This window comes from Vulpes vulpes, chromosome 1, assembly GCF_048418805.1.
Source record: "Vulpes vulpes isolate BD-2025 chromosome 1, VulVul3, whole genome shotgun sequence".
Lineage (NCBI taxonomy): Eukaryota > Metazoa > Chordata > Mammalia > Carnivora > Canidae > Vulpes > Vulpes vulpes.
This window is the reverse complement of record NC_132780.1, coordinates 63,042,783-63,331,140: the sequence shown is the minus strand read 5'-3', so window position 1 is coordinate 63,331,140 and position 288,358 is coordinate 63,042,783. Positions and strand designations below refer to the sequence as shown.

General features: G+C 37.3%; 2 protein-coding genes and 1 pseudogene across 4 annotated transcripts; 1 reads left to right on the top strand and 2 right to left on the bottom strand.

Moving 5' to 3' along the window:
- Positions 1 to 70,132: 70,132 nt before the first annotated feature.
- Positions 70,133 to 268,540, bottom strand: CEP85L (centrosomal protein 85 like). Of its 3 annotated transcripts, none has more exons than XM_072765356.1 (14): positions 268,285 to 268,540; positions 226,182 to 226,280; positions 209,871 to 210,032; positions 177,724 to 178,511; positions 137,705 to 137,826; positions 128,454 to 128,571; positions 110,419 to 110,598; positions 102,220 to 102,372; positions 99,547 to 99,701; positions 96,140 to 96,257; positions 95,557 to 95,607; positions 81,372 to 81,479; positions 79,808 to 80,039; positions 70,133 to 74,962 (listed from the first exon to the last, which is right to left on the bottom strand). In XM_072765356.1, the coding sequence occupies exons 4-14, from the start codon at positions 178,435 to 178,437 to the stop codon at positions 74,799 to 74,801; spliced, it is 2,115 nt and encodes a 704-aa protein (XP_072621457.1). In that variant the 5' UTR covers positions 178,438 to 178,511; positions 209,871 to 210,032; positions 226,182 to 226,280; positions 268,285 to 268,540; the 3' UTR covers positions 70,133 to 74,798. The 3 variants fall into 3 exon arrangements, with proteins under 3 accessions (XP_072621457.1, XP_072621468.1, XP_072621452.1); XM_072765367.1 differs by lacking the exon at positions 268,285 to 268,540 and adding an exon at positions 234,058 to 234,284; XM_072765351.1 differs by lacking the exons at positions 226,182 to 226,280; positions 268,285 to 268,540 and adding an exon at positions 224,456 to 224,830.
- On the bottom strand, positions 103,579 to 108,020 carry LOC140599875 (ATP synthase subunit ATP5MJ, mitochondrial pseudogene; annotated as a pseudogene).
- On the top strand, positions 160,333 to 171,977 carry PLN (phospholamban). Its single transcript, XM_026002421.2, has 2 exons — positions 160,333 to 160,449; positions 169,447 to 171,977. Exon 2 carries the CDS (start codon positions 169,548 to 169,550, stop codon positions 169,704 to 169,706), a length of 159 nt encoding a protein of 52 aa, XP_025858206.1. The 5' UTR covers positions 160,333 to 160,449; positions 169,447 to 169,547; the 3' UTR covers positions 169,707 to 171,977.
- Positions 268,541 to 288,358: the final 19,818 nt, after the last annotated feature.

The following is a 288,358-nucleotide window of genomic DNA, read 5'->3' as shown; positions in this document are numbered from 1 at the left end:
TAGAATTAGCAGGGGACATGGTTCTTCTCTGAGCTGAAGAGATAGATTAGAAAGAGCTACAAGGGAGATTAGCTAGATTTACAGCCTCTGACAGCTCGCTAGCATATCTTGATATGCCTCGCCAAGAAAATGAGAGTATCGGGCTGGTTTTACATTTGTTGATATTATTTTACTCTTAGGCAAACTATCTAAATTGTACTCATTCCTTGATAGAGAAAGAGTGGGAGCAATATGATTGCCACTGAAACTTCCTTCACTGAAATTGAATTGATAACAGTGGGAAAATCTTCTTGGCTTGAATCTATCTATTATCACCCTATTACCTTCTGTCAATTGAGGGTGTTAGGACATACCGTGGTGCCAAATCCTTCACGTTAAAGTTAACTCTTAGAAGGCAAGCAAAGCACTAGGCTAGAGATATTTCACTTACACTGTTCTAGTGCTTCCTACTTCTGCATATTGTGGTGAGATTTTCGCCCACAGGAACTTAGGATTTTAATAATGTGACAAAGAAAGAGAAACACCAAATGAATGGCCAGCTTGAATTCAAATTGAGTTGAGGGTGTTATGCTATATGTTGGCAAATTGAACTCCAATAAAAAAAATTTTTTTAAAAAGTGAGTTGATAAGAATGTCCGTGCTAAAGTTCAGCTTGAGGCCAATGTAGAGAGAAATAATTGTATTAAATATCCTGTCTGGTGGGAAGCTGTTGGACAAAGTTATCTCGGGAGATCCTAAAAATACTGCTCAAAGAGAGAGAAAAATCGGTCCCAGCTGACAATGTCCCATGTGGTAGCAGTAGATATCATCCAAATATGGAGCAGTGCCTCTAGGATGAAAGTCAGTATCCCATCCATTACGAGTGTCAAATGCACAAGCCAGGGCAACACCACAACTGGAGATTTCTCAGGAAAGTTCAACACATCTTTTTCCTCACTGTGCCAATGTTTAGTCAATGGGAGTCACTGAAGTAATTTGGGTGATTTTTTTCACTGTAATAAAGTATACATAACATAAAATTTGCTATTTTAACCATTTTTAAAGATACAGTTCAGTGAATTCAGTGGCATTGAGAATATTCACAATGCTGGACAATCATCACCACTACTGATTTCCAGAATTTTTTCATCATCGCAAACAGAAACTCTGTACCCTCTAAACAACTCCCTATTTCCCCGGCCCCATAACCCCTAGTAACCCCTATTCTACTTTGTCTCTATGAATTTGCCTATTGTAGGTACATCGTATAAGTAGATTCATACAATATTTGTCCTTTTGTGTCTGGCTTATTTCACGTAGCATAGTGTTGTCCAAGTTCCTCTATGTGGCAGCATGTGTCAGAATTTCATTCCTTTTTAAGGCTGAATAATAACCCATTATGGATGAATATACCACATTTTGTTTATCCAGTTCATCAGCTGATGGATATTTGTTTCCACCTTTTGGCCATTGGGAATAGTGTTGCTATAAACATTGGTGTAACCGCTGAAGCATTTTAAGCAAAGGAGTAACATGATCTGATTTCTATTTTAGGAAAATCACCCCTTATATCGGTCAGGGCGTAGTCAGAAAACAGAAATCACACCAGTTATACAATAAAGACGATACTCTGTGAAGAATTATTGACCAGGGAAATGAAAAGTCGGGCACAGAACAACACATTATCACAGGGGCAGAAACCGAGGAAAGGAGCTGTTACCCCTGTGGATCAGGTGTAGAGAGGCTGGGGTTGCTGAGATGAAAAGCTTTAGGAGAGTAGAGAAGGGGCCCCATGGGGTTGAAACTCAGAAACTCTCTTGAGAACTGAAGCTCTCTTGGTGGCAAGAGTGACCAGCTCAGCAGCTGGTTCTGATGCCCAGGAGCTCAGAGGGGAGGTTCCAGGGGCTGAAAGCCCAAACTCTGAGAAGAGGTTGCTGTTTGACCAGTGCTGATGTCTCTGGGCTTTGGTGGGGGACCCTCTGGTACCAGACCCCCTAACATTGAGGAGGGCTGCTGCTCAGCTAGTGTTGGTGTCTCCAAGTTCAGAGAAGAGGGCCCATGCGGCTGGGACTCCATGCTCCGCTGGGGGCATTGCTTGGCTGTTGCCAGTGTCTCTGAGGGAGCGTGATGAGACCAGTTCTGGGAGTGTTGGAAAGACTACAAACGGACTCAAGAGCTGCCGAGGGAATGAACTGGCACTGTGGGGTGAAGAAGCAAGCCGGGGGAGTCATGCTGACAAAAACAGGAAGCTACCAGGAAGGAGCAAATCCTTTCTCCCACCTCCAACCTTGGTGATTCTTCTGGTGCCCCCGTTGCCAGAGCCTGACAGGGATCCACCTAGCTGAGCAGAAATGTGGTTTGCAGGGGCCCAGCCCCAGGGTGACCCCAGGGTCACACGACAGAGTGTGGAAAAGATAATAATACTACAGTAGTCCTATAGCAATGGGGGAGGCAAGACTGAAGTCAGGAATAAAGTACACGTTGGGCATATTCTCAGTGGTAGACAGTCCTTGGAGGTGACCGGCTTAGTTTGCTCTCTACATTGGGAATGATCCCCAAAAGTATTGCCTGTATTATATAATTCCATCCACTGACCATAACCGATTTATACAGGGTGACCACCTAACCCAAGCTGAATTCTGAGTCTCTTTCTGATCTTTGAAATTTGGAAAAGATACACCTGAAATCTGGGATCAAAGATCTGAGTCTAGTAATCGATCTGCAGGCTCCTGCTACAGAGGTCACTAAACACTCACCTGTTCCTTCCCTTTCCGTGTTCCTGACTGTTCGGTTCCAACTTGATTCCATAAGATAATTCAGAAAACTTCCAATAAATTCTCGCTGTTCCTTAAGCTAGCCAGAGCCACTTTCTGTCGCTCCGTATTTCCTCTAATGTCCCAGAGCTTACATTCCAAGGGAGTTGGAGAAATCTAAACAACATCAACACTTAGGGTTGCTAAGTGTTCAAAGACCAAGAATTCTTGGAGAGTGAGTGAACTGTGTGAGCACCGAGCAGAGAAGAAGCAGGAATTGGGTGAGGGGTGGGGTCAAATATTCCAGAAGGGAAGAGGTCGAAAGCCCACAGACAAAAGAAAGCATAGCACGTTGGAGCAAATGAAAGCAGCCCAGAATGTTTCACAGAGAAGTAGGTAAAACAGGAGGACATGATTACAACAGCTCATTGATGAAGGCCTATTTCGTACCAGATTTATCTCATGCCAAGCCATCCTAGGTGGTACCTGATTCAGCCCTCGCAGTGACCCAATGAGGAGGTAATGTGGTCGGGAGACACCTCGCTCTGGGAAGATGGAGACAGATTACTAAATTATTCTTTGTCTGTTATTATAAAGATACTGTTTCCTGCCTGAGCCAAGTTCAGACAGATGTGCTCAGGGCCCATCTAAAAAGAGTTGGAATTCCCAAGCTCAGGGTTTGCCAGCCATTATTCAAACCCCCTGTTTGTGCAACATCTATCTGGCCTTGCACCCCCCGTCACCTGGGGGATCCTGGTGACAAGAGGACAAGAGGAAGTGATGCGGACATGAAGTCTACACCATCTGCTGTGCTGTGAGTGACAACATCCTTTTTCTCTGAGCAGAGCCTCCTGCCACTTAAGTGTGGCAGGCTGGTTTTCAAGCAGAGTGAAATTTCAGACCCTTCAGAACTCTTGACGAATGCGATCTCCTTCTTCTAGAGGGGAAATGGAGACTCAGAGAAGGTAAGTGCCTTACCCAAGCACCTAGCAAGAGAGCTAGAATATGGACACATGTGGATAAACTCCAGAGCCTTATAATCTTAACCACAAGGATGAAGCTGAAGAAGCAAGAGGGAACTAAATCACGCAGGACCTTGTGAGCCATGTTACAGAGTTTAAAATTTTATCAAATAAGTAATAAGCAGTCTATTCATTTGGGTAGGCTACCTACTGTGCCAGTTAGACCTCAAATATTTATATATACTTACACTTAACAGAAAATTATTCCTTGCTCATATGATTATTTGAAGGAGAAGGTTCTGGTCAGTGGGCAGCTCCCTTATACATGGTGATTCAGGAACGCAGGCTCCTTCTGTCCTGTGGCTCCATCAACCCCAGGGTCTTCCTTGCTTCCAGCCAAAAGGGATGAGAAGAGAACATGACAAACCACGCTGACTTCTTCAAACCCATGGTCTGGAGATGACCTACATCATTTTTACTAACATTCCATTGGCAAGAGCTAACCACATGGTCACACCCAGAAACAAGGGAGCCTGTCAAACATAGTCCCTGTTTCCTAATGACAATCTCCATCCTATGAAGGAGGCATGAACTTTGGAGCAGAGGCAGCCACTCAGAGATTTAAACAAGTGGTATAACAGGTCAGATTTACACTGCAGATCCCCGGCTGTAATATGGACGTTTGTTTAGAAGGGATAAGACAGGAGACAGGAAATAAGCCAGAGAAGCACCGTAGTAATATAGGCGAGGCGGATGGACTCCAACAGGCCAGAGAAAATTACAAGGAAGGAGGGAGGGAGGTAAACCCAGGAACCATTCAGAAATTAAATCCATAGGATGCTCTCCATGTAAAGTACAGCCCTCCTCTGACCCAACCATGTATTTCTGGCCTATTTCCACTCTGTCCCTGACCCTATCTCTCTGTTTATATTCACTGCATAATAATAAATGTTAAAGGAGGCACGAGGAAAGAGATAAGACTAATATTTTTTTTAAAAAGAAAGAAAATTCAAAATGAACACTTTTATGCAGATTGACACACTCTCAGAGACACATGCCAGCCCCCAGGCTCTCCTCTCTCCACGGCCCCCCTGCAGGTGGAACAGCAAAGTAGGGTGCGGCAAATAATGTATTTGTGAAAAACTATTTGTGAATAATAATTATTTGTGAATAATCTTTGTTTGCCTAAGGAATACATTCTGTGGGTGGGTGTGTGAAAGGTTCTGTGTGCTAGGCTTTAGATTCACACATAAAGACTATCTATATAGACTACAAAGACTGCACACGAGTTTCCCAGGAAACTAACACTGAGATGGAGCTTGATGCACACAAAAGTTTATTTGGGGAGCTGTCCTTAAGAGGCATCTCCTATAGAGGCATGCAAAGCAACAGAGCCTCCATCAATCCTATAGGAAGGTCTGGAACTTGGATGATATATTAGGTTCTTCAGAGAAATAAAACCAATGAAGAACTGGCTCATACAATTATAAATCTGGGTGGTCCCACAGTCTGCAGTCTGGAAGCTGGAGACCCAGGAAAGCCCCCCAAATCAAATGCCAAGCTCTTCCAGAAACACCCACAGGCATACCCGAAAATAACCAGTTATCTGGGCTTCCCTTGGCCCAGTTGAGCTGAGGCAAAATTCAGGTAACCTCCTGATCTAGATTTTGGGTCCTTTTCCCACTCCCCTATGTCTATTTCCTTTTATAAGTGAATATTTAGTCTCCTTGGGTTCTATTTTTAACTTTTTGAGAAACCTCCATACTATTTTCCAGAGTGGCTGCACCAGTTTGCATTCCTACCAACAGTGTAAGAGGGCTCCCCTTTCTCCGCATCCTCACCAATGTCTGTCATTTCCTGAGTTGTTAATTTTAGCCATCCTGACCAGTGTGAGGCAGTATCTCATTGTGGTTTTGATTTGTTTTTTCCTGATGGCGAGTGATGTTGGCCATCTTTTCATATGTCTGTTGGCCATTTGTATGTCTTCTTTGGAGAAATGTCTGTTCATGTCTTCTGCCCATTTTTTGACTGGATTGCTTATTTTGGGGGTGTTGAGCTTGATAAGTTATTTATAGATTTTGAATACTAGCCCTTTATCTGATAAGACATTTGCAAATGTCTTCTCCCACTCAGTACGTTGTCTTTTAGTTTTGTCGACTATTTCCTTTGCTGTGCAAAAGCTTTTTATCCTGATGAAGTCCCAATAGTTCATTTTTGCTTTTGTTTCTCTTGCCTTTGGAGACATGTCTAGCAAGAAGTTGCTGTGGCCAATGTCAAAGAGGTTGCTGCCTGTGTTCTCCTCTAGGATTTTGAGGGATTCCTTGTCTCACACTTAGGTCTTTCATCCATTTTGAGTTTATTTTTGTGTATAGTGTAAGAAAGTGGTCCAGGTTCACTCTTCTGCAGGTGGCTGTCCAATTTTCCCAACACCACTTGTTAAAGAGACTGTCTTCTTTCCACTGGATATTCTTTCCTGCTTTGTCAAAGATTAGTTGACCGTTGAGCTGAGGGTCCATTTCTGGGTTTTCTATTTAGGATTTCTTTAAAGATTTATTTATTTATTTTAGAGAGAGAATGCTCAAGCAGAGGGAGGGAGGAAGAGAGAGAGGGACAGAGAAAAATCCTCAAGCAGACTCCATGCTGCAAATGTAGCCTGATGCAGGCTCAATCCCACAACCCTGAAATCATGACCTGAGCTAAAGTCAAGAGTCAACTACTCAACTAACTAAGCTACCCAGATGCTCTGAGTTAGAATTGATAGAGACTTTTATAAACTAGTGTAACATTAAGGCAAGGACACCTAAAATACACATGTTCATCTTCTGGGAAAGTGTCTGCAAGGAGGATGAAACATCAAGAGAATGAATGGAAGGGAGAGAGGACAAAGAGGCTGATCCTTGTATAAATCCAGCTCATGTCCACCATGAAAAATTCCCAGATCTTTTCTCACAGATGAATTTTAGTGTTATAAAGTATATCACACACCCAACAGTGCAGGGCACTCCAAGGAACAGAGTAGGGACTGAGGTTAGAATATGTGGGTTCACACCTGCTAGCAGCTGGGTGTTTGGTGGTAAGCTAGTAGCCTCTCTGGACGGTAGACTCCCCACCTGGGAGATGAAAGTGTGTTTTTCCTCTGACTATTTTCTATGAGCCAGTCTTGTGCTAGGCTCTGGAGGTACAAAGATAAAATATGATAAAGTCTCTCAAATAGACAAAGGCTAGAAATGTCTCAAGAAAGAGTGTCACCTGAGGCTAAAGCAAGGGGAAAGCAAAGGTGTGTGTGTGTGTGTGTGTGTGTGTGTGTGTGTGTGACTCCTCTCTTTACCTTGGTAAGTGAGATTGCGGGAGTGACTGACTTTGCTGCGATGCTGGGATCTGTAGGCTGAGGAGCAGGGAGCAGGGTCCCAGATGCAAGGAGTCCTCTGAGCATCCCTCGGGCAGTGGGTCTTCACACATATATCCAGCACCACCTACATGTCAGGCCTTGTGCTTCCTCTGGAATTCAAGGGTGAGAAAGATGCTGGCCCCTAGTTCTTCAAGGTCCAGCAGGGGAGATAAGAGTGTCATAGGAAAGGGAGCAGTGGCATCAGGGAAGAGTGGGCCACAGAGGAGGAGCCCCTGGGGCCCAAGGACGAGGACCTGGAAGGCCTCCCGAGCAGCTGATGCTGAGCCGAGCCCTGAAGCCAAGAGCATGCTGGCCAAATGGCAGGGAGAGGGAAAGTGATGGAAAGAAGAGGGGACGGCTGGCATGGCTGGAAGGCCGGTGAAAGTGAGCAGTCCTCAAGGGATGGGGCCCTGGGTGAGAATGCAGGAGGCAGGGCAAGAAAAGACCTCTCTCTGGTGGGGACCGGGGAGGCATGTTAAGGTGTCTGCAATCAATTCATCATGAAAGTTGTAAGAAGCCTTTAAAGGTGTCTCAGCAGGTGTCTGGCACAAAGGAGCATCCGCCCAGGCACACACAGCAGAGAGGAGCAAGGATTAGAGAGGGAGGAGGAAGACCATTTTGAGGTCTCTGTGACATCCAGGTGAGAAATGACAGAAGCCTGAAGCAAGGCATTGACGGAGGCGAGGAGGGGATTACACAGACGTGAGGGTGGGGTCCACAGGCCTGGGACTGTTGGCAGCCAGGGGTGTGCAAAATAGATCCTCCACGCAAGAGGCTCAGTTTTCCAGGGAGGCAGAAGGTAAATAGCAGAGCACAGACATCAAAGGGCAGAGTTAGATTGGAAAGTGAGTGGAAATGGTCTCTGTCCAAAGCCGTGAAGACATAAAGGAAGATTTGGTAAAATCCTTCAGTCAGGGCAACGGAGAGGCCCTGTTTGACCTCAGGGCGGGTGGCTGCCTCTCCTGAAATCTGCTGCAGGATGAGAATTCTGGGAAGAAAAGCATGCAGAGCTCAGCCACTAACTCAAAAGCTTGACAATGTTTAGCTTTTGGGAAAAAAAAAAAAAAAGATATAATGGTCCTGATTCACCCAGATACTCAGGCCCAGTTCTCATTAATAACCACATTCTTGTTAAGCTGTGATTTGATTAAGCGATTTGTGATTTGATTAAGTAATTTAAAAGACAGTTTATTTAATTTGGAGTCCTCTGGACTTCAGAGTGCAATGCATTTGAAACTGTGCTGTTTCTTGTCAAAATTTTACAGCATCTCTGCCTACTTACAATTAGAAATTAGAATTAAAAACTGGAAAGAATTCATTTCACTAAAAAGGGAAAAAAATGTTTGCTGTGTCTTAAGAGCTCGCCTTCTCTGGTGGTTGAGCGGCTACAGTTTCATTTTCTGGCTGGTCCAAAGATAATGAGGGGGTGGCCTGTAGTAGAAATTTGAGAAAGCAATTGAATTAGAGAATTTAACTTGTCATTTGTGGTTATTCAAAATCCAGAGGATACAGTTCCCTAAGAAGCCTGTCCTGGGGATACCTCTATTCCACAGAATCGTGGTCCCTGAAAATTCAGAGAAAGCCTTAGAGATGGAAGAGTCAAATTTGCATTTAGCATTCAGAGGGCTGAATCTGCTTGCAGTCAGCATGACGTGGGTTAAATGAGCCGCCAGTGGCTGTGGAAAGGCAGTGCCCATATCCAGGCCAACATGGCCTTTCCCAGAACCAACATGGTGAGCCCCAGTGGTAGAGACATGGAGACAAGGGTAAGGAAGAGGTGTGTGTGTGTGTGGGGGGGGGGGGTGTCCAGAAAAGAACGTGGGCTCTGTAGGCAGGCAGGCCTGGGTTTGGGACCTGCTTCTGCCATCTGCTAACCTGCTAGCTGGGCCATATTACCCCACCTTGCTAAGCTTCAATGGAACCATCCTTTAGTCAAAATGGAGCTAATACTTCCTTACTGAGAAAAGATCTGGTCCCTTTTTCTTACAAGCCCACCCAAACTGATACACGTGCTAGTCTCTTTCAAGTCAGAAGCAATCTGGTCTAGTTAGAAATCCCACCTTACAGACAGCATTTTAGGTAACAAATTCTACCAAAGAAGATTTTCTCTTCCAACAGGTAGGAAGCCCTCGGGAATTCTAATCCTAGTTGATCTACTCTCTGCTTTCACATCAAAACATCACTAAATAAATTGGAAAAAAAATCACTGGTGTGTCCTGTTTAAAGAGAGGAGATAAAGGAATGGTTCTAATCCCAGGAGATTCTAAGAGGGTTACAATTTGAAAACTGTTACCATAAATATAGTCTTATGCTTCTCCCCAGCCACATCCAAGATGAAGAAACATAAAATTATGGCACATTCAAGATATAAAACCTCAGTAGCACACACATCGTAAGTAGATGGGCTTTGTTTATCTGCATTTATAAACTTTATCCTGGGCCAGTTTCAAAAACTCATTAGGAATCTACAGCACACTCTAAGTTGTAGGCTGTGTCGCTTAAGTGTCAAAACAAAGGGCAGATTTAATGACCATAAACAAATCAGCTAAACATCACAGATTATACACAGACCGTGTTCCAACAAAGGTACAGCTGGCCAACTGAGGTTTTCTTTTTACTTATTCAGGAGTTACAGAGACAGACAGGCTCCTACAGCTTCTACCAAATAGGCAAAAATATTCAGGGTTTGAAATTCAGCTTCCTACTATGCTTTTGATGAACTATGATCTCAGTGATCTTTCTCTTTCTGGACCAGCTACTGAAAATGGTTCTTGGTTGTAAAGCACAGAGCCTGCCATAATGAGTTTGAGCAGAAATGCAGCTCCTTAAAGGGTATTAGGTAACGTTCCAGAATTCCTAGAGAGATGAGGGAATGGGAACTATGCAGACTGAGTCCAGGCACAGTCCAGGGTACAGGGCCCCACTGGTACGGGCACGGCCACCAAGGCTCTAAAAGCTGCTGTCTCCTTCCTTGATGGAAAGTAATCCCACACCTTAGCTCCTTCAAATGGAAAGTTTGTGTGAATGGGTTCCTTGGTAGAGGTTGGGTCCGATGCTGCCATCCTAGTTCAAGAAAGGCTGAGAAACAGAATCTGAATTCCCATATTAGGGAGGCAGGACCCAAGTGGGAACATCCTCAAATATAAAATGACTACCTCAAAAGCAATGGACTGCTAAAATATGACATGTGTATTCGCAACACTATAAAGTACGTCCTCTGCTTCACCTTTATTTTTGGAACATAAAGAAAGACCAAGTTCACAAGGATAATGGCAGCAAGGTAGCTGCTAGTTTTGAACTGATTTAGGACTATAGCATGAACTCTAAGTTCAAATAAATGTGTATGTCATTAACAATCATTTTCCTAATAGCCTGCGCAAAATGGATCAGATCACCAGAGGTGATGGGCTTTGTAGTGCTATTAATTAAGCAGCTTAAAAATGATGTTACTTATTACATATTCAGATTTTATTTATTTATTTGAGAAGGAGAGACAGCAAGATAACTAGAAAGAGCACAAGCAGTGGGGAGAAGGAGAAGCAGGCTCCCCACTGAGCAGGAAGTCTGACTTGGGGCTTGATCTCAGGACCCTGGGATCATGACCTGTGCCAAAGGCAGACACTTAACCGACTGAGCCCACCCAGGCACCCCAACTGTTATTCTTTCCGTTAGCTTGAGTAACTTCACCTGGGTACATCCCATGAGACTTTATTTATAGCAAATAAAACAGAAATCTTCTTCCTTTGCCTAGTAGTTTACATTTTGTATTTCATGAATATCTACTTTACGTATATGTCCTTTTTTCCCTCGAAAAGCATGTTTTTAAAAATTGTGCTCAGAAATGAGGTCAGCCTATAAATCAAGGGAAGAGCCCTTGCAGAGATTCAAAAATCCATCAGGTGTCTGGATCAAACTTGCAGTGGATGAAATTTAACTGAATCACCTCCAGCATTCCAATAAAATGCCCATGAATTAAATTATAGCTATAGCAATCCACAAGCCATTATTAGGTTAAATAAGAAAACACTGGAAGTATTCCCATTACCATCAGGGACCTCTATATCACCACTGCTACTTAACATTGTTCTGGAGGTTGAGAGCTAGTACAATATAAATGTTAGATCTATATATCTATATAGATATATATAATATCTATAAATATATATATATTAGATAAATAGGTACAGATTTTAGATAAATAGACGAGTGGATGGATAGATAAAACACAGATACAAAAATTGAAAGAATCAGCACTTGCTGATGATGTCATTATATCTCAAAAAAATCAACCTGCAAATAATAAGGAAACTTACTAATAGATTAATAAGACTAATAAATCAGTGGTTTTAGCATACACAAGAGAACTGAGTAGGACATATCACAGTGTGAAAAAGTCTTCATTTACAATAGTATAAAATAAGATAATGAGAATTTAAAAAGATAAAAAGAAGTAAAGAGGTTATGTATAAAAATCTTTAAGAAGGAAATTTTAAAACATTCCTGAGGAACACAAAGGAAGACTTGGATGAGTGAAAATCATGCCATACTTGGGACACCTGGGTGGGCTCAGCTGGTTGAGGATCCAATTTCTGGATTTTGGCTCAGGTCATGATCTCAGGGTCCTGGGATTGAGCCCCATGTTGCACTCAGCAGGGAGGCTGCTTGAGGATTCTCTCTCTCTCCCCTCTGCCCCTCTCCCTGCTCTCTCTTCCTCTCTCTCAAATAAAAAAATAAATCTAAAAGAAAGAAAGAAAGAAAGAAAAGAAAGAAAAGAAAAGAAAAGAAAAAAGAAAAGAAAAGAAAAGAAAAAAGAAAATCATGCCATGCTCTTGGCATCTATATAACTAAAGTGATCTCAATGCAAATACTTCCAGGATCTCCTTAACCAGAAAAGGTAATTCTAAGAAAAATTCACAAACCAGAATATCCTGGGAAGTTCCTCAGATGAAGAATAATGATGTAATGATGGAGTGGGTGGTGGGGATGGAGGCAATGATTAACTCTTTTGGAACAGAAAGATAATCTCAGTGATAAAAAGTGAAATCAGAAATCACACAGTTGCTGTGCCTGGGTGGCTCAGTTGGTTGAGCATCTGCCTTCGGCTCAGGTTGTGGTCCCCAGGTCCTAGGATTGAGCCCCACATCAGGCTGGCTCAGGCGGGGGTCTGCTTCTCCCTCTTCCTCCCCCTGCCCATGCTTGTGCTCTCTTTCTCTCAAATAAATAAATAAAATCTTTAGAATAAAAAAGAAATAACATAGCCGACAAAATAAATATGACTCGAATTAAAAATAACAAGATAGAGAAATATATAGCAAATCCTTTTCCTTTTGTTTACAAAAGAGGAAGCCTGCAAATGAAACTAAAAAGGATAATGACTCTGTAACAATGAGTGTGGGTAGTTTACAATTATAAAGGGTACACTGTGCCCAATCTAATGCTAAACATTTTAATATCTTGATGAAAAGGAGTGTTTCATGGAAAATGTAAATCACCAATAGTGAATCTACACAGGAAACTTGAACCAGCCAATGACAAAGAGAGAAAAGGCAATCAAAGCATTACTCCTCAGAAGCTCCAGGCTATGGTTGTTTTACAGGCAACTTCTTCCAAACTTTCACAAAATCACTAGTTCCCATGCCATATCTGACAGAGGGCAAACAAAAGGATGAAAACCTATCCAGCACATAGCATGAAACTAGTGTATCTGAATTCTAAAACCTGGGATTGATCTAGGATTTTCTTTGTAGTGTGTAATCTTTCACGTTTTTGAACTAGGTGTAGAAATATCTTTAACAAGTTACTAGGTAAGCGAATTCAAAAATACATTTAAAAAAATAACAATCTAAAATCAAGTAGTATTTATCCTGGAGATGATAAGCATTTAAGAGACATATTAATTCATCATCTCACAAGTGACATAAGATAAAACATAGTTGGTTTGATTAATTTATCTTAAGCATTCTAAATTATGTAGAAAGACACCAACACTCATTCTTAATTAAAAAAAAAAACTCCTAATAAGAAGCAATAAAAATATTATCTTAACGACATAAAAAGATATAAACAGCCAACATTTCAAATGACAATGAAACACTAAAGACATGGCATTAAAAGGAGAAGCAGGACAAGGATGCCCCCTCTCATTATGTTTATTTTAATGCGTTGTGGAAACTTTAGTCCACACAAATAAAAGAGAAACCAGAAATAAGAAATAATAAACAGTTATTAGATATAAGGATGGAACATCACAATTGTTTATAAATTAGGAGTAGCTACTTATTATATCTGAGATCAACAAAAAACTGAACTAACTAAAAAGTTCAGTAAAACAGTTAAATTAGGGGGATCCCTGGGTGGCTCAGCAGTTTAGTGTCTGCCTTCAGCCCAGGGCCTGATCCTGGAAACCCAGGATCAAATCTTGCATCAGGCTCCCTGCATGGAGCCTGCTTCTCCCTCTGCCTGTGTCTCTGCCTCTCTCTCTCTCTCTCTCTCTCTTTCTCTCTCTCTCTGGTCTCCATGAATAACTAAATGAAATCTTTGAAAACAAAAACAGCTAAGTTAAAAAAAAAAAGCTTCCCTTTATAACAGTAAAAAGTAAATACTATACACAGACACACACAGAAAAAAGACACTATTCAAAATAACTATGCATGAAAGACTAGAGATGTACTTCAACTCTATATGTACTGGTCCCATATGGAGACAAGTACAAAACATTTCGCTATTAGACAAATAAGTTCCTTATGTAACAAAATTTAAAGATAAACACAAAACATAAAAAATTAGGGGAAAAGCTGAATATTTCCTTTTTAAACAAAAATAAAGCTTACAATTATAAGGGAAAGAGTAAAATGGTTTACTATTTAAAATTTTTTCAACTTTAATATGCTTAAAATGTTAAACATAACAGCAAAACAAGAAAATATTTGCAACTCATTTGGCAGCTCCTTGATATTTTCAGCATAAAATAGCTTTTATAAGTTAAGAGATAACCCAGAAAAAATTGGCAAAGGACAGAAAAAAAGTATACATGGCCAAAAGTAAATGAAAAAAAGAACAACCTTACCAAAACGTACAGAATTAAAAATTAACAAAACAAAATGAATGCCATTTTCTTCTGTTAACTTGGCAAAGGATTTGCAAGTGAATGACATCAAGACTCCTGGCCCTCTGATACATGTGAAAATTTGCAAAAACTTCATAGAAAGAAGTTCAGCGACTTGATTTGCATCTTGAAATAAAATCCATACCCATTGACCAAATGATTTGAGTGCTAATGCTATTTACTCAGGAAATAACTTTGTGGTAATAAGCAAGGCTACATCAAGAGGGAAGAAAAATGTAGGATAATGGGAAGTACCCGTGACTGTCAACCAAGAGAGCAAGAGTGAGACACCCCCTGTCACATTATGTCACACACTACATAATATAGGAGGTTTCGGAGAGGAGGTGAGTGAATGACTGTGGAAGGCCCGGATGTGCTGATGAGTCCCTGCAATGCCAGGGGCACTATCTCTTGGTATTCCACACTTTGTCTCTCTACAGACAAAGCAGGCAGAGTAAAAACTGTGAAAGTTTCAACCTGTTACAGATCTGTATAATCAAAATCTGAATTTTGATTAGTTGCTTATTAACAACTGGGGGTTACCTGCAACAAGAAAGAAAGCCCAGTTGCCAGACCAGCATGGGATAATGGACAACAAACAAATCAGATAAGGCTTGTTGACTTAGAGTCTAATGAAATTTTAAAAGTAATCTTTATTGGGCAATTATCCTATAATTTCTCTGTCTGTGTCCCATCCCAAAGCCTCTATCTGAACCATCAAACCCTTGCTGCCATTCCCAGTGACAAGTTGGGATTTTCTAATTAAGTGAAAAATAGAGTGTAAGAGAAGAAACTAGCTGAACAGAGAAACCATACCTTAGACAATGTCTCACTGGCCAGAGAGAGGAACCTTGGCTGAAAATCAACATACTGCAACTGTTGTTATTAGTTTAAAATTCCTAAAACACTTGTGATGATTTTTAACATACGTAAAATTGTTAGTCCCAAATGTACCAAACACTCGTTATACAGCCTGTGGACACAGACCTACAGCCTGGCTCTGGTTCAGCTTTAGGTCTTTCTCATTCTTACTCATTACACTAGATCCACACTGGCCCTCTTTTAGTTCTTCAAATACGTTAAGCTTATTCCTTCCTCAGTATTAAAGTATATACTGATCCCGCCTCCAGAAGTGCCATTCTCTGCAGTCCTTGGATACTTACTAATACTTCAGGTCTCAGACTAGAGGAGACCTTTCTTGATCTCGAAGTTACCTTCAATTAGCCTGAATAATCAGTTCTCAACCTTATATATACATTGCAGTCATCTGGGAATATTTTACACTGTTGATGTCTTTGTCCCATCCCAAAGATTCCGATTTAATTTGCCTGGGAGTATAACCTTGGCATTTGAGATACATTAAAAGTCTCTGAGGAGATCCTAATTTGCATGAAAGATTGAGAACCACTGGCCTAGATCTCATCACCATGTTTATTTCCTTCATAGCACTTCGCAGCTGTAATAGTGACATACACTTGTTTATTTATTGGTTGTCTGCCATAAAGGTGGGACCGATGCTGATTTTATTCATCACCAAAAGCATTTGATAACTGAATGGATAATAGAAAGGAAACCTGTTTCATATTCTATATTAAAATATCACAATACCCTAAACCAGTGCTTCTCAAACTTTATTAAAATGTGGATTCAGACTCATTTTGCCTTGGGAAAAGGTTGAGATTCTACACCTCTAACAAGCTCCCACGTTTTCAGTAGCAAATGCCTGTTGGAGTGTTTGCCTAAACTTTCCAGAAAATTAGGATCACCTGGAGCTTCTAAGGAACTAAGAACAGATTACTAGTCCTCAATTCAGACCTACTGAATCAAAATTTCTATGGGGAGGACGCCTGAGTGACTCAGTGGTTGACCATCTGCCTTTGGCTCAGGGCATGATCCTGGGTTCCAGGAGTCCTCCATTAGGGTCCCCACAGGGAGCCCGCTTCTCCCTGTGCCTGTGTCTCTGCCTCTCTCTCTGTGTGTCTCATGAATAAATGAAAAAAATCTTTTAAAAAAAAGTTCTATGATGATAACCTGCATATATAATGGGCATCGCGTTGAGTATTACCTTTACGGAGATTTGGTAAACCAAGGAGTAACTCAGACACTATTTCTTACCATGTCTCTATTCAAAGTAATGAGAGAATTATAAAGTAAGGTCTTATCAGACTGACTCTTCCTCATATAACTATAACCCTGGACAAAATAGAACAAATAACCACTTGAAGATTCTGGAGAATAACAAAAGCAAGTAGAATCTAGAGGAGAGTTGACATTTACAACTAAACGGGGCTATTTTTTCATTGTATGGCATTTAGCTTCAGATCACTCGCTGATAGTGAAATCAGCACTATGCAGGGCAGCTAAACTCTCCTAAAAAACCCAGAAGTCAAAAAACAAAACAAAAACAGAAGTCATAGAGCACAGAGTTCAGGGCAACCACAGCCACTAGAATGTGAAAGGAGAGAATGATAGCAAGTAGAGACCTAGAGAGAAAGAGCCACAAGTCCTATGTACAAACTTCTGTTCAAATCTCTGGCTAAGACCTGAACCGTGCATGGGTAGGGGTGTCTGCAAGCAGACCAGCCAAGGATGAAAGGACTGAATAAAAACTGGAGTGGCTGCCAAGAGGCAGAGTTAGAAATTTAAGTCAAATCAAGCAAATTAGCAGTTAGGACAAAATTGTCAACATCCATTAGATGACCAAAATAGAATCCAGATTCACAACAACAAAATATTCACAGTATCCAGGAGAGAGTCCAAAGTTAGACACAAAAGAGCAGAAATTGTAATTCCACTCTATGAGATACCTAGAACAGGTAGATTTGTAAAGACAGAAAATAGAGAATTACCAGGGGCTGATTCTGGTAAAAGGAGAATGAAGTTATTACTTCATGGGTACAGCGTGTCTGCTGGGAGGATGAAAAAATTCTGGAAATTGATAATGGGTGATGATTATATAACATTGTGAAATACATCACTGAAATACATACTTAAAATAGTTAAAATGCTAAGTTTTACACAATAAAACTCAGTAGAAAATAAACTCAATGTAATAGAAATGAAAAATGCCTTCATCAGGCTCAGTAGAGTAGTAGAGTAGACGTAACTAAGAAATGAATTGGTGAGCTTGAAGATATGTCCATAGGAACTTCCCAAACTGAAAAGCAAAGATATAAAAAAAAAAAAAGAATGGAAAATAAAAGGGTTGTGGGACAATAACATGCATGTAATGTGTATACCAGAGGAAAAGAAAAAGAAAAAAACACAGAAATATTTAATTTAATAATGACTAAGTTTTTCAAGATTAGTGACAGACATCAAAACACAGATACAGGTAGCTCAGAGAATAACAAACAAGGAGAAATATAAAAAATCCTCACCTAGGAATATCATTAAAATAAAAATCAACACAAAGAGAATATTTTGAAAAACTCCAGAGAATAAAAACACCTTACTTCTAGAGGAATAAGAGCTGTATCAGACTTATCTTCAGAAACCATGCAGCAAGAAGAGTGTGGAGTGAAATTAAAAATGTTTAAAGTGTAAGAACACCAAACTAGAATTCTGAATCTAGTGAAATTATGTTTCAAAAATGAAGTAATAAAGATGGTTTCAGGGACGCCTGGGTGGCTCAGCTGTTGAGCGTCTGCCTTTGGCTCAGGGCGTGATCCTGGTCCTGGGATCGAGTCCCACATCAGGCTCCTTGCATAGAGCCTGTTTTTGCCTCTGTCTGTGTCTCTGCCTTTCTCTCTGTGTCTCTCATGAATCAATAACATCTTTAAAAAAATAAAAAATAAAGATGGTCTGAGGCAAACAAAAATTGAGGGAATCTGTTGCCAGTAGACCTGCCTTGCATGAAATGTGAAGAAAATTTAAAAATTCTTCGGAGAGAATAAACATGATATAAGTCATAATTCAGATCTACATTTAAAAAAAGAACATTAGAAAAGGAATAAATAAAGGTAAAATAATTTTTTTAATTCTTAAGTAATCGACAGATAACAGTTTGCTCAAGATAATAGTACAGACAATATATGGTAACTGTAGCTTATGGAAAGGTTAAATGAATGACAGCAATGTAATATGGGCTGGGAGGGAGGAGTTAGAACAGTCAGTGATAAGGGACCTGCACTAACTCTGAAACATATAGTGATATTTGAAAGTGGAATTGAATGAGCTATAAATGTATTCCACAAACCCTAGGGCATCCCAGAAAGTTAAAAAAAAAAAGTATAATTTATATGCTAAGAAAGGAGAGAAAATAGAACCACATAAAATGCTTATTTAAAACCCAAGAAGGCAGAAAAGACAGGGAAGACCAAACAAAAAAGAAACAAAGGCAGCAAATAGAAAGCAGATACAAATATGGTTGATATTAATCCAATCCAAATGAAACTATATCAAAAATCACCTTAAATGTAAATGTATAAAAACATCAATTAAAATAGGTTACCAGAATAGATAGGAAAAAAAAGACCAAAAAAAAAAAAAAAGGCTCAATTATATGTTATCTGAAAGAAGTCCACTTGAAATATGAAGACGCAGATAGATTAAAAGTAAAGGAATGGAAAAAGATATGCCATGCTAACACCAATCAAAAGAAAGTAGCTGTATTAATTTCAGACAAAGCAGATTTCAGAGCAAGGAAAATTATTAGGGAAGCATTATATGATGACAAAGGGGCCAATTCTCAAAGAAAACATAACAATCCTTGCTATGAATGTATCTAATAACAGAATGTCAAAATAAATGAGACGAAAACTGATAGAACTACGATGAGAAATAAAAGAATCCACTCTTACAGTCAGAGACTTCAGCACTCCTAGTTGAGTTCCAACAGTCAGAAAATCAGTAAAGATATGGTTGGACCAATCACACCATCAATTAGCTGGATCCAAATGACATGTATAGACTACTCCATCCACCACCAGCAGATTACAAACTCTCCTCACTTGGAACATTCACCAAGATAGACCACACTCTGGACCATAAAACAAACTTCCACAAATTTAGAAGTAACAAATCATACAAAGTTTGCTCTCAGTCCACAATGGAAGTAAACTAGAAATCAGGAACAAAAAGATATCAGGAAAACCGCAAAGTATTTGGAGGTTAACGTAATTCTAAATAACAAACAGGCTAAAGCACTCTCAAAATGAAAGTTTAAAATATTTGAACTAAAAATACAAGCTGTCAGTTGGTGGGATGCCGTAAAAACAGTGCTTACAAGAAAATTTATAGTGTTGGATGCATATATTAGAAGAAAGATCTAAAATCAATAATCTCAGCTCCCACCTTAGGAGACTAGAGAAGGAAGAGCAATAAAAACCTAAAGCAAGCAGAGAAGAAAAATAATAAAAATAAGAGCAGAAATCAATGGAATTACAAAGAGGAAAACAAGAGAGAAAAATCAATGAAACTCAAAGCTATTTCTCTCCAAAAATAAAAAAATAAAATGACAAACCTCTAGACAGGCTAACCCTCTGAATTACAGAAAATCTGACTTGCTCAAAGTCCTACAATTAGGAAATGATCTATGTTCTCAGGATGTGAGCCCTGGCACCTGGCCCCGGCATTCACCAGTCACCACCATAGCTCACTGCAGCTCCCCAGGGGTGCTGGATCTCCCTTGCACAGTGGCCTCCTCCTCCCTTGGCACTGCTTCCCTCTTACCTTCGCAGCAAAGGGCGTTGGTCAAGGCCCTCTTCCTTACTGAGTCTGGAGACAATGTCAAAACTTCTTTTCACACAGAACCGTATCAACTGAGAGAAGCTGGCGTGCAAGTTGAAACCAGTGTGTCCCCCCCTGACCAGGTCTCCATCTGCCCCCAAGAACACACTTTCACTCTATAATCTCTCAAAAGCTATTTGCTGTGCCCCTACTATTTGCCAGGCACTTCTTTTCCCCCAAAGTTATTCTGATTAGGATCTAGAAAAGAGAGAGACAGAGACAGAGACAGAGACAGAGACAGAGACAGAGACATGGAAGGAAAGATGGGAGGAAGGGAGGGAGGAAAAGAGGGAGGGAGGGAGAAAGAAGGATCTTTAGTCTTTCAGAGGCAAGGACTCTTCCATTTGTCTTCCCAGGGCAACCACAGCCTCAGCCCTCTCCTGTGAAGTTGTATCCCTGAAGATCTGCCTTCCAATCTCTCAAAGAAAATATGAGAAAGAGGAGACTGATCTCAGAAGGCTTGCCCTGTCTAGACAAGGAGTATGAGACAGCAGCTCACTTTGGTATTGATACTAAACTCCACCGTCTCACGTCTATATTCAGCAGCTAATAAACCTCTCTAGCCTTCACTGAGCCTGCTCTAAGGCGCTGAAGAAGGAAAAACTCGTCATTGGAACGTTTACAGGTGACTGAGCCCACAAAGTGAGTTATGATTTGATTCACAAGTTAGATTCCTCACCCCCCATCCCCGCCTTTAGCACGTAATGACTGTGTCACCAATAGTAGGGAAGCTAGGCCAGTTTTTCGGCCTTATCCCAAACATTACACATGGAAAAAGAGATCAGATCGTCTTAAGTGCAAATAAAAGTGAATTGTACCAAGAGATACATTTGTAAAACTGAGAACAGTAAGTATTAGTTAAGCAAGTGGCATGAAATATTTGGTTGGACACAGGCTTTCCAAGCACAGGATGTAGACCTAATGTGGTGATTTGTACAGAGGGTACAGAAGGAAAAGGTTAAGCCAGCTCTCTGCAAAAATTGAGATTTGAGAGAAGGTCAAGTGTGGCTCCCAGAGGGAGACTGTTGAGCCTGAGTTCGAGACGGTTAGAGAAACGAGGTCTGGGAAAGCTTCTGGCAGCTTTTCCTGAATCGCACCAAGTGTTCTGGCCACCCCCCTCATAAAGATGGTGCTGCAGATGGTGCACCACTTAATTAGAAACTATTCCATCAATGGTTTCAAAATTCCCTGTCTTATCCTCTAATTAACACACAGAGAAATCATTGATGAAAACTCAGGCTCCTGATCAAACCTGCAACTGTTCTCACATGAGATGGAACGTATTCAACCAAAGGAAACCAGAAAAATGTTCTCCAGGAAATCCCTGGCGATTTGGGGGCCAGCCTTTGAAGGACCCAATGTGGGGTATCCTGTCCTGAGGTCAGCTGATATTTCCCAAAGATATGAGGTCTGGTTGGAGACATATATATATATATATATTTATTTATTTATTTATTTATTTTTCTGTTTTGTTATTGTTGTTGGCAATACTTTTAAGAGGCTTCCCTCCGCAAGTCAAAAGAAGCCTGGTCATTTAATGATGGGGTAAATAGATGGCGACCGGAGACAAGAGTTTCCTATGGTCTCATTTGCAAAATCCTTGCAGACCTAACATTCTTCCTCAGATCAGAATGTGCCAAAAAAATAACTTAGGAATACCGAGAAGCATCTTGCCTCCAGAAAGTTCACCATTCAGGCAAGAACCTCTCCAAGCTTTAGTTAATAAATTTTGCTGTGCCATCTTGATCAAGATACCAAAATCTATGCATCCAAACATCTAAGTATAAAATGATTACTCTAAACAATTTTTTTTAAATTTTAAAAAATTAAAAATTAAAAAATAAAATGATTACTCTTTGATAATATATGACATCACCATTTTTGAACAGCTACTAGCTGTACGGCATTCTGCTAAAAATTCTATAAGTAATAACCACAATCCATACAACATCTTTATGTGATGTACTAATAATCCCTGTTTTGTCGATGTGCAAATTGAGGCCAAGGGAATTTAAATTATCTTCATGACTTAGTCTGCAATGGAATAAGTAGTAAAGATTGAATGGGACCCCACTTAGTCTTATTTCAAAGCCTCTGCTTTCGCTCCTCTCTACCTCCTTGTCTCTCTCTCCCTCTCTGTCCTTTCCTCCCTCTCTTTTTCTCTTTCTGCATAAAAAAAAAATCTTAACTGAAGTGTAACTATATACAAAAAAATGGCACATGTTTAATGCATACAATTTGAGGGACTTGAACACAATCATACACTCATGAAACCACCACCACAAAGTAATAAACATATCCTCACCTGCAGAAAGCTTCCTTCTGCACCCCCCTCTCGTGTATGTGTGTGGTAAGAACATTTAATTTGAGATAGTCTCTCAACAAATTTCTCAGTGTACAGTAGAGTGCTGACTATAGGCTCTGCATCGACAGCGGATCTCTAGAATTTATCTTGCATCACTGAAACTTTGCACACGTTGACCTCACACCTGTTAGGATGGCTATAATCAATAAAACAAAACAAAAGATAACAAGCGTTGGTGAGGATTTGGAGAAACTGGAACCAATTGGGCCAATTGCAGTGGGACATTGGAGTCACTGCTCTGTGAAGTCTCCCACGTCCTGCCTCCCATCTTTGCATGACTGGCTCCTGAAGCTTCAGGGTATCACCTCCTCATGGAGGCATTCCTCACCCTCCAAGTAAATGTGCCCTCTCCCATTCCAGTCACTCTCCACCACCTCACACTACCTTATGTTCTTTGTCACAATTTTCGCTTTCTAAAACCACTTAGCTCTTTTTTTTAAAGATGTATTTAGGGATCCCTGGGTGGCGCAGCGGTTTGGCGCCTGCCTTTGGCCCAGGGCGCGATCCTGGACGACCCGGGATCGAATCCCACGTCAGGCTCCCGGTGCATGGAGCCTGCTTCTCCCTCTGCCTGTGTCTCTGCCTCTCTCTCTCTGACTATCATGAATAAATAAATAAAATCTTTAAAAAAAATAAAAAAAAAAAAATAAAGATGTATTTATTTATTAGAGAGAGAGAAAGCATGAAGGTAGGGAAGGGGCCAGGGGGTGGCGCATAGAGAGATGGAGAGAGAATCTTAAGCAAGACTCCACGCTGAGCGCTGAGCACAGAGCCAGACTCGGGGCTTGATCTCACCACCCTGAGATCACCACCTGAGCTGAAAGCAAGAGTCAGATGCTTAATTGACTGTGCCACCCGGGCACCTCCTTAGTTCATTTTTATTTACTTGTCTCTTTCCCACCTCCTCCCACTAGAACATAAGCTCCATTAGAATAAGAACCTTGCTTTTCTGTTCTGCTGGGAGCCATGCCTGGCACAGAGCCGGAGCCAATAGATGTATCTATCAAATACAGGGGTGAAGTAATCCTGGAATCGTAAGGTGCCCTCCTGGGATCTGCAGCGTGCCTTTTGATGTTCTCAAGGAAACTTTGATTCATGCAGCAGCCAATTCTGAGCAACTTCTGGGAGCAGTCTCCTTCCAGTCTTTAAATTTCCATTTTCTTTTTCTCTATGTAGAACTGAAATATGGTAACATCAGATCTGAAAGGGTCATATCATAAGGGTACCACTGGGACAGTTTTGAGCAGTCCAGGTGAAGACACAGAACATTTCCATCACCCCAGACAGTCCCTCTGTGCCCCTCCCCAGTCACCTTTCACCTCTGCCCCAGACAAATGCTGGTCTGATTTTGTCACCATCAGTTTGTTTTGCCTAGAATTTCACTTAAATGGAATCATCCTCTTTTGTGCCCAACTCTTACTCAACATGTTCTGGGGATCCCTCCATATTGTTGCATGTACCATAGTTCATTTCTTTTTGTTTCTGAGTAGTATTCATGGCATGGATGTGCCACTATTCACCTACCCATTCTCCTATTGAAGGACATCTAGGCTGTTCTTAGGCTTTACCTATCATGAGTAAAGCTGCTAGAAACATCCTTATACAATGCTTTTACTGGACAAATATGCTTATTTTTCTTGGATATATACCTAGAAGCTGAATATGGGGGTTATAGGATAGATGTGTCTAGCTTTTTAATAAACTGCCAGAGTTTCCAGAGTGGTCTTCCAGAGTGATTGTACCTTTTAAAATCCACTTTTAGGGATGCCTGAGTGGCTCAGTGGTTGAGTGTCTGCCTTCCGCTCAGGGCATGATCCCGGAGTCCAGGGATCAAGTCCTGCATCGGGCTCCCTGCAAGGGAGCCTGCTTCTGCCTCTGCTTGTATCTCTGCCTCTCTCTCTCTGTGTCTCTCATGAATAAATAAAATAAAATCCATTTTTAATTGCTCAAACTGCATCGTGAAACTATTTGGCAGTCCGATACCTAGAAGTCATCTGTCGGTATACTCATCAATAAATATAGTATAAAGTACAAGAAGCCAGAGCGCTCAGAAGGAAACACCAATCCCCCAGGCCTCTCCATTCAAGCCCTACTCCCTTGTTCCTCTGGCATTTGGAGAAAGACAGCCTGGATGATCCACTCTGCCAGAGCAGAAGGAAGTCACTGTGCCTTTCCCTTAGTCAACTAATGCTTTAATCTTTTCCACCATGTGCTTTCTGGATGAGTAGAAACTAGAAGCCAATATTACAAGCAAGATGGCCTGGGTTCTGTTTTGCATTGAGCTTCTTGGCCCATGCTCTTACGTAGATAAGGAGTGGCACATGCCTCGGGCTATTTTAGGCTCTCAGAGAGATGCAGGAAGATGTCCCTCAGAGAAAAGGAAGCAACCAATCATGTAGCATGCATACATTTGAGCTTTCAGGGGGAAGGTCTAATCTAAGGAGGGATTTTCCCACCACTAATAGCCATTTTTTTTTAGATAGATAGTTGATGTTAGTGACAAATGGGGGGCCCTTTGGTTACTTATTTTCCATCAAGATTGAATGGTTTAACTTCTTACAGACCTGAGGAAGTAAGTCTAATGCTCATAGGCCTCTCCAGTCAATAATATTTAGTCAAGTAATATTCTAATGAATCAACCTACTAAGGCCTTTGGATGGCTTCAAGCATTCTTTGGAGTGTTCTCCTTTCTACTGAATGTTGGGAAGGGTCCAAGAACTGTGGCTGTCAATATTAAAGGTGCAAGTCAACCAGAGTGGAGAGTCACGGGAGTGAGTACCAGCATCGCAAGTATCTTGGTCCCTGTCAGATCCTTTGATGTTTTTTTAAAGATTTTATTTATTTATTCATGAGAGACAGAGAGAGAGAGAGAGAGAGAGAGAGAGGCAGAGACACAGGCAGAGGGAGAAGCAGGCTCCATGTAGGGAGCCCAACGTGGGACTTGATCCCGGGTCTCCAGGATCACACCCTGGGCTGAAGGCGGCGCTAAACTGCTGGGCCACCGGGGCTGCCCTTTTTTTTTTTTTTTAATATATATATTTTTAAATATTTTATTTATTTATTCATGAGACACACACACACACACACACAGAGGCAGAGATCCTTTGAATCCAATTCCATTCTGGCCTTTTTGGGCCATTATCAATCCCCAGCAGCCCTAAAAGACTCCTAAAGTCATTCTGGAGAAGATGCTTAGTTTCCCAAGAGCCAGAGAAATCCTCAGGAACCAGAAAAGGTAGTGACCACCCAAAACCTTCCTGATGCAAAAATCAACCACCAGGATGATCAAAAGGCAGTCTGGTTTTCTCGGAGTTTCCTACAGTTTAGACCTGGGCTTCTTGGCCATCTCAGAGCTGAAGAAGACCCCGAGACTTTATGAGTCTGGATCCACATTTCGAGGGCTAGTATATGTCCAAGACAATCCAAAAAAATGTTGGGAATGAGGTTTTCCTGCACAGTTGTGGTTAAATCTCCCATCAGTGAAGAATTTGTGGTGGAAGCCATCTGGAATCCTCTGGCACAAGGCATGTGAGGTTTTGATCCCCAAAGCTCTGGCCAGGAGTCACCGAAATCTTTGAGATCAGACATAAGGAAATGATTGCCTACCCTGTTGTTCAGACCAAGGCCCAAGTTCTCAGTTGGGTTGTTAAACTGTTTTTACTCACAGCCTGAACTTTTTATAACAAGGTTCACCTTAAAAGCAGGATAGACTCTGCTTTCTAAAGGCACCTTTAGAAAGACTCTGAAAACAGGATAAACATCATATTTTCTTGATAAAGCATTTACTCCATCCTCTGAGCTCCTAAACTTGATGGGTCAGAAAAAAAACAAACCAACCCAGGTGCTGTTCTGGTTTGATATAAGTAGTTATCACATGCTATTTAGAGAGTGTGTGGATGGATTCCTTGGCTCCTTTTGAATCCTGGAATTCTGTTTCCAACAGGCTTTCAGCAGCCGTGGCTCTGAGTCATCTGCCCGGTGACCAGAAGCTGGGATCCAACATCATGTGTTGCCCAGATAATGAGGTCAAATGTGCCAGACCCGCTGGGAGCCTGATAACTGGCTTATTAACATCCCTAAATGATAGCACTTTTGATTAAACCTCACATCTCTGCCTGTTCCCCCTCTCATCCCTTCTAAAATTAGAGCTGGTATTTTGATAGCCATGCCCTTGCTTGAACTTCAGGATGGTTCAAGGATAGTGGAAAATCATGATGTACCTAGACTGTTACTTCCAAGGACAAGGGGTTTTCTGGGTCACAAAGCCTTAGGCTTTAATTCAAGCCTTGCTGGTCTTCTTTTCCCATGGGAACATACTTATATATTTTTTCTAAAAAGTCAACAAAGTATGAAAGAAAACATAAGATTTATATTTTGGAATCTTGTGCCCTAATAACAGCTTCTGCTCCTAAACTAGGTATGTAGAAAAACAGAAGTCAGTTATCTCACTGTGCCTCAGTTTTCCTCCTATAAAAAGCAAAGAATGCTACTTCCTAGAGCTAGTATAAAGATCACATAGGATAACAGATAAAAATCCCTTGTATTAAATATGAATATTATCATAATTATTATTCATTTTCCTACGTTTTCTATTTTGTGCGCAGCATTTTTTTTGTTTGACAACTATAATCGCCAAAGTCAATCTGTCCCATTTTAATTTCAGTGCTCAACACATAAAATATTATACAAGAATTTAGGAATATCCTCTAAAGTAACCATGGACCTAAGAAATGAAGATGTTCCAGGATGACAGACAGCTCTAGATCTCCATGAATATGAGGAGAAGGCCAAAGCCCGGACTGATGAAAAACAGAGGACAAGTGGACGGTGGATGTCAATGACCCAGAGTGGTCTTCAATCATGTGGGAGAAAGGGAAAGAGAAAGTCTAGGTCTTCCTGCCATGGAAGAGAGTGTTTGAGGCATCCTAGGATTAGGTTAGATGAATGTGCAAAGCAAAAACTAGAAGTGGAAGGTCCTTTCAAAGAATACTAAAACAGTTCAGGAGGAAGGCAGCTGGCTTTGGGACATGGATTGAGCACAGGCTGAAGAAGATAGGAAGGGTAGGATAGAAAGTAAAGGATGAACTGAATAAACCCTCTTTAGACTAAAAAAATAAAATGAGGATGAGGATGAGACTCAGGATGTCAGTGTGCGGATCGGCATGAGACTGTGTAGCCAACATGGTGGGTGTGGGGGAATGAGGGCTGGGAGGAGAGTAAGATGTGGGAACTTGAACTCTCAGAGGAGGGGAGTTCTTATTGATAGGAGTGCATGCATGGGTTTGGATGGCAGAAATAATGGGGTGGAGACGATGGTCTCTAAAGTGGAGGAAGTCAAGGGCCTATAGGACCAGGGTCTTCCTGAAACCCCACATTGTGAGTGGAGTCTCCCGGGATGAAGGTGGGACTTAAGGCTGTGGCACATAGAAATCAAAGTTTTCCATGAATTTGAAGGAATGACTAAGAGTTTAGAAGATGAGAGTGTCAAGGAAGGGAAGGCAGTGGGACAGCCTGATGACAGAGGCCCATAGATAAGAGGTAAAGAATGTTATTTGGAAGGCCAACTCAGATCTCACTTCCAATCTCTTCTTCCTCAGACCCAAGAGATGGTGAAGATGAAGAGGATAGCAGCCTCCCCGTGACCCTGAAAGGACTACAGATTTGTGATGTTTTTTCTTTGCATTGTCAGAGGTCAGGATGGAAAGAGAAAATAGAAGGGACTGCTCTGACAAAGTGGAAGGTCCTGAGGACTCTGATTCCAATTTGTACAGATGCAAGAGGAGCTGTGGGATGGACTGGGTGGGACGACAGCCAGGGAAAGATGAAATCAGAGGCAGAAGACGGGGTGAACAGAGAGGCTTGCATTTGGGGCTATGTCAGTGACAAGAATAAGAAGCTAGAGAAGGAACTGACCTCAAAGGGTCTGAGTGGAACTCTAGGTAGGCTCAGAAGTAGGGTCATTTATATGTTCTTCAGGGGACAATGAGTTTGAAGGCCCCATGGCCACTTTTGCCCCCTTGAATAGGACATAGTTGCTGAACAAGGCAGTGACCTTCAGCAAGCACACCGACCAGCATGATATCTGCAGTGGAGTGGCCCGAGGTCAGCTCGCAATTATCTGAGGCCTGACTGAACATGATTCGACCATGCTGTGACATCTGGCTCTTAGATAACATAATGGTTCTAGGTTGATGCTCTTCATGCTTTTTCCTTATCCCCGCTTCCTTCCTCCCTTCCTTCCCTCCTCCCTTCTTCCCACATCTGCAACATCACTGGTGCCACTTAAATGCCCACAATAGGAGAATAGCTAAATAAATTACAGTATATTTGTGCTTTGGAACACCACAAGGCAATTTTTTAAAATGGGGCAAACTTGCAAATGTGCACCTAGAAGTATCTCTAAGACAACAATTGGGTTTAAAAAAAAATTTAAAAAGGAATCGGCAAGATAACGGTTAGAGTCATATCACATTATTGGAAGGAAAGCAAAAGAAAGGAAGGCAGGGAAATTCATACCTATGTCTACAGTGTGTATTTGAGTATATGTTTAGGTGTCTATGAATGGAGAAGGATTTCTCAAAGATACCGAACTGATGATTCTAGTTACCCCAGAGGTGGGCCTCGGGGCCGTGGGAAGGGCGAGAGGAAGAATTTTTACTACTGACACTCTACCCTTCTGTAATTCTTAAATTGTAACAACTATTATTATGTATTACATTAGTGATTAAAGATGTGATTCTCTAAGTGATTCTATCTAGATTCTAGTCTCTACAAGCTGTAGTTTTATTTATTACACACTCAAGTTTTATTCACTTTGGATTTGGGCATAACAGAAGCAAGTAGCGAATGTTTACTCACCGAAAGCGCATTGTTTGGGGAAACTTGGAGCAGAGATGATGGAAGCAATTTGCAAAATCATTCAGCAGAAACTGGAGAACGTTGTCAATGAGTTAGAAAATTGTTCTGAACAATTCGTGATGAAGGTTAGCGGCTGGGCCGAAGCCGAGAAATTTGAACTGCCTTGCTTTTGTATGCCATTTGCTATCTTCTCTTTATAAGTGAGAGGGGGAAATTATTAAAGTCTAAAATTTCCTAAGCAGGCAATTTCCCCATTCTTAAATGATGAATTTGAAAGTCACACACAAATAACTGCAGATTATAAGGAGTCGTGTCTGAAACCTACACTATAAATATTTTGAGAAGTGAATTCAATTTCATTTTAAAACACTGAAAGGTGAATTTTTTAAAAAAACACTTTTCACAGTTGATTTGTTTTCATAATTTTCTACCCAAAGGCTGAGTGAGCAACTCTTCCACCCCACCACTTAAAAACCTGTTAGAGTTCACACCAATGACTTCATCTTATATTAGCTCTCTGTCTAAATATAACTCTGAACAAATTACTGCAGACAACCTCAGTGTTAAAGCGGCTTTTTGAGCAAACACAATCTCTCCAACAAGTGTGAATGAGCTGCACTTGAAAATTCATTCCTTGTCATTACTCTCCAAAGTCAAGGACATTTCAACGAAGCCCCCTGGCCTTGATCTCAAGAGAGAGAAAGGGCACAGATTGGCAGTGGACGAGGTCTGTCTTCACGGCCCCGCTCTTGCACACTCTCCTCTGCCCCATTTGGCCGGGGAGTTGGTTCAGCCTCTGCTGGGGCCGCTCTCCCACCCACTCGCCAGGCCTGAAATCTCCCAGTGCCTCTGCGGGGTTTTTTTTTTTTTTTCTGTGAAATTAGTGCATTTTAAAAACCAGATCCAACAAAGAGTTATTCGGCAAGAACTAGTCTATGCATGTTTTGACATGGGAAAGAGCTAGACTTCACCAAAAAAAAAAAAAAAAAAAATCCTAGACATTTCAAATTGCAGGGGATTATGAAAATCTTTGAATTAAATTCCCTTCTTTCAAAGCTGAAGAAACCAACTCCCTGGGAGCTATGTGACTGGCCAGGACCAAATGGTAGTTTGTAGTCTGACTCATGGGTAGACAGAAGAACGTCTTCAGTACCCGGATACCTCTGGAACATTTTGGTGACACTGAAAATATGATTATATCAAAAGTGTAGTAAATTCATTAGCATACACCTTACCAGGTAACAACAATATTATAAGTTGCAATTTCTTGGCATCTGGTTTTTATACTAAGACTTAAACGTTCATTGATTCATTCAGCAAATATTTATTACCTGTTACGTGCCAGGCACTACTCAGATGCTGGGGAAAGATGGGAACAAGTGGCTGTTGGAGAGTCTTGCACAGAGAGGTGATATGATCTGACTTACAATTTCAAAGGACCACTCAGGTTGCCGTGTTGAAAATAGATCATGAGACAGGGATGAGAGAGGCTGGCAAGAGTAGAGGCAGGAAAACCAGTCAGGAGGCTGTTGCCACACAGAGAAGCAAGCCCAGTGGCTTGCATCAAGGTAGTAGCGGAATGAATGATATTTTGAAGGAAGAGCCAGCAGGACTTGCTAAATGCACTGGATGTGAACGTAAGAGAAAGAGTGGCTCAGGGGTAAGGCTTCCAGAATATTTGGCTTCTTAAAATACAGCAACTGAAAGAATTCAGTTACTGTTAACTGCAATGGGGAAAACCAGAAGGATAAGGATTGAAGGATACAATTCTGGAATTCTGTTTGGGGCATATTGTTTGAAAATTCCAGAAGATATTCATGAGTGATATTAGCCAGCACAATCAGACCTAGGAATGTGCAGTTTTGAGAACATTCTGAGTTGGCTATTTTCCATCTTTACTTTTGAAGTGATGGGCTTAATTAGAGCTAGTCATCACCCAGAAGGGCTGGAATATAGCATTTCTCTCTAGAGTGTTAGTAACCATGATGTTTGATTGATCCAATCAGTACTTATTCATGAGGTATCAGGCACCATTAAAGGTTCTGGGGGATAAAAAGATGATTATGGACCTTGTCCTAGGTGCCTAGATCTAGAGAAGGAGACAGAAAATGAACAACAACAGAACCTACAACACTGTTAAGTGCTGCGAGATTTTGTTCAAGCTGGTAATGGAAACCCAGAAGCAGAGATCACTCACTGTAGCCGGGAAGGCCAGAGACCGGCTAGAGCAGAGCCCTGAGGTTGAGAAAGAGTTTTGCGTACAGACGAGGGCGGGTGGGCATTCCAGGCAGAGGACCCAGGCACAGATGCCCGGGGGCAGGGAAGGGCAGAGGCCACCGTGGGACTCACAGAACGCCCTGTGGCCCAAGCCCAGGCCTACAGAGGAAGGTGGCTGCTAATAGCGGGATGAAGAGAAAATCGTGGGTGTGGTGTGCAGAAGTCTGATGTGTTGGGTGCTGCGCTGCTTCATGAAGGAAGAGGGGACGAACATAGGCAGGATGAGTGCCAAGTGGGGGCCGCTGTGCTCGCCTGAGCTAATCTCCTGGTGGCAGAGGAGATGGCCCGGCTGTCAGGGAGGGAGGGCTACGTGCCAGGAGCTGGCACTGGCTTGAAAGGGTGCCCTTCAGTGGGTTCTCTCCAGTTCCTGAGTCCAGGGCCAGCTGCTGCGGGGCCCGGCCTACCCCAGGGGGGTGGGGGGAGGACTCTGCCTCTGCCTGGGAGGCTGGAGGGGCCCTCACAAGCTCTAACTCCAACAGGGGCACAGTGAGCTTTTCCTGAAGGGTTACTCCTTCCCGGGAGACCTCGGCAGGGAAGGATCCTTCAAGTCTGAGAAGTTTATCTCACTTTTGTAGCATCATTGATAGATCACAAGCCTGTGCGGAGAGCACTGGGCCGACGTCTCTGACACCACAGACACCAAAGGCCAACCGCTCCTCTCATTCAAGACCAGCCTGAGAGCATGAGATTCTGGCCCAGGCTCAGCCTGTGAGAGTCACGAAGGGAAAGCTTTTCCTGAAGATCCTTCAGAAACACGGAGCATCTGCAAATGTTTATCACATTTGAACAAAGTGTTAAGATTCAAACAAACACTGTGTAAAGGCTCATCTGTTAGAAGTATGTTCATTGTGACTTGTGTGTGTGCGTGGGCTGGCACTGGGGGGGGAAGGAAAAGGAAAAATCTAGGGTTATAAAGAAGAATACTTGCCTCCATCCATGTTCCTGGGGAGCTATTTTTCATTGGCAGATTGAGGCCTGGGTCCCTGGGAGGGGCGGGTGTGGCTCACACTATACACGAGACACCTCAGGAGATTGTGCACACATGAGCGTGGCGGGCCCCAAACGGGGTACACAGGATGATGATAATGTGGTGTTGATTTTCCAGGGGGAGAGACGTCTTTTCCAGGGTGGCTTTCTGCTACTGGCTTTCAGGGTACAGAGTGAATAGTGTAGCTTGTCATCATTCTTTCCTGTCTATTCATCCTGGCTTCGTGTCCTTGAGAAAACAGCTAAAGAACTTGTATCCTCTTGTGCAGGTTTCCAGAAATAACCAGCTGGAACTTCAACTAAGTCATTTCGTTATTCTGGGGGGAGAGTGTAAAGACCATAGACGCCAAAGGCCAACCGCTCCTCTCATTCAAGACCAGTGTACGTGTACAAGGGCTACAGATGCACACACATGTGCATGCACACGTACATATATGTTCTGGGGATGTGCCTGTATTTTTAAAAACATCCTATGTATGATGCTAGGCCTTTTCCTGTGCCTTATGATCCAATCAAATATCCTGGCTCCACAGTTACGGGGAGTCCAATGGCCTTGCCCAAAGTGATCTGAATTTCTCAGGGTATTAGGTTAATGTGGTGGCCTCTTGATCTGACCTCTTGCTTTAGCTAGACTGTTTTGTTTATGGAGTGAGTCACCACCCGGAATGTGAGGAACCTGGTCGGCATCAGGGGAGTGATGCCAAACAAACCACTCACCCAGGGTCTTCGGATGTGAAGGCAACTCTACTAAAGGTTTGGTGGAAATGATGGGAGGTTTACATCAAGTTTACCCCTAAAGCTAAATAATCTTTGCCTGTCTCCATAAAAGTCCCTTGGCCTCTCCATTTTAATACTCATCTGTCTTACCTCTTTTTCTGTCTTTTGTATCCTCTTCCTAAGAGCTCGAAAGATTAAAAATAATAATAATAATAATAATAATAATAATAATAATAATAATGCAATGGGGAATTTTTTTAATTTAAAAATTAAAAAATTTTTATGTGAAATTTTAAAAATTCCCCATCATATTATGCAGAATAATTCACTATCTCCATGCCCTTCCTTGAAACTCAGCTTCCAACTACGTTGCTCACGCAACACTCTGAGGAAGCTCCGAGGCCCAGGTCTGGCCCTCCAAGGCCCACTGAGCCAAAGCTGCGGGCAATGGCTAAGAAGCTGGCAGGAGCTATCTCTGCCTCCTAAGATTACAGCTGATGCAATGTTATTCTTTGCACTTTTTCAAAGTTCTCAAATTTTATGCCGTACCATTTATGCAGGCAAAAATAAATAATCCAATGCTTTAAAAATGTTCTGAGAAAATCCAGGTTTTTATGGAAAACCATTTCTTGGGAAACGTTTGTAAAGGCAATTTGACAAAAGCTGAAATTGGTGCTAAGTGTGTGGGTTGGCAAACTTTTTCTATAAAGGGCCAGACAGTAAATTATTTTAGGCTTTGTGGGCCACGCGGTCTCTGTCATAACCCCAGACTCTGCCACTGTTACCAGAAAGCAGCCTAGAAAATACACACCAAGGATGTGTGTAATAAAACCCTGTTTACAAAAACAGGTGGCAAACCATTTTGGTCCATGAGCATCGGAGCATAAGCCCCTGCCACAAGGATGTGACCCACGGTGGTCAAGCTGTGTATGTGCTTGATGGGAACATGAACAAGCATTCTCAAGAAAAGGAAGGCTGAGATGATGTGTTTCTTTTGTTTCTTTTTATAAAATTTGTTTCTTTTAAAAATATCTTTCAGAAAGTTCAGGAAAAAAAAGTTTGGTCCCTTTAAAAGCTCATAGAAGCCTAAAAAGAACTGGGATAGTAAAGTGCTAGATTCAATGAAAAAGTAAGTTGGAATAAAGAAAAAAATAAATCTGGTAGAGAAAAAAAACCCTCTAGAATTCCATGAAAGATTATCTCAGAATCTTATGGAGAACTAGGTACATAGACACTGGGACAGATTTTCCTTTTTTGCCCCTTAATATTTAATAAACCTACTGAGTGCTTCTTGCAGGCCAGGTGGTTACCCCTACCTCATCTTACCTCACACCCCAATAACCATCCCAGCTTTCTCTCTGGGACACATCCAGGTTTAAGATCTAGAGGTTGGGCATCATTATTAAGATCTTTTACAATAAAATGCAGCCTCTCAGAAGTTAAATGACTTACTTGGTGATTCAAGTAATAGCAGGTAGGCCTGAGAGTCAAACTCAAGGCCTGCCATTTCAGGCTCATCCCATGTAATCATAGCTGCGTACCTTCCTTTTTGTTTTTTGTGTTTTTTCTTTTCAGGAAAGGAAAAATTGGACATCAAAAGGCAAATGGGAACTTTCTTCTGAGAGCACAGACGGAGAAGTCAGTAGGAAGTTTTCAAAGCATTTACTGCAGGTGTATACTACTGGGGGCAATTTTTGATGGCAAGAGTAGATTTAAGGAGAGTTGAAGGAACTTTTTTTTACATAGGCCTAAAAACAGAAATTAAGAAGGGGAAAGGACTGGTTGTTGAAAAGATTGTGAAGGAAGATGAAGTCAGTTCCAATCTGTTACTCGAGTGACTGTAAAAGGAGCAAAGGAGAGGGACCTGCATCCTCCTAGAGGTTTATTTCCCACGCCTGGGAAGGCTTCCCTACACCTGCAGCTGTGTTTTCCAAGGACAGGGCCAGCACACCTGGGACAAGCTGTGATTTTCTGAGGGAGGATCAAATTCTGCATTCTTCTGCTGCCTTGTGACCTCTGGTTAGTTCCCTAATGAAGACCAATAGGTCACTTCCGATCCCACAGAAGCCGGGCAGGGTGATGCCTGGCTCAGAAGGAAGTCGATATCATCTTTGAAAATGACTTCAGAAACAGCGGAAGCCAGGGATAACCTTTTGCTTTTGATTACTGACCTTTTGAGTAAAAGAACTGGTTGTTGCTTAGCTGCAGGTTTTTGGTGAGAAACATGTTCTGGCTTTTCTTTCATTTTTGTGTGTGTATGTGTACGTGTGTGTGCGTGCACATGCTCACGTGCGCTTTCTAGTTACAAGACCCCCTTTTTAGGAAAGCAAGAGAGACCATTAGAGGATATTGCATTCTCATTTTGAGCCAGACAATCCTGGTGGATGGAGAGACCTTAGGTGCTGTTGATGTGTTTTTGGGGGGGCATCTGGACAAGGATCTACATAGAAGAAAAGGGAAACGGAAGTGAATCAAGGCAGGATGAACCAAGCAAGTCCATGGGGATGGAAGATGAGTGAAATTGAGCAAGACAACCATCCTTCTCGGCCAACAGAGCCACAAGCCCTGTCCACTATTCTCAACTTCAGACATTCTGCTGATGGTTCTGGGTGAGGTCAGCAGGTCGGTCAGTCCAGCTCACTCTCTCTGCTGTCTCCTCTGTGCCCCCACCATCTTTTTCCATGAAGAATCTCACAGAGGTGATTTGCATTGACAGTTCAGGCAGTTTTACTGGCTGAAATCACCACTGTATCAACCTAAAAAAATTATATCTGCTTTTAGGAGGCATTTTAGTGGATCTTGCCTGTCAAGTTAGGATGAGGTTTGAGACTAAAGCCAAGCTGCTTTTTTAATGTTGTGTGTTTTAAGAACTTCAAATCATCATTATACTTTATCAACCATTTCATGATAGAAATCAAGCCAGCAAGAGCATCTCTGAGCTGACTGGGCCAATCAAGGGACATATTTGTATCAGTCATATTAAAAGTATGTATGTATGTATGTATTTATTTTTAAAGAATTCATTCGTCCATTCATGAGAGACCCAGAGAGACAGGCAGAGACATAGGCAGAGAGAGAAGCAGGCTCCATGCAGGAGGCCTGATATAGGACTTGATCCCAGGACCTCGGGATCACACCCTGAACCGAAGGCAGACGCCCAACCACTGAGCCACCCAGACATCCCACATTAAAAGTATCTAGTCAAAGTGTTTAAAATTGGGAGAGAATGAACAGCTAGCCTAGGTGGGTATATCCCAATGTGGAGAAATGGGGAACTTCTGGTTAGAAGTTGCACTTGGCAAATTGAAAGGGGAAAAGTGATCTGGCCTATTAAAAGGTCCTGCTTTTAATAGTGTCATGGACTCCCCGAGCAGTACTGAGGAAGACACAGAACAAGGAAAGGCACTTAATGCCTTCCTGGAAGCTTTCCAGTCATTTTCTGCCTTTTCAATCCCCCACCACTTTTTCTTCTCACAGACCTCCGTAAAGCTTCCGTTTTCTACATTAACGCCCAGGGTCATGTGCTCACTGTCCCTTACTCGCTCTCTCTTCAGGATGCACCTGTAATATAAAGCCAGCTTAGACCCCGTGACCCCCCAAATACCTCCATTTCATCAGATTTCTCTGAGTCTGTTTGGACATCAAGGTGAAATTGGAGAGAAGACTAAACCAAAATTCTCTGAGAAGAATTACTTCCATGGCTCCATTCTTCCTGGCCTTAAAAGAAGCAGCAGAAGAAAAAAGGGATACCAAATGCCATACAATATAGCACCTTTTAGGGTAAAGTTAGCTTCTAGTTTTAGTGATGATTTTGTGTTTCCAAAACACATTGCTGATATGCAAGCTCTGAAGAAAAGATGATGTGATTGCCCTTAAGCTGTGGTCAAATATTTATAGGCTTATTCTGAAGTGTACTGAATTTCTGGTTACTCCAAAGGGAAAAATTGAAAGAAATAAAATAAATATTTTGACTCAACATTAAAAAAAAATAGTCTTTACTATCTTGAAAAGTACTAAACCCCCCAGCACTGGAAATGTTCAAGCAAAATGGCAGTCTGGGTTGTATAAATTAGGGAAGGCTAACCAGAAGTAACAAACACACTGGAAAGATTCAGTGACTTAGAGAACAAAGGTATTTTTCATTTCTGTTTTTGTTTCCTCATGTAAGTCCAAAGTAATTATTGAGGAACTCAGGCTAAGGATTATTCTAGCATTCTAGAGCTGTTCTGGATGTCACCATCGAGTGTCCAAGAAAGGTGAAAGAGCATGAAGAACCACACAGAGGAAGTGGCCCACCCCCTTCCCCCAACACTCATTATAGCATTGGCCATAACCGACTGCAAGGAGGGCTGGGACATATGTCCTACCGACACCCTGCTAGGCACAGGCTCACTCAGTACTCCTAAAACAGTGAGTGGATAACAAGGAGTGGATTGGGGGGTAGCTGGAAAGCTCTGCTGTAGCGAACAGAAGGCCTGTACTCAGAGTCAGGCCAACGAAGTTTGAATCATGGTGCATCAATTCAATGGCTGGGATACCTTTAGGTGAATCATTTACCCTCTCTAACATTGTGTTTCCTCATCTGGAAAATGGAGGAAGGCACTGTAGCAACATCTACCCTACTTATGTAAAAATAAAGGAGAAAAGTCAATACATCAGAGAGCACTGGGGTTAGTAGGCCAACTCTGTTGTGGTGGTGATTGCTGGTGCAGCCAGAATCACAGGTGTGGGTGTACACAAATGGCATCAACAATACCCTCTATGGCTGTGAACAAATGACGAGTCCAATAGATTTAAAGTGCAGCATGAGGGTTTTAGGTGAGAGAACAGAGTGACTTGCACATGGACATTAGAAATTAGAGGTGAAGAGAGGATAGGAATGAGCTATTGAAGAGGACCACAGAGTTTCTGTCTAGATAACCGGAAAAGAAGACGTGACTCTCATTTCCTTGGGAGTGAGTCTGGAAAAAGGACTGAAAAGAGGACTGCACCGGATGATCATTTCTCCAAGTCTTTTCTAGAACTGTTTCATGTTTTACTTTTTCTGACCTGGGCTAATGCGGGCATCTCCAAATAGAAGGCATAGCTGGACATTTTTAACAGGAAAAGTTAAGTTGTTTATCTTTCCTGACTTCACTGTAGCACAGAGGAAAGGAAATAGGCATTAGAGGTTGGAAAGCTGGAGACATTTGTAGACCATGCAAAACATTCATCCGTGGTGCCAAGGAGAGCCCTTGAAGAGAACGGAAAGTTTGTGCGTGGTGCCTGTATCTTGCTGTTTTTAGTATGGGTAACATAGAACTCAATAAATAATTGATTGGCTTGTAAGCGGAGATGGAAAGAAACGGAGAAAGTATGGAAATGTATAGTTTCACATTCATTCATTTGTTCATTCATTAAACAATCATGTCCCTGGCATGGGGAATAGCTAAACACACAAAGAGCTTCTATTACACTTGGTGAGAAATAAGCAGAAATTACGATAAATAAGTTATATATGCCAGAAAGTAGTAAGTGCTCTGGAAAAGAAAATAGTGGGGGACAGTAAGATTTGGGGGTGGTGATGAATAGTTTGTGATTTTTTAAAAGATTTTATTTATTATTCAGGAGAGACACACAGAGGCAGAGACACAGGCAGAGGGAGAAGCAGGCTCCTTGCGAGGAGCCCAATGAGGGACTCGATGCCCGGATCCCAGGATCACGACCTGAGCCAAAGGCAGACGCTCAACCACTGAGTCCCCCAGGCATCCCTAGTTTGTGGCTTTTGAATAGGATGGTCCACACAGCCTCACAGAGAAGGCAACATTGAGCAAAGGCATGGAGGTGAAGGAGCTGGATACATAGACATGTAGAGAAAGCATGTTCTGGGTAGAGGGATCAGCAGGGCAAGGGCCTGAGATGAGGACGTGCTTGTGTCACATCTGCTGGATGTTGGGGGGAGGGTAACTAGATGTGACGCTCTCAGCTATCTCCCCATGGTCATGCTCTTCCCTTGGGGAAGAGTGAGAATCAAATGGGAAAAAGAACTAGAAGTTTTTTCTTGGACAAATAAAGAATGAAGAATAAGAATTTTTTTATCAGGATTATCAAACAGTACAAATAGGAATATCTTTAATTTTAGAGTAGAAAAATTCTTCAGCACGTCTTTAAAAATCCCATTCTAGAACTACATTGTATAACAATAATTAGGTCATTCTGATGTTCATTATATTCTTCCTTGATGGGCTGAAGTGTCTCTCTGAGAGGTAGCATAATGTTATGAAAGCAACCTAGATTTGGGGGGGGGGGGGGGCAGACTTAAATCAGTTCTAACCTTGACCTTTACACTGATGAGCTGTTTAAATTACTTAACAGATTTAAGCCTCAAAGTCCTGGCTATAAGAGAGGAGCAATCATACTGGACGAAAGAGACAGCATATGGAAGATAAACATCATGGTGTCCACCCCATAGAATGAACCAACAAAGGTTAGTTTCTCCTTAAAGCAGGAGACCCAGTGGTGACGTGGGATGGCTTCTTTCCGCTATCTCTGAAAAGGAGCTCTTCTTGTGGAAACACCGGTGCTTATATGTGAAATGCAGTTGGCCAAAGCTGAAAGAGGAAAGTCTGCTCTCCATTCCAGCACATCTGCTTCATTTTGGGGCTCCTTCTGAAAGCTTAGTGACCTTAAGCACCATACCTGTGATGAAGAACTGTCTGTGAGAGTTTGGTACAATGATGAGAAGCATCATCTCATGAAAAGAACTATCCTTGTGATGTCTCTAGCCCTAACTCAATGTCCTGTGGTTGCCAGTAGATCAAATAAAGCCTGGGATAAAAGTAAAATCTCTATGGAGATTTGTTCGTAGAAGCCAACTTGCTAGAAGGCTGTACTTCTCAATGATTTTACAGCCTGGTATTTTTATTGATGGTATTTCAGTTATATACTGTCAATTACAAATTTTTCTAACACCATAGTAATGGCTCAAAGCTCTTCCTAATTATGCAAGATGCTGTGAAGAATCATAAGGGGATTTCAAATGCTTTGATTAAAATGACATTCACAGAATTGACATTTAGATGACTAATTTAGTTCTTCTTCCATATTCTAAGTTCATCTATATTTTGTGTTGTATGTGAAAAGATGTTTGGAGAATTTCAGAAGCAAAACCATCACCATCAGCAGCATTCTATTTATAAAATTAAATCTTCACTGTTCAAAGAAAAAAAAAATCCTGTTGCTATATAGACAACTTTATTTTTAAATGAACATATTATTAGATTGGAGTAAACTACCTCATAACATTCTTTGATATTCTTCTTCATTCCACCATAGCAATTTATAACTGTGTAATGTGGGACAGCAGAGGAAGTGCTTTTTGGAGTTTAAAAGTTGTTGGTTTTATTCTCAGATCAACTGGTTGTTTGATCTTGAACAAAAGAGCCTCAGCTTTCTCAAATGTTACACAAGATAACTCCCAGGATGGTCCTACAGATTTAATATGAACATTTTTAAGAAAACATCTAGTATTGAGATTTGACATAGACATATTGTGAAATGATGACCACAGTAAGTTTAGTTAACATCTATCACTGCACAGAGTTACAATTTTTTTCTTGTAATGAGAATTTTTAACATTTACTCTCAAGCACCTAGGTGGCTCAGTCGCTCAGTGTCTGCCTTCAGCTCAGGTCATGATCCCAGGGTCCTGGGATCAAGTCCCACGTGAGACTCCCCGCTCAGCAGGGAGTCTGCTTCTTCATCTCCCTCAGCCCCTATCCCCACCCCCACCCTCACTAATCCTTGCTCTCTCTCAAATAAATAAATAAATCTTTTAAAAAAAAATTTACTGTCTTAGCAACTTTCAAATATACAACACAGAAATTTTTTTAAGTTTTTGTTTTAATCCCAGTTAGTTAGCATACAGTGTTATTATATTATTATATTAGTTTCAGGTGTACAATATAGGGATTCTACACTTCCTTCACTTCCTTTTTTTTTTTTTTTTTGGAGATGATTCTACACTTCCATACAGCATCTGGTGGTCATCACAACAGGTGCACTCCTTAATTCCCATGACCTATTTAACCCATCCTCCTGCCTACCACCCCATCCAGTAACCATCAGTTTGTCCTCCACAGTTAAGAGTCTATTTATTGACTTGTCTCCCTTTCTCTCTCTTTTTCCCCTTTGTTCATTTGTTTTGTTTCTTAAGTTCCACATATGAGTAAAATCACATGGTATTTGTCTTTTTTTTTCTGATTTATTTTGCTTAGCATTATACTCTCTAGCTCCATCCATGCCATTGCAAATGGCAAGATTTCATTCTTTTTTATGGCTGACTAATATTCCATTCTGTGTACACACACACACACACACACACACACACACACCATCTTCTTTATTCATTCATCATTTTGATGGACACTTGAGCTGTTTCCCTATCTTGGCTATTGTAAATAATGCTGCCATAAACATAGAGGTACATGTATGCCTTTGAATTAATGTTTTTGTATTCTTTGGGTAAATATCCAGTGGTGCAATTGCTGGGTCATAGGGTAGTTCTATTTTTAACTTTTTGAGGAACCTCTGTGCTATTTTCCACAGTGCCTGCATCAGCCTGCATTCCCACCAACAGTGCTTGAGGGTTCTTTTTTCTCCATACAACACAGTATTGTTAACTACAGTCACCATGCTATACATTAGATCCCCAGGATTTATTTATTTTATAACTGGAAGTCTGTAACTTTTGACCACCTTTACCCATTTCCGCCACCCTCTACTCCCCGCCCCTTGCAACCACCTGTCTGTCCTGTTTCTATGAATGTTTTCTTTCTTTAACTCCACACATAAGTGAGATCAAACTATATTTGTCTTTCTCTGTCTGGTTTATTTCATTTAGCAAAATGCCTTCAAGGTGCATCTGTACTGCCACAGAAGGCCCTGTTTCTCATGCTTGAATAATATTCTTTTGTATATACATACCACATCTTTATCCATTCAACCACTGATGGACACTTAGGTTGTTTCCATGTCCTCATTATTGTAAATGTTTTCATTTCCTTTAGATAAAATTCTCAGAGGCAGAGCTGCTGGATCATATGGTATCTCTGTAGCTCTCTTTTTAAGCTTTTGAGAAGCCTCCATACTGTTTTCCATAGTAGCTGCACTAATTTACATTCCCCCCAACAGTGCACAAAGATTCCTCTTTCTCCACAATCTTACCAACACTTTCATCTCTTGTCCTTTTGATAACAGGCATTCTAACAAGCGTGAGGTGATATCTCATCGTAGTTCTGATTTATATTTCCCTGATGATTAGTGATGTTGAGCACCCTTTTCATGTGCCTATTGGCCATCTGAATATCTTCTTTGGAAAAATGTCTATTGGGCCTTTTCTCATTTGTAAATTGGATTATTACTTTTCTTTATTTGTTCTTTAGTTGTATGAGTTCCTTATATATTTTGGATAGTAAACTGTTATCAGATGTGTGGCTTGCAAATATTTTCTCCCATTCCACAGATTACCTTTCCATTTTGTTTTGTTGATTCTCTCTTTTGCTGTATAGAAGCTTTTAATGTAATCCCACTTGTTGATGACATTATTAAAGGAAACCAACCAACAAAGAAGAGGTCATTTCATGGAGCAATGTTAAGAGTATCATGAACCAGAAATGAGTGATCAAATTCTGAGTGGCTATGGTCCAGTACAAAATAAAAATAAAGAAAAATAGCTAATAAATCATCATTTAAAAAAGAAGTCAAGTAGCATATTAATGAATTTTTCTAATAAGGAGAGGATACAAGTAACATGACAAAAGTGTCAGCTTTACCTTGTTGGTCTGTGGGTAAACTGTCCTAAGGACCTCATACAGCACTTGGCAGACAGACTTCAAGCAAGGATTCAGAGAATAGGTGACAAAAGCAAAAAGTGCCCAGGACATGGGCCTCCTCCCTCACCAACACCCCAGTGGGAGATTGACTTACAGCTATGGGCACCCAGGGCAGGGGCTGGACCATTGGACTACTATGGAGACATTAGTCTATTCCCAATTCCTGCACACACAGATTCTCTAACTAAGGGGACTTTTTCTATTATCAAAATCCAACCCTAGTCCTTCTCTGGGCTGAGAAAGCTTGAAAGTGACCTCCAGACAGGTCTCTTCCACTTCAGTTTACTATAAAACCAGTACTTCATGTTCAATATTCTCTTGCTCAACTTCATGGTTTTACCACAGGTACACATATCCCTGAACAAAATGATTTTAATTGCTTCTCTTTACAGTCGACTTATTTATTTTGTTTGTTGTCTCTCTTTCCTTGCCAGAGAGAAGCTCTCAGAGAGCAGAGATTTTTGCCATTTTGTTTACCTCCATATTTCTGGTGCCTTCAACAGTGCCTGCCATGCAGGAGGTTGTTTTGAATGTATTAATGAACTGATAGAAGTGAGTGGAAGTGGTTCTTGATGTCCCTCATTCCTCACAGGCCCACCTGAAGATCTGTGTGAACTTCAGCATCTCTGGAGAAAGGACTTCAGGAGGCCATAAGAGTCTCAAATTTTGCTGCCTGTAGTCAAGGATTCACCTATTAATTCATGAAAAAGACTTGCTGCATGGTAGGTATGCACTATTGTTTCCCATTTATTGCTGTGTTATCAAGTGTAAAGCAGGCCTGGCTATAGATGAACCACCAATTCCATAGTAGTAGTACACAGCACCGGCTCTATGACACTTTGTAGTGTCTAAATTCATCCATTCCAAAGCCTCTACACACGACCTCCCTTTTTCACGTCTTTTTCACATAAGACAGACCTCCCTTTTTCACATAAGACAGTTAAAAGGCCATTGTACCAATGGCCTCCTGACATGCATGGGTTTATTGCCTGAATCCTGTGCACCTGGAGGTCCAGGGGCCCCAATAAGAGTCCTCCCTAGACTGACCTTCTTAAGCTAACCTGAGCAAGAAAGGAAAAGAAAGAAGGAAATAAGCTCACTTGCCCATTGGTCCCTATGACCTATGAGAAGAGAAAACAAAATTATAGAACTGAATCTGAGGATCACTTGGGTCCTCTCCTGGCACTCTCTTACATAGTTTGATGTAGACCTACCTCCTACATTCTTTTAGATTCTTCTTTCTTGTCCTTGAATTCATAGAATATGAAGTTCCTCTATCAAATGATGGCTCTGTCCTCTTTCCTCACATGGCCTCATCTCTCTTTCCTTCCTTTGTCTGGGCTGCACCCAAATGATGCCCAGAGTCCATGAAGGCCAGTTCTGGATTCATCAAAGAGGAAAGCCCCTACCTTAAGTTGGAGGGAGGCACACTTTTCTCAACCTCATAACGTTTTCAAAACTGCCATTTTGCAGACTTTGCTGGAATAGCTGAGACAACCCAGAATTGTGAAATAAAAAGTAACTTCCATCTAGACACATTCTTCTGAATAAGGATGCACTAGGATGTACAAGGATAAATTTTTAGTCTCAGAAACAGTCATCTTCTTTCTTACAGCCTGGAATAAAGACCTAATGAACCATGGGGATTTTTAATGCATATTGAACAAGTAAACAGAGATGAGGAGTATTTATAATCCATCAGATTGAGACAGACAAATTCATTTACACAAGCTAATTGTCCCCTTGTGATAGGGGGGCAGCTTGTTTCATGGGGTTGCCATTTTACCCATTTCTAAAAGGGCATCTGCTCTTCAAAAGGATTTTCTAATTTACGAGCCACCTCTTTGTTTCCTCCTGTCTTGGGTGAAGTCACAAAGCTATCTTTATAACTTCATCATCATTTTCCAAGCAACACACTCAGCAGCTATAAACAGAACATTAGGGAAAGTCAAACCCACACTACTGGGAGGGAAATTGGATTTAACATTGGTCTATAATCACAGTCAAAAATGGCCACAGTGAAAATTAATTAAAAAGAAATATTTCTGTTGTCTTTACTGTTATTCGCTGCTTAAAGAATAAGTCTTCCAGATAATAGCACTTGACTCCCTAAGTAAAATGGTGATTTATGAATTTTCTCCCTAAGGAAATTACTGGTTATTAACAGGGGAAAACTCCACACTTTCTAGTTTTCTTGTGAAAATAATTTGGTATGACTTGCAACCTGAGTAGATGCAATGGAAAGAGAGAATTCTCATCTTTCCATTGCATCTCCTTGACTCCCAAAGTAAAATGGTGATTTATGAATTTTCTCCCTAAGGAAATTACTGGTTATAAAACAGGGGAAAGCTCCACACTTTCCAGTTTGCTTGTGAAAATCATTTGGTATAACTTGCAACTTGAGTAGATGCAATGGAAAGATGAGAATTCTCTCTAGAACAGAGTTCTCTCTCATTCTCGATTTGGTTTCACTGCACACCTTTCATCCCAACACATGTTAATTATAAACAACTCACTTGACAGCATTAGCTCTTCTATCCCTGAGTCCTTGCAGTTGTTCTCTGAGTCCTTCCAGTCTGTCCATTTGGGCCACAATAATTTGAAGAAAAAAGTATCTCAGAAGTAGATCAAACATGAAATGACATCTTTCTGACCTCTTTCTGGCCTTCTCCCTGGAAGGAGAATAGCAGTTGCTTGTCAGCAAGTCTTTGAACTTTTGTATTATCTTTCTTTGAATTTTGAAGTGTCATTGTACAGCAAGTTGCTTTGATTTTTGTTTAATTGACAAACCTATTTGAGTTCTTGGTTTCGACTGGTGATGTGACATTATTATTTTTTTGTTCCTTTACAACTGTATATTTGCTAATTTAATGTGATGTGGTTTGTGTTTGATCTACTGTGGGAATAAATTTTGTATGGATTTTTTTAAGTTTTAAATCTAAAAGAAGATAAATTATGAACAAATTTTATCTCCTATGTCAGTAGTGCTAACCTGGTAGCCAAAGAAAGTGAGTTGCTATGAATTCAGAACACAGCTCTATACTTGACTTTTAAAAATAGAAAAAGAGGGTAAAGCACTTTGTCCTACCAAAAGTAGAACTTGGATAATCTGGTTCTTGATGGGGGCCTTTTAAGTCCAGACAAAAGTGTAAATTCCCCAAGGTAAGGAGTGACCATTGGGTGGATTTGACAGCAGAATAGCTGGATAATACAAGCTAGGTTATTAAAACCATTATTAAAAAAACGATATAAACTTGCAATTATATATATATCAAAACCAGATGTAATGAACAGTCAAGCCTTGTCACTAATTGTTTTTACTCTAGTTTCCTATTATCTATGCTCTTGAGGTAATTTACACGTATCACATCTGTGGGGTAGAAATACTTTACACTGACATGGTATTGCACACCTCCTCCCATCTCCAGGTGCTGATATGAACCTGGTAGCTTGAAATCGGTCTTGTTGGAGAATATATATCACAGAAGTTTGCATATGATACAAATGAACATTTTTTTCTCTCTGGATCTCCACTTGTTTCAAACATTTACTAGCACACTACTACCTAACAGCATAAGAGTCTTGCTATTTCAAAACATAAGTAGATCTGAAGAATCTACTTCAGAGATTTGCTTGCTCTAAGCACTTTTCAGTTTTTTGCCCTTTAGCACCCCTTTCCCTTTCATTCTGTACCATCATTCCTTTCTCTGTGGAATTGCATCTTTCTTATTCTATGCAATTGGGCCAAAGGGTAGAGGTCCAAAGACCCCAGCCCTCTCTGGTCTCAGGAGTGGGCTCATGACTTGAGTCAGACCAATCCTAGTATTCCAGAGCACTGGCTTCAATGACTGGTTCTAGCATGAACATGTGAGGCCAGCTGGGACAGAGATCTCCTTAAAATGTAATTGATGGGTGCTGGCTGGGATTAGGAAGCAAATGTAGGCTTGAGGCTGTCACTGGCTACACTTCCCACATTTGATGATACATAGGCAGAAGCAGGGCCTTGGAGACATTACTTGAAATTTGCTTGAAGCCTGATGCCCCTTGGACTTCTCAGGTACCTGAGGCTTTCTTGTATGACCAATAAGAATTTTTTAAATCTCAACTAATTTTGCTAAAATACCATATAATATGACATATCCGTAGAGAGAGCACCATTGGTACTTTGGGGATATAGTGACAGAGATGCAGAGAGGTTGCAATTTGATCCACATCGTGACCAGATCTGCAGACCAACAGGATGTTCTTAAAAGAGTTCTTACTGTATATATCAACCAGAATTTTATGGAAATTTATGAGATTGTACTTAAAAGACTAAACACAATCTTTTGCTTGAAACTTTGAAGTTCATGAAAGATAAGGAAAAGGCAGAGGCTCTCATTACACCCCCCGGATTGATGCAAGCACCATGTGGTGTATAGTAAGAAATTTCTCAGGAAATCTTTGTTGAGAAAAAGGCTGTCTCCTGAAGACTGTGCATTCAGCTGTACCGTGGCAATGATTCAGCAGCTTCATACAACACCCCACAGCTTTCTTTGTGAGAAAAGCATATGGACAACACTGTTTGATGTGAGGCAGAGTAAGCAGATTCAATAAATAAATTCTAGCTCATCAATATGCTGTTTGACCTTGAGAGTCGAAGCTGTTTCTGTATAAACCAGATTTCCCATTTTTAGGCCTCTGGGCTCAAAAGAACCAAGCAAAATACCCTATCTTGTTTTATAACAAGAAAAAAAAATAGTTAATTAAAAAAATAAAGGTAATCCACTGGCTATCTGTAAAGTAATTTAAAGCTAAAACTAAGCTTTTGAAGTTTTAGAAATATTTTTCTAATTTATCTCACATCCACCAACAAGGAATCTCCAAAACAAGAGCCTTGTCCTCATCACAGTTGGAAGTCGTTGGGGGAGCATCTGCTTCCCCTTTCACATTTCTGTAGAGATGAAGGAGCAGACCTTGGGTGAAAACTCCTGGAGTTTCTCTCTGCCCCTTTATTCACTCTTTGTCATCACTGGAATAAAAACAGATCTTTCTGGCGAGGGATGCCTGGGTGGCTCAGTGGTTGAGCATCTGCCTTCAGCTCAGGGTGTGATCCCGGGATCCTGGGATCGAGTCCTGCATCGGGCTTCCTGCATGGAGCCTGCTTCTCCCTCTGCCTATGTCTCTGCCTCTCTCTCTCTCTCTCTCTCTCTCTCTCTCTCTGTGTGTGTGTGTGTGTGTGTCTCATGAATAAATAAATAAAATCTAAAAAAAAAAAAAAAAAAAAAAAGAGGATCTATCTGGCAAGACAGTGAATAATCTGACACATATTTACCAAGCAGACCAGGGTGGGGAGGAGGCATAGCATTGAAATGATGACAACATGCTAGTCTCTTTCAGCTAGCTCTCTCTGTTCTGCTGGTCACTGGTTATTAACGTCATAATTCAGGTGGTTGGGGAAAATGCGTGCTCTATAGAAACAGTTCTTCCTTCAGATAAGGAATAAGGCCCAGAGCAGGAAGAAAGGAGGAAACTCTGACCTTCACTTAAGCCTTAGTTCCACTACCTAACACTGTTTCTCAGGGGCTGCCAAGCCAACAAGACTGTCTCTACTGCAGGGTGCATTTGATTTCTTTTTCCCCTGTTCTTTGGTTAAGAACCCAGAAGTAGCATCAGTGGGTGATTAGCACTGTAGGTACTAAATAATAACATAGGAATTTGGGCAAGGAAAACTTATACCTAGACGGTATTTGGAGGGCAAGGAACCATATTGGGAGCCGAGCATTTCAGAGTGCCTCCTGCAGTTGGTGCTTTGAGTTTTTGTTTTGTTTTGTTTTGTTTTTTAAGATTTTATTTATTTATCATGAGAGACACAAAAAGAGAGAAAGAGGCAGGGACACAGACAGAGGGAGAAGCAGACTCCACGTAGGGAGCCCAACATGGGACTTGATCCTGGGACTCCAGGATCATGCCCTGGGCCAAAGACGGTGCTAAACCGCTGAGCCTCCCGGGCTGCCTGGTGCCCTTGAGTATTAATTACAGCTTTGTCTAGTACTTTAAGGCACAGGCCTGGTTTGTTTAGAGAGGAGAGGATTTGTTTTGAACTCAGGATAGGTTTTTCTAGAACCTAAAATTAGGTGAGAGGAAATGTTCTTGTGTATAGAGAGATCCACTCCTGTAGTTGAGAGCCAGACTTTCTGTGAGCTTAGACCAGAGTGGTGGCTTGACTTCTTTAGGACAAAAGAAGTCCTTGACCTCAAAGGACAAGGCCCCACTGTATCTTGACAAGGCTTGTCTCAGGGCCATCAGAACCTCTGAAGATAGGCCTAAGTATGAAAAGCAATTTTTAATAAAATTCCTTTTAAATTTCATTGGTTAATCAGGAATGCAGCTATAAAACAGATGGAATTTATGGGGCAAATGATAAAGTGGTAGTGTTGCAGTTGTTGGGACTGCTATTTGGGACTTTTACGTCCCAATGCTAGGACTAAGTTCTTTCCACTTTACTTTACTTTGAACTATAACCAGGGATGGAGACGAGGTTTTAAGGAAGTAGTCTGAAATGACTTAACCACAGGCATTTAGAATCACTGCTACTCTGTGGCTTCAATATGGCTCTGAAATAATTATAAGCCCTAAATACGATTGTAAACTTTCTGTGGTCAGGACAAATGTTTTTTATCAATAAAGAAAGAAGCATGGGCCTCTGATGGTAGAGGGTATATACCAACTCTTGAGTTGAAAGTAGTAAAAAAAAAAATACCAGTGAAGCTGTTATATCCCAAAGAGGGATCAAGCCAAAGAGGACATTAAGTGTCTTGCCAACAGAGTACACAACCCAAATATCGCTGGCCATACAAGAAACAAGTATCATTTTTCTGAATCTGTGGAAGCCTCACACAAACTCCAGGGCAAGACTCTGATTAAAGCTAGTTTGGAACACACCACATCTATTAGGGCTTAAGTGGGCTTTCTAGTGCTTTTGTGAATCCAGTTAAAAGAATTCTGACACTCTCAGGACCTCTTGAAGAGACAGGAGTACAATTTGAAGAGATTTTGAATGCTGTTGTCCCAATCACTGCAAAGAGAAGGACCATCTATCATAGAGTGTGGCCCCATCCAGATGTGCTTATGGCTTGAGGACAGAAAGCAAAGGAGCATCTCTTGTCCTTGGATCTAGAAGTGAAGGGGGGAGAAGAGATACTCTGAACCCAAAGAGGTGGAACGAAAGAAAATGAATGGGTAGAGCCTGAATCTTGTTTCTGGGGCCCAGTTCTTCTCCCACCAGCATCTTTGGCTCAAACTCAACTGATGTCCAGGTGAGGCCAGACCAATGCCTCCTTCTCCTAAGGGGAAGGGGAGAAGAAGATGGAGGGGAGCAAGGTTTCCAATCATAGTAATGTGGGAAGCAAAGGCAAAAGAAAAGTTAAATTTCCTTACAACTTACACTCCCTGACAAGTCCCGGAAACAGGCAGAGTGACATTCCTCTAGGGACTCAGCTGCCTCTATACTAACACTTTGCTAAGGGCAAAAGGCAATCTCAGCCTGACCCCCAGGATCCTATAAATCTTCTTTAACAAAAACATTCCTTTGGAAACTCCCTTTATCTCTACTCCCCAAGATACACGTGTCAGCAATCACCCCCCAAGCATATGACTCACTGATACATATCTGAAGGGTCTTATGACTAAGGGTTTACCAAACAGTCATCAATGACATTTTCCAAACAATAGCTAGCTCTCTCAAGGTCCTAGAAACCTTGCTTCTAAAATTTCTTAGACTTAACACTATTCCTAGCTCCCTCCTAACTTGAAAAGACTATGATGGGCCAATCCTCATGACCCCAGTGCAGGTTTCTGCCCACGGGTCCTGCCCCCGCGCTTTAAAAAAACCACCATTTTGCACCAAAAACGTCTCCAGTTTTCTTTCTTCGTGGTTGGCTCCAAAACCCTAACATCTTCCCTACATCAATAGCCATTACCCTACCAAGAAAAGGGGGCAGATCTCTTCTTATGTGGAAATGAGACTTCCAGGAAGTCTTCATGATAGAAAAGGAATTGAATTAGCTGAAAAGACAGAGTTTGAGTGTTTTAACAGAGGAGAACAACAGTCCAGAGGACAAAGACAGGAGAGAGTGACAAATCAGGCAGGTTCCAGTCCCGCCAAATGACCTGCATTTTATTAGAGCTTCCATTCCAGGGTGGGGGGACTAGGTGAGAGGACCCAAGCCTGACTTGTGATACAAAGTGTGCAAACGTGGAGGTCATTTGGAAAGGAAAGGAGCAAATGACTCCTGGATACATGGCATTACCACCAGAACTTAAAAACATATTTAGGGTGGCAGAAATAACTTCAAGGCAATCCCCATTCCATAAGCAGAAATTTCCTAAAGTGTCTCCAACCCTTATCCGTTGAAAATTAGTTTCCCCAATCATCCCAACCCCCTAAAAATGCGGCCCTTTAGTTAAAAGCATTGTGCAAAAGTATGGCGTTTAGGGAACAATGAGTCCCCAAGTAATTCTCTACAAAGCTGTAGTGCCTCCACAGGAACTGCTCATGGAGTATGAAAAAATCAACTAAGACTCTAACTTCAATTTGCAATTCATTGTTATACTTCACAGAAGGGGGAAAAAAATGCAGAAAACACATTTCAGAGTACCAGACCACAAATTCCAGTTCAGCTCAAGAAGCTGAAAGAATAGGACCCCTGCCTTCCCAGTGATGCAAAACCCAGCAGGGGTTCTGCTTTGAAAATGCTGTTAAGAATAAAGCAGGCACAGCCACAAACAGCCGGGGACAGGAACCAGCCAAACTCTTGCCAAAAATTATTGTTTTAATACTAAATTCTACTTAAGGTGGCAACCACAATTTAGTCTTTTAGAATCCTTCCCAAGTAGAACCTTTGGTTATTTCCTGAGATGGAAGAATTTGTTTGCAAGATGATCAATTCTTTTTGGCAAGAGCCAGAATTTAAACCTGGCATCAAGACCCAGCCAACCTACAGCCTGGGAGAAGAAAGCAACACTGGTTATTTTATCTAGAGATGAGCCATTCACATTTTTGATAGATCAATGCCACATTTGCCTGAGAACAACTCCTTAAGTTAAATCTGATTGCAAAAATACTTCCTATCCCGTGACTTTCCTTTTTTGAAAATCTTTTCTTAAATTTTTTCATTTTTATTTTTTATTGAAGTATAGTTGACATATTATGTCATAAGCACAAAATAGTGCTTGGACAAGTATATACATTACATTACATTACAAAATGCTCGCCACAAAAAGTGTAGTTACCATCTGTCATCATACCAAGTTATGACAATATTATTGACCATGTTCCCTACGCTGTGTCTTGTGACTTTTCACCTGCCTCTGTAAGTGCATGACTGGATAATGTTGGAAATTATTTGGAATAGTCACCAGCGGCTGCTTTCATGCAGCCCAGTTAAGCAGCATTTCCACAATCTTCCTTCTCATAGTGACAAACAGACCCCAGGTCCATGCAGTCTCTGGGAAAAGGAGCACTTCCTTGGAGTTCCACAGGACTGGCCACGTTCAGGCAGAGACTTGCCAAGGAGGGCGGAGAAAAGGTTCTTGTTTGAGAAGAAGAAATTGAGGGATGGAAATAATAGAGTTAAGGGAGGTGGGATAGTGTGTTTTTAAAACATTCAATTCCAAATAGGCATGTAGGCTGGGAAGATTCTTCAGGGATACCAAAAATAATGGCACCTAATCTTCACTGCAGAGTGCTTTAAAATGACTAATAAAATAAGAGTTAACTATCTTCCCTCCGACATGTTTTCAAGACTTTCAGTGATGAAACCAGTTGCTTCTTTGTCAATTTCCCATGCTTAGAGCAAAAGTTATAATGCCATTAGCATGGGAATTGTGAACTCTAAGCCACCAAGCACTAAAGCCATGTAAAAATGACATTCGATTTTGAGATTTAACTTCGAGTGGGTGCTCAGTCCTCCTAAAACATCCTCTAATGATCAGACATCTTGATATGTTGATTATGTGTCTATGAAGAAGGTGATAGCCTTATGCAAACACATACCAGCTGGCATTTTAAGAGAAAAAATAATTGATTATGAAGGGAAAATGAGCTGATATTTGGCATGAGAATCCAGAAAGAAATATCTACAACTGAAACAAAAGGTGAGAAACAAAATACATTCTGGGAAAAACTTATGGCCAGAGTACCTAGGATTATTCCATGAAGCAACTACCTTTGTTTGCTATTTCTCCTTCATTACATAGCTCCATATGCCCTAATTATATGATATAGCTTATTTATTGTTCTAGTAATACTTTTTTCTCAATTCTTCTTTCAGCAGAGATCACTGGAAAAAATATTTTAAAAATATAAAATATGTGCACGTAAACAAATGCTATAATTTATGTTTCTGTATTCCTAGTGAAGATCAGAAAATCAGTCTTTGGGTGATAAACCTCAGTAGCCTTTCTTCCCCATATTCCCAGAGTCTAAAACAGTGACCAACACATAGTAAGTGCTTGCCCTAAGCTGGAATCCCCAGAAAGCAGAGCTTACCCAGTGACATTATCCACCAGGAGCAAACCCTTTTTCCATACAAACTAAAATGGATAAGGTAAATGGGTCATGATTTTGCATATTCACTGAATCTTTAGCAGGGAGAATCATTTAAAGATCGAAGTTTATGAGAATCCTTGCCACAATCAAAGATTTCTACCACCTGGAGTTTCACAATTATTATTCTGTGCGAGCATCATGACTTTTCTCTCTCAGGTTGATGATTACATTAGCCATGGGCCTCCTGAGCTTTTGCTTCTCTATTCTCTCTCTTACCATCAGGGAGCCACCATGAATTTAATTTTCTCCTTGCAGACTAGAGCAGGGTACTTTCCAAGTTTGGACATTTAAGATGATGGATGATTCCCCACCCCGGGCTCAGTCCAAACAGAAAAGTGAGAGATGTTGTCCTGGTAGTAGTTTGGAAGTCAGGCTGACAAGCGTCACCTGGCTTTTTTCAGTTTGGAAATACATGATCATTTTTCAAATATTCTACAATTAGCACATACTATTTTCATAAACTTAAAAAAGTATTTTTTAAATAAAATAAATGATTTGTTGACAATGACCGAGTAAGTGTGGTCACTCTTTGTTATGAAATGAAGTGAGTGAAATTTTAAAAACTGTTTGTTTCTTCTTTACCTAAAGAGGGGGGATAGTAAGTCATCTTTTTATTTCAGAAAAATGAACAGGTAACCCATTATCCTGGGAATAAGGTATAACTGGACCTTTTTACTTTCTGTGGCTTAGAAGAGGTCCCTTCTCTTTCCTTGGAGCTCTGGGAAGTTGCATACTTTTGAAGGGAAAGCCCCATTGCAAACCTCTTTCCTAAAATACCAAGGTATTTTCTAAATGATTGAGAGGGCTGGAATGGCTCAGACCACAGTCGGCTGGTCAGAGAACATACCACAGACCCCAAAGGGGAATCTGCCTACAGTACCAGGGATAATGGCCTGTGGTTCCATCTCAACACTGGGCACACCAAGGGCCTGGCAGAGGATGTGCTTGTGGCTGCAAATCCCTCTACACTTGGCCCAACTTGCCAGTGTCCTGCTGGTACGAAGGCAGAACTCACCCTCTCTGAACTAATTCAAATTAGCTCCACATTTCCAGACCAATCCTGAGAAGGAAGAGAGCTCAAAAGGAAGATGCTATACTCTGCTAAAATTTAGCCATTAATAGGGAAAATATATTTGTTCTCTAAGTGGGTGAAATGGATTTAGTTGTCCTTTTCTTTGTGTCTTCTGTAAGCAAGGTGATGAGGTGGTTTTCCTTCAATCAAGTTTTATGCAGTGATTAGGAGCATGGATGTTCGTTGATGATGTTCTGAATAAAGCTTAGCAAATTCCATCTGTGTGCTGACGGCACTAGACATGATAGCTGTGAGTTTGAACATCCTGGGGCATGGGAAAAATACTCAGGAGACCCATGTGCAGTGTCTATTCCTTAGACATGTTTGGAGGCAGGCAGGAGGCAGGAGGGGAGTTGTGGTTCCTGTTTGTATGAAAGCCCTCACCCCGGAGAGAAAGGGAGTTCTTCTATAGCTTCTAGGAAGATTCCACTCAAGAGCCTTCCCAGCTCAGGTACTGACAGGATACCACAAGCCTTCAGTCCTTTGAAACAAATTTCCCAAAGTGCCATTTAAAGCACTGGAATGAAAACCCATTAGCGAATATGTAAACCAGAATAAAAGGGAGGGATTTCAGGGACCCATTTCTGTAGGCTCCTTTAGTGGATACCCTCTGTAAACATTTAGACCTGTATGAAGAAAGAATCCAGAGGAAACAACAAATACTAATTAATATGTTAATAATAGGAAGTATTATTTCCTCAAAGAGAGCTCTCACACACTCATTGCCTAAGTATCAGTTATACAAGCTGAAAAAAAAAGTGAGTCATAAGCTACAAAATTATACAGTCAAAAAATAGATGCCTGGATCAATGGAATAGAACAGAAAATCCAGATATAAAGTCACAGCTGTATGGTCAATTAAACTTTGACAAAGGAGAAATGAATACACAATGGGAAAAAGTCTTTTCAACAAATAGCATTGGGAAAACTGGACAGCTACATGCAAAAGAATGAAACTGGACCACTTTCTTCCACCACACAGAAAAATAAGTTCAAAATTAGAGACCTAAATGTGAGGTCTGAATCTACAAAAATCCTAGAAAAGAGCATAGCAATTTCTCTGATACTGGCCATAGCTGAGTTTTTTCCAGATATGTCCTCTGACACAAGGGAGATAAAAGCAAAAATAAACTACTGAGACTACATCAAAAATAAAAAGTTTCTGTACAGTAAGGGGAACAATCAACAAAACTAAAAGCAGCCTATCAAATGGAAGAAGATATTTACAAATGGCATATCCAATAAAGGGTTAGTGTGTAACATATATAAAGAACTAAGACAATTCAATACTCAAAAACCAAATAATCCAATTTTAAAATACAGACATTTCTCCAAAGACAACACACACGGCCAACAAACACATCAAAAGATGTTCAATATCACTCATTATCAGGGAATTGCAAATCAAAACTACAATGAGCTATCACCTCACTGACGTCAGAATGGCTAAAATAAAAAACATAAGAAACAACAAGTGTTGGCAAGGATGTGGAGAGAAATGAACCCTTTTGCACTGTTGGTGGGAATGCAAACTATGGAAAACAGTATGAAGGTTCCTCAAAAAATTAAAGAGAGAACTACCTTACCACCCAGTAATCACACTACTGGTATTTACCCAACAAAAGATAAAAACAGGGCGCCTGGGTGACTTAGTGGTTGAGCATCTGCCTCCAGCACAGGGTGTGATCCCAGGGTCCTGAGATTGAGTTCTGCATCAGGATCCCCGCAGGGAGCCTGCTTCTGCATCTGCCTATGTCTCTGCCTCTCTCTGTCTCTCATGAATAAATAAGTTTTTAAAAATCTTTAAAAAAAATACAAAAACACTAATTAAAAGGGATATATGCACCTTTATGTTTACTGTAGCATTATCTACAACAGCCAAATTATGGAAGCAGCCCAAGTGTCCACTGATACATGAATGGATAAAGAAGATGTGGTATATATATATATATATATATATATATATATATATACACAATGGAATATTACCTGGCCATAAAAAAGAATGAAATCTTGCTATTTGCAACAACATGAATAGAGCCAGAGTATTATACTAAGTGAAATAAGTCAGAGAAAGACAAATACCATATGATTTCATTCATATGTGGAACTTAAGAAATAAAGCAAATGAACAAAGGAAAGAAAAAGAGAGGGACAAACCAGGAAACAGACTCTTCACTATAGAGAACAAACTGACAGTTTACAGTGGGGAGGTTGGGTGGAGGGTTGGGGAAATAGATGGGGATTAAAGAGTACAGAAATAAAATGATTAAAAAAAACCCCAACTGTACAGTCAATAATAAGGGGAGAAAAATAAAGGAAATGTGCCTCAAGAAAGAGGAGGAGAAGAAGAAAAAAGAGAACCAAACGAAGACATTCTTCTGAATAAACATATTTTAACATAATATATTTCTGGCTGTATTTTACAAATCTCTCACTGTTTCAGTCCTATGTTGTTTTACCTAAGGTATCCTTAGTGATGAAACAAACATCTCATTGTCTAGATTGGGCTCAGGAAGAATTTGTAAAAGTTGTCTGAACCTATAGCCTCAATAATCTTTGAAGTGATATAAATATCCTATAAGCGAAAGAAAACTAGCAGCACAGAAAAATTCGTAAGGAATTTTGGAATAAACAAAAATGATTACTGAGTACCTTCAATAAAAAACTATGCACTATTTAGAGTACATTTTAGGTTACCTGATATAAGCCTGTTTATTGCCCGTGGAGCTATTTACAACTCTTATAAGTTGTAGATAACTGATAATTAAGGCAAAATAACTGTCTATTGACAATTCTTGTCTACCAATATGCAATAAATTCTGACTGGTGAAGGTTCAATTGACTTCCCTTCCCCATGATGAAAAAACGTTTTGCAAATTCATTTCAATACTCCTGATTTATAAGTATGTTTGTCCTTTGGATTCTCTTCTGAATTAGTTATAATAGCTTTTCTGGTTCCTTCATTTAATTAATGAGTTACATAAAATCTCTGATGCATGTTCATTTTATATTTGTAGGATTCATGCTACTTTTTTGAAAATTAACCTTTAACAGATCTATGAAACAAAATAATCCACCATTTTCAGATTGAAAAGCCTTCAATTTTTACTGAATGTTGAATCTAGCCTGAATTTATATATTTCTGTCACATATTTCTGGAATAGTACTCTTGTATGAAGGCAGTAATTCCTCTATAGATGGATTGACACTTCCAGGCTATTAGGTGTACTGTTTTTCCATAGTATTCTCATTTTTCATGCCTTCTGCCTAAAAAAATTTTCAGACCAGCTCTACTCCAGGGTTAAGGAAAAACTGGGATATAGCCATAGAAAATACAAATTTATTTGGCTTGCTTTGTGAATTACCACATCAAAGCTAAGACTGACAGCAGTATAATTCTAAAAATAATTGATGATAATGTAATAGCTATGACATTGGAATAACTTCACAATTTACACGTCAGAGAATAAGTGAAGGAGCAGGGAAGGGAATCTATCCTCCAATCCTTTATATAGGGGAGGGAGGCCCAGTTGCACCAAAATTCTGGGTGCAGGTAATCTCCTCACTTCCACACACTCAGATCCCAGGCAAAATTAAGAATAGATTGGAGAGAAAAAAAGAGACAGAGAGAGAGAGAGAGAGAATAGATTGGGGAATATGACTTTGGTATATTTTAGCTGTCAACCCATCATGACTGCCTCAATAGCCAATATTCTCTAATGCAGTCTCTGCTGTCAAGAGAAGACTTTATTGAATAATTTTTTCATGCTAAAATATTAGTAACTTTTGGAAACAACAGATGTTGCTGAGGATACAGAGAAGGGGGACTATCTTACACTGCTGGTGGGAAAGCAAGCTGGTACGTCCACTCTGGAAAATAGTATAGCGTTTCCTTGAAAAGTTAAAAATAAAGCTATCCTATGACCCAGCAATTGCACTACTAGGGATTTACCCAAAGGATACAGACATAGTGCATCAAAGGGGCACCTGAACCCCAATGTTTATAGCAGCAACATACAAATTATGGAAAAAGCAAAGATGAATGGATCAAGAAGATATGAAATATATATGTATATATGTAAATATATATATCTACACACACACAATGGAATATTACTCAGTCATTAAAAAATGAAATTTTACCATTTGCAGTGATTTGGTTGGAACTAGAAGGTATTATGCTAAGTGAAATAAGTCAATCAGAGAAAGATAATTATCATATGATCTCACACATATGTGGAATTTAAGAAACAAAATAGAGGATCATAAGGGATGGGAAGGAAAAATAATATAAGACCAAATCAGAGAGGGAGACAAAGCATAGGGAGTTAAGAAGGAGACTCTTTTTTTTTTTTTTAAGATTTTATTTATTTATTCATGATAGACAGAGAGAGAGAGAGAGAGAGAGAGAGAGGTAGAGGGAGAAGCAGGCTCCATGCCAGGAGCCCGACGTGGGACTCAATCCCGGGAACCCAGGATCGTGCCCTGGGCCAAAGGCAGGCGCTAAACCGCTGAGCCACCCAGGGATCCCCAAGAAGGAGACTCTTAACTATAGGAAACAAACAAGGTTGATGGAGGGAAGGGGTAGGCGGATGAGGTAACTGGATGAAGGACATTAAGGAGGGCACTTGATGTAATGAGCACCAGGTGTTATATGCAACCGATGAATCACTAAACTTTACTACTGAAACTAATAATAGACTATATGTTAATCTATCTAAGTTAAATAAAATAAAAACATAAAAAATAAAATATTCATAACTTTCAACATATTTTCTTTCTCAGGGGGGACATTACTTTAAAAAAGAACCACAATCCATACATACATAGTCAATCAATCTTTAACAAAACAGCAAAGGCAGTTTAATGGAGAAAGGATAGTCCTTTCAACAAACTGTGCTGGAACCATGGGATATCCACATGCAAAAAAAATGAATCTAGATACAGACCTTAGCTTTCACAAAAATTAACCCCAAATGGATCACAGATCTAAATGTAAAACACAAAAGTATAAAACTCCTGGAAGATAACATAAAGAATCTACATGACCTTGGGTTTGGAAATGACTTTTTTAGAGAACCTCATCAAAAACATAATCCATTAAAGAAAAGTTGAGAAGTTGGACTTCATTATAAACACTTCTGTTTTGAGGAAGACACCGTTAGGAGAATGAAAAGCCATGGCCTGGGAGAAAATGTTTGCCAAATATATATCTGATAAAAGACTTATATTTAAAATATACAAAGAACTCTTAAAACTTAGCAATAAGGAGATCCCTGGTGGCTCAGTGGTTTGATGCCTGCCTTTGGCCCAGGGCGCGATCCTGGAGTCCCGGGATGGAGTCCCGTGTCAGGCTCCCGGCATGGAGCCTGCTTCTCTCTCTACCTGTGTCTCTGCCTCTCTCTCTCTCTCTCTCTCTGTGTCTATCATGAATAAATAAATAAATAAATAAATAAATAAATAAATAAATAAATATTAAAAAAAAAAAACTTAGCAATAAGAAACCAAACAACCCAATTAAAAAAAAAAGGCAAAAGATCTGGACACCCCACCAAAGAAGATATACAGATGGCAAGTAAACATATGAGAAGATGCTCAACATCACATATCATTAGGAAAGTGCACATTAAAGCAATAATGAGATGCCACTCCATACCTATTAGACTGTTTAAAATCCAAAACACTGAAAATACTAATGCTGACAAGGATGTAGAGCAGTACGTAGGAGTACAAAATGGTAAGTTATTTTGGAAAACAGTTTGGCAGTGTTTTATAGCGCTAAACATGGTCTCACCATATAATCCTACAATGGTGCTCCTAGGTACATATCCCAAAGGGTTGAAAACTTGTCTACATAAGAAACCTGCACATGAATGTTTATAGCAGCTTTATTCATAATTGCTAAAACCTGGTTACAACCCATTGTCCTTCAATAAGTGAATGGATAAAATGTGGTACATCCATACGATGGAATAGTCAATGATAGGAAGAAATAAGCTATCAAGCCATGAAAAGATTTGGAGGAATCATACATGCGTATGGCTAAGTAACAGAAGCCAAATCTGAAAAGTTTACATGCAGTATGATTCCAAATATGTGACATTTTGGGAAAGGCAATACTTGAAGACAATAAGGAAAAAAAAATCAGTGGCTGCCAGGGGTTTGAGGGAAGCGAAGAATAAGGAGAGCACAGAGGACTTTTAGGGCAAATTATTTTGTAAAATACTGCAGTGGTAGATACATGACCCCATATATTTGTCAAAGCTCACAAAGCCATTCAAAGATGAGCCCTAATGCAAACTATGGGCTTCAGTTAATAATAATGTATCAATATTAATAAATTATAAGAAATGTACCATACTAATGCAAAATGTTAATAATAGGGGAAACTGCATACAGGTGGAGGGAGAGTAGGTATGTTTTCTATGCAATTTTCCTGTAAACCTGTAAGTGCTCTAAAAATAAAACCTATGAAAAAGAATTGGTGAATAAAATGTCTAAGACAAAAGTATGAATCACTACTTGTGAAATACTGGCAGATATTTTGTCACAAGCAATTTCCCCAACATTGCTTCAATCATACTCATAATCATATTCAATAAAAGCATTCTTCCCATCATATTTTGGCTATCTGAATACTATGGAAAGATTTAGTTTCATTATTTTTTTCTACAGAACCATTCTTTTTGTCTACTCCTGCCCCAGACTCACCAATGGGCAAATATTAGCACTGAGTCTTTTTTTTTTTTTTTTTTTTTTTTTTTTTATGATAGTCACAGAGAGAGAGAGAGGCAGAGACACAGGCAGAGGGAGAAGCAGGCTCCACGCACCGGGAGCCTGACGTGGGATTCGATCCCGGGTCTCCAGGATCGCGCCCTGGGCCAAAGGCAGGCGCCAAACCGCTGCGCCACCCAGGGATCCCAGCACTGAGTCTTAAATCCTTACACATTTCACTACTTCCTTTGCCATTTGCTTATAAAAGGTACTATCACATTCATTCTGAACTCGAAACCCAGATAAAGACACTTTCTATCCCAATTGGAGCATTCAACAATCCTTGGTGTCCTCCTCATGGTCAGCTTTACATTACACCACTCTTCATTCCTCACAACAATATTTATTCTAGGCACTTTTTCTAGCTCTGCCCCAGGAGTACCTGACCGTTTTATTAATTGTTTTATACACTACCTGCCACTTGCCAACATGACTTAACTATTGAGGGCAACTGTTCAAGATACAATTTTTCATCACAGATTTAAATATGGCACAAAGGTTGTATTTATGGAAAGGATTGATAATTATACTACTTTATACACATTAGGGAACTGGACATTTCAATCTATCTCTGAAAGTTTTAAAACCTGTATCCTTTCAAGTAGACTTTCCATATTTTATCCTCTGGATTCTTAATTAACTAACCTATGTGTATTCTTGATGATTCTTTCATAAAATTACCCAGAGATTTGAGATTAGCATAATTAATAAAAAGAGTCTAAATGCTTGAAATATTAGGATTTTTAGATACTGGTTACACAGTCTACCTTGTTACTTGAATTAAAATAGGAATTAGTGGATTTAAATTATTCAATTGTTACCAACAGTTTAAAAATTTTAAGAAATTTGTCAATATCAGCTAAGTGAAATAAGCCAACCAGAGAAAGACAATGATGACATGATCTTACTCGTATGTGGAATTTTAAAAAACAAAGCAGAGGATAATAGGGGAAGGGAGGAGAAAATAAAACAAGACAAAAATCAGAGAGGGAGACAAACCATAAGAGACCCTTAATCATAGGAAACAAACTGAGGGTTGCGGGAGGAGTGGGGGCCGGGGGGTGGATGGGGTAACTGGATGATGGACATTAAAGAGGGCATGTGATGTAATGAGCACTGGGTATTATATAAGACTGATGATGAATCACTGACCTCTACCTCTGGAACTAATAATACACTATATGTCAACTAATTGAATTTAAATCGAAGAAAGTTTTAAAAGAAAATTTTCGATACCGTATCTCATAACAGCCTTTGTTTAATGATTATCATCTAGCCAACCATCATCTAGCCACAATGATACAAGTGATTCACTAATTTTAGCAATTACTTTAATAATTCAAATACCTGTAGGAAAAATAAAAGACTGACAGTACTCTCCAATTAAAAAGTTTATTTTTGCTTTTCCAGCTGAAATGTTTAGAAAGAGAAATTATTCAAAGCAAATATTCTAGAATCCAACTCTTACTTCCAGAGAAAAACATATTTATTGATTGTGCACTAGGTGTATGCCACTGTGAGGCAAACAAAGGATAAGAAAGATGTGCTTAGACATAACTCTATCTGAATTGAATTTTGAAAACGGGAAGTTCATTCTAAAGGAGAAAGAAGCATTAAGTTGGCTGGAAACCATTTGATATTTATTAAGCAGAGCTGAGTGTCTATTTTGACCCATGTATGTACACCAGATTAACAGGAAGGAAAAGCTTGAAAAATAGATAAGGGGAAAAAAATAACATTGAATGTCACGTTAACAATTTCTTTAGTAGACAATGGAGAATAATTAAAGGTTTTTAAGAACCTGATCAGGGCTGCTATTTTGAAGGTGATTAAAAAGCAGATTCACAGGATCGATTAGAAGGGGGGAAAACTTATTGAAGTAAATATATTAACATTATCAAGAGCCTCAAATTATGTCTTTATTTTTTATATAAAATATTTAGCTCTCAATAAAAAAATGATCAAGCATATAAAGAAATAAAAGCTTATAGAAATAAAGAGAAATAACAGACAGTAGAAATAAACCAACTGAAAATACAAATAATGGGCTTTAAAATAGTCATACTTAATACACTCCAGAAATAAATGACAAAATCGAGAATGATAGCAGAAAAATGAAAAATTCTAAGGAAGGACCAAATGGAAATTCTAGAACTGAAAAATACAATACCAGATATTGTATATCAATGGATGGATTTCACAGATAAAATAGTTAAAAGCAGAAATACTGAATAGAAAGATACACCAGAACTTTCAGAAAAAAGAAAAACAAAAGAGTAGTCAAGAGCATGAGACACAGAGGATAAATTTACACATAACTGAGAGTCAAAAATTGAGAGAAGAGAGAAACTGAGGCAGAAATAATATGAAAAGAAATAATAAACTGAGAATTTTCTAAAAAGAAATACATCAACTCACAGATTCAAAGAGCCTATAAAACCTAAACAGGACAGGGGGCCTGGGTGGCTTAGTTAGTTAAGCATCTGCCTTTGGCTCAGGTCATGATCTGGGGGTCCTGGTATTGAGCCCCTCATCAGGCTCTCCACTGAGCAGTGGAGTCTGCTTCATCCTCTCCCTCTGTGATCTCTCTTGCTCTCGTGCTCTCTCTCAAATATATATATATATATATATATATATATATATATATATATATATATATAATATATATAAATATATATTTATTTATATTTATATTTATTTATATTTATATTTTATTTATATTATTTATATTTATAATTTTTATAATATATAAATATAATAAATATATATTTTTTAAATATTTTATTTATTTTCTCATGAGAGACACAGAGAGAGAGGCAGAGATACAGGCAGAGGGAGAAGGAGCCCAATGCCTAACTCGATCCCAGGACCCTGGGAACAAGACCTGAGCCAAAGGCAAATGCTTAACCACTGAGCCACCCAGGCATCCCTAAATAAATAAAATCTTTAAAAAAAAAAACCATACTGGGACAATATAAGCAAAATCACTCCTAGGAGAATTATACTACCTATTACTACTACTACTAGGTGGAGATGGGAGGGCAAGGGGAGGATTATACCCCATGACCAAGTAGGGTTTCTTCCTGAGAGGCCAGGATGGCTCAGTATACAGAAGTCAATGTAGTGCACCATCCTGAAAAATCTACCATCCAGGTAAATAAATATGAGCTCTTTAAATAGTTCATATTTTTGGGGTGCCTGGGTGGCTCAGTTGGTTAAGCATCTGACTCTTGATTTTTGGCTCAGGTCATGATACCAGAGTTGTGGGATCAAGCCCCACACTGGGCTCTGTGCTTAGCACAAGTCTGCTTGAGACTCTCCCTCTGCCTCTCCCTCACTGTCCACCCCCCACTGCTCATGTTCTCTCTTTAAAATAAATAAAATCCTCAAAAAAACTTCATATTCTCCATTATCTCAATCTTCTCCTTTCGTAATTGCAATTAAAATTTTAATTAGATCATGTTATTCTAGCCTTCTTGTTTTTCAACCTCCTTTTCTGGATGATTTCTTCTTGACCAATATTCCAATTTACAAATTCTTTCTTTGTCTGTATCTAATATGCATTTAATTGTTCCATTTAATTTTTATTTTCCCTTTCTAAAAATTCTATTTGATTTTCCCCAAAGTTCCTTGCTTCTTTTTTTAGTGCTAACTTTTTATTTAATTATACATACATATAGAAAAGTACACAAATTATAAGGATACACTTGATGAATTTTCAAAGTGAACATATCTGTGTAAATATTATCCAGATCCAGAAATGGAGCATCCCCTGAAAGCCAGAAGTTCCCTTGTGCCTCTTCAGGTCATATCTCATATATGAGTTTTGCATGGTCTAACACTTTAGATAAACTTAATCATACTTAATCATATAATATTTTCTATTTGTAACACATAATAATTACATTATCTGAAACATTTAGGCTCTAACTCTTATTTGTTGGTTCTGAATTTGTTTCCCTCGGGTTTTAAAATTTTGAATTTTGAGCTTGCGTTCAGAGAGATGAATCCATGAGAATTCTGTGGGGACTGATTCAAAATGCTTCCCAAGATTTGATTTGTTTTGTCCAGGGTTCCAGGGAACTATTAATCCAGACTCTTCCAAATTCTGGCCTTGATATTTCTTGGCCCATATACGTAGCACAAATCCAAATCTTAATCTATATGAATGTAGGATAATAGTTGCAAATTTTCAAGGGAACATATTTTTATCCCCTTGCCTGGAGCTGAGTCCTTAAAAATGAATTTCCTTTTAACTTCCTTTCAATAGATGTCAGATTTTCCTCCATCTCTTCTTTCACTGAGTATGTGATCTTTGGGGGATTTGGGCTTTATGTAAAGATCTTGGTTCTAGTTCTTTTTAAGATGTATTTATTTGAGAAAGACAGAGAGAGGAGGGGCAGAGGGAGAAGGAGAGAGAGAGGAAGAATCCCAAGCAGAGTCCCCACTGACTGTGGAGCCCAAGGTGGGGCTTAATCCTATAACCCCGAGATCATGACCTGAATTGAAATCAAGAAACAGGGATCCCTGGGTGGCACAGCGGTTTGGCACCTGCCTTTGGCCCAGGGCGCGATCCTGGAGACCCGGGATCGAATCCCACGTCAGGCTCCCAGTGCATGGAGCCTGCTTCTCCCTCTGCCTATGTCTCTGACTCTCTCTCTCTCTCTCTCTCTCTCTCTCTCTGTGTGACTGTCAAAAAAAAAAAAAAAAGAAAAGAAAGAAATCAAGAAACAGACACTTAACCAACTGAGTAAGCCAGGTGCCCCACTAATTCCCTACCTTATATGAACGAAAGCCTTGTCACCTTCCCTCCATTTGACTGTTAAAATTGAAGGTGATTATTTAGCACACCACATGATCTAATTAAGCATCGCCAATAATGATACAACATGAATTTCCAAATGTGGTGAAAAATACACATCACCCATGTAGCATTTTTGCCAAAAATGTTTGGCCTCAATCTAATCATGAGAAAGAAAAAGCCAGGTTGTGGCATATTTATAAGATATTGACAAATATTGATGCTCTAAAAATTCAGAAATTCTTCAAAAAGACAATACTTTTTTTTGAGAAGTTAAACCAGGGGTCTTAAATGTGTTTTCTTAAGCAAATACCTGAGTCATTAATGATATAGCTTAAAAGGAGACTTTGGAGGTTCCAATTTAGTTTTTTTTAAAGTTCAAGTATCTGACATCTATTTTATTGTAGTTTGAGTCTCAACTAAACAGAACAAGCTTGACAGAAATGCAGTACTCAAGACAAATGTGAAAGAATGGAAAAATAGAATCTTGAAGATTTGGCAACTGATTTGTTTAGATGGTGTAGAGATTATAATTGTAATAGCCCTCCTAACGATGTCTACATCATATTTCCTGGAACCTATGAAATTACATGTCAAAGAGGAATTAAAGATGCAAACAGAATTAAGATTGCTAATCAACTTTGACCCTAAAATAGAACATTATCCTGGATTCTCTGGGAGGGTCAAATCTAATGTTAGGCTTTCTTAAAAGGGGTAGAGGGCAGCAGAAGAAAACCCAAGAGATGACAGTATGAAAGGGGGCTGGCCTGACATTGCTGGCTTTGAAAAGAGAAGAATAGGGCCATAAACCAAGGAATGTAATAACGGCTAGAAGTGAAAAAAAAAAAAAAAAAAAGCAAAGAAACAGATTCTCCCACAGAGTCTCCAGAAAGGAACACAGCCCTGTCAACACCTCAATTTTAGTCCAGTGAGAGTAATTTTGGAGTTCTGACTTCCAGGACTGTAAGATAATAAATTGACTTGCAGTACACTAGTAAGTTTGTGGAAATTTGTTACAGAAGGAAAAGGAAACTAATATAGATCAGTATACAGGGAAGAATCACCAGAAGTGATTCTTGGATTGAAGGTATAATTTACAGATATGTAGAAGCTCAACTAGGAAGCAGCTTTGGGAAGGAGTTTAATTTTGAGCACTAAACTACAACAGGAAAAGCCTAGTGTGTAGTTTAGAGGCAGGTTTTGGCGTTAAAGAGGCCTGGTTCTTATTATGGCCCTGCCTCTTACAAGCTGTTCCGACTTGTTAAAGATATTAAACCTTTCTGTGGTTCAATCTTTTGGCCTCACATGGGGATAGTAAGAACACCTACTTCATAGAATATTATAAAGAGAAATGGATAATTCATGCAAGGTCCTTATACTTGGCTGGCATGTGTTCAAATGTTGGTTAGTGAGAACAATGATGATGATGTTGATGATGATGATATATAGAACGTCTGTGCATTATTTTTTAATCATCGCAGGCGATTAAACAAGTTTAGCCACTTGTTTTATGACTTAAATGATCAGTGTAGGAATATAAAATGTAAATTAAATTACCTTGCTTTCTTGTTTAGAAGAGATTTTGGCTGTATACACCATTTGTTTAAATTATTATTCTCCAGACTTGTGCATATGTGCATTCTTGTGCAAACTTAAAGTCAGATGCAATAGCATTTATTTTCTAAGTTGATATTTTGTTCCTTTTTAAAGTCAGACCTTGGATTTGCCCTTATAAAACCTACACAGCTAATCTAAAGCCTGATGAAATTGCTGTGCTCTAGGAGTGCTGGGGCCGGAAAATAACTGTGTCCAATCCTGTGGCCTGAACCCAGAGAAGGGCCGAAAGGGTATAGTCACAGGGGCAATTGACAAGAGATCCAAGATACAGAGGATAATGGAACTTGGTTAAATAGGATTTATTATCACTTTATCCCCCTTCCATTTATAGCTCTGCACTCACCTAGAATGACCTATGCTTTAAAGACCATGTTTTCTCCTTAGACATGGAGTTCTTCATTGCTGGGACTAATGACAGGTATTTGTACATCTGTTGGCTTATCCCATTGGCTCATTAAACACAAAGTTTAATAAGTCAAGGTGCCTGCCTTAGAAGAACTCAAGTCTGGTGGGAGACCAGCACCCAAACAACAAACAATGGAAAAAAAAAGTTTCAGGAAGGATGAAACCAAGTACTTTCCACGAATTGTGGAGATGTGTGGAACACACGCGGCAGCATGACAGAGGACAGTTCCCCAGAAGAAAGGAGAAACAAAAGTGCCTCTGGTGAACAGGCGGTCTGTTTTTCAGATCTAGCTCTCTACTGCCTTGTTGTGTATTAAATTTTACTCTGCTTTCCAAAAAGTATACAGAATATAAGCCACAAGCAGTTAGAACCTGGGATTGTAAAAGAACGCGGTTTCGAACCGAGAACTCAGTGATTACTAACAGACCCCTGGACTCTTCTCAGTTTTGGGGTTATTATGAATAAAATATGAACACTCATCTACGAGTCCCCTTTTAGGCATATGTTTATATTTATCTCAAATACCCAGAGTAGAACTTCCAGGTTACAAGGTAGGTGTGTGTTTAAACCTTCTATTATGAGGGAATCAGCAGTGATAAAGAAGACAGTGTTTAAGTAATAGTAGGTTGGCTAAAGAGATTTTTCTTTTTGTGATCACATCAAATTTTTGTCAAAACAGTATTATTTAAATATTTTAGAAATCTTTTATCATAATTTCAGTCATCCAACTGGAACTCCTTTAAATCATGGAGACCGTCTTAACTGACATGATGCTAGAGTGCTGTCATTTTTAAGTGCTTGCCCTGCTGGATCCACACTCCACCGTTTTGTGCCATTACTAACAATGTATCTCACATCTCTTTTAAACGGAGTCCTCTGTGTTTCCATACAGAATGGCTGTTTGGTTGGGGCAAGTTGGCATAAAAAGCAGCTCACACTATTGGCAAAATCACTGAGATTTAACACAAACAAAAGCCCTTTGCTGACTCCCCCCATCAAAAAATTTTAACCGAATCAAAAATAATCCTATCTTTCATTCTAAGGAGAGATCTCCTTACTAATCACCTTAAAAAATATTCTAGGATTTTATCCACTCACTTTTTAAAGACATTTGCTTACAACCTAAATGGTTTGTGATGCATGATTTCTAAAGTGGTCCTTCCCCTGTTAACTAAATCAGATGCCTCACAAAAGACTGACAGAGCAATGCCAAGTTAGTTGGGCTGCAAACATACTGCTTATCCAAATATTAACCATGTTCCTAGAGACATTGAGGAGTCTAACCCTATGAGTTAGAACAAGGACCAAGGGTGCCATCCACAGGGCACCTCTGGGCCAACGCTAGTAAACCATTAAAGTTGGGATGTCAAGGCCCCTGTGCAATAACCTTTTAACAATATTTGTGTTATGTTTCAGCAAGATTTCAACCTCTGATGAAAAGGGAGGAAATAAAAAAGATTTAACTTGCCAACTCAACCGTCCAGCAATATGAAAAACTAAAATCGATGCTGCCTGTTGGAAAAGTAGAAAGAAAACTCTTGGTCTAAATAGGGATTTTAAAAACTGAAACACAGGGGATACACGCACTATTAGCTAAAATAAATGCAGGGATGGCTTTGTATTTATGGCATTTGTCATCAGAAAATCCCAGTGCTCTTCATGGAAGACTCTGAGAAAAAGCTCTTCAGTAACTGAGAAGAAATTCTTAGACTAAAAGCAGAAGTATCCATGTTCTAGTCAAAGGCTCTCTTGTGTATTCATAGTAAGCTTTTACCTAAAAGCCAGGTCAGCATATTCTTATCATTGGGAATTCAGTGGAGTCTGAAATTTCAAATACATTCTTATATTAACATTAGGCACTCTCAGAGACAGGTATCTTTTTATAAAAAATTTATTTCTCTGTAAATACAAATTTCAACATCACAAACAATAGTCCAGTGGAAAAATACTTAGCCATTAACATTGAAAACTTTTTTTTAATTTAATAAATAGAACTTTGGCATTCAAAATTCTAGCTGTAAACCCTATTAAAAAACAAAAACAAAAACAAAATAACCCCTTTACAAAAAAAGAGGCAAGAATGATAGATCAGAAGGCATAAGCCAACCAGTGGCTTCACATTCTTTTTACAATAACTGTATTTCAATTAAGTCATGACCACTCTGTATTTACATATGAGGTATTCTGGGTGGTTCAAAAATTGAACCTAGTTTACAAAAATCACCAGTCATAGAGACTGATTATACACTCTGCTGTGCTTTTAATGTAACCACCTAGCTAGCACCTTACTACTTCTTGTCATCACACCAATGTGATGCCAAATTTTGTTTCTGTATTTAAATATTTATACATATATGTACACACATATACACACAAATAACTATATTCCAAAGGAGTTTCCTGCTCACTATACTGGGAAAAGGCTGGGCTCCAAAGACATTTATCCGATACCCTCCTCTCATGTTTCCTAAGGTATCTAACCTAGTAATGAAAACCTGCTCCTTGCTTAAGAAAAAATCCTTAATCAAGTCTATTTACAGAAGAACAAGGTGCAATAATCATCAACATTCTTATAACTCATGTAAAACAGAAATGAATGCTTACTGCAGGCAAAAAGGCACAAAAGGTTCTCTCTGTATGCAGCTGCAATAGTGTTGTTAATGACTTATTGATTTCAAACTACATTAATATACTCAGTACTTCTTTTAAATAAGAAAAGAATTTAAATATCCAAAAGCTTTCCCCCTTCATGATTAAATGTATATTATTATCACACAGCAATATACCACCACGGCATCTTGGGGTAAAGTTGGAAATTATACTCTTTATACCAAATAGGAAATCATTTTTCTTGTTTTGTGAACACTGAAAATTGTCAAAAATGGAAACAAAATGAATTAAGTGGCTCTGAGAGCTATAGCTACTGGCAGTTTCAAATGATAGTCTGAGTGAGCATGGTTATCAGAACTGCTTATTACTGTAATTACATATCTACAGTGATAGAAATCTACATAAGAGAAGGCCAATAAATCAAACTAAAGGTGTAGCTGAGCTGAACTATGCTATGTAAAAATACAGTCCAAGTTCTTGGCTGCTAAGTTATTCAATGAACTATTACTTATATTGAAAGAATATTTTCTCAATAAAGTAGTTCCTTTAAAAATATCCTCTAAGAGATTTCTAGTAATGTCTTGAACTATGATAAAATGAATTTATAAGCTCATTAGTGAGTCAGAAATGTACAATATCCACTTTAGCAACACTTTGCAGCCCTTGAGATTGTCTCTAATAAGCTACAGAAGTCTAATTCAGTTTAGTCAACTGTCATGACCAAAATAAATTTCACTAAAATATAATATTATTAATATTAAATACTGAATCCCATTTCAAATATGAAAAGGGGCCACACTTCCTTAAAAAAGAAATCCAGGCATGACTTACCTAGTCGCTACTTAAGTTTTTAAAATTAGAGGCCACTGAAAATTTACTAACAGTTTAACTGAAGTCATCCTTTTCCAGACATCAAAAGAAAAGACAACTATTGTGCCTCTGATTCAGTTATATTTTATCTGCACAGGTAACTGGGTCTTTTATTGAGATACTGTTACTTTATATCCCTGCTTTAGTGTGACTGAGGCAGAATAAGCTCAACTTCAAAACCCAGAAGACCAGAAATAAATGTTAATACTGCATGAAATACTTTCTAAGGAGACAAGCATTTAATTCACAGAAGCATAATTAAAAAGTTTTCACATCTAAGGAAATTATCAAATAGATTTAACTTCAAATTTTAGGTAAATATTCATCTCAAACATATATCAGAATATTAACTTCTGAGAACATCCTAGTTCAAACTAGGATAAGACACTATATACTGTTTCTATTTTGCCCATCTTACTTGACCTAAAAGTAAAATCTTTGTTTTCAAAGAGATATCAATATTATTACATTCTAACACAAGAGGTTATCTTGGAAGAGGGGGTTTTTCTGAAAAATAAAATCAAAATTAAATGCTGACAAATGAAAATACTACTAGTTTAATTTCCCCAAAAATATTCCTTCCAAGACTGTCTACTTATTATCTAGTTCTCTTCACAAACTCCAGACTCCAAGAGATTATTTTGTAACTCAGGGTTATACTTAAAACTATCACCTTTTATTTTCCTTTTTTATTTACGGGGAGGCACACATTTTTGAAACTTAATACACCAGTAGTAGTTTGTCAATTTTCTAAGTCAAAACATTTTTACCTCAAGACATGTGAATTAAGTCAAATCCTGTAAGTTTTAGAAAACTTTTTTGAGAAATCAAATATTTTATCCTAAGCCAGAAAACAAAAATTTATCTACAGTAAGTCAAAGCAAAGAGCCAAAAGTTTGTTTAAAACAGTAACCATAAAACCCCAAAACATATACTGAAAACCTAGAAGATGTTAAGAACCTAGTGACCCAAATGAGTCCTTATTTATGCGCATTAGTACTATCATCTTAGGGTGCCTTTATATCCAAAACTGTGGAGCTTGAGGGATAGGGGTTGGGGTTTCTATTCAGAGAGAATGGAAAAATGTAGTGTGGTGCACTGTGGCTTATCTCTTTCAGGTGCTATTATCTACTTAATGTAAAGGCCCATTTTTACAAGACAGAATTCTTTGCAATGGATTTTTGGTATAAATTTACCACTCCCTGATTGTCTTCAAACCAATATTAAAAAAACAAATGAACACATTAGAATGCCACATTCTTACCAGTGACTTTTCCTTATTAGGTTAAGTACTTGGAATGCAGAATCACTATAATGCACTGATTACTTAGAGCCCAGATCCTAAGAAGTAAGAGTAGGGAGGACTCAGGCACTGAACGAAAGGAAAGTGCGATGTCCTTACAATGTATTATAACTGACTGTTTTAACATAACCATAAAATAACTTACTGAGCACTGTGTATAAGCCAAATTCTGAACTGAAAGTCTTCCTGGGTAGTTTCCTTGAAGTTTTTATTCCACATGTTTTAAATGCTGAAAATATTTAAGAAAAATCTTTTCTAGGAGCAGCCTTTATACCAGTATATAAGCCTGGCAAAAAAAAAAATCGGACATGTGATCTGCTCTGGCCCAAAACAACAACATCCTGCTGAACTCACACCCTTTATTCCTACCTCTTATTTAGTCTTGACCAATATGGTTGCATCAAGAAAACAAACCAGTTTATAAAGAACAATGATTGCCATAACTAAGTATATTCAAAAGAATGTAATAAATGCTCTGAAGGCAATAAAATATATAGTTTTTCCAAAATTCCAACCAAAACAGGATAATACTCATTTAGAAATTTAAATAATTGTATGTCTACTTAAAAATCAGTTGCATTTCATAATGATATCCTATACTCCAGAAGAAGAACTAACCTGGTCGACTTTGTATTATATGAAAAACCCTGTTTTTAATGTATTTTACCTAATAAATGTAATTGAAATATCACCTGGTTTTGATTTTATGCTTGTGATAATTCAGATATAAAGAATACAGGTTGGCTTTTTCTTAAAGTACTTTTACCTTTAAAACATACAAAATCGTTAAAATGTAAACGTTTTGAGAATTGGATAAATAAACTATTGTTCCAGAGTGACTTTGTTAATCCTTCTTTATAACAATGGCCTTAGAAGGTTAGCATTCATTTTTTATGGCTTTGTATACATTGATACATGTAAGTGAAAAATTGTAAATAGTAAGGGATATGTTAAAATTAGTTCAAATTATGTTAAGTTGCCTTGTGATACATAAATTGCAATGCTAATGAAAAAGATAATCACATCAAAATTCCATACCTCTAAGGCAACCCACAATCACTCTGGAAAAATAGCTGACCTATCTACAGTACTACAATCAACCCCACCCACAACCTCATCATCTCAGCGCAGTGGTTGTTCAAAATACAAATTGTCTTGCCAGCTGTACTACTATTCAAACACTTGCCTGCTGTTGGAACTCTTGTTCAGCCAGCCCTTGAAAACCCCAAAGTACAACACAAGCTTCTACATGAAAAAAAAAAAGAAATATAAGAATAAACAGTGTGTGCCTTTCTTAGAAGCTTTGCTTTTGACCCTAGAGATCCTTATAATTTTGTGAATAAACACACATGCACACCAACACACACACACACACACACACACACACACACACACACACACACACACACTACAGATAAAAAGAAATTCTACCCCTTTATCTGAAGGGCACTCTTCACAGCTTGGTCCTACAATCAGTAGTTTGAGAAGACAGATTTTTTTTTTCTTACTCACTTCATCACATTTTTCAAATAGTAATTTGGTTTTTTGGCCTGATTAGGTAATAAGCCCCTTTGAAACCTCATCAAATCTCCTCTCTCCTCCAGTAAAACAAATCCACAGAAAAAAAAAAAAAAATCCTATATGTCAGTGATATGTCACTTGCAACTTTCCATTATGGCTCCTAAAAAGAAATATGAAGAACTATAACACAGCAGCATTTAACAAATGGGTCATTATTGCTGTGGGACCAATAGTTGATCACTGGGTAATGCAGTTGTCTCCCATGTCCTGAGCATAGCGGTCTGATATTGTAGTCCTTAATTCATCGATGTCCCTCCGTAACTGGCATACATCTGACAATTTCTTAGTGAGTGTTTCTGGGCTATAATCATTCTCAGTCTCTTCAGCTGAACAGTTCATTGCTATGGAAATAAAATATGGAGAATATTTCAGACTTTTTTTAACAAAAGCATTTTAAGATTTTTGATTTAATTATCATTAGAAATATAATGTGGTGTGCTGAATACCAGTCAGGTTCAGGTTTAAATGATGTATCATTCAATATTAAATAGATCTTATTTACTTGGTCCTTTTAAATTTTTGCTAATTAAATAGCATTAAATTCATACAGCAATAACATACATGTTCAACATGTTTAAAGGATGACTACATTCTAAAAGTTAGGAAAAAGCATGCTCTAATAGCTCTCTTCATTCCAACTTCATAAAAATACGAAAACATTTCTGTATTGAGTAGTGATAGCTTAAATTTTTATAGACTGCAAAATGGGTTTATTGGCATGAAAACATAAATTTCCAAAACATATGATAAGTGTGTGTGTGTGTGTATATGTATACATATATACTGAGTTGGAATGCTACAACCCTATGTAATTGAATTAGGCTGATGGCTAGTTGTCCAATGGCTGAATGAGTGAGGGTGAGGCCCTGAATCAGCTGGCTTTTAATTATTTATGTCAGTTCCTTTCTTTGTCAGCATGTCTCAACATAAAAGCAGATGGAGCCAGCAATTGTAAAATAAATCTTTCTTTATACTTTCACTGGCACTGGTAGCTTACAGAAGACTTTAGAGTCAGATTAACTTGTTAACAAACACTAAATGAACACCTGCCATGATCCAGGCACTCTGCTAGATGCTAAGGCCATAAAAAAATGAGGTCGGTGGCTTATTCTTAATCATTTACATATACTTTCATAAACAGTAAGCACAATCAAGTATTGTAGGTGTCCTACCCCCACACACAGGCTATAGTGGCACAAGGAAGAGAACAACCAGTCTCAGTGGAGAGGGCTCAGCTTCAACTGGATAGGCCAAGGAAGCAGAATGAACAAAGGTACAAAAGCAGAAACCAAAGAATCTGAGAAATGTCAAGAAAAATCAGTAATCAGCTCTAAAATGGCGGAACAAGAATTATAAAAGGAAAGTGCCAAGAAATAAGGCTAAAGAGGCAGGTGGGAACTACCCATCTCTATTGTAGGGGGCTGTAAGTATTAGGAAATCAGAATCACCATTAGGTTATATTACTCTGTAGCAATGTGAAAAATGAATTAGGGGGGAAAGTAGGCAAGATGGCAAGATAGTTGACAAAGAGACCAGTCCAAATGAAGGACTCTGAAAGCTTGATTTAAGGCAACAGTGCAATGTAGATGTAATGGAAAGAATGCTTCTTAAGAAGTAACTGGTAGAAATAAGTTGAATAGGGGTTAGGGACTAGGCATGAGGCATACCCAGATAAAAGAAAAAATAGGGTGGAAGATAAAAGCCTGGATTGGGGTGTTCAAGGTAGATGGTGGTGCTACTCACTGAGAGGAGGAACAGGTTTAGGGAGAGAAGAAAGGTAGGTTCTCTTTTGGATATAGTGAGTCTATGATGCCTATGGAATAGCTGGTTCTTATATGAGGTAAGTATAATCAAGAGTCCAGGAAGGACATTCTAGGCATGGTAAAAGATGCATAGGTCAAAGCTACAGCACTAACAGAAAACAAAAGGACATGGGTAAGATTACTGAGAGAAATATATAAAAAGAGAAACAAAAGCATCCAAATTGTTGAGGAATAAGTAAAACCTTCACTATCTGTAGATGACACTATTTGCAGAAAACCCTAAAGACTACCAAAGAACTGATAAATGAATTCTGTAAAGTCATAGGATACAAAATTATAGATATATAAAGAAATCTATTGCATTTCCATACACTAATAGTGAACGAGCAGAAAGAGAAATGAACAATCCCATTTACAATGGCACCACAAGAACACAATACCTAGGAATATATTTAACCAAGGAGGTCAAAGACCTGTACACCCTAAACTATAAAACACAGATGAAAGAAACTGAAGATGACACCAACAAATGGAAAAATACATCAAGCTCATGGACTGGAAGAGCTAATATCGTTAAAATGTCCAAACTACCCAAAGCAATCTACAGATTTAATGTAATCCCTGTCTAAATACCAACATTTTCCACAAATGTCATAAAACAATCCTAAAATTGTATGGAACCACGAAAGACCCCAAATAGCCAAAAACAATCTTGAGGAAGAACAACAAAGGTGGAAGTATCACAATCCCAGATTTCAAGATATATTACAAAGCTGTAGTAATCAAAACAGTATGGTACTGGCACCAAAACAGAACCACAGATCAATAGAACAAAGAGCCCAGAAAAAAATTTATGCTTATATGGTTAATTAATCTTTGACAATGGGAGCAAAAATATACAATGAGGAGAAGACAATCACTTCAATAAATGGAGTTGGGAAAATTGGACAGCTACATGCAGAAGCATAAAACTGGACTGCTTTCTTAGACCATACACAAAAGTAAACTCAAAATGGGTTAAAGACCTACATGTGAGACCTGAAACCATAAAACTCCTGGAAGAAAACATAGCCAGTAATTTCTTTGACATCGGCCATAGAAACATTTTTCTTTAAGTGTCTTCTCAGGCAAAGGAAACAAAAGCAAAATCAAACTATTGGGATTATACCAAAATGAAAAAGCTTTTGCACAGCAAAACAAAAGCCATCAATAAAACAAAAAGATAATCTACAGGATGGAAGAAGATATTCGCAAATGATATACTGGATAAGGGGTTAATATCCAAAATATATGAAGAACTTCCACAACTCGATACCAATTATACCCCTCCAAATAATCCAGTTTTAGAAAAGAAACAAAAAAACAACAACAAAAGATTTCTGGGACACACCAATATTTAAATGGCAGAGAATTCCACAGAAGACTGAGACTAAGCAGTCATAAAGGCAGAATCAGAGCCTAGAGAACAAAGCCATGGAAACCGTGGGAGCAGAGCATTTTAAAAAAGAACGGTGAGGTGAACAGCATCAATGGACAATGGATGAGTGAGGAGATACGCATTCAAAATAATCCACTGGTTTCTGACCAATTAGCTAGCTGGTCAAATTTTCACAAATTTTACCAAAATAGAAGGTAAGGATTATGGGGTTAAACTTTACAGACTGGAAGAGGTGTACACTAGAAGGCAAATGTGATAAAATTTTTGAATCAACTTTTTATTCACATTTGGATAGCTGTCTTAATTTAATTACTGGAAAAGGTGACAAGTACTATACAGGAGAATACAAATGTAGAAGCTTACAAAATAACTGAAGGGGTGACCACCTCTAAAATGGTGAAAAGAATGAGTCTTTTGTGTGTGAGCTTTTGCTTTCTGCTCCAGATCACTATTAACTAAACTGCCCCATGACCTGCCAAACCTCTCCACCTCTAAGATTCAAGCCAACCACCAGATACTCCATGTAGCTTTCACAGCCCTTCCCATTTATTTAGTTTTCCCTGGGGCTCCCAGTTCCTCTTCCACATCTCAGTTACAATACTTATCACAATGCTCTAGTAATGTAGTTTATGTGTGGGCCACGGGCTGTGTTCAATTGCATTATTGGTACTATAGTATACCTTAGTACCTAGACTATATAAAGCATTTATTTAATAATTACTCATTAAGTCAATATACTTTAAAGTGTTTTTAACATATCCACCACACATATGTGTATACACACCTATGAAGTGGAAGGGAAAATTCTGCTGACATCTCTGAGCACAGTTACATGTTTCATGTAATAAGGGATATACTTTCATCGAAAGTATTATCTGGTTTGCCAAAATAACTATCATGAGGGTACAGTCTTTTTGATGAACTTGTAAATAAAACTAGTCTCCACTCAAGTCATATATTAACCATATTATTAGGCAATTACTCAACACAACATGGTAGATACATAAGCCTTTTGGTCTTACTCCATAACTCCTTACTTATGTCTAATTCTTCTGTATTAAAGAGACCAACATGTCAATATTATAGTAATTTAGAACCACATACAGAGGGACTCCTGGGGGCTCAGTGGTTGAGCGCCTGCCTTCAGGCCAGGGCATGATCCTGGAGTCCTGGATTGAGTCCCACATCGGGCTCCCTGCATGGAGCCTACTTCTCCTCCCTCTGCGTATGTCTCTGCCTCTCTCTCTGTCTCTCATGAATTTAAAAAACAAAACAAAACAAAAAAAACCACATACAGAGATGCGTGTTTCTGCAAAAGCAGCACAAAGGGGACATTAGGGTATTCCTGTGGCAGCTCTTACAGCTATATGTGGAGGAACATGGAATTGAGGAACAATGAGGGTGTTATATTGAAAAGGACAAGGGCAGAATGTATAAGCATGACAAGAGCAAGAGATCTATAGGCCACAGAAACTAGCTCTTGTGACATACTGATACTTATATTAAACAACTGCCACAAAACATACACTGCATAGGAAAGCAAATGAGTATTTTCTTTCAACTATTTTACCAGGAAACAGATGGCTGGATCATTAACTTACACAATTACCACATGAAAGCCGATAGAATCATTCTTTTTAAAAGAGTAATCAGGAAATCATATCTAACTACCACTCCAGTCACATATTATTAATAGATTCAGCACAGCTCATCGATGCAGGTAGATCTGTAGGCATTCGGCCAAGAGGCAGTCTGTATCAAATATGACCCTGTTTACTTCTCGAAGTATAGTGAGGTAAGTTCTAGCAATGAAGTAGTAATAAGTATTTACATACCTACAGATTTATTCAGAAATTTATAAATCTAAGTAGGAAAGAAAAGAGATAAAAACAAATAGGGAAAAGGTAGTAAGAGGTTCCTGATTCATGGAGACAGGTTTCTAATTGCTAAGCAAATACAGTAAGGACAAAGCACCAGCTACTTACATCTGATTCCCAGTAATAATGAAAGATTAGGCTCTTTGCCCTGAGCACGCTGATTGAGAATACTACACAATGCCTTCAAGTCAAACAAACAATAGGACATTTCCTTGAACAGTTGATCAATCACACTCAAATCAGACAGTGGCCATTTGGTAAGTACTGTCTGCTGTCTGGATTGGTCTGCTTCTTGGCCCTGATCCAAGAAAGAGCAGGTCTCTTCTGTTTGCCTTTGGTTCTGCAATGAATGAAGAAAACAAAAATCAGGTTGTTAGAGAAAAGGTACTCAAAAGCCATGCAAGTTAATATTTTCTCCCATTTAAAAACAAAATAGCGGAGTCATATTACATACACATTAACCAAATTTAACTGCATACCCACGGTAGGGAAAAAAGCATACTTTAAAATAGTGGAAATGATTCAACGATTCCTCTGTGTCATCTCATGCCCTATGGTAAATGCGAAAGAGCCAACAAATCCATCATTACTTACTGTCAGTAGCAACAGTGATTTAGTTATTGTGAAAGTATCTGTTGCATATTGAGGAAAGGGTATATATGTTAATGTTGATAGGAATCAAAATTTTCAGCATAAGTGAAAAAGAAAAGTATAAAATCAAAGAAAGAAAACAAAATCCTAACAGTTCTGAATTGTGAAATTTGAATTGGAAGTATCAATATGAACTCCAAGTTTCTTACACTCATAAAAAGCTACTTTCACCTCATCCCCCAAACTGTCACCATCTACTTCTCTTTCTGAAAATTGTTAGGTTATAAGAAATAGAGGGGGTAGAGTACAAGATAAATGACACCATGAGAAAGCAATCAGACAAATCTAGAAGGCCTGACAATCTATAAGTCTGTGAGACAACAGGGCCAGGTTTGTCAACAAGTCACTAACATAGAGAAAGGGAGAAACTTTATAAGACAAAATGAAATGCAACTCATGGTCTTTGATTAAATGCTGGTTTCAACTGTCATTATAAAAGCATCTGGGAAAGAGTACTGAGGAATATTATTCTTACTGGGTTTGACAATGGTGGTATGGTTATATGGGAAATGTCCCTAATTTTTAGAAATGCATTCTCGAGTATTTAGAGACAAAATGTCATGATGAGAGTTCAAAAAAAAAAAAAAACAAACTAACAAGTATCTTTTGTATAACATGTTCTTAGATGCAAGCCAAATATGCCATCTTGTAATTAAGTGATAAAACAAGTGTGATCTGTTCCAATGGTGAAGCATCAACATTGCACCTTCCTTAAGATTTTCAAAGGTAATTTTATTTATATTCAATTTGTTTTATTGAATTACTTTGGGACCAAATCTCTATATAATATTTGACTGTGTTGCAGTTCAGTCTGTGAAATGATATTGAGACATAAGAAAAATAAAAGTTTGCCTTTTGATTATACTTTTGTAAGAAATCTAATGGATTTAATTAATTGGCACATCAAAATCAAGTCTTCAACTAAAAAATGTTCTATGAATATATACAAAATAAGGATCTACTTTAAATTAAATAAGTACTAAATCATTCTTTGAAAGCAATTTGAATTTTTTCTACTCACATCAAGCAATGTTTTTGTTAATCTCTGTAGGTTTCTTTCTTTCTTTTCCAGCTCTTCCATCATCTTTTGAGTAGTTGATTTTTCTTTAGAAAGTTTCCCTTGCATAGACTAGAATAAATAGAATTGGAAAACAATGCATGTTGTTAATGCTAAAAGCAAAATGCAGTTAGGTAGGTAACCAGGAAGATGGGCTCTGTATACTTTAGATCTGTCCTTCCTGCCCTTTGGAAGATGAAGCCTTCACCTTTAAATCAACTCATCTTGTTCTAGAGTGGATGTCAGGAAAGGGAAAAACAAAAATCACCTTTCCCATGAAAGTTTCTAATCTGGGTAAAACATGTTAAATAGAAGCAGTTGCCTTTTAAATTTATGTAACAAATAGTTACTAATTTTTTGCTTATGCATTTGAGTATATTAGCAAATCTATACCTCTCCTTTTTTTCTTTATGGTTAATAAGACACAACATAGTAAGACCATAAGACCATCCCCATTTTCTTTTATTTGAAACACAGTTAAACATACTTTTCTCAGTGTATGGTATTCCAAGCAGTAGTTATGTTGAATTCAGGCCAAAGATTTATTATGAGACTTTAATAAATGAATTTCTTAACTGTTATAAAATTACAAATTATACAGAACAAGATATTATTGTAAGAAAATCCTAAGTGCACCAAAGCACTTAAAATAGGATATTTTAAGAGTACTTGGGTCATTTCAGCTCAAAAGTCTGGTTTTCAGCTAGATCCAAAGAAAAACTGGTCATAAACTGTAGTTATCAGTGATTTCTAGATATTTCAATCAACATTTTTTTCCTTTTGTGAAACCACAAGATCAATAAACATATGACAAGACATTTATTTCTCCCTCAGGACTATATTTATTTAGTCTCAATTCTGAAAGTACTTCAGAATGCTATCTAAATAGCACACAATCCACTAGGAAGGTTTTTCTCCCCCTCACATTATCTCTTGCTTGAATAAGAGAAGACAGCTGACACCATGGGTTGAGATAAGGCTGTAAATAAAAAAGCAGTTTTCTCAGTAACAGATACTCAGTCTTGTAGCTCCTGGATTTGTTTGCTAAACTCTATAAAAAAAAAAACAACTTTACATTTAATAACTCACAAGTTGGATATAAATGAATTAAGCTCTACAAGTATATTTCCTTCCAGGGAATACTTTATATTCCATAAAGTGTAATCTCATAGCACAAAGTCACACGGGCTTTCTGAGTATATTTCTGGATTCTGAAATTCTTTTTTAACTGAATGTGAATGAATCAAAACCTATTTGACTAAAGGATATAGGGGGTTTATTTATCTAGTTGAAGATCTATGTGTACTAGCATAACATGATTATTTGACTGGAATCCAAAATTCATCCTTAATTCTCTTAAGATTTGTGACTGTTTATTAGAACTATAGAAGAAAGGAATCACAGATAAACTACTCTAAATCTAACATTTTAACAATGAAAACTAACCCCAAGAGAAGTATTTCACAATGCTGTAATATAATTCTTTAGAAAATTCTACTGTTCTATATTTTTACCAAACCAGAGTCATACTGAGTGTGACTAATAATTAGCTAGCAAATGTTCACATATAAGACTAAATTTAAATCAGTGAAGAAACAGGCAATTTTCTCCATCAGAATAAATCAGACATGTTTGGCAGTAGTGCTGTTTGTCATAAGAAAAAAATTTAATTTGGCATTTGGGAAATATATCGAGCTTAAGATGTTATGTTGGGTGGGTACAAGAGTACTTATGAAATAGTCCTTTAAATAGGTGAAGGAGTTCATGGGTAAGTTTATCCTAAAAGTACCACATGCTATACAATTTCTAGAATAATATGAAAGTATGAGTACCATAGGTGTCTGATACAACATTCCACCTAAAAGATTATTTTATTCTAAATTGTATGAAAAAGCATATGTGTAAAATTTAAGGAAAAAAGAGAAAGAAAAATTTCTAAGGTTAGAATGGGATTACTAAAATTAAAAATTTAATTTTCAAATGTCCACAATAGCTTTTAAATTTCCAGTTAATAATCATGTTTTTTAAAAATTCCACTAACCTAGAGATTCATCACAATCATTCTTGAAGTTAAAAAATGGTTTTAAAAACATTTGATGCTTTGATCTAAGTATCTAGAAATTGCTCTTTTGCCCTATATAGAAAGTAGCTCACATGAAAGACAGATGTGCCTTAGCCAACAATTATATACTTCACAAACCCAATTTAAGAGAAAATATTGATTAAAAACTTACATTAACTTATTTTACTATATAAACACACACAACTCCCCATACGTGCACATGCATGTGCTCATGCATACACACGCCATCCAAGATTTTCATAAAAATATCCTTTTATGTAATTATTCATCAAGCAAAAATTAGAGCCAAGCACAGTCTGTGCACTGGAAGATGCATCAGTGAAGAAAAGTCAAAACTGCGGGCCCTTTCATAACCTTTATTGGGAGGTAAAAGATCAAAGAAATATAACAGATATGTAATTTACACAGTGTTGTATATTAGAATGTGACTAGCTCTTTGGAGAACAAGTAGAGCATTGTAAGGGAGAGGAGGCTGAGATCTCAAATAGGGTAGAGTATAGGCTCATGGAAAGAGGTGACATTTGAGCAATGGCTTGAAGGAGGTGAAAGATTCTATCTTATAAGATATCTACAAAGTGTTTCAGTCAATGCAAAGGTTCTGAGGCAGATGGTGTCTTCTGTGTTTGAGAAAAAGCAAGAGAGCCAGGGTGGCAGAAAATAGTAAAAGATGAAGTCAGAGAAGGCGGGCGGTATAGAGAACAGATTGTGGAAGGCCTCATGAGCCAGTGTAAAAACTTTTGATTTTGACTTTAGAAAAAACGAGGAAGCAGTGAAAGGTTCTGAGAAGAGACATGATCTGGTTTTGTCTGCTAGGTCCCTCAGGCTGATGAGAACAGACCACAGGCAAGTAAGGGTGGCAGCAAGCAGAAATCATCCATAGAAACAATGAAGATGGGATGGACCAGGGTAGAAACACAACAGAAGTCAGGAGAAGTCAGATGCCAAATACATTTTGAAGGTAATAAGATTTGTTCAGAAATGTGAGGTAGAAGAGGAGTCAAGGATTAGCCTAACACTTCTGGACTGAGCAAATGGAAGGAGAGAGTTGTCATTAATAAAGAAGGAAAACGGGAGGATAGAGCAGATTTTACTATTTTCTATTTGGAGAGGGTAAGAAATTAAATTTGGACATATTATGTCAAGTGGTGTTGTTGAGTAGGCAGCTGGATATACAAGTTGTAAGGTCAGGGGAGAATTATGAGCTGGAAGAATAGGGAGTAGTGAGCACATACATTATATGTAAAACCAGAAGACTGCGTAAGATCACTAAGACAAATTGGTAGAGAATTCTAAGGAAAAAACAACCCCCCTTTTTTGACATATGATTTTTTTGAAAACATTTTACATGTCTTAAACTTAAATATCACAAATGAACTTAAACTTATCCTCTAAATTATAAGACAGAAGAATTTCTAATAAGGTATTTTGTCTAACATTTATATTCATGACTACTAACCTGCCTGTATCTTTATTATAATAGGATTTGTGCAACAGGTGTTAAATTTATTGTGTCTACTTAAATAAATCAAACAAGGGAACAATAAGAAAAAAATTTTAAAAAGAAAGTTGATTTTTTTTTGGTTAAAATTTTATTGTACATACTTCAATGATCTAGAAATAAGGTAAGTCAATCACTTTGAATTTATTACTGAGAACAGATAAAGGTTTCATACTTTTATGATTCTATTAATATAAATACACTATTCTTGAAACAGTATGTGTAACTATAATAAAAGGTAAGATACGAGTGGTACTAGCATTAGAAATTGCAATAAAGAACTTGCATTCTTAACAGGTAAGGTAATAGTGGCATCTAGAAAGCATTAACAATGGGGGAATACATTATTTTGTGGTGGAGGGGGGAAGAGATTCTTTGAATGAAATTTAGTGAAATTTTTTAAAATTTCCAGGTAACTAATTTTTAAAAAGTAGTTAAAGTTCATCTCTTACATGAGGCCACACCTTTAAGACTGGGAGGGGGGGTGTTATCTAATGCATAGAAACAAACACAGAGAGTGAACAAAAGTTAAGAAATAGAGGAATATGTTCTAAAAGAAAATAGTCTCCAAAAAAAAAGACCTTAATGAAAGAGACAAGTGAGTTCAAAATATCAGTTATAATGATGCTCACCAAGGTCAGCAAAACAATGTATGAACAAAGTGAGAATTTCAACAAATAGAAAATATAAGAAAGTGCCAAGGAGAAATCACAGAGCTGCAGAGTATATAATAAATGAACTGAAAAATATAATAGATGGGTTCTATAGCAGACGAGGTGAAGCAGAAGAAAGGATCAGTGAACTCAAAGACCGGGCAGATTTCATTCAATCAGAGCAGCAAAAAGTAAAAGAATGAAGATGGCTAAAAGGACTAAAGGACAATACCAAGAGCAAATCAACATTTGCATTATAGGGGTCCCAGAAGGAGAAGAGCAAGAAAGGGGCAGAAAACTTATCTGAAGAAACAATGGCTGAAATTTTCCCTAATGTGGGGAAGGAAGCAGATGTGAAGATCTGGGATACCAAGAGTTTCAAATACAATTAACTCAATGAGACTCAATGGAATAATACAAAGCAATACAAAAGGAAGAAATCTTACAATGTGCAACACTGTGGATGGACCCTGAGGGCATTATGCTAAGTGAGACAGAGAAAGGCAAATACCATGTGATCTCACTTACCTGCGAAATAAAAAAACAAACACAAAACCAAAAACCCCTCAGAGACAACAGAGAATATATTAGTGGTTGCTGGAGGTGGGTGGGTGGTGGAGGGATGGATGAGTGAAGGGGGTCAAAAGGTATAAACTTCCAGTTATAAAATAAGCCCTGGGGATGTACTATCCAGCTTGGTGTCTAGAGTTCATACTGTATCGCGTATCTGAAAATTCCTAAAAGAGTAGATCTTAAAAGTTCACAAGAAAAAAAGCTGTAACTGTATGGTGATGGATATAAACTAGACTTATTGTGACCATTTCACAGTACATAAAATATCAAATCATTAGGTCGTACACTGGAACCCCATTTCATCAATTATATCTCAATAAAAAATAAGTTAACAGGTAAAAACAAATATATAGAGTTAATGGTAATAGCGTAAGATTTTGTAATTAGATAAAACAAGGTTCTGTGTCTGCATCTTACATGCTGTGTAACCATGGGTATGTTATTCAACCTTTTGGGGTTCCAAATTCATCACAAAGAATTTCCAACTTTGTAAAGTATTGTGAAAATTATGCAGTGTGCAATGCAGACATTTGCAGTGTCCGCCTATTCACAAATCCCATGAGTCATAAGTAGTCATACCTGCAAGAATTCTGCACCTCTTGGGGCACAGCTCACTGGACTGGGCTCAGTGAACCCTTGACCAAACCTGAGGAACTGGGACCCAAAGTCTGAGTTTCTGCATGCCTGCCTGGAAATGAACTACAGAGCTTAGGGGCTATGGGGCAGCTATACTCTGCCATGTGAAATAAAGATTAAAGGAAGTCGGTCTGCAGAGAACAGAATGAAACACTGCAATGAGAGAAACAACAAAGCCTCTTCTTTCTTTTTTTTTTAAGCTTCTTCCTTCTTGAAGCCAGGTTTTATACCCACTCATTAGTTCTACAGTATCTCTGCATTCTTGTAACACAGTAGATCCTACTATTTTTGCTTAGGCTAAAAAAAGCCTAAATGACTTTTACCTGGTACAAAATATTAAATATCTTACAATTTTGTCAACTGTACTTCAATAAAGCTAGGAAAAGGGACATCTGGATGGCTCAGCAGTTGAGCGTCTGCCTTAGGCTCAGGGCGTGATCCAAGGGTATGGAGATAGAGTTCCACATTGGGCTCCCTGCAGGGAGCCTGCTTCTCCCTCTGCCTATGTCTCTCTTTTTCTGTGTCTCTCATGAATAAATAAATAAAACCTTCAAAAAAAAAAAAAAAACTGGAAATATAGTAAGAGCCCATTCCAAATTCAGCATTGTGGGCAAAGGTTTTTGGGTCTGTTTTGTTCACTAGTTATCCCCCCAAACAGTTCCTGGCCCATGGTAGAAACTCAGTTAATGGTTACTGAATGAAAAAGTAACTAAAACCTAATTTAGTTTTTAAGTAAAAGATTAAGTTCATTCATTCAAAAATAGTTACTGGGCATCTTTTATACACAAAGCACTGTGCTAAGTGCTGGACTGGAGCCTAGTGCAGTACAAAACTCTTAAATGTATCAGAAAACAAAACCAGGCATTTTATTTAATCTCAAGGAGCTAATAATACTACCATTCTGTAGAGTGTAATGTACTAAAAAATTTCACTTTGGAGACAATATTTCCAAATTCTACTTCTAGGCAACAGAATACAAAGTGCTTTCCATAAGACTAGTTTTCTGACATGCTTCAGTTTAAGTACCTTTCACCCTAGGAGAAGACACTTAAAAACAAATCTTTCCCCTAAGGCTTATACAAGGAAGAAATCAGACTACCACTCCTCTGATGCATTTTTGCCTCTCTTGGGATTTTTCACTTTGAAGCAGCTAGAAGCAATGCCAAGGGCACAAACTCTGAGGTCAGACATGAATTAGAATCTGAGCTGAGACCTTAGGCACCTCTTTTTAACTCTTGGCTACTTCGTATATAAAAAGACACTATCCTACCTTGTAAGCTTACTATTGAGATTTAGAAATAATATAATCAGAAAGCACAGCTCCTGTAACATGTAGTATCATCATCAACAGCATCATCAGGAATACCTCTGCACTTAACAGGAGATCCATTTCTCACTTTAGCCAAAGTGTGGAGAAATATTAAATCCCTTTTCCTCATTTCTGCATATTAATAAAAAGAATTTCAAAATATTTGTAAAAACTAAGATTAAAAAATAAGGAATATGTAAACACCATAAAAATTGCTATTTTTTATGTTTCTGTTTGTAATAATCTGAAACACTGTACAGCATAAATTCCTTTACGTTAACTATCACCTTACTACCTGATATAATTTTAAAAACAAATCTGCCTAAGAATTCTGTCTCCAGCAAGACAGCATGAGGAGCCTCTCAGACCCACTCCTTAGTGAAAATTCTAGAAAAGCACATTTAAAGTTTCCATAAATGGTTCAAAGAATAAATAGAAAATGAATAAACATCTATTCAAGAAAATCTACTAAAAGTAAGAACAGCAAAGTATTTGAAACAAAACCCACTCCATCTTTACACTCTCATAGCTCAGTAAGATGAAGATTCCACTTCACACTGGGACAACCAATAACACAGGGCTCCCTCTCCCCCCAGCTCCCAGTTGTAAAGCTATCTTCCCAGGAAGGGCAGGACACCGGCATTTCTCATCCTGCCCTCAGCTACCCTGCACCTGAGTCTATGTTTCAGGCAAGGACAGCCAAAAGATGGAGCCCCCTTCTACCTAGGCCCCTTCATGGGATGGAGGCTTTACCTTGGGTACAGCACGACAGAGACTACTGGGGACCGGGCAGCCCTTGCCTTGGCTTCTGTGGCAGGGGTTTCACATGGGGAGAAGCAAGCCAAGATCTAGAGCCACTGGCCACTCTCCTTCCACTGAATGTTTACTTTCTAGAGAGTCACTCAGGAGTCTGAGACTGTTCCTACCTGCACTGACCTGGCTCAAAGATTTTGCCCCAGGAGAAGCAAGTCACAGAACAGAGAGCTTTAGAGGTCTCTCTAAAGGAACTGAATTCATTTGCAATAGACTGTGAAGTTCAAGCCTTATGGTACTCTCAAAAGCAATAGAGGTCTATCAAAAGACCATCAACATTTTTCACAGAGCTGGAACAAACAATCCTAAAATTGGTATGGAACCAGAAAGACCCCAAATAGCCAAAGCAATGTGGAAAAAGAAAGCCAAATCTGGTGGTATCCCAGGTCTGGACTTCAAGCTCTATTACAGAGCTGTAATCATCAAGACAGTGTGGTACCGGCACGAAAACAGACACAAAGATCAACGGAACAGAATAGAGAATCCAGAAATGGACCCTCAACTCTATGGTTAACTAATCTTTGACAAAGCAGGAAAGAATATCTAAAGGAAGAAAGTCTCTTTAACAAATAGTACTGGGAAAATTGGACAGCTACATGTAGAGGAATGAAACTGGACCACTTTCTTACATCATATACAAAAATAAAATCAAAATGGATGAAAGACCTAAATGTAAGACAGGAATCCATCAAAATCCTAGAGAACACAGGCAGCAACCTCTTGACTTCAGCTGCAGCAACTTCTTGCTAGACATGTCTCCAACGGCAAGAGAAACAAAAGCAAAAATGAACCACTGGGACTTCACAAGATAAAAAGCTTTTGCACAGCAAAGGAAACAGTGGACAAAACCCAAAGGCAATCGACAGAATGGGAGAAGATATCTGCAAATCTCTTATCAGATAAAGAGCTATCCAAAATCTATTAAGAACTTATCAAACTTAAAACCCAAAGAACAAATAATCTAATCAAGAAATGGGCAGAAGACATGAATACAGATTTCTCCAAAGACGACATACAAATGGCCAACAGACACATGAAAAGATGGTCAGCATCATTTGGCATCAAGGAAATGCAAATCAAAACCACAATGAGATACCACCTCACATCAGTCGAAGTGGCTAAAATAACAAGACAGGAAACAACAAACGTTGGAGAGGATGTGGAGAAAGGGGAACCCTCTTACACTGCTGGTGGGAATGCAAGCTGCTGCAGCCACTCTGGAAAACAGTATGGAGGTTCCTCAAAAAGTTGAAAACAGAACTACCCTAAAACCCAGCAATTGCACTACTAGGGATTTACTCCAAAGATACAAATGTAGTGATCCGAAGGGGTACCTGCAACCCAATGCTTATAGCAGCAATGTCCAAAATAGCCAAACTATGGAAAGGGCCCAGATGTCCACCAACAGACGAACAGATAGAAAAGATGTGGTAAATATATATAGAGAGATATAGATAGACAGTGGAGTACTACCTCAGCCATCAAAATGAATATAATATTGCCATTTGCAATGTGGATGAAACTAGAGGATATTATGCTAAGAGAAATAAGTCACACAGAGAAAGTTATAATGGGATTGCATATGTGGAACTTAAGAAACAAAACAGAGGATCATAGGGAAGAGAAGAAAAAATAAACCAAGATGAAATCAGAGGGAGACAAACTATAAGAAACTCTTAATCACAGGAAACAAAATGAAGGTTTCTGGAGGGGAGGGGAGTGAGGGGATGGGGTAACTAGGTGATGGACATTAAGGAGGGCACATGATATAATGAGCACGGGGCATTATATAAGACTGATGGCCTCTCTACCTCTGGAACTAACATATGTTAATTAAATTGAATTTAAATAAAAAATTTAAATAAACGTATACTTTATAAAAAACAAAAAGTAAAACAGTAGAGGTTGTGAAAAAAGCAGTCACGAAGAAAGTTAGATTCATTGAAGGTACAGGCTAAACTACTGGCTGGCTAGATTCCTAGAAAGAAAAAGTGAAAGAGATTCCCAAGAAAAGTACTCTTAGGAACAGAAAAAAAAAATCTTAAATACTAACCTAAGGAGTTTTTCCTTCAGAGAAACCACAACACATCAGTCTGTGAAGCAGTTTATACCACAGGGCATCATTGAAAGCAACAGATTAATCAGCTGGCAATTAATGGAGCTGTTGGTGTGGTCAAGAAAAGAGTCACAAAAGACCACATACTACATTTATATGAGATGTCTAGAATAGGCAAATGTGTAGAGACAAGAAGTAGATTAATAATTGCTTAAGACGGGGAGAGAACAGGTTTTAAGGAAGTGCTATAGCTAAAGGGTAAGGGGTTTATGAGGTGATAAAAAGGTTCCAGAACTGACTGTGGTCTTAGTTCCATTTATCTGAGCATACTAAAAATTACTGAATCGTATACTTTTAAATGGGTAAATTGCAGGGTATGTGAATTATATCTCAATAAAGCTGTTATTTAAAACTCAGCACAATGTTTCTCAGAAGTATCCCTTTCCCCTTTTTTTCTCTTTAATCTTTAAGTCTTCCCAGTCAATTCCCACTTTTGGTGAATAAGCTCCCTGAGGACATGACACTTCCTAATGGCTACAGAATGAGGATACTTCCAGGCTAAGGATGAACTGCGTGGAGAAATTGTTTAAATCAATTTATTTAGGTTAAAGAAAAGTTAAATTGTACTTATAAAACATTCTGCTGGCTTATGTTTCATTTTCCCACTATTCTACTGAGAAAACCTGCTGGATGAAGACTTTAAGAGACACTTGATCAAAATTGGAATCAAATCTTAAAACACTCTTGGAGTATAATAAATAGGATAGATTGCTAAGTTTTGAGATAGAAAGTCTCAAATCATGTCTTTAAAAGCGAACAGTCTTAATGACATTTCAGCATCATTGTGTATTTTATGACATTATGATCATTTGCTGATGTCAACTTATAAAAGCCATTTAAATGCAAAAGTTCTTTCAATAAGGAAAAAATTTTAATATGTTAGGGAAAGTGAGTGCACCTAATAAACTTTTTTACTCTGTATCTCCTCTGTCAAAAGCTTATAATGGTTACATACAATGATAACAGCTCACTGGAAACAGCATTAGGTAGCTGAAATATGCATTTAAGAAATAAATAGGAAGAAAGGCAATGCCCAATGAAGAACTCATTCATATTCTGATTGAAGTCACATTTATGTAAATGATGGGAAATATTCTATAGCAAAATGTCTTTTTATATTATATGTTGACAGAAGAAAAACCTGTAGAAGCAGCAGCTAGTTTAGCTATACTGGTTTCATAAATGTAAACAAAGGCATTATTTCTAAAGGATCAATGAACAACCAAATTATTCATGCCAGTTAATAATATCATCTTGTCAGGTGAACAAAATAGTAGATAAATCTGTTTTTTTTTTTAGCACTGAATTCAATTTCAAAATCAGTGTATACTTTTACATGAAGTACTACTTTTCTATATTCAACAACAAATAGAACATAACAAGTAAAAGACTCTTCAACTTTCAAAGTTGTAAACCAACAAATCTGCCCCTGACCTAAATCGGGTATGTATTGATTGGACTTCTGTTTACAAGGGTAGTAAACCACAGGTATTTTAAATATAGCATTTTCACTCTGGAACAATGCCTTATTTTTACCTCCTATAAATTGGACATGGCAAGGGATTGTTTTTCTTACACCATAAAATTTAAACTAGGAATAATAACCTCTTTATACCCAGGGCAACACAATACTCCAAAAGTCAACCAAATGAACTTTGGACAAATCTGGTCTTCTCAACAGTTTGCAGGGAAATAAAGAAGCAGTGATAATTCTAATAATACTATGTTTGTTCTGTTAAACTTTCTAAAATGGAACAACTTTCTGGTACTGTAGAGGAGCAAAGAACATACAAACTAGCAGTGAAATTTTAATAAATTCGATACTTTTGTACTGATATCTAAAATCATTCTGACAAAGAGTGGAAAGTTCTCTGCTATCACTCATTATAAGGTATTTTGTGTTGTTTTGGCTATGCAAAGGAATCTGAAGCTATAACACATAGAAAGGCCATCATAATCTGCATAGTTGAGGAAGGCTGGCCATTCCTTATGAAAGTAGATGGAGGAAAAAACTAGGTACTTGAAATAATTAGCAATTGAAGGGAACTGCTCTATTATGTGCATCAACTTGATATTAAGCCCATTAACTATAGTACAAAGCTTTACAAAGAATGCTTTTCAACCCAAAGTGTTCTCTTTAGGATTCTCTGTGGTTTCCAATGCTAGGGAAATAATATCTGCTTTTTTTAGAATAGGCAATATTTTCAGATGTTTACAGAGTACTCATATTTCATATTCTCCACAAATGACCAAATAAAAAATCTAGCTTTTTAAACTGTGAAAGGCCAGAAAATAAAAGGTTTTAACGATGAACATTAAGCAAAAAATTTTCTTATTTTAGGCATATTTGTCTCCATCCATAATTTTCTATTCAAATAATATCTTGATAAATATACCTAAGTTGGCCAGTATCAACATTTGCTATCTGCTGTTAGCAAACTATATACTAGATGTATACTTAGATAGATGGGTCAGAATGACTTAAGAGACCCATTGCTTCAAAACATAAGACAATAGCATTAATGATTTTAATTTGAAATTTTAATTTGAAATGTCTACTCAAGCATTTTAAGATCAAAGAATAGAATGGCATATAAATTACATATTCTTGTACATATTTATCTATGGTCATGACATATTCAAGTGTGACTAAAAGACATGGTTGATGTGTAAGAGTAAATTGTATTAAGATGCCACCATAAATAAGAAAAGAGCACATTTCAATTAATACAAATATATCCTGAAAATTTATAATGTGAGAGACAGTATGTGATAAATTAATACAACCTTACAAGTCTTATCCACCCAAAATTTCAGTGCCAAAGGAAAATACTGATTGTCCTTAATTTGGATTGAGATTAACTTTTATTTGAATGATTTTTCAGAAACTGTTACCAAGTGAAATATAAATTCCTTTTATTATGGTCTATAATAAATCAGTTAATAATGGCTGAGGGAACTTAACCATTTTGTGATTCAAATGGCTTGTAGAACAACTGAAGTTACGTCTACAGGACTACAGATTACAGAGTATAATCTGCGTGAAACAATATAGCAGACCCACACACTTGCTGAACTGGCCTAGTGTTTAATTAAAATGATAAATCACTTAATATGGCCAAAAGACAAAGCGAAGACTGTCTGTAATTCTGACACTTAAGCCATTTATCTTTTTTATTTTTTACTTCCATTATTAAGAAGTAAAGAAATAGAGGGTATAAAAATAAAATTATTCAGCAAAATATGTCCAATGGCCTTCCATCATACACAGAATAAAATACAAAGACATCTACCCCTATGTGATCTAGCCCTAGGCTACTTTCCATCATCACCTTTCACCACTCTAACTCACAATCATGCACTTTAGACTAGTAGTCTTCTTGCTGGTCTTGAGTACACCAGGCACTTTCAGGGCATTGGTGGCTCTCTCTGCCTAGAATGCCCTTTCCTTGGTTATCTTCATCCAGATCTCTGTTCAAATGTTACTTTTTCAGGAAGAACTTCATGACCACTGTATCCAATGCAGCACTGTCATTGCTCTCTAGCCTACTTTTTAAATAGTATGTATTATTCCTTGACATTTTATTTTCATTTTGTACATCTCACCCCACTAGAATGGCTAAAGACTTGCTTTGTTCACTGATGAATTCCTAGTGCCAAAAATAGTGCCTGGCACACATGCAGATGCTCAGTAAGTATCTGGCAAATTAATAAAAAAATGAAAATACATTTAATCCACAAATTGTGGTTGTGCATTTATGAGTCAGACACTCTAAGTTCTAGATATGCATATGATCTACCATAGTCTCTCCTCTCAAGAGACTAAGCAGAAAATAAAACACAAATATGTAAAAGAAAAAAAACCCACAAATATGTAAGCAACATATTATACTTGGATAATATACAAAGAATAACATATATAGAATTATTAGGAGGAAGAGAAGTGTTGGCTAGTCACAATGGACTAAAAACAGTTCACTGTCTTTAATAAGTAGATCACTGATGACCTTAACCAAATGTGTTCTCAGTAGTAGACTACATCTAGTTAAAAACAAGCGAAGTAAAGAAAAGAGTATTCTTCAAGATTTTTTGAAAAATTTTTAAAGATTTTATTTATTCATGAGACACAGAGAGAGAGGCAGAGACATAAGCAGAGGGAGAAGCAGGCTCCTCACAGGGAGCCTGATGTGGGACTCGATCCCTGAACCTGGGATCATGCCCTGAACCAAAGGCAGAAGCTCAACTGCTAAACCACCCAGGCATCCCTTTTTTGAAACACTGATCTACCAAATAGCATTTTCATTCTAAAAAAGTGAAAGATTAGTATTAAAGAATTTGTAACTTCACATCAAGTGCTATTAATCTTTTCATATAAATACATATATGCTTTGGTATTGTTTAGGTTATATAGCTATTAAGAGTAAGTCAGCATACAGCTAAATTAAAATATGCACAAAACATTCCTTACCTGAATTTCTAAAATCATTCTTTCAATCTCATCTTGTTGGCTGTCTATTATCTAAAACACAGGAAATATATCAGTGTGAATCAAAATTTTTTCCATTGCTTTTTAAAAGTACCAATATTTCAAGAAAACAAAAGTATAGAAAATAATAAACTTACGTTTTAAAAATCAGAGTGTTTTTTGTTTTGTTTTGTTTTGTTACAGAAGTATTCATTTTCAATTCTAATGGAAGTATCCTTTAAATAGACATATGACTTGGCTCACATATACATAAAACTGCAAAAGTCTTCCTCTAGTTTTGGGCAAAACTCTATGCAATTTATAAAAGTAACTTTGAAACAGACACTGAATAATTTAGGAAAGAAAAGATAGCCTTTTGTTTTGCTAAGAAGTAATATAATTTCCTTAGTTTGGCTTTTACAGAAATTTAAATTATTTAAATTTGCTTAAATTGTCATTTTCTTTTCAAATAAAAAGATTAAAGCTATTAGCAAAAATATAAAATAATAGCTACAACTTACGTATCTATACACACATATCCAACATAATATAGATTTCACATTTATCATCAAAGACATGAACTGACCTTACTAGCATTCTCATTTTGTTCTCTCAGGTTATCATTTTCATTCTGAAGCTGTTTTGCATCTAACATGGGAAGGCGAATTCCATCTTCAAGGCATCTTTCTACTTTTTGCTGCAAGCTGTAGGTTTTAGAAAGACAATTACATAAAGAAAATCCACTCTGTATGCTGATTCTGGTAGATAACTTCAACATGAATGAAGTCTCCTCTTAGGGTCGGTAATATTTTTTAATCAAGCAATAATCAAGACCTACAGCCTATATATGAATATGCCTGAGTACCTATATTTCATACAAGTAAGAAATATAATGAAGCTGATCAACTTTTCAGAAATGGCAGATTTGAGATCAGAATCAATAATTCTTAGTGTGTGACTAATTCATTAGGCCCTAATGAAGTTCCTCATGACCCTAATCTGAGCTCTGCAATCTAAATCCTGTTTCTTTCCCTCTCTCCCAAAAGCAAAGTTCCTTGATTACAATTACTGTGTTAGGGGGCCTAAGAATATGGAAACACGTCTTTTACCTTCATTTTGAGCTCAGCAAAAGTTTGTTTATAAGGATAGCTGTAGAATTACATTTCTCCTTTATTAGTAAGAGCAGCCATCTATTTACTAGTTGGCCTAATAGTTTCACATGCTATTCATGGCACAGAGTTGTAGGCAGAAGAAGAAACAACAAAAGGAAGCCCTTCTGGTACATTAAGAATAGTCATGGTTTTCTTAAAAGGAACTACACCATTAACAGTAACGACCAAAATCAAAACAGAAAGACACCTAGGAAGAGTTCTACTCTAGCTTATAATCATATTCAAGAACTGTAGAATACTAAAAGAAACAGATTTTTTATAGTTTGAGGTTTGTTATTTCCATTATTTTTCTTCCAAGTATTATGGCTTTCCTGTGCTTTCTCTCTCTTCAAAAATAAATAAATAAATAAATAATAATAATAAAAAAAAGAAGTCAAAGAAATGCCATATCTAAATTCTGGATAAGAACTGGACAGCCTTACATGGTACAATAAGGGATTCCAATATGTTAATAAATAAAACTTCTCACCGGAGAAGTTTTTTATGTATTATGAATGCAGTGTACTGCTTTGTAATATATTTTTACTTGTCATAAAAGTATTTGCTTTTTCAGTTTAAAAGTGAAAAATACATTATTTCTATTTCAGAATAAGTTTTTTTCCCTTCAATTCAGTGTCAAGACACTGCTGTATAGTAAATAAAATTCCAAGAGAAATTAATTACATTAAAACTATTAAAATCTTTTTGAAAAAAATAATGAACCAGCTATGAGAACAATGTACTCTGTCATGAAAAACTACCAAACAAGTCTTTTTTCACATACACACTCTTATTTATGAAGCATGCTCACTTAAAAAAATAATAAATCTCTTGAGTAGCAAAGGTACCACTATTGTATTACTAGGGACCCCATCCACATATTTTACTTACATTTTCAATTCTAATGGAAAACATATCTGCTTTTTAAAAAAAATTTATGTATTTATTCATGAGACACACGGCGGGGGGGGGGGGCGGGGGCAGAGATACAGGCAGAGGGAGAAGCAGGCTCCATGCAGGGAGCCCAAAGTGGGACTCGATCCTGGGATTGCAGGATCATGCCCTGGGCTGAAGGCAGGCACTAAACCACTGAGCCACACAGGGATCCCCTATTATTTGCTTTTTAAAAAGTATAAGTTCATATATAATTATATAACTTACATATATATATATATAAAAGCAGTTATATATAAAATATATATAAAAGCATACGTTCATATATATATGTATATAAAAGCAGTTAACTTAGAAATATTATATAGGCACAGATAAATGTAATGATCTAATTCATAGTCACATATACATCTGAAGTTCTTCTGGAACCAAGGAAAACTTTATCATATGGCTGAGGAAACTGAAATAACACCCCAATCTACACAGACAAGTGACACCAGAACCACACAAGTACAGAATAATTACCGAAAGACCTCCTTTGGTCCTTTATATATATTTGAAATCAAGAGACATTTTCTGGGATGCTATTATCTCAGAGAGTACTGAGATAAAGAAATGGAACATGCATTCTGAAACACACTCTACTAAGTCTTTCTAATCAATAGTACTAGGCTCAATGTTATCTAAAAACCTAATAAAAAAGAAAATCTAAATAAAAGAGAAGGTATAATATATTAAATATACTCCACACAATTGAGCAAAACAAATTATTTTCAAGTGTTCCTAATTCTATTCATTAAATGACATAGAGTTTGTGATCGAAATGCCCTATAAAACAGAACAGATAGATATATTACCTCTTCTCATTTTCTCTAAGGTGGAAAAAAAAATATATGGTAGAATAAATAAAGGTCAGAAGCTGTTTTGAGACTAGAGGATAGAATATAAAATATAGAGTTATAGAAAGTAAAATTAAAGAACAAAAAAGCAGAAAATAGGGCGAAAATATAGATAAAATTAAAAGTATATGAACTTTTCGTAGCTGAGATTAGAAACACTGAAGACTGAATTGTCCCAGAATCAGAGGTTTTCTGCACTGAAATCTAAGGAACAAAGTAGACCAGGCATAATTAACACTTTCAAAGTAGTAAAGCAATATTAACATGGAATTATCAGATGAATTTTGATTAGAGTTTCACAGAATTGGTAAAAGCACGAAGAGTGTATTTCTTAAATTTAGTTTTGTTGCTTTATTGTCTTATACCTCTGGAGAGTCAGTTTTATCTATTTTTAGTTGATCATCTATTAAGGTTAAGTTCTATAAAACGGAGAGTACATGTAGATGTATATATAACATAGTTCTCTACTCTAGGTTTTTCAGGAATCTAGTATTAATTTTCCAGCTTAAAGATATTACCTAATTGTACTAACAAGTGATATTCCCTATCATTCTAACTGTATTAATTTAAAAGAGAAGAGTACTATGAAGCAAGATATGTAAGTAAACTTGGAAGACACCTGGCACAACGGCCACACCTGTTGCTCTGCAGTAAGGTAAAGTGGGAGCCAATTTACCTCTAATATATCACAGTAAGGAGTGCAGCTTGAGTATCTGACTGCTTCTCTTTATTATCTAGAATTTATACTTACTTTTGGCAAAGCAATGAAACTGTGCTAATTCTTTCAGTTTTCAACTGGTTGGGTTTTTTTTGGTGGGGGGTAGATTTTAACTATTCTCATCTAAAACGTTTGATATCAGGATGTTGCATTAAGATGTCAAATCACAGGCAAAACAACCTGTTTCAATGACCTAATACTTAATGGTTCTTAAGAGTATATCTTTATGATAATACCACAGTAACTATAAATTAATGCATTTTAAGTGAAATGTTTTATGAAAAATATAAATAACAAAAGCAGGCATAAAAAATACTGAAGATTTTCTTACCTCTGAACTGTAGTTACCAACTCCTTTTCTTTCTTTTTCTGGCATATTAGCTGTGCCTCCTTTTCTTGACACTGTTTTTTGATCTCTTCAAGCTTTTTTTCCGTATCTAGGAGAGTCTCTTGCAAATTCTTATTTTTTTCTTCTAGAACCTGAAGCTAAGGAGAAAATTCATAACACACAGAATATTAAATGTGTTTCTACTAGGAACTGTTACAGTGTTCTTATTAACAAGCTTGTGGTTAAAATTACTCTATACTTTATCTATATCTAGAGTACTTAATAATACTTCATGTCCCCCTTTGTGTCTCAAGGGAGCTAGGAGAATGAGATTATGGAGAATAGGGTCAGAAATTTCTAGAAGACAAAGGCGCCTGGGTGGTGCAGTCAGTCAGGCGTCTGACTCTTGGTTTCAGGTCAGGTGATGTCATGATCTCAGGAATCTGGGATTGACCCCCACATCAAGCTCTGCACTAATGTGGAATCTGGGTAAGATCCTCTTCTTCCTCTGCCCCCTCCCCCATGCTTGATGCTCTTGCTCTCCAAAATAAAGTCTTTAAAAAAAAAAGAAAGAAATTTCTACAAGACAGAGAAAGGTAAATGATCTCAGTTTGGGGGCATTTTTAAATTTTATTTTTTAAAAAATAAAAATGATAAAACATGCATAACACAAAGTTTATTATCTTTATTGCATTTAAAAGTACAATTCCATAGTATTTAAGTACATTCACATTGTTGTTTAATCACAAGAACTCTTTTCATCTTGTAAAGCAAACTCTGTGCTCATTAACAATTTCCCTTTCAGCTGCACCGTCAGCCTCCAGCAACCACACTCTAACTCTCTGCTTCTATGAACTTGACTACTCTAAGTACCTCATAGAGTATTTACCTTTTAGGTTTGGCTTATATCATTTAGCACAATGTATTCAAGCTTATCCATGTTTCAAAATTCCATTCTTTTTTATATCTGAATTTTATGTATATGTGTCATTTTATCCATTCATCCATCAGTGGGCACTTGGGTTGCCTTTAAATGTTATTATGAACGTATGTCATCTACAAACATCTGTTTGAGACTTTGTTCTCAATTCTTTTGGGTACATACCCAGGTGAATTGATGGCAATTTTTTTTTAAAGATTTTATTTATTTATTCATGAGAGAGAGAGAGAGGGAGAGAGAGAGAGAGTAAAGACACAGGCAGAGGGAGAAGCAGGCTCCATGCAGGGAGCCTGATGTGCGACTTGAGGACTTGATCCCGGGTTTCCAGGATCATGCCCTGAGCCAAAGGCAGGCGCTAAACAGCTGAGCCACCCAGGGATCCCCAATGGTAATTTTTAAAGGAAATGTATGGCTTTCCACAGTGGCTATGCCACTTTATATTCCCATCAACAGTAGATAAGGATTTTAACGTCTCTACACTGTCACGAACACATGTTTTTCAAGCTATAATTCTCTCTATTCCTACTCATACAAACCCCTGTGGTACTTCTTTAGTTCCTTCCTGACATTATCGTCTCTTAGTCTTACAATTTATAAATTAATATAGACAGAGAGTCCATTCTAGGCCTAGAGTCTGTACAATAATGACACTCCATGGATTAAACCAGTAATTCACAACTGAGAGTGATTTCTTCCCCTGCCCAAGAGATACTTGGAAATGTCTACAGTTCCGGTTTGGGGGAGGGAGGAGGGTAGGGGCAGTGCTATCGGCATCTAGTAGGTAGAGGCAAGAATGCTGTGAAACATCCTTTAATGCACAGGACAGAATCCAGAACAAAAAATTTTCTATCCTTGAATGTCACAGTGCTGAGTTGAGAATTCCATGATGAGAAGAAGGGAGAAGACTGAAGAGTAGGTTTAACAGATTTATAAGTAAGATTTCTAGAAGACAGGTTTCACCAAAATTGGTAGAAAGACTCTGTTGAGGCATCAAGAAAGAAAAATGGTCAGAAGAGATCACAGGAGTGAATGGAGACCACAGACTAAGGTGTAAGAATTTGTGGAAAGGTCAAGAAAACATGAAGAAAAAAAGTATCTGGAAAAATAGAATAAATAAACAAACAAACAAATAAATAAATAAATAAGAGGGAAGGGAAGGGAAGGGAAGGGAAGGGAAGGGAAGGGAAGGGAAGGGAAGGGAAGGGAAGGGAAGGGAAGAAAAAAAAAGAAAGAAAAGAAAGAAAAGAGAAAAGAAAAGAAGAAAGAAAAGAAAAGAAAAGAAAAGAAAAGAAAAGAAAAAAGAAAAGAAAAGAAAAGAAAAGAAAAGAAAAGAAAAGAAAAGAAAAGAAAAGAAAAGAAAAGAAAAGGTCTTGAAGTCTCGTTGAGCCTTGATGGATCCCAGAGAATATTAGATTAAGTGAGAACTGTGGTGCACTCATGTGTGTAGGGGATGGGGCTATCAGACTGGCTTCAAAACTACCTTTTAGAGTAGAATGTTAAGTAAGAAGTTAATATACAGCTTTCATAGGAAAGTAATCATATATTAATAAGAAAGACAAACTCACGCTTAAAGTTTCTAATTAAATTTAATCCTAAAAACAGCAATTAAACACATTTAACATAATTAGCCAAATATATAAAATTTTAAGTTATAAAAATTTTGAAATTTCTGGAGTCAACCTAAGAAAGCAATATGTTTTCATGTCATTTAAAGATGAGCATTTTAGTTCTGTTACCTGTAGACTCTGACTCTGCACATCATCTAGAGTTGGAAGATCAGCCAGATACTTTTCCAAGGTCTCGATTCTTCTCTGCTTTTCTTTGTTTTGTTCAGATTCCTTCTGGCATTTCTTTTTCAAGCTACTGATATATCTATCTCTGGTTTTAAGCTAAAGAAAAAAATTATAAATCTTCAGGAGCTTTGTGGCATTAAAAAATAATAACAACAAAACCAATAGTTCTAGGTTACAGCTAAGGCTATCACCAACTCAAATTAGATTCACCTTATTTCATCAATTCTAAAATTCACGTTTTTATAAATTTTCGTATCACTGAAGTCAAGAGTTTTTAAATTTTGTCTGCTTTTACAACCAATGGCATCCTATAAACTGCAGTCAGCCAGTTAGCAGTAATGATACAGTTTTCACTGCCTGCACATGTGCAAACTTGGTCAAAGCTATTCCTATCTGTGCCATTTCAACAGTGTGTATGTGCTACAATTATGTGCTGAATTTAAATGATGTTTAAAATACCTTAACAATGTTACATTATAACTTGGTGTTGAAAAAAAGTTACTGAGTATCCAGAAAGACAAACAGAGCCACAGGGTATAATGTTAAATAAAACCAGTAAAGCAAATATTCATCTCCAGACCTCAATTTCTTATTTCTTACAAAGCTATATCCAAATGTTTTATGTGAATTAAGAAAGGAAGATATCTAAAAGTATTTAAAGCTGTTCTGTTACTGATTTGCTAAGAAATTGCTTATCATGTACTCAAGAAATGCAATCAAAGCCAGGAGAATTTACCAAAATTACCAGATACTTGGGAAGAAATGAGAGCACTAGTGAGACCCATCCACACCTCAAGCCAAGACAACTGTTAAAGTATTATGTCATAATTGAATATGCAACATATTTTCTTTCTCAAAATTACATATAATGAAGGTGTGCTGCACCACTAATGTCATTTTAGGATTGATGGAATATGTTAATTGAACACCTACTATAGGACACATACACTATATGATTCCAGAAAATCCCACTTTGTGTAGGCTGAACCTCACATTTTTATGTACTAATTTTTTCACCCTTCCAAACTTAAAAAATGTTATCTTTAAATTTCATATCATATATTCAAAGTTCTTTAATATTTCAGATCAATTATAAATAATATGTGTATACAGTTACCTAAAAAATAAACTCCAGACTCTATTTCACCTTAAATTTCCAGTCTTTCAAAATTTAGAAACTTACAGGGTTCTAAAATATTTTTACAGCCTTTTCCCACATTCACCAGGGAAATAAGTGCCAATAATTAGTAGTATGACTTACTCTCCCCAATTTTATTAAAGCTAACACTTTGCACAGCTTAGTTTTTTTTTTCATTCCTTATCCAATTCCCTTCAAGTCCAATGTTTAACAACTTTTATTAAGAAAACTTTACTTAGAAAATCACATCTCCTTTCATTTATTCTATTCCAACAATAACATTAGGATCCATTTATTACATTGGGTACGCACCAACACTGGTAAAACTGATAAATCCTTTTACTGGGGCTTTCTCAGGATTAAAGGCCAGTGTGCTGGTGTGACAATTTGTGATTGAACAGAACTCACAGACTGCTGACTTTGATAGTGATCTGAAAGACCACATAATACAATTTCTTTTTCCCTCTCATTTTCCCCCTTCTTTTTTCACTAAAGTATAATTAACATAGTGTTATTTTATTTTCAGGTGTACAGTATAATAATTCAAGCACTGTATACATTATTCAGTGTTCATCAAAATAAGTGTACTCTTGATTCCCTCTATCTTTTTACCACTCCTCTCCCAGCTCCACATAGCCCCTCTGGTAACCACCAGTTTGTTTTCTGTATTTCAGACTCTGTTTTTTAATTTCTCTCCCTCATTGTTCATTTGCTTTGTTTCTTAAATTCCACATATGAGTGAAATTATATGGTGTATGTTTTTTCTGACTTATTTCACCTAGCATTATACTCCCTACATCCATCTGTGTTATTGTAAACAATAAGATCTCCTTTTTTACAGCTGAGTAATATTCAGTAGTGTTTATATGTATCAAATCTTTATCCTTCATTTATCAGTAAACATTTGGGCTGCTTCCATATCTTGGCTATTGCAAACAGTGCTGCAATAAACACAGGACTGCATATATCTTTTTGAATTAGTGTTTTCATTTTCTTTGGGTAAATACCCAGTAGTGGAATTATTGGATTGTATAGTAATTCTATTTTTAAAGGAGCCTTCATACTATTTTCCACAGTGGCCATACCAATTTGCATTCCTATCAACAGTGCACAAACTTTGTTTTTTTCTCCTCATCAACACTTGTTATTTCTTACATTTTTTTATTTTAGCTATTCTGAAGTGTAGGGTGATTATCTCATTATGGTTTTGATTTGAATTTCCCTGATGATTACTGATACTTAGCAACTTTAAGTGTCTTGTAAATGATGTATCGAATAAGGAGTTAATATCCAAAATACATAAAGAACTTATACAATCAATACCAAAAAACAAATATGATTACAAACTAAGCAGAGGATGTGAACATTTTTCCAAAAAAGACATGTAATTAACTTTTTTGAATATGAGGTCCACAGCCCTTTAGTAACTTAACTGCAAGTCACTGACACAGAGATGAGATTTAGATATAAATCATCTGACTGAAAAGCCAATGTTCTTTCAATTCTTTCACACTACACACAACCAGATTTCCATAAATTCTCTAGAAACCAGCTGTGCCTGGATTCCCCACTGACAAAGCCTATTCTTGCCTTAGCAAGTGACCCTGTAACTTCTACTATGCAAAGATGTCCTGGTTTTCTTCTTTTTCTTTGGCTGGTCAACTGCCTTCTTTGATGTCAGGTGAAGCCTGCTGCTTTTGATCACAAATCTTTGCCAACAATCTCCTACAGAATACTATTTTTGCTATTTGTTGACTACAAGTAGATTACACATAATCACTGGGTCTTGGGATTTTTTTAACCCTTCTTCACTAAGGAGAAGCTCTTTGTGTTTTTTTAAACTTTCAAGTTTTATGCTGATTACTAAAATCTGAATCTCCAGGTAAAATGAGGTATTACTAATAAATCTCCCCTATTCCATTTGTAAAAGGTTAGGTTTTTCCTTTCAAGGAGATATTATTTAGTACTGAGATTATTCCTCAAAGGCAATAGGAGGGGCTCTGTTTTCAGAAAAGGTTTATAAATGAATGTATTTTTCTTCATTTTAAATAGTTATTAAAACAAAATAGATTACTGAGGAAAAGCTTTCCTCTATGTTTTATTTTTCTAAATTATTATTAGAAGCCAAGCATCGGCTGTAGAATTAAACTGTCTTGAATTTTACTCCTAGCTTTGTGACAGTTATACCTACATGCAACTAGACAAATTACTCAACTTTTCTCCAAACTTCATTTAGTTCATTTTTTAAAATGGGGGTATAGTATTTATGCATTAGGATTTTTGTGAGATTAGTTAATATTAAATGAGAAAATGTATTTAATGCACCTTAACATGCTGTCTGGCATATACAAGAAAAAGCTTATCAGAGTAACTTCTATTGTTATTATCACATCAAATGTTTTCCTATTGTAGTATCAGGATAACAAAGAGGAAATGCAGAAGAAATAATGCAATCCAATCTCAAGTGGGCTTAACACGCTGGTCAGTTGATGCATTACCCGTGAGTCTATTTACCAGCATCTACACTCCCTTCAAGAATTCAAATCATCTCCATGGCCTCTGGCACCACCTCTACCATCCACACTAAGCCTCCTCCTTAATATTTCTATTCTACACAGTTCCATTCTCAATTCCCTCACTGCAGAGAAAAACTGTTCCTCTTTTCCTAAAGTAATTCCCCATCTTGGCATCTGTTATCAACCTTTCCCTATTTATCTCAGGAATTTGCTCTATCACACACTCCCCTGACATCTTTAATATCTCTAATTATTCTTTCCAGAGTCCTTTTTTTTTTAAATTTTTATTTATTTATGATAGTCACAGAGAGATAGAGAGAGGCAGAGACACAGGCAGAGGGAGAAGCAGGCTCCATGTACCGGGAGCCCGATGTGGGATTCGATCCCGGGTCTCCAGGATCGCGCCCTGGGCCAAAGGCAGGCACCAAACCGCTGCGCCACCCAGGGATCTCTCTTTCCAGAGTCCTTTGATGGGCTTATCCCACTCTCTTTTCTTCCCTGTTGGCAAAAATCACTTGAAAGCATCCATCCATCCATCCATTTAATATGCCAGGTACCATGGCTGGTGCTATACATGCTACAGTGACGAAACTGCTATGTCCCTACCATCCTGGAGTATACAGAGAAATATTAAAACATAATGATTATCAAAATCATGTTAAACACTGGAAAAACAAGAACAAAATGCTCTACACATATAAAGGAAGAGGATGGAGGAGAAAGATATTTAAGATGACACTTAACAAAATAAATAGGTAACGGAGTATTGGGAGAAGATAGTCAAGTATTTACCAAAGAGAAAAAAACTTTGTGTCAAGATTCTTGGGACCAAGAAACAAATTATGACCACTGTACCAACTATAAGCACTGTACCATGAAACAGCGTACTAAAAATTAAAAAAAAAGAAACAGCGTACTAAAGGGAGATTGACAGAGCCTACGGTTATAGAATTAGTCAGAGTCTTTCTGGCCATGGAAAGAATTTTTTTTTTTAAGATTTTATTATTTATTCGGGGGGGCAGGGGCAGAGACACAGGCAGAGGGAGAAGCAGGCTCCATGCAGGGAGCCCGAAGTGGGACTCGATCCCGGGACTCCAGGATCACGCCCTGGGCTGAAGGCGGCACTAAACCGCTGAGCCACCCGGGCTGCCCTGATTCTTATTTTATTTTTATTTTTATTTTTTAAAGATTTTATTTATTCATGACAGACACACAGGGAGAGAGGCAGAGACACAGGCAGAGGGAGAAGCAGGCCCCCTGCAGGGAGCCTGATGTGGGACTTGATCCCAGGACTCCAGGATAACGCCCTGAGCCAAAGGCAGGCGCCAAACCACTGAGCATCCAAACCCAGGCATCCCTGATTCTTATTTTAAAGACAACACTGAGATGGCACCTGTTGGGTAATGTAAGTGAAATGATTGGATATTCCTTTTAAAAAGTTCAGTCCTCCATACTCTGAAGAATGGGCTGGGTGGGTGGCCATGGAGCAACTGGAACTCTCACATATTGATAGTGGACATGTTAAATGATACAAATACTAGAACTCAGATTTCTTTCTTCCGTCTCTCTCTCTTTGGCATTTCAAAAGTACATTTATTCCTATCACAAAGGAAACAGCACTTCTACAAGTGCACAGTGATGTTCCACATTCCCATCTAACAGCTTACTGAAATTTGCAGCCAGGGTTATGTTCTATCTGATGTGTACTCCAAGTAAAGCTGTTAATGATGACCACAAGCAGGTGCAGGACTTGAAGCTTTCAAAGCTTTACTTCTTTAATCAGCACTCCTAATTTTATACACGATGAAGCCCATCAACCTCATTCCTACCCAAATCTCTTGGTGCACTTGGGTATAGTAAGGTTTCATGGGGATCTAAGCATTTTTAATAAGGCTCTGAAGCATCTCAGCACAGGACAACTGGCTCAGGGTAGCCCACCCACACGGCCAACTCAGAAAGGTCACTAAGTGTGCAGAATTCAGTAGTTTCTTATAGAAGTTAAACATTTACCCTATGAAATATATAACTCAGAAATTCCACTCTTAGGAATTTATCCAGGAGAAATGAAAAATGTCTGGTGCAAGAATGCTCACAGCAGCCTTATTCATAATTTCCCCAAAATGCAAACAATTCAAATGTCCATTAACAAGACAGGAGGTGATCTATCTATATGATGGAATGCAACTCAGCAGTAGATAGGAATCCATGCAATGATATGAATAAATCTCAAAGATATTAAGTGAAAGAAGACCAACACAAAAGAATATATACAGTTGACTCCATTTATATGAAGTCCAAGAAGATTCAAAACTAATCTATGGCGATAACAGTGTTTCAGAAAGAGGAAGAAGACTGGACTAGAAAGAAGCACAAGGGAACTTCTTAGGTGACTGAAGTGTTGGGTTTTTTGTTTTGTTTTTTTTTTTTTAAGCAAACTCCATGCCCAACGTGGGGCTCAAACTCATGACCCTGAGATCAAGAGTCACATATTCTACCAAATGAGCCAGCCACATACCCCTGGTGATTGATAGGTTTTGTGTCTTGTTTTAGATAGCAGTTATACGACTATATACTATTAATAATACCAAACTGAACACCTAAGATTTATATATTTGACCATATATAAATTATGCTTTTATTTTTCAAAATATAATAAAAAATACATGGAATTAACAATCACAAAAAGAAAGTTATTGGAGATAGAGGGAAAGCAGACAGGCAGGGCAAGACTGGATTCAGAGACACTAATGAAGAGGCTCTTATAAAATCTTTGCCAAGACATGATAATTTAGACTGGTCTGGTAGTGTTGGACAGATTCTTTAATATAATTAGAAGACAGGCTTAATCAGTGTTAGTAAGATTTCCAGCATGAATGACTGAATATACAGTAATGAACATTGAAGAAAATTTTGTTTTAAGAAGAGGGCACGTGGTAGGCAAATTATGTTTTGGACATAAACAGTCTGAAATATTCTTTTTTTATTTTATTTTTTTTATTTATGATAGTCACAGAGAGAGAGAGAGAGAGGCAGAGACACAGGCGGAGGGAGAAGCAGGCTCCATGCACCAGGAGCCTGATGTGGGATTCGATCCCGGGTCTCCAGGATCGCGCCCTGGGCCAAAGGCAGGCGCCAAACCGCTGCGCCACCCAGGGATCCCTAGTCTGAAATATTCTTAAGCTATCCAAGTAGGAAGTGGCCACCCAGCCCATTCTTCAGATTTACCAACTACATTAAATATGTAGTTAATATATAAATTAATTTTATTAAGCACTGGACACCAAAAGTAATTAAAAATAGAAAACTTTAGATGAAATATAAAAATATATTTTAAAAATTGTATCCACTGAATCATCATAATTTTCTTTCTTTTTTTTTTTTTTAAGTAGGCTCCACGCCCAATGTGGAGCTCAAACTGATGACCCTGAGATCAAGAATTGCATGCTCTACCAACTGAGCCAACCAGGCATCCCTGAATCATAATTTTCACACAATCTGTTAATTAACAAATCTCAGGTGAGAAAATATTTTAATCCCTCCCACATTTGTATAACCAATGAATATTTCCTTAGTTCCCTCCAGATTATGGTATTGTATGAAGCCCCAAAAACACAGAAAAGAAAGAAACAGGTACTTAGGTTACTTTTAAGTTAGCCAAGATAAAATACATTATATAGCTGAGATAAACCATTTAAAATTTTTGTCAGTTTTTGGAAGATCAAAATCTTAACTCACACGTGTGTTTGTATGCGTATGTATATACAAACTGACACAAAAATGTCAATTGAGTTGTTTATTAACAGTTCCAAACATGCCTGCAGAAACCATGGTGACTATTTCGAGATCAACTGAATGGAAGGGTTCAGTTAATAGAATAATAAGGTGGGTATATGAAGAGAAATCTAAAATCAGTTCTGCAACTAAGTTAGCAGCTTAAGGATTTATGCTTCTTCAATAAATTAAGGCTAGCTGGTAATCTACTTGATTTTTAATGATACTATAATGGAATGAAATGAAGGATGAAAATACTTTCATAAAGGCAGAAAGGTCATATAAATTACAGATATATTATGTACATATAGATATTTGGCTTTTCAGTACTTGTTCTGAATCAGGGGCTTCAGTTTAAATAACCTGAAGTCATGTGCTTATAAAAAAGTAAAAAACAAAAAACACCACCTTTATTTCACTTACCAATCCTTTACACCCAACAAAGAAAAGAACAATTATTTGTGTCACATCTCAGTTTAGGCAACTAACTCAAAAAAGATTTCACTACTAGTTAGCAAGATAAAATATACTGTGGTATTCTTAATCCCTAGACTTTTGTTGATAGCACAGGGTTTCTCAAAAGTCACTACAAAACTAATCATTTCAATATAAATGCGCAACCTGGTATAACACACACTTAAAATACAGTAGATAACAAATGATTATATGTTGAAGGAATGTTATTGACTTAATTCAACTTTATTAAAAAATATCTACCTTTTCCTCCAGTTTCTTCTTCTCTTCACTAAATTGGCTTATTCTTTGCTTAAGAAACTGATTGAGCTGCAAAACCTCTTTCTCAGTAGATGCAAGCTTTTGCTCAAGTTCCTCTTGCTGGGAATGGGACACTGATTGATCAGAGAATGGAGTCTGGAGTGAACTGTTCTCATATTGTGGCTGTCAGGAAAGAAAAAAGAGAGGTTAGAAGTTTACTTATCTTGAAAAAATGGAAAGAAATGGGAAATAAGGTATAGTACGAGAGTACATCTAGGCTTTAGCAACAAACAGACCTTGGCATAAATCTCACTTCTATTTAGTTATATGCCATAATTAAATCAAATTAATTTGCTTACCAATGCCACGCCTCAGTCTTCTTATCTATAGAACAGAAATAAGAAAGTACCTTGCAGTGTTCTTTTGTTTGTTTGTTTTTGTTTTTTGGAGAGCACAGGTAAAATATGTAGAGTTTCTATCACATAAACAGAAGCTTAATAAAAGGCAAAAAGAAAGTGTAATTAGAGATATAGAGACTAAAAAGTATAATTAAGAGATGTAAATAATACATTAAATAGAAGTGAAAGTTCTGGGGAAATAAAAAGAAAAAACTCTTTACAGGTGATAATTTCCAGCTAATATTAAACTTGCTAAGTATTAATACAGTGTTTCCCCTAACTAGAAAGTAAGGTCCTCTTAGATCCTTATTTCATAGAATAATCACTGGCATAAAATAAGAGTTAAAAAAAATAATAATTTGACTGAACGAATGTATTCCTGTTTCCATGAGTGAGGCTTTGTAAGCAATTTAGATGAGATCTTTCCCTTACCATTTCCCTTGCAGCATTACAACCAGGAAAAGGCAGACAGAAAATACAGATGTTTCCTCAAATAAATTAGAATGTGATAAGTGCTGTAAGAGATACCAATAAAGTAATGTGAAAGTAGAGAAAGAGATAACTTTCCCACTTATTCAACAAATATTTACTAAGCACATGTTAGGAATTGTGTACTGGGATTCAACGATTTATAAAGCAAAGAAAGTCCCACCAGTTTAATGAAGTGTCACACAAAAAAAGACAATGGAAACTGTCTAACTGCTAAGATAATTGTACTGTAGTGCCTAAGGGAAGGGTTATAGAAGTGAACTTGAATTAGACCTTGAAGAATTCATACTTCACCAAAGGTGGAGATACAATTCAAAAATTACATAAATAGCACTTATCGTGTGCTGGGTATTTCAAAGATGACAGACTCTAGCACTGTCCTTTAAAAACTCAAATTCTATCAGAAGCATAAGAGAAATTCTCAGATCATTATATATAGGACACCATATAATATGGTAGCCAAAGAAAAATCATCTTTAGTACAAAGTATGGGGAAGTTGGAGGATAAATGAACCCACCACTGGGAGAATGAGGAAAAGGCTTTACTGGGGTCATGGCTTTTGAGATAGACTTTGAAAACAAGGAAGATTCTGGTAGGAATGGAGAAAGAAAGAAAAGTATTCCAGAAAGAACATTTTAAAAAGGTAGAATGGAATAAATGCAGAGTACCAATATCTGTTTAAAGTATGGAGTATAAGAGGGGGGATGGATAGAAGGAAAAAAAGGTAAAAATCTAAGTGGAACCATATAATAGAATCACAAGGTTCAGAGTTAAATCTTAATTCATAGGAAATGGGAACACTGTGATGGTTTCATAACAAGAAAGTAACATGATTTAAGAAGATTGTGAACTCTGTTTTGTAAATTTATACATTTCTGTATTCCCCATAGCCCCATGTGTAAGATTCTCAGTAAGTTTTGATTAAAGGGAAAAGAAAAAGGAGGACAAGCGAGTACTACAACAAATGTAAGCAGTGGACAGCAGGAATTAAAAGATACTGAGAATGGATATGAATTCTCTTTAAGAAATTAATCTAGGGCCTCCCAGGTAGCTCAGTTAAGGATCCAACTCTTGGTTTCAGCTCAGGTCATGATCTCATGGGTTGTGAGGTGCAGCCTCCTGTCAGGCTCCATGCTCAGTGGGGAGTCGGCTTGAAGATTTTCTCTCTTTACCCCTCCCCACAGTGGCACACATGTGCATGCTCTCTCTCTCTCTAAAATAAATAAATCTTGGAGCACCTGAGTAGTTCACTCAGTTAAGCATCTGCCTTCAGGTCACGTCATGATCCTAGAGTTCCAGGATGCATTGGGCCCTCTGCCCCTTACCCCACTCGTGCTCTAACAAATAAATAAAACATTTAATAAATAAAAATAAATAAATCTTTAAAAAATTATTCTAACCTATTTAGCTGAACAAAAAGAAGAGCTGAGGAGCATAGGGAACAAAATGAAGGAAGTCTACATGTAGAATTGAGAGAATTTAGAGAATTTTTTTTTTTTAAAAAAGAGACAAGAAACGTTAGATAACCAAGGTTTGAGATTTTGTCAAGTAACAGGGAAGATCACATTCTGAGCTGAGGTTAAGGAGATCATATAGGAGAACAGGTGTACTTAATTACAAGTAGAACCTATTGATATTAAGATGCTAGTTGAACACCCAAAAAGAGATGACCATCAGACAGAGAGGAAGATGGCCAAGCTAGACTAGGAAACTAAACAAAAACAAACAAACAAAAAAGGACTATAGTATGTAATGAGCTCAGAAATTTCCACTCCATCTATCAATAACAAGTAAATAAGATGAACTGACAGATATTCTTAGATCTGTCAGAAGTAAGGTCACAGAATATAATGCTACCCCCAGAATTAGAGAAACAGGTGAATAGGGAAAGGCACACTTACCAGAGCAGAATCCTCCTTGCAACTAATGCTGAAGTAGGAAAATCAGAACTGAAATTGACGAACCACTGGAGGCTCAGAGTGGATAAGTCTGAAAGTCAAAAATTCTAAGGAGACCCAGTCATAGGGGACACCTGACCTGTTTGGTTTTACTTCCACGAGCTCTATCAGGTCCTCACAGTGAATATCAGGGAAAATCTCTTCAATGTTTCCAACAGAAAGAGGAGAAAAGGAACCATCTTGAAATACACCAGGACGCTATGTTCTTAACAAAACCTGCCTTCAGGAGAAACTAACTAGAAACTAATCTACCCAGAAGGTTATCTAGAAGGGAGCTAACCTACCTAAAAGAAAACACTCAATTCCAGTTGCCTTGACTATCCTGCCCCACCTAAGGATGGGAAAGGAAAAAACCCCAGAAGCACCAGTGAACTTCACAGTCCAGGTGTACTAAAGGGCTCATTAAAATACTAAGACCCAATCATAGGACTAGAGAGTACTTCTCCTTCCTCTATACAAGACATATTAAAAGGTAAAATCATGGTCTGGAGAGACTGAACAAGCAGGAGAACCAGAGTTAGATATGACAGGAATGCCAGGATTATCAGACCAGAATTTTTTTTTTAAACTATGACTAATAAAGGACATTAATGCTAAGATAAACAGCAAACAAGAACAGACAGAGAATGTGACCACAGAAGTGGATATTCTTAGAAAGAAATAAAAAATTTTAGACACCAAAAATACTGGAAGAGAAATAAATGTCTTTAAGGGGTGGCTGGGTGGCTCAGTTGGTAGATCTCACTCTTTCAAGTAAATAAATAAAAGAATGTTTTTGATAGGCTAATTAGTTGACTGGACACAGATAAGGAAACAATCTGAGCTTGAGGATATGATAAGAAACTTCTGAAACTAAAAGACAAAGAGAAAAAAAGACTAGAAAAAATAAAACAGAATATCCAAGAACTGTGAGATAACTACAAAAGGTGTAACATTACCAGAAGAAAAAATGAAAGCAGTATTTGAAATAATGACTGAGAATTTTCCCCAAACTGTCAGATACCACACGTCAAATCCAGGTATGATTTTACTCATACGTGGAACTTAAGAAACAAAACAGATGAACGTGTGGGAAGAAAAAAAAATAGAGAAGGAGAGAGGAGGCGGCAAACCCTAAGAGACCTTTAACAATAGAGAACAAACTGACGGTTGATGGAGGGAGGTGGACGGCAGATGGGCTAGAGGGCACTTGTTACAATAAGCACTGGGTGTTATTATATAAGTGATGCATCACTAAATTCTACTCCTGAAGCCAATATTACATTAGATGTTTAACTGGAATTTAAATAAAAGTCTGAAATAAGAAAAGGTAAGTGGAGTAATTATATTAATTTTAGGAAAACCAGACTTTAGAGCAAGGAAAGTTGTAAGGAATCAAAATGAGTATTACATGAAAGGGTCAATACTCCAAGAAGACTTAATATGTATGTGTCCGACAATAGAGCAGCAAAATATGTGAGGTAAAAAGTGAGAACTGAAAGGAAAAACAGATAAATCTATTAAAACAGCTGGAGACTCCACCAACCCTCTATCAGAAATGAACAGATCCATCAAGCAGAAAATTAGCAAGCACACAGCTGAACTCAAAAACATCCCCACTCAATTGATTGGATGTAATTGACATGTATAGACTACTTCAGATTACACATTCTTCTCAAGCTCACATCGAACATTCACCAAAACAGACCACATTTGGGGTGATAAAATATGCCTTAACAAATTGAAGAGAGATTGTACAATGTATGTTCCCTCAAACCAAAATGGAATTAAACTAGAAACCAACAGAAAGGTAGCTAGCTATAAAATCCCAAAATGTTTGGAGATTAAACAACACATTACAAAATAATATATGGTTCAAAGAAGAAATCTCAAAAGAAATTTTAAAATATTTTGTACTAAATGGAAATGAAAATACAGATTATCTAAAATTTGTGGGATGCAGTGAAAGCAATGCTTAGAGGGAAATTCATACCACCAAGTGCATATATTAGAAAAAAAAAAAGAAAGATTTAAAATGAATTATCTAAGCTTCCACCTTAGGAGAAACTAGGATATATAAAAAGAGTTATTCATAATGACCAACTAAAAATTTATTCCTGCAATTCAGGCAGGTTTGATATTCAAAAATCAATTAATGTAATCCATCAAATCAATAGGTTACTAAGGAAAAATCATATGATCACAAATAAATGCAGAAAATAATGACAAAATTCAACAGTTATTCATGATAAAAACTCTGAACAAACTTGGAATAGAGGCAAACTTACTCAACTTAATAAAAAAACATCTATAAAAATCCCACAGCTAACACCAGAATTAATGATAAAAAATGTGAGGTGTTCCCGCTAATATCAGGAACAAAGCAAGAATGTTCCCCTCCCACCACTGTACTAGAAGTCCTAGAGAATGCAATAACAAGAGAAGGAAATGAAATGTATGCCAGGAAGAAAGAAATGTATGCCATGATCACCTATACAGAAAATCCCTAAAACAGACCAAAACCGAAACAAAATCCCTCCCAAAGCCCTTCCTGAAACTAATAAGCAATTACAGCAAGATTTCAAGAGGCCCTCCAAAAAATGATGTATAAATATAACAAAATATATACAAGATCTATATAAAGAAAGTTATATGACTCTTATCAAAGACATCAAAGAAGAACGAAATAAAGAGATATTCCATGTTCCTAGATTGACTCAATAAGGTCAAGATGTTAGGTTCTTCCTAGCTTAATCTATAGATTCAATGCAATCTCAGGCAACATCCCAGCAAGTTATTTTGTGGATAGCAACAAACTGATTATCTAAAATTTCTATGGAAAAACAAAAGACCCAGGATAGCCAACATAATACTGAAAGACAAAACCAAAGATGGAGTACTGAACTACCTGACTTCAATATTCACAATAAAGCTATAGCAATCTAGAACGTGTGACACTGAGGAAAGCCCAGACAAACAGGTCAATGGAACAGAATAGAAAACCCAGAAACAGATCCAGATAAATACAGTCAACTGCTTTTTGACAAAGGAACAAAGGCAGTACAATGGAGTAAAGAAAGTCTTTTCAACAAATGATGCTGTAACAATGGGACATCCACAAGCAAGAAAATGGTTTTCCACTCTTCAAAATGGAAGAAAGACCTAAATGTAAAATACAAAACTATAAAACCCCTAGAAGATAACATATGAAAAAACCTAGATGACTTTGAAAATGGCAATGACTTTTAGATACACTACCAAAGATAATTCATAAAAGAAACAAACACGCTAGATTTCATTAAAAATTTCTGCTTTGCAAAAGGCGTTATAAGAAAATGAGAAGATAGGCCACATATTGGTAGAAACTATTTGCAAAAGACACGTCTGATAAAGGATTTGTATCCAAATTATACAAAACAAACAAACAAAAAACCTCCTAAAATTCAAAAAATAACATAATTAAAAATGCGGAAAAGACCTCAACAGACACCTCACTGAAGAAAAGTATACAGATGGCAAATAAATATATGAAAAGATGTTAAACATCAAATGTCTTCAGGGAATTGCAAATTAAAATGAGTCACCTACCCCCACACATCTGTCAGAATGGTCCAAATCCAAAACACTGACAATACCAAATGATGGCGAAGACATGGAACAACAGAAACTTCCATTCATTGCAGGTGGGAATGTAATGTAATACGTTATTTTGAAAGACAGTTACAGTTACTTAAAAACTAACATATTCTTACCATATGATCGAACAATTGTGTTCCTTGGTATTTACCCAAATGAACAGAATGCATTCTACACAAAACACTTCACATGGAGGTTTATAGCAGCTTTTTTCATATTTGCCAAAACCTGAAAGTAACTAAAAACTTCCTTCAGCAGGTGAATGGATAAATAAACTGTGGTACATCCAGATCATGGAACATTATTCAGCCTTAAAAAGACAGAGCTATCAACATGTGAAAGGACATAGAGGAAATTTAAATGTGTATTAAAAAGTGAATGAAGCTATCATAAAGGCCATATACCGTATGGTTCCAACTGTATCATATTCTGGAAGAGGTAGAACTCTGGAGCCAATAAAAAGACTGTTGCCAGGGGCTGAGGGACAGGAGGGAAAGAACAGGCACAGATTTTTAGGGTAGTGAAACTGTTCTGTACGATACTACAATAATGAATATAAGTCATTATACATTTGTCCAAACTCACAGAACTGTAATACCAAGATTGAACCTCAATGTGAACCATGGCCTTTGAGTGATAATGATGTGTCCCTCTAAGTTCAACTGTAACAAAGATTCGCTGATACAGGATGCCAAGAGTGGAGAAGGCTCAGGTGTGCGGCGGCACAGGATATATGAGATTCTCTGTACATTCTGCTCAACTCTGCAGTGAACCTAAAACTACTCTGAAATTTAAAATTAATTTTACAGATTAGTTAATATAGGTGTTTCTATGACAACAACATACACACATTTCTGGAAAACCATTCAAAAGTCAAGCATAAGAAATAGTAGGGCTTAAAAGGAAAAGTAAAAATCAGAATAGTCCACTCAAAGCCTATGCAACTTAAACCAGTAACTGAGGAGAAGAGTTGAGCGTTTTGGGCAGGTAGCCACAGGGAATATTAAACCACATGCACGGACACAGTCAAAATGCTGGAGGGTCTGGTGGGTGTTGAGATGATATAGATAGAACTCTGCAATGCAGGGCCTACCATTCAGGCGGCTAGGAGGCAACGCACTCTGTCATGAACTGAAACCACCAAGGAGGGAGTGCATTTCCCAAGGCAGAACAGTACTCTAACAATATTCTGAAAATGAAGCTTGAAGAGGCTTCTGCTGTCACAGCAGTAGGTGAGCCTAGGCCTTTTCTGCAGCCTGCCAAAGATCCTAATTTAGCTCTCACTATTCTAATTCCCCTTGCCTTGGAAGAACAAAACAAAAACCACATATAAACCAGTGAGACTTGAAAACTATACTGACATCGTTCTATCTACCTCTTGTGTATGGGCAAATCTGTACTACAGAAATGTGTTTTACTGCAAGATAAGCTGTAGAACTTCTAGGTGAAATTAAGCAGACAGAATGAGAAAGGTCTGAAGCCAGACTGCCTTAAGCCTTTAAATTGCTTTTTCAGCCTCTGAGTGTCCCCCAACAACTGAATCCGTGAAGCCTGTCTTCCCTTCCTGTCTATGACAATGCCACCCCCACCCACCCCTGCCACACTCTTTCACAGGTTGTGCTCTTTTACTGCCTTCTAAAATACTGCTAGTCCCTGTCTTTACTTTCGGGTCCAATTTTCTTCACTCCCTGGAACACCGGATCATGCCCAAGCTTCAACAACCACCCAGGTGGGCTGACAAATCCTAAATCTCTAATCTCTCCCTTAGACCTACCAATGAGTATCAGCCTCATTCTTCACCTCAGTCCCAATTTTACTATATGATATACAAGCTTAACTCATAATTTTTCTCCTCTAAACTAATTCCTGATACAGTCATCTCTATCCTGGTCTCTGACAATATAAGCCAATCAATCTTGCCCATCTGAAACTAGGGAATCATTTCTCTAATCCATTAAAGTCATTAAATCAAGCCCATGCTTGGTCACACAGATGTTTAATATTCTTCCTCTTTTCCTGACCAACATGGATTTAAAATTCAGGTGTTCATTAAAGTTTCATACTACTAAGATAGCCTCCCGACTGTTTTCTGCCTCAATACCTACCTTAAATTTCTGTTATGCCACTGGGGTAACCAAAGTAGGACACTTTAGAGAAATATAGAGGGTGCTATTAATCATTATGGCTAGTATACAGGCATTAACTGAATTATAATCTAAACCTGGGATAAATGGGCCCTTTACTTTATGAGCCTTTGCTATTATTGAGTCCTGCTTACCTCTTTAATCATATCTCTTACCACTACTCTTCTCTCATTTTGCACTTCATCCCAATGGAGTAATTTGTAGTTTTCCAAATGGATTACACCCTCTCTTGCCTTTGGACCTTTTCACATACAATATACTATGCCTCAAGCACTATTACTCCATGTCTTTTGGCTAAATTCTTTCACTTCATCAGGTCCTCAGATCAGATATCCCTTCCTATAGGAAGCTTGAGCCAACCTTGGTTCAAGGTTGATTTATGTGTTCTGAGTATGGATTCCCATAGCACTTTATATATATCTCATTTGGGCACCTCAAACTTGCTGCAACTGTCTCTTGTTTATCTGTCTTCTTCAACAGATTGTATACTCTTTGAAGAAAAAAACCAACTTGACTCACATTTATATTACTGGCATCTACATGGTGTCTTATCTATAGTAAACATAAATAATTTTTAAAGAAATGGATAAACAGGTTTTTTACACAATCTCTGAGGGCTTCAAAATCCATCTAAAGAGAAAATCTTGCGACCCTAGCACTTACCGCATTAGATGTTTATGTTTTGTTGAATGACCTCATTTGTAAAGGTGGAACTCATTTATAAAATGCTCTTTAAGACCAAAAAACTTGGTAGTAGAAAAAATAGCCAAAAGAAAAAAATAGAAAAAATGTATATAAATGGAAGGAAAAAAGAAAAAAATGGAAAGACAACAAGAAATGATGCATCAATGAAGCTTAATTAAAACAAATATCAATTGGTTGGTCTTTACAAAGTTCCCACCTATATTAAAAGAAGGCATCTCTCTCTTCTTCAGTTTTTAACAAAAGGGAAAAGGTTTCTTTATATTCTGGTCCCCCAGCCCCACTGAGAGGCCTGTTAACCACAGGTTGAAATTTTGGTATAAGGCATTGTAAATAGCAAGTCTCTCTTCAATTTCAGTAATTGTACTACTAAAAAAAATCTAAGAAGTCTGAATTTTAGGATAAAGACTATTTCTCATTTTCTACCTATGAGATTTACTGATCTTTTTCAGGACATGTTGACTATAAGGCTGTTCAAAGTTTTTAATAGGCAAGTAGAGTTATTTCTCAAGAGTATGTTTTGCATCTATAAATTCATAAAAGAATGCTATTTTATTTCAAAAATTTACTTAACTTTGAATATATAGAATATGAAAAGTATAATTTCCTTTTTGTTTAATGTGCTATGGAATTAGAATGAATGGGGCTATGGGCCCCAAATGTGCATATATAAAATGCTGTGTATAAAAAATAACATTATTCATACATCCAATTCAAGAATTCCTTTGTTATTCTTCATAGGAATTGAAGAAACAACTCTAAAATTTGTGGGGAATAACAGAAGACCCCAAATAGCCAAAGAAATCCTGAGAAAAAAAGGAAAAAAATCAAAGGGGAATCATGCTTCTGGATTTCCAACTATACTAAAAAGCCATGGTAATAAAAACAATACTAGCACAAGAAAAAAGACACATCAACCAATGAAATGGAGCATAGAGCCCAGAATTACATCCTGGCATATACAGTCAACATATTTGACAGGGAAGCCAAGAATACCCAAAGAGGAAAGGAAGTCTCTTTGACAGATGTGCTGGGTTAACTGCAGAAACACATGCAGAACAATGAAACTGAATCCCTATCTCACACCACTCATAAAAATTAACTTGAAATGTATTTAAGACTGAAAAGATCTAATACCACAAAACTCCTAGAATGAAACATAGAGAGAAAATTCATCAACATTGTTCTCAGCAATGACTTGTTTTTTGGACGTGACACCAAATCACAAACAACAAAAGCAAAATATCAAAAAATGGAAGTACATCAAACTCAAATACTTCTGCACATTAGATCTGATAATTAACAAAATGAAAAACAACCTAAATAAAAAAAATATTTCAGGGGGATGGCTGGGTGACACATAAGCATCTGCCTTCTGCTCAGGTCATTATCCCAGGAACCTGGGATGAAGCCCTGCATTGTGCTTCTAGCTCAGCAAGGAAATCTGCTTCTCCCTTTACTCCTCCCCCACTGCTTGTGATCTCTCACTCTCTGCAATAAATAAAATCTTAAAAAATTCAGGAAACCATATATCAAAAAAGGATTAATATCCAAAATATATAAAGGACTCAATAATTAGAAATAAACAATCCAATCAAAAAATGGGCAAATGAACTAAACAGGCATTTTTTCCAAAGAGAACATCAAAATGGCCAACAGACACATGGGAAAATGTTCCACATCATTAGTCAGAAAAATGCAAACCAAAACCACAATGAGCTACCCTGTCACACCAGTCAGAATAACTGTCATCAAGAAGAAATAACAGATGCTGGCAAGGATGTGGTGAAAAATGAACCCTTACACAGCACTGGTGGGAATATAAAGTGGTCCAGCCACTATGGACCAATAAAATAGATCTATATTTATTCCAGCAATTCTATTTCTAGGTAAAATCCCCAAGGAAATGCAAACAGGATTTTGACAATATGTATACCCTCCCACGTCTATCACAGCATTATTCATAATAGATAGCTAAAAGACGGAAACAACCCGTAGGCCCATCAGTGGATAAAAAAGATAGGGTATATATGCACAGTGGAATATTATCCAGCCATGAGAAAGGAAGATATCCTACCATTTGTGATGACATGAATGGACCTTAAGTACATTATGTTAAGCAATATAAGTCAGACAGAGAAAGAGAAGTACCATATGGTATCACTTATATGTAAGGACCTAAAAAAAGTCAAACCTGTAAAAAGCAGGAAGTAAAACAGTGGTTAACAAAAAATGGGAGGTGGGGAGGTGGAGATTAGAGTGATAGTGTATAAGGGTACAAACTTGTAAGTAGTAGTAAATAAGCCATACACATTTAATGCACAGTATAATGAATATGGACAATAACATACTCTGTAACTATCTAATGCAATAGCTATATTAACATATAATGTGTTAAAAGTAGCATGCTGTACACCTTAAATTTACACATTACATGTCAAATTTATTCAATTAAGAAAAGCACTATTCACACACCAGAAAATTTTTCATTTGTTAGTATTTTGTTATATCTCTTGTTTCTTTTAAACACTTGCCATTTTTCAGCTCTCTGTATCTATCTACTGAAAAGTAGTTCATCCCATATATTTATGATATCCATTTAATACTTAGGATTTTCCTTGTATTCCCTTTTATTAATTGGCCTTATCTTTTGAATTCTAATATCTTGACAATATTTTAACTCCTCCACATAAATTAAAATTCTTCTAATATTTTCTACAGTCTCCTTTTCCATATCCCTCCAGCTATTTCTATATGTCCTTGTAGACTGACTTGGAGAGCCCTCTACTGGCCTAATTCTGTGTCAAAAAACATTTTCTTCAGCTTTCAAATACATATTAAGATACATACACTTCTGGTGATGTAATAATTGTATAATTCAAGCTAACCCTTTATTCAGAAAAAAAAACAGTTTAAATAGAGAAACTGCGTGGTTCTATAAAACTGTTATAAAAGCAAATTATACTACTTACATAGTACAGAAATACCACTTTTAAATAACTGTACACTATTGTACCATAGAGCCTTACTATCATGGAATAGAACTAACAGATGAGACTACATTATAATGAGATATCCTGATGTATTAATGAGTAAAGTAAGCAAGCTACAATCTCTGTTAAATGCTTCTGCCTCAAGTAAGTCTGAAAATTAGTTGAGTCTTTAATATTTCCTAAATTTAATATACCAATTCCTTTAATATATAAAAAGAAGTTTGGAAATACAATGGAGGAAAAAAATTCCAATTACAATGATTTTTTTAATTCCAGAAATAAAAAAATTTCCATAAATAAAGTATATACCTCCATGAAGTTATTAGTCCTCACTTTTGATTCCAATAAAATGCCAAGAGCTTTTAATGTTTTGGAAATAAACATTTAGCCAAATATAAAGTCTATATAGAAAAACATATAAAGAAAATTTAAGAAAAATTCTTAGAAAGAATAATAACGGGGAAAGTCACCCTTCCAGCCATATAAATTTTGTTATAAGACCTCCTATACCCTATATGTCTGTGTTCCCATTAGCTGTACTCCCAGTGGCAAAAACAACCCCATTCACATTTCTATTTCTTGCATCTAGACATTGCCTTACCCATACTGAACAAAAATTTTGAAGGAATGAGTAAAAAACATGTTTACCTTTATGGTCTCTCCATTTATATAGTTTGAGATCCATGAAGGTAGGAATTATTATTCACCTTCACGACCTCATAATTTAACACAGTGGATGTTTATTAAGTAGTCTCTTAACTGGGTCCATTAGTGAAGATAGGACTTATTTATAAAACATTCATTAGGATTAGAGGAACTTCATAGAAAATAATGGATATAGGAAAAAAAATAGAATTACACAAATAGAAAATATTATGACAAATTCAGAAAATGTATTTTCAAATCAAATTATAGACAAAAAGCTAATTTCTTTCATGTGTGAGGGCTTATAAAATCAATAAGCAAAAAACAAAAGTATCAATATGAAATGACATTTCACAAAAAAAGAAATATGAATGGGACTTAAATATATAAAAAGAAATTCAACATCACTCAAAAGAAAAACATATTAAAACCATAGGAAGAAAACAAGAAAGTTCTCAAATCAATAGCCTAACTTTGCAACCTAAGGGCTGGAAAGAGAATAAATAAAACCTAATTATCAGAAGGAATGAAATAATAAAGATTCAAACAGAGATAAATGAAATAGAGAATATAAAAACAATGGAGAAAATTAATAAAACCAAAATTTGGTTCTCTGAAAAAAAACAAGATCAACAAAACTTTACCTAGATGGACTAAGGGAAACGGCTCTACTTACTAAAATCAGAAATGAAAATAATGGCATTAACTATCAATTCTACAGAAATAAAAAAGATTATAACAGTACTGTGAACAATTAACTGTATGCCAACAAACTGGATAAACCATATGCAATGGACAAATTCCTAAAAACATAAAACCTAACAAGACTAAATCATGAAGAAACAAAATCTGAGCAGACCTATCTATCAAGAGATTGAATCAGTAATCAAAGATCCCCCCCCAAAAAGCTCTAGTCCTGCACCTGATGGCTTCACTGCTGAATTCTATCAAACATGTAACAAAGAACTAACACCAATCTCTTTCAAACATTGAAAGAGAAGAAACTACACTTCCTAAGTCATTCTGTGAAGCTAGCATTATTCTGACACCAAAGCCAGACAAAGACACTAACTACAGACCAATTATCTTTGATGCAAAAATCCTCAACACAATATTAACAAACTGAATTCAGCAGTATATTAAAAGCATTATAATCTATGACCAAGTAGGATTTATTCCTGGAATGCAAGCATAGCTCAACATGTGAAAACTGATCAATGTAATATACATTAGCAGAATAAAGGAAAAAAATTCACACTCATCTCAATTGATGCTGAAAAGGCATATGACAGAATTTAACATTCTTTTGTGATTAAAACACAAATAACTAGGAACAGAAAGCAAACACCACAATGAAATAAAACTATACAGAAAAAAACCCACAGCAAATATTATACTCAATGGTAAAAGACTGAAAGCTTTTCCTCTAAGATCAGAAACTAGGCAAAGATTCTCATTTTCACTACTTCTATTCAACAGAATACCGAAAGTTATAGCCAGAGCAAATAGGCAAGGAAGAGAAATACAAGCAATCTAAATTGGAAACGAAGACATGAAACCATCTCTGTTCATATGACACAATCTTATATGTAAAAAAATCCTAAAAATTCCACAAAAAGCCTGTTAGAGCTATTAAATGAATTCAACAAAGTATTAGTATACAAAGTCAACACACAAAAATTTGTTGCATTTCTATGCACTCAATGAACAACCTGAAAAGGAAATTATGAAAACAATCCTATTTAACAACAGTACAAAAAGAGTAAAATACTAGGAATTAACCAAGGAGGTAAAAGGCTTGTGTAATAACTACTAAACACTGCTGAAAGAAAACTGAAGACATAAATTAAAAGAACCACATCCCATGTTAATGGATTGGAAAGTTTAATATTGTTAGGATGTTAATACTATTCAAAGTGATCTATAGGTTCAATGCAATCCCTATCAAAATCACATTTTTTTTTCGGAAAGTGAAAAACCCTAAATTTCAAAAACCCTAAAACTCTAAAATTCATATAGAATCTTAAAGGACCACAAATAACTTACACAATCTTTTTTTTTTTTTTTTAATTTATTTATGATAGTCACAGAGAGAGAGAGAGAGGGGCAGAGACATAGGCAGAGGGAGAAGCAGGCTCCATGCACCGGGACCTCGACGAGGGATTCGATCCTGGGTCTCCAGGATCGCACCCTGGGCCAAAGGCAGGTGCCAAATCGCTGTGCCACCCAGGGACCCCTACACAATCTTAAAGAACAAAACTGGGGGACTCACACTTTTGGATTTCAAAACTTAATATAAAAGCCACAGTAAAAAAAATAAAAAAATAAAATAAAAAAAGCCACAGTAATCAAAACAGTGTGGTACTAGATAACAAAAGACATATATATGTAAAAATCATATGATTTTTACCAGGTGCCAAGACCATTCAGTGTGGAAGTCTTTTCAACAAATGATGCTGGGAAAACAGGATTATCCACATGCAAAAGAATGATGCTGAATCCTTATCTGATAACATATGCAGCAATTAATTCAAAACAGATCAAAGACCTGAACATAAGACCTAAAACCATAAAACTCCTAGAAGAAAACATGTGGCAAAAGCTTCATGACAATGAATTTGGCAATGAGTTCTTGGATACTGACACCAAAGGCACAGGCAATAAAAGAGTAAACAAACGACTTGAAAAATTAAAAATTTTGTATGTGAAAAAATGACACCACCAACAGAGAAAATAGTCAATAAACAGAATAGGAAAAAATATTTGCAAATCATATATTTGATAAAGGGTTAATATCTAGAATACATAAGAAAGCTTTAAAAACTCAATAATGACAAAAGCAAACCAATTCAAAAATGGGCAAAAGATGTGAACATTTTCTTAAGAAGATATACAAATAGCCAATAAATCATAAAAGGATGCTCTTATCACTAATCATTAAGGAAATGCAAACCAAAACTACAATGAGATAGATTCCACCTCAAATCCACTGGGGTGGCTACTATCAAAAATCAAAAGTAATAAGGGCTGGTGACAATGTGGAAAAACTAGAACCCTTGTATACTATTGATGGAAATCCAAAATGTTACAGCCACTGTGGAAAAAAGCAGTATGGTGCTTCCTCAAAAAATTAAAAATTCAATTACTATATGATCCAGCAATTCCACTTCTGGATATATACTCTAGAGAATTGAAAGCAGGGTCTGCAGGAGATGTTTATACAACCATATTCAAATAAATATAAAAAGTTCATAGGAGCATTATCCTGCCTTCAGCTCAGGTCATGATCTCAGAGTCCTGAACTGGCCCTGCATTGGGCTCCCCATCCAGCGGGGAGTCTGCTTCTGTTTCTCCCTCTGCCCTTCCCTCCGCTCTTGCTCTCTGTCTCTCAAATAAATAAATAAATAAAATATTTGTTTAATGTGGAAGCAAAGTGTCAACAGATGAATGGATAAAACAAAATGTATACACACATAATGGAATATATCAGCCTTAAAAAAGAAGGACATTCTGACACATGCTACAGCGTGGATGAACCTTGAGGAAACTATGCTAAGTGAAATAAGCCAGTCACAAAAAGACAAATACTGTACAATTTTTAAAAAGATTTTATTTATTTATTCATGATAGACATAGAGAGGGAGAGAGAGGCAGAGACACACAGGCAGAGGGAGAAGCAGGCCCCACGCCGGGAGCCCAACGTGGGACTCGATCCCGGGACCCCAGGATCACACCCTGGGCCAAAGGCAGGCGCCAAACCACTGAGCCACCCAGGGATCCCCTGTACATTTTTTTTTAATGTGAGATAATTAGACTAATCAAAATCAAGAGAATAAAAGTACAACAGCAGTTGCCAAGGGGTTGCAGAGGCAAGTGAGGAGTTATCGTTTAATGGACACAAAGTTTTAGTTTTATAAGACATACAGAGGTATGAAAATGGATGGTGGTGACAGTTGCACAATATTATAAATATATTTGACACCATTAAACTACTCAAAAAGAGTTCAGATGAAAAAAATGGTTAAGATGGTAGATTTTATGTTATACATATTTTACAATATTTTTAATTTTTTTAAAAAATCATGGAGAGAACTCCCCCACCCTACCCTATATACAAATCTACCAGAGAAAGGCAAAAATCTTCACAATCCGATAACACAAAAGCAATTTGATAATATCAATAAAAATTACCAACTCATACACCTGTAAATTTCACCTGAGAATTTAACTTACAAAAATATTTGTATATGAGCAAAACAGTGCTCATAGAAGGTTATTCTTCACATTATTTATAGTAGCCCCAAAGTATAAATAACCCAAAGTCTGATTAGTAGGGACAAGATGAATAAATTATGTTATCTCCATAAAATGGGAAATCAATCAGTTATTAAAGCAGAAGAAAGGAGGCTATCTTTGTAAAGATATAGAAATAATCACTGCATTTTAAAGACTGAAGTAAAGTTGACACATTATATTAGTTTCAGGGGTACACACAGTGATTCAACAAGTCTGTATGTTATGCTATGCTCACCACCAGCGCAGCTGCCATCCGTCATCACACAACACTAATACAGAATCACTGACTACATTCCCTATCCTGTACCTTTGATCTCCCATGAGTTATTCACTCCGTAAGAGGAGAGCTGGACCTCCCCCTCCCCTTCACCCTTTCTGCCCATTCCCCAGGCATCTATCAGTTTGTTCTCTGTATTGATGAGCCTGTTTCTGCTTTTGAATCCTTGTATTTTAAATAATTTTATGTACTATAAAGGAAAAAAGCAAGGTGCTGGGTAATGTATGTATTTTGATACATTTTGTGAAGATACCGGAATAAAACACATTTATATCTGCTAGTGATATATACGTCAATTCTGGAAGGATACACTAGAAACTGATAACAGTAATTTCTGTATGTGTGTGGGGATGGGATGTGAACTGGATGTCTGGAAGACAGTTCTTGGACATCTTTTATTTTACATATATATGAATATGAACTATGTGAATGAATTAAAAATGCATCCTAATCTTACAGCTAATTAGATAATTAACACGTGCTGTATTAATAAAATAACAACTACAAAAATCTCTCTTACCTGCAAACCAGCCACATAAGAATCTTCACAGTTTACATAATGTCCTAACATGGCATGTTGTGCCCGTAATTCATTATCCCTTATCCTCTCGTGTAGGTGAGTAATTTGTTGCTTCTGCCTGCAAAACATAAATTGAGGTGACATTATAAAGAATATGCTTTACTAAGAGACTGTTAAAAACAGAATTTAAACTATTCTAATAATTTGATGTAAAAGTTAAAAGTATTATCAACTTTGACACTCTTAATAGGGAATTTGTTAAAATCACAGAACCTTGGGCAGCCCAGGTGGCTCAGCAGTTTAGTGCCACCTTCAGTCCAGGGCCTGATCCTGGGACGCGGTATCAAGTCCCATGTCAGGCTCCCGGCATGGAGCCTGCTTCTCTCTCTGCCTGTGTCTCTGCCTCTCTCTACCTCTCTCTCTCTCTGTGTGTCTCTCATGAATAAATAAATAAATTTTTTTTAAAAAATTTTTAAATAAAAAAATAAAAATCACAGAAACATGAGTTATATGGAACACAAAATAAGTTTACTCATACTGTTGAGTACTTCTGGCATTTTATAAAATATAATCTTTTTTGTAGATTACTCTTCTTAGGGATCCCTGGGTGGCACAGCGGTTTAGCGCCTGCCTTTGGCCCGGGGCGTGATCCTGGAGATCCGGGATCAAATCCCACATCGGGATCCCGGTGCATGGAGCCTGCTTCTCCCTCTGCCTATGTCTCTGCCTCTCTCTCTCTCTCTCTCTCTCTCTATCATAAATAAATAAAAATTTAAAAAAAATAAAAAGATTACTCTTCTTAGATAATAACAAAGATGTGTTTTGCTTTCTTTCTTGTTACCTGATATAATAAATGTTATGTCCTCAGTTTGGAATGCCTTTACCTTAAAATCCATTATTTTTATTCATACAAATTCTGTTTAACAGTTAAATATCCACTGACACTCTGAGAATCTCATTGTCATGGATGAAAGGTATTCTCATAAATATTGTTTAGCCCAACTGCTGTTCTATCCTACATCTTCTCAACAAAATCCTAGGTTACACAGTCTACACATAACCATCACCAATGATGGAGAATTTGGTGATAAATTTGGATCCTAGGATAGCTCAGACATTTATTTCACCTTAACATAACTTCATGTTGGAAACAGATACCATGAAGTTCAAATCTTTGCTCAGCAGCTCACTGCTTACTTTAATCAAGTTACTTTATTTCTGTGTTTATGTATCCTTTCTACAGTTGACTTAAGCAATGTGGGGGTTACAGGCACTGACCTCTAACTCTCAAGTCACTGTGCACAGTTACTCTTAATGGAACAGTGACTTCTGGGAGATGGGCAACAAATGAGGTGAGCTCTATGACTGCCAGAGCCTACTGCTTCAGGTAAAGAGCTCTCTCTGAGCTGAAAAGACAAAGCTGGGATACTAGAAAAACCAAGACAACTTAGGTTTACAGTGCAGTCACCCTGAATATTCCACTGAGTACTAACAAACACATGAGGAAACTACTTAGCATGCATATGTGGGGAGTGGGGGAGAGATACGTGATGGTCAACCAAAAAGATGACCTCATGTAGGATAGAACAGAGACAGTACCTGGGGCTTGTATTGGCCTAGAATCATGCCTGTTTTCAAATGCTACCGTGGAAAACTTCCTAATTCATAGGGCATCATTTCAGGAATACAAAAATACATGATATCCAAAAAAAGTTAAAATTCATAAAGTCTGGTACTTGATCAAAAATTACTAGTCATGCAAAGAAGTAGGAAAATATAACCTAAGAGGAAAAACCAATAAATTGAAAGTGAACCAGAACTTACACAGATGATAGAATAGACAAAGACACTGTATTGGGTAGTTTAATTATTTTCATATGTTCAAAAAACTAAAACACTGATTATATTAAGACATAGAAAACATACATATTATCCTTAATGGGATTAAAAGCAGGTCACAATATGCAGGAGAAGATTAGGAAATTTGAAGACAGAGCAATAAAAACATGCAATTAGAATCTCTAAAAAAGTGGAAGGAGGGACTGAAGCTTTCAAGCTAGAGAATTTTTTACCCAAGGTAAATTTAAAGCAAAATAAAAACAGTCAGCCTAGAATTCTTCACCCAATGAAAATATCAAAGATAGAAGTGAAACAGATTTTGAAAACTTAAAGGCTGAAAGAATCTATCACAGCAGACTTCAAGTATAAGAAACGATAAAGGAACATCTCCAACCAAAGGAAAACAATATGGAATGAAAACCCGATCTATACAAAAGAAAGAAGAGCACCAAAAATGTTAACTACATGGGCAAATATATTACTGTTCTTACTATGTAAATCTTTAAAAAATTTAACAGATTGTGTAAAGCAAACAAACCAACAAAGGCACAATGTACTGTGGGTTTTATAGTCTTTCTAGAAGTGAAATATATGACAAAATAGCTCACAGACAGGAAGAGGAAACATGGAAGTATATTTTCATAAGATTCTTATGTTGTACATGAAACAGTATAGCACTGCTTCAGGGTAGACCACTGCACTTTAAAGATGTATATTACAAACGCTACAGCAACTACTATAATAACAAACAAAGTGTTATAGCTAATAGCCAACAAAGGATGTAAAGGGAATTATTTTTAAAAAGACTCAACTAATTCAAGAGAAAGAAAGGGGAAACCAAAAACAGATGGGACAATTAGAAAACGCGTAGCAAGAAGGGAGATTTAAACTCGACCATATCAATAATTACAAAATGTAAATGATCTGAAATAACAATTAAAAAGTGAACACTGTCAGAATGGATAAAGAGAAAGATTCAACTATATGCTACTGACCGAAAAAACACACTTTAAATATGATGACATAGTTCTGCAAATCTTAATTCTAAAATCATTTGGGTCTAAAACTGTAATTGCTGACTATATTTCTTCTTTTGTTAAGCAAAATTGACATGTAATACCATGCTAGTTTCAGGTGTATAACAATGACTGTGTATAACATACTGATGTGTATATATTGTGGAATGATCGCCTCAATAAGTCTAGTTAACGCCATCTGATTACATTTCTTGAACACTATTGGTTTATGTAAGTTTTCTATTTCTTTTTTGAGTCAATTGGTATTCTTTTAAAATTCATTTTCTTTTATGTTTTCATATTTATTGATACTAGTTTATGACAATGATTTAAACTTTCTCTATATAATTATATTACTTTTTACTCCTAATATTTTGAGTCTTTCTCTTTTTCCCTTAATTAGGAGAACTAGCAATTTATCCATTTGATTAATTTCTGCTCTTACTTTTAGTATTTCCTTTGTTCTCTTTCATGTTTAACTATTCCTTTAACTGGTCTTCTTAATTTAAACATTTAAGTCACTGTCCTTCCTACTTTCCTTCACTTCTCTTAATAAAAGAAGAAAAAGACATGAGAAATAGTGATAGAATCTAACATATTATATTAGCAGTCCTAGCAGAAACAGAAAGAAATAAAATATTTGAAGAGATGAAGACCAAGAATTTTCCAAGATTGATGAAAAACATGAAACTGGAATCAAGAACTACTTCAATCTCCAAGAATACCAAATATGATGAAAACCACAATAGGCACGTTATAGTAAAACTGCTGAGAACAAATGGAAAAAATGATTAAATCCAAAAAAAATAATAAAGAGTGCATTCAATCTGTCAGTAATAAGACTTGTGGGATGACTTCTTAAGAGAAACCAGAGACAATGGAATAATATCTTGAAAGTGCTGAAAGAAAATAACTGCCAATCAGGAATTATATATCAGCCAAAAATATCTTCTACCAACAAAGGTGATATTCACAGTAGACAAGAGATGAAAACAATCTAAATGTTTATCTACAGATAAATGGATAAAGATATATGACACATAGACACACACAAACAATGGACTATTACTTAGTCTAAAAAAAAACAGAAGAAAATTCTATCATATGCGACCACATGGATGAACCCTAAAGACATTACACTAGGTGCAGTAAGCAGTCATAAAGGGACAAATACTACATGATTCCATTTATATGAAAATTTGATGGGGTTTAGGACATGCCAGCCCAAAATGTGGCATCTTGGCATACTGAATGTTTTAAGCCAAAGGAGTTTAAGAAAATAGCAAAAGCAGAAAGATCGCTCAGACCTCCTCCCCACCCCTGCCCTTCTTCTATAAACAGATGACAAAAATCTCAAGGGGTGTGTGTGTGTGTGTGTGTGTGTGTGTGTGTGCCCTCTCTAAACCCAAAAGAAAGGTGTATCCCCATCTCTGAAGATTAAAGGACACAAAGAAAAATCCGACCAAGCAAGCCTTGCTGAATTTCCCCCAGTTTACAATACAATTACCTCATACTCCTTAACCTATCACATTCCTCCATGACTGTTCATTCTTCAACAAAGCTAGCATAAAATAATCAAATCTGTTACTTTGGGTCTTCACTTCCATATAAAGGCTCCTGAGTCACCTAAAACTTGTATTAAATAAATTTGTATGCTTTTCTACTGTTAATCTGTCTGTGTCAGTTTAATTTCCAGATCCAGCAAAGGAACTCTAAAGAGCTGACTTTTTCTTCCCCTACAATACCAAAAGGGAAAAAAAAAAAGTGATCAAACTTAGAGAAGCAGAAAGTAGAAAATGATGGTCTCCATGGGCTGGAGGGAGTGGAAAACAAGCAGTTCTTACTGAATGGGTACAGAGTTTCAGTCATGCAAATTGCAAAAGTTCTGGAGATCTACTGTAAAAAACTATGCATAAAGCTAAAACTGTCCTGCATACAAGATGTGTTAAAAGGATACATTTCATGTTATGTGATGGTTTTCATCACAATTAAAAAAAATTTAAAAAGGTGAGAGCAGGAGATGCTTCTGGGTACCCACCAAGTCCCAGTCATCCCTTTTGCCTGGGAAGTGAATTAAACAGATGGTGAGATCCTGACCAGAATGAAGACTGCCACTACAACTCAAGAAAGGAATCAGGTCAAATACCTAGTAAATATGACCTCTATAAATCAGAAAACAGGTTTAAAAAAATTAAGTCAAAACTGAAAAATCAAGGAGCTCCTACAGCAACTATGTTACTCAAGGAAATACTGGACCCAGCTAGAACTGCAGTGATCCCGTCCTAGATCCAGGGAGCAAATAAGAGTATGTACAAATTCAATCACTAGCTGAGAAAAATACAAAAATGAAAAAGCACGTATCTTTAGAGACAGGTTTAGAGCAGGTTTCTTTTGAGAGGGTTCCTTTCCTTTTCTAATTAAATTTGGTTTCTGGAAAGTTTCTACTGTGAGTTTTAAAATAATTAATAGCTTTTAAAGCTATTATGGATACTACCACCAAATGAATTATGCTCAATGGCCATCTTAAATAATTTATCAGAAATGATTATCAAAGAGACACCCCGCATTCATTACCATATTAAAAAGAGAGAGGGGCTGAAAAAAAGGTACAGGTGGCTAAAGGTCTGGAATAGGAAGACAAAGACCAATGAGATTTTATTCTTTTAATTTTCCATGCATTTCCTTTTTACCAACCTGTTTCAATAGAGGGCACACAAAAGGAAAAACTTAACAACCATGTGGATATTTATCTCCTATTCCCTTAAGGGATATTATTCACATTTTCGAACTACTTATAGTACTATAAACAAGGGATATAACAGTTTTGAAGAAGCTGTCTCCTCACCCTTAGCTTCCAAAATCAGCTTTCACACATGTTGGGACAATAGTAATATGGCCCTGGGCTTTAATTTTGAAATGTACTTCTAAATACACTCTGTTAGTATTTTTTAATTTGATGGAAAGAGGATGATTGTATTAATTTTTCTTGAACTAGTCAGAATTTTCAATTTCTCCAAACGTGGCCCTGCCAAACAAAGCTAAGTGTATTAGCTTGAAAATACTCCCAATGTATATTAAAAGGATTCTTACGCATTTATCTACGAATCTTAAGGTTTTGTAAATAAGGAAGAATCAATAATAGAGAAAGAGCCTTTGTTCTTGATTCCTGGGAAGGAGACTGAATCCTTGCCATGTGGTGTGGTGTGTTATTCATGAGCCCCTGGAACACATGCATTTACCCTAATGAAGTAACTCATGGCCCCTTGATAATAGCTTTAAGATGGGGACTGTTCACCAGAAAGCCAACCATTTAACTAGAAGGTTGTGAAACTGAGCCAGTGCAACCTCCATGGTTGAGACACAGAGGAGGCTAGAGACTGAGTTTAATCATGTGGCCAGTGATTTGATCAATCATGTCTACACAACGAAACTCCAATAAAAATTCTGGGAACCAGCTAGATTTGTAGGCAGTTGGTTAGAAGTGTGAGTGGCCTGGGGAACCCACCTTCAAACTGGTATCTGAAATTACACAGTTTTTTTAGGGGCTATATGCCCTTAGAGCTGTGGAGTCTGATGCTAACTCAGGGCATGTAGGGTCAGAACTGAATTACAGTACAGTAGGTGGGACTGAAACAGAATACACGTGATTCTTGGAACAACATGAGTTTGAACTGCATAGATTCACTTACGTGCAGATTTTTTTCAATAAATACAGAATACTGTTAAATGTATTTTTCTTCCTTAGGATTTTAATAAGATTTTCTTTTCTCTAGTTTGTTACAGAGTACAATATATCATACATAAAACATACAATACATGGACTGCTTATGTTATCAGTAGGGCTCCAGATCATTAGCATGTTAGTTCTGGGAAATCAATAATTACACATGGATTTTCAACTGTGCAAGAGGTTGAGATCCCTAACCGACACATCGTTCAACAGTCTATTGTGGATTTAGAAATTAATTCTAAAATACTATGTGCCTCGTTATAAGCAATCAAAATAATTTAGATAGAAATGAACTATTAAAACTGTATCTAGGGATCCTTGGGTGGCGCAGCGGTTTAGCGCCTGCATTTGGCCCAGGGCGCGATCCTGGAGACCCAGGATCGAATCCCTCGTCGGGCTCCCGGTGCATGGAGCCTGCTTCTCCCTCTGCCTCTGTCTCTGCCTCTCTCTCTCTCTCTCTTGCTGTGTGACTAACATAAATAAATAAAAATTTAAAAAAAACTATCTAAATGCTCAAATTAGCTGATAAAAATAATCAAATCTCACTTCAATACCTGTGATAGAAAATAACTACTCTTGCATTATGGGGTCCCTCTCAAAGAAAAATGAACAAAATCTCATGTTAACCAATCAAATTTGTAAAGCCAGAGTTTCAATAACTTTAATAACTACAGTATGTACATCTTAGCTTTGCTTTGAGAAATCTGATCATAAATCTTAGCTTATAAAGCAGATGAATTAGAAGGACATTATGAATTCAATAAAAAAGCATCCATACTATACCAAAGAATGCATTACTGATTTTAAAAGCTTACTACTACAATTACAATATGATTTTACTTTCACACACAATTAAATAAATATATATACTGCACACTGCAAGTAATAACAAAATGAGAATTCCCCTCTATACTGCCAGTGTCATTTACTAATCACATTAACTCCCTATGTCATTGCAGAAGGTGTAAGGGTTTCCTCTCTGGATCAGTCTCAAGTGCATTGACTTACTTCTAAATTCTATCTGACCAATCCACCAGCAAAAGCTAACTACAAAGTGCAGACCATTAAACTACCAGTATCAGTAACAGCATGGGTTAACCAGCAACCTTAACCTCTTTGCCATTAAAATGAAGCTTTTTCTCCTGAATGAATGCTGGTGAAGACCTATTATGAGTAATGAAATGTCAAGAAACAGTCTCTTCTGTGAGGGGGTCTGGAGTCTGCTAAGGAGAGACAAGCTCTACAGAAACAACCGTTATTTACAAATCACGTATATGTGGCTACTATTTGCTAATGGCACCCATGCATGAGGCAGTATTAGGGCTTTTACATGCATTCATTCATTAAATCCTCATACTCTAAAACTAGGTATAAGAAGGGCACTGCAGAGGTGAATGAGACTGCATAAAGAACTGCAAAACTGAGAAATCTGAATTATTTTTGGATTATTTCCTTAGTATCTTCTATAGTATAGAAAGTTGGGAAATATATATTTTTAATAGATTATGTTTGTAATTATATGCATTTCTAACTATCATAGATGAATTGTTTGTGGTATTTTCTGAGTTAGGTCCTGTGATTCTTTTATGGCTTGCTGATTTTTAGGTTAAGGGTCAGCCTAAAATCAAAACGGCTTTTTTACTCTGGCTAACTTGTCTATCAAGTCCTTCTCTCCTGCCTCACCAAGGATCAAGCATTAAGCATATACTGTGTGCCAGGCTCTGTTCAAGATGCTGGGAACACAGCAGAGAAGAAAAAGTTCAGATGTTTGTACTCTAGTTTATACTCCAGTAGGTTCTGCTTAATACTGGTAAATTTCTAAGTGAAACCTTTTCAAATTTTGACTATTAAATATATTTAGTGGTTTCAACTCAGATTTAATTTTAAGGCTAAAATGTCTACTACTTTAATCTCAAATAAGCACAAGTTAATAAGCAGTAACTAGCAGTTAAAAAAAAAAAAAAAAGCCTCCTCAAATGATTTCCCCCATCACCATGGTACACAAGTTGACTCCAAAGTATACATAAATTATGTAGAACCAACATACATCCAAAATAATATAATTAATATTAACAATTATTGCTCAAAATAATCAGGAGACTCTATTAAGTATAAAAAAAACTTGTTTTTCAGAGCTTTAGACTCAAAAATGCAAAATTTTTGGACTGTCCCCCCAAATTTCTCAAATGCTTATCTGTAAGTCATTTAATTTAAACATCCCTGATTTTGATAGCTTTTTTGTCTTCAGATCTTTTTTTTTAATTTTTTTTCTTCTTCAGATCTAACATAACATACATTAGTTAAAATATTAGCACTTTAAAGTAGCTTTCCAATTTGATAGTTTCTAAGTTTAAAACACAAAGATACAGTTTATAGCCTTGATAGCTCATTAGCATTGCAGCTAACTTTCTACATGTATAAAAAAGACCAAATGGGTTACTCTAATGTAAATGGGAGCGTGGTAGAAAACAGAAAGACCAACAGACCAGTCCTCAGTTCTCACAAAGGTTCTTAACTGGGGTAGGCTGAGGGAGGGACAGACATGAGACATCAATATATTTGTAAGATTTGATTTCTTAAACTCTAAGTAATGGATACAAAGGTTGTTTTAGTAATCTACATTTTCTGTATGTCTGAAATATTTAGTACTTAAAAAAAAGACTCACCGATCAATTACAATTTCTTTCTGCCTTAGAAGTCCTTCTTTTATTTTCAGCACTGATTCCCACTTACTGAAATCCTGATAGCCAGAAGGTGAATAACTTTGACGAGACGATCCGGACAAAACCTGCACAAATATATTTACACTATTAGTATACTAAAAGTGTCTAAAGGGAATATTTAAGTATCATCTAATATTTTCCCAATAATTCTCATTTTAAAAAGAGAGAATTTTCCCTTTAATTTTTTTAAGACTATCTGAAATCACACTTGTGAATACAACATAACTTGAAGAATTTCAAGGAAGTTCTGAAGTAAAGTACAAGTCTATGAACTGGTGACAACAGAATATTTAATCTGGCTTATTGTAATACTATAAATAAGTTATCTTTATCTTGTGGAGGCTTTCTGGAAATATCTTTATCTTGTGGAAGCTTTCTGGAAATAAGGGATTAACCACTCACTGCCTAAGGAAGAAGGAAATGTACCATAGTTAGACTAGACAAACATCATAGGAAAGGTTTCCACAAGAAAATAAAAATAGTTCCTGTAGTATGCAGGCTTCAAATTGTCATCCATCACATCACACTTACTTATATTAAAATTTCAAAAGCAAAAATATTTTTACAAAATAGTCAACATATTTATACCAAATATGACTTTAACAAAGTATAATCTGGATGGGTGATTACTGGCCTCCAGTGTAAATTACATAATTTAGAAAAAACCTGCTTAGAATTTAAGAAATTTTAAATATTTACAATGAATTCAACACTGATAATAACCAATATGGCAGATTTCTTCAAATTCATATGACTACAACAAACAAAAAAGAAAACCTTAATATACTAGTAGTCATAGATTGAATTGTGTCTTCTCAAAAAGATATGCTGAAGTCTAACCCCCAGGTACCTCAGAATTTAATCTTCTTTGAGAATAGGGTCTTTATACAGATATAGTCAAGTTAAGATGAAGTCATTGAAGTAGACCCTAATCCAAAATGACTGGTGTCCTATGTAAAGAGGAGATTTGAATATAAATATGTGCAGAGGAAGACTATGTAAAGAAATAAAGAAAGAAAACCATCTGAAGATGAAAGCAGAGATGGTATGGTGGTGATGCATCTACACACCGAGCAACACAAAAGACTGCCAGCAAACCACCAGAAACCACTTGAAACAGATTCTTCTTCCTTGCCCTCAGAAGGAACCAACTCAGCCAACATGCTGATTCTGAACTTCTAACTTCCAAAACTGTGAGACAATACATTTTTGCTGTGTAAGCTACCCAGTTGTATCCTTTGTTATGGCAGCTGCAGGAAACTAATACAATTGGTAAACAAGTAGGAACATGAATTTCTTGGCAAGCTAAGTAATCCTACAGAACACTCCAAAGCAACTTTAGGAAGATTCCAATGCGCAGTGATATTTTTATCCTTTGTTTTCCAAGATGCTACTGGTAAGACCTACTTCTGAATAAACTACTAATTTTATGACATCAACTAGTCCTGGATTAATCCTCTAAGATGATTTTCAACTAATACAAGGATAGGATGTTTCAGACAGAAGACAGACAAAACAAGATGAACAGAGTAGGAAAAATAGAAAACAAGAGATAAGAGGGTATATAACTTTACCATAGGGGCAAACAGATTAACACTAAATGACATAGTGTTATAGGGGCAAGTTAGTCAGAAATCCTGTCTCTGAATTTTGTTCTTTCCTTTGCCTACATTACAACCCAGCCTGACATTCAGCCATATGCCCTAGCACAGGTATGTTAGTTGCTATAGTACAAGAATGTTTTTACTGTGGTTGGTAACTACTGATCCCCAAACCTCCTGAAGCTCCTCTCCACTATCCAACAGAGTTCATGGCATTAAAAGGGGCTTTCAACATGCTCCATCCATAAATGGCATCCTTTCTGATTGCTTGGTTCCCTGCACTGCACTAGTCAATCCTCCAAAATTTTCCCATCTCAACACTACCTATCAGCTTATATTTAGTTGGCAGTACAAGGATTTAAACCTCAGCAACCCGACAAAAGAGCATGTGCTCTTAAGCTCCACATTGTTACACTGCTTCTACTATGGCCTAAATAAGGTATTCACAACATTTCATATCACAAGAGCTGAAAAAGATTTTTGAAAGTAACTACTCTTAGGAACTGAGATAGGATTCAGCACCATAAACAATATTGATGATATTATGAAAAAGTCTCTACTTACTGCAAGTCCATGCTACTTAATGACTATCAATTTAGTGGATAAGTGACTTGATGAAATTTATTTTGTCAAGTTATAGCTCAAATAGGAATTCATTAAAATTAGTAAAAGCTAAGCAAAATAAAAGACCATATCAACAATTCCAAAACTCAATATAAGATTTAGAAATTATCAGAATGATTTGGTAAACCATTTGTGATATAATTTACAACACTAAATATTTCATTTATTTGGTGACTAAAAGTGATTATACAGCTCAATATATACTGAGTTATAAATTGATCGATATCCTGGTATCAGTTGAAAAATCTTTTAAATACTGGTTTTTGTATATTGTTCTCATGCCTAACCAAAAAATTTCTCTGGTACCTTAAGGATCTATAGTTTCCTCTTCTAAAGATCTAAAAAAGGTTCTTCCATTTCTGATTACCACACATCATGTGGTAATGACTAATGCCATAATATATGAAGCTATGTTTTACCTCCTGTATCTTGTGCCTATTTCAGTAAGCCAAGCGCCCACAGCTCAAAAAAGTCAACAACAACAACAACAACAACAAAAAGTGCCCAGGCAACAGATGATGATCTTATAAAGAAGACATTAACTATTCTACTCTTTATAAGTCATCTGCTAAAGAATTTCCCCAGGGCTGACAACTTTCTAAGGAGAAGCCTTTTCTTATTTTGAAACACTCACTGGCATCAAGAAAAGACAGAGGAAAGAGAAAGAAAAAAATAGGTTTGCAAGAGAAAAGCAAATAACTATAATACCACTTCGTGTATAGCACTTGAATCATTGGCAGAATGGACTGCTATAGGTACCTGCCAGATACTTCTATGAGTATACATAAAACAAAGTATGAAAATTTATTCTTCTGATTTGTAGCTCCCTTGATCTAAATAAACTCTTTGGGAAACAAAATAAGTCAAAATTGAGCTATGAAACTGAGCAAATAGGAATAAAGAAAACGAAGAAAAGAGAGTCTTCCCCTATAATTAAGATGCAATAATATTTAAAAGGTGCTGAGATAAATATTACAAGTTCCCATTCTAAGAAAAAATTTTTTGCAATCTCATATAGTGACGGATGGTAGCTAGACATAGTGGTGATCATTTCACAGCATATACAAATACTAAGTCATTATGTTATACACCTGAAACTAATATAATGTTAAATGTCAATTATATCTCAGTTTTTTTAAAAAAGGTAATATACAAAGAATTACCAAATCAGCAGTATGATAGTCTTCCTTACTAAACTTCAACCCTGAGATACCTGGGTGGCTCAGCAGTTGACGGTCTGCCTTTGGCTCAGGGCGTGATCCTGGGGTCCTGGGATCGAGTCCCACATCGGGCTTCCTACACAGAGCCTGTTTCTCCCTCTGCCTATGTGTCTCTGCCTACCTCTCTGTGTCTCCATGAATAAATACATAAAATCTTAAAAAAAAAAAAACTCCTAATTCATAAAAAGGAGTTTAAAAAGGAGAACAAAATCTGATACACAACCAAATGATGCAGGTGAGCTTACAAGTAATTTAAAATTGTTTCTATCTGACTATCACTAAAAATGGCAATTACAGAGACAATTCTCATCTAAGGCTTTTATAATAAGCCCATATATTTATGTAATAAATCTATATTAAAGTTATAAAATGCAATTTGAAATAGATTCTTAAATGATTTTTTTAAATCATATTATAAAGTCTCAAAGAACAAGGTAGCCACAGTACCTTTATGATTTTGCATACGATATAAACGATGCAATACTTTTACTAAAGATACACAGAAAAGGAACAACTGTGAAAATTTATTTTTATTATAAGTTATACCAGTTCAGACTTCAGTCTTGGCAAGGTTGAAAGAGAATCTGACAGAAATAGCATAGGATTATTATCTATCCTGAAAACACATTTTTTAAGTTCTAAAACAAAGGGTTGAAGAATAAGAAGGGAATTAGATTATGTTCAAATTGGTTCTTCACATTTCCATATTAGAGTCTCTCAGGGGTTATTCTTTTGTGGGGGTTTTTTCCTTAAAAGAAAGATTTACTTGAGAAAGAGAGAGCATAAGCAGGGGGAGAGGTAGAGGGAGAGAAACAGTTGACTTCCCATTGAGTGGGGGTGGGGATAGAGGGTTGGCTTGCAAGACTCAATCCCAGAACCCCAGAATCACGACCTGAGCTGACAGCAGATGCTTAACTGACAGAGCTACCCAGGTGCCACATTTCAGAGGTTTTTCTTTAAAAACTGCCAATGTAATATGTCAGCACATGTTAAATCCTTCCTCCCCTTTATTTATAAGGTAAGAACTATCTTCTAATTACATATTTGAGAAGTTGAAGATAAATTATGAAATCTTATTAGCATCAACTATTAGTTTCCACACACTGTACCCAAAAGAGCTTTTTTCCCTGACAATGACACAATAGGAACTTTGAGTATACACAAATGCACTTTACAGTTCTGGATAGCACTATCTTAGTTTTAGAACATCAACATATGTGCAAGAAGAAAGACCAAGTAAAACTGCCTTGAAGCCTTCACACTGAAAGTTATTGAAAAAAATCAATCCCAAGATAAAGATTAATGTTTTGTTTTATTGTAGATTAGGAGTTAATGTGGTTTGCAGACTCTTGCACAATACTGACTAACACGAACAAAATATAAGCAGGAATAGCAATATCATTCTTGGGTATCATAAAATCATAACCCCAAAAATGGTTAAATTTTTTAAAATCCTTAGATGAATTATATAAAAATTTAAAAATGAGAAAGTTTTATATTGGTAAAAAGCAAATTCACCAAGATGATAAAATAGTCACAGTAAACCTCATATGAAGAAAAACTATTAAAAATAAATGGAGGAGGGTGCCTAGCTGGCTCAGTCGCAGGAATATGTGAAGTGATCTTGGGGTCATAAGTTTCAGCTCCACACTGGATGTAGAGCTTATTAAATAAACAAAATGTTTTAAAAAATGAACAAATGAATCCACAATCACAATGAGGATCTTATACTATGTCTTCTGAAATAGAAAAATTAAGTAGAAGAGGGCTTGGCAAATCCAGTTCACCACCTTTTTGTATGCAAACCAGAAATAGGTTTTATAATTTTAAATGGCTGAAAATCAAAAGAAAAGTATTTTATGATACAGGAAAATTACACAGAATTTAACAATCAGGGTCCGTAACTAAAATTTTACTGAAACATAGCCATATTCATTCTCTTACATACGATCTATGGCTGCTTTCTCAACATCAAAGTTGAGTAGCTACAAAAGAGACTATCTCTTCCTCTCATATACGTATGTATATACTTATGTATATGTGTAGTGTCTATATGAGACTATATATATATTTAAAACTAGTTATGCAGAGAACACTTTAAACTGTATTGTGATTTATACAGCATATCAATAAATCTAAATCTTCATATGAAATGGACAACTTTCTAAGAAAATATCAATTACCAAAAATGAGTCTACTACTTATTAAATAAAGTACTAATTTTACAGGTAGTTTCCCCCTAAATATTAAGAAAAAACAGTGAAAGAAAAATTTTTGAGAAAGGTACAAAACAAGGCTCAAATAATAAATCATGTTATGAATCAAGAAGATTTAATACAATACACTTTGCAGCAAACAGAAATTCACATTAAAACAGCATCACTATTTTAAAAACACATTTCTAAATAATACATAGCTTGACTGAATGAAATTGAAAACATATCAGAATTTGTGAGATGCAGCTAACACAGGACCAAGAGAAGAATTTAGAATACGAGTTAAACTAGAAAAGAGGAAAGGTCTTTCAAATCAATACCATCTTTTAGAAACTACAAAATACACCCCCCAAAGCAAGCAGATAGAAGAATATAAGTGTAAGAACAGAAATTCACTAAGTTTAAAAGAGAAAAACAAATGGGGAAAAACCAATAGATGAAAAAGCTAATTCTTTCTGAAGATCAATAAAATTGACAAAGCTCCAGCTAGACTGGAAAAGGAAAAAGGGAGAAGACACAACAGAAATCACCAGCATCAGGAATGAAATGGAGGCTATCACTACAGAGCCGGTACATATGAAAAGAACAAGAAGGGAGTTATTAGGAGCAACTCTACACATACACATTTAACAACACAGTGAAACGTGTATTATCTCAAAAAGTACAACTATCAAAATTCATCCAACATGAATTAGATCATTCAACTAGCCCTGTAACTGAAGAGTAACTGAATGTATAATTAAGAAAAAAAAAAAGACTCCTGAAAAATCTCTAGGCAAATAGTTTCACTGTAGAATTCCATGAAACATTTAAAGAATTAACACCAATCTTCACAAACTCAAAAAAGGGAACATTTCCCAACTCATTTTATGAGGTCATCAATATTACTCCAATATCAAAGCCAGATAAAACAGTAGTTAAAAGAAAACTACAGCTCATCATCTCTCGTAATCACAATATAAAAGCTCTTAACAAAATCAATTAAAATACACAGAGATATAGACAGATAATATGGCTTAGGTTTATCCCAGGAATGCAACTTACCACATTAGTAGACTAATTTTAAAAATGTACTAGAATAAGTAATTGTAGCAAGGCTGAACAACTCAAGGTCAATATAAAAATAAATAATCGTAATTCTATATGCTAACATATAACTGCAAATTTAAATTTTTCAATATAATTTATATCCATAAAACATGAAATAGATAAAAGTTTAACAATATATATTCAAGATCTGTACACTTAAGACTATAAAATATCACTAAGGAATTGCCAAAAAAAATATTTTAAGGGAGAGATGTATTTCAGTATTAATATACCAATTGCCCCTACACTGATTTATAGATTAAACACAATCCCAATTAAAATCCCAGCAGGTGTTTTTAGAAGTTGACAAACTGATTCCAAAACTTCTGTAGAAATGTAAAGAACTAAAAAAAAAAAGAAGAAATGTAAAGAACTTACAATACTCAATTTCAAGACTTATTATATAAAGCTACAGTATTCATGAGAGTGATAAACAAACCAATGGAACAGAATAAAGATCCACAAATAGATCTAACCATATTGGTCAATTTGCGTTTCTTTTAATTAAGCTTTTTGAGATAGCTATAGATTCACATGCAGTTATAAAAACTAATGCAATGAGATCCCATGTATACTTTACCCACCATCCCTAATGGTAATGTCTTGCAAAACTGTAGTATTGACATAGAGTGAAGATGTAAGAATTCTTCTCATTGGCCGTTCTTCCCCCAGATTATAGAAATATAACTAATATATAACATTGTACAGATTTAAGATACAACTGCTGACTTAATATGCTGTAAAATGATTACATTACAGTTAGCCAACACCTTCACCACCTAAAATAATTACCATGCTTATTCTCCTATGGGGAAAACATTTAAGATCTACTCTTCCAGCAAGTTTCAAGTACATAATATAGTATTATTAACTATCATAACCACGCTGTATATCAGATTCCCAGAATTTATTCATCTTATAACTGGAAGTCTATACTCTTTGGCCAACATCTCCTCACTTCCCCACCACTTGGTCTCTGATAACATCCATTCTAGTCTGTTTCTATGAGTTTGGCTTTTTTAGGTTACACATATAAGGAACATCACGCAGTATTTGTCTTTCTCATCTGACTTATTTCACTTGCTCAACTGGTTTTCAAAAACAGGGCAAAGCTAAATAAATGAGGAACTGAATTTGGTATTTAACCAAGAGAAGTAAAACCATTTTCTACAAAGACCTGTAGACAAATGTGTATTAATAATCATCCCAAACTAGAAACCATATCAATCCATTAATTGATAAATGGATGCAAAAACTGTTCTACATCCCGAAAATGCAATATGACTCAGCACAGAAACAACTGATAACATTTTTTGATAATGTGCAAATCGATGAATTTCAAAAGCATTACGCTAAGTGAAAGAAGCCATACTTAAAAGGTTATACACTGGCTGATTTTATTTATATGACATCTGGAAATAGCAACACTATAGGAATCAGATCAGTGGTTGTCAGGGCTGGGATTGGGTGCTGACTACAAAAGGGGAAAAGGTAACTTTCTAGGGTGAGAGAAATGTACAACATGATTATGGCATGCATGACTATATACGTTTTTCAAAACACAAACTATATATTTTTAAAGGTTCAGCTTTACTGTATATTAGTTATGCCTATTTAAAAAAGGTGTTTTTTGTTCATTAAATATCTCAATAAAGTTTACTTTTCTAAAATGGTTACAGGTAAATAATTATATATATCCTATTCTGCGATACTAGAAGTAAAAAGAATTTATCATAAATTTGAGGTGACCCAAATGTGTCAACAAAGAAATGAATAATTCAGTGTAGTATAGGTATAGAACATAGGCTACGCAGCGATAAAAAAGATACTCAACAACACAGATGAGATTCAGAGACATTATGTAAGGCAAAAGAATCCAAAGAGCCATACCTAATACTTATTCAATGATAATAATAGTAAGACCAGTGAAAATGGGTGGGGTGTTGCTATACAAAGAGGCTCATGTTAAATTCATTTGGCAAACTTTTTGTATCTTGACCTGAGTGGTGTGTACAAGGACAAATACATTATTTAACTAGAATGGAGCTATTATTACACTGAAGACTAAAACATAGTATATGTATTAGTATAGTCATATACTATACTGTATATATGTTAGACTTCAACTAAAACAAATATATACATAATAACCACAGAGATTATATACACTTTATTTTTCTCTCTTCCTTAAAAGTAGGGCTAAGGGAAAATGAATGCTTTGTTTGCTAGGGGAGAATACTTAAGTACTCAAAAGTGTACTGAAGAGGATATAATGCACTATATCCTGGGGATAATTTCGTATCTATTCATCACTGTGGTGCTATCTTAGATCTGCAAATAATCTTTTTTTTTTTTAATTTTTATTTATTTATGATAGTCACAGAGAGAGAGAGAGAGGCAGAGACACAGGCAGAGGGAGAAACAGGCTCCATGCACCGGGAGCCTGACGTGGGATTCGATCCCGGGTCTCCAGGATCACGCCCTGGGTCAAAGGCAGGCGCCAAACCGCTGCGCCACCCAGGGATCCCAGATCTGCAAATAATCAAGAGATAAAAGATCAGATGAAGTAAATGGTGTACATCAAGAATGCAAGAACAAAACTGATAATGAAGGGTAGCAGAACACGCCACCCCAAAATATGGCTGTAGGAATTCTGGACATGTCACCCCAAAATATGCCACTCAGACACATTATTTTGAGCCACAGGCACTTGAAAAAAAGCAAATGTTGGGAGAAGCTTTCTCTGAACTCCCATTTATCTGCCTAAAGGCAGATCTTCCAAAAGGACCTCAACTGTCCTAAATCTCCTCTCTGGAAATTTCATCAACATGGGAGGACTGGTTCTTACCACAGAAAAGGAGACTTGTAACCAATGCTGCACTCAAACTTTCTCACAGACTAACTACCATATTTCCCATCTATTCTTCTAAGGGCCCATGAATCCTTCCTAAAAATCATTCACTCTCCCCTTAGAGGCCTATATCCATCCTACCCCAACTTTCCTCATTAATATGGCATTTAATCCTGAATTCTCAATCTGCCTCTTAATGAGTTCTTCATTTTCCCCTGTATATCTTCCATGTGTACATGAGGTACATATGTTAATAAACTTCTGTTTTTGTCTTGTTCATTTGTCTTTTACTATTATAACTGTCTCATGTCAGCCAAGAATTCAGGAAGGTAAAGGAAAAACTATTTTTCCTCCTCCACATCCACCTACAAGCTGATTCTTAAGAGTTGTTAATACTCTAAAACACAGAAGGTTTCTCTTAAGAAAGAGGACAACCCCACTCCCTAATATGAAAAAAGGAGATTTTATATAGGCCATTATAAACACATTTAGCTTATTAGCAATACATTTTTTAACACATTTTTATCCCGAGTAGTTAGGAAACAATTAAGAATTTCTAGTTTATAAATCATAACTGGTCATGAGACGCATACCATTTTGTGGCAGATATGTATAGATAGTAAAATACACATTTTTACCTTCTAGAAAACATAGGTACTATTTTGATAGAAGCTGAATAAGAGGGACGCCTGGGTGGCTCAGTGGTTGAGCATCTGCCCTGGCTCAGGGCATGATCCCCAAGTCCTAGGATCAAGTCCCGCATCGGGCTTCCTGCATGGAACCTGCTTCTCCCTCTGCCTGTGTCTCTGCCTGTGTCTCTGCCTCTCTCTCTCTCTCTCTCTCTCTCTCTCTGTGTGTGTGTGTATCTCTCATGAATAAATAAATACAATCTTTTAAAAAAAAAAAAGGAAGCTGAATAAGACACACTGAAGAGGTCTTTGAATATTTCTGGGAAAAAAGTATCAAAATTCACATATAAATAAAATAGAAAATTGTTGAGATACTGTATTTCAAGTAGTAAGTCGTGTTTCTATGTGACTCTAGCCAATATAAGTAATCAAGGAGACACTGGTACCTTAATATATAATTTATAGCTTATGAATAAGAATAAAACTCTAACTAGACATGAACACGAAATCTAAAAGATAATTATAAAGGCATGTAACTGTGTGAGCTAATTTGAAAGGATGTCACTAAAAGAACAAACATTTGAAAATCTGTGCAGGTGATAAAGGCCAACTTTTTACAAGTAAACATTTTCCAGACATATTTGGGATTACAAAGTATTTTATATTCAAATTACCAAATTCAAAGAGAGAAGGGAATTACTCATTTACATGTTTTCCTTACAAAATACATGAGATACATTGTTGCAATGGTGGTTTACAGAAGAAAAGAGTAGTTTCCAGCCAAAGAAGAATCATTACTCTTCTGCATCTAGACCCCAACCATCCAGATTTATAGATCCACAACACACATACAGGTATCTTTTATTGTAAATAGCCGATTCCACTCTCATAATTGAAAAGATATAGCAGGCATCCACAATACCAAATACATGCTACTTAGATGAGACCCAGATGCTGTGAAAAGCTGCCAAAATATGTCACTTAATGGTCAAACATGCTTCTAAAATAAGCTTACTATATTGTAGCTCAAAATAGTTCAAAATTCTTTGGCCTCAGCCTGGACAAATACTGTTAAATTTAGATAATCTAGTGCTACCACACTTAACTGCAATACAGTCCCTGCAATTCTTCAAGCTCGTTATCTCTCCTTCATTTGCCTTTGTTCCTTAGCTTGTTCATCACTCACAACATGTCACATAACACAGCAAATCTTCCTCAGTCTCCTGGAATAGTCTATCTGAAGCAATAGTTTGCAAGTGTTTTTTAGTAAAAGAATCATGACACTTGACCCAAAAGTAAATTCGCAAAGGTCAGTAACAAAGATGGGGGTAAAAAAACCTATAAATCATACAGAATTCAAAGAACTTTTTATTCACCAAAAATAGGAAAAACATGGACTATATGATTATACTAAAAGAACTGTGTTTTCAAATAAAACCAGTATCTTACCTACTATATTATTACTAAAAAAAAGTGCATTTATTAAAAAATCTGTATCTTAAGCCCATGTAATTATTTAGTGTATTACCATAAACTTTCTCTAACAAAATTCAAACCAAAAGAGCATATTTAAAAAAATTCCATCCCTAACCTCTTCCTAGTGAGCAACTATAAACTAAAGTCTGCATCTTGACTTTTGAAATTAAAATTATAGAAGGAACTGCGTTTTAATGATTTCATTATTTCTTCAATTTGTCCGTTACTAATTCTACAGTGCTAGCTATCTTTGCCATCCTAATCTGCCATACTGAAATAATAATGCAAATATATCGAATTACTTGAGGTAAAAACTCTGAAAAAAATATAAAAAGAAATTGATAACAGCATTTTTGCACATGCAAACTTCTGTATTTTCTATCTTAAAAATACATGTGCGTGAAAATAAAGAGAATCCTAAAAATATAACTTATACCCACCTCGCTAAACAACTAAATTACTATTAAATCAACTCTTTTCTTTTGGAAGAAGGGAGCTTTTTCCTCTCAAAAATCTGCTGTGGATGCACAAAGTGCAATCTTTGTTACTATTACCATGTTTCTTAAAAATGCCAATAAAGGAATGATTCGTGTACAAAACATGATCTCATTTCGGTCATAATGCAAAAGTGAAGGGGGAAAATGGTATATTCAAGACTGAGGAGTAAATCATTTTCCTTAAGCAAGTCAATTAGAAGATTTAAAAAAAAATGAAGCTTAAGTCTTCAAATTCGATCATTAATTTTTATTTATAAAATATAGCTTTATCCAAACCCTTTGTCATTATAATATACTTTTAAAATATTTTAGATGAGATATACTAACCGAAGAATTTAATAAATTTAACCTGACAACTTCTATTGGTAGCCAAACTGGAAAAAAAATAGGGGTATAACCGACAATTCATGAGAGGAATATTGTATGAAATGGAAATGAATAGAAGTCTACCAAAACGAAATACTTAATATAATGTGGATTTATCTGGGATCTTGCCCAAGGTCACAGATAACAAATGTACCACCACACTATAGAACCAGACCCTACTTAGAGCTACAGCATAAGTACTAACATATATCATTTATTTTTTTTTAACTTTTATTTATGCATGAGAGACACAGAGAGAGAGAGAGAGGCAGAGACACAGGCAGAGGGAAGAAGCAGGCTCTATGCAGGGAGCCTGATGTGGGACTCAATCCAGGGGTCTCCAGGATCACGCCCTGGGCCAAAGGCAGGCGCCAAACCGCTGAGCCACCCAGGGATCCCCATATTTCATTTATTTTTAAAAGCAGATTACCAAAATATGTTCTATTCAAGTTCTATATCACATTTTACTATCAAGAGATAAAAGAAAAATATAATAATAATAAAAGTGCTTTAGGACCAAAGCACTGTCTACATTATATTATTTTAAAATTCAGGAAAAGATTTTTCTAGAAAGACAAAAGGAGCTATTGAAGATGGTTAACTTGTGGGGAGAGAGGAAGCAGACTTTTGCTTTACATCAGTTGGATTATTTGACCGTATACTACTTTTTCTTTTCTAACAGTGCAGCTATGGGCCATTAAATGTTTTCTTTTTCAATATGTTAAAAATACTATTAAAAAAAGATTTCCAGACATAACAATGGAAAATCTCAGGGCAAATTGTTGAGAAGAGATAGAGTATAAAACATAAGTTAATTGCTATTCAGTTCAAACATCCCTTTATATAATTTTCTAAAAAGTATTAGAATCAGAAATGTTAGAAAATTTTTTTAATCCCTAAAGTCTAGTTCAACACCTGGCCCACAGGGCACAACCAGTCAAAAGAATATGAATAAAATACAGCCCCTCAAGTATGTTTCTAAGCCTTCAAAAAAATTCTAAATATTTCCAACAGCACAAAAGATACCATAATTAGAGTATCATCATGATAGTACTTATGACAGTTATTCTTTTCCCAGTTTAGTCTGTATCATAAGCCAGGCCTTATTTTTTTTTTTTTTATAACCCCTGGTACTCAGTACAAAAACTTGACAATCTTTGCTAAATTTACAATTACAAAAAGCTATCATCTCCCAAATTATCATTACTTAAAATTATCCTTTTTAGAGCAATGACACGCATAACAGAAAAATACAGATGCTTTAAAGATCAGTGCACAAACCTACATTTGAATAAAAATCATACTTTCCTGCCCTTGAGGTCTAGCCTTATTTCTTTCAGACCCAGCAAATCTCTGAGTAATCCGTATAACAAATTTAACTTTAGTTTGCATTTTAGAGATATATTTATTTTTTCAAGCTAGATTTAAAAACGTCAATATACTAATGCTGGAGTCAATAATCAATTCTTCAAATATACATGATCCCAAATACGCAATAAACTATAAAAATGTATGTATTAGCAAGAAAGGCTAATGAATAACTATGCCAAAATTATCTTCTTGATACCAATACTAGGACTGGTCCTGAAAACCACTTACCATGCTTGATCAATTAAGCTAAAGGGCAAATGAAAACAGCAGATGAGAAGATGTTCACATCCTTTTGTTTTGTTATATAAGCTTTTAATTTGGAGATGGTTTAAAGAGGAAGTATGGACTTACTGAGATGCATCAGAACCAGTGCACAACTCTAAGTACATTAAGTTGAAGATAAAAAGTTATAATGCCTACATATTATGAAGTTGGGCTTATTAATCTTTTCCACTGGGACACTTTACATCTCTTGCTTTATAAGGTAAATGTGAATTTCACATATCAAAATCCCTTTTACATAACCTTTTCAAGAATGCATCTGTACTGAAAAATCAAGGATCAGTTGAATTTGTATTCTAACAACTTCAAGAAAGCTAAGTGTATAACTGAAGAAGAGAAGCAACTATATTTTAGAGGTTCTCACCTGAGGCAATCAAAGACTTGTCTTAAATGGTGACATTATCAATGTCTTTCTATGAAAGCTCAGAACTAAATTAGGGTAAGGCTATCTCTCCCATCCTCTGTGTGCAGAGGAGCACACAGTTGAAGAGACCACCTGATCTAAACTATAAGCGTTACTCCTTCAGTTGCTAGAGTGGCCATTCATATCACTCTGAATGTTTATCCAGTTTCAGGATCTAACCCTCACCGCAAAATTCCTGTTCTTAGGTCATTTTCTCAAAGAAGATCATCTAATTTAAAGGAATTTCTACCAACTAACTACCTAACTTTCAAAAATTAGTAAATTTAATTTCACACAAATCAAATTCATTTAAGAGGTTGATGATCCTTGAATAAATTAACAGTTACAACAAGTTTACAGAGCCAAGAGATTGAAAAAGACAAAGAAAGATTTCACATTTATTTATACAAACATTCATCACAGTGTTTTAGTGGTTTTTAATGGCAAAAATTGTTAAGTCACTTAATAACCAAAAAGAGGGAGCACCTGGGTGGCTCAGCAGTTGAGTGTGTACCTTTGGCTCAGGTCGTGATCCTGAAGTCCTGGGAGGGAGTTGCACATCAGGCTCCCCACAGAGAACCTGCTTCTCCCTCTGCCTATGTCCCTGCCTCTCTCTGTGTGTCTCATGAATAAATAAATTAAATCTTAAAAAAAAATAACTAAAAAGAGCAATTCAATAAACTATGGCACATTTATATGGCAAAATAATAAGGTCATTAAATTTTATAATATATATTTTAATATATAATCACATCAAAAATGCCCAAACATATTAATAAGTAAAAGCTATTCTTCAATGAACAGGTATTGATTTCTCATTTTAAAATTTTTTTACAATAAAAGATACATAAAGACAAGAATTTTTTTTAGCCATATCATTTACCCAGTACAGTGTCTGGCAACCAGTAAACCTGTAGTTTGACTAAAGGAATGAATTAAGAACCAAGATGTGAAGTTTACATGTCTAATTATTCTAACAGAGTTAGTAAGACAAAAGGCTCTTAAAAACAACATTTTTGAAGCTAGCTTGGTATAATCATAGAATATTTGAGCTTTGAAGATACATTAACTCAATTTGCCTCCATTTTATCTGAGAAAACTAGAGTACAGATAGATTCATTTTCTGAAAATCATTAAGGAAGGTAGTAAGAAGAAGACAAGAATGGCAATTCAAATTCCACAGCTCTTCATTATGCCATGACCAACACTTAACTACTCCACAAATCAGTGTATTACACACATATGTCAAAGTGTGAACAAGTTAAAAAAAATCAAGTGCAAGTATGAGGTGCCTGGGTGGCTAGGTCAGCTAAGTGTCTGCCTTCAGCTCAGGTCACAATCCCAGAGTCCTGGATAGGGTCCTGCGTGGGGCTCCCTGCTCTGTGGGGAGTTCTGCTTCTCCCTCTGCCCCTCTCCCCACTCATTTTCTCTTACTAATAAATAAAATCCTAAAAAAAAAAAAAAAATCAAGTGCAAGTAAAATCTCCAATTTTCAGAAGCAAATATTAGAGAAAAGAAATCAGTTCCTGTGAAACCTTAGAGGATCTTTATTCTCACTTCTACCTTCCATCAACTTATCCTTTTAGGAGCTTACTTGTAATAACGGTAAAATAATACTCTAAATATCCATTAAATTTAACTTCTAAAGGCTAAGGAGTATAGAAAAGGCCTCTATTCGTGAGGTTTATGCAAAGAAAACAGGTATATATAGGTATATTTATACCTATAAAATATATAAAGTCCCCTTCCAACTCTAGGTTTGTCTGACTTTGAATTATAAGAGATATTTATTACTTATGCAATTTAAAATTAGAAACTAATAAAACAGTCTCCTCCCTACTCATTTTGAACAAATGAAGGCTTTTGAGAGAAACAAGGAAGTAAAAAATAGGTTCCAGAAAGAAGAACTAACACATAAAATGGCAGAGTTGTCAAATCCATTATGGTAGGAACAGATGACAATGACAGATCAGAAAAGACCTTTGTATGAAATGCTGTAAAGTCTGGGCTTTTAACCTTGAGGGAGATGATGGTATAAAGAACAGTTCGAAACATGTAAGTGACACTCAATTTTGCACTTGACAAAGCAACTTGGATAACAGGGTAAAGGTTGAAAAGGAGAGGATAAAGACAGATGGAAGAAAGACTGGTTACTAGGCTTCTTAAAAGTTCAGAAGCAAGCTGATGAAGCCATCGATAAAAGATTTATATTTGATAATCTACATCTGATTTTTTTAAATGAATGTGGCATCTAGTAGAAGACAGAAAATAGAATGGGTCTCAAACTTCCATTCTGGATGACAAAATAAATGATGATGCCACCATAAAGACTGGAAAAGCAAGGGGCTCAGGGACTAGGGGGCCAAGCACAAAGATAATGTGTTTTATGGCGGGGGGAGCAAATCAGAGAACTGAATTAGAATCTTAACAACAATGGAATAACTTCATGGTTTACAGAGCTCTGACACAGTGTCTAGAGACCTGGGGGTTGTTTTTGTTAAATTTGTATTCTGGTGTTAAGTGTATGTCTGTGTACCCATTTCTTATTTTAGCTCTGGTTCGGTCAACTTCCTTTGTAAAAATATGCAGTTCTCTTAAAAATCATATCATTTCTTATTATATGTGTTAATTTCATTCTTAATCCTGAATTTCCTTGTCCACCTGACATTATCTTGCACTAGTGGTTTAACTTCCAAATATTCAACATTTCATTTGCATAATTACTTGTGTAGTGATAGACAGTTCTTTGAAGCCACAGACCACCCTGTAACACTTCTTCCTACCACTCAGAGTGTGTTTCATAAATTTTCCAAAAATTGTGCAAACCTATGTGAGCCCTTAAACTAACTGGCCTCACGAACTGGGAAATTTAAAAAAGAAAGAGAAACTGTTAAGAGTGCATTTAGGAAACAATGAAATGTTTGAGCCCCTAAGTATCTGGCAAGTCAGTCAATTCTAAAAGTGAATCTACCTCCCCCAGATGACCCTAAGGTTTGCAGGCTACTTCGAAACTGTTCTTCCCTCCACCCTTGCTCTTTCTACTGCCTTAGGCATTTCCCTATCCTTTCAGTCTAGGATTACTATTCTCATTCTCACTTCCTGTTCTTAGATGTTTTTTCAATTAATACTTCTGTAGGTAGCTTTAAAATTTAAGGCAGTAACTCCCAAACTTTTAATAGAAAATACCCTCAACAATTAGGTAAAATATTTCTCATGGCTGTCCTAGCAGGTCTAATAACCTTAAAAAGCTCCCTATCTTTGAAATATGGTATGTATCACAAAAGCTTATTGAGAGTGTGCATCTTACTGTATTATTTTTTGTACTGCATTATATTTTGCTTTAATTTTGTCACTACTTAAACTAATTTTTTGTTAAAAGTTTCCAAAAACTAGTCTACATTGTGCCTATAACACACTACCCTACAAGTTGGAACTTAAAAACTTTGTGCAAAAGGTGACATACATCATGATTTCTTTTACATAAAGGTAACTAAAATAAAAAATACTTTTAAGGAACACATTAAAAATGCCAAAAAACTATATAAAAGCAAATGCAAGGAAATGAACTGAGGATTCAGAATAATTTGCTTGGGTAGGGTAAAAAATGGGAATATTTTTACCATGGCAGGACCATGTGTTTAGACATAAATTATTACTAACATCCTGCCTTCTGATTTAGGTGGTAATCTTAAAGGTGTTTATAACTAAAAGTACAAAAATAACTACTATTAGAAAAAAAAATCTAAGTAACTACATATATAAAAGCAGGCCATAAAATATTCAGAGTATATAAAGTACCAGAGATTGTTATAAATCCACTTAGGAGAGAAAAATTTTTTTTTAATTTTTAAAAGGCTCAATTTGGGAAGCATGAGTTATCGTGTGACCTTCCTTGGCTCCTACCCACCAAATATATTTTCAATAATTTTACTTATTTTGATATTAAGATTCTATTTATTTGAGTGAGAGTGAGAGAGCACAAGTAGGGGAAGTGGCAGGCAGAGGGAGAAGCAAGCTCCCCACTGAGCAGGAAATTGATGCAGGTTCCATCCAAAGACCCTGGGTTCATGACCTGAGCTGAACACAGAAGCTTAACCTACTGAGCCACCCAGGTGCCCCATTTTCAACAATTTTAAAGAGTAAGAAGAAAAACTATTTTCTGCTATTCTACCCTTACCCCAATGATCCCAATTATTCACAACCTTCTCCTTCCACCTCCACTCCCCAGTGAGCTTTGAAATTGAGAAGGATTTTTTTCAATTTTCCCTAGCGTATTCACTATCACCTTGCAATCTTCCGTGGTTCCCTTTTTATTCCCTTATTCAATCAGCATTTAAGAGTTACAATGAGCCAGTTCTATACTAGGTAATAGTACCATAGAAAGTAAATAGTGGTATAAATATGAGTTATTGGATCAGCTCTCAAAGAGCCTGCAGCCTAGTCTAGGCAGATATCACTAACAAACACAATAAAAAGAGACAAATAATAGAGGAACACGCAAAATTGGCACAAAGCAGGCAGGGCCGCACAGATGTAAACTGAAACAGCACTTTGCTGGGAATAAAAGTTGGTAAGGAGGAGGCAGGCTTAAAATAGAACAAAAGCCTGTTCAGAAGGCCACAGGCAGCTGTATAGTGCCAAAGCACAGGATACAAAGGAATGTGATAAGAGACAAAGCTAGAAAGACAGGACCTAAAAAAACAAAGAGGTCTAGATTTTAGCCTGTTTGAAAACTCAGTCCTCCTTTCAGAAAGAGGCTGCCCACACAACTACAGAAACACAGGAATTCTTATCTTTTCTGGCGCCATTGACTTTTTATGGCAGACTGGGAAAGCCTACTGATCTGTTCTCAGAATGTTTTTATATGCATAAAATACACAGGATTCCAAATAATTTTTATAGAGACTCCACCGTTAAGGTAGTAAAGCATAAGTATGGGTGGTACAGTTACTTTCTCCCGGAAAATGGTAAAGAAGGGGGGAAAGTAAGTTTACAGTGGAAAATGATGATGACCCTATATTTCAGCCAGGTGATCAAGGTTAGCAGTAGTGATAAGTCATGTTGATAGTATATACTCTTGGTATGTAATCAAAATGGTACTTTATCTCTCTGGCAGTCTGACCATGAAAGAAATATCAGACAAATCCAACTGGGGAACTTTCCTCAAAGGAAAGTCTCAGAAATGATCAAAACCAAAGGGACCAAAGGAGTCATGTCTAATAAACGTAATCTAGTACCCTGGATAGAAAAGGACACTAGAGAAAACTGAGGAAATCTCAATAAAATATGGGCTTTAGTTAAAATAATGTAGCAACACTGGCCCAACTGTTGTGACAAATGTACCATACTAATGTAGGATGTTAACAACAGGGAAAACTGGGTATGGGTATACAGGAACTTTCTATACTGTTATTTGCAATAATTCTGTACATTTAGAACTGTGCTAAAATAAAACTTCCTTTAAAAAAATAAGATGCTTGGGATTAGAAAGGAAATTATTTATACTGAAAAGTTATTTTTAAAAAGCAAACTTGCAATGTAGTATCTGTGCTTCTTTATTAATGCATTAAATAACAGTATTTCCAGGCAGGCCTAATTGTGGTAATTTCCATGATGGACGTAAACAGTACTTTAAGCTAGCTATAAATAAATATATGAAACTACCTAAGATTACTATAGTGACAGTCAAATATACGGCTAAAGTTTATAGCCTACAGTTGAAACTGAGATATGCTAAATCTTATTTAGAGTTCAGTAAAAATAAAGATATAATTTGTTTTTTCCTATCCAAGTTCAAGACTACTGAACTCTACCCATAGATTGCAGGTTAAGAATCATCCTCTAAAGAAAAGAGAAAATAAGCATGCTGACCCTTGAACAACACAGGTTTGAACTGCGTGGGTCCACTTATATGTGGATTTAAAAAAAAAATATATGCACAATACTATAAATGTATTTTCCTTATGATTTTCTTAACATCTGCCCTTCTCTAGCTTACTTTATCATAATACAGTATATAACACATATACAAAGTATGTGTTCTGTTTTATTAGGGATAAGGCTTCTGGTCAATGATAGGGTATTAGTAGTTTTTGAGGAGTCAAAAGTTATCTGCAGATTTTCGACGATGTGTGAGGGGGTATCAGCACCCCTACCCCCATGTCAAGGGTTGACTGTACTAACACTAAATGGACACTCCATTGCAGGATCTCTAATAGTGAGGACACATACTTCATCCCATTAATCTCTCACAACAAACCCATTCCACAGATAAGGCAACAGGTACAGATTTGAAACCTCAGTCTATTGCTCAGCAGCTGTCATCTTTGACAAACCACTGTAAACTACTCTAGGCTTATATTTTCAACCTAGGTTTATATTTCAGTCATCATTGGCAATTGATGATAATAAGAGATCTTTATTATGTAAGGATTGAAAAACTGCTTGCAGCCTTTTGAGCAAAATGTCAAACATTATTCATGCAATTTCTTTAATTTGGAGTTTTATTTTTAAGTTGTAAATTTTCCCTTAGCAACGTTCACGGAGGGTCTTTTGAAATATTTTTTTTGTTAGTTTTAGTTGATTCTTTAAATAACAAGAGATTTGCTCTAGAGAAGGATTTTATCTTTCTTTGGAAGAAGCCAAAACCATCTCCATTTAAGGACACATAAGCAGCTGCTGCACTACATTTTAGTTACCCATAAGAAAGTGAAACAGGAGGAGCTCACTCTGCTATAAACATTTAAAAAAAATTTAACAAATAGCTCCTCCAGAATTACAGAAGAGATTTAAAAATTGGAATTTGCAGGTGTGTTGATTTAAGAAAATGTAATATGTAGTATAAACAAAAAATCAGAGAAAACAGGAAAATGATGCCTCGCTTTTCCAAAGAATTTTTTTCCCAGTTCTATTCTTATAGATAAACTGTTTTAGGAAGCTCAAATACCATTCCATTTACTAAAATTTTATTTGTATAGTAATTTTCATGAAAACAATTGCTGCATTAAGTGAGGCAATCTTTTTAGAAACTTTATGCACCTTAAATGTAAAACAAAATGCACTTATTTTCAAGAAAGCATCATTAACTAGAATGCCACTGATTAGGAATCTGTGATTATTTCATTTTTACTGTAAAGTTACTTTTGATATTGTCTCCACTTATTAAAATTTTATTAAGATTTATGGTAGTAAAAAAAGATTTTAAGGTAGTTTAACACTGTTGTTAAATAAAAAATCTTAAATACTGAAATTTGTAAATTGCAACTATTCTTGGGGTAATATATATCAGTTTAAACATTATAATTATTGTTCATAAATATATTGTTAAAGCTCTACCTGAAGAAAATACAAATTAATTAAATACATGTATCAGTTCTTACATTATATTATAAAACTAATTTTTTAAACTGAAAACATTAGCCTGGTCTCCTCACACACACATCCTTTCCCATATACATATATGAAGACAGAGAACAAAATAAAACAGTAAAAGATATAAAACTTGATTCTGTGAAAATATTTAATTGCTGTATTGTTAGAAGCTAACAGTATGAAACTGCAGTATTAAAGCAACAGCAGCGACAATACAATGAAAGTTATTTGACTAAGCCAATAATATTCTCACTCATTAAAATTCCATATATCTATTTTAGTTCTTCAACATTATCACCATCAGTACACAATTATTTCTAAGCCTGAAGATTCATGAATCTTTAAAGGGAGCTTTCTACCACCCCAAACTTTTTTTTTTCATTTATCTCCCATACACTTTTAAAAATTACAAGCAAAAAAATGTGGCACAAAGTGTTAATGACCTTTCCATACTCAAAGTAAGATAAGTGACATTCTAAAAAGTTTGGTTGTGATAAGACTATGGCTAACCAATCAAAACTTCAGAATTCTTATATGACATCATAAGACCTCCCTAGAACACTTTTCCTCCTACACCTACTTCAATTGTTGCCATAAGTCTGGTAACAGAGTCAGAAAACTTTCTAACTAAACACCGATAAGACTTCATACAACTCACAATACTTTATATTGTAATCATCACAAGAGCCAAGGTAAGAAATAGATTTCATTAATTTTGGTAATTCTTGTTTTCCAGAATTCAAAATTACTAAACTTTTTCAAGAGTTAACCATGTTTTGTAAATTTCAGTTCAAAGTTAATAAAATGTGTGATATGACAAAAACTTTAATTTCTAAATAAATGCCTGTTTGGTGACAGTAAGAGCAAGACTTAACTTTGAAATAATAAGGGTCGCATCATCTTTGACCTTGGTTAGTGGTTTGTCATTTTAATTTGACTTTCATTTTTGCTTCTGAAAAGTGGATTTTTCCAATTAAAATATCTTTCAATTATGTAACTATATTTGGTGGTAATGGAGATCTTATTCCTTCAAGCAAAAACAATGGCTACATCTTGTTATCTGTTACTGTGCTGAAAAACAGGGTAGGACTGGGCTTCTATTTACATCTGTGATACTATGAACAGTCGTGTGATTGTACAACATGCACACTGCTGGCATGATTATTCCAATATTATCAGTATGATTCTTTACAATAAATATTTAACAGAACTTTTTAAAATATAAAACAAACTAATTTTAAAATGCATTTGAAGACTTTTTCCCTCTCTATAAAGTCCACTCAACTTTTAACACTTCTAAAAATAATTCTAAGATTTAATAAATTCAATTACTTACATGAAATCAAGCTTGGAAATTTTAAAACATCCATTAAAAACACATGTAAAATCTTTGTAAAGTTAGAGAATACTAATTTGGCACTTTTAAAAAATAAAGACACATTATTTTGGCAGAACATTCCTAAATATCTCATTTTAGTGAATCTGATAAAATGTTTATTCTGCCTATTAATGAATATACTGTTACCAGTTACTATCCTCCATGGTTTCTCATTATCCTCTCCTGCATTTGTAAGGGGCGGGGCGGGGGGGACAACAAGGGAGAAGGAAACTTTTCAAATGCCCAGAGATGAAGATGATACATTTTATGACTTGTCTGAATTCCACTTACTCTTGATGTTACAGTCCTCAGTTTAATATACAAAATGTGTCTTCATTCTTAAATCTCTATCAGTCAGGACATAGAGAACCACATCAATTTTATCTCATTTCTATTTTCATATGTATGTCAAAATAAAATTTATCTCTGGAATTCTAAGCTCCTATGATATTAACTCTATTGCTTTTTACAGAAAAGGACTTTGTAATTCCACAAGCAGCTTTCCTTAAGACATGCGAAAACATTTCTAATTTTTGCCTACCACTGAGATACTGTAACCACTTCTCAATATCTTTATATTCATAAAATGTATTTCCTTTGGTATCACATGAAAGTCACTTGGTGCAGGTGTTTTATATACATATTTATGCATTTTTACTCAAATACCTATCAAATTACATTCTCACACTTGAAATGGGATATTCATGAGCTCTTTTATGGTATAAGAACTTCACATCACATATTGCTCCAAAAAGTTGATAATTTCTAGAAAGAGCACAAATTCTGCTATTAAAGTTCTTCAATAAATAATGTATACAGGCTAATAAAAATTACAGTGACAGCTCTTCAAATTTCAAACAGAAATACCCTAGTGGCAGACTAGCCCCAACTAGTTTATCTCTATCATAGGATGAAATTTAAGCATTGTCTTTGTTTTAAGAAGACAGGAGGTTTAAAACTTAAGTGTTAAAAAAAGAGAGAGATAAAATAAAATGGAAGAAATATGAAGGATGTTTATGAAAAACTGATTGTTTTAAAAACATGTGAAAGAGCTAAAGTACTTGCTTTACTAAGAAGTCAGTCACTGCCATTTCCTAAAACTCAAGTATCAAAATTATTTTAACAACATTTTAGTGGAAATAATATTCCACTAATATTCTTTAAGGAAAATAATATTCCAGAGAAAAAACTTGTATTTGGTTACGTATTTTTATGTATTATTTCTTAATCTCACTAATAAGTTGGAGATAGAATAGTCATATAAACAAAGTATTTGTAAAAATAAAAATTGTATAAAAGTATAAAAATTTTAATGATTATGCAATATATTATGTAATGTGTTAGATCATGTAACATATTAAATTTTTAAGTAAAAATTAAATGTAAAGATTAGATAACTCTCTAAGTTAGACTGTATATTTATTACCAGTCCTAGAAATAGTCATTTAGAATTTCCTTCTTTACTCCTGTACAATCTTCTAAATGTACTAGTATATACAAAAATTTCATTTGATTCTTTTAACTCCCTGTATGTTTGACACTGCATCTCTTACAATTTCGGAAACAGATGCATAAAGGTGAACTGCAAGGTCACAGAGCTAGGAAATGGTGGTGGCCTTGGCTGAAGCCAAGATTTTAGAACTCTAAACCACATGCACATCACATCCACTGATGAACATGGCTTAAAAATACATCAAGACATTGGCAAAGCAAAATAAACTGAAAGTCCTCAAATAATGTTAGTGGTACTCTAAATGCAAAGTTAGAGGACACAGACCTCTGTATTTTAATTTAAAACCACTCCATTTCATTTAAAGCTAATTTATACATGCGGTGTTATGTCCTTAATAATCTATATAATAGTCTCCTGATCACTTATAAGGACAGAGATAGAAGAAAGTTATAGATGTCCTTGTTATTAAGCAATAGACCATGGAAAGCAAAACTCAAAATAACTGCACAGGCTTTAAAAAACAATATAACATACTACAATCAACATCTCCTTTTATTTAGTTTCTTTCCTAAAATTCATGTCTTTAATCTATTTAGCTTTGATTGTCTAAAAATTAGGTTAACTTCTCAAAACTTTTCACAAAAACCACACTTTTGTACTTTATTCCAATTCCAATATTAAATCCTTACTTCAATTTCACTTTTGGCTTCCCCACATTCTATCACTTAAAATACTCTACCCCATTTAAGTGCTTGGACAGAGGAATCTTGCTTTGTTATTTATGCTATGAAAATGACTTTCATCTAAACTGTGAATGAAAAATGCTGATCAGAGTAGCAAAGGAATAAACCTAAAGGTTAAAAATCAAGGAAATAATCTTTCTAAATTACAATTACCTAAATCAGGTAATAATACATAGTCTCTTTGAACACGTCCAGAAATTATACTTCAATGTTCTTACCCTATCTAATTCTGAAGCATGTGTTACCAAATAAACACAATAAAGTGAAGCCAGGGCCTACAGCTCCACCCCAGTATACTCATAGTCTACTGAGGACCTCTAGTGATTTTTAAACTGTACTCCACCTTCAGGTCTTTCAAAAAAAAAAAAAAAAGACCAATTCACTTATTAGTGGGGATTTATTTAACTAGCGTTCATTTTTCCTTCAAACTTCTCCCCTGCATTCTCTTCCCACATCTTTTTCCCCAAAAGAAGACTCTGAAGTCTCAATGACTACAGAGTAAAATAAGTCTGTAATTAATAAATTAATTTTAACATAATAAATAGATAAATTAAGACAAGCCTATAGACAAAACAGGAACAGCAATGCAACAATTTCAAAGAGAAAAATCTCTTTATGCTATTGTTTAATGAATTTTCCTCAAGGCAGAGCTTTACAGCAAGGAAAATATTTCATTATGGAGTCAATTTAGGGGTTGAGAATATATTGATTTTTATGTTTACACAATTCTTTCCATAACCAGGCAGAAGCAGCCTGAAGATTCTTTCAAATAGCCAGTGTGGACCAACAAAGTTCTGGATATTGCTGCCAAAGCAACTTCAAATAAAACTTTCAAGTTTAGTATTAGGCAATCTCAAAAGGAAAATTGTGGGACGCCTGGGTTTATTCATGAGAGACACAGAGAGAGAGAGGCAGACACAGGCAGAGGGAGAAGCAGGCTCCACACAGGGAGCCCGATATGGGATTCGATCCCAGGACTCCAGGATCACGCCCTGTGCTGAAGGCAGGCGCTAAATCACTGAGCCACCCAGGGATCCCCTAAATATTTTTGAAAAAAGGAAAATTATTCTACCAAATAGAAATTCTGGTGGATACCCACAGACTGATAATAAATCTATGATGAACTGTCCTGACTTAATTCAACAAATCAAAAAAAAATTGCATACACAATCACTTTCAGATATCTGCGAAAAGGACAGTAAATAGTAAGAATAAATAAAACCCCAAAATACTCTTAATAATAGATAGGTCCTATATACCCAAACCTAAAGAAAATTCTAATCTTTTGAACCAATTAAATGAAAAAAAATTCTAAAAGTATCTGTCGGACTCTAGTATTGGACCAGTTAATACACATTAGTAATACACATTACTTGAATTTACTAGGAAAATATGTCTACATTTACTAAAAGTAAGCAGCCAAAAATAAAAAGGGAATAAAATTCTGAATTCTATAAATAATCTCAGGAATTTATGGTTTCAGGAGAGAAAGTACCCCCAAAAAACTGAAGTTCAGAAAGTTATGCAAAGCACTGAAAGTACTTAAGTTATAGGTAAGGATTGCTACTTATCATATACTGCATTGTTAAGGTTTCAATTTCCTAGCAAGTCATAAAGCAGACCACCGAAAGTTTTCCAAAGTCTACTGAGACTGAGATTTGTTTTGCATAAGAATTCATCCGACATTACATTAAGAAATAGGATTCACCACAAAGTGAGAGCCCTAGCAGAAGCTGATACAGTACCTCCCACCCAAACTGTTGCCGACCATGGCACGCTGTATTAGTTGAAAGATTAAGAGTTCCCTGTGGTTTGTCTCTTCCCTTCCTCCACATCAAAAAACAGAATATTATCTTGAATTTGATCAGACAGTATTTACTTCCCAATTTCATTTCTGAGCAAATGAAGCAGACAATGAAAAGACTTTATAAATCCTACACATAATAGTATTCTTCCATCTCTCCAAAAATTAAAATAATCCTAGATCCCACAGTATACAAAATACTCTATGGGTACTTTTCTGCCTGTTTACATGTGACTCAAGGGACAGGAATCTGGCACTTCTACAACCAGTCCCTATCAAAGAATCTTTCATATTTTTAATATCCTGATTCTATAGACTGAGTGATGAATTAACTTTTAAAGTGCCCTTACTCCTCCTGTCACAAACAACTAATCTATGCATTTCCTTTAAAAGGGTAGTAGTAGGGGGACGCCTGGGTGACTCAGGGGTTTGGCGCCTGCCTTCGGCCCAGGGCATGATCCTGGAAACCCGGGATTGAGTCCCACATCAGGCTCCCTGCATGGAGCCTGCTTCCCCCTCTGCCTGTGTCTCTGCCTCTCTCTCTTTCTCTTTCTCATGAATAAATAAAATCTTTAAAAATTTTTTTAAAAATAAAAGGGGAGGTAGGAATAATTTCCATCTCCATCAGTGCTCTGCCAGATACAAGTTCAAAACCTACCAATACAATCTATTTATGATTATCCCAAAAGAATACTCTATTATCACCAGATAAAATGAATATAAAGTGAAACTACTTATTTTGAGGCTTTCCATCAAATATTGCTACTAACAGCTTGGCCCTAAGGAAGGGAGGAAAAGAAAAAGACTGTAGGAGTTCTAAATTCAAAGAATGCTACTAGAGCAGAGAAAAGAATGATAAACACCGGGCAACCATGCCATAAGTTAATGATGCAGTGAAGGCCACAGACAATTCCAAAGAGTTGATATATGATATGAAGACCCATCTTATATGGATGAATTCTGGTTTAATTATTATACAGATTTTGGAAGTTCAGTAGAATCAGGACTCAACATATTTCAGAGTTTGCACTGTAAAGTAAGTTGGGCCCAATAAATTGAAAGCATACTACTAACATTTCAGCATGTAAAGCAGATTTGTTCTTGGTGTTAGTGTAAGATTATAAAGTGGCTAAAGATCAGTTTAAATAATAACATATATCTAAGTTTGACAAGAAACCACACTATTTTTGGTTATTGTCTTTATATTCTATTTGTTTCCACAAACAAACTATCCTTTTTCAGTAAGAGTTGGCTGTTAAAGTATCATGAGATCATCTCTAAAGTATATTTGTCATACTTCCATCAGTAGAGAGTTTATCTCCCTAGGGTGTACCTCTTCATACTTCACAAACACCAAATATACCTATCTGTATAGGGTCTCTTTCAGGTTAATGTTAATATTAACAGCAATTTATCTAAGCTGTAATCCTCTAAGGCTCATTTCCCTTATCTGTAATAGAGACTTGAGAAGAATATTGAAGATTATGTGTTCAACCATCAAATTCTGTTACCCTAACTGGTTAGTTAATCTGTTAAGTCACAGCACCATCTTTGATCATTAACAATTTTCTAAAACTATTAAAGTAAATCATAAGAATCCCTTATTCAACTTCACTGATTTTTCAAATAATAACAACTATGCACTGCATACCAGAATGCAAAATAAATGTGTGGTTCCCTATACTCATGAACTAGATGTCTACCTGGGGGCAAGGACAAATGAATCAAAATTACAGCACAGCCTGATTGCCCTCCTGATATAGGTAACATGGAAACCAGCGGAGGTGATAACCAATTTTACCTTAATGAGTAATGGAAAGTTTCATTAGGAAGTGATATTTAAACTGGGCCTTAAGGATCAACTGAAGTTTGCCTGGCAATGAATCAAAGGTAGAGCGGACTGTGGGGGAAGGGGGAGGGTAGACATTCCAGACAGAGCCAGAACAACATGTGCAAAAGACAGAATCAAAAAAGGCAATGAAGTATTTATGGAAAGGTGACATGTTTCATGTGACTCAAGTCCCACTCATCAAAGTGTCAGGATAGGGAACTCTTGCATATAGCTTCAAGATGCACAACTAGCCAGCTTCCGCCTTTTCCATGTTTTATCTCACAGTAATTTTTAGAATCAGAACTTTTAGACGATTTAAGTCATGAAACTTCACAAAATGTAAGTTCAAATAGGAATGACCAATGCTAGTTCTTATTCCTTTCTTGACTCTACTGTTATACATTCTCACATAAACAACTAGTCAATTACACAAAAGGGGGATTACACAAAAAATAGGGATATCCCCCACAGTTAAATGATAGAATTCATTAGAACATGCAAATATAAGCAGAAAAAACTTAAAGGATGCATTTTCTTAAAGAATAAACTGTAAAAAAAAAAAACTATTTCTACAGTAGTTTCTCTGAGGAATTCAGACAAAAGTAATTACATTAAATAAACACATTTATGCTGCCATTTCCCACCAAGTAGCAGAGGTATTATAAATTAAATATAATTTATAAATTAACAGCCAGTTGTATTAGACAGTTGTATTAGACAATTCAGAATATATGCTACAGACATACATATGCTAGAGAAACACCAGTTGTTACCAACTCTTTAAGAGAATGAAGTTTTATACAAGTTAGCTATTTGGGTCTCCTCACTACAGACCAATACTAGGAAGCAGGCCAGAGTCTCCAGCCAAATGAAAGCCCAGTTTAGTATATAATTCGAGCTTCACAGAGCCAAACTACAGAATCTAACACCCACAGACAGGGCTTCTTTGTAAACCTAAATGCCTAGTTGTCACTGATAACACTGGAAATACATCTTCCCTCTCCCATTTTTTAAGTTCTCCCCTCTGCTCTCCTTAGCACTAGTCTCACTCGGAAATGGAGCTGACCGGTTGAGCTGGGCTTTCATGGACTGTACAGAGATTAGGGAAAAAATGAAATTTGGATACTGGGAAAGGTGGTAACATTTTCATCAACAATGATATATCAATAAATGTTAACAGCCATTATCTCTGGGCAGTTAGTAATGGGTTTTTTAAATTCCATTTCGATTTTTTGTTTCAAAACTTATATAGAAATATCTTAATTGACAATAAAAAAAAACCCAAATCTTAGTAACTATTATCTCTGAGGTTAATTTACAGTTAATTTCTAATCTCTAATTTTTCTATAATAATGCATTGTTTTATTCTGTCTCATTTATTACCAGAAATAATTAGGCAAAATAACTCAGGGAAAGCTCTTAAAGAAATAACATGAAACCACTGCTCTTGAGTACAGGTCATTTCTAAATAGAAACTGTCTGTGGTATACAGCAAGATAACGGTAATATTTTTTTAGACTTATTTATTTATTTTAGGGGAAAGGCAGAGAGAGAGAGAGAGAGACTTAAGCAGACTCTGAGCTGAGCACACAGCCTGATGAGGGGCTATGTCTCATGACTCTGAGATCATGTACTGAGCTAAAACCAAGAATCAGGTGCTTAACCGACTGTGCCACCCAGGCCCCGAGATAATAATTCTATTATTATGCTTTCTGAGTCATTCTTCAGTACTTAATATCAAGTCTCATTAAAATGCTACTCAAAATAGCATATTCTACAAAGCTATAGAATAATAAAAAGGAATGACAAACATTTGAATCTGTAATTTTGATAAAATACTTTTCATTTAACTATTTTATTTTGGACTAAAATCAACATCTGGAAAACAATTTCTTACGCATTTGTTTTTATGAGATTTTCTCTGAAGCCATTAATACACTAATGTTCACAACAATTATGCTCATAGAGAAATAGTCTTTTTTTTTAAAAAAAAAGATTTTATTTATTTATTCATAGAGGCACAGAGAGAGAGAAAGAGGCAGAGACACAGGCAGAAAAGAGAAGCAGGCTCCATGCAACAAGCCTGATGTGGGACTCGATCCTGGGTCTCCAGGACCACACCCTGGGCTGCAGGCTGCGCTAAAGCGCTGCGCCACCAGAGCTGCCCTAGAGAAATAGTCTTAATGAAACTATATGTTAGAACTTTTGCTCAAGGGAATAGTCCAAAATGAGTTGCACCCTAAACCAAACTACACTTCTAGCCATTTTGAGAGAAGGAGGCAAAATATTGAAGTTATTACACTCCAAACACAAGATAAGACATCATGGTGACCCTCATCAAAAAAGAATACAGAGATAATTTGATGTCACAAATACAAATAATATTAAGGAAGATGAATTAATACAAAATTGTATTTTTACCTGTTCAGAGAATAGGTTACACACATGATCCTAACCCAGTCATTATTTTTATATTCCAGGCTACCTAAAAGAAGAGAGTGGTTGCGCTCACATTCGGCCGCCAGCTTTTTACCTTTCTCTTCACCATTTAAAACTTGAGACTTCCTGCTTTCCTGGGGTCATGGATAAAGTCCAATACCTCACTCGCTCTGCTATTAGAAGAGCTTCAACCATTGAAATGCCTCAACAAGCACGTCAAAATCTTCAGAACCTATTTATAAATTTCTGTCTCATTTTAATATGTCTCTTGTTGATCTGCATCATTGTGATGCTTCTCTGAAGTTCTGCTGCAATCTCCAGTGATGCAACTTGTCACCATCAACTTAATATCTGCCATCCCATGAAGAAGGGAAAATAATACTATATAACAGACCACTTCTAAGTAGCAGATTTTACTTGTGAAAAGGTCAAGATTCAGAACAAAAGAAATTATTAACAAATGTCTTCATCTGTGGAATTTTTGTAAACATGAAAAGAGCTTTATTTTCAAAAATTAACTTCAAAATGACTATAGGTGTGCATAATGTAATTGCTGAATTCCTCAACAAAGCTTGTAAAAGTTTCTATGCCAAATTTTTTCTGAGGGTAAAGTAGGAGTTTAGTTTTAAAACTGCTCTGCTAACCAGTTCACTTCACATATAAAGCATTAGCTTCACTATTTGAGCTAAATATTTATATTGTACTGTAAATGCCTATGTAATGTTTATTAAGATTTTTCAAGTCTTCACTAAGTATGAAAATAATCATCCAAATGAAGAGTCATCATTTGAAATAGCCTACTGATTCCTTATATCTGTTATCTTTATCATTCAGAAGTCTTTCTAGTAATAGTAACTCTCATAACCTACATTTTGAAATATAAATTGTATTCTTTCTCTGTACAACACTAACATCTTTTTTTAAGTTTATGAGAATCAAGTAGGAAAAAATAAGACCATACTCTTACATAAATAAAATTTCTCTTAACTTTTTCAAAGAATTACAGAGTTGTAGTGTATGAAGGCAAACCATAAATCTGCTCTCTGTAGTACATTATGATCAAGAGACAAAAACAATTGGTTAATTTAACAGGTGAGAGTATGATTAGCCATAATTACTAATATACTAACAGAACAGAGTCTAACGTAAGGCACTGTAGTTGATCATCTAAGTACATAACTTACCACATTATGTCTTTGAAATCATGAAATCTTAAGACTTTAGAATGATTTTATAGATTGTCTTCTATTCTTAACCTCATATTTAATATAGGCAAAGAAAAGAATTTTAAAAATAAAAGGAAAAATACTCTTTCAAGCATTAAAAAAATAAAATTTGGGGTTCCCCAATATTAATTCCTTGATCATATTTTGACATGAACTTTTTGTCCTACTGTTTATAACAAGATATAGCTATTTTCCTTAATCTATCAACCAAATGTTCAATACCTATTTGGTAGGCGATCCTACCATGCTAAATTATAAACCCAGTAATGTTAATCTACAGTTTTTTCCTTAAATACATTTTCAATTTCCCCTCTGATCATTTAAAAATATCTTCTAACTCATAATAGAAGTAAAAATTGGTATTGGAAAATATATTCACCAAAATTTGGTAATTTAACTTGATTCTGTTTAAAATTAGGTTTAAAGTGGTTTATACCTATACTGCATAATCCAGTAATTTTAACTTCAAGACATATTACTAATATAGCAACTACTAAGAGAATAAAGAACATATTATTTACTGTATTATTTGTGGAAATGTGGCTACTAAAAGAATTTGAAAAGTCAGTACTGATCTTGGTTTATATAGTACAAGTGCTGCTAACAGATTAGTAAAGGAGACACTGCTTTTGGATTTTTTTCTGGGTACCTGACAGGTAATGGGGATGGGCAGGGGAATAATTTTGGTTCACAGATACCTGAGGAACAGAGGGAAAAGAATCTCATACCAACAGGGAGACTTCTTCAGCAAAGCCTCATCTAATACCAAATAGAACACTTATAGATAGTAAGCAATATATTCAACATTACCAGTTATTAGTAATTATTTGTGAAAGAAGTAACCAAGTTCTATAACTAGCTGCACTGATGTAATAAGTGGGAAATCTGAAATACTAAATTCTATTCCTTTCATTTTAATGTTCATTATTACTTATATCAACACCAAACTATAAAATGTGAAGCTATGGGTTATTTCCCTAAGTAAAATAGATATATAAGTTTTTGTTTTTCATTCTGCCTTCAATAGAAATTAAAACCTTTTTCTTGAAGATTACAGAATACTAGAACTCAGATTATAATGTAGAACAAAAACCTAACCTTTAAACGGAAAATATTTATTGTTTATCATTATATGTAAAGAATAAGATATAATAAGACAATGTATTTAAAAACTTTAAATACCAAATATTCTTTCTACTGTAGAATAAATTCTACTAATCTTAATTTACAGGGTACTAAAAATGAACTCATTTTTAAATGTTTAATGTTGCCTTTTATATACTTTAGTTGGTTCAAAATGTTTATTTAATGCAAATCACCTATATTAAAAAAAGAACCTTCTTGAACTCAGTGAAATGGCTCTTTAATACACCTCATGATTGATATGACCATAAAACAATCATTATAAGCAGTTTTGATTTTATAGAATGTTTTCAGTGACTCTTCTCAAAATATGATCAAGATTTCCTCTTATAGACACAAGAGGGCAGACCTACATAAAACAATGAATTTTCTACTATTTTAGATTTTACTTCCACTTTATTTTTTAATCTTTTGGTAAAGTGAGAAAACTATAAATTTTCAAAAAATATTTGCTCTTCTCCTAAGTAACAGCACAACTTTAAGATGTATAGAATTATATGCCAATACTATGTAGAAAGTTAAAAGCCTAAAAGAAAGTCCAACATATTACTAATTTATTAAAGCACGTATACAAAAACCAATTATATGCTTTCTAACCACCTAATGCTGTATCATAATGTCACATCCTATCCATTTAGTGTCATAGGGTTCACATCTTTCAATACAGTTATATCTTTTTATACAGAAAAAAAAGACAAAAATAAGAAAACTTTCTTTTTAGAGTATGCAATAGAATATATAAAACATTCTCGGTTTAAAAATGTTTTCATTCTTTTATCATATTAGACAAAAACCAAGTCCTATAAGTCATTTTATCAAATTTTTATTTACACTTTTGATTTATATAAATTTCTCACCAAAATATGTTGAAATCATTAGGTGCAAATATTTTGGCTGATCAAGCCCCATCATGATTTAAATGGGGTACAAAATTTTATTTTTCTCTTTTTAATGACTGCAACCCAGAACTTAGTAACATCCTAGGAAATAAAAGAGAAAAAAGGACAAACAACTTCATCAATAAAGAGACCATTTCTTCACAACTGCCTGAAAGATGCGCTGTGAGCTTACAGGACCTCCAATGGATACTGCTGTGTGTTGAGGGACACACTTTCCATTCCCCTTCCCTACCCCTCTACTCCCCCAAGAAAAGAAATAAAAGAGGGACATGGTACAGGAAACAACAGATGCTGGTAAGAAAGTAAACACAGGGGGAACCCCCTTTTACTCTTGGTAGGAATGCAAGCTAGTGCAGCCACTCTGGAAAATAGTATAGAGGTTCCTCAAAAAGCTGAAAATAGGGCAGCCCTGGTGGCTCAGCGGTTTGGCGCCACCTTCAGCCCAGGGTGTGATCCTGGAGACCTGGGATCAAGTCCCACATAGGGCTCCCTCTGCCTGCTTCTCTGGGAGAGAAGCCTGCTTCTCCCTCTGCCTGTGTCTCTGACTCTCCCTCTCTCTCTCTCTCTCTCTCTCTCTCCCCCTCTCTCTCTCTCTGTCTCTCATGAATAAATAAATAAAATCTTAAAAAAAAAAAAGCTGAAAATAGAGCTACCCTATGACCCAGCAAGTACACTACTAGAGATTTACCCAAAGGATATAACATAGTGATCTGAAAGTGCACCTGCACCCCAATGTTTATAGCAGCAATGTCCACAATAGCCAAACTACAGAAAGAAACCAGATATCCAACATCAGATTAATGGATAAAGAAGAGATGGTATGTATACACACAAACACACACACACAATGGAATACTACTCAGCCATCAAAATAAATAAAATCTTGTCATTCACAACGTGAATTGAACTAGAGGGTACTATGCTAAGTGAAATAAGTTAAGCAGAGAAAGACAATTATCATATCATCTCACTTATATGTGAAATTTAAGAAATAAAACAGAAAATCATAGGGGAAGAGAGGAAAAAAGACGAAATTAGAGACAGACAAACCATAAGAGACTCAATCACTGGAAACAAACTGAGGGTCTCTGGAGGGGTAGAGGTAGGGGTAGGGTGGGGTAACTGGGTGATGGACATTAAGGAGGGCATGTGATGTAATGGAGCACTAGGGTAGTCTATAAAATTGATGAATCACTGACCTCTACTTCTGTAACTAACAGTACATTATATGTTAATTCATTGAATTTAAATACTTTTGAAAAAGAGGGACATGGTAAGGGATACATTCTTGCCAAAGAGAAGACAAGACTGTTATCTGTCCTTCTCTTCTGTCATAGTCCTTCTTTGAGTCAGAGAGCTTTTGGGGAGGGTGGGAGAAGAGGGGGTGACACTGAACAAAGGAAAGACTCAAAGACAGTTTGCACATGGAGGTCTATATTCTAACCATCTGAAGGCAACAGAAGGCCTCTCTTCATTCACAAAAGAAAATGTTTCAGAGTAGAACACTACCTGCACTCTAGCTGAGTTAGTGAAATCATGGGAATCAAGGAACAGCATGAGCATGAGACTCTGAGGCTGACTCAATAATTATTCCTAAGAAGAGCAAAACTTCCACATTATCATATTAATCTTTGGAGGGAGAAAAGCTAGGAAAGCAACTCTGCAGATCAAATGAGATGAAACACTAGAGAGCTACAAAGTTCTATATAAAGCTATGGTGGTGTTAGACTGTGACTCTCAGCCAAATTCCTTTCCTTAGTTGTAAAAAGAGGGGTTTCTTTCATGGTGAGAGTTTAGCAGTTATGCTTGAAAATCATACACATTCTCACAATTTATCAGATGGGCTGATCCTTATTATAGCTCCTCTGTTACATAAAAATTAGACTAAAAGGAAGTCAAGTTTTTAAAGTCTTTAGAAACAACTAAGATGAGAACTTTTATAATAAAGACAGCAGTTGGAAGCTCCAAGGAGAAGGTATTTAAGAATTTTTTCCTGTAGCAGTCCAAGAAGGGAATGTGAAGAGATCATTTAAACATAGCAACTGAAGTATCTAAGTTTTCTTTACCTGGTTTTATCTTTCTACCACAACACTTAGGAGCACTACAAAGAGACGATCCCAAACACGGTTCATCAAAAAGTAGGACATCCCAGGGTGTGTGCAAATGGCCTCTAGTAGCCTTCTTCCTGTACCATGTACTAGGGAGAAAATTTAAAAATAAATTTGGGGCCACCTGGATGGCTTAGTGGGTTAAGCATTTGCCTTCAGCTCAGGTCATGATCCCAGGGTTCTGGGATCGAGTCCTGAATCAGGCTCCCTGTCTGACAGGGAGTCTGCTTCTCCTTCTATCCCTCCCCCTTGTTTGTGCACTTGCTCTCTGTCTCTGTCTCTAATGCAATCAATCAATCAATCAATCAATCATTTGGCTCCATAGTGTATCTCTAAGCTTCCTATCCTGTCTGCATTGCTTCAAGGTTGGGAAAAACTTCATTTACAAGAGAAGGTTTTCCAAGCAGAATGAAAGAAATTAGTACTTACTCCTTTAAATTCATCCAATTTTCTCAGTTACCTTTCTATCACATCTACTTCAAGGTGGAATAGTATTATTCAGCACCCCATGGACAACTACAGTTCTGTACAAAAATACCAACTGGAGAAAAAAAACCGCCTGATCTCTCTTCTCCTATAATCACAAAGCATTTGAGAACTAAAATGTAACAGTATTTTAAAAATTAGGTATCCAATCTTTCAATCACTTAAACTGATAAATCACAAATCTGGTTAAATTGCTCTTTTCTGGGACGCCTGGGTGGCTCAGCAGTTGGGCATCCGCCTTTGGTTCAGGGTGTGATCCCCAGATCCGGAATCAAGTCCCGCATCAGGCTCCTTGCAGGGAGCCTGCTTCTCCCTCGGCCTGTGTCTCTGCCTCTCTCTGTCTCTCATGAATAAATAAATAAAATCTTAAAAAAATAAAATAAAATAAATTTCTCTTTTCTGATTTGTAATTCAGACATCATAATAATGCTTGTTTGGTTATGCGGTTTTTATACATAATAAATATTGTTCAGTACTGTGCCCCACACAAGAATAAGGAAGGCACATGAGATGAGTTAAGGATTCCCCTATGAATGTAGCACATTGGGGTGCATATATGTTTCAGGACTCAGAGTTATAAAGTTCCTAGATCAGTGATCTCCTTACTCTTTCATAGAATATATTCCTTTAATCTTTACTATTTTTTATTAGTAATAGTAATGAATAGTAATTTTAAATATTTTCTCTAAGAAAAATTTTACAATTTCTGAAAGCATTAGTTTCAGAAATTTCTGGTAGTAAAAATTGGATGGTAAGATTTACAAAAATTTCTACAGATAATTGCTTCCCCAGCTAAAATGAGTTATGGAAATGATCTTGGAATAGAAAATGTTTCCAGATCAAGAAATGTAGACATTACATGTTACTTTAGGTGCTATGCACCACTTTTGTTTATATGTGGTATTTTATAAAGTGCTTCCTCAGACTGATTAATAAATCTTGATAACCAACTTCATCTTTTTAAAATAAGTACATTTCTGCTTATAAACCTACATACATTTCAGACACCACCAAAACTTTAAAAATGTCTTTAGTTTCCACCTTCTCATTTCATAGATGAACAAATGAGAAGACATGCAGATGGCAAACAGACACATGAAAAGGTTCTCAACATCACTTTCAGGGAAATGCAAGTCAAAACCACAATGAGGTATCACCTGACACCAGTCAGAATGGTCATTATAAAAAAGGCAAGAGATAACAAGTGTTGGCAAGGATGTGGAGAAAAGACAACCCTTGTGCACTATTGGTGGGAATATAAATTGGTGCAACCACTATGGAAAACAGTAATAGGGGGTTCCTCAAAAAATTAAAAATAGTACTATCATATGATCCAGCAGTTCCCCTTCTGGGCATTTATCTGAAAAAATGAAAACACTAACCCAAAAAGATACATGCACTGCCATGTCCACTGCAGCACTATTTACAACAGCCAAGAGATGAAAGCAACCTAAGTGCCCACTGAGAAATAAATGAACAAAGAAAATGTGGTGTATATGTACAAAGGAATATTATTCAGTTGTAACAAGATGAAATCTTGCCATTTGTGACAATATAAATGTACTTTGAGGGCATTATGATAAGTCAAATAAATCCAACAAAGACAAATACTGTATCATCTCATTTATATATAGAATCTTTAAAAAGAAATAAATAACAGAGAATTGACTGGTGGTTGCCAGGGGCTGAAGTGGGCAAAATAGGTGAAGGAAGTCAAAAGATACAAATTTCCAGTTATAAAATAAGTCACAAGAATGTAAGTACAACATGACTATCGTTAATAATACTGTATTATATATCTGCAAGTTGCAAAAAGATAAAATTTTGTAAGTTATCACAAGGAAAAAAATGTACAGTGATGGACATTAAACAGACCAGACTTAGACTTACTGTGATCATTTCACAAAACAAACATATATCAGATCATTATGTTGTAGAACTGAAACTAATGTAATATTCTATGTCCATTATATTTCAATTAAAAAAAGAATAGGAAAAGAAACTGAGGCCCAGAGAAATTAAGTATTAAATGATAGGTAGAAAATCATCCAGATTCTGAATCTTATAGAAACAGAAACATATTCCAAGACTCACACTCCCCAAGTTTATGTTCTATTATATCACACCAGTTCCTCTAACTGCTTCAAATTTCTTTTAACTTAATAAGTTTTGCTTTATTTTTATGCTCACTTAACAAATGAGAAAGAAAGTAAAGACTAAGAAGGTACAAGATTTTTAAGCTTTTCATGTTAATCAGCCTCAAAGATGTTTCAACTTTTGTTTATCAAAACAGTACTTTGGGAGTTTATACCACTTATGCTTAGTAACTTGCAGGGAAAAAAGGAAAGGAAAACAATCTGTGCCTAAGGACACACTGTCCCTATGCTTATAGCAAGTGTGCTACTGTTCTCATAACATCCACTGGAGGGAAGCAAACACTAGATTTTGAACCTTACCTGCATTGGTGTTTCATTTTCTTGTCGAAACTCTTCAATTTGCTGCTGTTGCCAAGGAGCTAAACTGTAAGAATCCTCTGTAGTTCTACTTTCCAAAGGGTTTGTCCGCAACTGCTCCGTAAGCCACATCTGTGTCCTCACAGAAGGCTGAATGGGAACTCCACCTACTGCCTGTTGACCCAGCATTAAATATTTCGGAGGTTCAAAGGCCTCTGCACTTGTCATAATGGGCTTGCTTTCAGGTAAGGCACTGTATGTCATGTCTAAGGTCTGTCTCCTAAGAGTGGAGGAAGAAGCTCTAAAGTCCTCTTTGCTACAGGTCTCAAATTTATATTTGCAGTCCAGAGTTGAAGATCGTTTTTTATTTATTTCCTTGTCCTCTAGCTTAAGCATCTCCATACTATCATGTAAGCAGCTAGGCCCAATTGTTCTTAGTTGTGATGTTAAAACCTTGGCTCTCCCTGTCTTTTCCAAACCACTCCTTGATTCATCAGCATGTACAACGCCACCCTGGTTGCAGTTATCTGGGGCAGTGAGTTTGGATAAAGATGACCATTTCCGGAGGGGCCGGAAGTCCTTCATGTCTAGTGAAGAGTCTTGCTCCCCTCTACTATGGCTTCCCAATGTTTGCATGAGACTTGTACTCCATTTTGAGCCATCTGACATCAATGATTCCCTATGTTTGGAAACTGAAGCACTGGAGTTAGACGGCATGACATGGGCAGTAGGAAGAGCAACCAATGATCGACTAGGCTTAAAAGATAACGTGCCACTTGAAGTTGAATGATCTGGAAAGAGAAAAGATGTCAAATTAGATATAATTAACAGGAAAAAAATGAGGCTAAATGCAAAATGCCACAACAAATATCTGAATTATGGCTTCCCAGCAGAAGTTTCTCAGAGACACTTTATCAAAATGAGGCTATTATTATCATGTCTATCTGAAACAAATGGATACATAATGAAATATATACCCGTTTACCATCTACTTATAAATGACAAACAGCTAAAAATCAGGTTTACAGTCAACCCATTTAATCTAATTATTGAGATTTTTTCTTTTTTTAAGAAAAATCCATCTCCCCACTGAGAGGTTTTTTATTCATTATCTAGCACTGAAGCCTCAGAAAAAGCTCTACTAGAAAATGGTATTTTTCACCATCTTTCCTAAACTGCAAATCCATGCCACATCTAAACATTTTAGCACCTCCCCAAACTCTAATTCAAATCGGAAATATGGGTAAAAGAGATCCTGCAATAATGGAATATAATTAGAAAGCATTCTAGCAATATACTTGCAGAGAGAGCAATTCCTCCATTCCTAGATTCTGTTAAATGGCATCATCAATAGTATGTTTCCCAATCTAGAACTCCTGGAGTCTACTTAGACTGCTATTTTTCTCTGCATGTCACAAAATCCCTAAGTTGTAAAGCTTTCACTTCTGAAATGATGACACAGCTATTGCATTAGGTCAAACCTTTACATATTCTTCTTCTACACACAGTAACAGTTTTAATAGACTCCATGGAAACCCAAAGCACAAATAAAGACCTCTATATTATGAACTTACCATCAAGTGACAAATTATTATCAAATGAATCAAATTAAAATTAAAGATTATAAATCTTTATCAGAGGACACTTCAAAAGGAGATAGCAATCGAAAATGTGAGGGGAAAGGGGTGAGTGGTGAAAGGCAACTTTCACAGTTTATACTTTTCCATACTGTTTGGCTCATACTAGAATTTAGTACTACTTGTAAGGCTTCATAATGTCTTAAAGAAATAATAAAATAATGTGGAAAGAAATGATGAAAAAACCGTATGAAAAATTAGATGAGAAAGAGCAGGTAGACTAATTCAAACAAAGAAAATCCAGTATTTGCACAGAATTTATTCACTTGGAGGTGAAGAAAAAAAATATTACAGATGGAAGAATACAAGCGAAAGTATTAGAGTGACCACTTATCATGTTTAAGCTTCTCATCAACTTGTGCAAAAACTTTTTATACTCAGAAAATTCCCACATTTATAAGTCTAATTTCCCAAAATTAATTTTAGACCTCAAATTCCCAACATAATCTGCAACTGTGGTGCGGATATTCAGAAGCACCTGTACAGGATTTCAGTTTGGAAGCAAGTCACATTAGAAAATGGCTCTGTATGGAGCTACCATTCTGGCTGGGACAGGCAACAGCAGAGGTATTAGCCTTCCACGGTGGCAGCACCAGCAGCAGCCAATCAAGTTCTAGCCCAGAGTGGCAGCAAATGGACAATACTGGTACTTGGTGGAGCTGGAGAAGTGAGAGTTCTCACAGGTGATTTGAGGCATATTGTCTGTAAGTTTAGCTTTAAGCCCAGTTCTCCAGCCTTCCCCCCAAATTCTATGAGGTACTCAACACCCTTAAATAAATTCATCTGCTCAGTCATTTAGCTTTTTCTGCTGATTAAGAACACTAACTGAACCAACCATGAAGCCAAAAGAATGTAACTCTCAAAAGAAAAAAAAAAAAGTATCCAATTTATCTGCTATATGTAGTATCAAGAAAAGTGGCTCAAAGGAGGAAATTAACATTTAGAAAAGTTAAGTATATTGCTCAAGATCATATAGCAAGTAAGGTCAGATACTGCAAATTGCTCAAGATCATATAGCAAGTAAGGTCAGATACTTAACACCAATGGCCATGCCACTAGGGTAGCTGGGGTGGGACTTTAGTCCTGCTCCACACATCCAATCCCCATCAGACCCAATACACAATCTAAAGAAAGAAAAATCTTTTCTAGCAAACTCTGCTTCAGAAAAAATGTGCTTGATTCTCTCACCCCCTTTCCAATCAGTCTGCCACATCTGAGATCATACTATACAGAAACTCAAGAAATGAGAGTGCTCTGCATTATGTCATATTGCATACAAACAAAAGACCATGGAAATACGAACTTGAGCCACTGAATACAAAGACTAGTATACACTAGATACTGCATCATAGCAAGCAGACTAAATTTTTTAAACAGGAAAAAAAATTGCTCATGGTAATTCTTGAAAGGTAAAGATGAAACAGAATTATATGTCTTTAAATGTTCCAATAAGGAAAGAGCCTAGCTCCACTCAGCAAGAACTGTGATATCACTGAAAGTACCCAAAGGAGTAATATGATTAAAACCATATTTAAAATAATTATTCCTATAACAGCATGGAGGATAAATAAAAGCAAAATGATTGGCAACAGGATTTACAGATTATGGTAATCAATAGAAAAACATAAGGGAATATGTTACTGAAGGTCAGTTTATTTATTTATTTATTTATTTATTTATTTATTTATTTATTTATTTATTTATTTATATTTATGATAGTCACAGAGAGAGAGAGAGTGAGAGGCAGAGACACAGGCAGAGCGAGAAGCAGGCTCCATGCACCGGGAGTCCGACGTGGAATTCGATTCCGGGTCTCCAGGATCGCGCCCTGGGCCAAAGGCAGACGCTAAACCACTGCACCACCCAGGGATCCCTGAAGGTCAGTTCTAAATAGAAATAGGACAAATGTCCTAAAATCTACGAAATATCCGTATTATTATAGTATTACATCTATATACCAACTATGTAAGTGCGTACATATGCCTATACACGTTTGTGTTACTATTACTAAAGGAGTTATTTGTATTAAAATAATCAAATATCTTTAAAAAGAAATAAATTTGAAATTTTCATTTTTTTACTTTTAAAAACATTCTATAAGTAAACTGTAAAGGTTAAGTGTAATAGTTTTAAAATTAGTCTTTTTAGATTCAAATCCTGTCTCTACCACTTAATGGCATGTGTTCACACAACTTATTTAACCTCTTTGCATCATATTACCCTCATCCATAAAGTGAATGGGACAGTGAAGATTAAATGAAAAAATAGACATAAAGGACTCAGAAGAATTTCTTACACAAAGCAAAATGTTTGTTATTATTACACCACTGAAAAAGCTAAGTAAAACATCATTCTGTCACATAACAAAGACTAAATATCTATACTATACAAGGAACTCCAATAAATTAAAAACAAAACAAAAACAAAACCTAGGGGATCCCTGGGTAGCTCAGTGGTTTAGTGCCTGCCTTCGGCCCAGGATATGATCCTGGAGTCCTGGGATCGAGTCTCACTTCGGGCTCCCAGTATGGAGCCTGCCTGCTTCTCCCTCTGCCTCTCTATGTCTGTCATGAATAAATAAGATCTCTTTAAAACAAAACAAAACAAAACAAACAAAAAAACCTAACAACCCTAATTTAAAGCAAAGGAAATCAGAAAGTAAATCACAAGAAATGCAAATAAAGAATACATGTTTAAAAAAAATAAATTAAAAAAAAAGGTGTTCAGGATACCCAGGTGGCTCAGTCATTTAAGTGTCTGCCTTCAGCTCAGGTCATGATCCTGGGTCCTGGGATTCAGCCCCAGGACAGGCTCCCCGCAGGGAGCCTGCTTCTCACTCTCCCTCTGCCCTTCCTCCCTGCTCATGTTCACTCTCTTCCTCTTCTCAAATAAATAAATAAAATCTTTTTTAAAAAGTTCAAACTCATTAATAGTTAAAAGTGTGTTCCTTAGCCTACTCAGAAGACATCCTGTAACATCCTACAATGATGAGAAAATAAATTCTTATAGCCTTTGACAGCAGAAGCAAACTGTTTGTATAAATAAATATTTAAAATATGCAAGCATATAAGCAAATACATGTAAATATATATTCATGAGCATTCATGTATTCATGAAAGAATACATCTAAAACTTAATAAATAGAGGTATACCCCTCATCATGGAAAAAGGAGAAAGATGGTTTCATATTTTACTTTCTACAATGTCTTATTTTAATTTCTTTTCAAGGATCATAGCCTTATCATTTGGTCAAACTATTGCAAAGATGTTTTGTTTTGTGACCTCAAAGAGTTTAAAATATCTCAAATAACACTGTTACTTAAGTATGAATAACGTATCAGGTGACTGTCTCACTTTCCATGTCACAGCTGAAACCTCTGAGACCAGAGGATCACCAGTGTTAGGTGCTACTTGTATCTGATAATGTGCTACTTTTCTGTCTACCTTTGCTAGCTCAATACTTCCCAAATGCATGGAAAATCAATAATTGGTGATAAAAACCAATTCTACGCCAGACTAGTATTTCCTCCTACGAATCTGAAAATATGATATATGTTATTCAAAGAACATTACACTGAGAACAGAATTTATTCCGAAAAGTCACCTGAATTTCCACGTAGGATTGGAGCCCTACTCGAAGAGTTCCTGATTCAGTTACAGAGGGGACCAGGAAATACCACAGTAGAGTAAAGGATTCTCTATTCTATTCACTACAACATCCTTCCATCTGGGTCTGATTCCAGTTCTAAAGCCTTCGAGCTTAAATATCCCAAGTTCATCATCGTCAGTATCTGTGTTCTTGTGTACAGACTGATTTACTATGACTTTTAGAATACAGTTTAAAGATTAAAGCCTAGTCTATTCACACACATAAGCACATACATATACATGCATATACAACAGGAAATAATGAAGAAAAAATTAAGTATCTGATAGTATGAATATCTAGAACAAGGACCATTATATCTCAGAGACGAGTCCAGAAAATATTTAATCTTAACACCTTAAAAATTCTATTTTGTCCTAATGAAACAGGTCAATTAGAGGTAGAGGCAATGCAATTCCTAATGTTCTTTATTATACTAATTGTAGCCACAAATCCCAAATGCAAGTTATTACAATGGCATCTGGCCCACATCTAAGTTACCACAGTGAAATCTGAAACCAGCAGAGGGTAGTCCTTTTAAAAACCAGAGGACAGGGTCTATAGCATTCACAGAGAGCATAGTACAGCTAATGGTTTCAGACAGAAAATTTTGGCTTGCAAGGGAAAAACATAAGAGGAGGACTTCACTGTAAACCTGATAATACAAGTAAATAATATTTAAGATAAATATTTTGAATTCTGAACAAAATCCCAACCTTTTGTTTGTCATGTTATTATCTAGCAATGGATGAATACATTGATTCTTTTTTTTTTTTTCTTAAAGATTTTATTTCTTTATTCATGAGAGACACACAGAGAGAGACTTAGGCAGGGAGCCTGATGCCGGACTCAATCCCAGGACCCCAGAATCACAACCTGACCCAAAGGCAGATGCTCAACCACTGAGTGACCCAGGTGCTCCAATCTATCTTTTCTTGTATATAGTCCCTCTCTCTGTTCTATCCTTCCTAAAGTAAAAAGGAAATAAATTCAAAAAAGACCACACACTCCAGACCTATATTACAATAATAAATCACAGGTCTTTACAGTTAAAAAAAAATTGATCACGAAACCATATAATCCTGTATCAAAATATCTTTATTTAAAATGCAACCACTTAGGGGCACCTGGATGGCTCATTTGGTTTAGCTTCCAACTCTTGCTTTTTCAGCTTATGATCTCAGGGTCCATATCGGGATCCATGCTAGGCAGGGAGGCTGCTTAATTAAGATTCTCTCTCTCGGGATCCCTGGGTGGCGCAGCGGTTTGGCGCCTGCCTTTGGCCCAGGGCGCGATCCTGGAGACCCAGGATCGAATCCCACGTCGGGCTCCCGGTGCATGGAGCCTGCTTCTCCCTCTGCCTGTGTCTCTGCCTCTCTCTCTCTCTCTCTCTCTCACTGTGTGCCTATCATAAATAAATAAAATAAAATAAAAATTAAAAAAAAATTCTCTCTCTCTATACCCCTCAACTCACACATGTTATCAATCTCTCAAAAAAAAATTAAAAATGATAAACTGTAACTGCTTAATGTATTTATAAGTCAATACGAAATTTTATAAAAAACACATGTTTATATAAAAATTTTAACTCCAATCCAAAGATAATTAAGTTTAATAGAACACCATGATACCTTTTTTCAATTGTTTTATACACTATGATATTTTTTTCCCTCCTGCCAAAGCTGTAATTACATCAGAAAAAAAAAATTTTATGCCACAACCTCCTTTTTATTTAAACAAATGAAAATTTCTAAGCATTCCCTGTATTTTTACAAATATTTTTAAATATTCTAAACTACATGAGCTATACAGGAAAAGAGCTATACAAAGAAATATGACAATAATTCAACCAAAGAATCTCCTAGGAATGTATTATATACAAGACATTGTACCCAGTAAAGACAATACTAATACACTATTCACAAAAACATGAAAAAAATTCATAAACCTCAGGGTTTACAATTCACCATTACATACACAGCTACAGAGCAAGACTAAAGTGAATCAGAACTACAAAACACCTGACAATAAGAAGTGAGCCAGAGAGAAAAGGCAGGCTACTCAGTAATTAAGAACTCTCAGGATGACAGCCAATTTCTTAACACCAATAATGGAATCCAAAAAACAGTGAAATAATATCTTTAAAGGGTTAACAGTAAATAACAGGCACCTAAGAACTGTTTGGAAGGTAAGCTAGCTCTCAAAGATGAGGACAAAATATATTATCAGCTAAGCAAAAACACAGCTTATCATCAACAGACTCACTGAAAGAACTACTAAAATTCTTTTAGTTTCTTTCAGGAAGACAAATGAGTCCTGAGTTGAAAAAATAAATAAATAAATAAATAAATAAATAAATAAATAAATAAATAAATAAATAAAAATAAATTCTAAAAAGTTGGGTTTTAACTAAACACAAGTAAATCTTTAAAAATGAGGATGACAGGATCCCTGAGTGGTGCAGCGGTCTGGCGCCTGCCTTTGGCCCAGGGCGCGATCCTGGAGACCCGGGATCGAATCCCACGTCGGGCTCCCAGTGCATGGAGCCTGCTTCTCCCTCTGCCTATGTCTCTGCCTCTCTCTCTCTCTGTGTGACTATCATAAATAAATAAAAATTTTTAAAAAATAAAAAATAAAAAATAATAAAACTTATCCAAAAAAATGAGGATGACAACTACATAAAACAATAAAAACACTATCTAATTTCTGGGCTAAAAAAAAAGACAAAATAAAAGATTTGGCAACTATGGCATATAACTCAAAATGAAGGTGGATTTGCATTCCCATTTTTAAGGTCCGTATATCTGTGAGAGGAGGAGAAAGATTCTTCTTACCATTCTGGACAGTGAAGGGTTGTGTGACATCTGCATTAACAACTGAAAGGATAGGCAGACCTACTACAACTGTACAGGCACAGGAAAAAGACAAAAGTTGAACCTCTACCTCATACCATCCATAAGTATTAACTCAAAATGAATCACTGGCCTAAATGTAACAGCTAAAACTAAAAACTCTTAGAAAAAAAACATAGGTGTAAATATTCAAGACATTAAGTTAGGCAGTGGTTTCTTAAATAAATACCAACAGCCCAAGAAACAAAATTAAGTAAAGATAAGTTGAACTTTATTAAAAATTTTAAAACTTGCTGCCAAAGAGACTATCCAGAAACTAAAAAGACTACCCCCAAAATGGGTTGCAAATCATTTTTAATAGTGACTTGTATCTAGGTTATATTTAAAAACTCTTACAACTCAATAAAAACACTAACGATCCGATTTAAAAGTGGATGCAGATTTGAACAGACATTTCTTCAAAGAAGATATACAAATGGACTTATTAAAGCATATGAAAGATACTCAACATATAGTCATCAGCGAGATACAAATCAAAACAACGATAATACCACTTCATACCCACTAGAATAGCTATCATCAAAATGACAGATAAAAAGTGTTGGCAAGGTTGAGGAGAAACTGAAACCCTCATACAATGCTGGTGGGAATGAAAAAAGGTACCACTGCTTAGAAAACAGTCCGGCAGTTACTCAAAATGTTAAACACTGAGTTACCATATGACCCAGCAATTCCACTCCTGGGTACATACCCCAAAGAAATGAAGATATGTTCATAGAGACATTATTCTTAAAGACCCAAAGCCAAGAAAATCCAAATGTCCATTAACTCATGAAAAACTAAATCTCACAACTAAGTAAATTGTGGTACTATACACACAATGGAATATTATATGACAATAAAAGAAATGAAGTACTCATAGATGTTATAATATGAATCTTGAAAACACGCTAAGTGAAAATCACTCACAAAGGACTACATATTGGATGATTCAATTTATTTGAATTATCTGAAACAAACAAATCCATAGAGACAGGAAAGATTAGTGGTTGCTCAGGTAAGATAAGTGACAGCTAATGGATTTCTTTTAGGGAGACTAAAAATGTTCTAAAATTCGATTGTGGTAATAACTGCACAATAATGAGAATATATTAAAAACCATTAAATCATACACTTTGAATGGGTAGAGTGTATGGTATGTGAATTACATCTCAATAAAGCTGTTTTTTAAAAACACAGGTAGTATATAACTTCTTTCTGTGTGTCTCTCATGAAAAAATAAAATAATAAACCTCATCAGGCAGTTTACTTACAAAGGGTTGTAAATTATTTCGCTCCTGTAAAAATGTCCACAAATTAAATTAGAACTTAATCTCTTAAATTATACAATGTGATTTTTGAAAATGCAAATTTTCTTAGAAACAAAATTTACTATGACAGAACAGACAAGAAATTATCCATTTATTCATCTATTTATCCTCTATCTGCTACTTTGGAGAGGTATGAAGTCATTAATCTCCCTAACTCATGGCTATGTGAACAGCCCTTCCAGGTCAGAAATACATAGGTTCATCATAAGGAACTAAAATGCACTAAATTCTGCTCAGCTTGGTCAGGTTCAAGCATTCATATCCTACCAGGTCAAGAAATAAAATAACGGAAAAAACTGAGTGAATAAATAGATGGATGGATGGATGGATGGATGGATGGATGGATGATACTGAAGAGAAAAGAGAAGTCCATAAAGACACAAAATATACCTCCAGCAAACAAACCTCCTACAAACCTACTAGAACTGTGATGCCATTATATGCCATGTTTAAGAATTTAAAATTCAAATAGTTCATTTTAAGAAATAATATAGGTTCAATAAGAAAGCAAAGCAGAGATGAGGGGCAAAGGAAAAAGGTTATTTGGTTTGCAAAGGAATGTAAACCAGAATTGTTTCTAATACTGCTGTGAAATTATTTAATCTCACAAGTAAAAAAAAAAAAAATGTGTGTGCATAACCTCTGACCTACTCCCATACGCAAATGAAGAACTAAAGGCCATAAAAGTTATATTACTTGACCAAGGACAAATCTCAAAATAGAATTCTGGTCTCCTGTTTCTCAGTCTAGTGTTACCTATACTATCCTAAATTACACCTCACAGGGCTTCTTTCCCTCTAGTTTCTCCCTTTGATGTACAGCTATCTTACATAGTGGGGTAAAGGCAAAGCTTTGGAGTTAGATTTGAAAACTCTCAGCTCTACTACTTGAATACCTATTGTATAACCCCAGATATATTATTTAACCCCAACTATTTTTCTACCAGTAAAAAAAACAAAAAATACAGTAATCATATTTTTCCTCAGAAGGATTCTATAATGAAGAATTTTTCAAATTATATATAAAATACAAACTCTGTATTACAAAAATTTATGACAGGTATTTTTATCAATGTTAAGGCTGACTAATCCACTGCAGTATCTGGAAGCAAAGTTATGGGAGTAACCATTATTACAGTCCTAAAATTTCCAGTTATGAAGTTATAAAAACATAATATTATTCACCAATGAAATGAGTATTTATAAGCTAAAACAAAGATAACAGATTTAAAAATGAACTAAATATCACTTACTTCACCTAGAAAATGGCTATTATTGTACCTAACATAATTTCTTAATTAACTGAAATAATCACGTCAATTTATGATTATGCCTTGTATGAAGTAAATGCTCAATAATTACTACTATTATTATAATTAAAAGGTTAAGAGGAGCTCTCAAACTGCTTAAAAATATTATGAAAGGTATGGGGGTAAGTAGAGAAGATATAGCCAGAATATAGCAATACCTGTAAGAGCACCATGTGTCATAATTGTATAAATGTAGTGTTATGTGCATGTGGGTTTTACCATTTTACCTTCCTTCTACTTTGATATATTATTTGGAGTTTTCTGTAAAAAATGAATAAAAAAGAAAGAAAACACTAAGAACAAAAGAATATTTTACTTCAAAATGAGGTGTTTTAAAAAAGTCATTTGGCAAATTAAACTAATAAAACCTAGTCACTGTAATAAAATACATAAACAAAGAAAAGACATTTTTATTACATCCTCCAAAATTAGTGGCTGCCTAGGGCTGGGGAAATCAGAGTGTTAGGGATGATGGCTAAGGGGAGTGGGATTTCTTTTGGGGATAATGAAAAATGTCCTAAAAGTGATAACGATGACAGATATATACTAAAAGCCACTGAACTGTACACTTTATTTTTTTTGAAGTAGGCTCCATGCCCAGCATGGGTCTTGAACTCACAACCCTCAAGAGTCACATGCCCTACCTAACTGAGCCAGCCAGGCACCCCTGAATTACACACTTTACATGGCTGAATTGTATGGTATGATGTGAATTCCATCTAAATAAAACTGTTTAGGCAGAAAGAAGGTACTGTTTTCACCTCCCACATGTCTCCCAAATCACCTCATTTTCTCCTTTCCCTCCCTCTTTTTATGAGCGAGTCACCAAGGCTCCTAACCACAACACAAGTGGTCTCCTTGCATCCTGTTTGGTGTCCTCTGCTGTATCCCCAAGATCTCACATGTTCAAGTTTTTACCACGCTATTCTTTCAGCCTACTTTCCTCTCACCTTGTGCCCTGCCACTTCCTACTTACCTTTTTGGACCTCGGCTTAAACATTACTTCTGCCAGGGGTCTTTCACTTAATCCAGTGGAATTAGGTATGCCCCTCCTACCCTGTGTACTTCATCTACCATATTGCTCCTACTTTATAATCATTTCCTCTCTCTTTTCCACTAGACTTCACATAGAAAAGGAACAGGGGGAAATGTCTATTTAATTCTAGCCCCTAGCACACAGTATCTCACATATGCCAGCATTCAATAAATATTGGCTATGTGAATAAATAAATGACTGAACAAGTCCTTACCTTACCAAAGCCTTCATTTCTTCATAAAATAAAGTCAATGTACCTTCTGGGAGCTTTTCTGAGTTTTCGTCCTTTCTGATAAATAAATGAATATACATATGTATATATATTCATTCACTCACAGGATGACCTCAAAATTTGTATTATTAAATAGCCCTATTATTTCTTAGTAATAAAAAAAAACCTAATGAAGATACGATTAAATTGAAGTCCATTTTTATCAGTCTCTCCTTTTGAAATAAATGAGGTTAATTAGATAAGAAAATTATCTCTAATACAAATTAGCAGTTGCGAATTATTAAAGTAAAAAACTACTTAACTCCATCTGTGCCTTTTTTTCAGTAAAATATATAAATATGCTTGAAAATTAGCTCCAAATAGACAGTTAGAAACTACATTTAAGAACTCAGATTTTAAAAGATAAAAGAACTGCCTGCAAGCCTGCCTCCCAGGCTCCATGTCAGAAGGGAGAGGAAGACTGTTCTGTGGATGGTAACAACCAGTCTAAGAAAGAATGAAGTTCTTTTACTGCCCCAGGGTCCTATACTTCAGTTTCTTCTTGCTCCTCCCTTACTTATTCAACTATGGCACCACATATAGGTTATATCTATACAAGTGCTCCATACTTTTCTTTTGAAAAAAGATTCACTTATTTTAAAGAGAGAGAGCATGAGTGGGAGGGGGAGAGGGGAGAGAGAATCTTAAGCAGACTCCATGCTGAGCACAGGGCCCGAAGTGGGACTCAATCTCATAACCATGAGATCACAACCTGAGACAAAACCAAGAGTCAGATGCTTAACTGCGCCACCCAGGCTCCCTGTCCTGCATATTTCAAAAACAACTCCCTTTCAAACTAATTTCTGTGGTAACAGCAGCTATTTACAGCTTCCAGATCTCAGCAAAGAAAACCTAGGAAGAAATTGGTGATCTGCTAGTATGGCCTATGTTACAATTTGGTGGTCTTGCAGACACATCTATTCTCATGTCACAGATCTATTTCCTACCAACCTGAATTTGACACCTCATGAAAAAATTACCACAGCTAAAATGTCATACCAAAACATTAAATTAGTACCTCAACTTCTTGTTGAATATATTGAAAAACAAAACAAAAACCTCACTCGTATCTAGCATTATTTGAAATCTCAAAATACTATATAGCTAAATCATTCAGTCATAACTTAAGAATATCATTCTGTCCTAGAGTCCCATTTTCATCCTAAGACTTTTATATAATCCTCTTTCTCCATTTTGATATTTTCAACTCTGCAGTTCTCGAAAGATAGTAAGTTATTCAATGAATAAGTGAATGAACCTCTAAAAGCTATAGCTTGGAGAGAAAAAAAGAAAAGGTACTGCTATTTATATAATGGTCATTTATAAAACTGGATAGTTTAAAAAAAAACAAAAACAACAAGAAAAAATAAAACTGGATAGTCGTAATTCATAGAGCATTTATATTCTGCATTCGGTTACTCTATTCTCATATGCAGATTTTAAGTTTTTAAAGACTTAAAAAAGAATGCAAGTTATTTTTCAGATGATTCAAAGGATACTTTGAGGATTTAGCAGTGACCAAAGAGCATCACTTGGAACATCAGTTAAAACCAAACAATAATAAAGGGCAGAGAATAGGGTGTGGAGTAGGGGTCTGACCAGACAGTACTATTTAGTTTAAGGTTTGATAACTTACTTTAGTAAGGCATTGTTAAGTAATGTACCATGGAATTTAATAAAAATGATTCCATGTACTCTGATCTATACCCAATAAATCAAGTCTACATTTAGCATAAAGAAGTACACCTATTCAATCATGAGTATCTTTAGACAAAGAGAAATAATTACTAAGGTAAGTAATAACTCAAAATTTACTATCCCAGGTTAAATATCTGAAAGGTGTAATAACATAAGCATAATGTTATTATTTGCAGAGAGCAGCCAAACTTTAGAAGCTAAACACTCAATTTCCAACCAAATTTTATAAATGCCAGAGTGGTGCAATCATACTCTTCAACCCAGTTACCTTCATGTGGGTACCTACTGGCCTTGCAGCAAAAGATGCTCTGAGACTCCAGGGGGAATGTTCCTTCTTCTCTCCTAATTAAACCTGATGGCCTACACCTCAGACCCAAAAAGGGGAGTTCCAGTAGGAATTACTGACATTATCCCTTTTCCCTATTTCCCAACTAAGCAACAGAACTTTTTGAAATTTTAGGAATTCACCAATCTAAAATCTTCCCTAACCTAACCCTTTATACCGCACCATACTCACCTTAACTAACTCTCTCTTTGTCAAAGGAACTAGGGCAATCCCACTGCAGTGAAGTTCTTACACTTCCTGTCAAAATAATAAAATGGGTGGTGGTACTCCTGGTACTTCCAGACTGACAGATTATAATTTATCATTGACATAATGCTACCAATATAAATTTCTATTACATTAAACATTAAGTGGGCTTACAGGAGTTATTTTGAGAAGGCAATACTGTTTCTACTGAGAAATATATAAACACACACATGCACTCAAAATCTCTCTGAAAGTTGAGGGGTGCATGGGTGGTTCAGTTGGTTAAGCATCTGCCCTCAGCTCAGGTCATGATCCCAGGGCCCTGGGATGGAGTCCCACATCGGGCTCCCTGCTCAGTGGGGAGTCTGCTTTTCCCTCTGTCCTTCCTTCCTGCTTGTGCTCTCTCTCATACGTTCTCTCTCTCAAATAAGTAAATGCTTTTAAAAAAATCTCTAAAAGTGTACCCTTTACAAATTATACACTCTCAAAATCACTATGTCCAATATGTTCAACAGAAACATAATTCAAGCTACACTTGTAATTTTAAGTTCTGTAGCAACCACATCTGAAAAGTAATAATGAAAAGGTAAAATTAACTTTAATAATGCCTTTATTTAACCCACCAAATCCAAACTATTATGTCATCATAGAATCAGTATTAAAAAGTATTAATAAGATGTTTTAATTTTGGGGTACCTGGTGGCTCAGTGGTTGAGCCTCTGCCTGTGGCTCAGGTCGTGATCCCAGGGTCCTGGGATCAAAGTCCCTCATCAGGCTCCCCAAAGGGAGCCTGCTTCTCCCTCTGCCTATGTATCTGTCTTTCTGTGTCTCTCATGAATAAATAAAATCTTTAAAAAAAAAAAAAGTATATTTTACATTTTCTACACAAAGCATTCGAAATCCAGGTGCATTTTACATCCCAATTTGGACTAGGTATGTCCAAGCACTCCATTAGCCACATGTTGCCAATGGCTACCACACTGGACTGCACAGCATTATACCATTATTTTCCATTAACTACCTCAAATATTTCCAAAAAAAACCTGACAGTAATTTACAAAAGTTGTAAGTATGTGTACCGGTATCAAGTCTAGTAAATAAACTGTAGAGCTAAATCAAGAGTCTTTGTGGGACCCCTGGGTGGCTCAGCAGTTAAGTGTTTGCCTTCGACTCAGGGCATGATCGTGGGGTCCCAGGATCAAGTCCCACATCGGGCTCCCTGCAGCTGCCTCTGCCTGTGTCTCAGCCTCTCTCTCTCTCTCTCTCTCTGCCTCTCATGAATGAATAAATAAAATCTTTAAAAAAATAATCAAGAGTCTTTGTTAATTAAAAAAGTTTTTTTGTTAATAGTCCACTCCATGGTAGTATGTAAATCATGTAGTTATTTAATTTGCATACTAGGTCTTTACAATAATCAGTCTTTCAAGAATTCAAATGCATTTACACATTTCACCTAAAAGTTGTCACAACAAGCCAAAATAATGCAGCACTTCAAGTCACAGCATTGGAAATCAAGGAGGAATGTATACCCTCCTCCAAGATAAGCAGTAACAGTAATACAGTTAAAGGCAACTAATAAAATATTCTGTAGGTATACTCTAAAACAAACTCAAGTTATACTCGGTAACACTGGTCCAAATTTCATGTATATCGCCTCAAAATTAATAGAAGTATATACTATAGTAATTCCCAGCTGGGGCTTGTAGTACAAAGGAGATGAACAATTTTGAGTCATTCTATAATGTATAGGATTTCATACAGATTTAATTTTATAAGTGAGAAAAAAAATATTTTATAGATCTATGGTTAGTTAATAAATGACAAAAAGATTTTCATAATAGAAGGCCAAAGTATATAAAGCACAACCACATGACACTCATAGGAAATAAACTACACATAGCATATTCTAAAGCTGACATTATATCATAAATCTCAATCTATTAGTTACATTCTAATGCAAGGTTATTTTCAATATTCAGTAATCCTCCACAATGGTTATTTTCCTGATCCCTTTACATAAAACAGATATGCCATAAAGCATACAATAAAAAACAAGACTAAATTAGAAGAGTCATGATATTTACCAAAGATCAGGGAAAGTAAAGAGCAGAAGAATAGCTCTCATGAAGTGGATATCATGAGAACTTCAGAAAGACAAATTCAGAAGGAAAACATACACTAATTGGAATCCAGTATTGCATAAGCAAACATACCACCACTTTCTAACTAAATGGAATATGCCTGCTAAATATGCCTGCTTTAATACATATACCACCTAAAACTATTTCCTATATTCAGGTAACATTTTTAAATAGCTGACTTTTTTTTAACACTACACTAGACCTCTCCAGACAGTCAATCATGAATGCAATCAAGATCATTCATTACCAGCACCAATCACTGAAACCATAATTCTGATTCATTTTCCACAGAAGTCCCAAATTTCCAATATTGTCAGTCTTCCTGAGTCCTACGGCTCCATCTCACTTTCATCCAGCATTCACTATATTCCCTTACTCTTTCCTAGAACTCTCACCCGATTTACCCTAAGCCTCATCCATATATAGTATCTGCAAATAACAGTACCTATCGTGATCATGCCTTAAATTCAATGGATTCTTTGGCTATTAGGATATTCTGTATAAATCGGTTATATATACCAATAAAACCACTCATTGCTTCATGTGTTACTAAAAAAACTAGCAGGAAAAGAAGTTGGGAGTTCAACTAGAAGATAATGACAAAAAATAATGGAAATTTAAAAAATGTACATCTTCACATCAGCCCAATTCAAGGAGACAGTGATATTTTTCATCCCTGAAAGATTAAAGGAACTTGTATTTAACACCTGATGAATAATTCAGTGAGAAAAAGCAGTGATCTTTGTTATTGTTAACAAATTAAGTTTCAAACTAACTCAAAGAATAAGGAGAAAAAGTTTTTTCTAAAGAGCAACAGAAAATATGAGTAATTATATAATAATACACAGCAGGATCCGAGTTTCTGGAGATTATGAAAAAGATACTATTAACAGTAATACTTTCAATGAGAGATTTTCAGTTTTCAGCCAGACATTATGAAAAGGTAGCATTCCAGCCTTGACATTGGGTAGCCTGGTCTGAGAGGAGGAAGCAAGATAATTTTTAAGCTCTCCTTGGCCAAACTAAGGAAAGAAAATTCCCAGCTAGATCCAGGTTAATACCATAATATCCTATGGAGGTTGGATTAAGTATTTTTAAAAAATTATTGAGTTTCTAAGCCAAAGCTTCAAAAAGCTAATTTATCTCTGCATCTCAAGTAAATTTTTAAGAAGTCATAACATAGGACCAAAGTTAAGAAGAGTATGACTTGCTTAAAGCAACATCTTTACGATAACACTAAAAAAATCCCAGGGCATCCACTCTGCAACTTTTAAATCCTCAAATCTGTTATGCTTCCAACACCATTCTCTCCTCAAAAAAAGTTAATTTTTAAAGTTCACTGATGAGAATAGCTAATAATATTTCTCTAAACCCTCAAAGCAGTTCTCCTGTTTTATTTTCAACTAAATTTAGTTCAAATTACTCTCCAGCACTTATTTCATGCCTTTCTATTTTACCACATATTCTATAACAGAGTGTTGTTGGGGAATGAACTGTCTCCCCACTAAAGATATATTAAACATTAACTCCCAGAACCTGCTAGCTAATGTGGCCTCATTTGGAAATAGGATCTGTGTAAATGTAATCAAGTCAAGATGAGGTCATGCTGAATTGCGGGGGTTGGGTCCTTAAATTCATTGATCAGTGTGTCTTTATATAAGACAGAGATCTGAAGACACAGAGCCAAAGAAAGCTATGTAAAGGAGGTAGAGATGAGCTATGGTGCTATAAACCAAGGAAGGACAAATTGCTGATAACTGCCAGAAGCTAGAAGAGGCAAGGAAGGATGATTCATTCTTAGGGCCTTTGAAGGGAGCATGGCCCTGTCAACACCTTGACTTTGGACTTGTAGTCTCTAAAACCATGAGAAAATATATTTGTTGTTTTAAACCACTCAGTTTGTGGTAATTTGTTACACAAGTCCTAAAAAACTAAAACAGGGAAATTTGGGTTAATGGTCCTAAACCTGTTTCACTTGTATACTGTGGGAAAGGGGAGAGGGGGAGAGAGAGAGAGAGGGAGAGAGAGAGAGAAATGGACTGAGGCACCTTAGTGGCTCAGTTGGTTAAATGTTTGACTCTTGATTTCAGCTCAGGTCATGATCTCAGGGTTCTGAGATCAAGCCCCACATGGGGATCAATGTTCAGCAGAGAGTCTGCATGAGATTCTTTTTCTCTCCCTCACCCCCACCCCTGCTCACACTTGCTCTTGTGCTCTTTCTCAAATAATAAATAAATATTTTTTAAAAAATAGAAAAAAATAAATGAATGGGAGATGGTAGGAGGTATCTCACTGTTGGAAGAGGGAAGTTATAGACAGATGAGCAGGGAAAAGGGCTAAAGTGAGCTCCTCTGTACTGGATTAGAGTCAGAGACATCAGCATGTGACTCATATTTAGCCTAATATAAACAATGATGGATACACACACAGAAATAACTATAGATATGTATGTATACACAAGTTAGTATACATATCTACACAGCCTAGCTCTGTCTTCTAGAAGCCTAGAAGCCATGACACCTCAGCATTAACAAGCATTCCTAGCATCCAGATCTTGGTTTCTAAATACTATTCTCCAGTAAAAGGAACCAGGGCTCCTTGGCTGATTCCAAGGTGAGGGCAGGGAAAAAATAAGACGAGCATGGGATACTTTATAGCAACCAAAAATAGAGAAGTGCTCAAAACACTAAAGGATGGATGTGGGGCAGAAAGAATCACATGAATCAACATAAAAGAGTTCCCAATGGCCAATGCTGTAATAGTTTGAGCAACAGAATAAATTATTACTTGGTCATAACTCAAAAATAAAGTAAATATACGGTCAATACTGATATAAATGACTGAATAAATAAATAAATAAATGAAGGAAAAAAGATGAGTCTTTCTTATAAAAGAATTTCAAATAGGGGTGCTTGGGTGTTCAGTCAGTGAAGCATCCAACTCTTGATTTCAGCTCAGGTCATGATCTCAGAGTCCGAAATGGAGCCCTGTGTTGGGCTACACACTGAGCATGTAGCCTGCTTAACATTCTTTCTCTCTGCCCCACCCTGCTCTCATTCTTTCCCTCAAAACAAAACAAAAAGTATGTATATATATTTCTCTATACCCCTCCAGAATATAGAACTCAGAAACCTCATCCCCAGTTTGAGCTGGACTTGCTTCCAAAGAACCGAGTATGAAAGGGAAAAATAACAGATTTATAGTGGAGAAACCTGGCAAATACACTTTAACCAAGTGACTACGTTAACATCACCACTGATATCAGATAAATATCACATAACCCCTATGTGGCACTTTCATCTCTGTACTATTCTTCCCAAAAAGCATAAACTCAGTCTAATCATGAGGAAATAATCAGACAAATCCAATTTGAGGGACATTCTATAAAATGCCTAACCACTCCTCCTCAACACTGTTATAAAGAAAGGAAAGTGTAAGAAATTGTAACAGACCAAAGTAGACATTACAACTAAAAGTAATTTGTTTAGTTCCTGTTCAGAACAGGAACTGAGAACAGAGGAGGACATCAACAGAAAAACCAGGAAATTCTAATAAGGTCTGAAGTTTAATTAAAAAAATAAGTATGTATTTCTACATGAGCCCATACTGATATAAACAACTGAATAACTAAACAAATGGAAAAGAAGGGACAATTATATCTTTAAGAGTTATTCTAAATATTAAATTCAGGTACTTCCTCTTTCAGGAGGTGGAGTTTAATCCCCCTCCTGAGAGTGCATCCAAATAATATAGTAGGAAGCCAAATAGTTACTATACAGTAGAGAAACCTGGCAGTGTTGGTACTACCAGTTTCTGAGCCATTTTGAGTATTTTTAGTAATATATACTGACAGCTTGCTCCTGAATTTGTGGCTGGTTTAGGATTTAGCTCTTTGACATCTGCTAGAAAAATTTCTTACTTACTACTCTGAATTACAGCTGCTAGAAATTTCACTGTTTTCTCTTGATCTCGTCATCACAGGGTCGGGTTTTTTTTTTTCTCCTGAGTTTCAGAGGGATTTCAGAAAGGAGTTAAATTAAAGGAGAGTGTTCAGTTTGTTGCCTTAAGGTAGATACTTGCTTGGATTTCTTTCCTGGTTGGCACATACTGAGGCACCCAATTATTTGGTAACTGGATACACAGTGAAACATTTAACCATGTCCCTATTAATACACTTAAAGTTATCCCTAATGTTTTACTAAACACTGTTACAGTGACTATTCTCGTACATATTATCTTTGTTCACCTGTGCTGTACTGCATCAAGGATATTTATAACTTGACATAGGATATTTATAGGTGATTTAACCGCTTCAAGGCTCACTTTTTCCATCAGAGCGTTGTGGTGAGGATTAAATGAGTGCCTAGGACACAGTAACAGCTATGTAGTTAGTTATCATTGCCCAATTGCCCTCTACCAAGGTTGAATATATGTACCAGTTATTAGAGTACTACTTTTCCCATCTATGCCCAGATCCTAGATATTGGACTTATTTTCTGGGAAAGGGACAATTTTCCCCTGTTGGTGAAAAGCAGTATCTCATCATCTAGATTGTCATTTCACTATGACTTTGATCATCTTAATGTTTACTGGTTATCTGTACTTTTCCCATAAATTGTTTACTTATAGCTTTTACCTATAAAAATTTTTAATAGGTTCATAATATAATATTATGAAATATTATAAATTTTATAGATGAATACCTACTTGGGGACATTGCCCTTATTTGTAGAAGCTCTTTAAATAACATGAATATTATTTCCTGGTTAGTTTTATTACAAATATTTACCCTCAGGGTGTTCTTTTTAAAATGTACTACCTTTCTTTTATCAATGATCAAAACTTTTGAATTTTCATTAAATCAAATGTGTTTTGAACTTTCTTAGAAGAATATTTCTTTTTTTTTTTTAAGATTTTATTTATTCATGAGTGAGACAGAGAGAGAGGCAGAGATATAAGCAGAGGGAGAAGTAGGCTCCCTACAGGAGGACTCGATCCCAGAATCACGATCTGAGCCAAAGGCAGACATTCAACCACTGAATCACCCAGGTGCCCCTTAAGAAAAATATTTCTAACCTAAAAATATATATTAATCTCATACCTTCTAATGTTTTCATAATTTTCAAAAGAAATCATTAACTTTCATCCCTTTTACATTTAGTTTTCTTACAGTTTGAGGTCAGGATTTCATACCTCTTTCCTCCTTTATCAGCCCTAATCTTTCTTTATTCCTTTTTTAAAAAATTTATTTATCTGAAAGAGTGTGTACATGCATACAAGCAGTCAGATGTGGAGTAGAATGAGAGAGAATCTCAAGCATCCTTTCCCTGAGCATGGAGCCCAAGGCAAGAGTCGATCCCTAGACCCTGAGATTATAACCTGGGCTGAAATCAAGAGTTCAATGCTTAACTGAGCCACACAGGCACCTTACTGCTTTGAAATGCTGTACTGATATCATGTATTAAACTTTCAAATAAGCATGTGTTTTTAAAAGGTACTTAAGTTGATATGTTAGCTACAGAAATGCTACATATATATATATAATTTATATATATATACACACATATTTATATATATATATATAAAATAGAAATTCTAGGCTTTTGTTTTATTCCGATTTGTGGTTTAGCTCATCTGCTCTAAACTGGCAAGACTTCTATTCCTTCTGTGTGTTCCTTCTAATACATCAAAAAACAGCCTCCCTCTTCTCCTTATGGAAGCCTATTTTACTTGTAAGTGCCCAGAAGGTCAAACCCAGTCCCAGTCTTATCTCAATGGTTGAATGTCCTTGGAAAAAAGACAATTCTAGGTGGTGATGTGGATTAGACCATGTGACTCATTTACAATGAAAATTGTTTTTTTTTTTTTTAAGATTCAATTTAAGGAACTCAAAAAAGAAAAAAAGAAAGCAAATCACAAACATATATCGGACGATCCAGTTTTATTTTAAAACCTACGTGTATACAAATAAATGCACAGCAAAAGATCTGGAAGCACATGCAATATGCTAACAACATTTGTGACCTCTGAAAACAAAGCAAGAATAAGAGATGAAATAAAGGGAGATTTCACTTAGTGCTCTATTTAATTCTATATGGGTTCAAATTCTTCATAGACCATAAATTTAACAATATTTGGAATACAAATTTGCTTTTAGAATTATGTTCATCTTTATGCTTTTTTAAATGTGCACATATTACTTTTCTTTAATTGAGGGGGGGGAAGAGAAATACATAGAATAGTTGACATTAGGAAAAGTCCTATAATCACTCTTTCCAGTTTTCTTTTTTTTCCATCTGTATCTATTTCACAGAATTTCACAGGTTCGAGATTACTGCCTGAGTACACAGAGTTATATTCTCTCCTTTTCAAGAGCCAATGAAATGATAGAAAAGAAATACAATAGAAAATCGTGACAATGAACAATACAGGCTCATCATAAAGAAAATTGCAAAAAAAAAAAAAATCCAGAAGCTGGAAAATAAAGCATTAATTATTGAGGCAGGACAGAAGAATACATGGTATAAAATACAAGTCTGGAAATGTAGCACAGGGAGTTCACCTGTCTGGGAGAACATCAAAGAGGCTCTAACCTCAGAAAATATCAAGTACAAATGCAGGCTAAAAACAGGAGTCTTAACTGAAGGTCTATATAGGTACTATTCTCATTGAACAAAACTGAGCATCCAGTAAATACCAGTCCCTATTCTACAGAAGAAAAAATAAACAAACCCAAAATAAAGCAGGGGTGTGGGAACAAAAAAATTGTGAGGGTGGCAGTAGAAGCATCACTGTTTTAGATAAGCCAGCTGGTGAACTTCTTAAGAAAGAAATTTGAGAAAAGAGAAAAAGAGAGTAAGGAAGAAGAACAAGAATCATTTTTAAAACAATGATGGTGGGATCCCTGGGTGGCGCAGCAGTTTGGCGCCTGCCTTTGGCCCAGGGCGCGATCCTGGAGACCCGGGATTGAATCCCACATCGGGCTCCCGGTACGTGGAGCCTGCTTCTCCCTCTGCCTGTGTCTCTGCCTCTCTCTCTCTCTCTGTGACTATCATAAATAAATAAAATTAAAAAATAATAATAATAAAAAAATAAAACAATGATGGTAATGCAAGAACTGCACTAAGCAATTTAAAAGTTATGTTGTTAGATCTTCATAATACATAAAAAGAGTTATCTCCAAATTAGAGATGAAAACACTGAGACTGAAAGAAATGAGAAATTATTTAAGGTTGCACAGATAATTAAGTGATAACAGATTTAAACACAGGATAAACTCTCAACCATTGTATTAGTAAGAGCAGTCATTTCATTCTTTGGAAGTTAATTTACTCATTTATACAATGGTCTAGTTAATTTTATTTTCTCTAAAGAAAATAACGGGTCGTTCAACTCTAACACCATGACTGTTACCAAAAGAAAATAATCATACTTATCATTTATAACTTGAGAAAATATTCTGTTAGTATGATGAAAGCTTGAAAAGAAGTATCTATAATGGGACATTTCTTTAATATTTCAATAGTATCACCACTCTCCCACTAAAGGACTCTGAAATAAACTTCAATAGTAATTATTACTGTTGGCAATTATTACTACAATTATTACTTTTTACAATTCACAATGCCATCTGCCCCTTCACCACCTTGTATATTTCCTTACTCTCATTGGTATGTTTTAAATAATCAACTGATACTAGATGCAAGACCATAATGAAATCAATATTCAATGCAACCGCTAGCAAAGTCATGACAAAAATAGTGAAGATTTTTATTACCATCTCTAATAAACACAGGTGATAAGATGGAAAAGACATCCTTCCCTATACTTCCCCAGTAAACACAACTGAAAGCTCCAGTGTGTGTGTGTGTGTGTGTGTGTGTGTGTGTAAAACAAACATATGACTGAAAGTTGAAGAAAAGAAAGGAGACCAGCTAAGAACCTAGGATCCAAGGAACGAGACTATGGTGAATCCCTTGGATTTTCCTTTTGCCTTTCAGCTTTGGAACTGAAAAAACCAGTCACCCAGAAGAACCAAAGGGCACAGCCCAAAAGTTCCAACAAAAGCCATTTTCCCTAACCAACAGACCAGGAAAGAAGAAGACTAAAAAGACAGAAATTTTTCAGATAATAACCGCTCTTTTCTAGCCCAACGCCATAGAAAAAACTGCAGCCCTACCTCTACCCACACCGACAAAAGTCAAGTGGGAAGCCTAGACTTCCAACCTTGCTGAGCTGTAACTAAGTACTTCAAAAGAGCCCCTCCAGGATAGTTTCAAAGAAAGGCCAAGTAGGGAAACATGACTTTCATCCCTGTCTGGCACTATGAATATCTCCTGTCCACTCTTACTCTTAGGTTGTATCAGAAAGGCTAACAGAGAGTCTGGACATTCACCATCCCCTAGCAGTAATGAGGCCATCCACACAATAGTGTCAGTAGTGATGACATGAAAAACCTAGACTTCTACCCCCTATCCACCAGTAACAAGGCACTCCCCTCCAAACTCCTCAGGTATCAACAAAGGCCAAGTGGGGAACCTAGACTTCTAACTCCATCTGGCAATAAGAAGGCAGTAGCTCTCCCCATTTCACATGTCAGAACAGTCTCTTACAAAGCCAGCTAATAAAAAAGGTTTAAACATATAATGTTTTACTATGTTTATAATAATTATATATTTAACCATATATAGCTTACATTTATAAAATGTAATAAAATTATAAATATGACAATATGCTATATAGTAAATAAATTAAATCTAGAATCTCATAACTGTACAAAATATTCTAAAATTACAGTTGAAGATAATTTGTCATACAAAAAATTAGTAAGTTCCCAAAAGAATTAAAAAAAAAATAGATGCCAACACCAAGATAACAATTGTTAGAATTCTCTGGCAAGGATTTTAAAATAATCATCCTAAAATTCCCTTGATAAACAATACAAGCATGCCTAAAACAAAATGGCAAAACAAAGCAACAGCAAAGAAATGGAACACATAAAGTAAAAGTAAAATAAAAATTTTAGAACTGAAAAATATAATATTAGAACTAAGCAGCTCAGTGGAAGGGCTCAACATTAGAACGGAGCAGATCAAAAATCAAGTGACCTAGTAGACAAAACAATAAAAATTACCCAGTCTAAACAACAAACAAGAAATAGAGGAGAGAGAGAGGGAAAAAAAAGGCAAGAGAGCATCAGAGGCCTGTAGGGCAATAACAAAAGATCTATGACTTGTGCCATCAGAGCCCTGGAAGGAAAGAGGGAAAGGCTCAAGAACTCAAAGAAATAATGGTTGGAAACTTCCCAGATATGACAAGATGTTCATGGTTTCAAGAGGCTATATGAATCACAAATAATAAAAGTTCAAAGAAATCCACCCAATGAACTGTGATACTAAATTTCTAAAAACTGAAGGCAAAGAAAAAATCTTCAGAGTAGCCAGAGAAAAACAAGAGATTTATCATTAGAAACCATGGAGGACAGAAAGAAGTGACATATTACTTTTCAAGTACTAGGGGGAAAAACACTGTCAAACTAGAAATGATAAAAAAATTATCCTTCAGGAATCAAGGGGAAATCAAGATATTCTCAGTTGAAAAGAGACTCAGATAATTTGTCCTGAGTAGATATATCCTTAAAAAAAAAAAAAAAAAAAAAAAGAATGCAGAAAGCAAAAATAGGTTGTGTCTCCTCTTGAGTTTCCTAAATTGTCTGATTATAGAAGTAAAAATTCTAACACTATCTGATACAGTTACAAATATATGTAGAGATAATACTTGAAACAATTTTATTTTGAGGATGGTAAAGGATTCTATACTCTATTCAACCTGTTAAAATAAATTATTTATGCAACATATATACTTATATAACTAGAGCAACGACTAGAAGAGCTATAAAAGCGACATATCTAAAAATACTATAGAGGACAGCCCAGGTGGCTCAGTGGTTGAGCATCTGTCTTAGGCTCAGGGCATGATCCCAGAGTCCCAGGATCGAGTCCTTCATTGGGCTCCCTGCATAGAGCCTGCTTCTCCCTCTGCCTGTGTCTCTGCCTCTCTGTGTCTCTCATGAATAAATAAATAAATACTTGAAAAAAATAAAAATAAAAAAAATAGAAATAAAAATACTGTAGATAAATCCAAGTAAAATTCTAAAAATGTTCCAGTAACCCAGAGGAAGGCAGGAAAATGAAAACAGAAACAAAGAGGACAGAGAACTTAAGTATCAGTAAATCAATAATCACATAAAATCCAAATGGTCTAAATATAACAATCAAAAAAGAGAGACTAGCAGGATGAATTAAAAATCATGATTCAGGGGCAGCCCGGGTGGCTCAGCGGTTTAGCGCCGCCGTCAGCCCAGGATGTGATCCTGGGGCCCCGGGATCAAGTCCCACATCAGGCTCCCTGCATGGAGCCTGCTTCTCCCTCTGCCTGTCTCTGTCTCTGCCTCTCTCTCTCTCTCTCTCTCTCTCTCTCATGAATAAATAAAATTAAAAAAAAAAAATCATGATTCAACCGTATGCTGTTCTAAGCAACTTACTTCAAATATAACAATAGTTTGAAAGCAAAAAGAATAGTAAACATTTACCATTTAAACATTAATCAAAGGAAAGCTAGAGTAGCTGTATAAATAGCAGATAAAGTAGACTTCAGGACAAGAAAATTATCAAAGATGTAACAATAAAAGAGCCAATCCACCAAGAATACATATTAAGCCTAAATGTGTATGCACCAAGCACTAGAACTACAATATATGTAACACAAACTTTAAAAAAAAAAAAAAATAGAAAGATACAAACGAATCCACAATTGCAGTGAGACTTTAAAAAAATTGCTCTTGGGTCACATGTATGGCTCAGTCAGTTAAGTAAGCATCTGCCTTCGACTCAGGTCATGATCCCAGGGTCCTAGGATCTCCCTCTGCCTATATGTCTCTGCCTCTCTGTCTCTCTCATGAATAAATAAAATCTTAAAAAAAAAAAAAAAAAGAGTATCATTTATCAAGTGATACAGAAAAAGCATTTGACGAGCAGGGAGCCTGCTTCTCTCTTTCCTCCCTGCTCATGCTCTTGCTATCTCTGTTTCTCTCTCAAATAAATAAATAAATTATTTTTTAAAAAATTAAAAATAAAAATTGCTCAACAACTGAGCAACTAGATAGAAAATCAAAGATACAGAAAAACTCAAAAACATTATCAACTAACAGGATCTAATCGACCCAACAACAGCAAAATACACATCTTCAATACCCACAAAACATGTAGCAAATAAACCATATGCTGAGACCTAAAAGAAATGTCAAAAAATTTAGAATTGAAATCACAGTATTTCTGACCACAAGAGAATCAAATTTGAAATTAGCTAACAGAAAGATAACAGAAAAATGCCAAACACTTCAAAACTAAACAACATACTATTAAATAACCCTGAGGTCAAAGAAGTCTCAAGGTAAGTTAAGAAAACACAAGGAACTAAATGAAAACACAAAATACCAAATTTGTGGGAATGAAAATGAAACAATGAAAACATTGCTCAGAAAAATTTATAGCACCAAATGCACAGATCTTAAAGGAAAGTTTCAAATCACTAATCACCCATCTTAAGAACTTAAAAAAAGAGCAAAATAAACCTAAAGCAAAAAGAGAGAAATAGAGAAATCACTGAAACTGAAAGCAGAAAAAAGAGAAAATGAATTATACAAAGAATTGATCTTCTGAAAAGGTCAATAAATTGACAAACTGCTACCAAGACTAAAAAATAAAAAAGATAAAAAAAGATGACATAAATTACCAATACCAAAAATGGTACATGGTGTCTCACTTACAGAGGCAGCAGACATCAAGAAATAATAAGGAAATGCTATGAACAACTCTACACAAATAAATTTGACAACTCAGACAAAATGGGCCACTTCTGGGGGGAGGGGGAGAGGAATGCCACAATTCATCCAATTAGAGAGACATAATCTGAATAACCCTATAATTATTAAGGAAAATGAATTCATGACTTTAAAACCATGAAAAAAGAAATCTCTAGGGCCAGATGGTTTCACTAAAGAATTCTACCAAAGGGATCCCTGGGTGGCGCAATGGTTTGGCGCCTGCCTTTGGCCCAGGGCGTGATCCTGGAGGGCTGGGATCGAATCCCACGTCGGGCTCCCGGTGCATGGAGCCTGCTTCTCCCTCTGCCTCTCTCTCTCTCTCTCTCTCTCTCTCTCTCTCTCTCTGTGTGTGTGTGTGTGACTATTCGTAGATTTAAAAAAAAAAAAAAAAAGAATTCTACCAAATATCTAAAGAATTAACATCACTCTATACAGTCTCTTCCAGAAAACAGGAGAGAATTCTTTCCAATTCATTTTATAAAGCTAGTATTATACTGACATCAAAACAGGACAAGATAGTCCCCCTCAAAAGATAACTATAGACCAATATTCCCTTATAGATACACAGAAAAATTCCTTAACAAAATATTAATAAAATTCAACAATATATAAAAATTCTACACTTATGACCACATGGAGTTATCCCAGGTGTAGAAAGCTTACTCAATATTTGAAAAATCAAGCAACGGAATCTGCCACCATATCAACAAGCTAATGAAGGATATCATTTATCAGGGTGCCTAGGTGGCTCAGTGGTTGAGCATCTGCCTTTGGCTCAGGTTGTGGTCCCAGGGTCCTGGGAATGAGTCCTGCATCAGACTTCCCACAGGGAGCCTGCCTCTCCCTCTGCCTATGTCTCTGCCTCTCTGTCTCTCTCATGAATAAATAAAATCTTAAAAAAAAAAAAAAAGTATTATTTATCAAGTGATACAGAAAAAGCATCCGCAAAATCAAACACCCATTCATTATTTTAAGAAGTCTCAGCAAAGTAGGACTAGAGGGAAATTTCCTCAAATTGATAAATGGAATCTATAAAAAAAATCTACAACAGTTGTCATACATCTACATAACAATGGAAGACTAAGCACTTTATCTGTAAGATCAGGAAAAAGACAATGATGTCCACTCCTACTACTCATCTTCAACACTGTTCTGCATGGTCTGGTGACTACAATAAGTGAAGAAAAGAAAACAAAAGGCATACAGATTAGAAAAGAAAAACATCCCTATTTACTGATGACATGATTATCTATAGAGAAAATCCCAAGAAATCTACCCAAAAAACCTCCTGGAACTAAAGAGTCCAGCAATGTCACGAGATAAACACAAAAGAAATCGATTGTGTATCTCTATGTAACAACATATTGATGCCAAAACTGCAAATACAATGCCATTTACAATCATTCAAAAAAAAAAAAAAAAAAAAGAACTAGGTGTAATTTTAACAAAACATGTCCAATACTGGTGAATAAAATTAAAATCTAAATAAATGAAGAACTATACCATGTTAATGGACTAGAAAACTCAAGAGAGTAATAAACACATCAATTCTCCCCAAGCTGAATATGGATAACACAATATCTATAAAATTTCCAGCTAGATTTTTTGGCAGATAAGACAAAACTATTAAAACTTATATATAAAAGCAAAAGAATGAAAACAGCTAAAACAGTTTTGAAAAAGAATGAAATGAGAATATTCATTCAAGATCCCAGGAATCTTCATTCAAGATTTATTAGGCAAAGAAAATGAACTTCAATCTTAGCCTCACACTGTGCAAAAAGGATTAAGTCAGAATCAGAAATGTCAGAGTTTCAATATCCTGCACATTCCAAGAAAGGTTTAGCCCTTACCTATGGCTCCTAAACCCTTGGAATATCCTGCCTAATAAGACTGTCTTTGTTTACCTGGGTACCTTGGGTCATTTCAGATAGTCTATGCTAATAATGTGATTTATAGTAGGAGCCATGTGTTATCAGGTTGATCTCTCAAGGGCTAGCAACTAAGATCATCCACCAAGGAGTCAACCATGCCAACATGACCAACCCACAATAAAAATCCTGGACCCAAGGCTTGGGTGACTTTGCCTGGTTAATAGTACTCTGTATATGGTTTCACAAATCACTGCTGGGAGAATTAAACACTGTCCACACAACTCCACACAAATGGTTGGGTCTAGTGTCTCCTGGACCCTGCTCCTTGCTTCTTTTTCTATTGCTGATTAAACTCTGTATTCGTTAGCTGTGACAAACCATAACCTTTAGTATGACAGCTTTTCGCAGTTGTGGGATTCCTTCTAGCAAATCAACTGAGCTGAAGAGTGGTCTTGGGGATACCAAACACACTTGCTTTATAAAAGATTAACTAAAAATGGATCATGGAAATAATGGGGAAAAAAAAGATAAAACTTTAAGGAAAAAAAAAAGAAAATCTTCAAAATCTGGGACTATGCGGTTTTGAGACTTGACCCCAAAAGCACAATCCATATAATGGAAAACTATACTCTAAAATTACACACTAAACTTAAGCAAACTTTAAAACTTTTGCTTTGCAAAAGACACTATTAGAGAATGAAATGACAAGCTACAGAATAGAATATATTTGCAAACCACAAGGCCAAGAAAAGATTAATATCTAACTTTTATAAAGAACTCTCAAAATTCAACAGTAAAAAAAAAAGATTCTGATTAAAACAGACAAACATATAGAAAGATTTCACTGAATATAACAGATGGAAAATAAGCACGTAAAGAAATGGTCAATATTATTAATCTTTAAGAAAATGAAAACTAAAACTACAATGAAGTATCACCACATTCCTATCAGAAAGGCTAGAATTTTAAAAACCACAAATGCTAAGAATAAAGAAAAAACTAGATCACTTACAATGATCCATTTCCTTTGCTGACTGAAATGGAATAATCTCTCTGAAAAGTAGAAATCTCTCTGAAAATCTCTGTGACAATTTCTTTAAAAACTAAACATACAAAATGATGAACAACCAACAACTGAATTGCTGGACACTTACACAAGAAACAAAGACAGATGTTCATACCAAAACCTGTATATGAATGGTTATAGCAGCTTTATTCCCAATAGTCAATACTAAAACAAACCAGATGTTTTTCAGTGGGAAAATTCTTAAGCAAAATATGGTCTACCTAATACCACCACTGCTGAATACTAATTAGGAATAAAAGAAATGAACTATTGATATGTGCAACAACCTGGATGAACTGTCAAAGAAAAAAGCCAGGATTAAAGGGTTATATACTATACGATTCCACTTATATAGCATTCTTGAAATGACAAAATTATAAAAATGGAGAATAGATTCAGAGGTTTCCAAGAGTTAAGGGTGGTAGGGGGAGAGGGAGCAACATGAGGTGCATACTGTGGTGACAGAAACATTCTGTATTTTGACCGTATCGGTATAAATATCCTGTAATACTGGCCTGCAGTTTTGCAGGATATCAGCATGGGTGGGGGTGGGAGGTACTGAATAAAGGATGCACAGAATCTCTGCACTATTTTAAAAATTGCCTGTGAATTTACAATTATCTCAAAATAGTTGAAAAAGTGAATGAGGGGAAACTCATATGATCAGAGACAATTTCATTTGATATAATGGCAACATTGAACATTATTAAAACAAACATTACTTAAAACAAACATTACTTTATATTTTGGAACAATAGAACATATTCTTTGAATGTTCTCAATCACAACCATTCTCGGGAGTCTCATGTCTAAACACTAAGAATTTCAGCTCACCTTCCACGCTGTCAGAACAGGAAGTTCCAATGCCAGTGTCACCACTGTCAGAAGTTATACTATGTCTCCTGATATGATTATTTCGATGGCTAGATGTAACAGTTGTGGCCTGCCACAATGATTCATTACCAGGTAACCATGCTGATGAAGAATAATCTGGGCCTACAAAGGAAAATAGGTAAGAATTAGCACATTTATAATGTCTATCAGTAGACAAACAGATCCTTTTTTTTTAACCTTAGGAAAAAAAAACTACACATAAGGTTAAAAAAAAAAAAGTTATTTTGTCCCAAATAATTTAGATCAACAATATCTAAGATTCATCAAATAAACTTACATGTCATACACCTAAAAATACAATGCTAATTTTGCAGCTTCCTCTGCTAAAGGACTCTGATTTTTGTTGATAAGTATTGAACTCAGAAATATGTACTGCTGTCTTATTTAAAATGTCAAATCTATCTATCTGTCTGGAAATATCAGCACTCTGCTCTGGAATATTTGATACGTAGGCATCTGTCATCTGTGATTCCACAAAGATTCATCAGTTGAGAATTGGGGCCCAGGGAAAGTCTAATTGAATCATACTGCATGACAATTTAATTGGAATATGCTAATGGAAAATAAATCTTTTCTACTGTATCCTGATCATTTAACATTTAAAGTTATTTTATATTTCTTTTATTTCTTTAGTTATTTTGATAAAAGATTAACACTGTAGCATCTTCTTCACCCTTAGCTCAATTTCCCCTTTATTTTTTGGCTAACATCATTTTTCAATGTTCTCTGGTCTTTATTTTCACTTATCTTGTCGATTTCACTTAATTTTTATTTGCCTTTTTCTGATTTATCCATCATTTTACTTTTCTGCTTACTTCATTCTTAAATTATCATCCATTATAATACCACAGAAAGTATACCCATGGACAAGTGCCAGTCTGTGAACTACTTATTACTAGTTCATAAATTATAGTAACCTGAGGGGCACCTGGGTGGCTTAGTCATTTGGGAATCTGACTTCAGCTCAGGTCATAATCTACGGATCCTGCGATCTGGCCCACCTCTGGCTCTAGTTCAGTGGGGAATCACCTTGTCTCTCTCCCTCTCCCTCTGCCCCTCCTCCTGTTCATGCAGGTACTCTCTCTCAAATAAATAAAATCTTTAAAAAAAAAAAAAAAAGTTACAGCAATCTGAAAAAACAATTTTAAATCTGTTGAATTTTATATATAAAAGCTACAGAAGCACATATCTTTATTAAAGGCTAACACAGTGATTCTCAAATTGGAGCCTGAAGACTTATTTGTGGAAGTTAAGTTCTACACAAGATTTTGGGCTTTTGTCTCAACGACATCCTTAAAAAATTAAAGCATATTACAGATGATCTGTATAGCTACCTTAAAACAGATTTATTGAATAGTGAAACATGCTATTGAAATTGTCTACTAGGAGTGCCTTCTAGCACCCTAGAAAAAAATAAAGTTGTTAGATTTAAGCATAAGGATCACAAAATGATAAACCTGTCCATAAAATGAATTAAATCATTTTATCACACTTTTAGGAATAGACATCTCTATATTATTATTAAAAATCAAAATTCATAAACAGATTAATAAAACCAGACCTAAAGCTATTTTCTACTAATATTAATTCTAACATTAAAGGTTTGGTTTTAATAACACATTAAGGCATATTAATACTAATTTGAATTTCTACTTACATGTAATTTGTAAATTAAACTTGTTTTGGTTTTATAGATGTATAAGGTAAATGAGTAGTCTTAAAAACCATATACATTTAGGAGTCCCTAAGTGGCTGGAAATACCAAAAAAGTTAAGAAAAAGATTTGTCACAAATGCATGAAATATATGTAGGTACTAGTCCTATCTTGCCATTTACTACCATAAAGTATATACAAATCTATTACAAAAAGTTACAATTTATCAAAACTTACACAAACATTTCCACACTGTACATACCACTTGAAGTCAAGAGAAATGTAAATAAACACAAAGATAACAGTAATAAATCATAACTGCATAAAACTAACTTTAGTACATACATACTGTACTACTGTTACAATTTTGTAGCCCCCTCTTGTTGCTATTATCCACTTGAAAAGCCACCTGAATGCTAAGCATCTCTGGGACTTTAGTTATCACAGTAAAAAATAATCTCTTGTGGTTCTTGCTTATTTTTCATCGTGTTGTGTGCGATAACATAAACCTCCAGCAACACCATGGGACCCACACAGAATGCCACTAGTGATGCTGGAAATGCTCCCAAGAAGTAGAAAAAAGTCAGGACATGATAAAGAAAAAGATGAATGACTGATAAGAACTACAGTTTGAGGTCTGTATCTGTAGTTGCCTTCCATTTCTAAATAAATGAATCCAGCATAAAGATCATTGTTAAAAAAGAAAAGGAAATTTGTGAAACCATTGCTGCAGCTACACCAGCAAGAGCAAAAACCCTGAACTTTCTGTGAAATACTTTTTCATCTTGTATTGAAAATAAAGCTTCTATGTGGGTACAAGATTGTCATTTTGGCATACCTATAGACTAGGATGATGTGAGAAAACCCGAAGTCATTACACTACAAGAACTTCAAGCAAAAAGAAGGTGGAAAATATAAAGCTGAAGAATTAAATGCCAGCACAGGATGATCTGATAATTTTAGAAAGAAGTTTGGCTTAAAAAATGTCAAGATAATAGGAGAAACAGCTTCTGCCCACCAAGAGGCAGCAGATGAGTTCCCAGGCACCCTTAGGAAAATCACTGATGAGACAGGGTATCTGCCTGTACAGGTTTTTAAGGCAGACAAAGGTGCCCTATTCTGGAAGAAACTGCCACGAACGATATTAGTAAGGAAAAGGAGTGAGCACCAAAATTGAACGCAGGAAGGGACTAGCTTTGCTGTTTTTTGCAAATGGAGTCAGGTGTATGATCAGTGTTGTCCTTATCCATAAAGGTGCTAAACCCCACCTTGAAGGAAAAAGGTAAGTAACCACCAGCAGCCAGTCTTTTGGCTGTATAACAAGAAGGCCTGAACAGGAACCCTTTTTCTAGATTGGTTCCACTGATGCTTTGTCCCCGAAGTCAGGAAATGCCTTGCCAGCAAGGGACTGCTTTTCAAAGTGCTTTTGATATTGGACAATGTCCCTGATCACCTAGAACCTTATGAGTTCAATACCAAAGATATCAAACTGGCTTACTTGCCCCTAATACGACGTCTCTAATTCAGCCTCTGGATCAAGAGGTCGTTAAGGACCTCTAAGATTCATTTTGCATGGTTCCCTGTGGAAAGGATTATAAACGCTGTGGAACAGAACCACAGCAAAGAGAACATCATCAAAGTTTGGAAGGATTATCCCACTGAAGATACTGCCATTGTTACAGAAAAGCTATGAAAGCCATCAACTCAAAAATAATAAATTCCTGCTGGAGGAAACTGTCAAGATCTCATGCATGATTTCCCAGAATTTATGACAGAGCCAATCAAAGAAATCATGAAAGAGATTGTGAAAATGGCAAAATAGGTGGGAAATTAAGGCTTTCAAGATATGGATCTTGGAGAAATTCAAGAGCCAACAAACACCTCTCCAGAGAAATTAACAGAAAATAACTTGCTGGAGAGCTTCTGAACCAATGCCAGACAATGAAAAAGACGGCACAGAAGAAGCAGTATCAGAAAACTGACATTAAACAATATGGCAGAAGGGTTCTGATTACTCAAGACTGCTTTGACTTCTTTTACAATGTGGATCATTCCATGATTCAAGCACTAAAACTAAAGCACATGGTGGAAGAATGACTGGTATTGCACAGTAATATTTTTTGAGAAATAAAAAAGCAGAAAGTCAGAAATTAGGATGTATTTATGTAAAGTTAAGACTAAATGTGCCTGCCTCTACTGCTTGCCCTTCCACTTCCAAGACCAGCCCCTCCTTTTTCTCCTCCTCCTCAGCCTATCAACATGAAGACAAGGATAAAGACCTTTATGATGATCCACTTCCACTTAATGAACAGTAAATAATCATTATGCCAGCTAATAAACTTACCGATTATGTATATGTGTGTGTTTGCATGAAAATCTAGTAATTGTATTGCAAGAACTGTGTGAGACATTTCTATGCCATCATCATCACTGCCTAAGTATTCGCCATATAGAACATCCTGTGCAAAACCTGTATGGTAGTGGATAGCCTATCTTCACATAGGCATAAAACGAGCAATATTTAATATAAAATTAACAATGTGTTCATTCTTTCACTGTTTTATAACTTTGGTTTCAAAGAATTACATTCCCTTATAGTATGCCCCTCTCTCTAGTAACTGAAAACTGTGTATCAGTCTATCAACACAAGGGTTTTTTTTTTTTTTTAGAAAAAAAGCTACAGTTTCCAATAATGTATTATGAATATAACTAATACTATATGCCATAAATGTTATAATTATTCACTCATTATAATGTATAGAGTAGGCTACTGTTGAGCTATCATATTACTGCTTCTTCATTGTCAATACATGAATTGTTATACCTGTAAATATATATGAATTTCTTTTTCATGCTATCTTTTCATTTTGGGTGTCTGGCATTAGACATATAATAACATCTACAATGTTCTGTATCATTTAAGACAGTACTGATATAGATACTGACAGACAGTTCATCTTGTATACAGATGATGTAAACTTACAGTATCAATATAGTACCATATTGTATTTTCTTTTATGATTTTAACAGTATTTTTTCTGTAGCTTGCTTTATTGTAAAAATGTAGTATATGGATACATATAACATATAAAACTTGTGTTAATCAACTGTTTATGTATGGCTTCCCAGCAGGCTACTAGTAGCTACATTTTTGGAGATTCAAGATTTATATGGATTTTCAATGCATGGGGGATTGGCATCCCTAATTTCTATCCTACTTCCTTTTTTAAAAACTGCTATTTATATTATATACCTAGAACACAGAGGATAATTAACAAATGTCATGAAGAAAATAACATTCTAATCTTTAATTTAGATTGAATTAATTCAGAGAATGACATGTCTTGTCTCAATTCAAGTCAATCCAGAATCACAAAGCTGTTAAGGACTAGAAAATGAAATATGCTTACTAGGAGATATATAATAAGGAAAATTTTCTCACACAATAGTTATAAGACTAGCTACTAAAATGGGAACTACTCCAGTTTTAGAGATGTGCTATAGACTTTAAAAAAAATTAAAGTCTCAGTTATCTCTACGGAGGTCCTATCATATTAAAGAAATTGAATGACTGAATGTAAAATCAGTTTTCTCTAGAACAAAGACAGAAGCACTTCTGTAAGAACAGCAAAGACATCAGATACTGTAGAATGGAACTTCTCTTTGGAAAATAGTAATGTTACATTTTTTAACACCAACTTCAATTCTATTAAATAGAATACTGAATGCCTAGAGATAACTTATTTAAAAATTATTCATATTTCTCGTACTAGAAATACAAGATTAGCATCAAGTAAAGAGGCAACCTATTACATTTTCCTTCTGAAGCGTTTTTTTTTATTTTTTATTTATTTATTTATTTATTTTTTATTGTTTATTTATGATAGTCACAGAGAGAGAGAGAGAGGCAGAGACATAGGCAGAGGGAGAAGCAGGCTCCATGCACCGGGAGCCCGATGTGGGATTCAATCCCGGGTCTCCAGGATCGCGCCCTGGGCCAAAGGCAGGCGCGGAACCGCTGCGCCACCCAGGGATCCCCTGAAGCGTTTTTTTTTTAAAGTTGGAAACAAATGCATACAACAGCAAGTCTTCCACAATGTTATATATCTGTAAATGCACTCAGAAGAGTAACAACTAATCTTACTGAATTTTTTAAATGACAACTCTACGACAGAATAAAAATAACAAAGCAGACTTGTTTTTACACAAAAAGCTGAATATAATAGAAATCATGAATACAAACTGCAATGTTTCTCAAAAGGCAGGTTATCAGTGGATTGAGACCAACTGTTTCACATAAAACAGAACAAAACAGAAAATATCTGAGCACATTTACTCTTGTAGGGCAGAAGATGCACATATCTCACACTTCAACACTTCTGAAATGTCAAAAGTACAACAGTGGCCCTCAACTGCCCCAATTCTACTATCAGCAGAAATCAATATACGACTAAGTTAAAAACAAATAAATCCAGGGAATGCAACAACAACAAAAAAAAACCTTTTCCTTAACCCTTACAAGCAATCAGTCTGTAAAACTGTTTAGTCCATTTTGCAAATACTAACTGAATTACATCTCTCCTCTCCACGCGCAACATCATAGATCATGGCTTTTGGCTGGACTGCTACAAGAATCTCTGACTTAAGTAACTCCACCCAAGATATCCTCCACCCTCCTACCAGAGTTACCTTCTGAGAATCAAATATATTTATGTCATTCTCTTGTTTATATAACTCTGTAGGTTCCTTCCTGCATATTAAATAAAACTCAAACTATTTAAGTTTGGCAAAGTTCGTCACCAATTGACAGCCACATCTTCTAATCCCTTGCAACCACTACCTCACCCATTCCAGCTCCCCTGCGAACACTCTCTAGCCACACATACCCTCCTAATCACGGCCTCCAAACAGACCAGGTCCTTTAATGACCCCAAGCTCTTTTCCTTCTCTATCTTATTTAAGTCTCAGTTCAGAATTAATTTGCTCTGTCTTCTAATTCCTCCAAGTGGTATTAAATAACTACTACTTTGTGCTCTCCCAATGTATCATTCAAAATTCCGTAACAGCATTTACTAAATTATGTGTATGACTTTCTTCTCCCTCACCAAAGAAAGAAACTGAAAGACATTGGTCTGTTTGGTTTTTTTTTTTTAAGTCTCTAGCACAAAGCTGCAGAGTCAGGCAGGGTCTCAATAAACATAGTCTTCGGGATCCCTGGGTGGTGCAGCGGTTTAGCGCCTGCCTTTGGCCCAGGGCGCGATCCTGGAGACCCGGGATCGAATCCCACGTCGGGCTCCCGGTGTATGGAGCCTGCTTCTCACTCTGCCTGTGTCTCTGCCTCTCTCTCTCTCTGTGTGACTATCATAAATAAATTAAAAAAAAAAAAAAAACCATAGTCTTCATTGCCACTAGGTATCAAATAAATGTTCACGGTATAAAATTAAAATTCTGGAAGCCTTATAATTAAATATAAAAAATACTTTTCCCTTTAAAGGAAAGATTAATGAGGGGTTTGGGGGGGCTGTTGTTGTCTATTTTAAAATCCAGGAGATTTTTAACTATCCTTGAGTAAGTTTGCATTTAAGTACCTATATACAGATCAGTGAATATTTTCCAAAGCAGCTAAAAAATAATAATCATAAATGGTTTGAGGGGATGATGGCCAAAATTCCTAACAAATGAGAAAACAATCTCAACAACAACAACAACAAAAAAAAAAAACAGAAAAAGTCACAGAAAATTTAAAAACATAAAAAAGCATTTATATTATTAGTAACCATACACATACAAACAGAAAAATCTCAACCTACACTGGAGATAATCTAGCTAAAATGAAAAATTTAATACAGCAATATTGATGTTCTTCACTGCCATCCACCAGTCCATTTTAGTACTGTTATCTCTAGGGTAAGTGACTAATCATCCTCGGTTTTCTTTCTTTTTCTTTTATTGTAGAGTTAATAGTACAGCTTAATTGTAAAGAATGGACTGTGAAACCACCACGCTGCCTCAACTCAAGCTCTATCTCACCTCTAATTAGCAGTGAGACCTTGAGTAAATCACTTAATCTGTAGCTCAGTTTCTTTATATGTAAAAAGAGAAATCAAATTAGAATATCCATCACATAGAGTTGTTGTGATTACTAAATGAATATAAAGAGATTTATTTTTTTAAAGTGCCAGGCATAAAGGGGGCCTGGGTGGCGCAGTCAGTTAAAGTGTCCAACTCTTGGTTTCATTTCAGGTTGTATCAGGCTCCAAGCTCAGCAGGGAATCTGCTGCTTGAGATTCTCTCCCTCTTCCTCTCCTGCTCATACTCGTTTTTTCTCTCAAATAAATAAATCTTTTAAAAATTAAAGTTAAAAAATTAAAAGTGTCAGGTATAAAAACAAACACATAATGGAACAGATAAAGGACCCAGAAATAAACTCACATGTATATGGCATATTACTTTACTACAAAGGAGGCAAGAATATACAGTGGGAAAAGGATAGTCTCTTCAATAAATGGTGTTGGGCAGCCACATGCAAAAAAATGAAACTGGACCCGCCTTTATACCGTATGCAAAAATCAACTCAAAATGGGTTAAAAACTTGCATATAACACCTGAAACCATAAAACTCCTCGAAGAAAACAGAGGGATCCTAGACATTGGTCTTGGCAGTATTTTTTTTTTTTGGATTTGACACCAAAAGCAAAGGCAACAAAAGCAAAAATAAGCAGGACTACATCAAACTAAAAAGGTTCTGCACAGCAACAAAATGAAAAGGCAACCTATGAAATGGGAAAGTATTTCCAAAACATCTATCTGATGAGGTGGGTTTTTTTTTTAAAGTAGGATCCACACCCACCATAGAGCCCAACGTAAGATTTGAACTCAAGACCTTGAGATTGAGACCTGAGCTGAGATCAAGTCAGATGCCTAACTGACCACGCTCCCCCATGCCCTTCTGATAAGGGCTTAATATCCAAAATATATACAAAATTCATAAACTTATACAACTCAACAGCAAAAAAAAAAAAAAAAAAAAATCAGATTTTAAAATGAGCAGAGGACCTGAACAGGCATTTTTCCAAAAAAGACACACAAATGGCCAACAGGTATAAGGAAAGGTACTCAACAACATTACCAATCATCAGGAAAATGAAAATCAAAACCACAATGAATACCACCTCATGCCCGTTAGAATGGCTATTATCAAAAAGACAAATAATAAATGTTGGCAAGGATGTGGAGAAAAGGGAACCCTTGTACACTGTTGATGGGAATGTAAATCAAAAGTGAATTTTAAGTAATCAAAAACTAGTAGTCTTTTGCTTTCTCAACATAATAAAATAGAGAATTTCATTCATTATCTACTGTAAATAATTTTAGACACATTACCACATTACCCTGCCTCAGGAAATGGCACCACCATCCATTATAATTACCGAAGCCGAAACTAAAGACATCATCTTTGATTCCTCTTTCCCTGCTTTTCCATCTCCAAACCCTCAGTAAATCCTTTCTCAAGTATTTTCCAAACCCATTTTCCTCTCTCCAAATCCAATCTTCAAATCCAATCTACCACTATCATCAAAGCCATCACGGGTTACTTAATTACTGCAGTAACCTATTAACTGGCTTCCCTACTGCTCTTCTCTCCCCTGCCTCTCCACAATTTCTTCCCCCCCCCACAAAACAGCCAGGAGTGAGCTGTAAACACCAAGGACAGAGAATGTCTACTTTGTTACCCCAACACATAGAACAGTGTCTGCCTCATAGTAGACACTCCCAAGTGAATGAACAGCCATCTCTTCTCCCCTTTCATAGTTAGCTTCCCCTCACAAAGAATAGAATCCAAACTTCTTACAATGCCTTACATTATCAGCCCTCCCTCCCCTCACATCCCTGTTCTCTATGTTCCAGATTCACTGGCTCTTGATATTCCTCAAACTTCTCATTTCTACCATAGAGCTGTTTCTGTACCCACCCACCCACCCCCCCAAGTCTGGCTCCTCATCATTCTGGCCTCAGCTCAATATTATCTCCACAAAAATGCCTTCCCTGACCAGCTTATCCAAAGCAGCTCTACCCACCTTCGGCCATCTCACCCAGTTTCCCTTTTTTCATAGCACTCACCAGGTGAATTCTCTTGTTGTTAGTTTACTTACAGATAGCTTCCTTCTCACTAGAATGTAAGCTCCCTTAGAGCTGGGATCTTATCTTTCTTGTTCAGTGATGCATCCCTAGGGGCTAGCACAAAGCCTACTACACAATATTTATTGAAAGAATGACTCACAAACATTTACCAAGTACTTATTATGTGCCAACTATGCTAATAACAATGGATTTTTTAAATTAAAGAAAAATAGAAAGTGGAAGTAAAATATTAGTATGAAAAGCAATCTGAGGTTCATTTTATGTTGACCATTCCAGCTCTTAAAATGAAAGATGCTTTTTGATAAATTTTACTTTTCAAAATATTATTTTGACAGTGCAAAACATGAACACCTTTAAAGTAGTAATAGTTAACTACTATCTCATTGCAGCTTTGGTAGTTATCTAAATGATGACATTGTTCATTTTTTAATGCACATTTTACACATTAGTTTCCACTAATTAAGCTATCACTCAGTAAAATACTATCTAGGACTCTCCATGTCATCATTTTCTCAGAATACACATACAAACATTTCATCCAGTCAGAAAAATCATGACTATAAAATCTTTCTGTTCTCAACATACAGAAATATTCACAAGCATGACAATAGTGGTTGTCAACTCACCATTTATTGCCTGGCCTTAGATTAATTACCCAGCTTCATTCAAGCCAAGAAGTGATCAAATTCCAATTACTAATCACGTTCATTTCACAGAAGTCATCACTAAAGTTGAGATTCACCCCTCACCTCCCAATGCCTATTATAATAGAACATGTCCAACTGAGTTTAGGTGAAAGAGTTAAGTTTCATTGTTACCACAGGATTTTTAGACCCATCTAATTCAGAACCACAGCAGAAAACCTTAGTATCTGAAGCAATCATACCAGTTACCACCTCTATCATTATGACATCACTAAACATCTTAAAGCAAAACACCAACTAGGAAGGGTAGAGTTCAAGCTCAAGGCACTAAACAAATGACATTTTTTCAGATCTTTTCTATTACTTTAGCTTACTTTAAAAGTATCATATCCTACCCCCATATAAGGGTTGATACATTAATATTTTTAAAGTATGATTTATAAAATGAATCAAGTTCAGTATAACTAGGTATAAGTAATCAAAATATCACTATAACATACTAGATTTTTAAAACCTAAGGGAAATAGAGGTGCTTGGGTGGCCCAGCCAGTTAAGTGTCCAACTACTGATTTCAGCTCAAGTCATGATCTCAAGGTTGTGAGGTCAAACCCAAAAGTCAGGCTCCGTGCAGGGCGTGGAGCCTGCTTAAGATTCCCTCCCTTCTTCTCTCTCTGCCCCTCCCTCTCTAAAAAACAAAACAATCTAAGGGAAATGTATCCATCCTTCAACCAGCTTTGAAACTATTATACATTTTGAATAGTAGGGTATTCTCAAATCCCTCAATCAAAATACCACTTGTTTTATTTATAATTAGCTTTTTAACTATACTTGCCAATAGAAAAAGGGGGAGGAGGGCTTTCGCTTCTTCTTTGTATGAATATCTAAGAATATATTCATCTTATTTACATTCATAAACAGTTACTCTATACAGCTGAAAAACTGTAGGTATCAAAACAAAATTAAATCCTAAAGCAAAGGTCAAAAGTTCAGTATTTTCCAAACCACACTAGTTCTTACTTTTTGTTTTTACTGCCATTACTTAAAAAAGTTCCCTTCAGAATTTTCAGTTGATTCTATACCTTTCATTTTCTCCTTAGTCTAGTTACACATTTGTATAAACAAATCAGTTTTAGGATACCTAGAATTAACCCACATATTGAAATAAACTCATTTCAATACTAGAAATTATTTACTTATCCCTGGTCTTCGCACTGGCCCTCAGGACCAAAAATAATTGCTGATAAATTCAATCAGAAGACAGTCTTTGTTTTCAAAAAAGCTCTAAAATCACTCAATTTAGTCAAAAGATATACTGAACATTATTTCAAACATAAATTTTCAAATTCTCTAAAAGGAAAATAAATCCCCATATAAATCAACAGAGGTCATTGTCTTGACCTTCACCATCTGCCCAGTTGTAAGAGAAACTACACTTAAGTTTTTCATCTATGGGATAACTTCATAAAACTAGAAAATAATTTTAGGGGATCCTTGGGTGGCTCAGCGGTTTGGCGCCTGCCTTTGGCCGAGGGTGCGATCCTGGAGACCCAGGATCAAGTCCCGCATCGGGCTCCTGGCTGCTTCTCCCTCTGCCTGTGTCTGTCTCTGCCTGCACCCGCCACCCCCCCCCCCCCCGTCTCTCTCTCTATATATATATATATAAAATGAATAAATAAATAAAATCTTAAAAAAAAAAAAAGAAAAGAAAAGAATTTTAAATTTTAAATACTTATTCGCTCATGGGGGTGCCTGGGTGGCTCAGTTGGCTGAGCAGCTGCCTTAGGCTGAAGTCATGGTCCCAGGGTCCTGGGATCAGTCCAGGAGTCGGGCTCCCAGCTCAGCAGAGACCCTGCTTCTCCATCTCCTCCCCACTTGTGCTCTCTCGCTGTCTCTGTCTCTTTCCCTCTCAAATAATTACATCACTATTACTAAAAGTAATCCACTCAGCATAGAGATGAAAAAAAAAAATTATTGGAAAGGCATGTCCTGACTTACCGATGGTTTATCACTGTCAAAATTGAGGCAAAATATATGCTTTGTAAAGATATCCTGTCCAAATTCCTCCAACTTGGGGACTGTTTATAAAGTATTTCCTACTATAATCTTTGCTACAGTGAAGGTATAGAGGCTGCAATACAACGTCAAAGTCCTTCCTTCAGTAACTTCTAAGCACTGTGATGTTTTTCTTCCTCATGGAAAACAATGGAAGAATGGACACGATTGGGTGATATTATATCTCCAAACATATTATTACAGATCTATTTTAAGAGGTTAGGTTACAAAGATATTACAGATGGCTTTTGACATGTACAGGTAAATTGAAACCACTCCCTCCAACCCCTAGGGATAATGAAGTGTCTTCTCACTTAACTGAAGTTACTTTGATTGCAGGATCTCAAATACTCAGTAAGCATCAGAAACCTCTTAACTAGGGTCTTCCCTTCTTAGGACAAGTAATATACATCTTAGTGGAAATAATTCCCACTCACATTTTTTTTTTTAATCCATGCCTACATTAAATTCCATTATTTCTAAAAATGCTGCAGGGCCAAATTTAAAAGAAATATTTTAAATCTAACTCTGGATTTTAAAATTTACATATGTCTCCATTTAAAAGGACAGTACAGATCACTACAGTCAACAATACTGTACTATATGCCTGAAATCTGCCGAGAGTAGATCTTAAGCGTTCTTACCACTCACACAAACATATGGTAACTCTATGAGGCGATGGATAGATTAGCTAACCTGATTGCGGAGATCATTTCACTATATATATATGTGTGTGTGTGTGTGTGTGTGTGTGTATATATATATATATATGTGTGTGTATATATATATATATATATACACATCAAGCTGTACACCTGAAATATACGTACAATTTCTACTTGTCAATTACATCCCCCCAATAACTGGTGAAATTATACATGCCTAAAAAAAAAAAAGAAAGAAAAACCACATCGCAAATTTCTAGACTGTAACCTAATTACCTTATTTGAAATGTTAATAGTAACTGAGCCTGATAAATTTCAAATAGCAGGAAGTACTAGCAAAAAGAAAAAAAAAAAATCACACTTCCGAATACTGCTTCTACTTTTTCTTTTTCTTTTTTTTTTTTTTTGTTCTTGCAAATAGCTTGTAATGTCTACAAAAATGTCAGGGACGAGTGGAACTCAAACATTCTGCGGAACAAGGTTACTTAGGGGGTCCAGAACCACCTAAAATTGTAGGAAAAATTTGGGGTCCGTATTTATGGCAATTTTTTTCCCCCCAGATAAAAGGCCTAGGTAACTTTCAGCTTCTCGAGAAGGGCTCAAGATCCAAAAGGCCTGGAGGAACCGTCAGTGTCAAGTAACTTGTCACAGGCCAACCCAACCCTCATTTAAAAAAAAAAAAAAAAAATCCCGAACTGGGGCGGCGGGGTGGGCGCTGTTTACCCTAATTTGGTGGCTGCTACGCTACTGGGGGCAGATGCGGGCGGGACGCGGCTGTGGGATGCGCCGCTCCCCGCGCCCAGGGAACGCGCACCCGCCCCCCCCCCCCCCGGGCGGACGGGCTCCCGCCGCACGTGTCCTCCGCGGACGCCGGGGCGGGCTGCAGGGGTGACCCGCTCTCCCCGCGGGGCTCGAGGCCCCGGGCTCCCCCGCGGAGGGCACGGCGCCCCCCGGGCCTCCTCCCGCCCCCCGCGCCCCGGCAGCAGCTGCGGGCGTGGGCGCAGCCGACCCCGGGCCTCCCGGGCCGCCGCCGCCGCCTCCCCGCCCGGGCCCCGCGAGCCCCGCCATCCACGTCGGCCGCACGGCCCACGGGGGGAGGGAGCAGGCCGGACAACAAAGCGCGGCGGCGGAGGCCCGGGCCAGGCTGCGGTCGGGGCGCGGGGGCCGCGGCCCGGGCCGCCGGGAGGGCGGGGAGGGCGGGACGCGGGGCCGCGCGCGGCGGGGCGGGCGGCGCCAGATGTCAGCCCGCGGGGCCCGGGGAGGCGGCCGGGGAGGCCGGGTCGGGCGGCGGCGGGTCCCGAGGCCCCCGGGTGGGGTGTGGGGGGAGGCCGCGGCGCCCACGCCCGCCGGGGCGGTCCCGTTACTCACCCGCAGGGAGGCTGCGGGCTCCGCCGGGGCTGTCCCGGCCGCCGGCCTCCGCGGCCAGGAGGCGCCCCCACATAGCGGCCGGGCCGGCCGGGGGCGCACGACTCCCCGCGTCCGTCCTCCCCGCCTTCCTTCGCCGCTGCTGCTTCGGCGGCGGAAACTTGCGCGGAGCCCGCGGCCGCGGCCGGAGCGGGAGGGCGGGGGACGCGCCGGGCAACGGCCGCTCAGCGCCGGGCGGGGAGCGCAGGGGCCGGATTCGCCGCGGCGGCGGCGGCGGCTGCCATGGCCGAGCCCGCGGGGCTGAGAGGCCCGGGCCGGGGAGGCGGCGGCGGCGGCGGCGGCCGGGTCCGCGGCTGAGCCGACGCTGGGCTCCGAACCGCCAGGCGAAGTTGCAGCTGCGGCTTCTCTCCGCCCCCTGCGCCGGCGGAGCCGGAGCCCGAGCCGGGCCGGCGGGGGCGGGGCCTGGCGGGGCGGGGGCGGGGCCTGGCGGGGGCGGGGCCTCGGGCGCTTACATAAGGCGTGCGCGGGGCGGGGCGGGGCTGCGGCGCGGGGCGGCCGGCGCCGGCTGCGGGGTGTCCTGGCCGCTCGCCGGCGGCCGCCCTCCCTCCGCGTCCTCGCGCTCCGCAGGCCCGGAGGAGGGGGTGCGAGGAACCGGGGCCCGGGGCTGCCTCTCTCGGTACCGCCCCCCTGCGCAATCCCTCAGGCCCTCACCTGGGAGGGAGACGTGGACACCCGTCTCCGCAGCCTGACTGCTGGAGGTGAAAGGCCAGCCCGGGAGGGCGTGAGGGACTCCCTCCCCGTCTCATTTGGGGTTGGGATTAAAGTCCTCATGCATTGCAGAAACATCGTTGAGAGATGACTTTGGGGGATAGAAAATAAGTCTTTTTTTTTTTTTTCCGGAATTCTCAAATTCAATGGCGAGCTGTATGGGGGCGGGGCGGGGGGGGCAGGTTGCAGGCAGCTACGGTGCACGAATGTGCGCAGGAAAAGGCAGAAAAAGAACAGTGTTCAGGGCGGGGCCGTGCATTATAATCTAGTAGCCGGGGGGTTCAGATAAGCAGAGAGGAAGGAGTCAAAATGGCACCAAAGCAACTTCTTCACACCCTACACCCTACAGCTTGACGTTGCTCCTAAGTTTGCTCAGTTCCCACTCTTCACCTGAACCCAGAGTACAAGAGTATCCTGGGGCAGGGCAAAGGGTGCAGCGCCCTCTTCTTAGATGTTACCTTTCATTGGCAGTATTAGGATCCTTGTGACATTTCGATACAAAAGAGTTTATTTAATAAATATTGGTGGAGGGATCCCCGGGTGGCTCAGCGGTTTAGCATCACCTTCAGCCCAGGACGTGATCCGGGTCCTGGGATCGAATCCCGCGCGGGGCTCCCTGCATGGCGCCTGCTTCTCCCTCTGCCTGTGTCTCTGCCTCTCTCTCTGTGTGCCTCTCATGAATAGATAAATTAAAAATCTTTTTAAAAAGTGGGGGGGGGGGATAGATATTGGTGGAGCGCTGTAGAAGAAGGCGGGTTCCACACCTGGCACATGAATCAGAGATAAACTAAAAAGCAAGTCCCTACCCTCCACAAGACTTTGGGTTCAGCGATGCTTCTTCCTGTTCTGGAAGTCTGCTAACAAAGGTCTCCTATTTCTACTTAAACACTCTGCAGTTGGGAAATACTGCTTAAAACTTTTGGAGGTTAAGTTACATTTACTTGTGTAGTCTCTTGCTTACCACATCTGTGTTATAATCCATCTGATTGCAGTCTCCCACCGGTGGAGTTCCATTTATTTCTCCAAATCATGAGCAGTCGGTCCAAGGGTCAGCTTTTTTCTGAGGATAGATGGGGACAGAAACATGAAAGGATGTGATTCCTTTTCCTGATTTAAATGTGCATTAGCTCATTCGAGTAGTTTGGGTATTCAAGTTGAGAAAACTTAAATAGTTGAGGTTCAGAAAGAAACCTAAAAAAATAATAATAATAAATTCCAGAAAGAATTATCAGAAGCTATACAGCTATATTAAAGTAGCCTTGTGTTCATGATTTATCGTTACATTCAGTTACAGTATTTATCAAACACCAAACTTTTTTTATAGAGTTCCAGGAAATGAATGAATGACCACAGATATATCGTGGTCCTTTGTGAGTTTAAAATATATTTATTATTTCGAAACTCTGCCAACTTCTACTCAATTCCAAGTAGTATTTAAAGAAAAAAAAATCATTTGCTCGTTTTCCTACATGTTTTTTACCAATGTGAAGGGCATGCTGCTACACATACACACGAAAGAACATGTGAAGCTGAGACGACGTAGAATACTTCAACACCTATTACAGAGTAAAAGGAAATAATAAAAACATATTTCTATTTTGGCAGTTGGCACCAAAGATAAAAATTTTTGTGTTCCGACTAATTAAACTTGAAAGGATACAGATCTAATGCAATTAAAATAACGTAAATAAGTGAGAATATTACGTATATGAAGTAAACTGTAACCATATTTTTATTCATATAGATTCTGAGTATTACTGAAATCAGATTCCCCCCACACCCACTATCCATAGTTCTCAGAATGATTAAAATTTATCATAGCACAGGTTTAAGAGCCTAACAACTACCTATTACCAAGCCTAATGTTATAAATAGGCATAGTTTTATAAGTAATGCAAATAGTGACTGCGCGTGCGTGCGTGTGGGGCGGGGGGAATACTGTTGCTTAGGTGAAATTTAGATACTTAATGTTTTCGGAGGGGACTTTTTAAAAATATAAACTAGGGATCCCTGGGTGGCGCAGCGGTTTGGTGCCTGCCTTTGGCCCAGGGCGCGATCCTGGAGACCCGGGATCGAATCCCACGTCGGGCTCCCGGTGCATGGAGCCTGCTTCTCCCTCTGCCTGTGTCTCTGCCTCTCTCTCTCTCTCTCTCTCTCTGTGTGACTATCATAAATTAAAAAAATAAAAATAAAAGCTTTAAGAAAATAAAAATAAAAATATAAACTAGATCACAGAAGAGTCAAACAATACCAAAAACATCATATTTCATATCAAATCATATTAAACGCATTTGAAATATTGCATTCCAAGAAATATAATTAAAAATGAAACATAAGTGTTGCATATATAAATCTTAAATTCTTTGGCTATGAATCTCTGATCTGATTAAACTATTTTACATATATTTTTCTTATATAAATTTATCACATTGGGCAAACAACCAGAGAATTGAAGAGTGATATTACAGAGGATAAAAGTAATATTTTAAAATGAGAAGAAATATCTTGTGCATAATATGAGCAAAACTCAAGAGAGGTTAATTTTTACAAAAATATGAAATATCAAAACCAACAAAATGTAGAAAAACTAAACTATCCAGTAACAATTGAAATAGCACCTAAAGAACAATTGCCACTTGAGGGACAGATTTGTGAATGAAGTCTAAAAATTTCCAAGGGACAGATAATTCTGGTATATCAAGGGTGTTACAAGGACTGTGATCTATAACCTCTTCCAGATCATAAAATGACAAGTTACTGAATTTATTGTGGGTTGTTGTAATCTCAAATAATCATTTATAATGATTTTAAAAAGGGAAGCTAAGAAACTCTTGCTTTTGACAATGGATTTGAAAAATCTTGATTGGATTCTTTGCAGATACATTCAACCATACAAACATGACTAGAAGATGTATAGGTAATTCAACCTGTCTGTGCCTCAATTTCCTCATCTGTGGTATGGCTGGGCCAAGAGGGTAAGGATATCTCATCTCAAGTCCATGATTCCTGGGAGATACAGAAAATGAATCCCATCTGTACATTTGGCTCCAAAGTTAAATTGCAATGGCCAATGAGAAAGTAGGTAAAACGTGATTCACTTAATTAAGGAGCAGTCCTTTGAGTGGGAGGTGAGGCTAGGAGGGATGGAATTCAAACAAAAGACAAAGTTAAATCTTCCCAGGTCCCATGACTATTTACTGGAACTGCTTAGGACTGACATAGTTGTGAATGGAATTTATTGTGGTCACTACCTGGTCATAAGGAGCCTATAGAAAAGATGCAAAGTCATTTACAATGAAGGGGGACAGCAAACTTGACAGTGTATAAAGAGATAAGTTCTTCCCCGCCTGTCTTCCTGTTCAGACACCAGAAAAATAAGTATATGGAGAGAAGGGTGGGGTTTAAGAAAGCAGTTCATACCTTTACTATACACACAGCCTCCTATCTAACTTGCACTAGTAGAGGACTGTTTTAAAAACTTAAAATGGCCAAAACATTATGGAATTCGATTGAGATGAACTCAGCGGAAAGGCAGGTTTTCCAGAGAGTACAGATGATAGCAGTAGTGAGACTTTAGAATATATGTTTTAAAGAAGTTGAGACTTCTCACTAAGCCAGTTAAATATTTTATGTAATCGTCAAAACAATCTGGCATCAAAATAAAAATTAAAAGTAAAAAAAAAAGGGAAATTTTTAAAAAAATGAACAAAGAAAAAAGGAGACAAAAAACAAACAACTATAGAGAACAAATGTGGTCATCAGAGGGGAGGAGGTGGGGAAATAAGGGAAATAGGTGAAGGCGATTAAGAGTACACTTATTGGGATCCCTGGGTGGCTCAGCAGTTAAGCATCTGCCCTCAGCCCAGGGCATGATCCTGGAGTTCTGGGATCGAGTCCCGCATTAGGCTCCCTGCATGGAGCTTGCTTCTTCCTCTACTTATGTCTCTGCCTCTCTCTTTCTATGTCTCTCATGACTAAATAAATAAAATCTTAAAAAAAAAAATAAAGAGTACACTTATTATGATGAGCACTGAGTAATGCATAGAATCGCTGAATCATTATATTGTACACCTGAAACTAATATAACCCTGCGCATTAATTAATACTGGAATTAAAATTTAAAAATGAATAAAACAATCTCTCTTCAACAGTCAATATTAGCTCCATTTTAAAGATTGGGAGAAAAAGACCTAGAGAAGTAAGGTCATACAGATAGTAAAGAGCTAGTATTCAAACCTAATTCATATGATCCCAAAGCCCATGCTTTTCTCATCATGCTCTTTAATATGTTGCAAAACAAATTATAAGATTTTTCCTCAGATGCCATGTGAGGAAAAAGTACCTAATTATAGGATTTCTGTATAATGTTTAGGGTCTGGCTAAGATTGGAAACCATGTGATATTAATCTGTGGTGTTGTATGATTTTTTTTCTTTAGCTGCAGCTAGAAGTTTGAGTATATAAAGAAGGCAGATAAAATAATAGGATTTTATGGTGTGGACACTTAGGGAAAAGGGGCAGAGAATTTAAGAATATTGGCTAGAAAAAAAAAGAATATTGGCTAGAGAATGGGTAAAGTGATAGGAATCTGGATCTATCCTATTTGGAGGAAACAGTGAAATCAAGAGTGACTGAAATGTTGACAGAAGGCTGGAGGAATAAGGGAGTGGATATTAATTATGAAATCGAAGAACATATAATGACAATACGGGAGTGAATGGTGAAAAGGTGGGACATTAGGTTGAGTGGGGAGAATGTTGGTGTTTAAGATCGCAGAAGTGGGGCAGTGGAGGAATGAATCTGATGCTGCACTGACGTTGCATGTCTCTGATCTCCCTTCAAAAAAACTTTGCTGTTCGCAACCAGGAATGCAGTTGACTGATGGCCTCCAGGTGTTAGCACCTGAAGGATCTGCCTCAGCTTTTGAGGGTAGGCCCCATTTTTCCTGGACAGCTCCAGCCAGTGACTGAGGATGGCAGAAACATGGGGTCCTGCCATTCTTTCCCATGCAGAACCCTCGTAATCATCAGCCTTTATTTTCTGGTTGACTGAGACCTGGTCAGACCTGCACTGGGGTCTAAGTCTTCCCTTTCCGATCCTATTTCTTTGACACGTGCCGATACGCACGTGCCGATACCCTCCGATAAACCTCTTGAACTCCTGACTCCATTTTAGCGTCTGCTTCCCAGAGAACCCAAATGAAACAACCTGTAAGGATAAAGATATAAAGGAGTTGGGTCTGTTTGTTTTAAGTAGTACAGTGGGGGTTCCCTAAAGCGTGATGAAAATGTTTCTGAGGACAGGAAATCAAGGATGGGTTACCAGGAAGGCAGCACATAGCAACATGGACTGCAACCACACAATAGTATCCATATAGAAGCACCCTACATCTGGAACAGCAGGGAAGGCAAGATTGAGGGAAGCAAACAGGTTTAAGTGGACTCAGAACACCACTTGGGCACACAAACTTGGGAGACAAAGTTCTGGGTAGTTCTGAGTGGGCTGGGCCTGGCAGCTGCTGCCCCAATTAGAAAAGATTGCCACTATCCAAGGTACTTCCAGGAGCAAACTACAAATTCACAGTGTGAAATTCACAGTGTTCACTTAGGTTGACAGGATTTTAGTTAATAAAGAGTGGTTAATTGGTTACAACTTCTCTACTCAAATAATTACCAAATGTTAACATGGTTTTCTTAGTAGCTTTCTTACTTCTGGGTAGTAGAAGAGAATTCAATTTGATAACTGTTAACTTTGGGAAGTTATCATCCAAAGAGTTTTCCCCATATTGCTTACACAGTGGAAGGAAATAGTGATCTCCAGAAACGTAAACAGAGTTAATGGCACTGAAACAATTCCTAGAATGATCAGCATTAATTTAAGGATTGGGACTATTTGCTAAAATTTCAATGGAGGTCTGGAATTTTAACAAGTATTACATTCAGAGAATAAAACACAAGCCTAGCTGCAATTTTCAGGTTTATGGGGAAACTGATTTTTTATCTTTTTTTCTGATTATAAAAATAATACATATTTTTAAAAACAGAAAGAAGATAATACAAAAATAATCATTACTTATTCGTTTAGTAGATATTTGTTGAGTACCTAAGTACGGCAGGAAAACTAGGGACAAGTGTAAAAGATTGGCTTACTTTAAGCTTTTAAATTTTCTGTTGTGTGAGCATTTATACTATCAATAAGGCAAGGGTGGTTTGGGGTTTTTCTAACCCAGATTATCTCTAAGGAAAGATGGAGTCACTATAAATCCAGTGCTTACAGTCTTTCTTATTATGGCTTACTTGCTTCATTATTTCAATCAACAACATACTGATTGAAGAAGTCACTTGCCCTGACTTAAATTCAGTCTGCACAATTTGGAATCTATATTTTAATTAATTAACTTTTAAAGAATTACTTTCTTTTTTTTTTTTTTTTTGAGGGGAGGGGAGTGACAGAGGCAGAGGGAGAGAGAGAATCTTATGCAGGCTCAATGCCCAGTGTGGCCTGACCCAAGCTCAATCTCACAACCTGAGATCAAGATCAAGATTGGAGCCAAAATTAAGAGTCCAATCCTTTCTCAACTGAGCCACCCAAGCACCCCAAAAGATCACTTTAGAATGTAGTAAAATAGTTATTACATTCTAGTGGTTGTAAATATATGTTCAATAGGTCAGTGGAAAAAAGCAACATATTTAGATCAGTATTTTGAATAGATATAAATAGGGCATCCCCGGTGGCTTAGCAGTTTAGCCACCTTCAACTTTGGCCCAAGGCCTGATCCTGGAGACCTACGTGGGGCTCCCTGCAAGGAGCCTGCTTCTCCTTCTGCCTGTTTCTCTCTCTGTCTCTAATAAATAAATAAATAATCTTTAAAAAAATTGAATAGATATAAATAAACTAATATTGCGTGGACTTAACTGTTTCATTTATATCTCAGAATTTTAACATATCAAGTCGTTTGTTTTCTTTTTCTTTTTTTTAATGTATTTATTCATGAGAGACACAGAAAGAGGCAGAGGGCAGAGACATAGGCAGAGGGAGAAGCAGGCTCCCCCTTGGGAGCCTGATGCAGGGACTCAATCCCAGGACCCCTGGATCACGCCCTGAGCCAATGAGCCATCCAGGCGTCACTATCCCTTTTTCAACATATTTTTGAAAATATGTTTTCATATTTTCAAATGAAATATGAAAGAAATGGAGATCTCCTTACATTTGAACATACCTGGACTAAATTAAGAATTTAATATTTTAATGAATTAAAATTGGTTCCTTTTTGGGGGCACCTGTCTCAGTCAGTTAAGCACTTAGGTCACAATCCCAGAGTACCTGGATCCAGACCCGCATCCTTGAGCTCCTTTCTCAACAGGAAGCTTGCCTCTCCCTCTCCCTCTGCCTGTGGCTCCCCCTACTTGTATTCTCTCTCTCCGTGTAAAATAAACAAACAAACAAGCAAACAGATCTTTTTAAAAAATCTGTATTTAAAAAAAAATTGGGGGCACCTGGGTGGCTCAGTGGTTGAGCATCTGCCTTTGGCTCAAGGCGTGATCTCGGGGTCCTAGGATCGAGACTTACATCAGGGGGAAGCCTGCCTCTCTCTCTGTCTCTCATGAATAAATAAATAAAATATTTTTTTAAAAATTGGTCCTTTTTTTTCTCTACTTTGAGCCACAAACAAGGCATTCCTTAAACATTTCCAGTATTTTGCAATGTTATGTTCAGAGTATCCATTTTTAACATTTTTAACCACCTAAAACCTCATTTAGAAAGAATAACATCTTACAGACTTTTCTTACAGCCCAGTAAGACTTAAAAGTTTTTTAAAACCTAGTAGAATAACTAATTTATACTTTCATTATTGTAATTGAGACTTTTGTTTTTTAATGAACCTTGAATCACCAATTACTGAACTGCAAAATGAAAGCACAGAAAAGCCACCTGAATATCAAATACATTCATTACCATAAGTGTTCCCAGGGAATATGAGATGAATTAACAATGAAGAAAGCATCTACAATTAAAGTCACACTCTTCATACATGTACTATGAATGACAAAATAAATGACATATTTATATGTATGTATATAAAGTATACATGAAATTATGGTATTTTCCTAATTGGATTATTACACAAATGTTTACATTACTTAACTAGATTCCTTTTTCAAAATTTTATTTTAATTACAGGTAGTTTCCTAATGAAGTTCTGAAGCAAATTAGCCTTTGAAAAGTTAGGCAAGATACACCGTGAAAGATCACTGAAGGATAACTGTCTTCAACTGAGACCAAAAGATAAAAAAATATATATATGATCTCAGCAGAAGGGACCTAAAGGGACACTAAGGAGGAAGAGTGAGTTGGGGGCATTTGATCAGCGTTGGGGGAGAATAGAGTGAAAGGCAATTATCCAGAGAATTCTGCTCAGCAGTGCCTGAACGCTGCTCACTTCTTTGCTCACCCTTGAACGTCAGTCTGCTTCTGGCCCAGGCCCAAGAGCTAAGTTTCAGATCATGGCAGGCTTAGGAGAACAGCGCAGACTGGAACATCTAATCCCACCCTGGCTTGCCCTAAAATGGCCCCTGAAATCATCCAGCTCCTGATCCTGCTGCCTAAAGCTGTTTCTAGAAACTCAATGCACAGAAGAGCAATGCCACTTCTGCTCCAGTTTTGAGTTTGGGTTTTACCACATAATTTTTTTTAAAGAAATTTCATCTTCCCACATACCATCTTTTAGAACAGATTGCTTAAAATTTCTTAGAGGAAATGAGTCATCGTTAGGCGATGAGAGTGTATGTCTCCAGGTTTCCAGGGCCGAGACAGTCCTCACACCCTTCAGGTACCTACCTGCCAAGCAGGAAGCTGCTACCAGGCACTGGGGGTATTCCTGTTGCCTTTTCATCCAGGGGCTTGTGATGATTTCCTTAAAATGTTTTGGCGTGTGTGGGCATTCTCCTGTTAATGCAACCTCTGTTGAAAGGTAAAGTTTGCAGGCTGCAAAGTGGCTTTCTGCTGAGGTGACAGCCTGCCTCCCAGAGAAGGTGCCAGGACAAGGAGACCTGGACAGCCACTGTGAAGCTCATATGCCTTGATCCCTTTTCAGATACTGGCAAAGGGCCAGCGCTGGAGTACTGCTACAGTGAGTAGCTGGGTGATGTGGCATATTGCCAGGTGTCGGCCAGACTGTCATTTATAAAGTGATGGTTTTTATAGACTCTCAGTAACCCATACTGAACCCTGTGGTTTCTGGGAGAAAAAAGAACCAGATTATTCCCCTATTAGAAACAAACAAACAAAACAAACAAACACTGGATTTAGGTTTGCAGGATCTATATTTGTCTTTTCAAAATACTTCAGTATTTATTTCAGTAAATAGCCTTTGCATGATCATATGTCTGTAACTCATACTTTTCCTAAGTCGAGGGATGCTCTCTGCCCCTCTAGTTGCCATTAAGGGTCCCTCATTCCACCATGCCCAGGGGCTTTGTAATGTTGTCTGTAGCTGCCTCATTAACTCTTGCCCTTCTTGGGTTCTCTGAATCTGGTGGGGGGGGGGGGGGGTTGTGTTGTTTTGTTTTGTTTTTTAAATACGACAAGGACGATGTCATTTAATGTGAGAAGTGTCAGGATATTCAAGGAAAAAAAATGAGTATTGATAAAATGAGAAAAACATGTAACATAAAATGTCATCTTAAAATGTTCTTACAGTTTAAGATTTGTGTAAACAAAACCAGGCAATAGGTTTCTAAAACTATAAAAATAATCACACTTTTTGGTTCAGTAATTTCCTTTGGTAGATGATCCTAAAAAAAGAAGATCAAAATATGCATCCTTGTATACATATAAATACACACACTAGAAAAACGATATGTATAAAGAGGTCAATTGCAGTATCACTTATAATAGTGGAATATAATAAACAGTATAAGATTTTCAAAATAGTTGTTTTTTTTTTTAAGATGTAATTTATTTATTCATGAGAGACAGAGAGAGAGAGAGGGGCAGAAACACAGGCAGAGGGAGAAGCAGGCTTCCTGGGGGGAGCCTGATGCAGGGCTCGATCCCAGGACCTGGGATCACGACCTGAGCCAAAGGCAGACGCTCAACCACTGAGCCACCCAGGCGCCCTCAAAATAGTTGATATTATGCAGACTTAAAGTAATGTTTATGAAGGTCATATAACAATATGCGCAATGGTTGTGATAGCATTAGTTGAAAAAAGTCAGGATATGGAATCCCATATCCCCTAGAATTAAATCAATGACAAAATAAGCATAAAGTTTAGGGGAAAACACCCTAAAAACAAGGAGTACAAAACTAGCATTAGGATGGTGAGATCATGAATATTTTTCTTTTCCTCTCTTGCAAGTTTGCTGTAACAATGATCTGACCTATTGTGTTGTAATGTAAGATTATCACATAGTACAAACCCAGCTTTAGAAATGATAAAATATGTGTGAAAAGGAACTAGAATTTAAGGAAGAGGATGAGGAGCTCTGAGGAAGACTGTGGACAATCCACACTCAGTTCAGTTCAGAGGAAGGGAGGTCCCTCAGGTGGGGTGTTTAGGAGAGCTTCCGAAGGAGAAGCTGTCAGTGGCTTCAATAACTGGTAGAACTAGGATGAGGGGAAGGTCCAAGGGAAGGGAGCAAGCCAGCTTCAAAAGCAGAAGGGCATAAGGTGACGGCAGGCAACAGCACTTCATGTTATGGAATATTTTATTTTCAGTTTTTATCTTCTGATTTTTCCCCCCAGAAAATGCAGTGACTTTACAGTTGTCATGGTTGAATTAATTCCACAAAACAACTGGTTGCAGAATCATAGCAACATAATTATGAGCTGTGCTTCTGGTTCCAAATCTTTCATCTAAAAATAATCACAATGACTATGTCTTGGGAAAATAAGGCCATCACCTATTCTTATGCTCCAGCGAATCTTGATAGTCACTTACTGGAAAATGGATCCAGGGTAAAAAAACAAAACAAAACAAAAAAACAAAAAAAACACTGTGTGTTTTTAGAACTCTGCTAGTCACTCTTCCCTTAACTGAGTTGATTAATGAAATAATTTTAAAACTTGTGGTCCACAGGCATTCTCTTAAACACAAAATGACTTTGGAAAAATCTTACAAGCTTGCCTGTGTTCCCCAAGGAACACAGCCCTGGCACTCCTGAAAGGTGATGTTGTTCCTTCTGGGAGGGTATATTCTCCTGCAGAAAGGAGACGGGAGGCCAGAGGTGGAGCTGCGGCGAGTAGGAGCAAGAATATTACCCACATGGGCAAGATGAATGAACCTGTATGCTCCACTGTCCCCCACATACACCAGCTGCTCCTTGCCCAGCTTCCTTGGGTTAGGTAAATACTCACTGAATAATATATGAATCAACAGGATGAATGATTTCGGTTCTCGTTCACAGAAGGATCACTTTGTGCTCAGTAATGAACTCGAATTATCCTAAGAATCCTGCTGGGCATATAACTCAAATGCCAGGATTCTTAGGTTTTACTAACTCTCTCTCTCTCTTTTTTTATCCTTTTAAAAATAAAAGTGCTCCGTTGCCATCTCATATACTGGTGAGAAATCCAAGGTTTCTCTTCCTCACCTCACATTCCATTTTCCTACACAGGTCAGATTATCCAGCTCTCCTCTACACCCCTCTTGTGTTTGCCCTCCCTTCTGGGTATAGCCTTATCCAGTGCCATAAACACAACACCCCAATTATGTCACTCCCCAAAGCATCCCCCACATGTGACTGCTTGTATAACAAACATCTTTGTATGTTCCGGTGAAAAGATAAGGAATGGGTCACTGTGGTGCCAAAGTTATAAACAACTTAATTTTGGATGTTAAGACTACTGCCCCAAAAAAAGCCCCAGATTGGGTTAATTTGCCAGATTTCTCTCCTTGCTGAGCTTGATGCTTCATTTCCAGCTCTAGGATGCTCAGAATACTTGCTTATCATGGAAAACAAATAAATTCTCTGTCGGGGCTTCCTTGCTCCTCTTCAAAGCAGGCCCATCAGGGTGTTTTGCTATACTTGGAGTCCTACGAATCAGGACTTCAGTCTGCTGCAGTTCTTAATAGCAACCCCTAGTGCTATGTTATTACCTGCATTTTACACAAGATGAAACAAGGTTAGTGAAGTTATATGATTACCCAAGAAAAAGGGTGAGAATGTGAATTAAACGTGAACATGTGAGAGAGTCAATACTTACTGAATGTTTACAACATGCCTGGCTCTGGCATTAACTCCTGAAATCCTCACATCAGCGATTATCTATTTTATAGGTACAGAGAGAGTAAGTAATTTCACATAACTAATAAATGGCAAAGTCAAGATTAGAACCCAAAAAGTCAATCTGTATGGTTCCCAGTTAACTCTACCAGCCACATGTTCTAGTTTCCCTCAGTCCTTTCTGTGGCTGGAAATGGGGGGTAGATACTGGGTGACATTTTGATCTGCACCATGAAAATGACCTCTGTGTGGTTTGGAAACTCACATTTCTTTTTCTTTTTTCTTTTTTTTTTTTTAAATTGTATTTATTTATTTGACAGACAGAGAGAGCAAGTGAGAGGACAAGCAGAGGGAGCAGCAGAGGGAGAGGGAGAAGGAGGCTACCCATGGAGCAGGGAGCCTGACTCAGGACTCAACCCCAGGACCCTGGGATCTGACCTGAGCTGAAAGCAGACACTTAACCAACTGAGTCACCCAGGTGCCCCAAAACTCAAGTTTCTGAAGCCATGAGAATGCAGGAGCACTGTAGGGTCTGAAGGTATAAATGAGAATTGCCCAGTGACAAGCTGAGTTATAAATTTGATAACTGTTGCTTTTGAAAATAATAATGCAGTTCAGTCTTTTCTTGCTTAATGAGTTGCTACAAATGCACTTAATTCATTTAAGCAGTCACTCAAAATTTACTGTGTCCTCTGTATGTCAAGTCCTGTTAGGTATAGAACAAAAAGAGGAATCCTTCAGATGCAGGTCCTGGAGTAGCTCAAAAGCTTATAGGGAACTTACAGTCTAGAGCATGCTGTAACATTAATCATTCATCAGAATGTTATACATTTGATGATATTTGAAGATCAAGAGAGTCCTATTTACGTTTAATATATGCAAGCAATGTCTAAGAATTTGTCTTTGGAGGGAAGAGAAATGGCTCTATCTGCAATGGAAGCAAACATTCCAACATAAAGGAGACAAGCAGAGTCTGGGTGACCACCCAGATGATCACACAGCCAGGATTCTGTAAAGAGTATTCAAACACATGATGACCTGAAAAGTTCTCAACCTGGAGCTCACGATTCGTATTGAGTGTTAAGAAGACAGTCACATCAAAAGGAGTGTGAAGATCTACATGAAGTCTAAAAAAGGAAAGTTAAAGGGTAAAATTATGAAGAACATTTTTTTCCAAGAGTGATCTATAGGGGAAAGTGCTGAGATTCTAGAATTCCTGCCCCGTTCTTTAGAGAAAAAAATTATTAGCATGAAGAAGACATTGGTTCGGATCACCGTTGCTTGCTAGTACTATTCCTCAAGCATATAGAACTTGCTTTGATTTATTTTATACTCCAAGTTCTGATCTAAAGTTTGATTTCCTGAGGGGACAGGACCATCACAGTAAGATGTCCTGGAAGATAACCACTAGTAATTCTTTGTATAGGAACATCTCTCACTTTAATTGAATATATAGACATCTTCACTTAGAGATGGGTCTTAAATATCTCTAAGCAGTGGTTAGAACCAAAGCAATGGTTTTCAAGCTATACTCCTAAGGCCTCATTTGTGAACAATAAGTTTTAAATCGTATGCAAAAATTCTGCATTGTTTTATATTTGATTTACATATTGGAGAATCTCAATAAGAGTTAATTTAAGGGGAAAAAAAATAGGCTTCTGGGTGTCTCAGTTGTTTAAGCATCCGACTCTTGATTTCCACCCAGGTCCGGATCTCAGGCTCCTGAGACTGAGCCCCAGGGTGAGCTCCACCCACAGCACTGAGACTGCTTAAGATTCACCCTCTCCTTCTGCCCCTCCCCCACCCCATCTTCCCACCCACCCCACTCCATCCACTCCGTGTGCATGCTCTCTTTCTAAAAAAAAAAAAAAAAAAAAGAGGACCACTGCAAAAAGGAAACACCTCTGAAAAAAAAATTTTTTAAGATTTTTATTTATATATTTGAGAAAGAGTAAGGGAGAGAGAAAGATCACAAGCAGGGGGTAAGGGCAGAGGGAGAAGCAAACCCTTTGCTGAGCAGGGAGCCCACCTCTGAAATTTTGGTCCATTCTCTATTCAAAAGGAATAGAGACGTTAAATGATTCACTGAAATGGCAGAGGCAAATCTTAGAACTAGGCCACTGCTTCCAACCCAATCCACTGCACAGACTTTCCACTTCCTGTCCCACAAAGCACTGTGAGTCTGGAGAGCATGGAAGTCACCCAGGCCAGTGTAACGCTAGGAGAACTATATATTTCTAATACTGCATTTCTAGTACTGCATCAGGCTTCAACTGGGGAGATTTTACTAAAATAATGACTGGCCGGTGCTCATTTATTGTTTATATAATTAGGTGCTACATAATCAAATTTGATCTTCACAATAACCTATTGAGTTGGGCAGAGCAAGCATCTCCCCAGGCCCATCCTTAATTTTTCAAAATGTAAAATACTCTCAAAGTTATTGATTTCTTTAATCAAACATATAGTAGATTTAACAAAAATACTCCAAGTTCCAGTCTTCTGACTTTAGAAAGATAGGGCTTAGTTCATTATATTTTGTCCTGTTTGATCCAGCTAGCAAGTATTTGCAGTGCCTGTGTAGACAGGAGACCAATGATGTCTTTAAATATATAGAAAACTCTAATATTCCACAAAAAAACTACTAGAACTGATCAATGAATTCAGTAAAGTCACAGGATACAAAATCACTGTGCAGAAATCAGTTGCATTCCTATGCACTAATAATGAAGCAGCAGAAAGTGAAATTAAGAAAACAATACCATATCTAATTGCACCAAAACCAATAAAATATCTAGGAATAAATTTAACCAAAGAGATGAAAGACCTGTATTCTTAAAACTATAACACATTGATGAAAGAAATTGAAGACAATGCAAAGAAATGGAAAGACAGGGATCCCTGGGTGGCGCAGCAGTTTGGCGCCTGCCTTTGGCCCAGGGCGCGATCCTGAAGACCCGGGATCGAATCCCACGTCAGGCTCCCGGTGCATGGAGCCTGCTTCTCCCTCTGCCTGTGTCTCTGCCTCTCTCTCTCTCTCTCTCTGTAGGACTATCATAAATAAATAATAAAAAAAAAATTAAAAAAAAAAAAGAAATGGAAAGACATTCTATGCTCATGGGTTGGAAGAACAAATACTGTGAAAATGTCTATAATATCCAAAATAATCTACACATTCAACACAATCCCTATCAAAATACCAATAGCATTTTTCACAGAACTGGAACAAACAAACAAAATCCTAAAATTTGTATGGAACCACAAAAGACCTTGAATAGCCAAAGCAATCTTGAAAAAGAAAGGCAAAACTGGAAGTATCACAACTCCAGACTTCAAGTTATATTACAAAATGGTAGTAATTAAAACAGTGTGGTACTGGCATAAAAATAGACACATAGATCAATGGATTAAAATAGAAAACCCAGAAAGAAACCCACAATTATATGGTTAATTAATCTTCAACAAAGCAGGAATGAGTATAAAATGGGACAGAGTTTCTTCAACAAATAGTGTTGGGAAAACTGGACAGCTATATGCAAATGAATAAAACTGGACCACTTTCTTTCACTATACACAAAAATAAACTCAAAATGGGCATGTGAGACCTGAAATCATAGAAATCCTTGAAGAGAGCACAGGTAGTAATTTCTCTGAGATTTATCATAGCAACATTTTTCTAGATATGTTTCTTAGGCAAGGGAAATAAGAACAGAAATAAACTATTGGGACTTCATCAACCAAAAATTTCTTCACAGCAAAGAAACAACCAACAAAACTGAAAGGCAACCTGTGGAATGGGAGAAGATATTTGCAAGTGACATATCTGATACGGGGTTATTATCCAAAGTACATAAAGAACTTATAAAATTCAGCACTCAAGAAACAAATAACCCTATTTAAAAATAGGCAGAAGACACGAATAGACATTTTTCCAAAGACGACATATAGATGGCCAACAGACACATGAAAAGATGCTCAACATCACTCATCATCAGGGAAATGCAAATCAAAATTAGATATCACTTCATAACTGTCAGAATGGATAAAATAAAAAACACAAGAAACAATAAGTGTTGACAAGAATGTGGAGAAAAAGGAATCTTCATGCCCTGTTGGTGGCAATGCTACTATGTAAAACAGTATGGACATTTCCCAAAAAACTAAAAATAGAACTAACCAACTACCCAGTAATTGTATTACTACTACAAAACAAAAAAATACAAAAACACTAATACAAAGGGAAACATGCACCTCTATGTTTACTACATTATTTACAATAGCCAAATTATGGAAGCAGCTCAAGTGTGCATAGATAGATGAATAAATAAAGAAGATATGGTAAATATGTACAATGAAATATTATTCAACCATAAAAAAGAATGAAATCTTACCAATTGCAACAATATGAGTTAGCAATAACTCATAATAGTGATGCTATTTTCTTAGCATTCTACTTTCTAATGCTAAGCAAAATAATACAGAGAAAGACCAATACCATATGTTCTCACTCGTGTGGAATTTAAGAAACATAACAAATGAGCAAAGAAGAAAAGAGAGAGAGAGGCAAACCAAGAAACAGACTCTTAATTATACAGAACAAGCTGATGGTTACCGGAGGGGAGATAGGTGGAGGGATTTGGTGAACTAAGTGATGGGAATTAAGAGTACACTTACCATGATTAAAAAAAAAAAAGAAGAAAAAATTGAAAGAAGAAATTAAGAAACATTAAGTCAATCTAGACATTGTTTTAAGAGATTATAAATTGCTAATAAGCGAGTGATTTATATGATACTCTAACATTTTATAATATTCTCTAAAATAATTTATACATGATTCCATTATAATATATGAACACAATATGTATAGTCATTGTCCATTTTGGGATCTAAATATCACTTGAAGATAATCAATGGCTTCAGTAGTTACCAATTAATAGAGCAAAGTCTCTCTAGCTTATAATTAATAGAAACTAAGAACTCTGATAACTCAAACAAAATAAAAGAATTTGCATTGCCTCTGTAAACAAGGAGACCAATGATGTCATTAAATAGGACAGCTTCCAAAACTGACAGACATAAAAGATGGGGGACTAAGTTTAGACCCCAACCTATAAGCCGTGGAAATCTGTGAGCTTTAAAATTATTACTATAGAGATCCATAGTGCCAGGAAGTACATTTATTTGTATCCTAAGGTGGCTAGCGTCGATATGTATGTTTATTCTTCAAATGAATGCAAATGTTCTTTTGTTCCCTAAAGTATAATTTTAATTATAAGCATTACTGAATTCATAGCAATGTGTTTTGTCCTTATATTTTTTCCATCAAATTCCACTAAATTTACAATTACTCTTATGTGGGGCTCTGAAATTTTTTATGTTAAAAAATGGAATCATACTTGAAAATTTGGGGACCGTTTGAGGCTAAAATAAAAGGAACAGAACAATGTTAAGACAGGAAATAATTATTTTAAAACAACATTTTGTGGTTTTTTCCTGTGTTTCTATTTTAAAGTTGTACAAATTATTACCCTTTGTGTTTCATGTTGAATGGCTGCTTCTTCTCCGGCTTTGTTTATTATGTATGATCAGATCACTGATTCTCAGAAAAACTACCCTCTAGCTTAGCCCTACATTCCTCCAAGATAATATCATCTACAGGGGTCAAGTTTCTTGCCAGGAGAGGCGATACACAGAAGTAAACAAACTGGAAGCAAAACCACGAAATGCTAAAGGAACTGTCAAACTTGGACAGGACATTAACAACAAATACTGTCTTAACTATTAAATGTCTCTAAAAAAAAAAAAAAGTGATATCCGGTCAAACTGACCAACAGAATTGGAACAGTGAACAGAACACAAAAAGGGCTGTAAGCAACACCATCTAGGAACAGTGAGGTAATGGATAGGCTGGGTGTCTGCTGGGGACTTCAGGAGGCACAGCTGTTCCCTTCTCTCAAAACAAACCCTGCTCCAGGCCACTTCAGTTTGCTTACCATTTTAGCTGGGCTCTGCTTTTGAGGAGTAAGCCAAATGTGTAGCCCCTGGTGATTTACCTTAGGCAGGACATTAGTGAAACAACCAAACAAAAGTCAACCTGAAAACACCCAGTCTCTATCTTTTCTCCATCTCTGGCAATCTTTCAACCCCCGGTCCACCTACCCACCCTCTTGCCCTTCCTTACATTTGATTCTTTGTCAGATGAAACAGGGAGACAATGGAAAGCAACTGGGCAACAAACGAAACATTTCCTTCTGGAAACATTACCTATTTTTAAATAACAACTCAGAGGCTAAATATTTTCATTCGAGAAACTCTATGAAAAACCAGTTTCTCTAAGTCAGACCTGAGAATTTAAGGTGTCCCTTCCGGTGTGCTGCCAAAACTCTACATTCACGACCAACTGTGGCTTTTACCTCTGGAAATTAAATAGATCCTTAATCATATTTTCATCTCATGAACTCCATGTGGAGCTAGGGTTTGGGGGTGGAATATAGAAAAGAAAGTTAGCATGACAACCTTTAGTTCACTACAGCAGAACTTTGAACTGACTTATACCAAGTTCCATATGTTCTCTGGGCCCCAAATAACTCTCCTATAAAATGAAAAGAGGGGTGCCTAGATGGCTCAGCCAGTTAAGCATCTGCCTTCAGCTCAGATCATGATCCCAGGGTCTTGGGATCGAGTCCTATGTCAGGCTCCCTGCTCAGCGGGGAGCCTGTTCCTCCCTCCTGTTTGTGCTAACATTTCACTATCTCTCTCTCAAATAAGTAAATATAATCTTAAAAAAATGAAATTAAATGATCATACTGGTAATCAGATTATTCTCAATTCTTCATTCTCTCCCTGATAGAGAGTTACATGGCATTTGTCAAGTGGCTTTGCAGTCCCTCCCACCAGAGTGGGCAGGCTGTATTTTCCCACCTTTGCATTGGGCTTGCCTGAGACTTGCTTTGGCCAATTGAAGTTAGCAAATATGATGTAAGCAGAGGTTTTAAACACGTTTGTCTTTGGCTTCCCTTTTTCCTTCTGTAATCAACTGTCTACCCACTGGTTCAGGAATGAGATGTGGAGCTTGCCAACCCTGAGCAAGAAAAACAAACATTTGTTCTTTTAGGCCCCTAAAATTTGTGGTTGGTTGTTATGCAGCACATCACAGCAGAAATCTGGCTGAAACCACAGACATCTTGCTCTTTTACTTTTGTGGTGCATTTTAGCTAATATGTCTATCGATCTGAACATTTCTTCAAGGCTGTTGAGCTGCATTGGAGGCATCTAAGCATTTCAAGTTGACCGTGGAAATGTTCTCCACATTAGGACCAACAGCAGGGTAATTGACAGTGATAAGAACACTGCACAACTTAAAGTTAGTTTTCTGAACTTTCTGTATAGAGGACTGTGTGCTCTTCACTTATACTAAGAAATGACTCCTATGAAATGGTACTGCATTGGCTGTAAAGATCATTACCACTTACAATGTAGTTTTTGTGACAACCTTTTGGAGAAATTTCTGTCTAGTTTCAGTAACTGGAGAAATTGTGTTCAACCTGAGCAACTGATTTGTTCCAATCCATAGACATTGACTCTATAACTGGTTGTGAGCATTCCCGAAATTGCTTGTTAAAGTCAGAGCCAAATATGGGGCCTCCCACAAGCAAATTTGTGCAGGTAACCTTGCAGCATACATTCTGTTTACCAACATCTCTCCTGGTTTCATCTTTTATCCTACATGCATTTTTTTCTATCTTTTTTTCCTTGTAACATACTATTGTTATTACATTAAGACTTGTTACAGGGATCCCTGGGTGGCGCAGCAGTTTGGCGCCTGTCTTTGGCCCAGGGCGCGATCCTGGAGACCCGGGATTGAATCCCACATCGGGCTCCCGGTGCATGGAGCCTGCTTCTCCCTCTGCCTGTGTCTCTGCCTCTCTCTCTCTCTCTCTCTGTGACTATCATAAATAAAAAAAAAAAAATTAAAAAAAAAAAAAAAAAAGACTTGTTACAGTGTATGTTTTTGTCAGACACCTGAAATCCTTTTTGGAAGAGTACTGAGAATATATAAAACACTCCTGTTGACAAGAAAAATGGATGCTGGGTGGCTCAGTCGGTTAAGTGCTCGCCTTCAGCTCAGGTCATGATCTCCAACTTCTGCTCAGTGGGGAGCCTGCTTCTCCCTCTTCCCCTGCCCCTTCTCCCCCGATTCATGCTTGTGTGCTCTCTCTCTCTCTGTCTCTCTCAAACAAATGAAATCTTTTAAAAATGTTAACTTCAATTCATACAATGAAGATAAATATACAGTTTTATCATCAATCCATCAACTCTTTTGTAGTTAAAATTTACTGAGAATATATTTCTCTATTCTAAATTACCTCTAAATAGTATTATGTATAAAGCACTGATATCCACTGTACCATTTGTTTTTTTTTTTGTTTGTTTTTTTGTTTTTTTGTTTTTTCCACTGTACCATTTGTAATCATCACAATAAATGTAAGGATGAAAGATTATCTTCAAGCTATTTGAAAGATGGAGGAAGTTTTTTATTTACTAAGAATTTATATATTATTCTGTTAATTATTCAAGTTAATTCTTTAGTATTTGTTGAACGCCTATTATGTGCATACATGGTGCTAAGTGCTACGGGCAATATAAAGATGAAAAAGGTACTTTAATATTGTCAAGAAGCTAGCGTATGAAAAAAAAAAGAAGCTAGTGTATGTGTGTTAGGCACTTCTACATTATAAAGACTTGGTTACTTTAGTTGTAATTTGGGTTCACTATAAGAATGTAGGAAGGTGAGGCAATGTGGAAATACTAGGAACCTTTAGCAGAAGCACAATCTGGTCTCTGATTCTAGTCTAATTCTCTGAAAAATCAAGAAAGAAGTCAGTCACCAAGGTCAGGCGGGGTGGTGGATGGGGCAGGAGAGGTGTGGGAAACCCAAGCAAAAACTCTAAATGATCATTTAGAGTGAGGAGCATAGGAAGCTGAAGCAATCTAAGCCAGCGGCTGGAAACCATAAATGATCAGTAATGAACAGAGCCAAATCAGAAGCCAAAAGAAGGTTCTGATTAAAGACATCACGTTTACATGTTTCAACTACTACTGAATATCTAAAAAGATATAAAAATGGGGTATGTGAATTGGCACTTGCTATAAATTTTAGGGGATTTCTAGTATTCTCTGTCTAGAGGCAAATGCAAGATACAGGTCAGTCAGGGAGGGACAAATAAACAATTCTACCATCTATAAGAAGTCTATCAAACGGTCCATATAGAACAATATCCCATGACATCCAAGCTTACCTTCCATATACTAAATCACATAACACAAGTAGGAATTCTGTGGCACATGGTAAAGTCTCTGGGCCTGCCACCTCTGGCTATCAGTCTTTCTCTACTCCAACAGACAGCTGGAATCCCATTCACTGAAGTAGAACTGTGATTAATCTTAACCTTTCCCTTCTCTCATTGTCTGCACCTAATATTTGAACAGGACCCACAAAGAAATCTGCACTTCATCCATGGACATGAACACAATCATAAAAATGAATAAGCAGGGGCACCTGGGTGGCTCAGTCAGCTAAGTATCTGCCTTCAGCTCAGGTCATGATCTTGGGATCCTGGGATTGAGCCCTGCATTAGGCTCCCTGCTCAGCGGGGAGTCTCCTTCTCCCTCTTCCTCTGCCCTTCCCTCCTGCTCATGATCACTCTCTTTCAAATAAATAGATTAAATCATTAAAAAAAAAAAAAACTGAATGAGCAGAAGAACCATCTTCTAAATTAAAAGTCAATTTCAATCTATAAAATGAGATTTAATCAAAGGCATAAACTTAAATGATCCCACCCATGAAACAGTTAATAAGACAAACAAAACAAAACAAAAAAAAAACTTTAGAAAAATCTCTAGCTGCCAGAAACTAGGAAGATGCTAGGCTATCAAAATTCAAAAGAACATTATGCCATATGTACACCATATGCAAAATTTAACACAAAAATGGATTGTAGACCTAATTTTAAGAGCTAAAAGTAGAAAACTCTTAAAAAAAAAAAAGGCGTATATATTCGTGACCTTGAATTAGGCTATGGTTTCTTAGCCTAATTCACAAAGGCACAAAGGCACAAACAGAAAAAGACAAAGACAAAAACAGATAAATTGGACTTTATCAAAATTAAAAAATTTTGTGCTCCAAAAGTGAAAAGACAATCTGCATAACAAGAGAAATATTTGCAAATCATATAACTGATAAGGAACCTTATCCAAAACTCTTACAACTCAATAATAAAAAGACAAAATGATCCAATTTTAAAATGATCTGAATAGATATTTCTCCAAATAAGATAGACAAATGGTCAATAAGCATCTGAAAAGATGCTCAACATCATTAATCATCTGGGAAATGCAAATCAAAACCACAATGAGAGATCACTTCACACCCAGCAGGATAGTTATAATAAAAAAGATGATAAAAGTATTGGTGAGATTGTGGGGAAATTAGAATGCTCCTACGTTGCTCGTGGGAATGTTAAACGATGCAGCCATTTTGGAAAACAGTTTGTCAGTTCTTCAGAAAGTTAAACATAGTTACCCCATATGGCCCATCAATTCCACTCCTAGGTATATACCCAAGGGAAATGAAATATACCCCAAATAAATGAAAATATACACAATACTCTATAAATGAATGTTCATACTAGCATTATCCATAGAAGTCAAAAAATGGAAATAACACAAATGTCTATAAATTGATGAATGGATAACAATATTATATACACACACACACGGATATTATTCAGCAATAAGGAATGGAGTACTGATACATGCTACAGCATTGATGAACCTGTTACGCGAAAGAAGTCATACACAAAGACCACTATATGAAATGTCCAGTAAAGGCAAACCCATTGAAATAGTAGATTAGTGGTTGCCAGGGCTGGGCAGGCTGGGGAATTAGGGAGTGATTTTTAATAAGTAAATGGGGCTACTCTGGGGGATCATGAAGATATTTTTCAATTAGGTAGTAACGATGATTATCCAATTCTATGAATATACTAAAAATCACTGGATTGTACATTTTAAAAGAGTGGATGTTAAAGTATGTGAATTTTATCTCAGTGAAGCTGTCACTTTAAAAAATAATATTACATATTTAAAATGGGAACAATTTGGGATTAGGAATGACTGCTTTAGAAATAAGAAGAGATTTGCTAAAAGTTAAAAAAAAATGCAGCAGAAGTAGCAAAGAGAAAAAATTGGAAAGTGCCAAAAATCCAATCAACGAGTTTAAAGATAAACTCCAAAAATTTTCCAGAATTTGGAGGAAAATGATAAAGGAATGAATGCAATGGGAGAAAAGATGCTGTATTGAAAACAAATCTAAAATATCCAATAAAGGATTTTAAAAACAGAGAACAAAATAATATCAAACCAATTTTTTAAAAATTTTCTTGAGCAGAAGACTAAGCTAAGATCCAGAGAATCAGATAAAAACTTATTTATTTATTTTATTGCTATTTTTTTTTTTTACAATGATTAGCTTAAAACTTGTTGCTTGGAAGGCTGTGGAGTCTCTACTCCATGTTGTAGTGTAGCAGAACATATTAATGATGTTCCAGATCATTAATCATCTGGGAGATCTGAGTCCCAGCTCTGTCACTAACCAGCAATGTGGCTTTGAGCAAATTGTTTTATCTCTTTGGGCCTCAGGTTGTCATCTGATGAAATCAAAGAAAAACTTGAGATAGATGACTTTAATACAGTTACCTTAAACACATGAGATGGGCCAGGGGAGTGGTAGGAAGTAAAGAAAGAAGTTTAGACAGGGAAACATAATAAAGTCCTTATCTAACAGAACTAAAATATTGGGGGTGGGGTGAGAAGGGGGCAGGGATGTGCAAGAAATTTAGCCACTGTCCATAGTGCTGAACCGCCATTGTTTTGTCTGAATGCCAGTTGGAGGAGTCAAGAATTGCTTTGGTAAGCAATATGGAAATCTGAGCATTCTAGAGAAAAACAGTGATACTCTGAGCTCACATGCAGATGTATTCAACTACTACACATAAGCTAACATTTCCCAAGCTTATATATCTACCACTGTCTTCTCTCCTCATTGCTCAATACATGTTTTCAACTACCTGCCAAGCATCACCTGCATTTTACTACACTGGGTTGACTCTAAACTCATCTGGTCCAAAAGTGAGCTGATCATGCTCACTAATGATCCTTTTTCTTCACCTGTATTTTCCATCTTGATTAATGACACCAAAATGTATTCTTTCTCCTAAGCCAGAGACCCTGGGAGATCTCATAGATCATTTACCTTGTCTGCCGCATGTAATCAATCACCAAATCCTGCCAATATTGCCAATAAATACCTCTTACATTCATCTCATTCTCTCCACTCCTCTGTAATTGTTTTTATTCAGATTTTAAACATTTATTGTTTGGATTTTTTTAAACATCCTTTTAATTAATTTACCTTCTGTTTTGCATCCTTCTAACTTACACATATGATCACATTATGTTCTTGCTAAAAGCCCTTTCTGGCTCCAACTGATAACAGCACAAAATCCAAGTTACTTAAAATGGCATTCAAGAACACTTTATAATCTGTTCAGAAAGAAAACTGTGGGGCAGCCTGGGTGGCTCAGCGGTTTGGCACTGCCTTCGGCCCAGGGCGTGATCCTGGAGTCCCAGGATCGGGTCCCACATTGGGCTTCCAGCATGGAGCCTGCTTCTCCCTCTGCCTATGTCTCTGCCTCTCTCTCTCTCTCTGTCTCTCATGAATAAATAAATCTTAAAAAAAAAAAAAAAAAGAACTGTGAAACAGAGACTAGTATTCAGGGCCTTACTAAAGAATTCCCTGTGGGTCACTACTCACAGAAGGGGAGTGAAGGAAGGAGACAAGGTTAGGCAGAGGGAGTGGAGGTGCTGCAGTCTCCAAAAGTCCTCTCAATCCACCCAACAGGGAGCTCTGTAGCGCAAGTGGCCCTTCAGAATGTCCCAAGTTTGGGTGAGGGGTCCAGAGCTTTATATAACACATTGATCAAGCGCTGGATGAAGGATGTTCCTGGAGGGAAGTATAACCTTGAGCAATGCTACAATCTGAGGGTTGTCTTCTAGCAGCACTCCCAGAAGCTGGAAGAAAAAGTCCTTTATTCATGAAGGGGAACCAGCAACACATCAGAGAATCTGTCATACTCTTGTCTACCTCTGTGTATCTTTCTGTGCTTCCTTGACCTCCAGTATTTACTTTATCATAGCACTTACTACTCTCTATCTTACTGCCTTTTACTTTTCTACATTTCTCATTAGCTGTCATCTTTGTGCAGCAAATGCTTTGAATATTTTCACTCTTGCATCCTCAATGCTTGACACATAGTGAGTCATTAAATAATGTATTAAATGAATCATTAAATGAATGAAGAATCTGTAGGTCCTTTTTCCCCATTCCTTACTCCCTATTTTCCAGTTAAATCAAACTAATTGCAATTCCTTAAATCTCCCAAGTCTTCCCTTGAATCCATGCCTTGGGTTTGCTCTTCCTTCGGCTTAGAATGCCTTTATCTAACTTGATCATCAGCTGAATGTCTACTTCTTTCGAATGTTAGCTCAATTGTCACCTTCGGAAAAATTTTTCAGGCTCTGTTACAATCTTCATTCTCTGTGTTTCTACAGAACTGAGTTCCTACCAGCTACAGCAATCCTGTCACTTTTAATTTACACACCTGATGCCCTTCAGGGGATGTGAAACGGTGAGCTCCCTATCCATTTTGTTTCCTTAGCACCTAAAGGGGCCTGGCACATGGCAAAGAAACAAAAAGTGAATAAGCCAAAAATACAGGAGTAAAGTTAAGCTCTAGGAATTTTAACCAGGAAATGTGTGAAAATGGACTAAAAAAGGAAGAAGATACAGGAGAGAAAATTATAAGGTTATATAAGAGGCATGTGGTTGTGAACACTGAATTAGCTGTAATTTCTTATTTCTGAAATTAGTTTTTCCCAAATGCAAAATGAAAAGCAGAATGATGTCGTTAGCAGAACTGTTGCTTTGCCTAACACATCTCAGTGACATTATTTCTCAATCCATTATCTACTAAATACTAACCTAAAGGTGTCAAATTCAAATGCCTTCAGGTGACAGGCAATTGATCTAAATATGTCGAGGGCCTCTGGAGAACAAAATGTACATGCGAGGGGCACCCAATTTCAATTTTTAAATCGTATGATCACTAAACAGCACAAGCACAATAGGCATTTTGTGCCTGACGTGGCCTGGAAGCTGCTGGTTCACCTCTTCTTCTATACATTTTTGAAATCAAACATACTCTGAACTACCACGGAGCTGAATGGAGAGAGATGTGGACAACCTTTTCAACCTTGTAGAAAAGGATGATATTTCTCTATTTTTAGTAAGGAATATTCTCTCTGAGGCGGTTTCACAGTCCAGCAGAATATCAGGGCAGAAATTGCACTGGCAGCCAAAAATAATGATAATAATTTTAAAAAAGAATATTTTTCTTCTATGCAAAATATCTTGATAACTCTCCGTAGAATTGTTTTTTTTTTAAAAGTTTATTTTCTAATTAAAAATAGCACAAGCTGTCTAAAATATTTGGAAAATATAGAAAAAAAGTCAGAAAATAACTCCTCAAGATGACACTACTGGTGAGCAAACTCTACTGGCATTTTAGACCCTGCCCCAGATACTAGGTGGAATCATGGAACTGACATGCGTAATATAGGTAGCAGGTATGCAAGGAAAATAATTTAGTTCTAAACATCTGGGAATCTATCAGAATGTATGACCTAACGGGGGTATTAAAAACTTTCTTAGGTGTCTCTCATGTGCCTGGCTGAAACCAGACGTCTGCAGAACGTGGCCTGATGAGGAGTTACGATTGTTGAAATGGAACTTGGTTCTGAATCCACAACAGGACTATTGTGCATATGACATTTACTTTGAGAACTGAGCTCTGGAGTAAACAAGAGCTTTTGAGTCCAGTCCATAAAGAACCCTCACTTGGTTGCCAAGCAATTCAGCATAGAAAACTTTACTTACCAATAATTCAACATAGAAAAGTACAGTTTTTGACCTTAACATTGAATGTACTCCTGATCATTTAGAGATGTGGATTTCTACAAGTCGGTTGTAAAAATGACAAAGACAGTTACAACAAACAGAAGCATATTTTAAAATAAGGAACAATGCTATGTTTTTATATAGAGCATATACAATCCAGGTACCCTTGGGTTCATCTATAGAATCGTAAGAGGGAGGAAGGTTGGGAAACAAGGAATTGAACAAGACAACAGATCTAACGTTAATATTTTCAACAAAACTTAAAAGATTTCAAAATCTTTTTGTTGAAGTCGTTCTACTTCCTCCCACAGAATTTTTAAATCTCTGCAATTTTCCTGTTTGTAGTACTTGTGACCCTGTGAAACTCTCCTGAAAACCTGTGATGCACTTAAATATCACCATACAGCCTTAACAATGCTTCCACCCATGTTAATATTCATTTCAAAATTATTAATCTCATAAATACATCAACAATCAAGGAAATTGAAAATGTGGTAGCTTTTGGAAACCAAACAGTTGTTTATTCAAACTGAGTATAATAAACTGATCTTATGAAATAAGGCCTTACATCTCATAGTCACAGCAGTTTGTAAATACATGCTTCCTAATTCGCTGATTTTTTTTTTATTCACCAATCATGTGCTTAGTACTTTATGTCCTAGGATTTTACTGGATGCTGGGATTCAGAAACACAGGCGCTCTGTGTGTCAAACACGGCCTTCACCTCCAGCGGTCCACAACTGAATTCCATAAAGAAGTACTTTCACCACGTGTTAAGGAACCAGAAGTGATTCTGCACCCAAATGGCACAAGGAACACAAGTGACCCCTCCACCACTAAGTCGTTCACATTACCTTGGTTTGTGCTTCAGGTAGGTAGTGGTGAGCAAAGCTTCAAATAATATCATGTCTTAAAGTTAAGTCCTTCTACTCTTGAAACACACACTTGCACACACACACTCACACACTTTCAGCTTGCTCTAAATTTTTGCTTTTGAATATCACATACTCAGTTCTAAAACATTATTTTTGGAATTCACAGCTCCAATATGGAAATGTTTCTAGAGCTTGGGTCTAGAAAAGTCTGTCTTTCTTGAATTTCTGGAGTAGTAATAATAACCACAGTGAGGACAAGGAACCAGAACAATGCCCAATAGGGAGCTATGGCCCAAATTTGAAAAGGCACAAGATTTTATCAGGCATGAAGATTAAGGCAGTTGGAATTCTGCGGTTGCTCCTAACAAGTTGTAGACTCCTTGGGAGTCATCCATCCTAAATTACAGAGGTATGTATTTTTCTGATGAATCTAGACAAGATGGTTTTGAGGGTTCATATACTGTGGTTAGAAAAATCTGACAGTTACATTTAAATATAGTGCATTGTTTTTACCACTTATGATTGCAGCAAGTTGATCACACAGCTTTCTTTTAGGAAGACTTCCAAACCAATGTTTTTGGGGGAGAATGTAATATTTTTCATGCTGAGCTAATAGGAGTCCCCCTCCTGATAAATGTTGATATGGAAAGATAATAGATCATATGCATTTCTATAGGAAAACTTAACTTTTTAATTTTTTATTGGGTGCATTGCAAGGAGTCACTTGGCCCAGATGGGCATGAAGAATAATATTCCCCAAGGTACACTGTACCCACTCATCTGTCTCCTCTCCCGCCTCCAGCAGTAATGCTGGAAAATCAGTGCCATATCCTGGTGCATTTGCAGCATGGTTTGACAAAGATCACAACGTTCTCATCAACAGAGAGTGACAGACAAATTTCCATTCGTAAATTCCAATGCTTTTCCTTACTGAAATAACTGATTAGCACATGGCTGTAACTGACTACTAAAGCTACCTAATTTTATAAAGCATATAGTTAATTAAAGGGCAGAATTCAAAAGCTTGGCCAACTCTGTAAAAGCTCTGAACTTAATCATCTGTTTCTAACAGATTTCAACCTGTGGGGTAAAAAGGCATTTGTTGGACTATGGCCTGCTCATCTTTGGGGATGATCTTTCCAAACGAAAGACCTGGACCCCTGGAGGGGTCAGGTCCTCTTATTTTGCCAAAATCTTTTTTTGCCTTGCCAAACTGACTTTCCTTTCAAAATAATTACATGGAAAATTAAATGTTTAATTTTTTATAATAATATTTTCTCTTCGCTTATTGTTCCCAGTCATTTCATATCTATACTCAACATCCATCCAAAGGGCTTACACAGGAAATGGAGACCCAGCGAAAACAAACTCCCACCCTTTTTTATAGCAGCCTATTATTGTAAAATTAGCAGTTAAAAATGAAAACATAAAACAAAACTTTTTCTGCTGAGATACTCTCTCCCTAGGTTGCACTAGATTTAAATGGAGTTTTTTTGCTGTTTATGACCTTAGTTTTTGTGATCGTGGCTTAACAAGTATATGGAAGGCTTAATGATATTTGAAGATGCAAAAAAAATCTCATAAATTATGAGCAATCTGCAGGAAATGAAAGCTCAGCATTGTTTCTTCCTACACTTCTCCCATAGGGCTGAACAATGTCTTTACGCCCCTGAATGCACTCTTCCTTGGCATGTCTGTATATATCCATCTCCTTAGGGCAAGACATAATAGTAACCTGATTTCATAATCTCACATAACAGGGCATTATGATCTGCAGTCCTGATGGTTTCCTGCAAGCTGAATTTTAAAGGAATTTAGAATCTCATTCTTTTAGATATTCCTGACCAAGCAGTGAACTCTTAACAATTGAAACTATTAATATGCTAATTATTCCCAGAATTGTGTATTTCATGTGATGGGAAGATCCGAAAATGAAGAATCCATCATCTGTCCTACTGACAGGGAAATTCACTTTTACTTAGCTACATCTATGATTTTCCTTTTGCTTTTAAGAATGTAACAGAAAAATTTTGCAATGAAATAAGAGGTCGGCCCATGGAACAATTATGACACAGCACTTAGAAGGACAGCATGGTACTTAAAACCAGCAAAATAATGTCAGTCTCCAATTAATAAGCCAAAAATAAATACCAAACTCTTGCTTGGACTCAGACATTGTTTTTTTTTCTATAAAAATAATATAATAAGTAGTGTTCCTTTCAGTGGGTCAGACCACAAAAGTATCCACATTGACGTCAAAAAAATCTTTTTTGTAAATATTATTGTTCGCAATGAAAAGTAATTTTAAAACAGTCATATACAAAAATGCAAAATTTTAAAAATATGATTTAGTAATAAGTTTCCTATAAAATAAGTAGAGAGAGCAGTTCTGATCATTCAACAGTGAAATAGAAGGAAATTTTGAGAATATTCTTGAAAGGACTTTTTGGTACTTCCAAGTTTAGAGGTTAATTTGGCAAATGCTGCTTACTCTTTCCCTTCTCTTGATACGTATCTGTCCCAGTACTATTTTCCCATGTAATAAGGGATGTGATTTTTACTGTCACTTTGAGGAGTTACAAACCACTCAAATGCAGAGAAAGAGGGAAGATCTGAAGATATATATTCTCAATTTAGAAACAACTATATATTTTTAGAAACAACTTCATTGATGGAGGCCCCTGGGTGGCTTAGTCAGTTAAGCGAGTCAGACTCTTTATTTCTCCTCAGGTCACAATCCCATGGTGGTGAGATGGAGCCCAGACTTGGGCTGCGCGCTCAGGGGGGTCTCTCTCTCCCTCTCCCTGTCTGCCCCTTCCCCCACTTGCATGCATTCTCTCTCTCTCTCAAATAAATAAATAACTCTTTAAAAAAGGCTTCATGGAGGTATAGTTTACATGCCTTAAAATTCACCTATTTTAAATATGCAATTCAGTGATTTTTAGTAGATTTCCCATGTTGTGGAACCATTGCTATCAAATGGTTTTAGAACATTCTCATCACTCCACTAAGGTCCCTGCTGCTCCTTCACAGTTTATCTCTGTTCCCACTCCCCGCCTCAGGCAATCAGTAACTGCTTTATATATAGATCTGCCTCTTCTGGACATTTTATATAAATAGAATCACATAATATGTGGTTTTCCAGGTCTGAATTATTTCATTTAGCCTGATGATTCTGACGTGTGTGTTATAGCTCATATCAATATTTCTTTTTATTGTTAAATGGTTTTCCACTGTATGGATATATGCTTGAAGATAAACACGTTTTGTTTTTCCACTCATCAGTTGGACATTTGAGTTGTTTCCACTTTTTGGCTGAGTAATCCTGCTAACAACAGTTGTGTGCAAGCCTGTGTGTGGAAACCTGTATGTTTTAAGCAAAATGTGATTGAGAGATTCATTTGTTCCTGGAAAACACAAATATTCAGGTCTGTTGTGTTCTGTGAATCCAAGGATCACAACTGCCTATGAACACTCTCCATACAGCAACTAGAGTGGATTTTTTAAAAATGGAAAGTCAGATCTCAATCCTCCCTTCTGGTGGCTTCCATCTCACTAAGAATGAAGCCTTGTCACAGCCAGGATGGTGCTGCCTGACCTGACCTCTGCTGACATGTTTCACTTCATCTCCTATTACTTCCCTCACTCTTGACTTTACCAGTGTTGATCTTGTCGCTCCTCAAACATAAGAGCTTCTGCTGTCTTCCAAGTTCTTATATAAACTATTCCCCTTGCCTGGAATGCTCTGCCCTGATCTTCATTTGGCTTGCCCCTTCTCATTCAGGTTTCCCCTCAATGGTTACTCACTAGAAACCCCTTCTATGGTTACCCTATCTGAAATAGCAACCATGTTTCTCTATTAGCTTCTGCTGTTTCATTTTCCATCACCACCTATAATCCAATGAACTAAAATTACCTTACTCATTGTTGACTATCTCCCGACCAGAATGCAAGTAATGAAGGATAGTCAGAAGAAAAGCAGGCAGGGGACAAGCCCCTCTCCTCACACCCCCTCGCCCAAAGAAGGAATCACCCTTAAAAGGATTTTACACCACCCTGGAAGGAGCCCTCCACCCTTCCCCAAATGAACAATGCCTGATAGGTATATGAGCGTGTGGACAAAAGCCTGATTGGGTGACAGGCACATGGAGGGTTAATCAAATTAAAACAGCCCTCCAAGAAGCCCATAGAAACCCCCAGACTTGGGAACTCTGGTGGCAACCCTCTGGGATCCCCTCCCTCTTCTGGAGCTTTGTACTATTGCTCAATAAACTTTGCTTTGCTGCCCACTACTCTCGGTCTGATTTACCTCTTCATTCTTCGAAGTGGCGTGACCAAGAACCATGGCGCTGAAGAACAAGGAATCCTGCAACACAAGCTCAGGGAGGCAGGTACTTTGTTTATCTTGTTCTGTGATGTTTCTCTAGCACAAAGCATGGTGAAAAATGCTCATTAAATGTACTGAATTAGTACACAAATAAGAAGCAAAATTTGACCCTCTTTTATACTCTCTCTACAATCTGTGAGAATTCAGTTAGATCATGCTGTGAATTTCTAAACCAGTGGACTGAAGGTCATATACTGGCAAGCCATGCATGTGCCATATTTGGTCTGCACATGTTTGTTTTATGTAGCAGATGCTTTGGAGCCCCATTCCCATTCCCTTGGCCCATCTCTGTTTTCAGCTGCTGAGTGCTCAGGTTCACCTTCTGTTGACAAGGTCTCAATTCAAGCAGGTATAGAATTATTCTGCTTTCTGACTTGGGGCCTCTCCCATGTCCTGGAGCCACTGGGTGTCTGTATAAACACAGCCCTGAAGCGAGCTATGTTAGTACTCCCCAGGGCAAATGTCAGTCATTAACCAATGTAGGAGCCATACCTCATCCTCACTTGCCTCAGAGTGTTCTGAAAAAAATTCACACTTCCCAGAAGTTCTCAGCCAAACTGAGTCCCTGTGCCTTCAGTGGAGACTTAAATAACACTCCCTTATACTGACTTCCTCTTCTCTTGTTTCACTCTCTCTGTTTGCTGGAATTACATCCTTAACATGTGATCTGCCTTCAGGAGAAGCCAAATTGGGTCTATGACTTACAGAGTTTTGTTTTGTTTTGTTTTTTTTAATTTGTAATTAATTTTCCAAATTTAAAGCTCAAAAAAATTTTCATGTTTAAATTCTGGGTATGCCTTGTATGGCATTTGATCTAATACGGGATTTAGGCTTGTCTAATACTTTGGGGACCATTTTCCACACCCTTGGTGGGATAGTGTTTCAGACTGCATATGACTGAACCAGTCTCATAATTAATAATTCCTAATTGGGAAGCCCAATTAGGCTCAGTGGATGAGCGTCTGCCTTTGGCTCAGGGTATGATCCCGGGATCTGGGATCGAGTCATACATCAAGCTTCCTACGAGGAGCCTGCTTCTCCCTCTGCCTATGTCTCTGCCTCTCTCTATCTCTGGGTCTCTCATGAATAAATAAATAAATCTTAAAAAAATAATCATAATAATTCCTGATTACTCTGTGTCTGACCTGTAGACCATAGCAAATTTATCATGTCTAACTACAACTCTAATAATCTCCTGCTATTGTATACCCGTAGCTCAAGAATGAATATTGGGAATATTACATCGTATCCAGATCTGTCACTTTTTGAATGTCTTGAAGTTTTTCCTCTTGGGAAATATCTCTTTGTTCCTGGGAAAACTGCCAACCACAGAGCACTCTATCTATAGGGGTAGGTACATTATCCAGGCTAGCCAAGGAGAGCCTTCTGTCAGCTACAGAATTGGTACAGAGAGCCATGCTAGGCCGATCAGAGTCATCTCTTGAGATTTTGCTGGACCCACACCCAAAGACCTTGCATCATATTCTTCTCACTGGGATTGCTGTAGTTTGATGTAAACCTAAAGCTGCCAATGGACATTTTTGCTAAAATGTGGGGGGTTTTCCTTGAAGATGGACTTAATAGAAATGAAAACAGAAAATAATGGGAAAAAAGGTTGGGGAAAAGTTTAAACAAGACTAGGACTGAGATAGAAAAAAAGAGAAAGAGAGTAAGAAGCTCTGCCAAATGACAAAAGACCTGACGGTCATTTGAACTTTCATGTTCAGCCATGCCTGAAGCAAGCAAGATGCCTTTTCAATGATCTGAGCCAAAGTATTGTGTATTTTTCTTAAGCAAATTTCAGATAAATTGCTGTCAGCTACAGTTAAAAGACTAATACTTGATATGTGTGCTCAGGACAGGACTGATGGTATTAGGCTGTACCACTGTAGCTGTCTTTTCCTCTTCCATGAAGCATGTGATTATTACCAGGATCAAATATATCTGGGGAAGAAGGAGGCCCTCAGGTAGAAATCTAGAGCTGAGAAGATGGGCCTAACATAGATGGGAGCTCCCATCCCTTTCTGGGTCTTAATAGTGACAAAGCCAACTATCTGGGGATATGTATTTGCAGAAACAGAACACAAAAGGGAAAGGAAAGAGCCCTGTAATGGGTTAAAAGCTGAAGATGAGTAAATTATGCAATGTATGTTAGATTATTTATTTTTATGGTCCCATTCTTGGTAGTAATTGCCATTTGGTTATATTCTAGCCTTTTGTAAAGGCTTAATTTGGACATTAAGTCTGTCTCAGCTGAACTAAATGGTGTACGAAGAAAAGTCATGTGCCTATATATGGGACAAAGCATTGAAAGCAGGGCATCAGTCTTTGCCCCCAAAACCAGCAGATGATAGAGTCATTAAAATAATCCCTAAGGACAGTATTCAGACCTAAGAGTTGGAACTATAAAAAACAATCTCCCCTACCAAGGAGACTGACCTTCACTGACTAATTTGAAACATCTGGTTCTTATTTCATGAAGGAAGGCATAAATGTATTACACCAATTACACAAAAGCATAAGATTCTCCCAAATGGAAAAAGCAACAACATCCAACTTCTTTTAATCTAACAGATCTATGAAAACGTCCCGCTATATTTCCATACTTGGGGCACAGATGGCAGTGAGCTAGGCCAGTACAGAGGAAATGAAACAAAGTATAGATGTATTGACAGAAGAAGGCATCAGGGATTTTTGCTGGCAGGCAGGGAGAGAAATCATTAGAAAGGAAGTTCTACTAAGCTTGAAAAAATTGTCTCTTTTGGATGCTGGGGCATCCTTAGTGCCAAAAAGCATGCCCAGCATAGAGTAAGCCAAAATGTGAGGCTGAGGCTATTTAAATTCTTCTTGCCTCTGATTAGCATTGGACTGAAAAAATAAGCATACAAAGATTGTGAAGGTGAGAATCCTGTGGCTCCAACTGTTGAGATGAGGCAGGAGGAAAGCAGAGACCCCTAAACAGGCTAATTAGAAAAAAAAAAAAAAAAAAAAAAAAACCCTGAGATTGCTACATTCAGTACATGAACAAGGTTAGTCTGGTGATAGATTTTAAAAGTCTCTGTGAGAGTTAAAGTTTTGCCTATTTGCTCCTCTGGAGCAGTAACGGGTAAGGGTTAACACCACAACCTGTATGTAAGGCATTGCTTTTCTTTTTCCATTTCCAAATTTCATATTTAATTTTCATTTAGTCCATTAGTAACATGTTTTTAAAAATTTCCATGCTTTCAAAGAGAAATGTTTTCCTCCTTAATTATTTGTACCAGCTGGAGATAGATCCAGACAATACTACTGGTAGGTGGATGAACATTTGTCTTTCCTAACTTTTAATAACATCAAAAAGTAAAAAGTTATGAGGAAACACACAACTCTGAAAACAATGCTAGTGCTGCAAAAATACTTTTCTTTTGGATCAACATCTCATAGATCATTTGATCCAGAAGTTCTATATTGGCCAGGTTGCTAACATTTCTGTTGCAAACATAGACTCTGCCTGTTTTTTTTGGCAGAAAAAAGGATTTATTGAAAGGATATAGGTTAGTCCATACACTGTCCAGGAGAGCAATCCAGCTCAGAAGCCATGGATACAGGGATATAACCAAAGTCTAACATAGAAATAGTTCTGTGAGGACATGGCTGCTGCCGCCACTTAGCATCAGGTATCATCACCTGCAAGGTTGACCCTATGGGCAACCATACATTGTATACTCCCATAGATAGGGCTGGCAATACTCTCCTCGAAAACCAGATATGGTTACTACAGCCAACCCAAGTACAAGTGCAACCTTCTCTTTCCTTATTTGCAAGACTAACTCCCAATTCAAAGTGAGGCAAATGAAGGGACTACCTTTTATTTTCTTTTTAATAGATAAAGAAACTTGCACAGAACTAACCCCACGGCAGACTTCCTTCAATGCCTCATTGGTCAAAATTGGATCACATGGCCCCTTTCAAGCCAACTACTCATAAGAAGAATAGAAAACTGTGGTTGCCTAGATCAATTGATTCGCCTGCCAGGGTGGAGATGTGACCAGCCCTGGAGTACAAGGTCACATGGAGGAGCATGGGTACCTGTATAAAATTGAAATTTTGTTCACAAGAAAGAATGAATATTGGGTTATCAGCCAATGTGATGGACATGTACATGGAACCCAAATGTCTTCACACATGGGCCTATTTTATGAAACCCACCTACATGCTTCTTCCCAAACCTCCTTCTCACCAGTCCTCCGGTCTTCTTTTTTTTTGTGTCCATGTCAATTCAACAAAACCGTCTGTTACTGCCTATTAATTCTTGCCTCTTTCCAGGAAAAGAGAAAGATGTTATACCACTCAAAGTTCTACCTGCTGGGAGAATTTTCCACCTTCACGTTAGTGGGATTGAGTAGGACTCAGCAATCCATTTGAAATGTCGCCAGCTCATTATGCAAAGCCATCTGTAAACTATGCTTTCTTTTTCCTTTTCTTCAGTTAACTCATAATAGAAAACTGTTCATGATGTTGTAAGTGTCGGTTGGTGGAGAGGGGGCAGTGTGGCATGAGTAGGCATAGCAGAAGACATCAGCATATGAAACAAGCTTTCAGGATCTGATCAGATGCACTCACTTATCTACTGCTTTCACTGGGATATATTTGACTTTAGAGCCAAATAGATCAGATAACACTCAGTTCATGACAAGTAGCTTATATTTTGTAATAACCTGGTTTCCATGAGGACCCAATAGCAAGCCAGATATTATTCCTCCAAAGAAGGTTATTCACTGAAGAAGGTATAACTTTGTCCTCAAACCATGATGTTTCTGCTGTGAATTATGAATCTTGTATTAAGTATTTCCACACCATGGACTTCAGTTGATTTTTGAGTACCACTAATGTCACTGGGTCCTACAAGGCCATATGGAAAAGCTGCAGCCGGGACCACATGCAGAGTTTTCCTTTGGACCCTACTCAAAGCAGTCAGCCTTTCAGGTGTCTCAGGAAAGAGCTGAAGGGCACGCAAAAATGTGATATATGTTGCTCCTGAAATCTAAAAAGCACCATCAATCACAGTACTTTTTTCTAGATGTAGGAAACAAATTGTCCTTGACATTGGAGAGGATTAACTCACATGCCACACAAAACAAATCCCAAGAAACTTCACTGTATCAACATATGATTTATTTCCCACCTTCTGGCATGCCTAGTTTTAGTCTAAAATACCAGCCACTTTCTGCTCTCTTGAGCTCATCAGCACATTATCATCAATTTAGCCTTGAGGATGGTTAGACAACATAGTTCTTTTTTTTTTTTTTTTTAAGATTGTATTTATTTATTTGAGAGAGGAGAGAGAGAGAGAGAGAGAGAGAGAGCAAAGAGGGGAGCAGAGAGAGAGGGACAAGCAGATGCCACGCTGAGCGAGGAGCCTGATTCCAAGATCATGACCTGAGTAGAAATCAAGAGTTGGACACTTAACTGACTGAGCCACCCAGGCGCACTGACAACCTAGTCCTTACAGATTCATTTATGGCCCAGAGAATAAAAAATTAAGACAATCTTGAGTTGAAAATATATTCCTACCATTTTAGAAAAAGTCAAACTACTTCTGGCATTCTCTGTTTATTGGATCAGAGAAGAAATTTTGTCCAGATAAAAGCCGCAGTCAGATAAAAAAAAAAGAAAGAAAAAAAAAGCTGCAGTCAGTATGCCACAGCATATGTTGATTCACTGCAATTAAGCAACTAGACAGGAAAGATCATATGTATTGTAGTAGTACTTCACTCAACCTATAGTAATCCCCTGTGACTCTCAAAACTCTTCCTCCTTCTTCTTCTTCTTCTTCTTCTTCTTCTTCTTCTTCTTCTTCTTCTTCTTCTTCTTCTTCTTTTAAGTAATCTCTATGCCCAATATAGGGCTTGAACTTCCCACCTTGAGAATCTAGAGTTGCATGCTCTACCAACTGAGCCAGTCAGGCACCCAAAATTCTTCCATCTTTTACACGGGCCAAAAGTGAGACTATGATAGGAAACACAGTGGCCTCATCTCAGCAATTTTCTCAGGGAAGCAGTAAATAAATAAATAAATAAATAAATAAATAAATAAATAAATAATCACAGTAATTTTTTTTTTAACTGAACCATAACAGAATACTTTTTGACTTACTATTATGGCTGGGAAGTTGAGCTCCTGAGCTTTCACTAAGCCATTCTGACCATAATAACTTTGGTAGCTTCTAATTGGCAGATCAGGAGTCAATGTTGGACTTCTGCCATTGGCTAAAGTCATCTGTCCCAGTAATCATGGCAAGAAATAATCGTGGCAAGACTTCTGGGCTCCATTGGAATGCCCATCAGTTAGTGTTCAGGGTACCACTCTAGATACTTTAAGTAGAAGAGTTTTAAAACAGGGGATTAGGTCCTTACAAAATCACTGGAAGACTGGAGAGGTAGGTGTCAGAAGGCCACCACCAGAACTACTGAGTTCAACACAGAGAACACACCAGAACCAACCACTAACCCTGGAGTATTTTCCATTATACAAATGAATTAGAACACTAAGCTGCCAACTCTCTTACATATAAAAGACTTGCAGAGATTTTTGAGAGCTGTATCATTTTGAACACCATGCCAGCTGTACTATTATTATTATGGTCAGCATGCCCCCCTTGGCTTTGGCAGTTAAGTGCCACAACTTACCCTTTCCTTCCTAGCATCCTATTTGAAATCAGGAGTGCCCCTTTCAAACACAGGATTTTCTTCTTAACCCAGCATATAAAAAAGAGCCATCACAGTGCTTTTTAAGAAGCTAGATCTTGTGTATACTCATAAAATTCTCAAGCCCCTGGTTTAAAAAATATTTTCTGGCCATTTCTTCCTTCTCTAGAAAAAGGAGACAGGGAATAAGGGAGAAGTTCACATGTGATAATCTACCCCAATATTTATATCTCCATAAACTTTTGGATTTCTTCCTCTCTAGTAAGAAATCTCTAGCATTACAGGTTCATTTAGAATGTGTTCAAGAGAGAATTTAGCAAATAATTTAGTCAACTTCCAACCATTTGAGCTAGCACATTAAATCCAGAATCTCCAATAACTGTATCCTTATTGATCAATCCCACCTGACCTGTTACTGTGTTCTTCCTTCCTTGGTCTAGTACTCTCGGGATCCATTTCCACACTTATTCTCCATATTATGCCAACATAAAACAGTGGTCTTTCCATTCCTTTGGTCGGTGTACTTTCTGTTCCTGGATTTGCTTTGTAATGGATCTCATGAGGCATATAGAATCTGAATCTGCTTAAAGGTCTGGTGGTGTTGAGAGGCAATGGAGTGAGGTGCAGATGAACTCACTGGCTTTGTAAAACCGTTCCATAAACTCTCCTATATGAGATCACTGAGGACCCCTCAGGCTAAACAAGAAGGATTTTTTTTATCTACAGGCAAAAAAAAAATTTTTTTAATCCTTTATGAAATTGACTTAAAGAGTCAGAATGTCTATTACATAACAAGAATTCTAGAGGGAAGGTGAGCCTCAGGAGCCTCTTTGTATTAGCTTTGTCCTGAGGTGGGCGCCCCTCGTGGTTATGAAGGTGGCCACCAGACCACAATGTTTCCTTGTTTATGTTTAGCTGAAGAGAGATCCCTCATTTGAGTCACGGATTACAAGTCCTGCCATTCAGAAGGATTTGCATTGTCTGCATCAATGTTGGTCACCATGGAAATGGCATGTACAGAACAGCATTCAATATTGGGTTCTGAACCAGTCATTACAAAGGGAAAAGGAATTAACATGATGGCTCGATCTAATTATTTCACCTCTGTAGACAAGGATAGGTTGAATGCCTGAATAAAATTGAGGTTTCCATTAGAGAAAAGGATGGAGAAAGATCCATATGGTGTAACGTCTACTGATATGGTACAACAACTATGGGGAATGGGAAATGTTTCTTTCACTCAGTAGTCAGAGAAGAATAAAAGTAATACAGTATTTAAAGCTAATGCTCAATCTTGGAAATAAAGGCTTTTTTCTTCTTTATATTTACTCTCCAGAGATAGCTTTGCTTGGGCATAATGGGGCTTTCACTTTCTAGCAGATATTCTATGCCTTTGATGTCAATTTTCTAGTTATACCTAATTATATATGCCAACTAAGTCACTACCTCTTATTTACCTAAATAAAAAAATGCTAATGCAATTCCCTTCACTAAGTTGTTTAGAGGATGTAAGTGGTGGTAGGGGGAGTAGTATGTGCATTTCTCTAAGTATTCCTCTTGATATATTTACACTTCCTAAAACAAGCTGACATTTTCCAAGTGTGCTGGATTAAAAATGGTCACAAACTTGTTTACAGTTCCTTTTATCATGAGATGTCTGGGCTGGACTTGTGCATTAGTCTACTAAGGCTGCTATAACAAAACACCACAAACTGAATGGCTTCAACAACAGATTCATTTTCTCATAGTTCTGGAGGCTGGAAGTCCAAGATCAAGTTTTGGCAGGATTGGTATCAGATGAGATCACTCTCTATGGCTTGTAGGAGGCCACCTTCTCACCTTTGGCCTTTTCTCTGTGCCTGCATATCCCTGCAAGTCCTAACAGATGAAGGCTCCACCCTTATCACCTTATTTGCCCTTAATTATTTTCTTAAAGGCCCTATCTCCAAATACAGTCACACCGGGGGTTAGGGTTTCAACAAAAATTTTAGAGGAAATGCAACTCAGTCCATTACACCTTGCAGCTTGCTGTATTTAACCAACAGAATGCTGTAGAAGGAAAGATGTGCTGCTGGGGACTTCCAACAGGGCCTCAAGAAGCCTTTGCAGCTTCAGCTCCTGCCTTCTTTGGAATCTCAACAATATGTGAAGAAGCCTGAGCTAGCCTGCTGGAGAAACTATGCAGCGAACTGAGGCGCCCCGGTTATTAATCCCCACTAACTGCCCACCGATAACAATGGCAAGAAAGCCCAGTCGACCCCACATGGAGCAGAGATGAGTTGTCCCGACTGCACCCTGAACAAGTCCCTGACCCAAGGATTATGTACTAATAAATGGTGTTACATTAAGCCACTAAGTTTTGAGGTAGTTCTTACGTGGTAGTAGATAACTGATACAAGACTTTTATGGTTTTCATCGCTTCTTGGTGTCCTAGCCTTTTACTAGGACAGTTTAGTGAAATTTGGGGAAAAAAGCAGAACCAAAAGTGTATTGTCATTTAGCCATGCTTAATTAGAAATCAAGAAATTATGTTATAAACAAGAAAAAGTGTTTTTTAGAGAGAAATAACTTAAAAACTTAGTCCTATTTTACATGCAGATAACAAATAACATATGGAGTTGATAATCTAAGTTGGTAATATAAGTAATGGGAGCTAATAGCATAAGTAATTCCCTACATCCCTGTAAAATATGACCACACAGCCCTAAGCAGGGCCTGGAAAAATGCCGCCCCACTTCTGTTTACTACAAATACCTACCTTCTAAGTTATGCCCCGTGGTTGGTAGGTAAGCAGGCTGCAGGAAGGGTGGGAAATGACAGGAAAGATGAGGTGACCTTTCCATTAATAAGCAGAGTAAGACTCTTAAACAATTAAGATCAATTAAAAATATAGATTTCATTTTATCTTTAGCTCATCTTTCTTTATACATCATATTCTAATGAGCCATGTTTCATTAGATAATATATGTGTATTATTTACAAACAAAAATGTAAGTATATGGGGAGGAAATGCTCATAGTGTTTTGGCTTACATGTGTAAATGATCGAAAACTGGAGGACGGGCTAGGAAGCATGGGTGCCCTTTTAAGAAAAAAATGTAGAAAACAAGTTTATCTGCCATGTAATATAAACAAACACCCATGCCTACAAGACGTCACATAATTGCCATGACAAGGACCCTGGGACTACATCGAGGCAGATCTATCCGTAGTAAATCTCCATTGGCCCATTCTGTGCTACGACACAGTAATAAGCTTTGGGAGGAATCAAAGAGGGAATCAGTTTTCTTGCCTGATCTAAAGTTCCTCCAATGCTCCTGGGGTTGTCCTGTTGGGTCAGGACTGACACAGTGGTCTAAAAACCTGAAAGTTGGGATCCCTGGGTGGCGCAGCGGTTTAGCGCCTGCCTTTGGCCCAGGGCGCGATCCTGGAGACCCGGGTTCAAATCCCACGTCGGGCTCCCGGTGCATGGAGCCTGCCTCTCCCTCTGCCTACGTCTCTGCCTCTCTCTCTCTCTCTCTCTCTCTCTGTGTGTGTGTGACTATCATAAATAAATAAAAATTAAAAAAGAAAACCTGAAAGTTATTTCAGGGTTATTCTAAGGATCCACACCTATTACAACATGTCACCACAGCAGCCCTGGAGCTCCCTCACCTCCCAGCTCATCTTCTGAGCAGCCTAATCAGATGGACTCTGTTCCGGACACCTTGCCCCAAGTCCACCCTGCTTGACCTCGGGCTCCAGGAAAAGAGTCACAGTTTGCACCATGAGTTCACTCCACGGAGGGGCTTTCATCCCACCGGTTAGTGGCCTACCTGCTGGCACTGCAGATGCTTTCTTACCCTTCTGGCTATCCCCATCTTCCTTTCAGTTCCTTTTATTTCACAGATGATTTTTATTCATTGTCTTCCGGTCTTTAAGGAACTACCACATCCATTCTCATGCTTTTCTTTTACTTTTCATTCTCCTCTTAGCCTTCCTGCACCACCCCATCCGCTCTCCTCTCTTGCCCTTCTCCCCATTCACTTATTCCATTCTGTCCTAGCTGTTCTCCTTTGTTCAGTTCAGAACATCAACCAGAGGCTTCCTGTTGCTAAGTAACAACCTCACCCACACACACCCTCTTCCACTCTTGGCTCGTTTCTTCTGCTGCTTTTATAAGCCCGTGGGTCAAACGGTCTCTGGAAGAAAACGAAAGGTTCTCTGTCTTCTCTTCATACCAAGGGGATGCACACAGCCTGCCCCCCGGCCCTCTTATTATATTTTGGCTTCTTGTTTCATCTGTTAATTTTCCCCAGTCTATGGGATAACACTAAAAATCACAAAACATCCCTTTCAGCTTGGACAATTTATAGAATGGCAGAAGGGACATAATTTCTGCTAAAGGAACAAAGAAGGAGATGATATTTAAAGTTTAATTGCAAGGCATGGTATGGCCTCAGTGGGGGCTTTGCCTAGACCTCTGAATCAAATCCAGATTTTCAGAGGTTCCCATTAGGGATCAGGGAGCTATAGCAAGTCCTTCATATAGACTTCTCTGGAGTTTTGTGGAAGCTACTAGGGGCATGTTGAGCATGGTTTGCACAAAATAAAGGATGAAAACAATATGAGAACTCATTATGCAGTTTCCCAAATTTCATTCCTTTTCCAGACATCAATCTGACGTGATACTTGTACCAAAGGCATAAATCAAGCCATGTTGGCCCTTCTCACAATATGCTCTGAAGAGATTTGAAACCCTCTGCCACATTTTAACAGCAATGGTGATTCCATATGTCCAAACACTAGGACAGAGTCTCAGAGATCCCAGGACCTTGGAAAAAAAAAAAATCTCCTTTTCTCCCTTGCATTGCCATAAACAATGCCTCTCCTTGGTGTAAACTCTTTGTTTCTCCTTGGGCATTTATAGGAGGCCTGGGGGCCTTGCCTCATAACCCTGTTCCACTCTGTGGCTCTCAGCTCTCTGCCCACATCAACACCGAACTACTTGGAGGGCGCTGGGGCTGCTTTGTTGCCCAGGCCACAGCCTTTCTCTTGCTGCGTCCCTGCTCCTCAGGTACTGATCTCAGTGAGGGAACGACTCCGATCCTGCATGCAATGTGTATTTGATAAATTGCCTCATATTTAATGATAGAACACAGATGCTCTGACAAGGCAGTAGTTTTTAGTTTCATTTTCTAAGAGGAGAAGGGAACGGTAGTTTTCTTTGTATTCAAGCCCAAGTTCATCAGCAATCAAAAGTAACTGAAATGAAGCTTATGTGTCTCTGTCATTAACCGGATTTGCAGACTATTTCAGTAGAGAAAATTTTCAAGAGCTGTATATGTCAGGACCCACTGATATTCCAAAAGTGGAATCCCCGTGAGACTAAAATCCACTCCAAGGTATTCTAAGAATGCCTGAGCAGAGCCAGAATTGGCAAGTTACTACAATTTTCCTTCTAGAAGTGAGCCCCTTTGAGATGAGGTTATGTCTTTTAGAGGTTCAGAAAAGTTTAATATGATTTCACCTTTTATCTTCAAGTAATATCAACTAATGAAACATCTATTTGAATTTCTCTGGAATGTTTGTCTTATGTACTGCTTGCTTTAAACAACTGAAAATTATATGCAATTTTCACTGTTCTTCAACACTTACTCCTCTATTAAGTCTTCTCTCCAAATTGAAATATCAGTCAACATCACCTAGATCATAATAATCTCTTTTCTTCACATCACTATCTATTAATTTCCTTTATCCCCATCCATCCCACCTCATCAATGTGGTTTCGAGTCTCAAAGTCCCTGCTGTCACTGAAAACTGTGGCACTTTCCTTCAAAAACAGATGTACTCTCCACCTTGAACACACCTACATGGTCATACATCCAGCGTCCTGGGGGCCTCTCATTGCCTCTGGCCTCTCAAAGCTAATGACTGCTCTGTCTATTCAGCCCCGTACAACCTCAGCCACATCCTCAGCCCACCACCTGGGACTACTCCACATCCGAAACCTTTAGGTGAGAATTCCCCTCTCCAATCATAATCTCCTCCACTTCCAGCTCTCGGATAGCCGGTCTTCACACATGCCACCAGGACCATTTCAGGGCTTCCCACCAGCCTCATCCTATTTGTCCTGATTATCTCCTCCTTTCTTCACTCCTTCCCTACCCAGCAGAGATCCTATGTCCCATTGCTTTAACCACTCTCCCTTCTCCCTTGCTCCTCATTAGCCTGGCAAATTTCCAACCTTGAATGACTTCATCTTTGTGTTTCCCTGTGTGCACCCATGCTACTGAGGTCCCTAGGAGAAATAACATGACTTGGCCATGGCTGCTGGGCCAACTCCACATCACTAAGTAAGCACTGGTCCCCCAAAGCTGCCCAGCAACCCCCATCACATCCCTTCTCTACTTTCATTCACTCATTCACTCAGTTGCCTAAATTTTTATTGAGTACCCACTCCAGTAGTATGCTGGGTCCTGAGAAGTAACTGTGAGCAAAACAGGCAAGGTCTCACCCTTAGAGAGCTGAAGAGCTAGCCTGGAAGGCTGAAATTTTTTTTTCCCTCCAAATACCCACTCCCAGGATTTTCCAATCCTTTGCTTTCCTTCACATGATTTCTTTTCCCTGAAATCCTCCATGCCTCTTCTCTGTGTGTGGAAGGCTGAAATTAAAACAAGTCCAGAGAAGTGAATTATTTGGAGGCTAATGTCTGAGAAGAATGGTGAATGTGTGAACTATTTCCCACGGAGAGTGGGAGAAATGACAACCAGGAAAACACAGGAGTGCTGCTGGACAGCTGCAAGGGACCACTGCCTAATGACACATAGTTGGAATAACACCCATGATCGAGTCATGTTATCTCCCCAGGAGACCTCAATAGAGTGGGCCGTGGTGCACACAGGGAAACATGCAGATGAACGCACTCAAGGTTGGGCATTTACCAGGCTAAGAGAGGCAAGACTATTGAGATACTAGAGAGAAACCCTATGGTCAAGATAATATTTCAGATTAAAATGTACTAATGGACTTTTATTTTTATTTTTATTTTTTTAAATTTTTCTTTATTTATTATAGGCACACAGTGAGAGAGAGAGAGAGAGAGAGGCAGAGACATAGGCAGAGGGAGAAGCATGCTCCATGCACCGGGAGCCCGACGTGGGATTCAATCCCGGGTCTCCAGGATCGCGCCCTGGGCCAAAGGCAGGCGCCAAACCGCTGCGCCACCCAGGGATCCCAAAATGTACTAATGGACTTTTAGTGTCTTTTGATAATCATTCCTTTTCTAAACAGATACTAAAAATACAACTACTACCACACAATTGTCCAGAAAACTACTCAACAATTAAAGGGCATCCTCAAAAAAAAAAAAAAAAAAGGGGCATCCTCATATTCCAAAAAGTTGTCATCTCCTCGTACATTGTCCTGAGAGATATATATTGATTTTTGCTAATTACTAGTTATTTTCTCTTTTCATTTTTAACATTACACAAATACAAAAAATAACACAAATTGTCATTTAAAAAATTCAAACATTATAGAAATACTCTACAATATACAATACAATAAAAGTGAATTCCCTCAGCATCCCATTTCCCCTTTCCCACTCCCTGTTTCTGCACAAAAGCCCTGTTAAGAGCTTGATGTAGGTCCATGCAATGCTCATTTCTACAGGTTTAAACACAAAAAGATGTTTGCAGACCTATGCATGCACTCCTATGTTGTGCAAATTGCATAGTTAAATCAAGCCTTTTTGAGAGGGCAAAAGGTAGACATTAGAAAGCTGTGTCTCCCTTCATTTTTTCTTTTAAAGATTTATTTATTTGAGAGAGAGAAAGAGACAGCAGGCCCCCAAGTTGGGGGAGGAGCAGAACCCTTCTGAGACTCTTAAAGCAGACTCCCTGCTGAGAGTGGAGGCAAACTGAAAGTTGATCTCAAGACCTTGAGATCATGACCTGAGTGGAAACCAAGAGTCTGATGCTTAGCCCACTGAGCCACCCGCCGCCCCCCGCCCCCGTGTCTTCCTTTAAATAGGAGTAAAACTTTATTACCTATGAAGCAAATCACTTGGACCTAAACTTAGCTATTTCAATAAACTGATAAGAAAGCTAAATGATAGAGACTATTAATGATCCAGGGAACAAAACACAGAATTTACTTGCTAACTCATTAGATTGAGATGATGATCTCAAGTAAAATTAAATCTTGGGATATGCTTTTCTCACAAACTATATCTAAGTTAGGAAACATGACAGAGAAGATCTGTAAAGACAGATAAGGATTCTATTAATGTTTTCACTACACACATTTACCCATCTGAAGTGTAGACTATCTTTAGCTATCAATATCAGAGCTTAAGAGACAGGTTTCAAATCATATGGAAAGTCATACATAGTCATTGATAATTAATCATGCCTCTTGTTAGTCACTTCAGAACTGATTGAACCCTCAGGGAACGGATTCACTGAGTCTTATTTCTCTTTTTCCTTCTTTGCCACCTTGAACTAGTCATATATTTCCCACATTATAAAAACTCAGGGCATCTTTTGGAATGTGACCTAGCTTTTACAATTGCTATCTGCTGGTTGCTGTGTGATCAAATAATAGCTTCTCATTATTTCCAAGATTAAGGGCAAACAGTTTCTTCCACAATGTGTATTTATAAATACATAATTTAGGATAGTACTCTGCAATTCCTCTTCCACAACTTGCTTTTTTCATTTAACAATATGCTGAAATCCTTTATGTGGTACATGTAGATTTACCTCATTTTTTTCATTCTCCATCCATCCATAATAAGAACATACCACATAATTCATCAAACTACTTTCTTTTCATTAAACTTTAGTTTTTGCTACTACAAACAATGCTGTAATGTTGTAGATGGGATGCTTACGCATATACCATGTAGAGGGGATGTAATGGGATGCTTGTGCATATATTTTTGTTTATATATCTAAATATCTCTTTATGGTACATGCCTGTAATTGGAATTTTTAGGTAAAAATAACTTTACACTTGTTTTCTATGTATTGCTATAAATACAAACTTGTATGTGACAAAATGGACAAAGTATATAAAGAGTTAATTCACAGAGCAGCAAATCTAAATTACCAACAAACACATATAAAGATACTCAAACTGATTAATAGCCAGGAAAATAAAAATTATCTATTTAACTGACAAACATTTAAAAGACCAATAAAATGTATTATTGATGGAAATCTGGGGAAAAGCTGCTCCACCTTTTTTTTGGAAAGCAAATTGGCAACATCTATTAAAATTAAAAATACAGAGAGACTTCAACTAACAAACTCACATTTGGAATTCCATGCCATAAAAAATAAAATCCAGAAGATTAGAATATATAAACAAAGATGTTTGGAGCAACTTTCATTTCTTTGTACAAATATTTGTTAAGTGCTGATTGCGTCTCCATCCCTTCAGAAATGAAGGAGACACAAGCCCTTCCCTGAAGGTACTCACAGCCTATGGCGGGGGGTGGGGGGAATACATACATGTACAAGCAATTGGAGCTCCTGGAAGAGGTGCTAAGGAGGCAGTCCAGACCTGGGATGGACGGCTGCAAAAAAAAAATCACTGAAAAGTAAACTTTGCATGACTTTTTAAGATACAGCATGGTTCAGAGGCCCTGGGTTAAGTTGTGTGGTCCAGGAGAGCTGAACAGAGTAGAGGTAACTGGACTCGGAGAAAACACAACCCAGAAACTTGCCATAAAACAAAATTGTGTTCATAAAAGTCAAAAGTAATCTATTTTTCTTTCAATGGCAGTGGAGACTATATGAGGTGCATGATGAAAAAAGGAGCCAGTTTTGGGGACTAGAATCCAGAGTCTATTATTAAATGGTAGCCCAAATTGCCGCTTCCTTCCTGGGCCTAGTGCAGAGCACACTCCTGAAAGGTGTTCGTGGGAAGAGCATAGAGAAAGGTTTAGCTCAATTAAGACTTTCTCTTGAATAGACTTCCCCTTCCTCCCTCCCTTCCTCCCTTCCATCCTTTCCCCCCACCCTTAAAAAAAAAAAAGAGAGAGAGAGAGGAAAGGCTCCAGTCCAAGTGGGATTCTAATCCTGTTAACCTCACTCTAACCCCATTATTTCACCACATAACGACGAGGCAAAATCATCCGCTCTTACATCATGAACTTTAAATGCCAAAAGAGTGCTGGGTGGTTTCAAGAGCATAAATGTTTATGCACAAAAAAAAAAAAAAAGAATGTCCAACATCAAACACAAAACAGACGGTTCATAGGGAGGGTGGGGGGTGGGGGGTTAAAATTTTTTTAAAAAATTAAAAAATAAAAATAAAAGAAGGGGATGGGTGACCTAGGGCAACACAGATCATGCAGGTAGTGGCTTCAGGAAGGGCCTACCCGCCTGGGGGGAAGACGCACCAAAGCAGCACATCGAGGAACATGGTGCAAAGTCGCTAAAGGAAATGCCAGGCCGGGGGAGGGGTCCTCTCCTAGAAAGGCGGGGACTGCACGGAATAATGCCCCGCAGGAGGGGGTCCCCGCCGGCCTCGCCCCCCCAGCATGACAGCTCGAGCCCTGCTCCCCGCTGACCCCGTGACCTGGAGCGCCCCCCGCTGGCCTCCGCTGGCCTCCTGCAGGCCCTGGGGGGGGGGGGGCGTCCACTTCTCAAACAAAGGAACAACCCCCCCCCCCCCCCCCCCCCAACTCTAAGTGCTCTTTTGCAAAGACGACTGGATTCGCCATCTGGTTATTTCCTCCAGGCAGCACTGCTGTTGGGGGAGGGGGGGGGTGGCTGTAGCCCTGGCTCCACGGAGAAGCCAGACTGAAGGACTCTTCCTCTCCCCAGGGGGGGTTTCCTTGAACTTTCCCATCTGCTACTGAGCGAGATGGAGAAAATATTATTTACAAAATAAGACTAGTAAGTGACTCACAGTGAACAAAAATAAATCAGGGTGCAGTTTGTCATCTGTAAGAGAAAAAAAGAAAAAAGAGGGAAAATGCTCCACAAGTGGAGAAATAACTCACTTTTTTTTTTTCCCCCAAATCTTCTCAAGGAACGTCTTCAAATGATAGGCAGGAAATGGGTTTGTGAGGGTTAAGTTAAACTCCAGAAAACTCAAGAGCCAGCCCCTCATGCATATTCATAAAAGGCAACCTGAACTCCCGCTTAAAACCACAGTGTGACCCTGTTTCCTGCGTACACTTGGCCTCCCACGCTGCCAGGAAACACGCTAAGGAGGAGGCTCTGGGTGCCTTGCTTTATAACACGGCTCACAAGAATTATGATTGTTCCTAACAGACTTAAGCCACACGTTGACTGGATTTTCTCCATTGGCCTTATGACAGCTCCAGAAGTACCCATCTGCTAGGATGCATTTTAGAACCATCGTTGTGCAACTGTGAATCTCAAGGCTGTGGCTAATAAGAAGCAAAAGGAATACGGCTATTTATCTTCAATAGAGCCTGGGGCATTTATTATTAATACTTTAATGGAGAAATAGGCCAGTATAACATACATAGGAAGATGGTTATAGTCTCCACACAGCTTCTCTTCTAAGCAGACTTTCTACAGCAAAATACCCAGAGTTAGTCTGACCTGCCAGCAAACATAAACCAAAGACCTTGCTGTTCCAAAGGGAGGCCCGCATATTGAGTTTTTCATTCATTCACTCAACAAATAATTACTGAGTGTTATAACATGTTGAGTACTGTTCTCGCATTTGGAAAACTGCAATGAACAAAAGAGAGAAAAGTTCCTCTATCATGAAGCCTACTGTCATGCTCTTCTAGGGAGAAAGAACACCTCATTGTGTCACAGAAGGTCCTGGACCTTTTTGTTCAACTTCTTTTAAGTGCCCTTGATGGCTCTGAATGAAGAAGTTGTTATCTCTGCCCAAGTGTACTGAGTGAGAGAGAGAGAGAGGTGCAGAAGGAAGGAAGGAAGGAGGGAGGGTGGGAGGAAAAGAGAGCAGCATTCAAACACAGAGAATGACCTGAGAGGGAGATTATTTTAAAAGTGGTTAAAAAAAGATTAACCTTTAGGATCTAGGAAAAATACAAAAGACACCAGTGCTGGGGAACACAGAACAGACACAAAAGAACATTAGCACAGATGGAAAAAAAACCTACCGTGTTCTATGTTAGGAAGACAAAAAGTATTATCAAGATGTCAACACTCTCTGATCTAATCTACAATTTTGACCGAGGCCCAAAATCTTCAGAATGATGTTTTGAACTAGATAAACTAGATAACTAGATAAGCCAATGCTAAAGCAAGAAGAAGAAAATCTGGGGCTGGGAATGGCATGGATGAGTGGGGGACTGGCCCTATGGGTCACTGAAATACAGAGCTTCAGTAACTAAGTGTGTGGTACTAACTGTAAATACACAGGTGAGACAGTGGAACTGAATTAATGCCCAGAAATAGCTCCAAATGTATATGGGAATGCAATATGTGACTGACATGACACATTCCCCATGGAATGCTTGCCTCACCACCATTGTCATTCATGCGGCATGGTCCTTTGTCTCTTTCTCACCAAGAGGCCCAGGGCTAACCAGAGGCCCAGGACACAGAACAGCTAGGAAGTAGGAAAGGGTGGGTGTCAGGCTCAGATGGCAAGAACCCAAAGTATCAATCCAACTTTACTTGGAGCTTCGCATGACCTTGAACCTGTAGCTCAACTGTGCTGAGCTTTGGGTTGTCTATAACACAAGAATAATAAAACCTATCCCAAAGAATTATTGCCAGGGTAAAATAAGTTGATACAGATGAATGTATGTAACAATTTTAGGACTTAAGAAACATATCCTAGTCAAATAGCTTACTAGGCATTTTAACTCCAGGATGATTGTTTAACAACTTGTGTAGAGAGAAATGCTTTTTAAAAATCTCAGATTCAGGCAGCCCAGGTGGCTCAGGGGTCTAGCACCACCTTCAGTCCAGGGCCTGATCCTGGAGACCCAGGATTGGGTCCCATGTCAAGTTCCCTGCATGGAACCTGCTTCTCCTTCTGCCTGTGTATCGGCCTCTCCCTCTCTCTCTCTCTCTCATGAATAAATAAATAAATATTTTAAAAAAATAAAAAATAAGATGATCTTAGACTGAGATAGGACTAATGAGAACCTGTCTTGTTTGGGGGGGTTGGAGGTTGGATACCAGGTCTGAGTGTGGCATCAAAAATGAAAATTGACTCTCGCACAATAGAAACTTGAGTAATTATGGAAAGGCTAGAAATACAAACACAATTCCACATAAATTTTTAATTTTTTCCTTTAGTTGTACAATTCAGTGCCTACAGGATAAAAGGTTGTTCAAGAGACCTTAGGAAATGAAAACATGGAAACCATAGACACTCTGGAAAAAACATCATGACAAAGGATAATCGTGAACAGTGTTGGAACACAAGTGGCATCAATTAGTTGGTGGAAAGTGCCAGGCCAAAGAGTTTGCAGATAGCTTAGAGGTGGAGGACCTTTGAGAGAAGAGACAGTAATGGGCATACCATCCACAGTGTGATGGCCACAGTAAAGGCATATAAGATAATAAGGTGAGTAAAAAGTTGATAGAATGCTTGCTGAATAACCTACAATTTTGTCAGGCAAGTGATCAAAAGTACGCTTGCTGCTGGGAATGATGGCTTGCATCAAGAAGGAGCTAATGGTAGGGAAGAAAAACATTCCCATTGTTTGGATATGAAGTTTGGATTCAGTCTGGCTTGCACCTGGGAGAATGGAGACACTAAGTGGCTTATGGCTTTAAGAAGCCCTGTAGAAGAGGGAAACAGGAATTGGTGATTTTCTGGACAAAATGCTAGAGGGAAAGTTCTGACAAGATTAGGAACATAGGAAGCTGGCAGGAGAATGGAGCCATTCTGGAGCCAGTAACAGGGAACTTCAGATTTGATAATGGTTTATAAGGAGAACAGGGACAGAAAATAAGCCTGATTTTATCTACATTTAGCTGTAGCCAGCACATGACCCAAAGTCTATTAGAAACAAAATAAAAACTTTAAATAATTCAAAATTGTTAGCAAAGAATATTATGCTTCTTTCATCATGAGGCTAAATTTTTTCCTATCTATGATACGCATAAGAAATATTCATGAAGTTCATGCTTATCACTGACCTATGTCTTATTCAAGAAAAATATATCTGTTACAGACACCAATTAACGCATCTTTCCTCCCACCCCCTCTGATAAGGAAAATAGCAGAGGAGCACATTTTTGGCAACCTTGCTGAGGGAGAAAACATTTCATGCAATATCATCACCTCTACCATCTGTCTTGCTCTAAAGTTCACCAGCTGCTAAATTAATGCATTTCCTGTAGGTCATCATTTTGGCCCTTTGTTGGACATGGGTCATTGAATAGGTGAGAGTTTCTTTCTTTTTTTCTTTTTTTTCTTTTTTTTAGATTTATTTATTTATTTGAGAGAGAGTGCATGCAAGTAGAGAGAGAAGCCAAGGGAGAGAATCTTTCAAGCAGACTCCCTGTTCAGGGCAGAGTCCCACACAGGGCTTGACGTGGGGCTCAATGAGACCCATGAGATCACAACCTGACCTGAAAGCAAGAGTCAGATGCTCAGCCGACTGAGCCACCAGGGACCCCAGGCTGAGATGTTTCTAGGTCACTGTGTAGACTCTGTGATGAACAACAGTGTGGGGGCCACAGTTGGTTGTAAGGGAAATACAAGGTGTACACAATTGCATATGTCACAAAGTCACATTGAAAAACTGACATCGTTATTTTATCATTCACGCCTTGTGTTTTTGTTTTTGTTGTTGTTGTTGTTGTTGTTGTTAATAACTGGATTGATTGTTCTCCCAACTTGCCAAGTTTGGTTTTGAATAATCCTCAAGTGCTTTCTTCCCCGCTTTAGGTCCTCAATGGATTTTCAAAGAATTTTGAGAATTTTCAAAAGCATTTTCAAACATTCTCAACAGAACTTTTATTTGACTAATGAGATCCCTTCCATGTTAAATAGGCTGTAGTCATGAAGATCTTTCTCATCCTAAAGTTTCAGGGATCGATAGGAAATATGTTACTTTTTATGAACTTCTGAGGTACCTGTGGAAATGAAGCCAAGTCCAAAAGGGAGCCCAGCTTCTTTTGAGCCCCAACAGAAAAGCATAGCTTCCTAATGAGATTGTATACAAGAGCCAACATTATATGTGGTCTGATTTGCTGTTAAAAACATTAGCCACAAAAAACCAAAACAAAACAAAAAAAACATTAGCCATGCCTGTGGGCCATAAAAGCACGGACTTTAGAACCAAACAGATGTGGGTCTGAACTCTGCTGTAGGATCAGCAGGCTACTTAGCTTCTCCAAGACTCAGTTTAAATATCTCTGAGATGGGTACAATAATATTCATCTTAAGATGTTGTTGTGAGACGGAAATGAAGTAATGGGTGTCAAGAGCTAGCTTAGTCCCTCACATACAGGGAGTGAGTGCTCAAAAATGGTAGGTCATAACTAATACTTGTAGTGGCAACAACAATAATAATTACCTTACTGTGTAGAGTATAATCACCGCAGTGGTGAGAAGGCTCTGTGGAAATGGTAATAAGTTCATACCCAGCTAGTTTGACCTGAAATGGAATTTCTAACTCTCCTAACAGAAATAGCATCAGCAAGGCATGAAGGAAGTGAAATGCCACTTGGGTAATCAGGCTCTTCAATGGATACCTTGAACAGAGTACCTATGATTTTTGTTAGAAGACCTTGACAGCTAAATTAAGCCATCTGCCTTCTGCCGGGGTTCTGGAACATTCTTCTATAGAATAGACATTGTCTTATTTTAAGAACCTCCAGGGAAACAGATACTATAACTTCCCTTAACCTATTTCAGTGTGTAGCCTACAACTGTCCCTCTTAGGAAATCTTCAGGGCTAATCTAAATCCCTTGTGCTCTAGTTTTAGACCAGTTGTCTTACACTGAATTCAGATTTCATTGATCTTTGCATCAGTCTTGAACCAAATCACAGCCAGAAGTATATACACATGTGTTGACGTGAGCTCTCAGTGGCAGCAGATACTCTTGACCACCCACCTTGATGAGTTAACATGCAGAAAAGAGCAGCATCGTTAGTGTAAATCAGACACACAGTAGCACTGTTTGCCTAAAGGTAGCACCCAAGTTCATCCTTGACAGTTGTCGCACACTGACTTGTGTGACACGAATCAGAAATGAGCAACATTTTAAAAGCCAGCAAACTGAAAGGAACTGCAGAGTTTACTTCTACTTAGGCCAAGCCACCCCCCCACCCCACCCCCTGCGCTGGGGCCATTGGCTCACTCTCTTTGGAAGGGATCACTGTCTGTCCACCTTCTGGGAGGTCTCAACCTTTAGCACAGTGTCTAGGGTTCATCAACAGCGATAAAAACAAATCCCCTGAAGCTATCATCAACGTGCTAGTGACTTTTCTTTCTTCACCATTTCATGTCAGAGAAGTACCCGCAAGTGATATGCTACGTGTACACACTAGGTCACTGCTTTGCTCAGTGGGTCAGAAAAGCTGTGCTAAAATGGGACTCCAGTGGATGATAGCATGTGCCAGACACTTCCGGGCAGGGCCAGGCTAGCTGCCAAAGACCCCAAAGACTTCATATTTAGACCAGGCCAGAGTTCCTAAAGAGTGTTTTTTGAAACATGGTCCCTAGATACTGTTCCCGCCTCACCTTCCCCCCCATATAAAGCTTATGCTTTCTTAGCTCAAGGCATAAGCTTTATGTGTATGGATGAGTAGCAGCCAAAGCTCTGCATCTAGTTTATATTCATGATTTTGTGTTATGTGGACCACAGTTCTCTGGACTGCTCTGAAACCTGCTTCCTCTGCGGTATAACAAGATTCATAATATTTTGCCCACGCTTAGTGTTACTTTTCTTGAAAGGTACCCCAAAGACAACTCCAGGGCCCACAACTCTGGATCCTGCCCCTGACTTCACACTATATTTCTCTTTGGGAGATTCATAGTGCTTTTTGTTTATGAAACCAAGTCCTGAAGGAAAGAATTCCGAGTCATTTTGTGTCATCTAATGTTTCCTACTAAGGATGGGTCATGATGACACGGTGTGCAGCCTGTCACATGGGAGGGAAACAACAGATGACTCAGTTCAGGGAGTCCTCACATCACCCACCCTCTGGAGGTCCACACGCCCCTCCGCCTGGTGCCCACATCTCTAGACATTCTCTTCTCAAGGACATTTCAACAGACAGGTGAGCAGGACTCTAGAGTCACCATCCAGTTCCCAGACATCCACTGGAGGGCCTACCTTTCCCAGAGCTGCCCTGGGAAAGGCCTTCCATCTCCTTCAAACACATACTGTTGTCTGCATATCATGAGAAACCTACTCCTCGGACAGAGGAGCTGGTTGTCCCCCTGAGATGAGCTGAGAGGAAGGAAAGAGGGAACAACAGGTCTTTAGAGCACATTGGGGAGCTCACGTTGGGGTTTGGAAACGGGGACAATTGCGCTGATTCTTTGAGGTTCTCTGGTGCCTCTCCTCATGATGCCCCAGTGTTTTCTGCCTACCGCCCCCCCTCCCTGCCCCCAAATAAAAGTTCTGACAGAGGATCTTATAGGAAGCAGAATCATGCTCCCCTCCCCGCACCGAGAGGTCCATGTCCTAGTCTCTGCAGCCTGCTGTGTTAGGTTATGTAGCAAGGGGAGGTTGAGCTTGGGGTGGAATCGAGGTTGCTAATCAACAGATTTTGCAATGGGGAGAATATCCTGGACTATTTGGTTGGGATCAGTGCAATCACAAAGGTCCTTATAAGTTAAAAAAAAAAAAAAAAAAAGGAGGGGGTGCCTGGGTGGCTTAGTGGGTTAAGCATCTGCCCTCTGCTCAGGTCATGATCCCGGTCATTGAGCCCCACTTCCGGCTCTCTGCTCAGCAGGGAGTCTGCTTCTCCTTCTCCCTTTGCTGCCACCCACCCCTCATGTTCTCTTTCTCAAATAAATAAAATCTTAAAAAAAAAAAAAAAAAGGAGGCAGGAGAGCAGAGTCGGAGTGATTCCATGTAGGAGAGACTCCATGACTTCCAGTCTCTAGTTTTGCTTGCTAGGGACTTGGAAGTTGCCACTCCATCCTAACAACAACCAGAAAAGCTGAACAAACTGAAAAGTCCACAAGGCTTCTTAGATCCGTAAGAGAAGGAAGACCCAGGGCAAGGCAGCGCCCATAAGGTGAGACACCCAGACCTGTGTGCCCATGTCACAGCTTCCCCGAGCAGGGACTCAAGAGAGGAACCGCCACCAGACCAGGGCCGAGGCCAGGCAACCTGCCCAAGGGCGTGAGACTTACCCCCAGGAGTTCACCAGGTTCCCACAGCAAAGATGGGAGAAGCATCCTTGCATGCTTCTGGCCAGGGGAGAGGAAAAAGAACCATTTGAAATACACCAGAGCATTTTTTTTTTTTTAAGATTTTATTTATTTCTTTGAGAGGGAGAGAGCACATGCACAGGGGGAGACGGGGAGAGGCAGAAGTTTCTGGGCTCAGCAGGGAGTCTGCTTCCCCTGCTCCCTCCCCCTGCTTCTCCGCCTCTCCCCCTGCGCACATGCACGCGCTCCCTCTCTCTCTCTCTCAAAGGCAGACTCAACCATGTGAGCCACCCAGGTGCCCCCAGAGCACTGGTTTTTAACAAGGCCTGACCTCAGAGGAAACTAGTTAACCAGAGCCTAACCAGCTGGGGTATTCTCAGAACCTAACTGACCTGGGAAAGGAAATGCCCAATTCCAGCCCACTTTTGCCATCCCTCCACAAAGGTGGGAGAGACACACTTGTGAGCTCACAACGCGGAGGCACAGGCTCCTTAGAAGACAGAGAACTATCACAGGGGTCCAGAGCACCTCCCTGTCCCCCACACCTCACCACCACATTACAGCAGTTCCTTTCACCAGGCACATCAGGGGCAGCTACAAAATGACAAAGCATACCTGAAGACCAAAAATACAGTCTGAAGACAGATCAAGCATCAAAGCCAGACATAGCAGGGATATTATAATTATTAAACTGAGAATCTAAAACCATTTTGATTAATATGCTAATGTGGACAAAGACAGCATGCAAGAACAACTCCATTAGCCATTGTTACCTTGGAAGATGGAAGGGGCCACAAGCCAATGAATGCGGGAAGGCTCTAGAAACTGGAAAAAGCAAGAAAACAGATTCTTTCCTCCACGCTCCAGAAAGAAATACAATCCTGCCAGCACCTTGATTTGAGCCCAGTGAGACCCATCTCAGGCTTCTGACCTCCAGGACTGTAAGATAACTCACGTGTGTTGTTTTAAGCCACTAAATTTGTGGAGATTTGTTGCAGCGGAGGCCAGGCCTCTGCTCACTCTTCCTTCCCCAGGCTGAGGACAATGCCAAGTACCAGGGCCAGCCTTGGGAGAAGAAAGCAGGTATTCTAAATAAGCTTTAAGCAGAGGTCTGGCCCCCAAGAGTGCCACCACCTGCCAGCCCCCTGAGCCGCCACCAGCAGGGAGGCAGGCTGAGCGCGGGAGGCTGGGGAACTGCGATGCTAAGGAAAGTGGCCTTGTCAGAATCTACCTTCAGGGTTAGAGTCTACCTCAGGGCTGCCGTGACCTGGACAGGAGGTCTTGAGAAAATGACCTGAGCTTCCCAGCCTTAGTTCCCTCCTTGATAAAAGGCCGGCACTGCCCAGTTCAGAGACTCTGAACAGCACAACCGTCAGGACTTGACCAAAGCTCTTGAAGGGCAGCATGTGGATTTTCTTTTGTTTTTCTTTTTTCTTTTTTTTTTTTTTTGCTGGTTTATAGCTGCTTTCTTTTTGCTGTAAAGCCCCAGGTTTCGTGCACACTCCCATCGGACTTGAAATGAATTATATATGTGTGTTCACAATATACAATAACATATGACATGTACAGAAAAAATATATATATTAAATATACAAAATTCTGTTTCTGATTGTGAGTCTGCTCACTAGGCCCAACCGTTTCTCTCTGTTCAGGATCTTTCTACAAGGCCCGTCATGACGAAACAGCATTTGTCCACTACCCCAGAGAAAGACTAGGAATGGATGTTGTGCTAAGACTTTTCCTTCCAGCTGGGACGCAGATCTTACAGTGCTTCCACCTCAAAGTATTCTTTCTGTCATTGGTTTTGTTTGGGTTTGTTTTTTTGTTATTTCTTTTAACCTAAAAAAAAATATTTCCTTTAAATTCAATTTGCCCACATGTGTCATAGGTTTTTAAAATTCTGACGTGCTTTGTAATCTTCAGGATGCTAGATTCTTTACTGATAGACTTCTTAGAGTTGAGAGGCTGCTGAGAATACGAACAGCCACCAAAGCTCAATGTCTCTAGGATGGATGATTCGATTTTACCTGAGTCATTATTGACTAATTGGCTAGCTCGAGCCTGTCCTCAGCCTGTAGTCAATCCTGACTTTATGCAAGAGGGGTGTGAACTTTAGCCCCAGGTTCTAGGAGTTAGGCTCAGTCAACCATCTCTGATCCATCTCTGTGGCAAGATCTGATAACGAGGATTCTGAATGCTAAGAATTTCGCCTTTCCAACCTGCTGAATTCTCTTTTGAGGCTTGAATTTCTGCCTTTGTGACTGGCTCTTGTCAATCTCCCTTCTAGGAACAATCTAAACCATGAACTGCTAACAACCTTCCCTAATATCTTGTGCGTATCTAAGTTCTTGGGGGACCCCAAAACGTCACCACCTCCCAGAACTCCACGTTGGGATACCCTGCAAGGTCGGTAATGGACCACCCCAGTACTCATTCCCGACCTATCGAGTAGCCCTGCCCTGCAACCTATTCTGCTGACTGCATTTTTTTCTTGGCACCTGTTCCCTGGTGCTTGTGTCTCCAGCCCCTCCCAGGCTGTCTTTTCCGCTGTAGTTAGCTGTAGTTAACTGGGTTATGCCTGGCGATATCCCAAGATATGCCAACAATTGATAGATCACACTTTAGGAGCCAGAAAATCTTATTAGACTGAAATGTTAATTAGGATAGGAACTCTCGGAATGCAGCAGCAGGCAGAGCCATTGAGGTTTGGACAGTGGGGAATGTGTAAGCATCACATTAGAGAATTACTCTCATACAAAATAGAAAGTGAGATGCCTCAAACCGAGGAAAGAATTAATGGCTACTGATTTTACAAAGTCTGAAGTTTTAAAATTTCAGTTTGTTTCTCATTTGTTTATATTTTTAAATTATTTGTAATTGCAGTAAAATACACTTAATATAAAATTTGCGATCTTAACCATTTTTAATGTACAGCTCATTAGCATTAAGTACAGTCACCTTGTGCAACCATGGCCATTATTCATCTCCATCTCATCTTGCAAAACCAAAACTTTGTGCCCACTAAATAATAAACTCCCCTTTATTCCTTCCCTTCAGGCCCCGGCACCTGCCCTCCTTTCTGTCTCTATGAACTTAGCTGCTATAGGTACTTCATGTAAGTGGAATCATACAGTATTTGTCTTTTTGTGACTGGCTTATTTCATTTAGCATAAAGTTCTCAAGTTTCATCCATGTTTTAGCATGTTTCAGAATGTGCTTCTTTTTTAGGCCGAAAAATAGATGATAGATAGATAGATAGATAGATAGATAGATAGATAAATAGATAGATAGATAGATAGAGATCATATTTGTTTATCCACTCATGTGTAGTTAGACACCTGGGCTGTTTCCACCACTTGCCTATTGTGAATAATGCTGCTATGAACATGGTATATAAATAACCTTTGAATTCCTGTTTCATATTTTGGGCTCTACCCTAAAATGGAATTACTAGATCCTATGATAATTTTGTTTTTAATTTTTTGGGAAACCATCACAGCATTTTCCACACTGGTAGCATCATTTTACATTCCCACGACCAGTGCACATGAGTTCTAGTTTCTCCACATCCTCTTCAGTGTCTGCTATTTTCTACTTAATTTTACTTTTTTAGAGTAGCCATCCTGTTGGGTGTGAGGTGATAATGTTTTATATTTATTTTTTTCATAAACCACCTAAATTTTCATCCTCCGGAAAGATTTACAAAAGATTTACTCAGTGCATATAACTTTTTGACTCTTAATTTGTACATTTAGTAGTGAGCATTTGTGTTGCCCACCAGATATGTGTGGTTCTCCTACCATATGGTTGAATCACACATTCCCATCCCCTTGAAGTTAAGTGTGAACATGCACTTGGTTTTGTGATGATCCTGTCAGTCCCCTCCCCAGAGATCGTTCAAGATAAGTGATATCACTCCTTTGTCCTCACTAATTTGTAGTCTGATGGATATTTCTAACAGCAAAGTACTTCATCTATCCAAGTCTAGACTTTAGTGATTGTTTATCTTCTACACATGTACACTGAATAAAAAGATAAATGAATAAATAAACTAATTAGTATCCCAGATTTTATTGCTCATTCCCTCTTCTAGACTTCTGCAGACTCAGGCAGTATAACTTATTTGACTCTTTATATGTACATGTGATGAACATTTGTGTTGCCCACCAAATATGTAGAGTTCTCCTAGCATCACACTAGAATCACACTTTCCCACCCCACCCCCCCTTAAAGTTAGGTGTGAACATGCATTTGCTTTAGGCAATGAGCAGAGGTGACAAATGTAACATCTAGGAGGAAGCTCTAAGAACCATTGGGAAGATTCATCACTTTCCCTTTCTCCTCTTCAATAATTATTAAAATATCAGTAAGGTGACCTCATTAGCCTGGGTTCCTGAGTGACTGCAGTGAGCAAAACCCCCATGCCAATCTATGATGGCCATGTAGAAGGACTGAGAAATCATCTTTGTTAAAATCTTTCAGAATGTGGGGGTTATTTGTGTCTGCAGCACAACCTAGCTATTCCTGACTTGTACAACTTTTGCTCCTGTATCTGTTAATTTGTGTCTTCTCTTGGTTGGATCCTAAGTCCTTTGAAAGAATCAACTATGACTTATAGCCCTTTGATTTCCCTTTTTCCAGTGCTGCAAACAGGTAGACACTTTCTGAATGTTTACTCATGGTGGGTGGTGGTGATGGCGATGATGATGACAACAGTGGTATTAGTGGGAAAGAAGATAAATGACATGAAGTCAATATCAGATGTACTTAGATTTTGAAGCAACTTAGAATTCAAGTATTCTTGAGTTTTTAAAAAAATGCCCAGTTAGAAATAGACTTAAGAATGCCATGGTTTTGAACTTATAAAATATGTACATTTTGATCATATTTCCATGTACCCTAGAAGCCTGTTCAAACAGAAACTTATATGTAAACCATGCTGAAATTCTAGTCATATTAATTTTCATATTAAATTTTATTGTTAGATATAAATCATAATTAAATATTGTGATAAGTACTCCTCCATAAATAAACATGCTTTTAACCTGTTGCTTGCCTGGTTTAGAACATATTTCCCTCTCTGTTTTTCTTTCTAGTGCCTAGTATAGTGCTGCATACTTTGCAATCTCTGTAGTGGCTTCAAGGCTATCTCCATTTCAGTTTCCATGACTGTCCATTCTGGAAATATCCTCTTGGCAAATGAAAAACAAAGCCATCCTGAGAGTTTAGCTTTGGATGACCCTAGATATTTGAACTGTCGCGGGTTATGATTATCCCCCTAGAAACAAATACGGATTTCCTACACTCAGTCATTTGTACAATCTTGAACAGAGGATTATTGTAACATTTGCTACATTTCCTATAAAAACAACTGAGCCCAAATCTAATTTCTTATTGGGTCTTGAAAAATATGATTATTCTGTTGGGACTACTTCCTTAAGATTACTTAATCCCAACAATTTATAGGGCACCTAAAGATTGCACCACATAAGAAAGAAGGAAAAATGAGGTCCCCTAACATGGTCATCATCTTCCCTCTCACATCCGGTTCACTTCACTGGTCTCAGTACCATTGATACAAGCTCTTTGT

What these genes read in the sequence shown, in the direction of transcription:
- PLN (XM_026002421.2), top strand. Translation starts at nt 169,548, where the DNA reads ATGGATAAAGTCCAATACCTCACTCGCTCTGCTATTAGAAGAGCTTCA.
- CEP85L (XM_072765351.1), bottom strand. Translation starts at nt 224,528, where the DNA reads ATGTGGGGGCGCCTCCTGGCCGCGGAGGCCGGCGGCCGGGACAGCCCC. An exon ending in CTTATGTGGCTGGTTTGCAG is followed by an intron (nt 110,599 to 128,453) that starts GTAAGAGAGATT and finishes CTTTCCTGACAG; the next exon opens with CCACAATATGAGAACAGTTC. An exon ending in GAATGATTTTAGAAATTCAG is followed by an intron (nt 81,480 to 95,556) that starts GTAAGGAATGTT and finishes TATTTATTCTAG; the next exon opens with TCTATGCAAGGGAAACTTTC.